The sequence below is a fragment of the Psittacula echo genome, assembly GCF_963264785.1.
Source record: "Psittacula echo genome assembly, chromosome: 4".
In the NCBI taxonomy this organism is placed as follows: Eukaryota; Metazoa; Chordata; class Aves; order Psittaciformes; family Psittacidae; genus Psittacula; species Psittacula echo.
Genome location: NC_137738.1, coordinates 55,079,675 through 55,306,187, shown reverse-complemented (window position 1 = coordinate 55,306,187; position 226,513 = coordinate 55,079,675). Strand labels below are relative to the sequence as shown.

At 39.3% G+C, this 226,513-nt stretch overlaps 1 protein-coding gene across 1 annotated transcript; it reads right to left on the bottom strand.

Annotated features, from left to right (window-relative positions):
* Window positions 1-74,863: 74,863 nt before the first annotated feature.
* On the bottom strand, window positions 74,864-221,115 carry MAN1A1 (mannosidase alpha class 1A member 1; the record flags this gene model as incomplete). Its single annotated transcript, XM_080616416.1, has 12 exons — window positions 74,864-75,593; window positions 76,967-77,082; window positions 80,811-80,983; window positions 81,791-82,010; window positions 96,142-96,257; window positions 100,358-100,451; window positions 102,749-102,872; window positions 135,912-136,006; window positions 161,699-161,779; window positions 170,234-170,349; window positions 179,451-179,547; window positions 220,522-221,115. 12 exons carry the CDS (start codon window positions 221,113-221,115, stop codon window positions 75,467-75,469), a joined length of 1,953 nt encoding a protein of 650 aa, XP_080472542.1. The 3' UTR covers window positions 74,864-75,466.
* Between the last annotated feature and the right edge of the window lie 5,398 nt (window positions 221,116-226,513).

Sequence of the window (226,513 nt, the reverse complement as noted above, 5' to 3'; positions counted from 1 at the left end):
GCCATTTTTACTCTGTCCCACTTTTGGCCTTATACCACCATGGGTACAGAAAACTTTTCTTCTGTAAATATCCCTTGTGAAGACCATAACTACTGAAAGAAGAGGACACAAAACATCCCGTGGACAGAGCCAGAAAGGGAAGATGGAGAGCCTATTCTAGCATGATTAAAACCTCCAAATATTAAGATACTCGCTTCAGAAATATTGTGCCTCTGACTTTCTCAGTTCCTCCTAGAAGGTCTCTACCTTCTTAGAGGGCTTACTTCAGCTACCTTCGGAATAATTAACAGAACCCAAAATTAAGTATCTCCAGAAAAAATGTAAATGAATTGAATATCTGATACTGTATTTTCATATTTTTCCGGTCCCTGAAAACTACTTTTATGTGATAATAAAACATAATATTTATTCCCACATTACCAGTCAGAAGCATATGCAAAAATTTTGGAATCAAATATGTACTCAAATCACACCCGCCTCAAAATTTCAGTTCTTTTCACGCAATCCTAGAACTGTTAGCAAATACTGGCTTACTGCCAATGTTAACACACATTGGAGAGATGGCATAAGGCTGCTTGAAAAACCCCAAGTTTTTACGAAACTGTTAATGGCATCAAAAACCACATGATGACAACTAACATCAAAACAGTTCCACAAGGGTTTTAGACACTCATTTTTTTCCCTATTTTTAAGGGTTCTTCTTTTATGCCTCATTCCAATTCTAAGTACAATGAACATTCTGCAAGAGGTTAAGTTGGGTTTCTCCTCCTGCCTCCCTGAGGTAAAACACTTCCAAATAAAAACTGGTAAAGTTTTACTGGAAACATTTAGTTAAGAATCATCAATGTAAGTCAAACCCCATAGCTCTTACTTCCACAGCAGTGCATTCAGTGATAGCTGAGGGATACCCTTAACTATTCCAGACAAAAATTCCACACAATTACAAGCATAACCATCTGAATTATAGATCATAAAATTTGCTCTTTATTTCTTGAAATAAATTTACTATCTACATCTTCAAGCAACTCAACTCAGTTAACTACTACATTGACATCTATTCTCTAAGTACTTCTCTCTAACAGAGGAAGACAGGAAAACAAAGGAGAAATTATTTTTTGTTGCTGTTCTTAAAAAAAGCAGTTTCCCAAATTTACACAGCAAGCTGATGGCAGAGTTGAGAACAGAACTCTGGTCCTAGGAGTCCCAGATTCTAGTTTCTTGTTTACTGAATTATAACAAGCCTTGGATAACTTTGTTGCCTTAGCCTTTGAACTAGTCCAGTTTTTTGGAACCTTTCCAGAACGGAACCTTCCAGCTCTAAGCTAAGAGAAAATATTGGAGTTCTGTACCATTTTTTTCCTTTTATTAAATAGATAGAAACGATCACTATAAAGTACATATCATCTGCAAGGCAGAAGATGCAGACTCTTCTTCCAGCTAATGTAAAATTTCTGCAACTAATATGCAACCAAATCAATGCTGAAGATTCTCATTGCATAATCCCAATGCAGATCATGCAGTTGTTCCATAAAAGTCAAAGATTTATGTTGATGTCAAAAGGCTTGCACAACAGATTTTGCAGACACATTTAGGATATGGATTTCTCAATCACAAACGCTCCATCTGCAAACTACAGAACTACAGCGCGCAAAAAAAAAAAAAAAAAAAAAAAAAAAAAAAAAAAAAAAACCACACCACCAAAAAACTAACAAACCAACCCAACCAACAACTAAAACAAACATCAAAACGACAACCCCCCCCCCAAAAAAAAACCAAAACACCAAAACAAAACAAACCCCAAAAAAACAACAAAAAAACACAAACAAAAAACAAACAAAAAAAACCCACCTGAACTTGTACTCTTTTGGCAATTGTAAAAACTAATCCCATTCTCCCCTACTAATGTAGGCATAGCAGCAACTTGCTTTTTGTTTTCTATTCCAGTTGTCTTATGCAAGCTAATTAAATATATATATGCATATTTTAATCTGCGGCAGGCATAATGCAACACTGCATTAGCACTACAGCATGCAGTAGTAGAAACACATATGCAATCTCATAATCACAGTTTATTTCTTCTTGGCTTTAATCTTTGTGTCAGATGCTACTTTATCCCCAAACTGGTACACAGATCTTTCAAAACTCCTAAAACTAAGGAGCTTATGCTGAAGAGGAAAACCTAAAACTGCTTCAGTTACAATTTACCACAGTCTTTAAACAGGCCACACAGTATCATCTTATTTTTTAAAGCTGCATGTCTAACTACTTGTTTTACCTTCCCCCCTGAATTGAGCATATTAAAGTTAAATCAAGTTAAGTCTTCCCCTCCCTGCCAGAAGTTAAAGCATAGTTAAGCACCTCAGAAATGTTGTGCTTAGTGAAATGGATTTGTTTTCTATTTTGCCTCACTCTGAATCAGTGATCAAATCTAGCTATTAAACAAATTTCACCTTTTTCTTTGTGTTCTTGTATTATTTTGACTGAAACATCAGACTCTAAGTAATGTGAAAACATTAGAAAAAAACAAGAAATCCTAGTTATGGAGTTTCATATTTACTTCACAAGTGACCTGCATCCTCTGTGGGGAAAGTATTTTCTTCTGCTGCTACTTGTGGCTTGTAATACAAACTATCCAAGGGTACGCAAAAATAAACTATTGAGTCACAATTCTTTTGTCAGAAGACTGAAGCTGTCTGGGTAACTTAACTATGTATATTCCTTTGGCAGTGCATATTTCAATTTCCTTTTCCTATGCTATATTGGTGGTTTTGTTTTGACCTGGTAAAGCACCTGACTTCAGCTCTGAATCCACTGAGAAATTGAATATATCCTCAAGGCTGTCTTAGAGAAGATTTGGAAGACAAAAAATAAATAATTAGGGAAAACAATTGAAGGTGTGTGAGAAGTGTCATATATAAGACAATAAACAACTTGAGAAGCACAATTAAGAAGTGTCATTCTTGGTAAGTTCCTACTCTACAGACATAGAATCATAGAATAGTTAGGGTTGGAAAGGACCTTAAGATCATCTAGTTCCAACCCCCCTGCCATGGGCAGGGACACCTCACACTAAAGTTAGCAAGCATTTGGCAAAGCTAGAACAGCCCAATTTGGTCAAAAGACATTCACAGAAATACCCTAATATCTTTTCCACATCAGCTGACTTCCAGAAATCTTCTGCACAGTGAAGTTAATTCTTCTCTGACAGTTAACTCTCGCTTACAGAAATTAAATATTGTTTTTCTATTTTCCCCCTGTAGCTTGAGTCGTTTCCCAAGGATTAATTTCTGCAGCCACTATCAAATCAGGTTTCAGATTCTAGAGCAGATTAGAAAGTTTAGATTATACTTTATCCAGAAGTTTCTATACTTCTTTTAAGCTTCCCTTTCTGAAAGGCCAAGTAAACAGAAATGTAGGTCCTGAGCCCTCTAACTACAGAACTGGCAAAATTTGCACTTCTACCTCTATTAAATTAATGCCATAGAATATTTTTTATTTCTATCTTCAACTTCTTAATTTTATTCTTGCAATAGGTGCAAGCATTTTTATTACACACCCTGTACCACATCTAAAAATACTATTCTTTGCTCCAGACTATCAGTCAGTACAAAGATCAGCTGATTTTCCAAGTTTTCTCCCTAAAACTTGAAAACAGAACACAAACATACAAGCTAAAACATTACCAGAATCTGCAAGTCACTGGGAAACAAATACAATATTCCAGTTCTGCAAAAGCCTAATTCACATATAAACTCCTTGTATAAACACATAGTTTACAGTTATTTTAAACACATAAGCAGAAGACAATTCATAGCTTTTACTTGCACCACTCTGAAGTCTTTAGCAGGACAGACATGCATACAATTCCTACAATTTTAGAACTCTACTATGCATCATGAAAAAAACATTAAAAACCCCAAACAAAACAGTATTTACTTTCACTCTCTTCATGTTTTCCAATACAGAAGTTCAAAAAAATCCAGCACCACACTCCAAATCCATATTTCACTCTCATCCACCTGAAGATACTTGACACATAACAACTGAAAGAGCACAGGGCAAATGCCCAGTGATGTGGGACTCATGGGTATACACAAATGATTTCTGTTGTGAAGTGGAACACTGTTTCTGAAATCATCTATAAACTGCTCAGTAAGTTCCTAGAGAAAGGAAAGGAAATATATCAAAGGACACACAGAAATAAAAAATATTCTTTGAAAGTATTACTTCACATATGCACTAGGCCTCAAGGTAAGTCTAAAATACATTTACGGTCTCCAGGTGCTTTATGCACCTTTCAGGAAACACAAATCTATAGTAATATCTTCAATATTTTAATTAATCATTTGTATGGACACGAAGTAAAGCCAAAGAGAATCTTCATCTTAATTCTACTTGTCTTCTTATGAAATTACAATTTTTATTCCACTGATGTTAATATATAAAGAAATTAGACTCTGAATTCAAAGACCAAATACCCCTCAGTCATCAGCTGTCCAATACATTAAGGTGCACGGTGTGCTGCAATAAATACTATTTTTAACTGGTCAACGGTGCATCAACTGTGCATAAACATGAACTGTCTCCACTGTGAGACTGCCAGCAGCCTTCATTCTTAGTTGTTCCAATGAAATGTCACCTTCGCCCATTTTGCATATATTTGAAGAATACCAGCAGTTCCCACAGTGCTTTTAAATTACCTTTAAATGTTTCAGCCATGTAATTCTTGACAGAAATTACTTCTTCTGCTTTCTCTTTAACAAAGATAGCCTGTCTTTCACTTCCTAAACAATGCTATTCACCTTCAGATTGAGCATCACACAAGAAATATTAGAGCATCAATGCATTTTTTTAAGTTATTCCATGTAAACTGTAGCTACGACCACATTTGAAACATGGGGCCTACAAGCCTTAACACTGTGCTTTCAAAACACCTTGTAGTTTGACCCCAACTTTTAACAAGGTATTTTTTACACTGGGGATGACAGACTGAAAAACTGTTTAGCCAGCAACACAGACCAGAGATATTTTAACACTTCGCTCTCACCACCTAAGGCTTTAAAATATTGCTAGATACCTTAAATAAAGGTATCTATCCTCAGCAAAAGGACAGCAAGCATCACTTGAATTTCTCTATTTCTCCGTTATTTCCTCGTTCTCGGAGAACTGCTTACTAAAGGGTTAGAAGAGAAACCACAGTTTTCATAGAATAAACCGCAAGTGCGCCAGGGATAGCCTCCCGCACACCCCAGTACCTGGCCATGCCAGCCGGATTCGGACACAACCAGCCGAGGACCGGCACTGCGGCGGTTTCTGCGCCCGGCCTGTCCCCGCGCCAGCTGCCCCCACGCAGCGCCAGGCCGGAGCTCTCACCGCAGGCCCCCGGCTCGGCGCTCTGCTCTCTGGGGCTCGGGGCCGCTGCCGGGACAAGGCGGCAGCCGCCAGCTTGGCCTTCGGGTACAGCCCGGCCGCAGCCCACCCGGGTTTAACACCCCCCGAGTAGAGCCGGCCTCTTCAGACACACGGGTGACGGCGAAAAGCGAAGGGAAACAGAGCGTAAGAGGGAGAACCTCAGCGGGCACAGGACCCGGCGCGCTTCCCTGGGGGCGGGAGCTCACCTTGGTGAGCTGGGCAATCTTCTTGCTCATTTTGAAATGCAGGTCCGGGCTGTGCTCAGCGCCCGGACCCGGCTGCGAGGAGCCCGAGCCGAGTTTTCCCGCGCCGGGCGCAGAGCCGCCGCTGTAGCTGTGCTGCGGTTGCTGCCAGCCCATCCCCGGGGTCGCCATCTTCACCGCCCGGCCGCCGCCGCCGATCAGGCTCCGCTGGCACCGGCCCTACCGCGAAACGCTGCCCGAGGCGGCTCCTCCCGCCTCAGGACCACCCTTCGGTTGCTCCCTACTGCCACCGTCCCCACCAGCCACGCCGGGCTGCGGCGTCAGCCTTCCGGGGCCGCTGAGCGAAGGGGCTCCAGCCTTTCCTCCTCGTCCGCTCCTCCCGACACCGGCCGGAGAGGCCAGGCCGACCCGGCCCTCAGGCGGAGCGGCGATGCCCGCTTGCCGGGCTGCCGCCGGGCTGTTTACTCAGCGCAGCCCTCACGTCACTGGCCCGCCCGCCGCCTCCCGCCTCCGAAGGGGCCGGGGCCGCGACCGCCACACGGCGACAGCGCGCGCGCCGGCACGAGGGGCCTCGCTTCCCTCCCCTTCCCGCGGCAGGTGCGTCGCTGCGTTGTGTCTCCTCGCCTCTCTTGCACCGGCCGTTGGCGCCGAGATCAGTTAGCGGCGGCCTCGCTGCTCCGGGAAACGGGGAGCGGCGTGAGAGTACGGGCTTTAGGTAGGGCTGCCCCTCTGTGGCAGAGCTGGGGGCATCTAAGGTAACTGTCTAAGGCTTTTCCTCATAGGGAGCTCTGAAAATGCAGTGGGTGCCGAGGGGACTAGGGCAGAGCTCGTCAGCCCTGGAAAGGCCCCAGGGGCACTATCGCCCCGTGTGCATGAGTGCGTAACGTGGGTGATGTATTGCCGGCCCCTAGGTATGTACTGGTCTGCGGCGGAGTAGGTGTCGTTTCCTCACGGAAGTAGGTGATAGGAGCAAGTAGCGTCTTAAAACTGGGGTAGCTAGTAAATTAGATAAGTAGTTAATGGCCCAATTACTTCAGGTTTCGGGGGAAGAAACAGCCCAGTGGCCACAGATCGTGAGATGTCCCAGCCGGGCGAAGAGGTGGCATCTGCTTGAGCCAGCCAGTCTCCTCCATTGCTGCAGAAGAGTCTCTGCAGACCATGCTTTCAGACCTGATGGGGTGGAACAAAGGTCTCTGCCAGAAAAAAATTCACAGCTGAATTTATTCTGCCGTTTAGCTTGGATTTGACTGCTCTCTATTTCCACCCTGTTCAACTCTTGAGAATAGCCACCCTCGTTAACAATTTAAAATCTCTCTGCTAGGCTTTGGCCTTGTGAGAATATATATATTAATGTGGTTGGACACATTTGCTTTTCTGATTAACAGCCTCTGCATTCATCTTTTAAAAAGTCCTTGGTAGTCTCTGTTGAGTAGTTTATCTCTTCTCTGTTTGTTTTTTTTTTTTCTGCTCCACAGATCTCTTTGCTTGCATTCTTTGTGGGCAGAAGAATTACCAATGTGGTAAAGTACAAAAATACATGGCTAAATCTGTTGTTCTCCGCAAGAGTATGGAGAAAAGCATCACTTAGAATTTGCAAAGGATAGAAGTAGGTGGAATAGTAAATTATAAGAAGAGATCCATATTACAGAGCAACGTGCATTGTTTTCTAATAAAGATTTGTGTTTGTATAGTTTGAGAAACAACTAAACATTGAGTGCCAGTTGAAACTATGGAAAAAGTGAAAACTGGCAGTCACAGGTCACTGGGCGAATGAGCTTCTTCAGACAGGATGCTATCCAGAAGGTACAGTTAGATGTTGCTACTTTTTGACAGATCTCGAGAGTACAAGAGAAATACTTGTATGGAGGTCTCGGGTCTGTAATTTCCATGCATCAGCACACTGGAAAGTTGTTCAAAAAAGGGCCAGAAGAACTACAGTAGTTCTGGAGAAAGTCTTGTGTATAAAAAAATGTGATAAACCCAAACTATTCTGAATAACAAGGAGTCTAGGAAGTGATATATTCCCAATCTGTAAGTCGCCGTATTGCCTTAAACTCAGAATTTGCATTGTTTGTGAAATTCTGACACTGATTTTTATTTTGTTTTCCCTCTGAAGTGGCCCATTCTGGCACCAGAGGACAAGGACAGATGGTGCCTACCCAGGCAGTGATTCATACAGATGAAATACAAGGGGAAGAAAGAATATTGAGAGCATCTGTATCAAATCAGTGTCTATATATGACATCCATGAATAGCACACATTGTTAATTCAGTTTTATCAAATTAAAAAATAATTCAGTAGCAGGGAAGGCTGTGATTTTTCACGTCTAGAAAGGTCAAACTAGTAATTAAAGCAGTAGACTGATTGTGAAGACTTGGTTACAGATAATGGGTGTGTCTGACTGATTGTGTGACCTTAAGCAAGCTTCTTAATTCTTGTGCAAAAGAGACTATTAGTGTGCCTAATAATCCCTCTGATATTAAGGAATGGCTGGCTCAGTTTATTATTGCTCCTAGAAATGTCAAAAATTACAGAAAGTTTTTTAATTTTAATCTACACATACAAAATATTTTGGATACTTGCTTAAAAAACCTGGTTTGGGTTTATCAACATTTCTTCTGCCACACAAAGCCTCACTGGTTTATCTTTTTCAGTTTCTTCTGAGGAATGTCCATATTTGCTGTGGTTCCTATTGGCCCAAAATCAGTTTTGAAGCATTTTGAAGTGACATATCTGCTAGGACAAAACAGTCAAACATGTTTAATTTTTGTCTCCTGAGCTACTAAATACTAAGTTTTGTCTGGGTGCTTTTAAATCAAAAAGTGACTAAATATTCATTGTCAATATTTCATGTGCCTTTTAGTAGTAGTTTTCATATTTTTTTAATTTATTTTTTTCAAGCTGCTTTTTACACATTTTATGTCTTTAGAGCTCAGATGGTGACTGCTGAGCTCTTTTCCATTCAGGTCTGCATATGTAGCATAGAGCCTGTTTTCTTTAAGGTTTTAAAGAGAGCGGCTTTATCCAACAGAACAGTAAGGACCTTTGTGCTCTTTTTGACCTGGTGGGATTTCATGTCTCATCAGCATAGCGGGAGATGGAGGCCCAAAGGTCTCCCAGGGCTTGGGCTGAGGCCATCCAGAGGCAAATGAGGAGACAGTGCTCAGGGATTGCTGAAGAATGCAGAAAGCAGTGGAATGAGAAACGGTTCTTGAAGTCTGCTGTTGCCGTGAAACCTGCACAGTGAAACCTGTACTGCCTCTATCACCAGGGGCTTGTGTAAGGGACATCAATTTGTATCTACCCAGTGCCCATGTGAGTATAGACACTGTACAGGATACTCTTGGTGTATGTATACAGAAGATTTTTTTACAAATTTGAAAATATCGTTGGTGAATATATGCTCTGACATTGCGTTTTTATGTATCTACTATACATATATAGCAGCATATGTGCAAGACATACAATGACTTTATGGATTTGCTTTTTCTGATATAAAATCAACACCACCACCTACATGGAAATCTACCTGTGCTTTCTTGTATTTTACTGCCTATCTGTTTATCTGGCTATTTGCTGTTCAAATGTCCTGGTATGTGTGTATGTTTTCTAAAATTATGAAAACCCATTACTGAGGTTTGCAAACCCAGGAAAGAATTTCATTTATGTTCAATCTGCAAGGAATATTATGGATTACAGATTTCCATGTGTACAGAAACTCCTTTTATTTATCTCATCACAGCTTTGACTAAGATTAATGTGTGCAATCACTGTGTGCCTCATTTTCCAGCCATAGGCACAAAACTCCCTCTCTGATTCTTTATAGACAGAACGTGTTGCAAGGGCTGAGCTTGCTTTGTGATAATGTCTTTTGACAACTCTGAAGATGTCAGAAAGTCAGTGGCAGCTTTTACTGAAAGGACAGTTAACAAGAAATTTGACCTCCTGGTCTTTTCAGGTTTCTGCTGTTTAATTTGTAAGCTTGCAGCTACAACTCTGAACAGTTTTAAAATTTTCTACAAATGTGTATGAACAAAGGTGTTTATCACAATTCTCATTTTCATTTTCTTTGAATGGTTGAATTATGCAAGTATTATAATATGGAGACTCTTAAGAAAAAGTCTTAAGAAAATGTCTATGTATGTCTAATTTCTAGCAGAATGCTAAACCAATGATTTATTATATACATACCTTAAGTTTATACACAGGTTTAACTATTATAATAAATAACTCACTGTTTAAAAGAATGATATAAAATACTCAAAATAACAATACAGCTTAAACATATCTGTCATTCCTGCTTTAATTTTCTGGTCCAAACAAACCTGATGGAATATAATAACTGAATAAGCCCATGATGTCCTACTTTAATGTAAAGACCTCATTGCTAAGGCTGAGGTTAATCTACGATACTGAGATTTCTGTGTAAGAAATCATATAAAACAATTTCGTTTTGAAAGTGTACAAGTAACAAGGGCTTCTGTTAGCTGCAGATAATATGTAAAGAGGGGCATATTTTCAGATTTATAAAGAACAAAGGAATAGCCAAAATTGCCTTGCTATGGTTGCATCATGAAGGATATGGAGGGGGGAAAAACAAAAACTGAATGTTCTAATGACTTTGAACTAATCTCATGACCTTTTAATTTGCGGGTTAGCAAGACTGTGAGTTATGTAAGGTACACAATCGGGTCAATGTTGCAGGGTAGTCCTCTGAGTAATTCAAACAATTACCCTCTTGCCTTTATGTATGCAAGTATGCTTTCAGTCAGTAATGACCCAGAGATGCTCAGTGACAAATACTGGTTTAGGGCTCTACCTTGTAGATGTTTGGACCTTAGATCACTTGGGTATTACGATTTTATGGCTGTACCCTGCCTTGGTCTTCAAAGCTTGAAAGACTCAGCCCCTGTAAGTCTTGAACTAATATGTATGTGAAACCTGGCATAAGTTGAACATTTCAAGTAAGTAGGCAAAGAATGGTGAATATACATCTGATAATGATGAAGCTGTTATGTCCTTTATTATGTCTAGTTGCCCATCTACGAAACTGTTAATGTTTGGAAAACAAATTAGGTCACCAAGACCTAAAAAGATTGCTGCCACCTCATGAATGTGTCTGAACTGGAACTACTGTCAAGATATGATGGAAGAGAGAGTTTTGTCTGCAGCCTGTGAACAAGCATATTCGAATAGTTGATTTTTTTGCTGATTCTTTGGAAATTTATTTTCCAAATTCTGTAGAGATGTGAACTGGCACACAGAAAAATTACTGTGACCCATTATATCCAGATATTTCTTTCTTGAAATCCACTTGTGTATTCTCTTGCATGACATTTGTATCCTCATTTGGAAACATGTGGTTGAGGGCATGTGGCTTTTTATTAGAAAAATTACCACCAGCCCACTCTTTCACATCAGTTGTTTTCATTCAGTAAAGATTTGTATATTATTTTAATTTCAAGCACAAATGAGTAGTTAAAGATACAAAAGTCCAGTGTAAAGGAAAAAGACCAATATGAAAAGTGTGAGGTTCTATCGTCTGATATAGCGCTCTTTTTAATACTTCCATTGTCTTATAATTTATTTCGACTTTGATTTTTTCAGTTGATGCACCTTTTTTTTTTTTTTCTGAGCAGAGAAGTTCTTTTTTAAAGAAAATAAAAATTACAGAGAAAACACAGTTCTGTTTTACAGACAAAAAAAAGAAATAAAAAAAAAAGCAGCAGGAAAAGTTGAAACAAAGGAAAACTAATGCCTCGGCAAAATGACACACATGACTGTTCTTTAGGGATGGGAGTCACACGAAGTAAGTGTTGATTGTATTGCTCACTGGTTTTCTGGAAGTTGCTGAGATACAGCTGGGTAAAAAAGCTTTAAGAGTCTACCTAGTGTAAAATATTTTTCCTCTTGCTTTAGAAAAGATTATCCAGTACTTTTATGTTCTCGTTAGCTGCACAGATGGAAAAAACTGGATGAATCCTCATTTAGGTATGAACCTTAGTGTTTCTGTTAATTCTCATAACTTTTTCTTCATAAAGTTCTATTTCAGTCTAGTTCTTTGCTAATTTACCAGGACAGAAGACATTTATCAACATCAAAAAAGTACCCAGACACACACAAAAAACCCAATTCTTGTGCTTTCCCTGTCAAAACAGAGAATTAAACCTATCAATGCTTGCCACTGGACAGAAAATTAGTAAGATAACTGGTCATATGAAGCCAGAATTCATGCTGAAAATTCAAGCAAGTGTTAATAGCAGCCTTAGAGAATATTTTGTGCCAGCCACCTGCATCAAGATGTAGCATGTAACCCTATGGAACCTCTCAGATACAAGCTTTTAGTAATTAGTGCTTTCATTTCCAGCTTAGGGCCATCATTTTGGCTGACAATATACATTTGCTGCAATAAGCCTTCTTACTCGATTTATGTTTAATTTTGCCTTTTCTCAAGGATTCTTTTTTTTATTTTTTTTTTAATAAATGGTATGCATTTGCCCTAAGTTGCCAAGAAAGTCCTTAAACACAGTATGATAGTCCTTGTAGTCTTTCATGTCACCTGCAAAAATTGAACATATTAACTACTGCCCTAAGCTGCTGCTTTGCAAGTTTTCTCATTGTATGTTCTCCTCTTATAAATTATGCATGTTTTTTCAGGTAGGAAAAAGAAATTATATTTAAACCAGGGAAGCTGGCAACTCAGCTAGGAGTGAGTACTTGAGAGAAGTGGTGAATGGACAGGAGGAAGGGAGCACAGAGGTCTCCTGTAAACTTGGATCATCTGGGGCAGGATTGGCCTTTATGGTGGGGAAATAGGAACACAAGAAACCTGGTTTTCAAAGCAGATCTGCTAAGCAGGACCCTCATGGGGGATTTATCATAGAATCATAGAATTGTTAGGGTTGGAAAGGACCTTAAGATCATCAAGTTCCAACCCCCCTGCCATGGGCAGGGACACCCCACACTAAACCATGCCACCCAAGGCCTCATCCAACCTGGCCTTGAACACCGCCAAGGATGGAGCATTCACAACCTCCCTGGGCAACCCATTCCAGTGCCTCACCACCCTCTCAGTAAAGAATTTCTTCCTTATATCCAATCTAAACTTCCCCTGTTTAAGTTTGAACCCATTACCCCTTGTCCTGTCACTACAGTCCCTCATGAATAGTCCACCCCAGCACCCTTGTAGGCCCCCTTCAGATACTGGAAGGCTGCTATGAGGTCTCCACACAGCCGCCTCTTCTCCAGGCTGAACAGCCCCAACTTTTTCAGCCTATCTTCATACGGGAGGTGCTCCAGCCCCCTGATCATCCTCGTGGCCCTCCTCTGGACTTGTTCCAACAGTTCCATGTCCTTTTTATGTTGAGGACACCAGAACTGCACACAATACTCCAAGTGAGGTGTCATGAGAGCAGAGTAGAGGGGCAGGATCACCTCCTTTGACCTGCTGATCACACTTCTTTTGATGCAGCCCAGGATATGATTGGCTTTCTGGGCTGTGAGCGCACACTGATGGCTCATGTTAAGTTTTTTATCAACCAATATCCTCCAGTCCTTCTCTGCAGGGCTGCTCTGAATCTCTTCTCCACCCAACCTGTAGCTGTGTATTTGGCAGACATCAAAAGGACCACCATCCGTTCCTATGCAACTGGTGTCAATCAACTTTGTTTTCCACGACCTGAAATATGGCAGACCAAATCCTGATTTTAGTGTTTCAAATCAATCTTTCTAGATTTATGCTACAAATATATTTAGGGATTCAAAGAAAGCTTCATTTAATTTGTGTTCAAACTCAAGTTGTAGGCATATTTCTTTTAAATTTAGCATTATTATTATTATTATGCTGACTTATCTACTGCAGGGGTGGGATCCAGTCTTGCTTCCTGCACTGGGATATAAATTTAGTCAGCTGCCTAGGACACTTTTATTGAAGGATGTTAGAAAGTGCTTGTGATTTTACTCATAGACAAAATGGCAGATAGGACAAAACCTGATGTATTAACTAACAGTTGAACTTGAAGCTCTTTATCATAGTCTGTTGATCGCTTACATTCTTATGCTCCTCTGACAAAAACTCACCAAGGAGACTGTTCAGAGTAAACAATGAATATATTTCAGTTAATTCAATTAATACATTCATATTTATTCTCATTAGGATGAAAGCATTCCTATTGAAAGGAGCAGTGACCTTTGGTATATTATCGAAGCTTCTTTCAGGGGCACATTAATTAAGTTTCTACCTTCTGAAGTGTTCCTCTAAAGCTGGAATTAAATGGGAGTGCTGTGAGTGGGGCTGTATTGTTTCTAATGCAAGTGTTACAATGAACTTAAGAAGGAAATAAATACAAGGGAACCTGCCATGGCCTTCTAGAAGCAGCTGATAAAGGTTGTTTTGATATATTATTATGACTTGCTTGGCTCAATCCTGAAAGTATTCAAGTATGCTGGACTTGTACATAAATGTAATGCACTTGTTTTCTTTTTGGAGGAAAAGCAACTTCATAGCCTAAAATAGAAAAATAATTGACTGATAAAATTATTCAGAATATTAATATATGATAAACAATGCTAAACAACTGTGGTTGAGAAGAAGACTTACAGCACTGACCTTCCTGGGAAAATCTGGCTGATGATGTTTGGTTTTGGTATAGTTATTGCCAGCTGGTATTTACCACATCTATTATGCATCTTTAGGGGAAAAAATAATCAGTAGAAAAAAGCAGCTTCAGTGACAGCCCCCAATTTAAGTGTCACTGCTCTCAACAGCTTGATCTAACATCATATTAAATGTTAGATCTGTTCATTGTAGGAGCGCTGATATAGACTTAAGTTGGGCAAGGATTTAGTTTACTACTTTCTTTGCTGGCATTCATATTGTCTGATGTATGTAAGCATTCAGACTGAAGGCCATTTTGCAACAGGCATAATGGATGGAGTGTAGATTATTGGTTTTTTAACTCCTGAGGTCATCAGTGGAAGGTTGGATGGGACAGATGGGAAGCTGCTGTGGCTGGCACATCTTATCTACAGTGCAGGTAAAGGTGCCAAAGCACCAGGAGTGCTTCAGTTTTCTTTTTCTTTTAGTACCAGTGGGATCACTTAGAAGTAACCACAGAAATGCTCCAGTAGTCACGTTCAAAGAGATGGCTGGTGTAGCTCTGATCCTGCCCTCAGGGTCATTCTGCAGAGCAGCACAGACAACATTTGTAATCTGTATTTCTCACTATGACTATACTGGAAATGGAAAGATTGGTTGCTTAAAGGGTTTTACTTTGAACGTGGCTAATCTCCAACATTGGTTCAAGATTTTCTGGTCCACTTGGTTATCGCTGGCCTATTCCCTGACACATTTGAATTCAAAGCACTGCATTTTGCCAATGTATTTTGGGGGATTTGAGCACAGAGATTTGGAGACTTGAAAGGATTTTGGTTATGCTTCAAGAAGGAAGATAGACTGGCATCTTTCCAGAAAATTAAGAGTGCTGAATTTATGCTTTTGCTAAAATTGTGTTGAAGCCCCGAAAGCTTTCTACAAGTGTCAATATTCAAATAAAAATGGCTTTTGTGAAGTTTTTGTTACCTGCAAATAATTGAAGACTTCTTTTGAAATTAAGCATATTAAAAACTGCAATATTTGAAGATGAATTTGTATATGCAGGTTGCTGACTGTTCCATTTTATAGAAGTTCCATTTTATAGAAGTGTTCCATAAAAATTGTGGTTAAGGGGGGATAAAGAAGAGTACTTTAAGTTTATAAGTGATCTTCAATTACCCTGTCAAAATCAAGAGGCGTACCTCTTGATTGTAGTGTAGTCTGTTGAAACTGATACAGTAACTAAAACCATCAGGGCTAAGGGAAAAAGAGCAAAGTTTATCTTCCCCGAATAAGATAATATGCTATAACTGTCAGTTATGGTGTCTGTGCTTATTATCTGGTGACTGTGCTGTTATTATTCACAGAGGTGATGTTTTGAGACCTGTTTGCTAGCCATCAGATTTGATGGAGGCTACAGGATCATCAGATATCTGGACTAAATTCACCAGTCCTGAAAATGTCCTATTATGCTCAAACCTCAAATCAATGGCAACACAGCCAGCATTCAGCAGAATGCTGGATTCCCAGCTCTTGACATAAACCCAGCTCCCTCAACAGCATTTAAAAATTTGGAAGGGATCAGGATTAGTGTTGCACAGGCCTGGTTCTGGACCAAGGTAAGAAATTTGCTTTGAGAGTGGGCTTTCTTTGAAAGCTAAAATATTCTTTCCAAAATTAGCATAAACTGGTATTTCAGTATATCATGCATATAAATTTATCATAAAGGGCGTAGTATCCTGTTTGGTGCATAATCAAGCTAGTTTATAAGCAAAGCAACGTATTTTTAATTAATGGAAAAAGCTTGTAAATAATTTATTGAAAAATGTTCTTGACAGTGAAAGATAAAGATTATTTTTATGACCAGAACAGCCCTCAAATTTACAAATTATTGCTTATGAGGTTTAAGAGGCATTTTAGGCAAAGTGACTATGAGCTCTGTTTTTCCACACGGAGCATATAAAATGCTCTTGAGCATCTTTTGTAATTTATGAACAGTAGGGCAAAATAGTAAAGATTACATATAACCAATAGCAATTTTTTACATCATTGTTCATTTTTATTTTACATCTTAGTTACAAGTGTCCCTAATTGCTATAATAAAATATAGTTTACTTGCTTATAAGCATATCCTGTTAGATATTAAGAGAATAATTTTGAAGTCATTACCATTCTTAGTATGCTGAGCTAGTTGCTCACAGCACAGTTAATCAACTTTCACATAATTCCATGTTTTGAACATTAACAGTTTCCTGATCTGTAGGATTAGAAAAATTAGATAAAACTAAAATATTTACAATGATTAGCAAGGAAAGTAATAAACCCCAGCATATGAGTGTCAAGAGTTAGGCCACAAAGAATTTTTTAAAGTCAAAGATTGTGATAAAGTAATGTGGCATCTCTGAAGTAGGAAATCAGAAGGCCAAGAAAAAGAATTCACTACCAGTATTCACCCAGTTCGAGTAAGCTTGGTGGTTACAGACTTAGTCCAACAGATGCATAGTTAGCTTTGAGTATTCATTTAATCTCTTTGAGATCAGTGTTCACCTGATGAAAGTCTTGACACACACTCTACCAGCCAAACGCAGAAATGTTGTTCTACCAGATATTCTTGCTATCTAGTTTTTCAAGCCTACTATAACTTTCTGAAAATTTTAGAATGGAAATCAGTCAGAGAAATAAAAAATAATTAATTCTTTCAGTAACAAGGGGCCCTCTTCCCAATTATTTTTTAGTTAAACTAAATAGAAGGAGATCCCGTTTGTCAACTTTTTTATAGAATAAAAGTTTTTTGGTTTTGTTTTAATTAGGGGAATTACTTCTCCACAGTTCAGTCATCCACAGCTTTCTCTAACATTCAGGCGTGACATGCATAGGGTTTAATCTTAGTTTAAAGGTGTTGAGGTGTTTGTTTATTTTTTTTTTATTGCCAAGTTTATCAGAACCAGTTGATATATTTGAGACTGAAAATCCAGAAAAGCATAACAAAGCTACTAGGAATAATTACACCTGAATTTTTTTTAATTTAAAAATCTGTGGACTTCTAAAATGTAATACTCAAACAAAACTTTGAAGAAAATCCAGTAATTCTAATGTTTATGTCAGTCCAGTTTGTCTTTTAAATTCCCTCACTTGTTTTAAAGTATCTTAGGAGGCACATGGCACACATTCAAGTGCAAGATTTTAAAACTGTAAGTATAGTGCATATGCAATAGTAACTGAGGATAACCTTTCATTCACTAAAACCAGATCACTGCTTTAAAGATCTATAATGAATAAACTCCATGTCTATGGAAAAACACTGTGCGGCAGGCTTCTGCACTATTTGCCACAGCAGCTTTTTGATGCCAGACTGCAGTTCCTTAGTTTATGACTGGTTAGAGAGGATCTTGGGAAGTGACCTGAGGAAAAAGACTGTATGGTAGCTTCACATATTTATATTATAAATCATATCAATCATCATAAGTCTCTAACACTTGGTTTAATTCAGGGCAAAATTATTTGCCTTTCAGAAGCTTTTTTTTCTGAGCCAGAGCTTCTGCAGCACAAATGGGACCATCATAGAGGCAAGTAGTGCTCAATCTGGCATCCACCCAAAACAGAGCACAAGGCCAAGTAGATATTGAGAAGTAAGGGACTGATTCTGCTCCATGTAGCTGTCATACAGTGTGTACTCTGGAGAGATGTCAAATTTGACAGAACAGGAACTGTAATAAAAATAGGCTCAGATCATCTGCAGAAATAGTGGAAAAGGCTTTGATTCTAAAAGATAAATCTTTGTAATATACTACTGTTAAAGGTGACCTTCAGGGTTACATAACCCTTATATATATAGGAGAAGAACACTGACTTTTGTTTACCTATATGGAAGGCTTCTTTATTAAAACAGTAACTTATACTATGTAAATACACAGGTTTACATTACAACCTACTTGATGTGCACAGGAATACCATACTTGTACACTAAACCAAAAATCTTGTAGTAAAAGTACTGTGGCACAATCCTTATTTTATTTTTGAGAAATCTGGAAAATCAAAGTCTAATAACATATGTGAATCATATTTGGGGAAAAAATATTGCTGTCATCTGGTAAATATCGGTTGATATGTGAGGTGGGCTTGTGAGGTGGGCTGATGCCAACCTTACGAAGTTTAACCATGCCAAGTGCAAGGTCCTACACCTGGGTCGGAGCAATCCCACGCACGGCTACAGGTTGGACAGAGAAGAGATTCAGAGCAGCCCTGTGGAGAAGGACTTGGGGGTGTTGGTTGATGAAAAAATGAACACGAGCCGGCAGCGTGCGCTCGCAGCCCAGAAAGCCAACCGTATCCTGGGCTGCATCAAAAGGAGTGTGACCAGCAGGTTGAAGGAGGTGATCCTGCCCATCTACTCTGCTCTTGTGAGACATCGCTTGGAGTATTGCGTGCAGTTCTGATGTCCTCAACATAAAAAGGACATGGAACTGTTGGAACAAGTCCAGAGGAGGCCCACGAGGATGATCAGGGGGCTGGAGCACCTCCCGTATGAAGATAGGCTGAAAAAGGTTGGGGCTGTTCAGCCTGGAGAAGAGAAGGCTGCGTGGAGACCTCATAGCAGCCTTCCAGTATCTGAAGGGGGCCTACAAGGGTGCTGGGGAGGGACTATTCATCAGGGACTGTAGCGACAAGACAAGGGGTAATGGGTTAAAACTTACACAGGGGAAGTTTAGATTAGATACAAGGAAGAAATTCTTTACTGAGAGGGTGGTGAGGCACTGGAATGGGTTGCCCAGGGAGGTTGTGAATGCTCCATCCTTGGCGGTGTTCAAGGCCAGGTTGGATGAGGCCTTGGGTGACATGGTTTAGTGTGAGGTGTCCCTGCCCATGGCAGGGGGGTTGGAACTAGATGATCTTAAGGTCCTTTACAACCCTAACTATTCTATGATTCTATGATTCTATATGCAAAGTATGAAAACTACTGGAAGATCTATACACAGCTTGTTTTTAATTAAAAGTGTATTTTAATTCTTCATGCAAGAAATTAATATTTATTTCATAGTAATACATAATTCAGCTGCTCAACTCTTACCTAACATCACTCAGGGATAAAGGTGTCTGATTCAGAAATAATGCCCACCACTTAATTTTCCTCACAAAACAGCTCTTTCAGAATTATCAGTCAGCCTTAAAGGATTATCATGCACTTCTCACTGTGTTTGCTTTGTAAGTTACCTTCCGTTTATTGTCCTTTTCAATAAGAATGAAGCAAACTGCCTATTTTTGATCCTAGTCCTCAATTCATTCAGTTAGTCCACAAATATTTAGTTAAATTGGGTATTTCTTGTGGGTGCGTAGTAAATATTTTGGTGTCATTTAAAGAACTACACAATAACTAAGACAGTCCAAATTAGTGTGCAGGTGCATCCCCTCAGTGGTAGAAAAAGAAGAATCTATTTCAGTGGGAATACATCATGGTATTTACTTCTATGCTAAACTTCTCCTTGGAGAAAGAAAAATGTAATTCCAAATTGGAGTTGAAAGAACATGCTTAGCCTTGTCAAAGCAAGTATTTAGGGGAAAAAAAAATAATCAATGAACTTACACTAGAAAGAATATTAAGATGCGTATGTTCAACTACTCTTATGAAAGTATGAGATTTTTTAAAAAATATTATGCCATCAATGGGCTAGCGATGCCTTCAATTATGAGCTGAATTAAATTTATTTCTCTTTTAATAATAATGTTTACAGCTGATTATACATTTGTACTTCTGTATAAATACAAAATCACTTCTATGTATATATCTTAGAATTTCTAGTGTGCTGTACAGCACTCTTCTGACTTTCTCAGTATCAGGTAAGAGATCTGTGCTAAAGAAACGAATGTTTAAGCCAAGCACCATCTAATTTTAAAATCAAGCTATAAAAAATTAAATATTTTATATAATGTGCTGTTGCAAATATGTTCTTCTGTCACACCATTTTTATAAAAATGAAAAAGAGAGGAGAAAGCCATGTGCAAAAAAGTTGCTTCTTTACTCAGGAGAGATGATTATTTCTGCAGCTCAAATTATTTCCATATTTGAGAAACTAAGTACGAAAATGGAATGGGTTTGACATGGCTGAAAAGAAGAACATTCACCTCTCTATGAATTCCTGCAGCTTCTGCTTTTTTTTCCTCCCCAGTGAGCACCGTGGTGAAGCTGGCTTCATCAGGTACTCTAGTCCTGGCCTAGAGGATCCAAACTTAGCCAAACATCATTTCCTCCTAGAGAAGGAAAAAATAAATTGTCAGCATTGTTTTTGATACAAAATACCATTGAAAAACTCCTTTAACACCTGGCACATCAAATAATAAGTAGGTCTAATAGCACATAGCTAATTCAGAGTATGGGCGACATAGTTATTTTTGGTTTGGCAGAATACCAATATAGCTAGTGAGACCAAACATCCTTCTCTTTCAAATGCAGTTTTGGATCTTCAGTTCAATGTGTATCACCTAGAGAAAACTATTTTTACAATGCTGTTAGAAGTTCTTTCTGGTATCAGTTTCATGTTATGATCTCAAGACAAGTGTATAGAAGAAGAACAGATCTAGGATACTAATTACATAATACCAATTTAATCAAGGTTTGACATCTTAACAAGTGAGAAATCCCTATAATAATTTTATATTACTTGTTCACCAAGTATTACGACCTCACTGTTATATAATGAAGCAAAGATTTCTCTCTTTTCTTGGATCCTTTAATTCTCTCTGAGATATTTTCACTGCCTCTGTACAGCAGTGCCTCTGTATTACAGAATGTCACTCAACCCTTTTCAGTGTTCACATGTATATTAAAGAAAAAAAAAAGTATCACAGTGGTAATGAACCAGTCTTCCGTTGTTTTCTTCTAAAATATTTCTTTCATTATTATTATTTTCTTTCTAAGCTCTTTTTCTCCTCTGCAACATTTCTACTGTAATGCCACTGTCTGCGGTTAAAAACTAACATATTTTGCCGAAATACTTGATGTAGACATGAAGTCAATAGACCACATCAGCTAAAAATCCTTTTATTAAGCTAAAAGACAGTTTACTTCAAGTATGTTTCTGCTAAATTGTTACGACACAAAGTAATCATACCCAGATAGGTTTGTAATTTTAAGCATTCCTAGAGTAAATCAGGTTAGAAGGGACCTCAGGGGGTCTCTAGTCCAACCTCCTGCCCCAAACAGGCTCAGCTGTGAGGCTCAGCTTTGCCTGGTCAGGGCTGGAAAATCCCCAATGACAGAGGCAGCATAACTCCTCCAGGCAGCCTGCTGCCACGCTGCCTGGCTGTCCTCATGGAGCATGTTTTTCCTTACATCCAGTTTGAACCTCAATTTGTGCCACTGTCATAAATCCTTCTGCCATGCACCACTACAAGGTTCCGTTTCCTTGATAACCCCCTTGTAGATACTAGCACATTGCTGTTAGATTCCCCTAAGTCTTCTCTTCTCCAGGTTAAACACACTCTAACAATGCATTTGCAGATCTGTTCTGACTAGCTTCAAAAGAGAGCCCTGGCACGGGCTTGCACCGCCTATGGTTTTTGTTTTGGTTTTATTAAAGGGTTATCCAATATGTCCCTACCCTGACTCCTTGCTTTTGTTAGGACAACCATTCTAAAGGACCAGTTGAACCCCACTTTCAACAAGTAGCTATTAGGTTAACCAGTAGTATAGATGCTGTTTATCCTGCAGTCTTTAGCACATCTAGTATTACCTGACTCATCCTCCTAAGTGATAAACATTCCCTTTTCCTAACAAAGGAAACAACAGATGATCTTCTTAAAGTAATAATTTAACAAAACACAGGTATTATCTGTGACTTTGCTTCTCTCAGTTTAAGAATTGAGGTAATTCTATTGCCAGGGTTTGAGGAAAAAGAGAAGAATGGATGAAAAGATGGATTTTTTTTTTTTCCAATTAGATCAACCTTTATTAAAAGCTTTTTTCCTTGAAGTCCATCTACGTGGGAGGTGGGTAGATGTGGGAAGAGTTCTTTCTCAGACAGATTTCCTTCTGTACATATAACACAAAAGAATTTTATATAACAAAAAGTGCTTCCCTTACAGATGCAAAGCCTGACCAGGATGGCAGAAATGCTTTCACATAAAATCATCATATAAAATGAAAGATACCTCTTTCCATAGAGATCTTGCTTCATAGCACTCATAATATTTGCTAGACAGCCCAGAATCTGCAAGATTAAACCAGGCCTTTAAATGAAAGTTTCCAACATATAATCTTTCTCATAATGAAAATACTGCCTTAAACAATCCTTCACAGTAGAGGTACCAGGAAAGTCACCTGCTCTGCTCTCTCTTGGCAACAGAAAAGTGCAGGGTGGAACTACAAGAGGGCTATCCACAACCTCACCTGCATACAGCTATGAAGAAAGGCAGCTACATTCAGGGTTATACCACAGATGTGTCTTAGCTGCTCACAGGCTGGGATGATAGCAGAATCCCCAACAAAAAATATATTTAGGTTGCCTCAGAAGGATATTAGTAATGGTGTTTATCCAACATACTAAATACTGCATCAATACACTACAAAAGTGGTTACAGCTTGACATAGTTTTCGTAAGGTATTAGCAGAGGAAATTCAGGATAGAAATATGGATACAAAGTAGCTGGGACCCTTCTGATGGCATTGGATAAGGCACTGTGTCAGCCTTGCATTCCTGGTTCCCATACAAACGAGAATCAGTTCATGCAGGGATGTAAAGGAACCACTGTTTACTTATGAACTGTCCACTGCAAGCACAGTGATAAAAACTACTCAAGGTTTTTCAATATATTATCATAGAATCATAGAATCGTTAGGGTTGGAAAGGACCTTAAGATCATCAAGTTCCAACCCCCCTGCCATGGGCAGGGACACCTCACACTAAACCATGTCACCCAAGGCTTTGTCCAACCTGGCCTTGAACACCACCAGGGATGGAGCATTCACAACCTCCCTGGGCAACCCATTCCAGTGCCTCACCACCCTCTCAGTAAAGAATTTCTTCCTTATGTCCAATCTAAACTTCCCCTGTTTAAGTTTGAACCCGTTACCCTTTGTCCTATCACTACAGTCCCTAATGAAGAGTCCACCCCAGCATCCTTGTAGGCCCCCTTCAGATACTGGAAGGCTGCTATGAGGTCTCCACGCAGCCTTCTCTTCTCCAGGCTGAACAGCCCCAACCTTTTTCAGCCTATCTTCATATGGGAGGTGCTCCAGTCCCCTGATCATCCTCGTGGCCCTCCTCTGGACTTGTTCCAACAGTTCCATGTCCTTTTTATGTTAAGGACACCAGAACTGCACTCAGTACTCTAAATGAGGTGCCACGAGAGCAGAGTAGAGGGGCAGGATCACCTCCTTCGACTTGCTGATCACTCTCCTTTTGGTGCAGCCCAGGATACAGTTGGCTTTCTGGGCTGCGAGTGCACACTGCCAGCTCATGTTAAGTTTCTCATCAACCAACACCCCCAAGTCCTTCTCTGCAGGGCTGCTCTGAATCTCTTCTCTGCCCAACCTGTAGCCGTGCGTGGGATTGCTCCGACCCAGGTGTAGGACCTTGCACTTGGCATAGTTAAACTTCATAAGGTTGGCATCAGCCCACCTCACAAGGTCCCTCTGGATGGCATTCCTTCCTTCCAGCATATCAACTGAATGACACAGCTTGGTGTCATCAGCAAACCTGCTGAGGGCGCACTCAATCCCACTGCCCATGTCACTGACAAAGATGTTGAACAAGACCAGTCCCAACACCGATCCCTGAGGTACACCACTCATTACCGGTCTCCAGCTGGACATTGAGCTGTTGACCACAACTCTTTGAGTGCAGCCATCCAGCCAGTTCTTTATCCACTGAGTGGTCCACTTGTCAAATTGATGTCTCTCCAATTTAGAGACAAGGATGTTGTGTGGGACAGTGTCGAACACTTTGCACAAGTCCAGGTAGATGACATCAACTGCTCTGCCCCTGTCCATCAGTTTCATAGCCCCATCATAGAAGGCCACCAAATTGGTCAGGCAGGATTTCCCCTTAGTGAAGCCATGCTGGCTGTCACCAACCACCATGTGCCTTAGCATGCCTTCCAGGAGAATGGGCTCCAAGATTTTGCCAGGCACAGAGGTGAGACTGACTGGTCTGTAGTTCCCCGGGTCTTCCATTTTCCCCTTCTTGAAAATGGGGTTATATTTCCCTTTTTCCAGTCATCGGGAACTTCACCTGACTGCCATGATTTCTCAAATATGATGGCCAGTGGCTTAGCAACTTCATTCGCCAGCTCCTTCAGGACCCACGGATGGACTTCATGAGGTCCCATGGACTTGTGCATGTTCAGGTTCTTAAGATGGTCTCGAACCAGATCCTCTCCTACAGTGGGCCTACGGTCTTCATTCTCACAGTCCCTGCACCTGCCTTCCAAGACTTGGGTGGTGTGGTCAGAGCATTTGCCAGTGAAGACTGAGGCAAAGAAGTCAGTAAGAACCTCAGCTTTCTTCAAATCCAGGGTAGCCAGTTCTCCTGATTGATAGCTTCCAGAGAGGGCTCATGTTGTCCCTAGTCTGTCCTTTATTTGCAGTGTACCTATAGAATCCCTTCCTGTTATCCTTAACATCCCCAGCCAAGTTAAATTCTAACTGGGCCTTAAGTTTCCTAGCCTGGTCCCTAGCTTCCCAGACAACATCCCTTTATTCTCCCCAGGCCATGTGTCCTTGCTTCCACCTTTTACAAGCCTCTTTTTTCCTTTGAAGTTTCCTCAGCAGCTCCTTATCCATCCAAGGAGGTCTCCTGGCCCTCCTGCTGCACTTCCTTCTAGTTGGGATGCAACACTCCTGAGCTTGTAGCAGGTGATCCTTGAATAACAACCAAGAGTCTTGGGCCCCCCTGCCCTCTAGGGCTGTGTCCCATGGAACCTTACTAAGCAGGTTCCTGAAGAGGCCAAAGTCTGCTCTCTTGAAGTGCAGGGCAGTGAGCTTGCTGCATGCTTTTCTCACTGTCCTGAGGGCCTTGAACTTGACCATCTCATGATCACTACAACCAAGGCTGCTTTGGAGCGTCACATTTCCAACCAGCCTTCCCTGCTGGTGAGCACGAGGTCACGCATGGCATCTCTCCTTGTTGGCTCCTCTATTACTTGCTGAAGGAAGTTGTCTTCCACACAATCGAGGAACCTCCTGGATTGCTTGTGCCTGGCCGTATCATCCCTCCTACAGATATCAGGGTGGTTGAAGTCCCCCATGAGAACAAGGGCCTGCGAGCGTGAGGCTGTTCCTATCTGTCTATAGAGCGCTTCATCCACAGAGTCCTCTTGATCAGGAGGTCTGTAACAGATCCCCGCAGTAACGTCCCCCATAGCTCTTCTTCTCTTTAACCCTTACCCACAAACTGTTAACTGCTAACCTGTCCGCAGACAGAGTTCCATACTCTCCAGCCTATCCCTAACATAAATAGCAACTCCTCCCCCCTCCATCTGCCTGGCCTGTCTTTTCTAAGGAGCCCATTCCAACACTCCAGTCGTAGGAGCCATCCCACCATGTTTCTGTGATACCTCATGAGACCTCACTTGGAGTATTGTGTGCAGCTCTGGTGTCCTCAACATAAAAAGGACATGGAACTGTTGGAACAAGTCCAGAGGAGGGCCACGAGGATGATCAGGGGACTGGAGCACCTCCCGTATGAAGATAGGCTGAAAAAGGTTGGGGCTGTTCAGCCTGGAGAAGAGAAGGCTGCGTGGAGACCTCATAGCAGCCTTCCAGTATCTGAAGGGGGCCTACAAGGATGCTGGGGTGGACTCTTCATTAGGGACTGTAGTGATAGGACAAAGGGTAACGGGTTCAAACTTAAACAGGGGAAGTTTAGATTGGACATAAGGAAGAAATTCTTTACTGAGAGGGTGGTGAGGCACTGGAATGGGTTGCCCAGGGAGGTTGTGAATGCTCCATCCTTGGCGGTGTTCAAGGCCACGTTGGATGAGGCCTTGGGTGACATGGTTTAGTGTGAGGTGTCCCTGCCCATGGCAGGGGGGTTGGAACTAGATGATCTTAAGGTCCTTTCCAACCCTAACTATTCTATGATTCTATATCCCTGTAGACGTGCACACATCTCTAATTCCTCTCATTTGTTCCCCATACTACGGGTGTTTGTATAGAAGCATCTGAGCCGAGCTCCAAATAAAGCCATCTCATTTGACTGGAGCGGCTGAATTATTTCTACATTGCTCTGAGTTTTTATTATAGGTGCTGGCAACTAACTGGGAGTGTTGGGATGGAATGATGTCCTGCTCCCCCAACACATCTAGTTTAAAGCTTTCTTGACCAGCCGGGCAAGCCTCCTACCAAAACCACTCTTCCCCTTCATTGTAAGACCAGCCCCACCAGCACCCAGTAGACCCGGCCTCCAAATCGAGTCTCATGTTCTAAATACCCAAACCCCATAATATTATATTATATAAAATATAAATATTATAATATAAAATATAAATATTATAAAATATTGTAATATTAAATATTATAATTATGTTTTTTAAAAAAGCAATTGTGTTATTTGGCTGCCTCCTCCTGCTGTAAAACTTCCTACTTACCACTTGCAATTTCAGTCTTTCTTTGACTTGTCAGAGAATTTTTTAATGCTGCTCTGTGATGAATACATAGGATGAAACTAGGTCACTTCAGTAACCTGGGGCCGTCTTTGCTCTGTCTCAGTGAACATTGTTGGGCCGTGGTGAATGAATTATTTCTTTCCTTGACTGACAATAGAAGGAAATGTTTTAGAAAATTTTATGCCCATTTTAGACTGGCTATATATTAATGTGTAGTTCACTAAGACTTTGGAGCCAGGAGCAGAACAGTTGGCATTTCACAGTGAAGACTACCTGGGAAAGTCACAGAAAGATCATTCCTTGCTTTAGTTCTGTTCAGTGTCTGCTTTTGTATCATTTTTATGTGAACATAAGTGGACAGATCTTGAGCCCAGGTACTACAGAGATGGAGGTAACACTCAGGTACATCTACCCTAACAACAGCTAGACGACTGCCATCAAGAGGACAAAAGGAAGCAAATGGGGTATATTTTTAACCATCATGAGCTCTTTGCACATTACACCCATGAATAACATTTTATATTTTCTGTAGAAGAAACAATGGCACCCCAGGTTACAGAACTGACTTAATCTAGAAAATAATTTCATTATGTCCACGCAGGAATGCTGGGTACCTGAAGCCAGCAATTTGGGAAACATCCTAATCTGAAAAGCATATACGTGGCCGGGACTATTATGAGTAAAAGTAACCTTTCTGTGTTCCTGACACTGGTTTCCTTCATGAAGCCACACATCAGTTTCAGTCCTTACTCTCAAGATGCTTGTGAATATGAAAGTTCTCAGCCAGACTTAAAACTTTAACAGAAATTTTCTAGCTCTGTCCTGCATATATTCTGTATGGGCTGACCTGGGATAATGGAGAAGCTTCTGCACAGGAGTTACATCCTAACAAACACTGCTAGCCCACACACTGGGGACAGGCCATCTCACATAACCTGCAGTAAAATGAAAAATTACCTTCCAAAGAGCTTCTCTGGAGATGCTGCACCAAACTTTGTGACGTTTGATTATGCAGGGAAGCACAGCATCACAGCATTCCACTCCTGTTAACGGCTTCATTGCACACATGCAGTTCCAATATCATTACTTTTAAGTAAGCCCTTTCTTGTAAGCGTCCCAAGCTCTCGCTGGCAGTTGCTGCCTCTGTGTCTTTGCCTAACGCAGCCCTCTCCAAGACAGGTTCAAAGAGAGGGGTTCATCTGTTGAAACCGGGACGCGTTGCCACCGCGAGGGGGGCAGAGGGGAGCGCCTACTCGGCCCGGTGCCAGGCTCCGGGATCTCGCAGCACAACAGCGGGGCAGAAACGCACCCATCTCTTGCCCTCCACTGCCCGGCCCTGCCCAGGGCCGCGACCCGCCAGAACTCCACCTCCCCGCCGGCCCTGGACCGTTGCTATAAGCCGCTCCCGTTGCCAGGCTCCCTTGGTCTCTGCTGCTCTCCGGCCACCCCAAGTCGCGCATGCGCGTTAGTACCCACAGCAGGTGCCGCCTCTGCTGTTTCCTGGCTGGGCGCTTGGCGGCGCTGTGTCCTTCGCGGGGCCGTTGGTGTGTGGCGGCAGGTAGGGCAGACCTGACCGGACACCCTCGATGTCAGCCGCCGCCCCGGCGGGTGTCTGCGGAAACTTGACATGTTCTTCTGGGCTCATGAAGCAGCTGATCCTATGTGACAGCATAAAACACTTGCTTCCCACAGCGTTCTCGTGGAGAAACTGGCTGCTCATGACCTGGAGAGGTGCATTCTTCGAAGGGTTGGAAACTGGCTGGATGGACGAGCCCAAAGAGTGGTGGTAAATGGCATCACATCTAGTTGGCAACCAGTCACTAGTGGTGTCCCTCAGGGCTCAGTGTTAGGGCCAGTGTTGTTTAACATCTTCATTGATGATCTGGATGGGGGGATTGAGTGCACTCTTGGTAAATGTGCAAATGACACCAACTTGGGTGGCAGTGTTGATCTGCTGAAGGATAGGAAAGCTCTGCAGAGGGATCTTGACAGGCTGGATCAATGGGCTGTGGCCAGTGGTAAGAGGTTCAACAAGGCTCAGTGCCGGGTCCTGCATTTGGGCCACAACAACCCCATGCAACGCTCCAGGCTTGGGGAAGAGTGGCTGGAAAGCTACTTGGCGGAAAAGGACCTGTGGGTGCTGATTGACGGCTGATGAACATGAGTCAGTTTGTGCCAAGAAGGCCAACAGCATCCTGGCCTGTATCAGAAATAGTGTGGCCAGCAGCACTAGGGAAGTGATCATCCCCCTGTGAGGTCGCACCTCAAATACTGTGCTCAGTTCTGGGCCCCTCACTACAAGAAAGACAGTGAAGTGCTGAAGCGAGTTCAGAAAAGGGCAACAAAGCTGGAGAAAGGTCTGGAGAATCAGTCTTATGAGGAATGGCTGAGGGAACTGAGGTTGTTTACTCTGGAGAAAAGGAGGCTCAGGGGAGAGCTGAGTGCTCTCTACAGCTACCTGAAAAGAAATTGTAGTGAGGTGGTTGGTCTTTTCTCCCAAGTGACAAGTGATAGGACAACAGGTAACAGCCTCATGCTGAACTACAGGACGTTTAGACCAGCTATTAGGAAACATTTCTTCATGGAAAGGGAAGTCAGGCATTGGAACAGGCTGCCCAGGGAAGTGATAAAATCACCATTCCTGGAAGTGTTCAAAACCCATGCAGACGGGGCCCTTTGTGGTATGGTTTAGTGATGGTCTTGGCAATCCTGGGGCAAAGGTTGGACTCAATGATTTTAAAGGTCTTTTCCAACAGAGTTGATTCTATATTTCTCAAAGTAGTTGGAGAGCTTCCCATGACCCCTTTCCATTCTGCATGGCTCTAGGATAGTGGGTTCTTCAATTTACTGATGTGGAACAGCTGCCGCTCTGCTTGCTCCCTGTGCCTGCACAGCCATTAGCCCGTGGGGGCTCAGGAGCAGCCAGACACTCTCAGAGTACTTGTATATAACTGTACTAGCCAGTAGTTGATTTTCAAGGGAATTATTTCCTGATTCATGATTGAAGTTCAGATGTTTTACCTAATCACCACAATGAAGCATGAGCATCCTGCAAATGCCTGTTACAGCATGGACAACACTCTGCAAACATGATGGCTGGAAGGGCTGAAATGAATCCCACAACTCATCATGGCTTGGTTATTCCTGCCTTCATTATTGCAAATCCTTTCCAGCATATGCTATTTCTATAAATGATATTATGTCAGGCCTAGTAACCACCAGGTTCATCTGAAATCTGAAAGAAGCAGCCAAATAGAGAAAAGAAGAGAAAGCAAATTTTTATGAATTCCAGACTCTATACCTCCCCAGTCTGAGGCAGCCCACGCAGCTTTAGCACAAACAATTGGAGGCTTTCCAAATTTGCTCTTTGGTTGCTCAGTGCTGTACTATACTACAAATTAGTTTGTTCAGTCATGGCTAAAGCCATCCACCCACTTACAGTTATTTTTGTAGGAAATAACGTACTTTCTCACTGATGCACATAATTTGTGTCTTATGATAATTGTACATCTGATACATAGAGAGAAGACAATAATGAATAAGGGCCTCAACTTGATTTCTGATATACTACTGGAAAAAAGAAGCTATGGCTGAAGTTAATGTGTGTATACATTTTGCCTGAATGATAAACAAACAAATGGAAGACTTCAAATACACTAAGCAGTAACAACAGTAATTTTCTGAGATTATGAATGGTTGAAATGCCATCCAATGGATGTAGATATGCAATCATAGGTATAATGATTTTGACTGTAACTAACTTGCAACTTTTTAAAACTAAGAGCTAAAAAGCATGTCAGACTGTATAGATGCAGTTAAGATGCCCAAATTGTAAAATAGAATGTGGCATGAAATAGTCTTAAAGAATGTATTTTCTTGTTAAAAGGAACATTTATTTCTCTTTGCTAATACTATGAGACTTCAAAAATTAGGTAATACTTAAGTAGTTTAACTGTTTATTCAAACTAATGAACCACTCAGTGTGAAAATGTTTATTGATCATACATTTGGAGTTCAGACGCTTAAAGAATGGGCAATCATACAGCTATAAATCACAGAAGTTAGGAAGCTTGGAAGAATTTTATGAGAACTTTGGGAAGTGCCTAGTAACTTTTCCAAAGTATACTGAAAATCTGAGGAGCTGAGATACAGAACTTCAAGGTGAAGTTTTATGATTATGAAATTACATATTTATATGTCTATCTATACCAAGTGTGAAGTTCTTCTATATTCTATATTCTTAAAAAAGAGTGGTCTCTGACATGGCTGAAGATAAAGCGTGCTATGCCTCCCAGCTCACCATACAACTATTTGACCACCAGTTTGTGTCTTGCTTGGAGGCTGCTCCTGGGCAAACTCATCAGGTGTGCCTGGCACTGTGCTCACTTGTCAGCTGTGTTGAGGTGACTTCAATACCCGCAGGCAGCAGGTAGTTCCAGCCAGTCTGAGTTCGTATGCAGAAGTTTGAAGTTTACAGAGCTTCTCCTCAGAGCTGCCTCTGGCAACAGGGAAAAAAAAACTCCATTGGAAAATATAAGGAAGGTTATATCTTTACATTCAAAGATATCAAGAAAAGCACATCTTATTGTCAGTATGTATAAGCATGTACCATTTGATTTATTCCATTAAGTAATATCATACACATCTGAGACAGAAAATATAATGTCTTGTGATCCTATGTGGGACTGTTTCCTACAGAGTGAAAGTCATGTAGGTGGAAAGTACAGAACATGTTAAAATTATCTGTAGAGAAAGAAGAAACAATGAAAATTTTCTGGCAAATATAGGTCACCTATTTGTGCAAGTTCATTTCAAAGTTCACTGCCTAACCTCCTGCTTTTTTACCTAAGGAGCGTTGTATAGATAACAAAAATTAAATATGTTGTACATAGACTGTGTTAATGCTATTTAAATACATTGTTGAGGAATGAAACTGAGTACAGATAAGTAATAAGAAATGTACTGGACCATTAACACAGTGAAATTAGTGTAAGTATACAGGATTAAGTAATCAGTATAAAATGACTTAAGTATGCTTACAGTTATAGCAAATACATATTTGTGTTTGATGTCATGTGGTCTTATCTTTTAATACTACATTCTAATGTGGAAACCCAAATGGATTTTTTTTTATTGCTGTTAAATTTTAGGAAACATATGTTAAAAAATCTTGAAAAGATGCTCCTTGCACATGACAGGAAGGTACTACTTCTATATGTAGTTTTGTTATCAACTCTAGTCACAGAGCTCTTGCTGTGGAGGCCATGTAAATGTACTCATTTCATAGACATAGTGCAAAATTAGAGAAGTACCAAAAATTCCACTGCTCAGCACTGAATTTGCTCTTCATTATGAAAAATACGACAAATGTTCTGGTACAACTGAAAACTCATCTTGAAAAAAGTTGCTTTTTTGACCTGGATCAATTCTCTGATAAGAGCTGCTGGAGGGCAGCACAAATGGCTGTGCTAGCACCAGGGCAGGGGGTGGGTGGTGGACAGAGCTGCTGCTTTTGTCAGCAGTGCCTATTTCTACTGGCTTAAGGTGTTCACTATTTCTACTGGCTTAAGGTGTTCACTTAACCACAACTTGGGTGTGCAACTCCATAGTGACTGAAGTCAGGCTAGGTTGGTGCTGTTATGGTCCCATGGAATTTCTTTGCTTCCCTCAGCTGCACACTCACCTTTCTATTCTTTAGTATAGGCTTTTTACTCTCCGCTTTGTTAGCTAGCAGCATCAGACCTGTGTTGTCTGAAATTATCTTGGAAGTCAAACTGTTTTGTGGCAGTTAAAGCTTACCTAGGCTAAGTTGCTGCTGTCTTGTCTTCTCTCCTGGGTGCATGTTCCTGTACCTCCTTCCTGTGGGCATTCGCATATGTGGAAATTGCACTGGTACAGGGATCAGCCAAAAATTATCTACTGGTTTTTTTTAAGTAAGTTTAATTTTCAAATGGTCCGGCTCCTGAACCAGCTTCCTTTCTAGTTACCCAGTCTAGGTTTGTTTAAGCTGCCAAGCAATTGCTTTTCAGGCTGCTGTGGTTTATTCACTTAAAGATCTTCTTTGTTAGATGAAAGGATATGGGAGTGAAAGCAGATATGCAAGTGGGAACCTGTTTCATATAACCAGAGTCTATACATAGGTCTGACATCTGTATGTATCCTATGTGTGTCATGACACTTCTCCTTCCATCAGTTCTAAGGCTGGCATTCCTCAACTGTCATGTCAGGGATGTATGCTGTAAATGAGGTCACTGAGGGTCAGAGACTGAATGGACAAGGACTGACCCAATAAGAACAAGCTTTTAACAGTGTTTCAGGTATATTATCATTTTTGAGGCATAATCTTTTCCTTTGTTTTTAATTCCAGTTTGTTAGGCTGCCTACTGCTCGGGTTCACACTGACACCTTAGGCTATTGATCAGGACAGTAGAAACATAAACACACATTCCCTTCTCCCACTGCTGCTACTGGCACAGGGACAGTGCAGATATCTGAGGATTTAGATCTCCATACAAGATCTGCCAGAGGACATCTGTCAGCGCCCCAAAGAGGTAACAGCTGCATAGAGCAGGGTGGAAAATTTTGAAAGAGTGCGTACTGATAAGGAAAGAGGACAGCAATTTTTATCTGCCTAGGGCAGCAAAAAACCTTGCATCAGATTTGCTCAGTTTTAATACAGCTTTTATTCGGGTTCTGTTTAGTTTCCCTGGGAATGTTGTGATGTGCATTTGCGTTGCATCTGCTCACCTTATTCAGTTTAGGGAAAGGTATTCTAAGCAGAATACATTTGAGAGTTACTTTTCAAAATGCAAAGCACATCAGCCTGATGAATACCCTCTGGAAGAGTCCTGTACCCAAAAAAGCCACATTATTTCATGTGCTGGCTCCTAGCAGTTTGAAGACAGTATTTAGAGACATGGAAAAGGTCATTGCTGCTAAAACACATACTGGGGAAGAGAAGGAAAGATATAAAAAAATGTGTTGGTATGATAGCCTGAGAGAAAGTTACATACCTGTAGATTGCCAGCATTCAGTGTGAAGGTTTGATGAAAGTTATATGTGCTTCTCCTTCCTTCCAGGAGCCTTGGTATTTACTGACTAAACTCAAGTCTGTAACCTGTGGAGTGATAAAGGCTGAAAAACAGGACAGTGCAAGCTGAGTGTAGAGACAACAGCGTTAATGATCCTCAAGAAGCTGTAATCTCACAGTACCATTCAGTGAGTACAAACAGTTGTCACTTCTCTGTAGTTCAACCAAATTGTTGAACTCTATACATGCAGAGAGAAATAAAATAAGTTTTCTTCATAAAAGCCTTAGAAGATGTTTTTAAAGGTGTGGATTGGGTTGTGCCTGGAATGTGCCATATCAAGCAATGGTGATGGATTACCTGCAAAGATGCTAATGAGACTTAACAGCATCTTGTTTCTCATTATCTACTCACTGCAAGTCCTTCCTACAGCAGTCTTGCTACTTCAAGTAAGCTTACTCCTTAGCTTCCCTCAGAGAGATCATAAAGAATCAACATGGCTAGCTCTTCATGAACAAATATAAATAGTTTTCCTGCTTTTTTCACTTGTCAGAGCTCAATGAGAGCTCCTCGCTCCCAATGGGAGGGTGAGCTGGGTCCTGAGGGTGACTCCAGCTCAGGCCATGCCTTCACTGCTGTGTGTCTGACCACTGTGGGCAGAGCTGGTGCTGTAACAGGGTTCATCAATAGCCCCTGATATGGAAATGAAGAACTAGGCCCAGGAGCCATTCAGGGCTCCTGTCAAGAGCTAAAGCGGAAGGGGCTGGAGGCAGAACTAGAGATAAGGTTACAACATGGCAGGACTGGAAGCAAGCTGGAGCATATGACCACAGAGGCCATTCAAGAGTTAGGTTGCCCACAGCATAGGTCCATGTGCATCCAGGAGGCAGGGCCAGAGACAGAGGTGGGAGATTCAGCACAGCCCAGGCAGGGACTGTTAGCCCCACTCTGAGCTGAAATGGGGCTCCTGGGCCCATGGGCAGGGGAGGCCCCACATGAAGCTGGTCAGGGCCATCAAGGCCTGTGGGTGCCATCAAGGCTTGTGGGTGCCATCAAGGCCTGGATATTTCCAAAGGAAATGTTTTTGAGTTGTTCTTTTCATCACTCCTAGAACACCAGTAACATTTTCCAAAAGACATGGTACTCTGTTTTTCGCCTTCCTACACAGAAGCAGCACTGAAATGTTTTGTGTGCTGCGGGAAGAGCCCTGCGAGAGGCACAGTCTGACAGAACTCTTATGTCTGAGTTCCTGCTGGGCTCAATCCTCAGGAGTCACACTGAGGCAAGATGCCAAGAAGTGGTGGCTTAAAAGAAGGAAGCTTCCTTTCATTTGGGGAAGAAAAAAAGTAAGCTGTTACACGAGTCATCAGAGGCTCGCTGTGTTGCAGATTTAGTATGAAATACTCACTCCACTATCTTCAGTAGCAATTTTGGGATTGACTTCAATGTTGTTTTTATTTTTTTTTCCTTCTCTTTTCTTCTTTTATGTAACAGGATGTATTTGGTCCTGAGTGCCAACAAAAAAACTGTGTAAGTGCTAAGAATCAGCCCATAGGCCTGTTTTTCAGCTGATGGATTTAAAGCCCTCAGTTATATGTTTTCTGGAATCATACTGGATTTTCAATGCACAACTTGCCTTTTGATAAAGCTTTGCACTGTGGGTAAACTGTGTTAAAATACAGCTTCTGTGATCTCCCAGCCATTACGAAAGAAAAGGAAATAAAAAGTAAAGGAAGTTTAAATAAAATACCCACTGTAGTAGGGAAAGGGATAAGTGTATACATAAGGGGCAAAGGTAGGAGCTGAGATAAAAAGGAATGGAAAGGACAATAAAGAAACATGTTATCAAATAATCTACAACAATAAACTTTGTTAATAATGACATATAACTAGTACCTAATGGTTTAGACGATAGTGGATACACCTCTTTATTCCGTATACGCCTGTCTGAATATGAAAAAAGTTAACAGCATGGATGATTGAAGTTGTTGGCCTGCCTTTCAGTGATACAGGGACCCAGGGCTCCCCTTGGGAGAAAGAATAAAAATGAGCCCTAAATTCCCCTTATGTGGTTAAAATATGACACCTGATCTGATCACTGTTTGTCACAGTGAGATGAGCTACATTGTCTCACTGCTCCTTGTTTTACTGACATATTGCATGTAGTATCTCTACTACTGTAAGTTGACTCAGGAAAGTATAGCAACAAAGAACCAGATGTTTAACCAATGAGACAAGCTTGTCTTCCTAGCCCAAGGCCATTAAATGATTTCAGGCTTCCTGGAAGTACAGTCTAGAAAAGCTCCATTTAGGCTGTACCTTGGAGTAAATCTTTTCCTTGTTTTTCAAGACCACCTTTTCACTAATGTACCCACTGAGCTTCTGGGTTCCCTCTCCTGCCAGTGCTACCTGTAGCAGGCCCCCAGCTCAGCATTTCATTACAAGCCCATCTCTTGCTAGGGTGCATGCCCTCTGCCACACCATTTATTTCCTCTGTGAAGGCAGATGTGGATTACCTCCTCTTGGTCTACTTCCAGCGTGTAAGTGTTATGGTCAGTATCCTGTCTGGAAATTTTGTTGGTTCCATTTTGACTGTTATCTATCAAAATAACAGTGTCCTCAGTAAATGTCCCCTGATTATTTTGAATTAAGTTATGAGGCAAGGACATGTAAGTGTGCTGTTTTACGAGACTTCCTTCCTCTTGCTGCTAACTGCAGAGCTGCAGGGACTGCTAGAGGGCCTAAGAGAAGGCAGGGAGAATCTACAGCCCATGTTCACTGTCATTTTTCCTGGGACTCTATGCAAGTGATTGGCACCTTCGCTGGGGGACCTGTCACCTCTCATCATCCACTGGCATTTGGATGCTTCTACAAAATTCTGCATGTTTCCATGAGCTATTTCACCCTCTAATTTAGCAAATGTGTTCTCATTTTTAAATACAGTTTTGTTTATTTCTGATATGCTAAAGCATGTTTTTTTTCTGCATTGTATATGGATCAAAGATTACCTGTGAGACTGAAGATATATTTGGGGGTTTGCTGCCATCTGCAGTTGAAATCTAATATTAATCCCAGATAAAAATGATTTTTCCTTCCCAACATCTTCAAAGACCTTCAAATCTCAGACAAGCCATGCAATAACGACTATCATTCTGTCCTGACTATCAAGTTCCTGGTGCTGCAGAAGCAAAGAGAATTGTTTACATAAAATTAATAAACTACTTCTAGCTGTCAAGTTCATTGACAATCCAGATAGATAGTAAATCCTCACAGTCATCTTCTGCTTTCTGGACAATTTGTTCAGTTTCCAGTCTATAAAATCTCACATCACAGTCGCACTGTTTAAACTTTCAGCAGGACCTTTTCAGAAACTTTCCAGCCTTAAAATAGAACTTGAGTGGTTTGAAAATGAGAGTTGAACACCTGGATTTTCTGAACTGGACTATCTGCTTCTTTCATCTCTATGAGACTGTAGGAGGACAGCTGGTGATGTAAGATAGCTCTCTCTTTACTACTGCAGTGGATTTTCTCATTAAGATATATAGTGGATCCTAGTACAGAGCAGAAAGGCATTAAAGCCTGTATCTATCAGGCTGGTATAGAACAGAGTAAGAAAAGTAAATTTAATAAGATTTACCTTCATGGTACAGCAATCACTCTAGGCACCAAAATATCCAGAAAAATCTAGATGCATCAAAGGACATTTGGGATATATATATATTTCAATATACAGTTAATATTTCTATGTATTTTACAATTTTGCAGAGATGCATATAGAATAGTAGGATAGGTATTTGTGTAGCTCTTCACACTTCCTGCAAATAAACACAGAAATAAGCAAGTATTTACATAAAAGAATGAGATTGGCACAAGGGAAATCAGTAGATACGATTAAATTGTTGTGGCATGAACATTTTCTAAGTATGGCTAAGTAGTTTTCTAATTTGCTTTCAAATTAATCTAGTCAAGCAACTTTACTGAAGTGTTATGGTAAGAAATGTTTTTTGACTGTCTGGATAAGAAAGCCAAGTATTAGCTTCTATAGTACTTAAAAATCATTCCTGTGCTCTAGTAAAGAAACTCATCACACTTCACAGGTATGTTTCAAACTCGTCTAGAACATTTACAAGCTAAAATATCTATATTTGAAAGTTCTTACTATGCACTATGTGATTTGGCCAATGATGAGCACATTCAGAATTCTTGAAACCTGTAGCTATAAAAATTATCTTCTGTCAGACTATGCTAGTAAATTTGTAATGCATTCTGATTGTATCTTGAAAAAAGGATAGTGCAAACCTTTTTTTCCAGATTCCATTAGTAAAGAGCATAAAAATCCATATAAAAGCATAACCAAAACAAATACTGAAATAAATGTTAGTTTGCTTGTTTCTTAAATTACTGGGGTACTTCCGAGTGCCCTGCAACAATGTATCAATGGAAGAAAAAAATGAGAAAATACCTTACATTCTGTATTGCACTTTTTGGTGACTAAAGCTAAAGTTGTTTTGGTTGGTTCTGTACTACAAAATGTGAGTTACAAACTTTCTGAGAGATTATAAAAATTAATTTGTAACTTGGTTCAAGGTATTGCATCTGCCATAAGCCCAGCACATGTGTTTTAGAATTTCAGCTTCACTTAGACACAAGGTTCAGGTTTTGGCCATGTTCTCCGATTTTTGATTGGGAAAAAATTCCTTCCTTAAGAAGAGTTCGGTGACTCTTCTTTCATATAGGAAAACAATCTTTCTGTCCAACACTGTAACATTAATTAAAAAATCATAAGCTAAGGTAGCAGTAGGGTATATTGTAGGCCTGCACATACAGGCAGAAGGTTTCACAGCAGCTTAAAACTAAAGCTTATCAGAATTTGTCTGGTGGTATTTGCAACTTAAGATCGGCAATCTTTAGAAAATTTCACGCTTTGCTTCTTCTTGACCCCAATTGCTTATCTTCTGGAAAGCTGTCAATAAAGACTACTACAGGAATCAAACAAAACTCTCCTTTACTTTCTTTATGATCAAGTGCAGTTGACAATGTACATGAGAAGAAACAGGGAATAAAAGATTATCAGCTCATTTGAGAAAGAGGTGAGTTTTCTCTCGCTTCTCCACCTGTCCAAGGAAAAGAAAGGAGGAGAGGAGGAAAATAAAAAGTCCTGAAGTGTCATCTGACTTGTAAAATTAGGGGGTGAAAGTAGTGGGAGTTCTTAAAGCCCTTCCTGTGGTCTGGGGAGAATGCATGTAAGTCTGAGTAAACAGATAGAAGTGAAAGCTGGGACGAGTATTGGAGGCTGTTGAAGAATAAAGGCAGCTGTAAAGTCCTGTAACATAAGTAATGGTGAGAACTTGTGTACTGAGAGTCAATGCACTTGATTTAATGTCCTTGGAAGTATTAACAAGACATTTTGTTGTGGAGCTAGGAAGCAAGGTGAGTTCAAAAAGTAAGAGGAACAAAATGTATCAATTTTGTTTGAATAATCCCATGGTTTTAGGTGCCAGGAAGCAGAGAGATAGAAGGCCACCACGTATTTGTTTTTTTCAACATTTCTAGAAACTGTGTCCACAAGAAGTCTGAAGACTCCGCATGTAGCCCAAGCCTCCTTGAGACTTGGTAGCTCTCTGAAACAGCAACCCTGACTGTGTGATGGTATAACTGGAAACATTTCCTACGAATGCAGTTCTGCAGCATGTGCTCAACCAGTCTGACACAATGTATGTACTGTACATGCACTGCATGCAATGTAAAACTTTGCAGTGTCTGCTCACCAAACACCTTTTGGAAGCATCAATCTAGATGTGAATCCTAGGAACAGTGGTGGGTGTTTTGCAGAGATATGCCAGCAAGAACTACAGTAATGTTATGAAGTGAGAGGTACTGTTGATGCCCTCAGGCCTGGATTGACCACTAATGTGTTGATACCAGGAAGCTTGGTCTATCTGTTGCTACCTGGACAGGAAGGGGAAGCATCCACCCAGCACCTGCTTCGGCCTTCCTGACTGTGGAAGCAGGCTTGATCCTTACTGTATGATTAGCATAGGGTGTTTTGTTTATTATCCTGCTTTAGCTGTGGTTATCAAGTGCAGGGCTGCCCGACAGGTGCCCCCTAACAGCAGCAGGCATATGATCAGCATGCCACATTATTCTTTTGCCTGTCCCTGGTTCCCTGTTTTGCTTCCCTTGCATCCTCCCTTGTCTACCCCAGTGTCCTCCTGAAAAAGCAACTTGACCCTAATTACTTTACCCACATTAGTTCTTGTTTTGCTGTATCTGTACCCAAATTTGGTATTTCTGATACCATTAGCTAGGTGATCTTGGCCTTTTACGGAAATATTGATAATAATAACAACCTATGTGATATCGGCTTTGCAAGATCATGCTCCCCAAAATGTCCTCTCCAGTTCCCCAGTTCTCTGTGAAGTCTGCCTGTAGCTCATGTCTCCCCCTTAGCCCCCTGCAGTGTCTCACCATCCATGGCAGCACTGTCTATCATGCTATAGCCGCTTTCAACCCTGTCTCACCAGGAGCTGCCTGCCATCTCCTCAGTTGCTGAGGCCTCAGCAGTGGCCCAACTGCCTCCCAGCAGCCCTGCTGGCTTTGTGGCCTCTGATTAGATCAGGCTTGCCTGGCTGGTCATTGCGTCCTTTTGCTACCCAGGGCGGGTGGGTGCAGTGGAAAAACCATAATGAGCCTGGGAGTCTGCACAAGGCTTGTGCCAGGTAAGGAAGGAGCAATCCTGGATTTCTTGGGTGAAGAGATTTTCCTCATTTGTTGTATGATGGTGAGTTTGACTGATTGCAGTTTAGTTCCCTTTTGGGAGCTATACATTATGGATAAACTAATAACCTTGCAGCTGACATGATGTGTCTCCCTACTTTTGATGATAACTCAGAGCTAGCTGCTGAGGGTAAATGAGGCAGAGCCAGCTGAGGGGAGAGATTTAGAAAGCTGAACAGCTGGCAGTTACTGAGATGAGTGAGGAACAGAAAACAGTAAAAAAAGATGTTCAGATGAAACTTGTTCTTGATGAAGAGGTAATTACATTTTCTAGAGAGTACACATATATCTATGTGAGTTTTTGCTTGGTTTGTGGTAATTTGCACACTATTTGAGAGCTATGCATTGATGTGAAGATGGAGGCTCTACAGCTGGGGCTATCAGGATGTATTTTGTCTTTGACAATAGTTGTAGGACCTGCTGGGTGAAAAGAAGAGGCAGAGCTGAACTAGGTAAAAGGGGTTAAACCTAAGCTGTACATAACTAATGAGGCCTATTAAGTGGACTGACAGTTGACCGAAAGTTGCTGTAACTGACTTGCTTTGAAGGAACAGAGAATGATACACTGGTATGGTAGAGCAGAAACAGGCTAGCAATTAGAGGTGGTATTATGGCACCAGAACAAAGGGAGCATTTCCTTAGTTTTTAGTAAAGTGGTACAATTAAGCACAGCATCATGGTTTAAGCCCAGCTGGTAACTCAGCATCATGCAACCATTCACCCACTCCCCCCTTCTTCTTCCCTCCCTGCTCCCAGTGGAATGGGGAGGAGAATCAAAATAATATAAAACCCACAGGCTGAGATAAGAACAGTCCAATAACTAAGGTATAATACAAAACTATTGCTACTTCTACTACTAATAATAAGGGAAACAAGTGGAGAGAATATGAAACTAAAAAGAGAAGGGAGAAAAAAACCCTAATAAACACAAGTGATGCACAATACAATTGCTCACCACCCGCTGACTGATACCCAGCCTGACCCAAGCAGCAATCTAGGCCTTCCAGGTGACTCCCCCTGGTTTATATACTGGCATGACATGCTGTGGTGTAGAATCCCCCTTTGGCCAATTTGGGTCAGGTGTCTTGTCTCTGCTTCTTCCCAGCTTCTTGTGCCTCCCCTCACTAGCAGATCATGGGAGACTGAGAAGTCTTTGATTGGGTAAGCGCTACTTAGCAACAACTAAAACATCGGCGTGTTATCAGCATTGTTCTCAGACTAAAGTGGGAAACACAGCACTGCACCAGCTACCAGGAAGGAAAAAAATGACTATTACAGCTGAACCCAGGACATGCAGTAATGCAGTTAGGACACAGTTAAAGGAGGCTAGAATCAAAATTTTCTGTAAGAATATTTTGACATGGAAGTTTATCTGATTTAAAAAGCTTAGATGCTATCCTAAAATAATAGTAAAATCATACATATGTTAGTAAACAAAGAAATGTGATCCAGATTGCTACGAACCTGTTCAACTGTCAAGATACAGAAGCCTTTATAACCAGCTTTGAAGTAAGAGTATGTGGGGACTTGCATATAAATGGGAAACAAGATGAAATGTGATGCATGTGTTTTCTGACAGTAGATTGTGTCAGGCTGACGTGGGGTTTTTTATTAGTCCTCTGCAGTTCAGTAAAGCACTTGTTACAGTGCTAGGGAGAAAATCATTACATGAGAAGACACAAATCAGCAGGAAAATATAGAACTAGTGTAAGCCAGACAGTTCACAGAGGTGCACAGTGGTAGGATGGGGGGCAAAGGACACATGTTGCAACAAGGGAAATTCTAACTAGATGTTGTGAAGAGGGTTCTTTTTTCACAGTAAGCGGGGTCAAACTTCCTATCAAGTTGTCTGGATAAAATGTGAAAATTCAGTCCTTGAAGAGATTCTGAGCTCTGCTGGGGATGAGTCTGAGCTCACTCTGCTTTGAGGGAGGTGGGATCAAATGATGTCCAGAGATCCCTTTCAAATTAAATTATTCTACAGTTCTTTGAAAGATTTATTTCCAAGGCAAAATTTATGGATGAAAGGATGCTATTGCAAGCATGGATTTTTGAGACTCAAAATATTTTCACTTATTCCAGCTGAAGAGTGCTGAGAAAATTTGGGAAATGCTGTCTATGTGTGGGAAATTTAATGCATAGACCAGAAACAAATAAGACTGGAGTTACAGCAGTGAAACAATTTTGTGCTTTGCTATGTAAAAACCTGGGGACAATAATCATTTTGAAGGGAATAAACTGATCAAATGAGGTTGTATTACCTGATTGTCACCCAACTAAGCCACAGGTGCCAATGCAGCCATGGGAAACGCAGATAAAATTCCAAGATGTCTGACAGACACCTCCAGTAGCCATTATCAGGAAAGATGAGTTCAAACCTGAACAAGCTCATCAGGAACTGGGGAAACGGAGAGATTATTTTCTTGAAAGGACATCACTTACTTAGTTCAGGAAGATTAGACTGAAAACCAAAACTGCTAATGATTTTAAGTACATGAAGGTGGTAAACATCATGACAGAAGAAAGCCTGTGTGAGATACAGGACATGATGTTAGGCCCAGAAGAGCTGGGTATGAGGTCAGTAAACGCTGAAGAAAGTTACAAACCACCATGGCATTCAAATTCTGAAATAGCTTTCCAGCAGGAGTAATAGGTCTTAAAAATCATCTAGGCCTTGGCTGGTGCTTGATTTGGTGTTAAATTATTTGATATTCTGTGGGGACAGCAAATGACAACAGTTGATGACTTCGGAATGTAAGACTGGAAAGGAAATTGTCTTTCTAGAAGTATAAGGAGAACAGTTTGATGAAAAGCTACAGTAAATCTCCCTGATTCGTAAGGCCATTAATATTAAAGCGTTGTTACTTCTCCAAAGGATCTAGGATATTTTGAGCCACTGAAAAAGAGTAAGAGGTATTTATTATGAAGGAGGCTTAAACTCAAGATCTATTTGCACCAGCATCCATACAGCTGTCGTGGACTTATACTGAAAGGGATTGCATGGTAAATGGTTATGTTCTGCCTTAGCCTAAGGAAAATATACCTTCAGTTGAAAAATTGCCCTGGTTGTCAGTTTTAACAGTGGGCAGACTGTATACAGGAATCTCTTTCTCTGAAGGAGAAACTGCATCTGAACTAAACCTGATTTAATAGTTGATTCAGCCTTATCTATTTAAAACCATTACAAGGGTCTCATCCTGATAAGGAGATAGTGAATCCTGTTATGCATTTCTGCATCTAAGGAAAGCAAAAGCACTTTTGGACATGACAAAACATTGTCTGCATTTGGCTTCTTTAAATTTAGCCTAAGCTCTGGGCATTCCGTCAGAAATTATTCTAAATATTTACTACACTGAAATTTTCCCTAAACTTATCTGCAGTGCTCATGTTCTTATATGCATCTCTTGTTTGCCAGGATGACCTTCACGTTTCCTGAAAGAAAATCTCAGTTCTCTATCTGAACACACAAAGAATGTGTAAAATGGACTAAACCTGTGCTATGAGTGACTGAGATACGTACCTGTACTCTTTTTGAAGCGGCAGCCTCCTGGGTAGAAATCGAAAACCTTGTTTTATGGAAAATACTACAATAATAGTTCTAAATTAATAGTTTGCAAAAGCTCTGCTTAACAGTTTGTAGCCATTGCTGTGAAATACTGTTTTTCTTATATATATATAGATACATGTTATTTGTATGTGATAGCACTGCAGCCATCTTTGAAAGAGGCAAGCACAGAATACGAATGTGTACAAAGTGTTAATCTGACACATTTGAAGTGTCTGAATAAGACAGTGTAATACAAGATTTTGGTAAGGGATGTGGTGATGTCTCCAACAGGATTAAATTATATTTGTTTTCCTTTCAGAATAAATTATAAATGTCACAGTTCTGCACAGCTGAAAAGACTGAATTAATTAGCCTGTCACCTGAGAGCTTTCGCCCTTTCTGGGAGAGGATGAAGTGCTTTGAAAGAGCATTGGAAAGGGCCCTCATCCTACTTGACCTTTCTAGAGATGCAGCAGATGGATCAGTAGGGAGGTGACTGCAACAAGTTGGCACCTTGCAGAGAGGATATACTTCAGGAGTGCCAAAACAGGTTATAAAAACTCCTACCTTTTTGGTTAAGGCTGAAGAAACTTCCAACCACTTCGTCTGTCGCTTGACATTCTTTTTTTAAAATTGTCTGTATCTTTATAAAAATCAAAAACCTTCATTCTAAAATATTTTGATGTGTATTAATAGTAGCTAATCTTGGGAGATGAAAAACCTGAAGCAATTTAAAATGGCTCTCTGAGGTAGAAGTTTTAAAGATAAACTGGACTTTCTATAGTTATTTTCATAGTCTTTTTTGGCTCAAAATAAAAGCTAAACAGAATTACTGTAGAAACACTAAATGGGCCCTCACTGGCGTTGGTAAGAATTGGTGATGACTGTGAACACATACATAGACTGCTTCAAGGTTTGTGCTCTCTATGGGATATTGAAGTAGCAGTTTCTTCCAGCGCTCCTTGGTCAGCTTTTCAATTGCAACTAGAGGGGTGTGGAAGAGTACATAGAGGGGAAATTGTTCAAAGTGTGCATGCTAGACTCTTGGTTTGAGGGTGAATTCCACCAAATAAATTTTCTCTCTGAGACCTGTTATGCAACATTTGTCTTTTGATGTTGAAGCCCAGTCATGAGATGTGATGCAAAATAGCAAATAATATGTGGGTTGACAGAGCTCCACCCGAGACAGTGCTCCTACACTGTGCTCTGACAGGCTTTCATGTAGTGAGGGTTGTTAAGTATTTAGTTATGGGGGAGAAAGAATGCTATTTGCAGAGCCTGCCCTGCCTTCTTCACTCATTTCCCAAGCAGCACATTTTTATATGTTTTGCTTTAAACTTTTGCTTATATTAGTAGGGTTGAACAGCTAACTATGAAAAAAAAAAGCATCAAGAGCTGCCTGGAGAAGCCAAGTAATTATGTTGATGATAGCAGCCAACCAGGTGTGTTTCTTCCAATTGCTCCAAAAAGAAACATGAATACCAAAAATTAGTTAATAAGGACCCTTTACAATGTTTATTGGATTGTTGCTGCTGCATGTAGCAGAAATACCTAAGCTGTAATCACCATCTTTCTAAAATTAAGTCTTCCAGCAGCTCAGAAAAATGTTCAGAAATGTATCTGAACAGGAGATTAATGAGTGAACAGGATTCATCATGTCAGAGAATGGGCTCTGGCACTATTTGGCTTTCTGTGTAGAAGTAACCAACGTCTCCGGTCAGAGCACTCTTCTAGAAAACAGGAGACAAGCTGAAGCTAATTGCAATAATAAACTCTTTCAGCTGTTTCCTAATGTGTGTAGTGATGAGGTCACTCACAAGGAGATGCTCTAGGTCCTGGTCCTTGCTCTAAGGACTTTTCTGTATTGAAAATTAAACAATTAGTAAACATGGAGAGTGTTTGGTTTTTTTTTTCCCCCCAACATATTGTAACTGTAATCAGTGTAGAGTCGCAGTCTTTTGTGTTCTTCTGGCTCAGTTAATTTTGATTTCCCTTTATTAGACATTGAGTGGCTCAACTGGGAATAATGGACTGTGTCTTTACTTACACCCAATCACCAACACTGGTGATTAGGGCACTTGTGTGGAAGGTAAGAAACAAGGCTTTATAATATATTCATATTTGTGCATCTAACTGATAAATTGCCTTGAAGGGTAGCAAGCTGAAGCATGAGGCTTAAATTACTGGATGTTTAGGCCAAGATTATATTGATCAGTTTTAAAGTTTGGTATTCTGTGATTTGATTTAGGACAGAAAGCTGAATACAGGAGGCCTACAAACAGACCCATGAATTATTTGTATAAGCAAGTACACTGTGAATGTAATTTTGTATGGCATATCACACTTCTGGTGTGATGCTGCCAGAAGTTTTCAGTCTTGTCTATTGAGAAATGGTGGTTGACTGCTACTGCCTTTCCAGACATCAAATATGCCAAGGTAAATAGTGCTTATACTCAGAAAAATGTGGGTACCAAGTGAAAAGGTTTCCCTGCTTTGCTTTGTTCCTTCTGTGTATCCTCCTAGAGCATTTCATGTTCAAAGCTGTGGTGGTGTTTTGCTGTGGTTTTTCATCTATCCTATGTTCTGCTTTACCTTCTAAGTAATCAGTATAACTTTGAAACCAGCTGGAGGAGGTTTTGTGGGTGCTGCTGTCTAGGAACTTGTCCAACTGATTCATCGTTGTGCTTTGCACTGTGCTTTTGCCTTCTTTGTAGGATTGTTCTGGAGAGGGAGGATGGCAGCACTGAATGACTTTAATTTTCAATTCCTACCTCTCTTACAGGGAAAAAAAAAAAAAAAAAAAAAAGAAAAAGGAAGAGTTCTTTAGAATTTGTGTCTTTCTTATCAGCCAGTCTTTCTACTTAGAGGTCCTAGCCAAAGAGGTCTCTGTTTTTTCTGAGACATTGTTTGTTATTATTCATTTCTCTTTAAGAAGGAGTTAAGCTTGCTCCTGCTGTTCTGTCAGTGAAGTGGATAGTCTTCAATGATCTGTACAAATTCTTCTGTGGAAACCAGAGAGTACTCCTAAAGTCCAAGTTACTGCCTGAAAGGGATCTTGGCAAAGAAAAGCATTTGGTTTTCAGTGTGAAGACCATTAACTTACTGCATGAAAATTGCTCAAGTACCTGAAAATTCTTTTTATAGAGGTTCTTGCCTTGATCAGGCAAAATGGAAAATAACCTGAATTCCTGCTTTGAGTGCAGAAAAGCTTGCAGTACCATTTAAAATACAGAGTGAAGAAGCAGTGATTCTTCCTGACCTTCTAAAGAGGAAAGATTTTATTTTGATTTTTCTGTTAGAAGTTGACACAGTAAACCACATGGTCCAATAAAATGTTAATAACTCCTCCAGGTAAAATGTAGGCAACAGAAAGGTCTAGAAGTGCTGCATGTGTAGTCAGTCACTTCGACTTCACATGGATGCATTTTTAACAGCATCTTCTATGTGTGGTGTTCCAGCTTAATTTCTAAACTAGCTCAGTTTTAATTTGTCTCCTGGAGTGAAAACAAACTGTTGGTAAACTGTCTGATTGTTGTTGATATGCTAATAAGACTGGTGGGATTTGGTTCAAATAATCCAGCATGTTCACAATCTGCTACTATATTAGTGACCTTTTGAGAAAAACCGTGAATATTCAACCTGGAGCTAGGTTCCTAGGCTTTCCAGGTAATGTGTGGTGTTAGATGCTTAAGAAAGGGATTGTTGGGCACTGGTGGAGTCAGAGAAGCGAGGCATCAGGAAATGCCAAAGATAAATGGGTACCCAATTCCATGTGTAACTCACAGTGGCACACTTTCTTGGAAAGAAGGCTGGATTGTCTCTCTCAGAGCATGGCAAAAGCAAACTGGGATTCATTGCAGCAAATTTGTCACTGGTCAGATCTTTACCCAGTAGTATAGGAAACCTGCCAGAGGAATTTCCTAGATACTGTGAACTCTCACACCAGGCGACTGCTCTGTCTTCTGGCAAATTTCTGGATTTGTATAAATAAAGTGACACTCTCCCTCTCCCCGCCCCCCCCCCCCCCCCCTTTTTTTTTTTCTTTTATATGGGGTTTTATTTGCCATGTCAGATATGTCAGAAATGCTGGACAATAGAAGCAAAATCTATGGCTCAGTCCTTATCAAGGAAGAGAATGAGAGAATTATATAGGAGAAACACGGAGACTAAGGTTTGCTTCCCTGCAGCAGAAACAAGCTCTAACCTCAGGTTTTTAGTATCATATGGGAGTAAGCATAGGTTAGGCTGGATTGGAGAGAAAATAGTGGAATATTAGAAAACCGAAACTGACTCGTGATGACTGGCCTAATTTGTAGTCCCACATAGTCTTGTCAGGTTTTTTTTTCTTGTTGTGGGTATTTCAGGTGCTACTTATTATTCCCAGCATGAGTCTGCCATGCCTGTTTTCCACATAAGTCCCTGAAGTGGCACTTCTCATGGAGAAGAAGATGACTGTGAGAAAATGGAGGTGTTGGGAGATGCATGTGGGCCTAGAAATGCTTTTTTTAATTTGAAAGAAATCTTTTGCCATAAATAACTCGCACAGGCATATATTTAGGCAGGGGACTTGCACACATGCACAGATGCCTGGCTCACATGCTTGTTTACAAATGGTTAACAAAGCCAACAAAATGTTTCAGGTTTTTGTATCTGAAACAAATACCCAGTACTAAGATAGCTCCAAAAATCCAGTAGGTGGGTTTAGAACAAATATTCTTAATTTGTCTTTGAAATGGAGATCTGAGTTTAAAAGCTATTCTACAAATCAATGTACTAATAAAACCAGAAGAGTCTCCAAACTATCTTTCTTGATCCTGCATGTTCGTGAACTGGACTTTAACAGCCTGCCCTGTCAATTCTGTTACGCCTTTGATAACAAAGTAGTCAGTGCTCACTATGCAAAAGCTGTTTGCCCAGAGAAATTACCAGGCTAAAGTGCAAGTACGCTTTTTCTGACAAAAAATTTAAATTATTGCCTGTAAAACCAGTGCATCTGTCCAAAGCAGTGAAGTATCTTTTTTTTTTTTTTTTTTTGCAAATGTCCATGGGCAGAACAAGTGATGTATAACTCTAGTATTACCTGCATGTAGCCTGGTTTTCTAATTTTTACACTATTCCACAAGAAATTATAGATAGTTCTTCAGCTTAATTTCAGCAGCACATAGTAAAAATATTTAAGCCCCCTTTAGGTATTTAATCTTCTTTAAGGGCTAAAAGGAAGGATAGGCTTGTGGGTAAAGCACTGGTCATATAATTATTCACTTGGCTCTAGGTTTCCTGTGTTACTATGGACAAATTAAACAGATTAAAGTCTTTTTTCCATTGGGATTTCTGTAGTACTGCTTCCTTTCCATCTTCCCTAAGTGGGCTATAACTTGTTTGAGGCAGAGACCATCTCTTATAGGGTCCATAAAAGACACGTCGATGCCAACTTCAAGGAGACAACAAACATGCCTGTTTCTGCTGCTGTTCCCTTTCTTGTATTTTTATAACTGCTCAACATTGAAGATTCCTTTAGGTAAAACCTTTCGAGCATCTGGACGTCGTGTAGCCTGTTGGAATTCTGTTACCTTTTCTCTGAGGAGCTCCTTTGCCCAAGCCTGGAGAGCATTCCTATGAAAAAAAAAATATATTTTCTTTTTAATTTTTTCTGTAGTGATATACCTCCTAGGGGAACCATTTTCAGTTATCTGTACACTGAGATTAGTATGGAAATCGGTTATCCCTTTCTTACATTGTTTCATCTCTCTTCTTTAGAAGGACATGTAATTTCCTTTCCTACCTCTCTAATTCAGAATAAAGGAAACAGAAGATTGCCTTGACATCCTCAACCTTTTTGGCTGTAAAACTTTTGAATGTAAGACTACATCCTACAAGGATGCTGGGGATGGACTGTTCATCAGGGACTATAGTGACAGGACAAGGGGTAACGCATTAAAACTTAAACAGGGGAAGTTTAGATTGGACATAAGGAAGAAATTCTTTACTGTGAGGGTGGTGAGGCACTGGAATGGGTTGCCCAGGGAGGTTGTGAATGCTCCATCCTTGGCGGTGTTCAAGGCCAGGTTGGATGAGGCCTTGGGTGACATGGTGAGGTGTCCCTGCCCATGGCAGAGGGGTTGAAACTAGATGATCCTAAGGTCCTTTCCAACCCTAACTATTCTATGATTCTAAAACTGTAATGATTAATGAATAAAAAACTGATGACATACAGGAGGAATTTCCATGTCTAGAAGTGCAGTGTATAGAACCTTCCTTCTAATTCTATATGAAATTTAAACCTTTTGATTATTCAGACTTTGGGACCTTGCAAATGATCTCTTAGAAGTTTGGCAATCTTAGAGGAAAGCCTATTTCTTGAGAACCAAAGGAAACAGGATGGACTTGCTTTGCTTATAACGGAAATATCTTTCTACCTGATAGGACTTCATACAATTTTTTTTTCTTTTGTTACATATTAAGATCATACCATATCAAATACCTAACCTTTGTTTCTTTTCCTGTTCATATTTCTTCTTCTTTCCTTCTTCCTCAAGCAAACATATATTGAAAATCAGAATAAAAATTCCAGCCAGAACCCTGTTCCAAACTATTCAAATGAGACTTACTGACATGACAATGACATATATGCCTTTAGGATGCTATGTTTCGTTCGAAGATTTTTAAGTGAAGAGCAGCAGTGATGTCTGTGAATTGGAGGTATTGCCCAATTTACAACATTCCTAATTTTTTCCTTGTGTTCTTCTATAAGACGTGTATGATTTCAACTATGCCTTTTCACAGCACACTGCTTTTACTAAAGCCTACCTACACCCGTTTCCCCGCTAGTTTTATCAGAAGCAAGAAGAATCTTTAAGAGTACCAGCAGTTGTTTTCTTCTATCTATTTAAATCTGGAGGGCCTTCTGGGGTTTCAATAGGCTTAAGGGAATATACTATTACTCCTCTCTGATTCAGATTTTCAGCGTGAAACCATCACTCCACTTATACACTCTACATGTTGCATTTTAGAACCATTGTCTTGATTACTGAGCTGCAATTGATTCACTAGACAGTGAATTGAAAAATTATCTCTAGGCTTCTCTGTAAAATTACCTTTGATAGCAGGTGCATTAGACAGTGCTTTAGTACTAACAGAAGGCTGTCAGGCTTTCTCTTTCCCTGCCAGCTAACTCTTGACTGCTAGGAGAAAATTAAGTCTGGTCTTAGAAGCTACAGCCACTGACAGGTTCCCTCCAAACAATGACAAAGTATGAGAGAGCAGATTGGGAGGGGGAAACCACTCACCTTACCATCGTCAAGCAACTTGGGTGCTTAATTGGCCTTATAAATAGTGGTGATTAAAGATCTCATGCCAAAGTTGGTTAGTAAGAGTAATGTCCTTTTTATTTTGGCATCTGTGGGTTACATGTATGTCTGCTGTAAGGAACTACTACTCACCTGTGTGCCTTTGTCATCTTCATGAGTGAGAGGGTACACCACAGAATTCAGGCAGCAGCTTTAGAGCAGATAGTGCTCTTTCGCACAGTGTATGATGAATAAAGGGGCCTCATTGCTACAGATGTAGTAGAAACTAGAAGTACAAATAATTTTTCATGGATGTGCACTTTTTGTTTTGTTTTTATGGGTTTGTGTGGGTTTTTGTTTTGTTTTGGGGATTTTTTTTGTTTGTTTGTTGGGTTTTTTTTGTTGGTTTGGGTTTTTTTAGTATGTTCATGGAAGATGGGAAGTTGAGAACAGATTTTTGGACAACAGAGAGCAATGTACTCAACTGTCATTACCAGCTCTCTGCAGATTTATGAATAAGGATTTGAATAAAAAAATTCAAATGAGGGAAAATAAGCTAAAGTATAGCTATAGAAATTTTGATAAGGGAGATGCTATCTGAAATTCCATGAGGGTTTTTGGTACTGACAAGGATGAAAGCTGAACCAGAGAAAATTAGATAGTAAATGTAATGGGAAAATGGTGTTGACATAGTAGTGGCAGATAGCTGGTAAGCAGGGTATAATTTCATTCAATTCAGCCTCTACTAAGACCTTTTTAAGAACAGCAGAGCCTCAGGCATGCTTGTGTTGAGAGCCTGAGGGGAAGTAGTATAAAGTCAAGAGGCTGTCTTCATGCTGGTTGTGTACTTGTGGTTTAATTCGGAAAATCAATATATTTGCAAGGAGAAAAAGCGAAGGAGCAGTTCCAGGTCAGAAGGCTAGGAAAGTTCTTGTCCTTTAAGAGCTATTTTGAAGCTGCTGTTTAGCAACAGGAGGAGAAGCAATGTTTGCTTCTTTCTAAGGGTCAGTGAAGAGAGGCTATTTTGAAGCAAGGCTGGGTTTTTTTCCTCTAGGAAAAAGCTGTCATTGATGTACATGTACTTGATTCTCTTCTGCAGTACATCTTATGTACCAGTGGGGATGCATATGAATGCATGCGTTACTCACAGCTCATGGGAGTTTCTGAGGACTGTGATTTTAAGGTTCTAAAGTGGAGTCACACCTATTACAGTTTCTACAGTGTCTCTTTAGCCTCAACAGTCCATGCATAGCTAGGAATGTCTTTATTTAGATCTTGCCTTTCCCTGTGCATATAAGTGCACGCAGGTATGCACACAACTATCTACTGCTTTCTGTGGCCCTTACGGCTTGTGGTAAAGCCACAAGCACCAGCAAAAGTGACCTTCTTAAATGTAAAATGAAAGTGTTTGCAATTTTGTAACTCTAATAAAGAGGAATGTCTGCTTTTTCCCTCCTTCCCTTTCCTTCCCTGTCCAAGCAGAGCTTAGCAGCCCACTAGCAGGAGGCTGGCATTAGTGATTGCATAGTGACCCCTGGCCAATTTATGAACTCTCCCTTGCCCTGCGAAGGAGGGCCTGACACATGCTCTTGTGTTTTCCTTTCACTCCTTCCACACTTTCTGCTTTCTTTTCTTGCCAGACACTTTGACATCCTGCTTATTTTAAACTTACAGCAACTTTCTGCTGAGAGCTTAATGAGTGCAAAAGGGCACTTATGACTTCCAAATATTGTAAGGCATAATAGTGCCATTGGGCAGACAGTCTAAAAAGGAACAGAAACCACAAAACACTGAAGGGAGAGCAGGATGCTGCAAAGCCATCTAGAAATAGCTACATATCCTGGAATGACTTTGCCTCACCCTGAAGATCTTGCTTTCCCCCTGACCCTGCTCTATAATTTGTAAAGCTCCTCCTAGGCAGTTCAAGTGTGCCTAAAGCTAGGATTCACAAAGTGTTGGTGCATTGCTAGCACTGTGCAAAATCCTTTCCGTACAAGCTTACTACTGTACGATGGAATATTGTTAATGCTTGACAACCTCTTAAGAAATAATCAGTTTTTCTCTGGACTCCAGCTCATTTTAGCACATTACAGTCTGTATTTTTCCCTTCCTGGGGAAAAGCACACAGAAGAGAAATTCTTAGTGGCATTTATCCTTGTTTTCAGTTTTACATTCTGCTTTGAGCATTCCTTTCAGAGCAGACAGAAGCCTTCAAAAGCACCATTGACAGTTCTCATGGAAAGCTGAAATTAACAGACTGAGGACACTTTTGGACTGTTTATGTTCTGTTCAGGTCTCCCATGTCACCAGCCATGGGGTTCTTTTCCTTGCTGTAATATAGCTAGGCTAGAAAGGTGTGTATTTGACCTAATTAGTGCTCAGAGTTTATTAAGTTAGTCTCTCTTGTCATAATTCTTAACTTCTTGATGAAACCTGCCTAAGCATGGAACTGGAAGTTACTTGGCATTGAGTTGAAGGATTGGAGCCAGGCATACTCTAGCCGGGAAAGTGGAAATTGTTTTGCCATTCTGCTTGGTTGTTAAGATATTCCTCCTCAGCCTTTATGGTTGAGGGTCTGTGTTGGTTTTTGGTTCTCTAGCAATATTAAGTGCTCCTCCCTCTCTCACAAAGTGCCAAATGTTCAACTGAAATGCTTTAAGAAGTCCAGTCTGGGAGAGGATTCTGTGGACAAAATAATCCTAGTTCTTGACTTCATAGGAAATACCCAAGGCCAGTCAGTGCCATGGGGAAGATCCTAAACCTCTCTTTATGCTGACAAGTGTTGTAAAACAGCTGTCCTTTGGGACATTTTGAGACGTGCAAGGGAAAGCATATTTTTCCAGTTGTTTCAAATATGAGTAATACTGAATAAACATACCCTGAAATATGGGGTATGTAACGTATGTAATAATATAATATAATATATATTATATTATATATTTAATATAATAATATGTTACGTATGTAACAATGCTTAACTTCATTTGTTTCTAAAGGCTTATCACAGAGTAAATGTGGACTAGTAAGACAGACATGTTGACCTTAAGAACCTAAACTAAGTCACCAGAGCAGAAGTGGTCAGGTTCTCATGAATAGGGGGTTAGCTTCAGGTTTTGTTCATTTTTTGATATGCTGAACACAGCTGCAGGTACACACACGCCTGTTTCACTGAGACTCTTCCTCCAAGCTCAAATCGTTTACCATGGGCTTCCCAAATGTTCCTGTAACCATAGCATTATTGGTAGCACAGGGTGCTCAGCAAGGCCTAATATGCCTGGGAAGCAAAACGAGTTCTGTCTTATGCTCTGAAAACTCATCAGCTGCTTGTATGATGTAGATTTAACATTTACATCATATAGGCAAACCTTCACATTTGGATGAAATTGCCGGATTGAAAAGAAGTTAATATTGCCCAGATATTAATTGCTGATGCTTAGGAGGGTTGAGGACAGCGGGTGGCAGCACAGCGCTGTCAGAGCGCACCCACGCAAGATGCAGAGGCTGCGGCAGTGGGTGTAAAGCATTTCACACACAATTGCTTCTAATTAAATGTATACATTTTTTTGTTTTGCTTCGCAACAGGGCAAAAATAACTTCTGTTTGCCTGGTGTGTTTTAAACTGTATCTATTGTTTGATTTAAGTTAAGGCAGTGAAGTTTAAACTGTGAGTCATGTATCCAGTGTATGTATGCAGAGACAAAACTTGCTTCTAAGATGCCAGTCGCGGATCTTTAACTTATAAAATGCTATTAAATTGCTGCTTGCCCTGATGACAACAAACAGGCCATTTTTCAGCGGAAGGAAGGGTAAACAAACAACCATGCTACTGAGGCTTTAGCTTCTGGGGTAAGTGAAGAATCTTTTATATGAATCACAGTAGGAAGGAATGGACCATGACTGTGGAAGGAGGTATGCTTCCAGAAGCTTCATTTTGCATTACTCCCCTGTGGAGAAACTTAGATAACAAATTGCTTAATGTGCCACTGAAACAGGTTGGAATTTTGTTGTGTTGACTGCAGGACTAAAACTTGCAAAACCAACCAAAACCACACTGTCCCTTAAGCCCCCTAAAGTAAAACCAAAATAAAAAGTAGAATTACTGAAGGGTCATCCACAAATCTTAGTACTAATAAAAGGTTTCCTGAATGGGTGTCAAAAGTTAGCTCTTTTTAGAAGAACCTAGCTGAGCATTGAAAGGAAGCCTTGCCCATTTCCTCCATTAACAGGAAGAGTCTTTGTCTCCAGTGTTTTGAATGAGAGGTCAGCTTTCAGATGTCAGACCAATGTTTCTGGGGCACATTGGTCAAAGTTCAAACAGAAAAGTTTTGTATTGTTGAAAATTGGTCATGTGATTATATTATTTACATTGCAATTATTTATATTGTTGTTAATTGGTGATGTGGTTTGGACCTGTCTGATGCATTAATGTTGTAGCTTGAAAAGCCGTGTAAATCTGAGACAACAAACATAGCTTCCAAATGATGTTTACTGGAACTCTATAGCAGTAAAATATAATTCATTTATGACTTGTGTTATAATAAGAGCTTCTTTGAAAAAGAAGAAAAACATACACACAGACACTGGGCCACTTTTACAAAAACCAGCAGGGCCAGGACAGTGATCATCCCCCTATATTAGGCACTGGTGAGGCCACACCTCAAATACTGTGTTCAGTTCTGGGCCTCTCACTACAAGAAAGTTGGGCTGTTCAGCCTGTAGAAGAGAAGGCTGCATATGAAGACCTCATAGCAGCCTTCCTGAATCTGAAAGGGGCCTACAAGGATGCTGGGAAGGGACTTTTCATTAGGGACTGTAGTGATAGGACAAGGGCTAATTTTAAACTCAAACAGGGGAAGTTCAGGTTAGATATAAGGAAGAAGTTTTTTACTGTGAGGGTGGTGAAGCACTGGAATGGGTTGCCCAGGGAAGCTGTGAATGCTCCATCCCTGGTGGTGTTCAAGGTCAGGTTGGATGAGGCCTTGGGTGACATCATTTAGTGAGAGGTGTCCCTGCCCATGGCAGGGGAGTTAGAACTTGATGATCTTAAGGTCCTTTCCAACCCTAACGATTCTGTGATTCTAAGAAAGATAGTGAGGTGCTGGAGCGGGTCCAGAAAAGGGCAGTAAAGCTGATGAAGGATCTGGAGAATAAGTCTTATGAGGAACAGCTGAGGGAACTGGGGTTATTTACTCTGGTGAAGAAGCAGCTCAGGGGGAATCTCATTTTTCTTTACAATTATCTGAAAGGAGGTTGTAGTGAATCTTTTCTTCTGAATAACAAGTGATACGACAACAGGTAATGGCCTCAAGCTGTGCCTGGTTTAATTTGGATATTAAGAAAAATTTCTTCACAGGGAGAGTGATCAGGTATAGGAACAAGCCTCCCAGGAAAGTGGTGGAATCACCATCCCTGGAAGTGTTCAAAAAACATGTAGATGAGGCTCTCAGTGATATGGTTTAGTGGTGGTCCTGGCCATCCTGGGGTAATGGTTGAACTTCATTATCTTAAAGCTCTTTTCCAACCGAGTTAATTCTATGATTTTGCTTTTATGTCAGTTGGTTTACTTCATCTTGACTTGCTGTTCTCTTTTGGCTAATCAGGAAATACCTCCCAATCTGTTTACTTGTGCAGATGAAATTATTTTATGTCTAATAATTCCAGGAGAGATTATTTCAGTTATGAATCATCTCCAGAAGTCTTAAGTAGCTTACTGGGAAACAGAACCAGTGTTCATACCTATTTCATAATGGTAATGATTTTTGATCAGAACAATGAACACAAACATTCCTGAGCTGAAGATGTAATATTCTAGAAACTTTTAAAGCTGTTTAGTTGTGGAAGAATTATTCCCACACTTAAACAGTAGAAGAGTTTGGTAGACTTAACTCCACTGAAATCCAATGACTTGGAAGAATGGAGAGAAAAGATTGCTTCTACCAGTTGACTTTCACTTCTATGTTTGATTCAGTCCCTCTTGAGAAATTTTTTCTAGCTTCTTTACTAGGTTGTTTTATTTTTATTATTAATTTTAGTTCCTTTTTTCAGCAAACAGGACTTCTGAATATAAAAACCAGAGGTCAGCTCTGAACAAGCTAATTTACGCTAGTAAAAAAGAAAGTAGTATTAGACAAGGCAGGACCTGACTGATAGAAGTCACAGCACACATTTTCATTGTAACTGTACTTCATATTTGTGGAAAGAATCTGAAATATTACTGAGAAAGTCTTTCTAGTTACTCCTTTAAACACCAATTTGATAATCTCCTGCAGCTGTGCTAGCATTATTGCCACAACTTCGTACAGTTTATTTTGCTGACATCACATTTCTTATTAAGTACACTCTGATCTTCACAAATCAGATGAGATGCTGAAAGAAATATTTGCAGTGACCTATTTTCTCCTAATGAAGTATTGTGCCGCCTATGAATCACAGTTTCAGAAAAGCTTTGTCTGCCAGAGGTTGGATGCGGATATGTGAGGTGCTTCTCCAAAATATATGGAAGTTGCATATTGCATGTAAAGACACGTTTCATTATCCTTTCATTTCTGCAGGAAAGGGTTACATAAATTAGAACAGCACCTGATGTTTAGCAGGTTTGCTTTGTAACAATTTAGTAGGAGTAACATTGCCCTGACTTGAAATGTGGGATCCCCCCACCTGGTAAGTGAATCTTTGTAAACGGAAAGGCATGTAAGGGGCCATGGGCTACATTGTGATAGCGTTGGCTGGGGTCAGACAGATTGATGAATACAGCAGCCACCTATGTTTCTTTACTGCAAAAAAGATTAATTCTTGGGTGGGATCAGTTTGTGCTGGGAGCCAGAGCAGCTCCCCAGAATTTAGAGAAGTGATTTGAGCAAGCTCAGGGAGACTCAAAAATAGTGCCCTTAGGTTCTGAAGAGCAAGAATCATTTTGAAATAATTATTCCCAGTGGAGGCTGTAATGAGGTTAGGTTAGACACAATGAGTAATTCTAATTCCTTACTGTCTAATGACACAGTTTAAAAGAGCATTTCAGACTTGAGCCTCACAGATGACTGGGTTAGATCAGTAATCTGCTCTGATAGAAACTCTTCTACTCATTCCTCACAGCCATGTCTTTTTGTGACTGACCAAATATAGGCTTTCTAGGTTTCAGTATAGCAATCTGACTATAAGACCTTCTTTTGTTGCTGTATGTGTAGAAGACATGTTTATTTCAGGGCAAGATAGAATACAGTTTTTAATATAAATATTTTGCTTGAGGGAGAAAAACCAAAATTATTCAGGGGGGAAGGGGAAGATCTTTTTGAACAGCTGTATCAAAAGCTAGACAGAATAATTGCAGCATTCTAGCATATTCTCAGTAATGGCCTGGTGGCTGAATAATTTTTTTTCTTACCAGCCCTCTGAGATCTTCTTCCTTCAATTTGTCTCTGAAAGGATATCAATAAAACAGTTTTCTCTTCCAGGAGTAAAGACGTGTCTGGACTTTACAATGGAGAAAGTAACAGTTTGTTCACAGCAGTGATGAAGTTTCCACTCTCAAGCACTGTAATGTAAACATAGGGCTCCCAGACTGGCTTTTCCTCATACAAGGTGCTTTTATCCACACAAAAAAGCAAGCTTTTCTCTTAAGTCACATGCAAACAAACAAAATAAAATTGGTAAAAACGGTGACTTTGGGGAGAAATATTTTACTATCCCCAGTCCCAAGATTAGGGTAAACTTTAATCTTTGGAAAAGGGAAGTGTTTAAAACAAGTAAGTGTAATTTTCTGTAGATGTTGAATCATAGAATCACAGAATACCAGTTTGTAAGGGACCTCAAAGATCATCTGGTCCAACTCTTCTAGACAAAGCATGACATACACTAAAGCGCCCAGTACCCTGTCCAACTGAATCTTAATAGCATCTGACATTGTGGAATCAACCATTTTTCTGTGGAGATGATTCCAATGGCTGAAATTGTTCTAACTGTGAAAAAATTTCCTCTTGTGTAAAGCTGGAATCTCCCTGGGAGTAACTTGTGCCTATCACCCCTCATCTTTCCCATGTGATTTCCTGTAAAAAGGGAATCTCCATCTTCTTTGTAGGCACCCTTTAAATACTGAATCATGGTGATGAGGTCTCTCCTGATTGTTCTCTTGTCTAGTCTGAACAAACCTAGTTCTCTCAGTCTTTTTCCATGTGGAAGCCTTCCCAGTCCTTTGAATTTATGTATCCTTTTACACAGCCATAAAATTCTGTGAAGTCATTAAAAATTTGAGGTCTCTCAAGCATTTTTCTGCTGATGCTCGTCACGGACACTAAGCCCATGCCCATGAGAGATGTGTTTCTACTTCTTTCTTCAGCCATACTTGCTTGGTCATCAGTTAAATCTTGGTCCTCACTGCTCTGCAGAAAATGGCTGGCAGACAGAATTAGGAAGACTAAAACTATGAAGAAAAGCTCAGGTGTTAATGGTTCATTCCTCTCCAAAGGAAAACAATCAAGAAATAGTGAAGGCAGCAGCCCAATTAGTAAATTACATAAGTATGATGGCTTGACTTGTATTTACTAAGTTCTTAGGAGATCAGTGTTGTGTCTTAAAATTGAATCCAGCTTTAAGGTGAGCAAGCTCATAATAATTCCTGCTGGAAAAAATTGTGGGACCACCTCTGCTAAACTTGAAGGTAGTTCAAGGGTTGTAAAGTAAGAGAGCTCTTTGAATGGGCAGAGAAAATTACTTTCATATTGCCCCAAATATTCAGGTAAGCACTTGTTAATGAACTCATTCCTCTCCTTTCTGCTCTTAATTAATTTCTATTTGTTAAGTTTCTTTGTGCAGGCAAAATTCAGCTGGGTCCTGAATACCATGGCTCCATAATAACAGGCCTGGCTTGCAGAAGCTAGCAGAGGAGGTAAGCAACATGACCTTTATTCTGCTACCTTGGAGGCAAAAACAGTGTCCTTGAGATCCGTAGTTTGCTGCCCAAGGATGCACATCAGTTATATATGGCAAAGAGTGGCATGTCTTCTCCTTGGAAAGGCAGTGTATTCCTTGGCAGACTCCCCAGAGGGCTCATCTAGATTTGTATCTGTTTGTCCTCGCTGTACTAATCACCTCATGGTTAAAGCAGATGACTGACTTAGCCTACTTAGTGGGGTCAGAGATGGGAAATATTTCAGATCTCCTTATTCCTCTCTGTTTGCCTTGGTTTTTCTCAGCTTCACAGAGGAGATCACAGCAATACCGTGATAGCCAAATATTTGCTTGTATGAGTACATATCTTAATTAGCATAGTTCTTTGAAAAACTAACTGTGGCAAGAATAATCCTTCATGCTCTAAAAAGCCAGGAATTGTTTCCTCCAGCATTTAATCACCTCTTAGGATGAAGCCACTAATTTCTCCTCCTCCCCCTTTAATACACACATTATGTAAATAATCCTAACAATAAGCTGTCTGTAGTATTTTATTGCTTAATTAAAATGGTTTCAATATTATGAATAAATAAGATCAAGTTCAGATTGTGAGTATAGTAAAGTTAAGGGGATATGATCCAAAAAGGAGTTTCAAATCCCTTCGCATCTGTTCCTCTATTTTGTTGGACTAATTTTATGTTCTAAATTAAATTATTCTTATGAATCCCTTTCCTCTGATGTTTTGCCCTCCTTCTCCCTCCATGCCTTTCATCATCTGTCCGCTCAAAGAGAGCCTTTGCTGCTCTCTTGCATGGGGAAATAAAAGCCACTTGACAGCCCAGTTGAGTAGGTCTGTGCTGTTCCACCCCTTGTGGGGCTGCTCAGTGTGGTGGGTTTGGAAAGTTCTGGTCTGGTTAGTCTCTGTTTTCAGATGAATGAGGGCTTTCCAACTGGCATTTGTTGTTACTTTCATCCACGTTTTAATTAAAAACTTGGGAATTCAAAGTTCATTGAACTGTAGTAGACTTACTTTTTACTAGAAGATAATTCTCTTCCTCTCTTCCCTGCCTTAAGACAAAACTCAAACCCGACACCTCCCAGGGCTTTGCTTATTTCTGTTTAGTGAAGGAGAAACAGTTGTTGAATATTCATCTCCTTTACATGGTTCTTACAAGAATATTTTTTTAACTTTTGGCTACAGAAATGCTAATGTGACTACAGTTTCCAAGTCACAAGAAAAGGAAAAAAGAAATCATAAAAGGGTCACCAGAAAACCAGAATTCTTATAGGTATGTAAGATGCTCATATAGTAATTGAGATTCCATTTTAATTTTGGTAAATTGTAAATTCTTAATGGAAGGAATCACCCCTCCTTCAGGCTAGGAGGATCTAGCACACTTTGGACAGTCCTAGCAGGTAAAAATAACTGGGTTGCAGGTACAAGTGGTAATGAACTTACCTTCCTGTCTTTGGTGTAATGAGAGTCTTCAGGCAAAGATACTTCCTTCCAGACCCGACCTCACACAGTGAAACCAGGGCTCTGACCCCCACTAAGCCCTCCTCGCTGCCTCTGAAATGCTGCCACTCCTGCTGGGATGCAGCTGCCTCCCTGCTCCTCTGTGGTATCCCTCTTGCTGGAAGCAGCCAACTGTGCTGGGCCCCGAGTTACCAATGTATGACTGCTTGATCCCTATGTTCCCTAAAATTAGTAGCTCCATATTCCCAACTGATTTACCACCACCTTTGATAGAATCAAAAGTCTGTAGCTATTGCAAATACCCTCCCCTTTTCTTAACCATGTATTTTTAAGAACTTATTGATGTGTATTAGCAGGACTTGAGTGCTTCATCTCTGGAGAAAAATGAGGGTTGAAATGAGCTTGACACGTGAGAAAGCCCTTAGAGAGGGACAGACTAACATGAGCAGACTAAATGACTAATAAGAAATGGATTATAGCTAAGAATTCACTGTTTTTTCCAGGAACTTTGTCAGGCCATGGTCACTTACATGCTGCCATGTCTGGCAGTACATAGTGAAAGACAAAGGTATCTTTCTGTATCTTTTTGGATACATTTTTTCACCTTTTAATTTATTCTTTCACTCTTGTGTTGCGGATTCCTGATTGCACCCAACCTCTTGCGGAGCAATCTGTTTAGTCCATGGCTTTTCCTCCTTCCCTCGCAGAAGCACAAAGAGGATGCAGGAGGCATCCTGGGTCAGCTCCCACATGTTGAGGGACATGTGCCATGGTTGTTATTTCATGGTGATGTCTCTTTAAGTCTGCCTCCTGAAACTGGAAATACTTTTTCCTGTTTAAGGCATATTAGCCATAATCCCTGCTCTTCCAATTTTTTTTTCTTTTACTTTTTATGCTTATCTCTTCCCCTGCAGTAAAATAAACGACAGCGTAATGCGAAGGAGCTCATACTTGATTTATTCATGCTTGTATAAACAGCATGTATTTCTTCACATACAGGTAAATGGATTATAAAGACAAGATTTTGTGAATAAGATTTTGAGAAATGAGGGAGTTCACTAGTAACTCATTTATCTTGACAGGAGATGAATAGAGGTAATTTAGTCTCATAAAACTAAAATTGGCTCATGTCTTACATGGGGGTGGGAGGAAGAATTGTATTTAGTGGCTGGAAAGCAGAGTGGAGTTGACAATTGACAGCTGTGTGAGGGGGTTTGACTGCCTGGCTCTGTAACCTTCGGTGAGTCATTTTGTGTGCCTGGTGTACATGCTGCCTTCTCTAAATACAGATCTAATTCTTGGCAGTTTGTAGAGGGTTTTGTTCTCCTTATGTGAAGCACCAGAAAACAGGACTCCAGTGCAGTGCTGCTGTATTGCTAAGTTTGAATAACAGTTTTTCCTCCACTCTTTTCTTCTCCTGTGGCTGATACATTTGCTCCATAAATGTGTTTCAGCCTTTACATCTTTCCTAGGAACAGAAAAAGTGGAATGTAATCCTGAAAGAAAAACAAATATCCTTTGGTTTTAAAGATACATAATAGTAAGATAAAAAGATTAGGGCCTGAGAGACTAGGTGTTATGACACTCAGATGAAGAATATGATCTTCTAAGGTACCTATCTCCTTGTGCCTTCAGCCCAGCTTATTTGTCCAAATTAAGTGTGCCTGGGAAGTTTTTCCCAGGACCTGCCTATTAAAAGCACAATGCAAAAGGAGACTGAGTTAAACTATGCAAGAAAAAATTCCCCTTGTTACTAGCGAAAATGTTGTGCAAGACTCAAAGTTAAACAATGATCAGGGCTGCTCTGTGGTGTGGGCTGAGTAGCGGCTCACTCATGATGTCTAGAAATGGCCTGAAATGAGAGAACTGGCAAGGACAGGTGAATGCTAAAAAATGCATGCAAAGAGCTAAAGATTTTTGCATAAATTCATTTTGGCACAATTCCCACCCTCCCTCCCCCCCCACCAATGAAGGAGAACAACTGTTTTTGTTGTGGTGTGTGTTTTATTCTTGAAGGTGGGGCAGGGAAAGAGGAGGAGGTTTGAGGATAAACTGAATTGGCTCCAGCGTGGCTTATGGTTTTCAAAGATTCAGGAGTGTGCTTTGTAAAAATCTGTGGGACTGTCGAAAATTCACTGGTCCCCAGTGTGGGTAACATTTGTGTACTGGTCTGAATGGATTAAAACCCCTAAAAATGCCTATTTTCTGCCTAACAGTGTTACTTTCATTATGTCTTAGGTTCTCAAGAAAGCTAAACAATGAGGTTGGCTTATTTCTACTGACATTTTGGCTCCTAAGAAGTCTTTGCCATCTTGTTGAAGCTGGAAAATTATATGTAAAATGGAGTTGCTAAACCTTGCATTACTAGTAATTAATATAATGACCGTGTTTCTGTTTTCATTTTTGTGGGCTTTCTGCTTCCTCTGAGTGGTGATGATCTGCAGGCTGCCCTTTCTTAATGAATTATTTACACATTATTGCTGGTAACTGATGGCTTGTGCCTTTTTAAAACATTCCCCTAAATTACTCTGAAGATGCTGCTGTGGCCATGCGACCATACACGCTGCTTCTGTGCTTTTAATCAGCTCCTCATGCTGCAAATTTGTGAAAAATGTTGTTTGCAAGAGTTTGGGGCTTTTCACTAAACACCACAAACAGCTTTGGCCTGGGACTTGCTGAAGTCTCCAATGATTGCTTCAGCCTGAGTACTAATCCTCAAGCTTTGCAGCCTGGGCTGAGATTTACCACCAGGATTTAAAGAAGCCTATTCAAATTTAGGAAGCTGTACAAATGCTTGAGGTCTGGGTAGGCAGGAAAGAGCTGTATGAGCTCAGGGAACTCTCCATCTCTCCTAACATTTAAAAGGTCTGTGTGCATCACTGTAGGAGATTTACTTGCAAAGTCTATAGATACCTACCTCCTGGTGAAAGGGAAAATTCAGTGAGGGGTTCAAGTGGGCTTTGAAGTATGTAAGGCAAAGCAGAGAGCTGGGTGATCAGTAAAAACTGCTAGGTGGTGGTTGTGTTGATGAGCAACCAACAACCTGTTATAGGGGAAAAAACTATCAACCTGTAAGTTTTTTGTTTGTTTGTTTCTTTTGTTGTTTTAGCACAGCATAAGACAAAAAGCGGAGGTAACTTATACTGCACTTTAATAAGCCAAGAAAGGAAAGCTTTGCAGGAATATTTTCAACTTTTCTTGCCAGCTGGATCCCTTCGTGCTAACAGCACCTGCTTGTGCCATGGAGAAACACAGAGCCTGTGAACACAACAGGATGAGGGAGGGGAATTTTGGACTCCTGAGAGAACAGGAGGCCGGTCTGCAACGCAGGGTCATATCAGGGGAGTCTTTTCAATGACAGACCCTAATGTTAGGTTTCCAGAGTAGATGCCTCTGCAGATGCAGAGCAGAAGTGCCCTAAGCAGCCTTGCTTACTGTGTTTGCTCGGCATGCATCACCTTTGAAAAGAGGAGGCGCCTCTGAGGCAGCAGTGCCATTTTCACCATAATTCAGTTTGTGGCTTGTGTGAAGAAGATTTTTATGAAGTGCCCAGTTTAAGTGTGTGTGTGAGACACACCCATTATCTCTGATTGCTTGTTCTCTTCCATTCTGAAGTATCTTGCCTTTATCACAGTTCACCTTGCCTGGTTTAGTGGCTTCTGCTTGTAAGAATTACATCGTTGTCTCTTCTCCACATTCCTTTCTACCCAGTGTTTTCAGCAATTCTTTTTTGCCTTATTCTTTTCACTGCTGATCTTCCTGTGCCCTTTTCTCATTTGAGTAATTGTCCATTGGCTTACATTTGTCTTATAGTGTGAAAATTTCAGGAAGAGAAAGTGTCTGTATCACTTGCGGTTCCTTTATGGCATTATCGAGTATAAATGGTGGTTGTTAATAATGCATCTCAAAATAGTCTCTTATTTGACAAGTATACTTTTATTTTAAACTATAATATTTATGGCATGCTTTAAGTGTTCTGCTGCATATTTTATAAAATTAATGGAGTCCCACAAAATGGGAACTCACTTCTGTGTCTGGCATTTAAATTTTTTGCTGCAAAATGGAAAGAGGTTGCAGGATTTGTATGCAAATTATGAAAGGTGGAGATTCGGCTTTATGTATGTTAGCAGCCAGTTGGGAGAGGGAGAGAAAAAGAGGCTGAGATGTGACATATTATTGCATTTGAAAATGATAGAGAAAAGAAAGCTTCAAATTTTGTTAAGCTATTCATGTTAAGACACGCGCACTTTAATTAAAGTAGCCAAACATCAGCTGAATGACAGGCACTGGTATGTTTTCACTAGGTATAACATAGCTCTGATAAGAAAATGGATACTTTGCTCAGCAAGAATAAATCCAGAGTGTTTATTGCCTAAAATAACCATGTTTGAAAAATAGATCGTTCACAGGATATTAAAAAAGAAAGAAGAGACATAGATGTCTTTTCCTTGAGTGTTCCTTAGGCTGTATCTACTCTATAAATATCCATGTAAAATTCCATGAAATTGTTTTCTTTGAGTTGAAAACTTTTTAAAATAAACAGTTTTGTCATTGACTTGAATGGAGCTGGTTTTCTTTATGTGTAAGTTACTCTTAGAAAGAAAAATTCTCATCAATGCAAGAAGCTTTCCCCAGTTAGTCCTTGTTGGCAATAGTATGGGTATAAAGATAGAAGATTTAGTACCCCGAACAAGTTGTGACTGTAAGCAGCCAATTAATTCTCTAGTCAGAAAATGTTCATATTCTTCAGTGTGAGGCTGTTTCCTCCCCCTTTTTGCCTCAGAACAGAAAGAAATAAGATTTGGATACTGAGATCTATGTTACAGTCTTATCAAACCCTATGGCAGAAGTAGATGGTTACACAAAATTGCTTATATCTGGAACTATATCTTAGTAGAAAATACTGATACATATACTCTTACTTTTTTTTTGCATTGAGAAATGCTCAGGTTTTGGATTAAAGATGTGGGCAATAGATTTTACTGGACAAATGTATTCAATTTTGGATCTAAAAAAATAAAACAAAGAATACTTCTTTAGTTACTTGGTCAGAGATAAGCATGAGACAAAAACAGGAAATTGAAAAATAGGATTGTTTTTCTTTCTAGCCTCAATTTCCTGTAATTTAATGTAGTTTTTCAGGGCTTAAGATGTGGGTGCAACTCCAACTAGCTTCACTTGTAAACTTTTCTCTAGTGCTCTCAGGGTGGAAATGGTTATCATAGCAGAAATTGAAAGGCAGGCTTGCATTGCTCTGCACCAGTCTTGCCAGGAGACCCTGGGGAGGCCTCCCAGGTAATTGCTCGTTATGTAGGTCCTGGCTTATCTTCTTCCTGTTGTTTGCATCTGTAGATGTCAGGAAAAAGGGGATCAATAAGATTATAAACTCCCTTTGTCTGTCTCTGTCCCATTGGACAGTGAATGTGTGTTTTAATTAGTTTTCTATCTATCTGTATTCTTGCAATGACACAGTGGAAAAGGTCTTCATGAGAAAAGAAGGAAATAACAAGTTTCTTTTTCTGTAGAGACTCAGGGTTTTTTTGTAACATCTTTCTTTCAAGCTTCTGCTCTCTGTCTGCTAAGTCTCCCTCTCCTTTGCTTTTCATTCTTTTGCTTGCATGGAGCTAAGTCACCAGAATTAGTTTCCTGGTCTATCTTAGCGTTGCCTTTGCTGTGCCATAAGAAATCACTGCTCCTGCTTTTCGGAATTTTACTCTTATGCTTTTCTACACTCTGAGACATGAGGAAGGGAGTTTGGCACTGTGGAGAGAGGAGGATTCTGTTCTGACTCTTTAGGGTCTGCATTCAGCTGGATTACAAGAGAAGGACTGGGAGCAGAGGCTTTTGGGGGCCTATGCTCCCGGGGAACTGTCAGCAGCTCTGTTGCTAAATACCCAAAAGTGTTGGTCTGCAGCAAGCAGACACCATTGTGTCATGCTGTAGTGGCACAAGGGTGGGCAGCAGGACTGAGGGACACCTCACGGTTATGCATGGACAGACAACAAAGGAGACCAGTGGCAAATTCCTACTTTTCCTCCTACTACAGGGAAAACATCAGGGACAGTTCTCTGATTCCTGAACCACAAAGGAGCTCTTTGATGGTTGAGCAGATGGTTTGACTCTCTTCTCCCTCTGCTCTTCCAGGGAACAGCATAGTAAATGTCTCTGGACATTAGACTCTTTCAGTGGTATTTTGAGCCATTATGTTTTGCATTCCCTGGGTTTCTCCTGCAATTTGCTGTTTGTCAGCTCCTGCCCAGAATGGCTCCGTAGTGTTGTAGTATTAATTCACTGCTGCTGCCCTTGTTAGGTCTGGGTGGCACTTTTGAGAATGGCTGTGACAAATCCTGAAATTCTTGCAGTTGTAGATTAGAAAGTGTTGTATAAACTGTAATGGTTGTAACTGCACATGAAGAGCATGTTTTTAGAGTAAGTTCTATTTCTGCTTGCTTATGTACCATGGAATTGTAGCTCAATATTTGAAGTAACATAAAGTTTTGTGGCGAGTGGTTTTGTCATGTTTTTTTTTTTTTTGTTGTTGTTGGGTTGGTTTATTTTTTGTTTGTGGGTTTTTTGGGTTTGGGGAATTTTTTTCCAACATGGAGCACTGATGGCTACTTAGCAATGGAAAGCTAAATGCAAATATCCGAGAGAAAGCATTTGAAACACAAGAGAAGCTGGGAATTACATTAAACCCAGAAGCAAATGAAACAGAAAACAACTGCGGCTGAAAATTTAGCTGTAACTAAAAGCTAATCAAACTATAATAAAACCTCTTGGTAAATACAGAATTTGGTATAGTTTTGCTCGTCCCTTACTTTGTCACCCTGATATACAATTCTTTGCACAGTACTTTTGAAATAGAGCATTGTAATATTTCAAATTGCAAATTGAGGGAACAGTATGAAGCTTACAGATACAGCTCTTCACAGTACATAGAAACAGTTTTTCCCATGGGGTTGAATAGACAGTTGGACACAGAAAGTGTGAAAGCAGCAAGGTTCTGAGTCTATTTTTATTCTGAGGTGGTTTTTTTTAAGTTGAGGTATTTAACATGCTCAGAGCAAGCAGCAGTGACTTGTAAGATCCAAGCAGCAGCAGCAAAGTGAGGTTTGAGAATACCTTTGTGAGAATGGTCTCCGCTTTTGAGCGGGTAGGGGGAACCTGAGGTACTTGGAGCCAAGGAAAGCAGAGGTGTCCCCAGCAGCAAACACAGAGCACTCGATTGAGAAAAGTAGGACTGAAACACAGGAATGTTTCACACAATTGAGTTTCCTCAAGGAACAAGCATCAAAGTTGAAAGTTTTTTAAGAGGGAATGTGCTGGTTACTAAACAGCAAGTACTTAGCAGGTAGATGTTAGTAGTATCTCCAGCTAGAGATAGAAGGAGGATTATAACATCCAAACTGTTGGGGAAGAGCAACAGGGTCACAACTGTGAGATCTTACAGCAGTGAAAGAAACCTGAAGAACTTTGACTGTGTATTTTAATAAACAAAGCTCAAACCAGTTGAGGTCCACCAGTGACACAGCTGCCTACGATGCACGCACTTCCAAGGCCTTGTCCTTATCCACAGCTGCTGGGCCATGGGCTGTTGGGGCAGCTGAATCAAGCAGCTTGGCAGCAGTGAAGCTTCCTCAGCTCTGTCCCCAGGTCCAGCTAGCTGGAACTAGATGATTTTAAGGTCTTTTCCAACCCTAACCTTTCTATGATTCTATGTAAGCACATGCACAAAGAGACAGACCTATACAGAACCTTTATGTATATGTATATGGTCAGCAATGCAGATCAGCACAGACATACTCAGCACTCATGAAAGCCCTTTATTCCTTATTTTTCCTATGCTCGGGAAATGACCTATAGGCCTTGCTTTACCCACCTTTGATGCCTCCTCTAAATATTCTCTAGGTCTTGTGCAATGCCAAAATGTTCTTCCCTTGCATATGCATTGGCAATGTCCCTTCCTCTCTCTCCTCTCCCCCACTTCCAAAAGGTGCTCTAGAGATTTGTTCCTATTGACTCCTAATGGGTGGACTTTGGGCACCAGGGATGAGGCCCACCTGGGACAGCCCTGGGAAGGGTCCTGGACAGGATGTTCATTCTTCCAAGTGCCTCACTCAGGTTGCCACCTGCCTGTGTGCTCCAGTGCTCCTCTGGGAGTGTGGAGATGGGCCTTTGTTGGGCTGACAACCAGAGGTCTGTTGAGAGTAGCTGGGAGAGGGTATCGCATGGTGCCTCAGTGTGCCACTACCTGTGTGTTCCTTTGGATATGTGCTGATGAACTTTTTAAAATCACAAAGCCTACCATTAATGTAGGATCACTATTTGCAGCATCAGAACTCTTTAACTATCCCCCATGGCTGAAATAAGTAACTTTGGGTTCTTCTGTTGTGTGCCTTGCCAACCATAACACCTCTCTGAGCTTCTGGAGTACCAGCAAGTCCCCTTGCGATAGGGTGATGCTCCTTGGCAGATGAATCAATGGCCAGAATGTGACAGTATAATAAAGTCACACTGACAATTTTATTAGCATTTTGTTTGCTGGTTTTTATTTTTAAACTTGAGGTGCTCAAGACAAATAGCTCTCAAGAAAAACAGCTCTGTGCTACTCTGATGGTGTGAAAGCCAGGTATAATTGAAATGAAGGGATAAATTATTAATAATGACGGGGTCTTTAATGTCTGTAAAACATTAATATGGGAGTGGTGAAAGGCAAACAACCTTTCACAAATCAACCACAAAATCTGCACAGAAAGTTTGTAAAGCATGTGAAAGTCTTAAGAAAGGGGCTTCTAAAGGAAAGGTTGATTATGGTGATTTTACTTACAGGGTGAGTGAGAGCTGGTGCAGAGAGAGGAGCAGATACCTGAGGAATAAGGGTCAAACTGCTAGCTTTTGAGGTGCTGTTGAATGCTAACAGTCTGCTGGGCTCTAACTAGATTCTGCAGCTGTGTGACTTGCTCCATCCACCACTTTGTGGACGTATGAATGCATACATAAACATGGGAAAGAGCAAACCCATGTGTTTTATCTCTCCTCACCCTGTTCAGACAGGTCTCGGCGACCATTTCCTGGGTTGGACAGACTGCTTTTTATCTTTCCTGTTGCATTTGAGATCAACCAGGACAGCCTAATCCCAGGATTAAGGCAGATTTGATGAAGGGCAGTTTCCATAGCAGATGCTGTCATGTGAGTGCCGAGTTCCTCTTGCAAATAGGGCAATGCAGGTGGTGGAGCAAATCCTGTTTGTCTTGACTAGTTGTCAACTCAGTCCTAGTTCCTTTTTTCCCTGCAGAAAACAAACCACACCAAGCATCTAATTAAGAGATTGAATAGGTTGAAATTATAAGCAGGCTTGTATTTATGCTCTGAATAATATTCTGTGGTATGGTTTGCATTAGTTAATGTTGAGCAGCAGTTTGCATGGTCTGGAGGTAGCTAGAGCAGGGGCTGCCTGCTAGCTACCCCAAGGACTGCATTATGTAGCTGCAGACCTGCAACTATGCTGGCAAAATGAGAACGTCAGATTAAAGAGCTACCCTCAAAAATTACTTAAGCAGGTCTAATGAGCAAGTCGTTTGACAGAAATTGATGCTACTGAGACTGTTCTGTAAAATCACAGCAGTTTATTTCACTATCATCTTTAAATGAGGCTTTCTAGTAGACAGAGAAAACAAGGTTACCTATGAGGTGAGCTGTTATTTCAATATTTAGACTACAGATCTTAACATCCTTCTGACACAAAATATAGCTACAGTTCCTATGACAACTGTTCCTCTCCCCTCTGGAGCATGGACTAACAACAGCATTTCATTACATGATCATGTAATGCTGGGCACTGTGATAGCCTTGTCAGCTCTGCTCTGGTGTTTGCTCCTAAATGGCATTTAGCTGAAGCCTGCTTGTATTGTGCAGAACATGAATTGGAGTGACTGACCTTCACTCTGCTTGCTGCCTGCCACTACCAACTTCCCAGCTTTCTGCTTTTCATTAGTAGGTTCACTTTCTACTAAAATACATTCGGTATGCTGAATTTTATTGACAAAAATTTCTAGAAATTTATTTCTGTGGTAACAATTCTATACACTAGTTAACATTAGTTAACAACAGTATCTTAACAAGTACACAGAGTACTAATCTTTATCAAACCAATCTGCTGACAAAAAATTACTATAGCAGCCAAACCAGAATACGTAGCAGATTCCTGTAGCTACTTCTGCAATACACTTATGAAAAATTATAACAAGTTGAACAGATATATTAAAAGACTTTATTCACAATAGAGAAATTTTTACAAATATAAGTTCTTAAAAATTAAGCATCTTGATCTATTATGTATTCCATAATTTCTGTTTATATAAAGATGAAAAGACTAAATGGACTCTGTACAAATCAAAAAACCATTTAAATGCATGATAGAAATGGATATGTATGATGAAGTCACCATAGAAACAGTGAGCCATTGGGAATTGCAAAAATCTGTGTACAATCAACACGTATGTAATACTTATCTCACAAACAATCAAAACATTATTTTTTTTCCCCCATGAAACAATGTGGGTGCCATTTAAAGTGATTTGCCTGTTACGACTTAACATATGAAGATTTAAATGCATTATTATGCTACGAAGAAATGGAAAAAGTATAGGCAGTTTATGTAAAGATGTGTGTCCATCCCCCCTATGCTCCCAAGAATAAAGCAATTTCCTTTGCTCTTATGAAGGACTGGGAACACACCAAGACCACCACTAGCCACTTCCATGTAGCTAGTTAAGCGAATGGGAAATAAAAACGCACACTATCTCAGCACTCTAACAGGCAGTGGTAAGTATGGACTGTTTCAAAATGTTTGCTTTAACTTTGGTGTTTTGGGGTTATTTAAAAAAAAAAAAAAAAGGAAGAAAAATCAATATATTCTCAGTTTATGTAAAGGTTTTTTTCTTACAGTTGGCAGATCTACACATTGTACAATCTTCTCGTCTACTTACATTAGTTTACAAAAAGTACAGTATAGTGCAGTTTGTACATACAACCTGAATACCAATACCAGTCACATCACGTTTGTGCTCTTTCAAATCATTGTAACTCCCAAACTAAAAAAAAACAACCCCCAAAACAACAATAACAACAACAAAATCCAACTAAAGCCCCAGCATACTTAATGTCTGTATTACAAGGAAACAGTCATGATGCTTATATTTAAATACGTAAGATCTGACGCATACAAGAGCAGTGTGTTTGTAGCCTGCTTTTTGAAACACGAAGAGCTACCTGGTTCTCCTCTGTTTCTCTTCAGCTTGGTAAATAAGATCACCAGATACTTCTGGGGGATACACTGAGGTTAAGAAAACCATGTAAAAAGAGACTTACAAAACACATTTCTTAAAGACTTTTTTTGTCTGAGTTATTGAAGTTATTTAAACGATACAAGGCCTATAACAGCTGTAATTTTTCTGTGGTATTCAGAGTGTGTGTGGGGGGAAGAGCTCCTTTATAAATACTGTTTCTGAAGAAATACAATGAAATATTATAGTCCTCCAACAATACAATTGCTGGAATATCAGAATCAGCAGGATTTCCGTTCTTGAAGAGAGCCAAGACTTCATCCTTGCTCATTCACTTTTGGAAAACTGTTACTGTGACATGAGGGAATCACACTTTAAAAAAGAAAAATAATAATAGAATAAAAAAGCAGAAAAAAAAAAAAAAGGCAGTAAAGCAAAAACTCCTGAGCCAAGGTGCTGGTTCCATGTAAGCAGGCTTTACCTGCAGATGCACAACCTTTGTGCCCATGCTCTGAGCACTGGGTGGCCCAGGCTCAGCAGGGTACCCTTATTAACTTCCGTGTACAAATGCTCAGCTCTGCCAAGCCTGTGAAGAAAGGATCAGTATCACTGAAGGTTCTCTTGCCTTGCCCCCTACATAAATGTCTTTGGCAGCTCATGTGGCACATACCGTGTTCTCTGTCTGCAAGGGAAGCAGAGAGGCAGTGCTGTCTTTACAGAATCCAGAGAGTAAAATTTAAGGGTCAGCTTCCAGCTGCTATATATAAAAATTTAACTAGCTATCTTTGCTCTTGGCTTCTATCTAAGAAAACCTACATCACAGACCTCTATCAGTGCAGAAAAAATGTACTTCATAATGCCTAAACAAATGTGCTTCCTCAGCTGTGATTAGCTATGCTGGACTGAGCTATCTTACTAAATACCTTTTCAAGAGTACTGTTCAGAACCATATCTGTTTTGCTGCAATCCAGTTGGTGAATTATGTGCTTTCTCAGAATGGGAAGCCAGGTGTTACTCAAAATTAACAAAAGTCATCCTGTCACTAAACAAAAACATAGGTAGACTTAATAATCATGTAAACAACTCCAAACTACATTTAAATAGAAACAGGAATTGATAAATCCCATTTCTTTTTCCCTTTGGTGATACCACACATTAAAACATTTTTGGCAAAGCTGTTACCTTTATTAGTAATCCAGGCCTATAATCTAGGAAATATTTTTAAGAACACTGTATTTCTTTCACTTAGAGAAGACAGACTCAGTGCCTTCAGAAAGTTTTAGTTCTGTGCTGGATAATTTCCTCTCTGAATGATTATCTTTTAAGAAGACAAATTTTCTTAAAGGCATCTGAACATCTAACTTCAATGTTGATACATTAAATTGTTTTGTGACAAGAAACTATCAAGTCTGTTGTCAAGTCAGAACCTATCTGAATGTTTGTGGAAGTCCCAAAAAACCAAACAAATTGTCTCCAGTATAATTAATTCTCAGCTTACCAGAAAATGTCATTGAGTACTTTTTTTGTCTCCTTACCATACAACCATATGAAAGCTACTGGACTAAATACATAAAGAAGGTAAGACTCCCTTCCTTAATAAGAAATTGCTACCTTAGTTTACTCCATAGTAGCCTGACTAAAAACATGAGAATAACACCACTTAGAAAAGGGAGGAAACAATTTATTCTATTACAATATTCTAATCAAAACCTGAAAAACTAAAGTCTGCTAACTAATGTGCTAAATTCATAGAAACTAGTTTAGTCTAAGTTCAACATATACTGCAGTTTCAAAGTCGTGTCTGCATGAGATGAAAATATTCCTATGTAGACTTCATTGACAATGAAATTCATCAAATAGTTTACCAAGTAATGATAGACCCGCATAAGAAGAGGCTGTCACAGTCACAAGATTTGTCTTGGATGACACACAAAACAAATTAACATAGAACAAAAAAAAAAAGAAAAAAGCTCTTTATACTTAATTCAATATGGCTTTTTGCAACATGGCAAAATATTACAGCTTAAAGCAGACATCTCCTCACAGAGGAGAAAAGAATTTTGCAGTCAGATTAAAAGCATAAGGGGTAATAAGTAACATGCAGACCCTCTGCTCTTTTTGGCCAAGATGGCACTGCAGCCGAACACAATCTGGAGAGATGTCCTGTTTCTCTTCTAAGAAGTGGTTCAGCTGGATTAGAGGACTCAGGTTATATCATAATTAGTTTGGGTCAATTCACAAGCATTTACTGTTAAAGAAAACAGACTGCAAAACACTGATTAAAAAAATTAACTCAAGAATTTAAAACCAAATCATGTGCCCTAGTCCTGAAAAGAAACACGAGGAATGAAACAAAATATAACTTAATCTTCATCTATTTCTGGTCGTCTTCTTTATTCCCATCGTCTTTGTGAAGAACAGGGAGAGGATGAGCCTCTGTGTTGAAGACCCAGTGCTCGAATGGAAGAAGGTCATCTTCAGAAAATAGCAAATACAAGTACCTGGTAAGAAAAAAAGCAGGAAATGTGACCACATCAGGGGAGTAGAACTACAGCAGTCTTCAGGAAAACAAATGTTTGGAATGTATCAATGGAACAGCTGACCAAACACAAACCACCAGTAAATCTCAGCATCAACAGTGATTAGTACAAAGCTTTGGGACTACTCAACTCAGATTGGATTTAGGGCAATAACAACTCGAGAAAACAAAAAAATGCCTCTGTCCTGATAAAGAACAAAGAAGTTTATGCTATCAAGATTAAATATCAGTTCACTGCACTTCCATTTTATCTTCGGTAGTTTTATTACATATTGTTTTGATAATATACAACCACAGTAATTTTTTTCCTCCTGAATGTCCACATATATCAAGGTGTAGTAACGAAAATATTGAAGTCCAATCCTGTCTTACATCTCAGAACAACCTCTGGGTTAGGATTTTTAAAGAAGAAAACCAGCACTAGGCCAGTAGCTTGGGCATCTATTTACTAAGACAGGCTCTACTGAACCCAGCAGTAACCAATAAACAAACCCAAAATTTTATTTATTGTCATGATACAGGGAAGTAGCTACTGTAGTGTGATTATTGCAGTCTGCTTAGGGTTGAAGGTCTGCTTAGGAAGTGAAATTTTACTTCTTCCTCAATCACCATCCTTCCCAGAAGGCTTTTCTTGGTCTAATTCTGATAGGCCAATTTAAAAGGTATAGTTGAGGGAGCGCACTATCTCAAAAACCATGCCACTATGTATATAAATTTATTTTAAATATGTTTATGATACTTCAGGTACTTGAATATTACACTTTTTGTTGAAATAGCACGATTGCTTCTTTCCGGCTTTCTGGTCTTTGCTAAAAAAAGTGAAGAGACCAAGACAAAACTTCCTTGTTTCATCAAAAACTTCAGAGATGATAGACAATTAAAGCTTTTGTTTAACTCTCTTAACAGTCCCTGCAAGCTTACCATGCAAGTTGACTTCTTTTTCCTTTTTCTGTACCTTTAAAATGAAAAGTATGCCATACAAGCCTGTTAAGTCCTTGTTCTAGTTCAATTTGTTTCACGAGAGCTGGCATATATAATTAGATCCTATCAAAGTCAGGAGATGTAATTTCTCCACAAAGACTATCAAGTACCTTTTATCAGAAGTAAGGATAATTTCCAGAAGCCATACAATTTAGTTTATTTATATAGAAGGCAAAAAAAAAAAAAAAAAAAAAAAAAAAAAAAGGCCAATTTGGCTATCACCTAAGAAAAACTCCACTATTTCAGTTAGATTTTGTTAAGTGAATGTCAGGGGTACTAATGATAAATACTGATCTGTAACAATGATACATAGAACTACTTCATATTAAAGGAAAGTCAACTTTCTTAACTTACTTGAGTGTCTCTGAAAGGAAGAAACTTTGCTGCACATCATCATGGCTTTCATGATTGTTATAAACATCCCTAATTCCAGAATAGCCACCATCTACTCTGCAGTGTTTTTCCAGTGCCTGAAAAGGAAAAAAAAAACCCCCAAACTCAAACCAAAAAACAAACAGTAGGATTAACAAAATGATTCATCTGTCAGTTCTCATTTGACAGGAATGCTAGCTAAAAAAATCTAAAAATTGTCACAAGTTTTGATAAAGAGACGAAAACTAGATAAAACTCTAGATGGAAAACTCTTAAGACACAGGTCTAATTTTACATTGAAGAAGGGAAGCAAAATGAAAAATAAATAAAAGAAGTGAACACAAACCAGTTTTCAGAAGGAAAGATATGGATGTAAGAATATAAAGATATACAGATTTTCACTTATTTTATTTTTGCTCTTTTTAATAGCAATAATGATAGCCTCTCTCTCGCAGGCTGTCTGTCAGCCTTCACATACATTTCTTGGTCACACTTTAGTGCTTAAAAACTATTGTGATAGAATTCAACACCATTATAAAGGCCAGTCTTTTCCTTACCTCCTGCAAGCATTTTCTGACAAGAGACCAAAAAGTCACTAATAATTTCTGAGGTATCCATCACCTCCACCTGCTCTAAAGGCTGCTCAAGATCTGTCTTTTGCTTTGAGTAGATATCCTAAATGTCCTTGTTTTTGCTAGAGTCCCTGCAGCTATCTGCATATATTTAGCTTGCATGTCAGGCTTTCCATAGTTTTCACTGGAGAGTAAGCTGCCTATTGTATATTTAAAAGGGATCTTTCTCCAGGAGAGATTCTTTATTTTATAACAGGCCTATTTGTCTTTCCTTATGTGCCTTCAGGTTCTTTAATTTTCCTGGACACTTTTACTAAGTGACAAATATACTTAAGTTTAAACAAGTAATTTCCCCTGGCTGATGCTTCTTTCCTCTTGTCTACTTCAACCTGCAGTGAATTCAAAATGCTGAATCTGTGTCTGTATCTTCAATGTCAAACACGAGATTATGTTCTCCAAGGCACAGCAGAAGGAGAACTTGCACTTGAAGGAGATGGCTGTTATTCAAGGAAGTACCTGCATTCTAAACAGGGTGAGGTAAAACAAAAGTAAACTGCATTTGTTGTTTATGTGCTCTAACATGTAGCCAGAGTCTTCTTTATGAGTTCATGGTAGGGAGATACCATATAGGTACCTGAACAAACTGCTATGCTGTAAAATAAGAGGTTAACTTGCACCATGTTAGCCATCTGCTGGTACCTACTTGACACAAACACAAAGATCTTAGCCCTCAAAGTTACCTTCCACTTTACTAAAGGAACAAGACGTTCATATGCAACATCAAGTATGATAAAAAGGCTCCTGGTTGTCACCCTCCTTTAACTGGAAGTACTGGCCTTTTGTGCCCATATCTGCAGTTTCAGGCTACAGTGATGTTCCTACTGACAGCGGGAAAGTGGTGGGTGGGGAAGAAACTATCAAACACATTTTAAATTAGTAGCTCTCAGAAAATGAGGGTGGCTAAGATCAGTTATGCTGGATTAATGGGAAACATCAAGCAGAGTGAAAACTGGCTGACAGTCTCAAAGTATCATAAAGGGAAAAAACAAAGGAAGTGCTATGAATTCAAAATATGTGCCACATTTATAACGCAGAAGGAGAGACTTTCATGGTCTAAGCTGATAAAAACCTTTCTGACTCAGTAACAGTAGATATTGCTGCTGGTCATAACTGCATTTTCGCCAACTGCTGCAATAGATACAAAGTGATCTTGGGCTCAAATTAAAGCAGCAAAGTGAGCTTCCAAAGAAAAAAATGGACAGGCTAGAGCATCTTTTTAGTCTGTCAAAGTTAGAGAAAGAATTAATAGACTTCTTGGAGAGCTCAGAAGTCATGATTTAGAGAGCAGCCTCTTTTTCTGCTATAAGAGCGCTGGGAAAAAAACCTTATGTGTTTTTATTGACAATATCATGAGCTGAAAGTGGACATGAAACACTTGAACAACTTTTCTGGGCAACAACAAATGGTGTGATTGTTCCTCCTTTATTCTTATTTCATTCTCAGGTTCCTCTTCATGCAGCAGGTATTGGTAATTAAACCAAACATATTCAGTGGTCATGGACTTCCCCAAGAACAAAAAGAGAAATAAGGGACTGCAAGAATAAGGAGCAAGAGGGAGCAGAATTCATGAAATAGGTGTGGTAAGCTATCAAGCCATGTGCTGAAACAAAAAAAATACAGTATCGGGTGGAGCTGTATGGCTAGAACCATCAAGGAAGAAGATGAAAAAAAGATTTGAAACCTACAACTGACTCTATAACTTCTGTGAGACTGTAAACTTTGTTTCATGAAACATGCAACTGCGCGTTATAGCAGTAGAAGATGGGCCTGTCCAGAATGGGACCAGCAGCATTTCCCACACGTGGGCCATAATCCACTGCATTACAGCCAGACGAGAGTAGCCACAAAAATGTTAAACAAGGAGCACATGGGGAGCTCTAGGAAGGTAAATGAGTGCACAAACTTGAAATAAACACAAACAAACTGAACCAACATGGTAAAGAATAATAAGAAAAACATTTCAATTGTTTATAACAATGTTATCAGTGTGGGCAGGAACAATGAATCAGGAAAATCATCTCCTGGAGAAATAACACTTGGCATTGCTGAAGCCTGGTGGGCTGACTTCCACAAACAGCCATTGTAAATATTCCAATTATAATCTGTCTGGGAAGATTCCAGTAGTAAAATGTGTCCTTTCTGAGTGGTGTTAGCAAAGAGGAAAGGAAGAGAACAGCATTCCAAATTAGAGGTTTAAAAAAAAAAAACAAAAAAACCGAACAACAAAACAAAAAATATTGCTTTGCAATCATTAATTCAGGAGCATACTGTTTCAGGGCTGACAGAGCCAACACCTGAGGGAGGCAAATAAAATGTCCTAAATAACTACAGTCTACCTAGCTGAATACAGTGTTGACTGCAGCTAGAGCATTGCTGTGAATATTCAAACAAGGAGAAGTATAGTTAATGCTAGCAACTATTCTTTTACGGGAAGTAGATTTTACCATAAAGTTCATTCTTCAGGAATACCTAATTACCAAATGCTCAACACTTGCACAACATTTGAGATACGTTCAGTGCCTCACACAGTTAATACTGAACATCATTACAGTTCTTGGATGCTGTTGACAGAGCCAGGTAACTGGTGGATGTCATGCTGCAGCCAGGTACATGGAGTCATAATCTAGTAACATGAGTGGGTTGAAGCTCAAATGCTAGAGGGACACAGAAATTTACATCTAGAAGAAACTGTTATCATTGATGGAGTTCAGTCCAGATGACCTGTGCTTTTTGAAAGTGACCCTTTTTTTAAATGTTTGGTACTATCTAGTAATTCCTCTTGGCCTTCATCAGCTTAATTAAAATCACCTTCACACAATTACTATTGGAAATGCACTTCATATAACTTATTTCCATGTCCAAGGCTCAAGTCTGACAGGTTTGCACTTTCTCTTCACGTGCAGCAATATTCCACATCTTGAGCAGCACATCCAAATATGACCTTGATCTGAGATGTGTTGAAAAAGGAGAAATCACAATCTATTTTTCTAATATACAGTACCGGCAGTATCTGGTTTTGTCAAAATGGTCTTAGTTCATCTATTGAGTAAATGCATCTCTGGAAATTAGAGTAAATATTACTGATTTAAAATATATATTTATGCTCCAAGTACTAACAAGATTCAGATATCATTCAGTAGCTCCCTTAACAAGTTATTGGGATTTAGTAAGAAAAAAGTCCAACAGAACATTACCTCTACAGCTTCCCATCCCCACTGTCTGTACTTTGGGTCATGAGTGAGCCGCCACATGTACATGTAGGTCTCTATGACTTCTGGTCGTAGGATGTAGTATTTTTCATTTTGTCTTGTAGCAATGGCCTCAACACCACCATCAAATCTGAAGGCTTCTGGTCCCAGTTTCATGCCTAGCCAATATAAAGACACATGCTACCATAAAGGCATTTTAAAAGGTTTTGAATTATGTAACCTACCAAATCAACTATCATTTCATGGGGCACAAAGCCAGGTTACCCAAAGAGTATATAATTTCTGAAACATACTGCAGCACCTCTTGGTTTTAATATTTTATAAGTAATTCAGAGTAGGAGAGAGCTGTTCTTCATCAATGCCCTGAACAGCAGTTCCAGTTTGAACAGTGATGCTAACATTTGTATTCTGGAAGACTTAATATAACCAGTAACATGTGAAATTTTGCTTAAAAGACAAGGATATTTACTTTTCTATATCAAACTGGAAAATGCACTCTGGGACCTGAAAAGCTGCTAGGGTTTTTTCTGTAAGGGGATGAAGAATCCAAAGAAATTTCCTGCACAGAAATCCACCTTCTTTGTGCAATTCTGTTGTTTGCAGCATAGCATCAGCAGAACTGAGAACAAAATAATTTTTTGTGCATGAAATGTTTAAAAGCTACATTGATGCCTTAATGAACAGTGTGCCTCTCTTGTTTGTATTTGTCTATATTGAAATTGGCAAAGTGAGAAAAAAGGCTATTACATTAATTACCAGAGTGAGTAGCCATGATTTAGGTGCACAGTAGCTATTTATAAAACACAGCAGGATTCTTAAAGTTGCTTAGAGCAAAGAGGCATATGCTCAGAAAGGATGAAGAGTTCTTACCATCATGCGATTTTCATTCAGCATTATGCAAAAATACTGATGGCTGCCTTCACAAAGTCAAGCTGTGCAACTAAACTCTGCCATGCAGCACTTACTTGTACGATCATAGGATTCATGGCAAGTCCTTGCAATTTCAGCACCAAGCTCAATGTGATGGCCTGTCCTGTCATTGGGTGCTCCATCTGCTCCTAGAGCAAACATGCCTCCAGCAAAACAAGTGAGATGTCCCATCTTGTGTTCAAGCAGTCCACCCTTCCACTCAGCGATGTATGTCAGCCCTCCGCTTGATTTTCGAATGAGGTGGGTCTCTATGGCCTGCAAAAGTACATGGTTTCAAGCCAAAGGTACCATTTGGTAAAGTATGAAGGACAAATTTGTCTTGTATATTGGTTGTTTTTAATCCGTTATTGCCTTTGCTTATAAAGTAAAATGGATAATAGGAGGTAGCATAACCTCAAAGTGCAGCCAAACCAACATAAATTAGTATACATCAGTAATGATGATTAATTTTGCTACAATTTTGATCAATTTAGGCACTACATTTTAAAAAATATTGGAAAGACTTAAAAAATACAATTACATTTTAAAATTATTTTCTTTCCCTCTCTTTGAGCAATTTCAAGTAATTTCACTTTAATGGTGATTAGTGATCCCTTCAGCTTCCATACATCCCATTTTAATTCTGCCTTAAAGGATGTGGTTAATGATATAATTTCATGTCAGTTATATGCAGATGTAACTCATATTCAAAATGCCTGACTCAGTGAGTGCACTAAATGATGTTAGGCCTCTGAGTGTATATGGTATTCCAATGAGTTTCCCCTTCCAGATTGATTTCCTCTGTAGTTAACAATCAAGTGTAGTGTCTTACTGAGATTTCTGGAAGAAACCTAAGCAGAATAAAAATATACAAGTCTCCTAGAGAGAAACAGAAGTTGGTGACATTAGCAATGCATGGTCACTGATTGCAAAACCCAGGAAAACAACCATCCCTTGTGGTAGAAACATAATTAAAAAACTAGAGGAGATGCAGAAGAGCACATTAATTAGAAGCCCACACAGAAAGTAAGCTATTACTCTTTAAAGGGTAATGGAGAGGAGACAAACAATGCTATCATACATTCAGTTACCCAGCAGTGCTCTGGTTTGTTCTATTCAAATCCTAAGATCCAGAAACAGTACTCAACATGCATTATACAAGAGAAAAAACATCAATAACATATCAGTACAGAGAATTACTAACAAAAAAGCCAGGATTTTTTAAAAAAGTGCTAAAAAGAGAAAGTATTGATTGTAGTTATTCCTTCCCATTTGAACATCTGTAAAGGTAGCTTTTATAATCATGAAAAAAATTCTCTAACCTAGAAACACCAGCAGAACAACTGTAAAAGTTTTACTTACTAAGTTCAGAAATGAAAAACATTTAATTTAGCAACATTTCATTAAACACCTTTCAGCATGGTATCCCCATCTCACCAAATCAACAACTCTGTCAAGAACTGATAACTCTTTTGGTCACTAAGCTGTTGAGTCAGAATTTATTTTAAAAATAAACAAATATAAAAATAGATTAATGACTAAATTTACCTATATTGTGATCTTTCAGTAAAGAATTAATGAAAGACAGAATGAAATATTACTGCCCCTTACAGAAATAAGAGTAATCATGCACCTTCAGAACTACAGTAACTAGACCAGAGATGATTCTTGTAGTATGAAAATTGATTTTGCAATGCCAATTAATCTTTCAGAGGGTTTTTTTTCCCCTTTTTTGGCTCAAAAGTAAAGTTCAGGCTGAAAAAAGATGACTTCCACTTGGGAAATTTTAAAATTATTTTGACAAACTGATGTTCAGAAACCAACAAATTGATGTTAATGGATGCTAAGAATGTCACAAAATAAAAATATATTTCCAAATTAATTATTCATGTTTAGTAAAGCAAATCATCTTGGCTTTATAAATGGGTCCTATTAAGAACTAGTACATATGCCTATTAGAAGTTATTTTTATTATGTGTCTCACTTAAAGCTATTTTTATTAGGTAGTTATTTGATATATTACAGACTGTCAAACTACCTTGTCATACTTCGTACAGTCATAGGTCCCTGAGTGCTAGATAATACCTACACTGATGCATATGCCTTTATTAACGGCATGCTAGGTAGCTAATCATTTCTACCTAGCCATGAAATCCAAATAACCTTTGATATGTACAAATAACCTTCAGAATCCATGACCCCAAGTGTGCTGAATTGCAAATCCATCAGCACTCAATAAACTCAAGTTACTCTGGAAGACAGCAAAACAAATATTGTAACTCGGCAAAGCCTAAACTTCGTTTGAAGTTATGTGCTTAGGAACTCATAGTTTGTAGAAGTTACATGATTTAAGCAAACTGACCTTAATCAAACAGCTTTTGTAAAGCACAAAGGGCGAAGGAGCATCTCTTCCAGAAGGCTGGTAGCTCTTTTTGTAGTACTGGCTGTTGTACCAGCAGAGCACACAAAACCACTGCCCTGGAGCTTACAGGGGGACTGGCAAAAGCTTCGACTAAATCTGAGAAGTTTCTTCATGGGCCTTTTTTTGTCTGAGCTATACAAACTGTTCTCATTAAATATAGGTTTCCCTTCTCTCATTGCTACTTATCTACCCTCTGAGACTAGAGATTAGCCACTTGCCCTGGAACAACATTTTCCAAAGGCTTGCTGTTGTGGTTTAAGCCCAGCCGGTAACTCACAACCACGCAGACGCTCACTCACTTCCCCCACCATTCTTCCCCCTACTCCCGGAGGGTTGGGGAGGAGAATTGAAAGAATGTAACTCCCATGGGTTGAGATGAGAACAGTCCAGTAACTAAGGTATAACACAAACCACTACTGCTACCACCAATAATAATAATGATAGAGGAAATAACAAGGAAGAGAATACAACCACTTACAACCCGCTCACCACCCAGCCCAACCTGAGCAGTGATCTAGCCCTTCTGGGTAACTGCCCCCAGTTCTACATCCTGGGCACGATGTGCTGTGGTATGGAATACCTCTTTGGCTAGTTTGGGTCAGGTGTCCTGTCTCTGCTTCCTCACTTCCCTGGCAGAGCATAAGACTCAGAAAGTCCTTGGTCAGACTAAACATTGCTGAGCAACAACTAAAAACATTGGTGTTATCACCACTGTTCCCAGGCTGAAAGTCAAAAACACAGCACTGCACCAGCTACTAAGAAGGAGAAAAATGACTGCTACTGCTGAACCCAGGACACTTGCTAATGAATCTGTAGTATCAAAGTTGCATGAAATCTGGAATAATTCCAGCATGACATCAAAGTGTGAATTTTTTAGATGTGTTACAATTGTTTCTGGAACTCAACATAAAAAAAGTTATTATAAAAAATCAGTATATTTAGAAAGCCTCAAGAATGAAATGCTTTTGATATTAAAAAAAAAAAAAAAGAAAAAAGAAAGAGTGTAACCTGCATGAGTAGAACATAAAAAAAACTCCCCAACATTGACATTTTGAACTGTATTGATAATAGTATTGGCAGCAATAAGACATAGTAAACACTTCCTTTTCCCCGTAAGTCCAGCCTAACTACAATTATTTGTTTCAGAATTTACTTCCAAATAAAGCACTACTTCTGGAATGTATGTTTGTATAAAGCATTAGTATAATAAAATATTTTCAATGTAAACAATGAACAAAAATCAGTACTCTTTCAATTATCAATTCTGAATCTATACCCAAACTGCCAAAATGCCATCTATCATCCACCCATTGGCAATTCATAAACCTGCTATTCATATTTTTACTATTTTTGTGGTTATAATATAATGGTATGTACTTCAGTGCGCAGCACATCAAAATATTTTTCAGTGAGTTTCACAAAGGTTTTAGGTGCCATTAGGCTGGACAGAACTTTCTGAAATACATTCGTTTCTTAAATAAGCTTGAGGTCCAATGCAGGACTACATCACTAGCTAGAATACATGGGCAATTGTTTTAAGTATAAATAATCTTGAACGCAAAGGTGAGAAAGGTGAGCCCTTGTTATCTGCAGTGCTGTGCGTGCAGTTATTATAAAACATGAATATGTAGAATGATTACAAAGATCCACCCAAGTGAAAAGCTCTGTTTCATAGAATTAATCCTGAATTTCATACTTAGGAGCAATTTACTTTTCTTTTGATGTAAGTATCTATACACTTAAAAAATGGGACACATTTATTGAATTGCAGCTAGATTACAACTTGGATCCACCTACAAATAATTCCCTCCTGCACTGGTTGCAGATCAGATGGTGGTTTATTTATCACTATAGAGATTATTATTTCCTTTAACTGTAATAACTATTCTCAATATAAACCAATATATAGTATCTGCAAATAATCAAAAAAAGCTAGAAGAATGGAGTCTTTGATTAGCTGAGGTCCTCCTTCCCCTCTACTCTGCCTTGGTGGGGCCGCATCTGGAATATTGTGTCCAGTTCTGGGCCCTTCAGTTCAAGAAGGACAGGGAATTGCTTGAAAGAGTCCAGCGCAGAGCCACAAAGATGATTAAGGGAGTGAACATCTCCCTTATGAGGAGAGGCTGAGGGAGCTGGGTCTCTTTAGCTTGGAGAAGAGAAGACAGAGGGGTGACCTCATCAATGTTTACAAATATCTAAAGGGTGAGTGTCAGGATGATGGAGCTAGGTTTTTTTAAGTGATGTCCAGTGATAGGACAAGGGGTAATGGGTGTAAACTGGAGCATAAGAGGTTCCATGTGAACATCAGGAAAAACTTCTTTACTGTGAGAGTGACAGAGCACTGGAACAGGTTGCCCAGGGGGGCTGTGGAGTCTCCTACGTTGGAGATATTCAAGGCCCGGCTGGACAAGTTCCTGTGTGATGTACTCTAGGTTACCCTGCTCTTGCAGGGGGGTTGGACTAGATGATCTTTTGAGGTCCCTTCCAACCCTTGGGATTCTGTGATTCTGTGAAAATACATTACTGGTGGATAATTGTTTGGAGTTGGTACAGTTTTTCTTTTAAGTGAATGGAAGTTTCATTTTATTGTTTTTCAGAATCTATTCCTGCAATTCAAATAGTAATTTCTTTCTTTCCATCAAGGTAAAGCAGAGAGATTGTGCAACATAAAAGGCTGCAAAGAAAAAGTGGCTGCAAATGTATGTTCCCAAAGGGAGCAATAGCAGATGCTCCCTGGTAGTGACCAAAAAAAAAAGATATAAAATTTGAGACAGCCTGAAAAAAAGACAGTGGACAGAAAAGGAGAGGAAGGAAGCCAAACTAAAGCAAAATACATATTTGCCAGATATTTAAAGAAATATTTTTGCTACATGTCATGCACCTACAAGCACTTATGGCCCAACTAACTTTTATTGCTGATATAGTTCCTGGCAACTATTTTTTTGTGTGTGTGCTTCTATGTAAGGCTCTACTTACAGTCCTCACGGTAAGAAAGCCTTTAGTTAATTATTTTTCTCCCCATGTTTTGGGAAATTATTTTATCCAGCATGTAAAAATGCTGGAGCACTCAACTAGAAACACAAACAGTCCCTCTTATGGTTTGAATTGTGACTCAAGTGCACCTTGTCTTACTTCTGGCATCGTTCTCATGAGTTCATATATTAAAATTATGCCCTTGCCTATCTGTCACATTGAAAGAACTGCACTGAATGAGACATTAGGAATTGTCTAGATTTTACAGGACTGCAAATTGCACGTGTGTAGTCTCTGTTATTGACAGTACAAGAGAAACTCTTCTGTTTTCCCAGCCTAATTTCCTCCCCTTCATGCCCCCTTTCTTAGAGCAATATGTTCAATTTGTTTTGTATTCTCTGTTTATCAGCCTGCTCCTAAGGCTGTACATTAATTGCATTGCTGTTCCTTTACCCTTACAAAATTAAGCAGAACTGGACTCTCCTAATAAATACTTATTTTCAGTCCTTTAGTTCTTCACTCCTTTAAGGTTTTCACACAGGTTAAATGCTGTCTTCATCACCCCCTTCCTCAGTTCCTGGCTTGATTTTGTGATTTGCAAGTCCTTCATTTGCCCTTTGAATTGTTTAGGACCTTGAACTGGATTGCTTAAAGAGAAACATAAAGGATACAGAACTGAAGTAATCTCACTGTTCAAATGAGTAAAAAAACCTAATCAACAAGCTTATTTTTAATAGAGGGTGGATAATCTCTTGGTGTATTATGCTGACAGGTAATAAAAATATTAACAGAGAAGCCTACTGAGCACAGATGGAGGCTTCTCAGTAAAAAAATTCTGTACCTCTAAGCTGCTCATGCGCCACAAAAAGGCTAACTCTGCTAAAGGAGCAGGGATAACAAATCACAAGCCTCAAATGCAATGCAGAACTGCAGTTCTACTTCCCCTAGCACTTAGGCATTTTACCTCTCTTTTTACAATAACTCTAATTTTGATGAATGAATTTCATTGACTACTGCTGTTTTAACAAAATCCAGGTATTTCATTTCCCACCTCAAGATGTCACTGTAGCTGGAGATAAAACTGTCTTGCAAGTCATAGTCACATATTTCAATTACCTTAATGAATTTGAAACTTCAAAACTATCATCCTAGTTCTAAATTTCCAGGATTAATAATGTTTGTTTTGGGAATAATTACAACTCAGAAGGCTTCTTTACAACAAAGCACAATAAATTATCTCAGTTCAAACTTTTAATACATTTTTCTTCCCTTAGGAATCTTACTGTTTATAAACAGTATTATGACAATTTGAAGCAACAGTATGAAAGAGAATTCTACCACGTGCTATTTCCAGTAATTCAAAGATATATAACGTCAGTTGTTCATTTATTTTAGTATTTAAGGCTTGCACCAATACATTTTATTGCTTTGAAACTGCACACAGCAGGTGGGTCAGGATTACTGTGGTTTTGCATGCTGTTGAGTTTGTAAGTCAATTTTGCCTGTTTTCTTGACTTTAAATTACTTCCTTCATGTTTTCTCTGTTGATCTAATGCAATAGACACTTTTCTTCAGCAGTGTTAATAATTCATCAACTTTATACTTTTATCCAAAATTCCTGAGAGTTTATTATGCAAACATTAAGATTTTCATTAGTACAGCTCTTTTGAGATGGCAGAAAAACACCGCACATTTTCATTTTTTTAAACTTTATGAGTTGATTCTGTTTTCTTAAATATTGTTCATACAGGTTTTAAATACATATTCCAAGATGTCTGAATCACATAAAAGCATACAGCCAGAAAACCTAGGATGAAATAGGAAGTTCAAGCCCTTGTTACAATTTATTTAAATACTGCTGCCAAGGAAAAGAGGCATCTTCTTATCACAAGGTCCTCTCTGCTCACTAAACTGTGCTTTAAAAATCAAACCTGAGATTTGGACATAGAAGAGCTTTCATTTGTTTTAATACAGTATATAAGAAACATTTTGAAAGCAATAAGGCACTTACTGAAGTCTTTTACTACTTTTACATCTTTTTACCGAAGATATGTTATACAGACAAGCTTACCTGTGAAATGAAATATGAATGCTTATAATGGAGCTACCTAAATTTTTGAAATGGAAACACTGGCAAACATTTACTACTGTGCTGTCTATCCATTTGATCACTAAAAAGATAATTATGTTTTAGTGGAAAACTGATAAATTGCTTTTGTCTGAAAATCTAATTATGTTTTTTTTTTCCCGTGTATAGATCTGTAAGTGTCTCTGAGTGCATCAGTGCTCTTGCACTAAATGTACTTATCGCTGTTTTTTCTACCAGAAGGCTGGATTTACTCATATTCTTAAAATAGTATTAATGGAATGGCATGAATCAAAGCAAGTCACTCTCAAAATGTTTCATTTTGTATTTTCTGAATATTCTAGACTATGTATCTCCTGCTCCTGACAAATTCTTTTCATGTCAAAAAAGGAAATGAAAATAGCACAAGTAGTAAGGACAAGGCTGCTGTGACAACAATAGCAAAGCCAAGAGCAAAAAGAGGACAATTTCTCTCACAGGACTTTTCTAGTTCAAATTATCCTTAAAGAGACCTAACAATTTCTGCTGCTTCTCCTTAACAGTTCATAAACAGGCAAACATTTTAATAAGTACTTTGGTGGTGAGGCACTGGAATGGGTTGCCCAGGGAAGTTGTGAATCCTCCATCCCTGGCGGTGTTCAAGGCCAGGTTGGATGAGGCCTTGGGTGGCATGGTTCAGTGTGAGGTGTCCCTGCCCATGGCAGGGGGGTTAGAACTAGATTGTCTTAAGGTCCTTTCCAACCCTAACCATTCTATGATTCTATGATTCTATACCAAACGTAGTCCAAAAAGTCTACTTTCTATGCCAAACACAGTCTTAAGTCCAAAACATAGGCATTGTGCAGTTATATTATTAACAATTTAAAAATCTGCAGAAACCTGTCTTTTTTCTTGATGCTTTCTGTAAGCAGTTGACGGAAGCCTTAAAACTCCTCTCAAGAGGGGAAATACAGCAAAGAGAATAAAGAGGAGCAGTGAGTCCTCTGGATGTTCTCATCTGCTAAGTGTAATGAACTTTGCGTTTCTACATAATACAGCTATACTATTGCTATGTGCAGAACACCAGTGCAGCTGGGTGATAAATATTTTACACGTGACAGCTGGCAAAATATGTAAATAAACTATTAATTTTTACACATTGAAGTTACAGACAATACCTCCCCCCTTCCAAAAAAATAAATGTATGCAGTTGGAATGCTGGGTTCCACACACCGTTTCATTCTGAAGATGGGCTCCTATTGCACCACCCTGTCTGCCCTATTTATGTATTTCCTTCAATGCCAAGAAGTGCTCAAGTACTGAATGTTCAATTCATTGATATATTTTAGCATTACTCAGTTTGACAAACTGTTCTAATTGAGTTGTTGCAGTTCTGTCATTGTCCACATCAGTTATGTACTTTTTAAGATCACTACGATCACAAAGCAAACGACTTCAAGCAACTTAATGGAAACTGCAATCAGCACAGACCAGCCACCAGACTGTCAGAACAGTTAAATAGACACTCATGAAACTCTGGATATGAAAAAGGCCTATGTGCCAATATCATGTTTTCAATTTTCTAACAACACTTTGTTCTCTCCCTCATTTCAATGAGAAAAGAGTCTACATGGATTTGTATTATTTATCTGAAAGTCTGAAATCGTGACAGCTCCGAAGAATATTCGCTACTTAATGCTGACAAATATACACCACACCCCTGCCCGCAGAACCAAAACCGTATAGCTTCCTTTGGCAGAATACAAACAGTATAATAAGGCTAGTCTCAAAGTTAGCAATGTGCAAACAAAAATTATAAGTGATATATTTTATACTAAATATTATATAAAAATTATAGAGTGATCCTCTATACTTTCTGTCTGAATACTCAAAATCCTGAGGCTGAAAATGACTTTTTCACCTTTTGATACCCACAAAAGGTTACTGCATTCCTTAATCACACAACCCAGCCTAGCAAGAGCCTGACTTTCAGGAGTGATGTTGGGATCTGGCAGAGAATGGCCATGGCACTGCTTCACAGCACCTATTCTTCTTTTTGCTATTTCTACTATTTCTGCTTCCACATGCTAGGTTCTCCAGAGATCACTAAGTCGTCTTGCTACAATCTTCTAAGCAGCTGTTACCCAGAATGAAAAATTAAACAATCTAAATGTCTAAAAAGTAAACTATCATGGCTTAAGATAAAGCTGTGCCTCACAGTAGCTTTACCTCTCTGATACCACAGGGCTGCACTGAACCAAGCTGCTTGGGAAGTCCTAGCGAGGGATTCTCCCTACTCCTCTGAAGTTCCTCTGGGCTGAGTTACTGCTCTCTTTACAGCCTTTAGATATGCCCCTTCTCTAGAACTGAGAAGGGGATGAAGGAGCATCAGAGAGAAAGAAAGTATTTAAGATGCTTAACGCTTGCAGCAATGGCCATAAATAAACATAATGGGAAAATCTGGAAAAGATATATGATTATCAGACATCAAGTGTGAGGCAACCTATTGATAAGAATAGCGGGAAAATTGCCCTTCAACTTAAAATGAGTACTGACACATTTAAGAGGAGAGGATGTGATGCAGTTGCTTGTGGCACTGCTGTTGCTAGACTAGATATAAGTGACCCCACAAGGTCCACTTTTTCTCTACATACATTATCATGTTCTCTTACTGAACCTACTTAATTGTGTCTCAGAAATCAACTGTGTTAACTGAAAAGAGTGGGATGGCTCCTGTCCTGGATATTTGCAAAGACTGATAGATTGTTCTGTGGGCAGTTACATGCTCAAAATAGGACTAAAAGCTAAATAGACGTTTGTTTTGTAAGTAAATGTTGCATGCTATCCACCAAAACCAATTTAAGAAGATCTCTTCCTGTATTATATGAAACAGAACATTATATGCATTGCTTTACAAAAGAGAAAAATAAGTTACATTAAAAATACATTCACTTGTCTTTTGTGTGAAATCTAGAGTTTATGAATCCCTCTGATGGCCTTATAAATACATTCATATTATGCTCTGGTATTCAAAATAAGACTGTCTCTGTCCCTTTTCCCTTTAGAAATCAATCCTTTAAATGGCATCAGCAAAATACACATCTTATTTATGGAAAGCAGAAAAAGTTTCTAAATCTAGTTTGACATCTTAGTTATTGCTTTTAACTTAAACCATAAAGCAATCTATAGGTGCTACAAAAATTCTAATAGAAAGAACTCTTTGTTTTAATATGAGTTATAGAAAAATGTAAGAAATCACCCCAAAGCTTTACCTAAATAAATTTCAGCTTTTCACAGTGAACTGTAACACCATATATTTTCATTTGTGGTTTCTGGATTGTGGAAGATATTGAATTAGGCATCAAACCTTCACATTGCTCTTTCAGAATTTGGTGGGTATGTGCTGGACTGAACGGCCAAGAATAATCACACTGTTCCCTTCGGCATAGTCTTAAAAAGATTCTGAAAGCATTGGGGGAAATTTATCTAAGAAAATATGAAGCAGTCTCAGAATGCCCAAAAGTGTAGGCTTAGTCATAAAAAAAGACTGTAGCTTGTGCAGACACTTAAATTAACTTTAATTTAGATAAGTAAGAGATCAATAGCAATAAAGCCAATATTGGGATGGATTTCAAAACAGGCTAGTTACTCGGTGAAGAACCTGTCATCTCAATGGGGCCCAAGCAGTCTTCAGCTTCTGTGAGACACCAACTTCCCTGCTGTTTTCTGAACCAGCTACATTACAGCATCAAGCTGTACCTCCACATGCTGCATGTACACTTTCAGCTTTGGTATAGCTGTACCTCGGTACACGAAGCAGAGAACATGAATGCCATCACTCAGAAAATACTTGAAATAGCCTTCAACCAGCAGCATGGTGAAATCTAGCACATATTTAGTTTGGCCCTCTCAAATGCTGACACAATGGACAGACACAAGGCTTGGACTGCTTAAGATGTAGTACTACTAAAAATATTAAGATAATAGGTATTTCAACTCTAGTCATATACAGCAGAGCTCAGACTCTTGACATTGATATTGCCACATTTGGTGATGTTCCTGACTCGCAATTCTGCTCCCCCAGCTCAATCCCGAGCATGGAGAACCAGCTGCACAATGTGGTGGCCATCACCACTTCTGCTCCCCCCTGTGACCTCAGGATGCCTGCAAGTACTTTCAAAACCAAGGAGATTGTTATCCAGCTATAGCTGAAGTGTGAGTTTAAACAAAGCCATGCTGCTGCACCCTGCAAGGACACAGCTTGGAGCGCTCCCAGTACTCTTCCCTGATGCAGGCAGCTTTCCACCCAGTGGGTGGTTTGGGCTGGCTCAGGAGGCATCCAGGCACACTGCCACTGTGCAGTTGACGTGAGACAGCACACCTGCTTCTGTGGCATACAGCAAGTGACTTCCTGATGTACCTCAGCTCAGCTGTGCTCAAGTCAGGGGAAGGTGAACCTTTCAGCCTTAGTAGGAGCAGCCCAGCACTGGCCATTGAGGCCCATGGCTCTCTTGAACTCTCAGTTATCAGGTGCTATCAACATGCCACGGCTGCTTCTCAGCAGAATGGGAGGCAATGCGCTCACAGTCCTTCTGACAAGGGTGATGGTCACAACACATTTGTGATATTCTGCCTGCAATGGTATCCAGAATAGACATACTAGCAAAGGCATGTGGGTTTTTTAACTACATGAGTCTCTGCATTAGCACTTAGCCTGTGTAAGAAGTGTTTAAAAGAGAAACATGACGTTATTAAACCAGTGGAAGTAGAAGACTGGAAGTAGCTTTGAGGTGCTTCAGAATGCCTTCCATGGTAAGATGAATTGATACTGTATTATCAGACACTTTGTTCTCTCTGTTTGGCTGCCAACCTAATGGCTGAGCTATTACAGTATCACTGTTCTTATGTTAAAGCCTCAAATGCACTCAAACCTAATTTAAAATCCACCTTTTGGTCTGAAGCTAAAACCACATTAAGCAGTGAAAATGAAGCTGACTGCATCCAAATCTGCACTTACAAAATTAAAGGCAGGATTTTTTTAGCAGAGGATACTTGGTCGTCAGATTTACTACCACCAGAGATCACACCCTACCGCAAATCATCACAAATGACTTTTCTTTCTAATGAGAAATGCACCTCATTTGCTGGGCTGCATCAAAAGGAGCATGATCAGCAGGTACAGGGAAGTGACTCTCCGCCTCTACTCCACCTTTGTGAGACCCCACCTTGGAGTACTGCATTCAGCTTTGGGGCCCTGAAGATAAGAAAGATGTGAACCTTTTGGAGAAAGTCCAGAGGAGGGCCACAAAGATGCTCAGAGGGATGAAGCACCTTTCCTATGGAGACAGGCTGAGATCAGGTTATTCAGCCTGGAGAAGAGAAGGCTCTGGGGAGACCTTAGAGCAGCTTTTAGTGCCTAAAAGGGATCTGAAAGAAATCTGGAGAGGTACTTTTTACAAGTGCATGTAGTGACAGAACCAGGGGCAATGGCTTTAAACAGAAAGAGGGGAGATTTAGACTAGACATTAGGAAAAAATTCTTTACTGTGAGGGTGGTGAGGCACTGGCACAGGTTGCCCAGAGAAGGTGTGGATGCACCATCCCTGGAACTGTTCAAGGCCAGGTTGGAATGGGTTTTGAGCAACCTGGTCTAGCGGAAGCTGTCCCTGCCAGTGGCAGGGGGTTTGGAACTGGATGATCTTTAAGGTCCCTTCCAACACAAATCATTCTATGATTCCATGCAAAAAATAAATAAACTAATAAATAAAAGAAAAAAAAGATAGTTGCAATGAGCCAGGGTTGCATTTTTTTAACGTCACCACTTTTTGTGGTACAGGAATTAAAAGGGGACTTATATCTCTTCACTAGGGACAGTGCATTTCTAGATGTATCGAAGAATAAGCAGATATTGCTTAGCGTCTCAAAGCCTTGTCTACCGTGGCACTGTACATACATACAGTTAGTAAGAGATAGAAGTCCCGGCCCTAGAGAGCTTCCAGCCAAAACAGATGAAAGGATGGGGAAAAAAAAAGTAATATCATTCTCTTTTTCTTTTATGTGTATGTATATGTATATGTATGTATATGTGTGTATATATATGTGCGCACGCTTGTGTGTATGTATATATATATGAAAGCAATGAACTGAGACAATAGGTCATTTGCCCAAGACTGGAAGGAAAGCCTGTAAATATGAATTTAAACTTAATCTTTCTCATGTCTCAATCTGGTGTCACAAACCCATTATTTTTCCCAAAACAGCATATTAAGGGAATACCGTCAATAACAAAGCAAACTGCAGACCAGAAGGATCATAAATAAAATTTGACATAGAATTGTAAGTATAAACAATTCTGATTTTTGAAAACTTTCTTTTGTGTCAAAATTGAATAACTGGTTGCTTTCACAGAAGCTGGCATATATACACCTCTTGTAACAAAAAGGCATTATGCAACAAAACCTGTTTTTATTTATCATCTATCATAATACAGTGATCCCTGTGTTGCCCACAATCAAAATATTCTGACAGCTGAAATATAAGATCAAAACACAACAGAGGAGCTCCCTCCTGGATATAAGGAAAAAGGACAGAAGGAATATATTTAGGGATGATGGAGGAAAAAAGAATTGAACTTCTATCTGAGAGCTGCTCGTAGATTCATTTTTGTTGCATATTTTATACTTTTCTCCTCCAGTATCAGAGAAGACTGACTGTATTGCAGTTGGAAAGAAATAGCTATACTTCAAGACTCTGCTCTTTCCCACAGTATCTGTATTCCTCTTGCATTTATATTTGATGAAGTCTTTTTAAAAGCAAAACTAATTCTTTAGAAAAACACAACTGTGGTGGCAAAGACATAAATCTCTCACATTGTTTCTTGAGCCTTTCTCTTTAGGATTATTACAGATTAGATTATTATGGAAAGTAAGATTTAACTATCTTATATACCTGAACAGCATCATAATACATTTTCTTGCCTTCTTCATCTGTCTTGTCCGTCATCAGCCATGCCTTAAGCAAATATTCATAAAAGCTATCCCCAAGCCCTCCAATAGAGACATGATCTAAAAAGGAAGAAAGAGATTGAACAGCAATTTCATCTTCAGTCTGGGCAATAAAATACATGAAACAGTGCATTTAACGATCTCTTCCTACAACAATCTTTAATAAATGTAAGCCTGGAACCTCAGGAAAAACTTAGCTGGATATACAGAGAATTATTTCTTTAAATGGTAACTTCTTTGTCAAGTTAAAGCACCAGAGTTATTTAATATCCACAATGTGCCACAGGAGTTCATGGCAAAGAAACAAGAATTTACATGTTTAACATTAAATTCACATACTCTATCCCATACAAAAATGTATTAATCCAAGTTCTAAAACCAGGAAGAAAAGTAGAAAGAGCTCTCTAATTTGATAAATGTTTCCCCCTCTTTAACATGCAAGCATTGTTTTCATTTGCTCTCCCATTCACTAATGCTCCATTTAAGTCACTTCATAAAAAAGGATGAAATGTTTTAGCTCATTACTGCAGAGTTGAATTTCAGGTTACTTAATTGGTATTTCAAAATGCCAACCCATATATTTAAAAATAATATTACATTTTTGAACCTCTGGCTGCTCTCAGAACTCAGCAGTGATTTTGGAAGAAATAAAGAAGACTTTGCCAAATCTACAGAAGATTACTGCTATCACACTACTTTATTCTGCCCTTTGCTTACTATGTGAAATAATCTGGTACTATGCATGTGGTGATTATTCAACTGCACACGTTTAGGACACAACCCTGCAAACCCTAACATCACATAAGTTGGACCATTTGGTGTGAGTTGCACCAGTGATGTGCAAGTTAGTGATGATCTTAGCTGCTTGCACAAGGTTGCATTCACTTGCTGTGTAGGAGCCTAAAATATTCTTGGAAAAAAATTAAGGGGCTATCACAGTTTCAGCATAGATCCTCTAAACACATGAAATTCCACAACTATATATATATACATGTATATATATATATATGCTTATGAAGTGTTTCTTTAAGCTCCATTAAACTAAGAACACTAACTAGAGGTTTTCTTTTTTTAAGTTAGCGCTGCCTGGTAACATTAAGGGATTTGGCATTTATTGAGTCTTCAGTGAAAGGATTTCTAAGTAAGCGCTTTACCGGTACTAGTCATTTATAACCATCAATTTTACACTGAGGAAGGGATCTACTAATTCCGCCCAAGACATCCAGGATGGTGATGTGGTTACATATATCATGCAACAAGTCCGTGGGTCCATACCACAAAATTCTGGGCATGACAAAAGCAAGACACGCATGAGTTAATCCAGGATCATAAAGCGAGATGCAGAAGGGTTACTGGTACAGAGCTCGCACTTCCCAACACCTGACCTTAGCTTCAAAGGTCTGGCTCTGTTGGAGGAATTCGACAGAACCCAAAGAATTTATTTTTAAACTTAGTGTGTTCTCTTGGAAGGCCTCCTTTCACCTTCTGAATAGGTTGCAAAGCCATGCAAATGTATGAGAGACTTTTATTCCATTCAAACTTTTTTAACTTTTTTCAATCCAGTAGCCTGTGACATACAAGAATAATTTCGTCTTCCAAATGTATCCTGTCCCTTTGCCTAACAAATGCATTGTAGGTTCAAACACTCTGCCCCATTTTGAACGAGATACATTAAATTCCTGGAAAGAATGCACCATTTATTTAAATGCTTATGATCCAAAAGGAAAAGAGGCTTCTTTAAAAAAATGAGAACATTTTCTATGATCGAAGGCTGATCTTTGAACAGCAGCATTTAAATGACCTTTACAGTTTCCTAAATAAATTACCATAGAAACCTCTGACATTTGCAAACTAAATAGCACAAGCACAGTTTCATCAATAATAAGCCCTGTTATTATATACATTATTGCAGTAGACAAATCCAATTGATACATGCTGCAGCAAATCACTGTCAGTTTACTGTCAAAATAACAAGGGCTAAATGAATTTATGGAAACAATGGCAGTGATCCAGCAGTGTCCTTCACAGCTACAGCATTGCTAGAAAAGAAATGTTCAGAAACTATTCCTCCCTCCCTACTTCATGGTTGAGAAAATACTTCTCTCTTGTACCAGTGAAGATTCTAGGTTGTTTGGGTTTTTTTCCCCTGTTGTAATCAACTGAAAACAGCCTAGAAAAACAATTTCAAATAAAACATCTTTAGTCTTACATTCTGGTCTTCTACTATGGGAAAAAAAAATGATAAAACAGTGTCAGAGGACAGAGGCAGCTGAATTGGAAGAGATGCAACAAGATCAAATTTGCTTGTGCTGCTTCAGCGTGTAGGCACTGACTGCAGCAACATCTGTGTTCATCGTACCTGCATGTGCAGGAAGTACTTTCTTTGTCAATACTATATGCTATTGGAAGACACAGCTGGTATAAACAAAGTTTTCCTATGCACACCATAAAGAACTGGCATTTAATGTGAACAAGGAGTACACAAGGCACAATTATACTAAGAACAGGGAAATGGCAAAGCCCATAAGGCTACTTAACTGCTTTAAAATAAAAAAGGCAGAGCCACTGACTGTGTTAGTTGAAACTAACTAGAAAGATCTGTTCTCATGCAGCTCACCAAAACACTGAGTTTTTGTGAGTGACTGAACCCAAGGAAGGAGGTAACTGGACCTGGCTCACAGATGCTGAGGTGGCCTTCTAACTAAACCTGATGCCTATTGCTAAAGGATCAACACTTCCAGTAGGAGGTTTTAATGTGTTACAAAGCTGTACTGAAACCAACAGGGGTAACAAGTGGGCGCACATCTCTCAGATCTGCAAACAGATGTCAGAGATTACACCAACATGCTAACCAGACTCGATGCTTATGCACATGGGTGCCACAGCCCTTGTGGCACGGTGACCTGAAGGATACCTCACAGCACAGCAAACTAGAAGGCTTTTTAAAATGATGGGCATACTTCTAATTCACAAAAGGAAATGGCCTTTACCTTGATGGGATAATACAAGTGAGCAGCACAACCTTTTTGCACATCTTTTTAATTCAGAGTATGACACAAAACACTCAAAAAATGTTATTTTTTCAATAAAACACTCGTTCTTTGCATTTGTGAAAATTACCTTATTACCCAGACTGTGGCCAGTCCCATAAGGACTCCAGAATCAGACTTACTTCTGCCGTAGCTATATCCTAAACAAACCATTATATTCCAAAACTTCTCCAGTCCTCTCCCTCTCTTGTATTGTCTAACCAGCACCAACACGGATGATCTACAGGACCATCTCATCTACTTGTGTCTTTTCAGACCAAGGTAGTGTATCTTGCTTGTTTCTTTCAATAATGTAGAAATGAAAAAATATAAGAACATTGAATCACATGAACTGCATGGTGGCAGACCAAGCCTCAGTAGGGAAGGTGGAAAAAGAAGTGGGGTCTCTAGAATTGTGACCCTGCACACTATGTAGGCTTTGAATATGTTATGAAGAGCAGAGAAGGCAATGTACAAGAAAAGGGCTGGTCATCAGGAAGTGGCTAAGAACTTCAAATACTTCAAGCATTTTATTATACTCTTTCCCTTCTAATTTTGGTGTATCCAGTAATAGTTCCAAGGCGACTAATGCCATGACACAGTTTTGTTTCATTTGCTTCCTCAGTTGTTGGCATTAGGCTTCAACAGAAATCACAGCTAGTATTAACTGAAAAGACTTGCTTTATTTTTCTATTTTTACCTTCAGTGGAGCCACACCACTCTAAAAATATGGAAGTTGATTCACACCAGCTGATTATTTTTCCTTAAATAGCTACTTTAGAGAGCACTTCAGATTTTTGAATAAAAGGCTTTTGTAGCCTACAAGTTCCTTTCCAAAACAATATATTCAGACACTTCCCCACTTGCAGAAGCCATACAATGAAATATCAATAAAAGTACATTAAAATACAGCAAGTAGGATGATTATTTTTGTAGTATTTTTTTTTTACATTGTACAGAACCTCAGATATAATGTGGGTTTTTATACTTTTTAAAAAGTTCTTTATAAATATATATATATATATCTATATATATCTAAAAGCCACATAGCACTGATTAAAGAAAGAAGTTAACGACTGCAAACACCATATCGACAGACAGGTGACAGTAACAAAGAAGAGATCTACTTACGTTGGCCCCATTGGCCACTGCTAGGATTCAGATAGTTGGGGTAAAGGCCCTCTGGTTTATCCAGTCGATTTAGAACTTTTCGGATATTCATTACCTATTGGAAAGGTACAAACCACTGAGCACTGATCCATTTTCCCCACAGCCCAAATAAAACAGTGTAGCTACAAAAGTACAAATATGCTCAAAAATTTAAAAAAAAGTCTTACTTAACTCATACACCTGAATACCTCTGTTCAAATATATTGCTATTGCAAAAGATCCTCTAAGCTGATAGCATCATGGAAAGAAGCTCCTCAAAACCTCTGGAAGTTCTTCATCAAATACCAGTAATGAAACCACGCAACAGAAGCGAGCTCTGAAGTTCAGGGCTTGCCATACAGGGTATCTATCTCACCTCTCCACAGGATACTGAAATTCACGGAGGCTAGTTGCCTTAACTAAGCTACTTCAGCACTCCAGCATTATATTCTTCACATACACAAATCAGAAATGGTATTTAATATTAAGCCTATCACCTAGTTCAGATGCAGAAGTGCGTTGTAAAGCAGTTTTGCCTGGAAAGGAGAGCACTGCTGCAACTGAGCTTCATACAACCAGCTTGCCCAGCAGAAACCCATGCAGCATGGAACACTCCGCTGACACTGCTAAGGAGCTCACAACAAATGAGAGGCCCAGGGAAACAATTACAGTGCAGATGCTCTGCAGCTGGAGTCATCCAGCAGCATAATCCATTGCAGAGCACATGAAATAATTTATGTTGAATTAAAACATTTACAGAAAAAGCTAATGTAGCAACTTGGGACAATGAAGATCCTGAGCACCACAGACCAGTCTGTAACAAAAAGGTACTGACAGCTTCATTATAACACCCTGAATGCCACAGGTCAAGTAACTAGCTGCTGAAAAAGAAGATAAATTACCTTTTCTAGGATCTCCAATTGTGGTACACAAACTGCCTTCTGCATTTTGACACTATGTTGCTGACAGTCATTGCCCAAAAGCAGACTGCAACAAGACCTAGACTTCATTTAATGAATTCTTCTGTGAATCCTTCAATGCAAAGCTTATTCCAGTGTTTCTTCTTCTTTATCAAGCAAACCAGCCCTGGAAAGGCTTGCCTCAGAGGGATGTAGAATTGCAATCTCTAAAGGGTTTTAAAAGCAGCTTACATAAATAGATTTCCAGTGTCTTGCAGCTATAGCTCAATGCCACTTTGGAAGAGAACCATAGGCGAGCATTTTTGAGATACACACTTTCATCACACTTTAATTGTCTCCTAGTAGAACAAATGTTATACATTAAATTACCATAAGTGCCAAAAGATAATTAAGCTATTTAGCAAGTTTGTTTCTGGCTGTTCCTTGAAGCTGTAACCTACCCATCCCTCCCCCCAGCCTAGCTCAGATTTATTTAAGAGAAGCTCTGTCTTCAAATTCACTCTAAATACATTAACATTCCTAGGAGTTTGATTCACAAAATTGATTTCAGTGCTGACAGTGGTACTGTAGCAAAGTCATTCAGTCCCTTAAATTTGGTACAACTAGTATTCAGTTTAGATTCTACCACTGCTTTTAAACCTATGGCTAAACATTTGGAGTCTCATTATTGATTAGATTATTAATTAGGTAATACCACTTTTAGCTAACATGGGGCAGTTGCAGTAAGAACACAAAACCAAAACAAGTGGAAGTTTTAATTAGGGAGCAAAAAAAAAAAAGATGATAAATGGTAGTGTATTATAAAGAACAGGACTCACTATTAACACACCAAAAAGCAAAGCAGAATTGTTTAGGTGGGAATTGAGGGAAAGAGGAGTTGCTTTCCATGGCTTTTGTAAACAGAAAGTATCTAGAAGACCGTGTTCTCAAATTTTGGAAGAATAGGTAAGCATGGCAAGAGCTTTGTCAAATGATGTTTTCTTGGGATTTTTTCCCTTCCTCCAAAGAAAGTTCAAAGGTCAGTGCAACAGGAGGGCTTTATGACCACACTGACAGCAGTAATACTATACATCACTTCGAAAACTAAACTTGCTGAAATGACACAAGGTAGCTGTAGCGCTCTGCTTTCTACAGACATCACATATTACCCCAAATATAATGCCAACTTTTGTTCTCATGGCATTCGGGCTCTACCGTCTGATTGTCTAATGTGATACTAATTTATAACATAAACAGAAACTACATGTTTTATGGGCCCAGGTAAGTGCTATATACAAGAATACGCATCACAATGATTTTGGAACAGGTTTTTGATACAAAACCACACCAAGATGATCAGGGAAAATGTGACAGATGCTTACAGCTGAGGAAAATCCAGGTCTCTTCCCAGAGATATTAGTCTCCCAACGTGTGATTTATCTTTTATAACATGATTTTGACTGAATTGTCTAACCTTTTCAGCAAAGACAGGGTTTCCAGACAGGTGGCTCAAGTGTACGAACTCCAGATGCAAAGTCCCAAATTCTGCCAAAATGCTGCTGCCGCCAGAGGCCCATGGCCAATTTCGACCAATTCCACTAAGATGGGGGAAAGAGAAATACAGAAAATAAGCATGAGCATCTATAAGACAATGCTAATAAAATATAATGGGTAGGAGATATACTGTTACCGAGATAAGGTAATTGATGTAAAATGTACTTAATATCTGTGTAAGAAACCATACTTCAGCGGCCTTCCATGACTTCACCACAGGACCTTGAATCACTTTGCTCCAGTTTTGCTTAGGCTTATAAAATTGCTTCAACAAGCCAGTCTTTTAGCCCATGAATAGCTCCATTGCACACGCCATTGTACCAGTGTTTCACAATATCATGTTTAAAGACATTACAAAAACCATAGAGTATAAGAAAACATTCTCACATTTCACTCGTCTTCCCTGTATGTAGCACAACACTCCTCAACTCTAACTCTTCTTTCTACAGTGGAATTATTTATTAATTTCAAATACTGCATACATACAGCACAAGCTTTAAGTTAAAAGTACTACATGCAGTATATTCTTCTTCATACCTGAGAATTTAATAGAGAGGATATGTAGGCGCTGTCTGTCAAGGCACTCTTACCAGGTTGAGTAACTTCAGTTTTAATTAAGACCTAAAGACACTTCATGGCAAAATTAATCTCAGGTTTTGTGCTGAGAGTAGAGAATAGCATATTTATTGCTATATCCTCACTAGAAACTAATGCTGCTTCAGATTCAGCATGAAAAGTCTGCTAAAGTTTCATTACAAAAAAGTGGGGCTTTTTTCCCTTGAAAAATCCAGCAGCAATATCCAGAAACCCTCCTGAAATTAGAGAAAAGCTAACTAAATTTCTGGAGCATCTAGGTGAATAATGACATATTAGAACAGCATATTATTAGCATGAATGTTGGATACAAATACACTTATTAGGTAGTGGAATGTCTTCCTTATTTTCAAGTTGTAAGCAGCATTAAAGCACACACATATATACATATTGTAAAAACCTAATTTTACTCTCACACATAAGCAGCCACTAAGTCATCAATTAGTACTTGTACAGCCATGAAAATTGGGTATTCTTCCTGAGTTAAAATGTGACTCTTATTATGAAAAAACAAAATGAAGCAAAACCCCAAGAAATCCCATCTTTAGTTCATCATGATGGAAATCCTCAGTTGTACTCAGCTTTCTTCTTCAAAAGTTCAAGTATTTATAACTGAAGTTTGACTAATATAATGAAAGACTCCATTAAATTAATTCCCCACTAGCTATATTAACACAACATTTTGAGATCTCTGCCACACACATGAAATACAAGCAAGTCATTAAACTTTAAAAGCTGGGTAAAGGCTACAAATAAAGAGCATGTTTGTATTCTACTTAAATGTCAAGACTCTAAACTGTGTAACACCTTTGACTGCCTGGCCTTGAGCTGATGGCACTGTTGGAACTCACTAAAGTGCCACCAAAAATAAAGCCAGAATATTATCTACTGATAATATGATATATTGTCCCTTTTTTGAAGTTCCATAGTATCTACCAAACACTCCCCACAGGTATGCTGTAAATTTTCCCAGATCACAAAGCACTGAAGTTACTAATATATCTGAGTGCTGAGTGAAGGGAGAACTCGGCAGAGCAAAAGGCAAGAGATCAGATGAGGGTCCCCTGGCTGACCATAAGGGTGCAAGAGGCTGGGACACATGGATGTCCGCTGATGTAAATGATTACCCAAAATTCCAAAGGAGAAAAATGCTTCTAATCTTCATAGCTGCAGACAAAATCAATGAAATTAGGGTACTGCAAAGGCGCACGCAATCCAACTTTGTTATGGTATTTGTATGACAGAAACAGAACACAAGTTTTACGGGATCTGAATATCCCATTATAAGAACAATCTTACAAAGAGAGTGCTTTTTACATTTGATGAAAACAAAAGTGAAGAGAAACCCCCCCCCGGCTTACAAGCTCTCCATACTTCTATCTACTGTGGGTCAGAATTTCCCAAAGGGTGACATAAAAGCATCAGATATTACAGAAAATAGATCAAGGTGAATACTGCAGGCAACATGTCTGGAAACCCCTCATCTACAGACTGAAGAGGTTACACCTATAGACTGGTTATCACCCAAGAACAGGCACAACTTCTGGGACACATTTGCTCAAGTTCTGCCAAACTCCTGACTACTAGATGAAAATATTATAGCTTGCTTCCAAATCACCCAGATTATGATATAATTATATGATATAATTATTTGATATAAGAAATGCTAGTGCCTGGAAAATATAGAGTTAGAGTACTCTTTAGCTTAACTTAAGTTGTAGAAAGAAAACAATGTTTATGTTATAAGTCTGTGGAATTTAGGGGCCCCACTAAACGTGAGTTAATTGTTTCACACTAGTCTTCTAAAGTATAACATTTCACACCATCCTTCTACTTATCAGTTAGTTCAAAGACAGAGCCTCCCAAACATCTGCTAGCTTGGGATACTCCTTGCCTGCCCATCCTGCAATAAGTTTTGCAGGAAGGTCACCCTGTTCTAAATCTTTGCTAGTTAACAGAAGAATTACAGATATGGTTGGTTCCAGCTAACTGTGTGACTACTGGGGCATTCAACTGTGCCAAAGGTGAAAAGTTTAAGAAGAGGAAGACTTGTTTACTTCATCTTGAAGACCCCTACTCACAAGAGGAAGACTCATTTACTTCATCCTGAGACCCTCACCCATGACCATGGGGGGGGGGGGGCACTGCGCATGCGCAAAGGACCTTTTAGCTCATTATAATACAAAGCGGGGATAGATCATGAATATGTATAGGTGTGTAACTTTGGAGGATAAATGTAGACGGGAAATGACACTGAGGTGTGCATACTTTGGAGAAGTTATCCCCATGCACCTCAGCGCTGAATAAAATATATATATATATATAGCATACCTACTTTACAACTTTAACGAGTTGTAGAGTCAAACCGCGTATCAATTACAGTAAACGATAAAAGACACTACTGGTAAATAAAGTTTGCCAGGAAAAAAAAAAAAAAGGAAATATTTTAAGGTTTTGAAAAGTTACCATGTTATGGTGCAGCTGGCAAAAGCCCACTTTTTCTCTTATTATTTCTCAGTAAATCTCAAAGTGGAAAAATTGAGCTGTTTCTGCATCAAGGCATCAACTGGACTTGGCAGAAAACATAATAAAGTCCCTGCTTGCACTCCACCACAATGTCTGCTGATCTCAACGCAACCTGTCAGAACATTTTGATGTACTTCATTGTTAACTAGAAAAATTTCCAAGCATGGCTACTGAGAGGTTTTCTGCAAGCAGCAGTGTGTTTTTACCATGAGTGGAAGTTTCTTCTTGCTGAAGATGGTTTGAAAAATATAAACTTGAATTCTTTACTCTTAATGCTAGAAAAGTAGAAAGAAACATCTATGTGGCATCTATGTATTATTTAATGTAGCTTTTATTGTTTTCAGTTGGGACAGCTAGTTAAAAAAAAAATGGCATCAACATATTTCTGAAATATCTGCAAAATAATGAGGATATCTGTTGGTTTAGTCCCAGATGGTCAATCTAAGTCAAAACTGATAAGTTCATTTCAACAAGTGGTAGAACACATGAATTGTGATTCAGTGCCTTAATTATTTTTCATGCAACCTTCAGCTGTGGATATCTGATAGTCTCTCACATATTTCATCTTTGGGAGAAATAAGTTAATAAGTTATGCTAACTTGAGCAGCCACAGTATTCCTTCTGGTTCCATTTAACTCTGTCCTTAAAAGCGATAACCCAGTGTGTACAGCTATGCAGACAGCCAGCTCCTGAAGAGACATTACTAGAGTTTGGGAGATACTCAACAAAGTTCTCAGCATACAGCATGAGAAAGATTTCATATTTTCTGATCCTTTTTGACCAAGGAAAGTAGACTGGCTTTTGTCTTGGCTTTAAAAAAAATGGAAACTGAAAAGGGTGTTCTTTTTCCACTCCATCCCCAAAAAAATTTTCCTAAATATTGTATACTTTTAAACGGAACAGACCTTAAGCAAGAGAGAACCTGAACAGATGAAGGGATATGGTGAAATGGAAAAAGACTTCTGTGTCAAGGATTATAAATAAGCACATGTATAAATGACATGAGATGCCTTAGAAAACTTAGAAAACATGCAATAAATAAGTGTAATAGCTCAGTAAATCTTAACCAGGCATAGTAAAATTCTGATTTCTACCCATGCATGAGACAATACATCTAGTGCTTCCATCTCAGACATGTTTTCAATCTCTTCATCAATATTATTATCAGGGTGACCAAAAAATTCTCCAAAGTTAAAAAAGTCAATGCTGGGTACCTCTTTATTCTTAGCCACAAAGCCAATGTGGGACCCTATTCACTGTTCAGTTACAAAGTTATGGGCTGTGTTCCTCAAGTCTTGAGATGCAAGCCTGGGGCTCTGGTGAAAGGTTTTATTTCTGCTCTAAGTTTTAGCAAAACTATTTATAACACTGCAAGTTCCTGCAGTTTTTCTTCCAAGGGTGCCCACTACTCAGGTGAAGAAACTACAGCAGCAGTCTGAACAAAGAACAACCAGGGATTTTCAAAAGATGGCTTATGGCTCTCTGAGCTGCACCAACCTTACGTGCTGTTCACTCATCCCAAACAAAGTAAAATCTGTAAAGCATTGAAAACTTTTTGCAGCTTATTTTCACTCAATTATTCTTCTAAAATGGTTTAATGCCCCAAAGGCCTTGCAAGCTGACAAATGAACTCTTCAGAAAGAGACAGATACATACCACCACTTTGTAGAGGACAGCAAAGCAGGCCTAAGTATGACAAACATCCTTTCTATTAGCTGCATTTCTCTAACTTGTTTTCTTTTTGCAATTTAATTTGTCATATTTTTCAATTTTACTATGTTGATACTCACTGCAACCTGTACAAAGTGTCAGTCATGTACTGACATTAGAGTCAGAACCAGAACTCCTTCTATAACCTTCAGGAAGGAAGGAGAAGCCACATCACATAAACTTGTTTGACGTTCCTAACCAGTACTAAATTAATTTCAGTTTACAGGGCACTATTTTAATGTATCTAAAATCACTGTATCTAAAATCATATGGTTTATACTTCTTAAATCACATTAATTTTAGAACCTATTTCTATATTATTATAACTAGTGTTATAAGTAGTATCACGTAATTAAGTGAAATTTGAAGTAAGGATCTGGATCAGAAAAACACATAAAAGCAGGACCATCACTATTTTATGATATTTCCCATTTATTTTATAGGCTTTGTTACTGAATACTGAGTGACACAGAATCTGAAATACAGTGTTTGCAATTACATTGTCATTCATTCTCAGGAAATATGAGCCTGACTGACTTCAGCTGTTGGTAACTCAACTCAGTATTTTTCCAGTAGACCACTGTTGCTCCTTCTGTACATAGGAACAGAAAGTATGAGATCAGTATCTGTTCTATAATGTATGGAAAGTCCCAGGAGAGGGAACCACAGAGGAAATATAAGTATTTAAAGGTTGGGGGGGTTGTTTGTGGGGTTTTTTAATTACTGAAATTCAGAGTCACAGCATTTATGAGATTTAAAAAAAAAATAAAAATTACATAATGTCCCCAATATATATAAAAAAGCAGCCAGTTTTCATCTGAAAGGAACAGCGAATCCTATGGGAAACTGTACAGATACTTCAAAGGGTCAAAACACTTACCAAATCAAAATTCTTGCCATCAGTGAGCAGACCTATTTCAGCCTCTGCAGACAGTTTGTCTGTTATCCCTCAACCTTTCCTGAAGGTTGCCAGGACAACTCCACAAGCTGGAGGCAAAGCAAGACTTCAGAATTTAAAATTTAATGCAAAATCTAATAGTCAGCATCCTCTTGCAGACTTAGCCAGTGAAAAAGGAAAAAGGCCAGAATAAAAGGTATTCAGCAGCAACAATGTGAAGTGTTCAAGAGCTGCTGTTGTGAAATTTTTTGGAATTAAATATTAAAATAACTCCCCATATCCCCTTTGGACTTTACTAACGCTGATCTTTCTTGCAAAAAGTTGCTGTGATGGTGGGTGAAAATGATGGGGAAATGCAAGCACAGTGCTACTCCAGCAAGGATATTCACAGAAATGAATCTCTTCAGCACTCCCCTCATAATCAGCACAAGATATTTATAACAAAAAGTAGGACTGGAGATAAACAATTTCTAATGCTATATTTCTAATTCATCAATTCTAAAATCAGCCTTCTCCTAGCTCACAATTTATTTCCAATGGTCTTTGGTTGTCCTAGCCACATCTGCATGACATTTCTACAAAATATTGCAAGATAAATTTTGACTGATTAAACTACAAAAATAAATACCTAAAACCTTCCTGCAATACTGTGACATGAAAATGGTACCTCAAAGTCCATGAATCTCCAATACCTAGCCAGGCAAAGTGTTGTGGTTTAAGCCCAGCTGAACCTAGGACACAAAACCATACAGACGGTGCCACATATTGTGAATTAGTAAAATAAACAAGTTAACAGAATGCATTATATAAAACATTTCTCTCATAGATGTAATACATTTCAAATGATTATTATTTTCTCTGCCATATTTCAGTCCAGTGGGAAAATATCCCCAAGGGCACATTCCATTTTGGCAGAATTGGTTATTATTTCTATGGATGACTTTTTGTTTTTCTAAATAAATGTCTTCCTCTTACAAAAAGCCAGTGTAACTACCTAATGGCCAGTCACTGCATTTGTAATAAACACTTATACATTGTAAAAGCCTTCAGCCTATTTGTTTTCTGCCACTACTAGTATTTCATCATAATATTTTTATTTAATTAAGTCAACTGAGTCTCCTTAGAACAAATGAAGAGAGGTCAGTAAAGGGCCAGGTTTTCATTTACATACTCAATATCTACTTATCACTTTAAACAAAATAGATTTAAAATATTAAGTTGTTAAAGAGAAATAGATGGCATAAAATATGTCAAAATGCTAAATAAAACTTAATTGCTTTCAGCATTTCCTAGGCAAATGAATGAACTCAAATCCAAAAATTAGTATGTTCTAAATATACTTTGTGACACACAGTCCAACACAAAATTAAGGAAATAATGGGAAAACCAGTTAATGGATACTGTGATTCCCCAGCTAAGGGAGTCTCTATGGCAGCCAAAAGGATGATACTCAGAGGTTATTTTCATAGAATATCTAATATTTCATGCATTATTTAGGGTTGCCACATCTGAAAACGCTTTCATAAGAATAATTTTTTTATATTACTCTGAAAGGAATCATTTCTCAATGTGTCACAAAAAGAATGAAAAGATGAAAAGCAGCTTCTTCTCTTCCCAGAAACCAATACTGGTCATTTGACACACATCCCTTGCTAACAACTTGCTAAAAGAGAAGCTAAATCCAATACCATAGTCCAAACTGGGAAAGTTAAAGGGTGATCTGCTGTTGATACAATTCAGACGAGCTTGCCTTCAAACTTGTGTTCTGTATCTTTTTCCTTTTAGTATTGCAGCTAACAATGCTAATTAACTACGTTTATGTATAAAGAAGGTGTGAAGAAGAATGAAATTGTTTTATTAGAGGTCCACACTTTTTAAAACAAACAAACAGACAAATAACCAACCATGGAACACACAAGCATCACTTGTTATGGTTTCAACTGCAGTATTTGATAAATTACATGATCAAATGATAGATTTTTTTTAATTTCCTTCACTCCCTGCCCACAAGACGGGACCTTGGTGCAGGGGCCTGCCTTCACAAGTGCCGAAATTGATGATGTATTTGTTAACACTTCAAAGATATTCAACATGGTTTTGCTTTTCCGTACCAGAAAAACCAAACCATCCATACCTGTGTTTGACTGAAGAAAGATAGGAACACAGAAACCCCACATTTGAGTGCAGCACTGGCACTCAATTTTTCATGCAAATCTAGTGGTGGGAGCTGCCAGGGCAGCACCTCGTGGGCAAAGTCATGGGAAACACACATCAGGGCTAGCACAGTAGCTGTGTATTTCTAGCCCCAGTAGTACGTGTGAAACACCTTCCTGTCCAACTTGCAATAAATGACAATTAACTTTTTGAGGGTCTATGTGGTTCTTGTCTCCCCACAGACAGCACCAGCCAAGGCAGACAGACAACTGCTGGAGCTCTGACTTTTCCACAGTATCCCTTTTTCTGAGAAAGGAAAATGATTATAATCCAGTTAAGCACCTCTCTCACAGTGTCTCAACAGCTGGAGACAGCAGAAAAAGAAACTTAAAAGCTAGCTAGCCTATGTGGTAGCTTTTGATGTCTGTTTTACTCCTCTTTGTTAGGAGAATTGTTTCAGCAAATCCTAAGAGCTGGTTAGTTTTTCAGCTGTGACAATGAACATGTAGCTATTGCCCTTGCCTGATCATTGTCCAGCTGGCAGCTTCCTACTCAGCTGAGTTGCCCTCTCTGAAGACTGTGTGAGACCTCACTTGGAGTATTGTGTGCAGTTCTGGTGCCCTCAACATAAAAAGGACATGGAACTGTTGGAACAAGTCCAGAGAAGAGCCATGAGGATGATCAGGGGACTGGAGCACCTCCCGTATGAAGATAGGCTGAGAAAGTTGGGGCTGTTCAGCCTGGAGAAGAGAAGGCTGTGTGGAGACCTCATAGCAGCCTTCCAGTATCTGAAGGGGGCCTACAAGGGTGCTGGGGAGGGACTCTTCATCAGGGACTGTAGTGACAGGACAAGGGGTAATGGGTTAAAACTTAAACAGGGGAAGTTTAGATTGGATCTAAGGAAGAAATTCTTTACTGTGAGGGTGGTGAGGCACTGGAATGGGTTGCCCAGGGAAGTTGTGAATGCTCCATCCCTGGCAGTGTTCAAGGCCGGGTTGGACAGAGCCTTGGGTGGCATGGTTTAGTGTGAGGTGTCCCTGCCCATGGCAGGGGGGTTGGAACTAGATGATCTTAAGGTCCTTTCCAACCCTAACTATTGATTCTATGATTCTATGCTCAACAACCATAGAATGCTATCAAGTGGACTGATGTTCCTCAAGGCAACCATCCAACAAGCAATTTCTCTTGAAACTGGACAGAACAGCAACAGAGGCTGAAGAGCACTGTTACTGTAAATGCAAGTAGTGAGCAGAAGGTGCACAAGCTACGAAGTTGCCAGTATCATCCGGTGCTGTGGCATCTCCCAGGACAGGTCCCCATCTCCCAGAAGGATCAAGTTGTGGTGGAGGAGCTGTTGGAGAAGTGTGCGTATAAACACCTAGGGGAGGCAAGAGCAGTTCTGTCTGCTCCATGTCCAAGTCATAGTTCATGAAACCCCACTAAGAACTCTCAGCTCGGTAAAAAAAAGACACTGCTCAGTGCTACCATTAAAATTGCTGTCAACAGGACCAGCCCCTCTGTGGTGAAAGGTCAGAATAATGATGGCTCCTGGGGGGAAGTGACTGGACACTGAAGTGAATGGAAACAGCAGCAGAGGGAGCAGGAGGAGCCAAGATGCAGGTGGAGACCAAAATGCCTGAGAGAACCAAGATGAAGAGGAGACAATGTCATCTGCCTCTGGAGAGCAGCAGAGAATAAGGAAAGGCCAGTGAAATTGCCCGTGGGAAGATCATACTTTACTGTATGCATTGAAGTCTGACAATTGCTGAGAATAAAAATAAAAACCTCCTCCATGGGCTCCAAAAGTCACCAGACAGCCCCGTATACTTCTTTCTTGATCTGATACATGGGTTTTGAACATCTGGATCTAGCGATACTGTGTCCACTGGTGCTTAAAATAATCAGACTATCAGTAAGAAAAGATACCAGTCTATTCAGACTATTGGGCTGCTCTGTTTATGTCAAATTCCTGTAGCATTTCTCTGTGGAAAAAGACTGAATTTCTTTAGGACTTCACTGGCAGGGTTTGTACAATCCTTTCCTTATGGCTGCCTGCCCTGTGACACTTCTCATGTTACTGGTGTTCTAAAGGGGCATCAAAGCTTGTGCAACTGGCACCCTGCAGCAAAACAACAGAGCAGTAAGTTCACACGTATGCTCACACATGGAGGAGTGCAAGAAAGGGAGAGACAATTAGTAGCCAAGCAGTACATGATTTGAAATGTCACTATGAGACATGTCAAGTGTTTAAAGGCAATTTTCACTGTCACTATCTAACACTGTACTTGTTACCATAATCATTTTTGATGAAAGTTATCTTGGGCACACCACAGACCTACATATCTCCCACAACACACTAATGAATAAACTAAACAATTCATGTTTCCTATTACTTTAGCACTAAAGGTTTAATTAATCAGTTCCATGGGCTAAAAAAGCAACAGGGAATACAACACAACAGAGCTAAGGCTAGAGATAATAAGTACCAGCACAGACTACTTTTAATCAGGTCCCTGAAGAAAAGTGAAAATAACAGGAAATGAAAAGTCATGAATGGAAGTCTACAGTTCTGCCATCCATGCGATAATAAGTTAGACAGTGTAAAAGAAGAAGGTATTAGAAAAAAAAAACCCTATTAAGCAGCTGGTACAATTCAGTGTTGGTGACAGTGTAAAAAAATCCCCAAATCAAATCCAACCAAAAAACAAGTGTCTTCACCTCCAAAAAAACACCCCAAACAACCCCAAAGCAAGAAAAAACTCCAAAACCTCCTGATTCTGAGAAGCCAGTGGAAAACATCTCATTTGCAGATTCACTGGCAAGAAAAATAATTAAGAATCTTGGAACAGTCCATGAGAAGCACTATTTATGTATGTTCTCTTACTTTCTGCCATGCCTTTTAATAGAATCATAGGATAGTTAGAGTTGGAAAGGATCATCAAGTTCTAACCCCCCTGCCATGGGCAGGGACACCTCACACTAAACCATGCCACCCAAGGCTCTGTCCAACCCGGCCTTGAACACTGCCAGGGATGGAGCATTCACAGCTTCCTTGGGCAACCCATTCCAGTGCCTCACCACCCTCACAGTAAAGAATTTCTTCCTTAGATCCAATCTAAACTTCCCCTGTTTAAGTTTGAACCCGTTACCCCTTGTTCTATCACTACAGCTCCTAATGAAGAGTCCCTCCCCTGCATCATTACCTTTCAGATACTGGAAGGCTGCTATGAGGTCTCCACACAGCCTTCTCTTCTCCAGGCAAACTTTAAGTCTAAAGCTTTTTTCAGAACTTTACATTTCACACTAAATGAGTGCTTGCTGCCTTAAACCACCACAGCCATGGCAAACAGCACTCTTGCTCCACTTTGCTCAGTACTTTTCCAACACTGAACTTTCAGGGTTTAAGTTTTTTTCTGCTGAAGATTTTACTATAAATCCTGCCTCCACCCTGATTCATTTGTTCACTTCTGACTTCAGTGAGTTTCCATTCCACACCAGAATTCCTTTACTAATAACGGTTTGCAGGTAGGTGACCAGGTAACATAGAAACAGTGTGAACAATTGGTGCTAGAACCCAGAAGGTCCCCATTTCTTTTATCTTCAATGTGTTTGTTGTTTCTTTTTTCTTTTGCTGTTGCTCTTTCTTTCTGGCCCCACAAATCCCCTCTTACTCTCCCAGTCAACTTCTGTGTTACCAGATATTATTCCCTCCACTGCCAGTCACTTGAGATTTTTAAGTTGTCTCTACACAGCCTCAAGTGGAAAGCAGCAGAATGCATTTCTGTGATGGAGATCCTGCAACAGTGGTCTCCTCCAGCTCAAGTTAAGGACCTCACAACCCAATCAAGAATATTAGTATACTGAACTGAAGTGAAAGCAGTGGCTTCTCTATCAAAAGAGCAGGAGTCACTTTTCCAAGAAAAGCCATACTGATCTGGACAGGACAAAATCCAACTATGTGGTCTATTCAGTCTGATGAAGACTTTTCAGAGAAGGTAAAGTTTCAAAACATCAAAGCAATGGATAGCAAGTGACAGGCTATATGAATAGCAAGTGACAGGCTATACGAAACTTCCCAGCCACTAATTGCTACTTTCTTGCTTCTCAGAAGTTATTTTATAATACCCTAGATCATCCTAATCTCAATCTTGGTCATTTAAATACATCTGTATCACTCTTGTTTATCCAGATCATATTTATTCCTTATCATAGAATCATAGAACAGTTAGGGTTGGAAAGGACCGTTAAGATCATCTAGTTCCAACCCCCCTGCCATGGTAACTTTCAAAAAGTATTTTTAATCTTTCACTTTTCTGAACTTAATTTGCTTTCATTAGCTTCTCATGTAAAGAAAATATCCAAGTGGATTCACAGTCATTTAACTGAAAAAATCTTTCAAAGCATTTAGTCACATTTATCGTGCTTGATATTACATGCGGTACCATTAAATGTTTGAAGTGAGAATCAAAATCGTTACACTAACTGCATGGCTCCGTTATTAAAAGTAATTGGCTGACAAGTTGCAAAAGTCTGCTTTAAGCAGTTTTGCAGCTACCACTCATTGCAAGGAGCCTACACCAAAGACTTTCTGGCTGACAGTCAATTATTTCTCCTTCTAATACAGCTGTTGGATCAAAAGGGGTTTCAGGTACTGGACAGCTTGTCACAAGACTGACTGGCAACTGCGAAGCTCATCTGATATAACATTAACTTACAAATACCATAAACTACACTTGCATATGCATTTACAGGTACATGTGTCAATCTAAATATGTACAATGCAGAGACACTGCTGTTGTTGAGAGAGGCCTCTCTCTTCAGTATCTGCTTTCACAGATGCTCTGACAGCTGTATAAAATGCTATTGAAATGGCATTCTGGTTCACAGAAAGGGACAGCTTTTTCAGACAAAAAAAATCCTGAAGCAGTCTTTTTCAGACTAGTGTTGCTAAAGACATAATCTGTTTTGACAAATGCTTTAAGAAAAGTATAAATGTCCCCTTTTTTCCAGCCTGCTTCAATCTTCTCCTTCCTCTTTACCTGCACATTGTTGTGTCATATAAATCCATTTGTTCTGGGATCAGATAAACATTTGTTTTTCACAGTGCCAGTCACTAAGGGCTTGATCCTTACTTACAGCCAACAGAAAAACTCCTGGTGGCTTCAACAGTCACTGATGAAGCATTAAAATCTGGTAACTGTCTTTAAAATTTCTACAGAGATGACAGGTTAATATGAATGCAGGGAATCCATATCCAGCCTGACTGAAACACCATCATCACTGTACAAATCTTTTCCATTAATACTATCAAGATTTGGGAACTGAGAACTGGTACTCTTTCTAGAAATTAGCCATACAATGTTAAGAAAAAGACTGTTCTGGTTTCTTTTCCCAGCGTATTTGCTTATGTAGAGTTTTATCTTTCAGTGTCCTTTAACTATGTGAAAGTTAAGATTAAAGTCAATTATTTTAAAGGAAAGAAGTACTTATTTACACGCAGTTTACAGATTCCTTTTCCCCAGCTTCATACATTTATAGAAGATATATATTAAGCAGCATAATCCAGTCAATTTAACAGTAAAGAGCTATCCCTAGTTTTCTCAAATGACATGAGTTTCAGGCGTATCACTAGGGTAGTAGAAGATATCCATGCTATTTATCAGTTTCTGATTGTGATTCTTATGCTTGTGCTCCAAATATAATGCAGTATGGTTTAATAAACATGAAATGTGATTTTGTTGATCATATATTTATAGATTTATCAAGTCTCTCTCTTTTGGTGTCATCAACGAAAATCAACCAATGGCTAAGATATAACAAAATTCATTAACTAATGTATAATTAAATAAGAATATTTCCTACTGTATAGCAGGCAGATAGAAAAACAAACCAGCAACCACATAGTGTAACACACGCCTGGCTTTCATCTGGGGAAAATATCCCCATTACACTTTTCGTGCAGTAGAGTCTCTATTATCAGTTATTCAGCTGTATTCCACCAAACCCAGAACTTCACCTTTAATCTACTTATTATTACTTCAAGCAGCAAATACTTTTACACAGCTGCTGCTCATCTTATAGATGAGTGATTTTCAAGAAACCAATGATGCTGACAATCTCAGATGGTAAGGCACAGCACAATACACCTTAATTCTCAGATATGCACTAAAAACTATGATCCAGGATAATCTGATTATCCAACACAGAGATGAAGAATTTAAAAAAAGGAGAAATATTACCCTGAAAACTCAGCAAAGTTAGATTAGGCAAGACTTGTATTTTTAAAGAAAAAGTAATTTTGTTCCATAATCTTTTCTTTTTTGCAGTAATCTGTGTTTTAAATTACGATACAATGATATTTTAAGGTAGTTAATATCCTCAAGAAGGGAGTTTTCCATCCAATTGCATAATAATTCAATAGAGTTGAAAAAGGCTGAAAGACCTACACTACCTTGGCAGAACAAAAAAATGATAAGTACCAAACATTTCTTCTAAAACTATTTCTTAAAAAAACCAATCAGAATCCATGCATTAATACTCATGACCACACTTCAGATAGTCCTTGGAGGATTTTGCAGACCAGATTACCAGATGATAAAGGCGCAGGCATCAAGTAGTCAAATAAGATTTTCTGAACAGTAGTGGGATTTTAATCAATACAATGAAAATAAGATAATAAAGGATGAAGTGAAATCAGCATGAAAAGATTACTATTTAAAATGATAGAACAATCAAAGCCTCAGAAATCCCCCCCCCACTTCTGGAATACTGCTGGAGACAGTACGTGTACTTTTTCCTCCTGCACCAGCACACACTGTTTCATCAACCACGTTGAAAAAGCTTCTGCATATTTAACAATGTACACAGGGAAAGTAACTTGCTATTTTTCTTTTTTAAATTATCAATGAGAACAACAATGCTGCAGTTTTATAAAGCATTTAAGAAAATGAGGCTTCTGTCCCAGTTTTGGCAAAATATTTAGCAAGAGTTTTTAAATGTCATTTGTAATCTCTCATTGCTTTTAATTGTTTTAGTGCCCAAATCTGAACTTTAAGCTTTTTTTTTTCTTTTCTTTTTTGTATTTCTAACAGTAGACTGGAATAGTTTAGCATGGAGTATTTTGCAAGGATCATTATACAAGAAGCTCCATAAATGAAGCCCTTGTCAGTAATGGAGTACCTTCTGGATAGATATGGCATATTGGTTAGTCTTTTTGACACTTTAGAAAGATAACATCAGTCAAAATAAGTGTTTTTGTTAAGGTGTATATTTGTCTTTTGGGTACCAGAAAGACTTTCAACTCAAAAGCCATCAGAATAAACTATTTGTAGGCCTCTTATGAGTAACTTAAAAAAATGTCTACTTATCAAAATTATTTATGTATTGACTTTTATTATATTACAAATTAAGGAGTATGAAAGCTTTGACACAAGTCAAAATTATCAAAGTAACACAAAAGTGGAGATGGCTTCCCTTTCTCACTCCCATCTCGTTCAGCCAGGCAGATTTTCAAAGGGTGTGTCTTCAAGGCTCAGCAGCCTGAGTCCAAACTGTCTTTGATGTGTGGGTGAGTGCAGGGATGGAATGTAAATGCCAGGCTTCCTCCTCCTCCCTAACAGGCGAGCATGAAGAACAACCTCTGCTAAGCTGCTATCTCTGCAGACAGCAACAGGTCTTTTTCTAATCCTCTGAAACACCCAAGACATGTTTTGTCAATACATAGCTGATTAACCACAAACCAATCTGGCTTACACACAAAACCCTATACAATTACAAAGGATTTTAAAAAGAAAAGAGGAAAAAATAAACTGCTTGTTTACTTCAAAGAGGCTCAAGAGATACTGAAACATCAAGTCTCCCATGTCAGAGGACCAAGTAGAGATAGGTACAGAATAACTCAAAAATTACATAACTCAAAAATTACATACACCATGGTGATGCCATGGTTTTGTGCAGTGTTGATATCTTTTTGTTGTGCTTGACTGAGAGGAAAGAAACATAAATGATGCTGAGTGTATACCTGAGCTGCTCTGAGAAGCCAAGTATTTTGCTGACTCAGAAAATGTTTATGGAAAAGAGGTCTGGAGAATTAATGAAGCTACTATCCAGGCTTACAATTTACTACAGAAGCATCACAAAAAGCTGAGAGAAGCAGGGGTGGGGAAAATGGATTTAGAAATGAATTGTTTGGTGGAAATGCAAACAAGGCATCTCACAGGGTGTATGATCTGGCTTAAATGTGAACTGAAGAATGAGGATGCTGAATGGTGTGATGCTGGATGCTGAAAGGCTTTCCTTGACCTGCATCCAATACTGGGCATCAGCTTTATTTCAAGAAAGGCAGGGACAAATTTTAGAAAGTTCAGAGAACAGTAACAAGAATTATCACCAACCCAGACAGCACTGCCCCAGGGATGAGGGGAGAAAGTGATCTTGTTAACAGATAATAGATTAGACATGGCAATGGCCTTCTTTCAACATGTAAAAGGGGATAAATCTTCCACCAAAATAGCGACATATTTAGCTTCCAGGACAGACATCAGAGAAAATAACACCCACCCCAAAAAATTCTGACAATAGTGAAGACACAGAAGAACTGGAATCAGCTTCCTTGGAAAAGCACGGAATCTCCGTTTTGCAGGTGTTGAAGAAATAGCTAGACAAACATCCATCTGGGATAACTAGGCGCAGCTTTAGCATTCAGTACTGGATACCTGACTTCTGCCTTATTTTCTGTGATTATTTAATTTCTGAAACCTCCTAAAAAAATCTGATAAATAAATATAAAGCTAAATTATACTTTCTTCATGACTTAAGCTAGTTTACGGCATCCCATCTGTGTGCATTATAAGAGGAGGAGAGAAGGAAGTAAAACCCATAAAGAGCCCATTTCTAACTTTTAAGGTATGCCTTATCAAAGCATCTGTGGTAAGTCATTCAGTAGAAACAGCGTATCATGCAAAAATTGGACAGTTTAGACTTAATTAAATGGAGAAAAAGGAGGCAAGTTTGAAACATTGTCAGAAGTTTGGTTACTCAGAAGTAGGCTTGTGAACTTGTACTGCTCACAAAAACCTTGGATGCTAGTAAACCTTTACTATAACACTGGCTGAATAATAGAAAGGCAGATTTAAGCCTTCGAAGGCAGGTGCAAAAGCTATTAGCTTTTAAAAAATGCTTACTACACCGTACTTAAGCAAAACTCAATTGATTTACAAAATGAATTGTGGGTAGAAGACAGAGAAAAGTGTTTCTTTATGGCCTCAGTAGAATATCATGACATCATGTGAAACCACATTGCTGAAAGACTGCGCATTCTAATGTCTGTTAGAAAACATTAATTTGAAAAGAATTAAAATGATACTTTTTTTAAAGCTTCAATAGCTTTCATTATCTAGAAGGTATGCTGTATGACATGGAATGGACAGGCTGAAAGGTCAACCGGAAAGACTGTCAGATTTGCTGTACCAACCACAATTTGCTAGGATATATTTAAAACACACAAGCCTCACCTAGGCCAAGTATTGAATCAAGACATTTACATTAATGGGCCTTTGACAGACTAACAAACAATTTTTTTATACTATGCAGAAACCACACAATATGAGCACCATTACAAGATATATAGCATATGGATACCATTAAAGCTCGATTACAATGAATACTTGCTCATTTATTTCTCCAAGCACTACTGCAAGGAATGTAGCAGCAGTTTCACAGATGTCAGCTGGAAATAGTAGCCTTTCATTTAATTTGCTGAAAGATTGTTCCCTCCTATTAACTTCCTCGTAAAGATGTGTCAGTGTTGTAACAATAAAAATGTCATTTTAACCTGAAGTTTAAACCGATGAAGGCAAATTTCTGGAACAAACTGCTTAGCTGGCTCACTAGTCTCTCTGTTTTCTTCTCAATAGCTCTCAAACTGCCCCACCATACTCTCATTTTGTGTTTACCCTCAGCTAAAGCAACATCCATGCGTCTATGGCATTTACCGCTGGGATTTTCTTCGTGCTTGTTGGCGGGCAGCAGATTATTTAATATAGAGCAAACCAACTATTTTGATAAGTCTTTAAAAATTATGTTCAGTTATACCATATTGCCCGGTTTAAGCCCCGCCAGTAACTCAGAACCATGCAGCCACTCACTCGCTCCTGGAGGGATGGGGAGGAGAATCGAAAGAATGTAACAGCTCCCATGGGTTGAGATAAGAAGAGTCCAGTAACTAAGGTATAACACAAACCACTACTGCTACCACCAATAATAACAATGATAAGGGAAATAACAAGGGAAAACAATACAACTAATCACCACCCGCCAACCGATATCCAGCCTGATCCGAGCAGTGATCTAGCCCTTCCGGGTAACCGCCCCCAGTTCTACATCCCTGGGCATGACGTGCTGTGGTATAGAACACCTCTTTGGTTAGTTTGGGTCAGGTGTCCTGTCTCTGCTTCCTCCCAGCTTCCCCTCCTCCCTGGGACAGCATGAAGCTCAAAAAGTCCTTGGTCAGAGTAAATATTACTTAGCAACAACTAAGCTAGGTCTAGGCAGTTAGTATGCCTAGTTAGTTATGGTGTACTACAGTGAGCAAGGTATGCTCATCAAAAAGCAGTAAACATAAGGTCACTTACTTTTTAATGTGAGATTAGGGCAAGAACACCATGTATTTTTGGTGTTGTCTAGGTGCATCCACCTAGGTCAACACTTAGAAGCTGAGTGCACATCAGCTCACTGGACTTAGAAGTCAGGTTGCCTGTTTTCTGCAACATAAAGACATGCTTGTGAGCTCCTACTCTTCTCTGCCCTTATACAAGTCAGCCTATAATGAGTAAAAAGGTAAATCAGAGCAGAACATGATCATGGAAGTATTGCTTGTTGAGTCATTCATTTTTAAGGTTGACTACCCAGGCATTAGCTCTCCACTACAGTAATTCCAAACTATATGGCAATTTTTGGAAAAGAAAAACATAGCAGAGAGTCAGCCTACACAGCATCCAATAATCACCCTAACACTGTCAGGCTCCAATACCAAGAGGCACACTCACTTGAAATGCTCACCCAGCCATAACATTGATATGATAATGCCATACAGATAGTTTGAACGTTTACAGGATTTTTAACAACAACTCATTGCAAAATCCAGAACAATCTTAGCAGATACAGGTTCTCTGGTAATTCTTATTTCTCCTGGTGGAAGAATTCAGCATCTTCTTTTACAGTTGTTTTTTTTTTCAATATGAGTATCACGCGGCCATCAAAGCAGAAACCCAAAGTTATGACAGAGGATCAGCTTTCAAGGTTATATGTGCATGCAACTGAGCAGCAATTGGGAGATTAAAAACAGAAATTTAAAACTTTTTCTTTACATTAAAAAACGTTACAAGCCAAACTATCTATCAAACCTTTTAATACAGAAAAAACCAGAAATATCTACAAAACACCTTGAGGCATTTATATATACATGATTGGATTTGCTTTTGGAGGATCTCTTGGACTTCACTAGCCACATCAGTTCTGGAACCATCCATTTTGTCAGCACAGCTGAATGAATTACAACACTGGATATCACTTAGGGTTATATTTTTTCCTATGTATCTACAACCTAATTCTGTAAGGTGTACTCTTTGTCAGTCATAATATGTGGTAGCACGTAAAAGCACACAACAAAAGTATAGCTGATCTAACTAAAAGTTACAGTGTGATCAAACTGATTCACAGTACTGGAGTGCCTAATCCACCACAGAATGACTTCAAAGAATACATAAGACACTTCAAAACATCTCTTTCTCCAAGTAGCTGCATGTCATGTAACTATTCCTATTTTGCCATGTGCAAACTGAGCTTTATCACTGTGAATGCTCATGAAAATTTTGTAACACTGGTAAATGCAAAGAAAACACTTAGCAAATGTGAAAATAAAACAATCAAAAAATCTTAAGGCACTAGCAAAATGGTTTGAAGCAAACAAAAATAATGACATTATGAATTGTTAATAACCATGTATCTAAACAGAAAGGGAAAAAACACCAAATTTGCTATATTCATTATTAATTTGATTGCTCCAAAATGTTCAATATGACTAATGCAATAAACTGCATTGCTGCCCATTATTTATTTTGAAATACAAGCTAATTTATTAAATGATTTTTTTTTTTTAATATGGAGAACAGCACTCAATATTTCAGGATCCTAAAATCACTAATATTATGCTGGCTGTGGAACACGAATCAGGAGAACGCATAAGATGGCGAACACCAGCATTCAGCATTCCCAATCATCAACGTCAACCAACAAACCTCAGAGAGTTTTCAATTTCCATGTTTTTGATTATTTTTTTTTGTTTCTGTTTTTTTATTTGTTGGTTTTGTGTGTGCAGCCAGGGGCTATGCATAAAGCAAACCCAATATGAGATCTGTCTGAAGCTTACTCTCTACCACTAAAGCAACAGAATTTACAAAATTCCAAGGCTGTAAGTACTAGGCAAGATTTTTGTGCCACAAAACAACCAAAAAGACAGATTCATGGGGCTGAAACCTCCTGGCTTTTGTTTTCCAGCAACACCTTCTCTAATGTATTCCTAAAAAACACTTCGACAACAACAAAACCCTAAAACAAGACAAGCAAACTCCCCAAAAGTCTTTTGTAAACAAGGCAGATTTTTAAACCATCTCTTCACTGACAGTGTAAGGATACTGAATAGTTTTGGATAGTTTTCAGAGTCTGATCTAATATAGGTGGTTTGCACTTTTTACCATTCAATTGTTAAAAATAATAACAAAGATCAACCTTATGACAACATTACAATGCCTTGCTCATGAATGTATTGTAGGAGATCACATTTGATAGTAGCAAAACCAGTCAAGACCACATGAGAGCATTTTCTCTTACCAAATCCACTGCTAGGATCTTAGTTCTAATTTTTGTTCAGCAACATTTGATTTCCTAATAGACGAGAGGCACTGAGCATGAGGTCATCCACAATAACCTTCATGCCTCATAAGTAATGTAAGGAGGTCACAAACACTCCCCACTCAAGTCACCTTGTTGTGCTAATTCAATACACCTAGGTAATTTCTATTTTCCCTTTGTGTTTCTGAAAAACATGGATAGGTTATGAAAAATGCAAACTAATATGACCATTACTGCAATTGCATTGGATACGTTTATTAATCACAATTAAGTCAATAAGAGTTTTAGTAACACCATTATATTACTTGATTAGTTTTGAAAGTGATTATCCTAAGAACTCTATTTAATTGGAAGCATCTCAATTTACAAGGTACATTAAATTCTCAGTAGCATTTTAAGATTATTCAACATATGCAGGTCAATTACCAGTAATCACTGTTTCATAAACTGCTTCATAAGAAACTCCAGTACAACACTGGAAAAGAATAAAAGAGGGTTCTAAGAAATACAACTGGAATTCAGCCCTAAAAGATAAAAGAGAACCTCAGTTCAAGTTATTATAGTAAAAGGTCATATCTAACAGCTAAATTGCTAAAGCCATTCTGAAATGGAAAAGATTATAAAAATTTGAGCAAAGATTAAAAAAACAGTTCCCTACCTTAACACAGGTGATGATAATTTGTCAGGACTGCCAAATTTCTGAATTGCACTAACTGCACTCATGCCCAGCTGCACATTAATTACCAGATTAGAAAGTTATAATTAATTTTCTTAATATCACTACACTGCTTTTCTTCCTTGAGTTAATAAAAACAGATTGCAATCAATCTTTGTTAATTCATGCTGCAGAACAGAACTGCCGTAGCTATTTCCATATGCGAAAAGCACTGCATGCGTAGCTCTTGGTGTAATACCCTGCCTAGAATCTGTGTCTTCTGACATTTTAATGAAGTGTTGTAATAAGGCAAATAAACTATAAATTATAATTTGACTTAATATAGTTAGTAGAATAACTACAAAGTCTTAAAAATTAATTTTTAAAGAAACTTCTTAATGACAAAATTGCAAAATTGGATAGTATTTCAACATATTTTCAACTAGAAAAGAAGTTTTACTTGTGGTTGCATTGTTGAAAGACTTAATTTCTGAGACATGTTAAATTTCTTAATCATAGAATCATAGAATAGTTAGGGTTGGAAAGGACCTTAAGATCATCTAGTTCCAAACCCCCTGCCATGGGCAGGGACACCCCACACTAAACCATGCCACCCAAGGCTCTGTCCAACCTGGCCTTGAACACTGCCAGGGATGGAGCATTCACAACTTCCCTGGGCAACCCATTCCAGTGCCTCACCAAACCAGCTGACTTTGTCATTAAAAAACATTAAAGGTGCTCCATAACTGTCTGGCCTCTGCAGAGCACAAGTTGCAAGAAGTGTTAAGAACTAGTAAAGGAAACCAACTTCATAGAAATACAGAGTAAAGTTCATCAGAATTCTGATCAAGAATCTTCAGTTATAAATACTGCAGAGATAATTACTGCAGCACTCCAGTAGCATACATTTTCCCATGTCCATATCTGTATTAGCATCAAAAGGCATTTTTATAAGACAGAAAGGATTATTCAAGGATTCTCATGTGAGAAAAGGAGAAGCAGGTAAAATCAATATGCCTTTTTTCATTTATGCCTGAAAGTTGTTTTATTTTTGCAGCCTCACTGCTGCTTAAAAATTATTTATTTTCTCTGCTTGCTTCCCCTTCTTCATAAAAGGTGAGAGCAGAAATATGAAAACTATGCATCATGGCTTTCAAAGAGCAGCAACCTATTTTATCCTGATCTAGCACAAGTCTTCCACAATAGGTCAGCTGAGGTGTCAGAAAGGGAAGACTGAATATCCAGCGTTAAATGACTAAATGAAAGCTGAAATTGTTTTGAGTTTGTTGCTTCTTTTTTTTTTTTTTACCACTTCTCGAGTCTTCCAGGGGGTGGTAAAACCCAAGTAATTCTGTATTCAAGAGAAAGAGGAGTTAAGAAAAAGGATTTTTAAAGAATATATGGACTTCAGCAGCAAAGTCAAGCACAACCTTTTTGTTATTTATCCCTTCTCAGCAGCCCAATTTGCCCTATACTAATACATGTTATACATCTAAATGTTATAAATGTCTACATATATAAAAAAATCTATAAATGTGTATAGATACACCCCCCCCCCCCAAATGTATACCAAAATATGCCTACAAATAGTATGATTGTCACACCTCCCAGAATATTCGAGTACTTAATATTCAAGACCTTAAGGAAAATGTGCTACATGATAATACATTAGGAGGAGTAGGATTTATGGATCAACTCTTCCATAAAGCATCTTACCTTAAGGTAGCAACTTTAGCATATGCTCTGTTTTGGGTACCGCAGAGACAAGAGAAGCAGATCAACTAGACAACCTCAAAGTCATGGGGGAGCATGGAGGGAAGAAGGGAAGGGCTGAAAAACAGTCAGCCCAGAAGTCTCAGAAGACACATGCAGGACAATACCCAATACATCTCCCAAACATTAGTTTTCATAAGCTATGAAACTGTAACATCTGAAAAAAAGGCTGAGAGAAGTAACTCGTAGATCTGAAAAACACGATGCACCCATGATTCAGATTCCTCTTATGCAAGATGTGGGGGTAAGGGCAGAATCACAGTTCAGTAAAAAAACTTTAATTAGAGCTGAAAATTATCACTGAAATGCTTCTCATCCAAAATAAAAATGGATTAGAAGAGTGCAGCAAGCATGAAAGAGGAGTACCAAGGTTAGAAAATACATAAATTAGAGCAGGATCAAAAAAGGATTACGATAGCTCTTCATTTACAGGAAACATAAAACCAAAAGGCACTGGATGATCTCAGATGCTTGTCATAAAAACTTGCAACTTAGATTAAGGATTCAAATAAGGTCTGAAGGCTGAAGAGACACTACGAGAAACAGTATAGCTGTTTTCTGACCAAAACTTGTACCATTACATTGACTAACAGTGAGATAACTGAAACTAACAAGTACAGCACTACATCTGTCTGTATTTAATGCTGAAATTATTGTTTAAAAACAAGGATGTGTTCAGTATTCAGCTGCGTGCATAAAGCTGGTCATAAACCTGACAAAATCCAACTAATGCTCAGCAATTATGCGAGTAAGATTCCTGAAAAGATCATGTTAAGATTCCTGAAAACTCCTCAAATCCCACCAAATGCTAAATGTACTTGAACAATTAACAAATATTAAACTTTAGTTTCTGTTAAAATCTAAAGCTAAAAATCAATCTGTATGAAAATTCTTGTTATTCTGATATTACGGACTGATATCTAGAGAAAAAAAGGTATTTTATGCTGCTTTGTTATTTTAAGTTCACTCTAAAAGATAAAATGAAAAACTGCACTGAAAGAGTGCCTGATGTATCAATGAAAATGGATATGCCATGAATTTCTGAAGAGCAAAAGATGTCATGGCAGTTATGACTAGTCAACTTAAAATTAAAAATGCTTATACAAATGGCATAGAAAACATCTGTCAGCATTGGTATAATGAAAATGAAAACCACAAAATTCAAGTTTCACAGTATTAATAGGATTATGAAATACTATAAAGAGAAGTTTAAAATTCAGGTAAGTGAAATAGTTGTTTGTGTTATACATGATGCATCGGAACTGCACCAGTTGCAGGTAGGGCTTCTAACTGTAAAGTATAGAAACCTATATATATTTGTTGTCCAGCTGGGAGGTTACAGTTGGGAGGAAGTAATGAGAGATCTTCTCATATCCACAATAATAAGAAACCATATAACGATGAATAGAGATTTACTAGTATATATAAACACACATATAGCTATATGCTGTAATGTACTTTGAAAAGTACTGAATGGAATATTTTTTTTTAGTGAGAAAAAAATGTCTTTTGTGAATATGGCAGCAGAATCTGTTCTCAGTAATGATTTCTGAAAAAATGTGGTTAGCAACTCTTCTTCACTCATTATTTTAGGACAGTAAGAATACAAAATAACTACAAACATTTGTCACCTATTTAAACTAGTGCTTACATTAGAATCTAAAATAGCCCTGCTTTTGATGCTAAGGAAAAACCTTGCTCCTCCAGTTTTATAATATTGAGCAGGTATCATAATTCAGTCAAAGTATCATGCTTGGTAAATCTGAATCTGTATTATCCACATCATAACGATGCTTTAATCAGAGTAGGGAAAAAAAAAAAGAGGCAAACAAAAAACCAAACCCGACCCCACACAGCTTTCCATTTAGGAATTATTATTTTTAAAAATGACCTGTCTGATCCGAGAATTTAGCCAGGTATTAAAGTAATTCCAGCTAAAATACACAGGCAAAACACTTTGTAAATGCCTCCTCTCCTCATCTCATGGTCATTCAAAGAGTTCCCTAAGGAGAAACAAGCGATGTGTTTTGCAGGCAAATTCCCACAAATGTACTTAACTGTATGAAATACACAAAGCAAATAATTTGTTTTCAAAATTTGTCAGTTAGAAAATTCTGAAATGAAACAATCCTATCTCTATCATTTTTAGATGATGTGTTTCCCTGACATGACTGGAATTGCAGTGGAAGTGACTGAGAATGCTTGTGCTCATTTTATTTATTTAATGAAACCTGAGGTCTGTACGAATTGATTCCCCTCCCTCTGAAAGAGGCCTCTTCCAACAGCCACATTTTGTCTACTATAACTAATCATTTACTGGGCACAGAGTAAAATTAGGGCATACATGATACAAGCAATTAAAAGGGAAATGATCTTTAACGAGTGCAAAGATTAATGCATCTACACTCAGGTGACGGACTTCCGAGCACAGTCAATACGTGGTCAAGAAAGGGCAGCTCCATAGGCCAGGCACTGGGTAGTTAATTCAGGGCAGGATAACTGCTCCTCAGGCTACTTTGTAGTACCTGGCTCCCTAATGACTCTGACAGGAGCTAGTTCCTGCTGCGCTGGTGAAATGTACAAAGATGTCTCATCTCAAACTGAGCCTCATCTTGTACATCTTTATGTATGACTCCAACTCTCAGCTGTTTGGCAACTCAATACTAATGGTTCCCTGGTGTCTCCTAGGCAGTGGGAAAGCATGTCATACAAATAACTCCTAATTATCTGCCAATATCAAGGTGATAATAGCAGTTACCCAGCTAAAGCAAGAGTACAAACACCACCAACACCTATCTACTAGTTTATAAAATCCTATTCTCAATAAATACAATTGCAGACTCTTGCGGGCAGATTTCTTAGGGGAGCAAAAGTGAGGATCTGACGCAACTGTTCAGTTGCTCAGGAAGCAAACTGTGGATCTGCTGCAACTTTCCCACGCTCATCACTATCCACCCTGTGTTTCAAAGATGGACTCGTTAATTTGCAAACAGACTAGTGGAAAATTTGCAGTACATGATCAGTACATGCTAAATATTGGTACATGCCATAGATGACCAGGGTGAACTTCCAACTCCCGATTTCTCTTAGGGCAAAACACAAAACAGTGTCTACTCTGACTCAAATCCTTCTCCCTTTCCAGCATCGAAAATTTTCATATCTTCTTTATAAGTAACACACCAGAAAAGCCTTTTCATTTTTTTTTTTAAGCCACCAAGAGTTAAAAAAAATATCTGGGGAAAGTTTTGATACTCTGAAGAGAGGGTCTGCTGTGGAGGGGGCCAAACCCATGAAGACCAAGACCCTCCTGTAACCCCCCGGTTTCTGTGGGACTGTCTGGCAAAAGTTTTGTTTTGTAGAAGAACAGTATCTATCATTAGTACCACAGAGATCTATAAAGCATTTGAAATCCTATATTTTAGGCTGAGGAACTGCATTACTAATAGTCACATAGGGTTTTTCACAGATAAGTAGTATGGTAATTATGAACTTGTAAGTATTTATACTCATTTTACAGTGCACTAATAAACTGTGGGGAAAGTGTTTAAACTCTGAATTTGGAACTAGAATCCGTTTCCTTTGGCTATAAAGCAAGCACTTGAACTGAGAAAGATATTTTGCAGTAGCAATAATAGGTCCCAAATTCTTTCTGTGTTATTGCCAGAGGGCAGCCTCCCACACAAATTCAGCATTACAATATTGAATCGAAGCTGCTGTTTGAATAATACAACTTAACACCATAGGCTATCACCAAAATAATATTTTTCTTGGTTCTTTTTTTCCCCAGCCAAACAGATATGCTTCTTGAGTGATCGCATGGAATTTTTTAAATATTTTTAAACTGAGATATTTTGTATTGCTCAATGGCTAATCAGACACCACCACACATCAAAAGTATCTACCCTGAAACCACACTGACGTGTACTGATACCTACAAGGAGAAAATCTAAATTTTAATAACATTCTCAGACCAATTTTTGTAATTTTATGTGTGACCACAGAAGAACTACTTATGGGAATTCAAAGGAAAAAAGGAAACCTCTGTGGTTTTGTCGGTTTTTTTTTGCGTGGGTTTTTGTTTGTTTGTTTGTTAGTTTGGGTTTTGCTCTTTTTTAATATAAATTTACAATAGTTCATTTGATTCTTACTGGGTATAAAGCAGTAGTCATGTAACGCAGAACTGGATAACCATTTCAGATGAGGTAAAGGGATGGCAAGCAAATTGCTTACTGTGGTGCTCTAACATGTTCTAAAACAATGAATCTAGTGCTAAAACAAATCTACACTATGATTCAGATGTCTGAAGGTAAAAGTCTGGTTTCAATTGGTCTGTTTTACTACAGGAGAAATCTCAGTGTTTAACTCAATATCCAAATCCTTTTTATTACTATTACCACTTTAATTTATTACATCAGTGGAGCATTTACCAAAAACACACACAGAGCACCTTTATTAAGGTGCAAACTAGACTACTTTTAGGGGTTTTTTGTAGGTAGTTTTCATTTCTTCCTCTAAAATTATGTCCAATTTAGACAGAAAACATAAAATTAAAGATTCGACCTAAAAACAAATCCTGCATGGTCCTACAATGACAAATTATACAGACAATTTAAGTTTTTCTTCTCTAAAATCCCTTTAAAAAACAGGTTTATTTTTCCCAAAGATAGTTAACTTTGAAGAATAAGCTTTATTATTAACAACTCTGTAGTATTGTTTTTAATTTAATTTAGACCTGAGAGTTAATAATGCAAACTAGAAAATTTAAATTAGTCATCCTGATTGAATCTCTGCAAGGAAGTGCTTCTTCATCAGGAAGGAGGCACCTGTTACTAGGACAAGTAAAAGCATGAAATACTAACCTTGTTGAAGAATATAATAGCATACTGAAGAATATACATCATACAAACAACTTGATGTTTAGGATGAATTTGCAGAATAATGTAACAATCACATTTCAGGCATTTCTGACAGTGTAAGTGAGGGAACTAAGCTGTCCAAAAAAGTTTACTGAATTTGCAAACTTGGATCCTCTCCTCTTTATATTTTCAAACTTTCTCAATGCATTAAGATTCCTTTACAAACTATAATGGAAGATACTCCTAAGTGCATTGATTATGTTTTGGAAGAAGCCACAGAACTCAACGAAAACCATTCTGTTACTTGCTAAGACCTTTTCTAAAGTTTTTCTAAGGAGGTCGCTCACTCAAGACATTTTGAAGGCCACTTATTCCTCAAGTGATTTAGGCACTTGTGGCCTTAAAAATGTTTTGAATTGGGGAATTACATGGAAACTTTAAAATATTTTTGAGCAAGTTCTGCTGTCTAAAGACCAGCATTTCACACCTTGGTGGTTGGTTTATCAGCCGTATTTCCTCCTAGGCAGAAAGTGCTGAGAGATATGCTCCTTTAAATGCCTGTAACTTAAAGTGCTCTGAAATACCAGAGCATGTATCCCAGAAGAGAACAACACCTATGCGTGTGTCACCCTGGCAGACCCTGTGGCGTTTTAGTGTAAAATCCCTCTTGAACCATTCAACAACAACAAAACCACTTACAAAACTATGGATGTATTTTTCCTTGCCATTTTCAGTTTTTTCAAGTAATGTGAGAGAAAAAGACTGGTTTTGAAGCTGTGTGTTTATCTTGTTTGGAATCCACACAGTGGCTCCAAAGGCTTAGTAGCTCCAAAAAACTTCTGTTGAAACATTGAATGCTTTGAGGCCTGGAAAGGTATAACTTAAATATTCTGTAGTTGTAGTTTAATGTATAAATTTAAAAAAAAAAAAAAAAAAAAAAAAGTCAAAAAAGGACCTTGCTTTAAAATCATGCTGACAACTTTCCAACAGCAAAAACATTGCAATTTTGTCACTTCCTTCCTTAGATACCTACAAATGAGTAACTACTTTATGCAAACAATTTAGTGAGGCCTCTGTTATCTCACTTCGTAAAATACCGAATACTGAATTCAACTCAGGTCCACTGTTAAAGTACTATCAGGGTTAAAGTATAAAAGGCAAAGAATCCTGAGCTGACATCAGGCACAGTAAACATTTTACATCTATGTCAATTAAATCTTACCACTCCGCATGGTTTAATTTTAATACAAATTAATCAGATTTATTTCAAACTCCTCCTTTTTCATTTCTGTTAAGCTTACCTGCTCTGACCCACTCCACTCATACTTCACAGCTTCTTTTCCTATAAAGAACTTCCCATGTTCAATAGGTCCGTAAATGTTTACATAATTTACTTTTGTCACTGAGACAGCGTAATAGGCATAGTATTCTCCTTAGACACAACAACACTTGCAAACAGGCTGGACATCCAAAAATGCTATTTCTAGTTTGGTCTGTTTCCAGAAAGAAAATACTCTTTACTCCAGCCAAAAACATTTTCATTAAGCTTTTCATTTTCATATAACTTTTTCATTTCATTTTTCATAATGATTTTTTGAAGTTTCAGATGCACTTAAAGGTTATATGATACACTGATTCTTCATAAAAAGCCAGGCACCTGTAATAACAGTATTATTACATTGTAGCACACAGGAAATAATAAATAACCTTAAACCAGCTATTCAACTGGTCAGCATATACAGAGCAAACATTTTATGGAAAATATATTCTTTCATATAGGAATGCTTCTGGGTTGCTTATTAGCAAATAGTAATGTGGTCTTACTGGAAACAACAGTGACTTAAAAAAAGATACAGGTTTACTTTCAAAGGGGGAAGAAGTGACATAAAGAGACAATTTCGATCCAAAAGAAAAAAATTATTGTCCAGGATCTCATACTCAGAAATTTACTACTGACTGATCCAACAACTAACAACAATCTGGGTTCTCTGTATTTCACAGCTGGGCATCATCCCATAAACACAAGTCCCAAAAGTCCTTTTTTAATAATTACAGGGGTAAAAATAAATAGATAGATTAAAAATGTTACTTGATCCTTCAAACATGATGCAAGCTGGGTATTTGTAAGATTACTTAACTCCCTAAGAGAGTTATCATTTCAGACTTCTTTATTTCAATAAATGAGAGGCATATTACAGAAATACACAAGCAAATTGATTGCTCAGTCATAAATTACTTGAAGCTTTTAAAGAGTAAGGGAAATGAAAATTTTAGCATGAAGAAGCCAGATCATCATGGCTCACTGAGAAGAAAAATAAAGGATTGTGAACCAGAGGCATTTTAGAGAAGCTGTTATAGTTGGTGTTTTGGAAGTACTGAAGATGAAATATCTAAAACAAAGGATTTGGGTGAGAGAGGAAAATAAGTGAGTAAATAAATAATTAAAGCAGCTTTGCCAACTTGTGCTGCTTATCCCCCAAAGAAGACTCAAATCTGTCTATCAAGCCACCACCACTTTATACACATCTCCTTTTGCAGCCTCTCTTTATACCAGTGGTTTCAGTCAGTACAGTCAACAAGTGTTATACAACACTGGTTACTTACATAAGCAAGTGAGCTGTAAAAGAAATTTCAAATTTGGTGGTATAAGGAGAAGTGAAAAACAAATGGTGACGATGAGCTAAGATATGGAGCAATATTGAGAACATCAGAAATGTGGAAATGCAGTGGAACATTTAGAAAGAAAAGGAAATCCCAGTACAAACTATCATTCTACTTAAATGCTCTTCAGACACAAAAGGCAATTTTACACACACTCAAGAATTTGCTAATAATTTTAGCTGAAGAATAGTGCAGTGAACTTTTAAATATACTTGATAATAAAGTATATACGTGATAGGTAAGATGGTGAGTGTCCCATGGTCATTAAGTCATGAGGAAAGAAGCAGGATGAAGAAAAGCAATGGAGATGAGTACAAGACTTCAGGTGAATGCCTTTGGTATATAAGGACACACTCAGACAAAAAACCATATGTGTTTACACACAGTGGCATGCAAGGAGAAAGCAAGTCTGGCTATGATGATACAGGACAGAGAAAACAAACTATTTTGTGAAGAACATTTTCATAATGAAACAAATATCCAGCTCATCTGTCAATCCAAAAATAGTAATTTAAAAATAACCACTGACACCCACAATCTATTGTGAGTGTTCTCCAATTTGAAGCACAAATCAAAATAAAATCAAATAAAATACTAATCAGAAATGAGGCATATTATATCTGTAATATATGTAGGCTTCAGTGGCTTAGCATTTCCTAAGCTTGGATGACAGCATATTTGTTTACACACAGTATTATGATGCAAGAGTCATCTACTGAAGGTCAAATCTAGACAGATGTGCAAGGATTCAGAATGAAAAACCAATAACTTAGCATTTAATGTAACTTTTTCTGCCATAGCAAAGGAAGTTATCTTGGCAGAGATCCTCTTCCACTTTTGTGCCAGATAAGAAATGAATCTCTTTTGCATTACCACCTTGTACTGTTTGTGGCTGACATTTGTAGTGCACCACAGCAGTTGTTGTGAGGAGCTAGGATCAAAACCATGAACACCTATCACAGAATTTGAATTATTTACAAATTGCATTGATGTATTTTGTGGATAAGCAGGGATTTAGATAAGACAAATTTTTGTTTACATACACTATGTAGAATAAGGTACTGCACTTACAAACATAAGCTAGACTTTTTTTATGAGAGCTTAGAAAAACTCCAAAACCACAAAACTCAAGCTGTTGTGCTACTGAACTTGTAGAGAATTCATTAAAATCTGTTGAGAAGAAATAATTAGCATGCATGCAAGTAACAACTCAAAAGTCCGAGGATCACCACTGGGCAGCAGTTAATCAGCCCCTTCAAAAATGAGCAAGTTCAGAAAGTGCTAACTCCCTCCCGCTCCTGCACACAGACATGCTTTTTGCCTCCCACCTCACTTTTGTTTGAAAGGAAGGTGGAAGACAAGCCTGTCTGAACTGACACACCAGAGGTTTCTGTAGAAGCTCTGGACAGTTTATTGTGAAACTTGAAACCAACCAAGCGAGTATGTCAATGTGCATCCTGCTATGGGGAAAAGCGTACCCTTAAATACAGATCAAACAGAGAACAGTGGAATATGCTGACTATCAAGAAGGGAATCACGTAAAAAACCACAACACCAACCCAGGGATATGTGAAATTCTTGGTTCACTTTCTTGTGACAGATGTTGATGGGGTTTATTTGCAATATGGAGAAAGCTAATGTGTCCTTACGGGTACACAAATATCTCTCACAGGTGTAACTTTCAATATTATTCTTCAAGCAGTGGAAAGAAACATTTTCTTTACCAGCACAGTATCACTGCTAGCAGCCCTAAGATGGATCATGGAGATGCTAACACCTCTCTGGAGTTAGATAATGGAGGTCAGAGAGACTTCAGGAGAGCATGTGTTTTCTGCAGCAAACACATGGCTGCCTTCAAATCACAACTGGTCAAAGCAAAACCACTCTTTGGGAGAAAGTGCGTAACAGCAAGTCACTTGTAGCAGGTATTACTCTGGCTTCTTGATACGAAGGACACACTGATACTACATCTGAGAACAGGTAAAAATAAAGAGCACAAAGTGTCTGGAAACCTTATCCCTTCAGAGCAACACATGCCCTTTTGCTATTACCCTACCTATAGCAACACTAAAAGCAATGAAGGACTTCAGTAAAAGTGATAGGCAACATACTAACTGACAAAAAAGCAGCCAGTACACGAATAAATGTACTTCTATATGCATTCCTGTGCATACAACACAGATCTACTTAAATTTCCAAATTTAAACTATAGAACTAAGCATATTATATCAACTTTTATGTAACTGGGAAGACAAAAACTGTGTAGTAATTGTAATAGTTCTGTGGTAAGATGGTTTCAGTATAACTTTTTTTCTATGTTCTAGTCACCAAAGACCAGTTGTTTTACCTCTTGATATTAAGCAATGCCCAAGGTATCCCAGTGGGAGTGTTGAAAGCAGGAAGCAATTTCTCTCCAAGCTCCACTGCCTTTTTTCGGAAAACCTGGAAGTTAAGAAGAAACAAAGTGTTGGAAAATGCATTACTACATTACTATGTAGTATTATTATGCATTATTACGTTACTACTACATTAATTTAGATAATACCATTAAGTGTACAGTACAAGTCATCTCAGCACAACGAAGCATCCCTGCATTTTTAGTGACGTCAAAGGAACGGAGCAGCACGACTCATTTTCCATTACACACAGTAAGTGGAGAACTCACACAGCAGGATCATGCAGTGATGATACCCAGATGACCTGCATCTGGCATGACCAGCATCAAGCCAGAGACATCAGCGTGGCTGCACCAGCTCTGGTTTGCGCAGAGCTGGTTGTACACTGCCTGCTGTGCCTGACAGGTACTCCAGGGTCAGAGAGGGGGCTGTTCTCCAGGTACACTGCTAGACCCAGGCTGGCTGGTAGGCAGCAGACACCTCCCCCCACAGCGGTAGGGATGAAGCCACAGAAATGCTGCGTTTGCTCTGTGTGAGGTTTATTAACGGTGGCTAAGCGTGCTGTGGGAACCCAGGCTGGATTGCTTTGTGCATGCTATACTGCGAATATGCTGCATGGGCAGTCTGCATACAAACCACATCACCCTCCTCAGAAAAAAAAAAAAAGAAAAACTGTAATTTTGCAGCACCACAGTCTTTAGGGACTTGTTGTATACAGCTGGCTTATACTCAGATGGTGTCAATGCCATGATTCATAAAAAAATGGGAATGTATCCCTGTAGGTAACTGAGACTTCACTTATCTTTAGCATCTAAAGTGTTCCAGCTTTCACCTTAAAAACAAGAAGTGGTAAGACCCCAAACACTTAACACATGACCACAAATTGGCAAACAATTTAGCATGAGGAACTTTTGTATCCACAGTAATAGTTACAAAGCTAGAAAAAGAGAATTTTGCTCTCCTTCAACTACCAGCTCAAGTTACATTAACCTGACTTTTTGAGCACTAAGTGCTCTAGTAAGATAGTTTTTAATTAGAAGCAATATTGTTCCAACTTAAATATAGAAACCTCTTTAGTGATTTCAATATGTGTATGTTCAACGCCTATTTGCTTGGAATTACACTGAGATCCTATGCAACGCTGAAAGGGATTATCCCAGGTGTAGTAGCCAAGATAGCAAAGTCACCTTCATTGTTCTTCCTTTCTAATAACAGCTCCTTTCAATTAATTTTTTCTCCTCTCAGACATATTTATGATGAATTTTTATTTATTTATGTATAAGAAATTAACTTGTATATCTGCTGTGTCTCACAGTGTAGCAAAATACAGTAATTTTTTTTAGAAGGAAAAAAATGCACTTCTCGTTGTTGAAATTGGCATTGTCCACCCCTCAAGCATGTCAAGGTCCCTTTGGATGGCATCCCTTCCCTCCAGCGTTATCAACCGAACCACACAGCTTGCTGTCATCGGTAAACTTGCTGAGGGCGCACTCAATCCCACTGTCCATGTCACCGACAAAGATGTTGAACAAGACCGGTCCCAACACCGATCCCTGAGGGACACCACTCGTTACGGATCTCTAACTGGACATTGAGCCTTTGACTGCAACTCTCTGCATGCAGCCATCCAGCCAATTCTTTATCCACTGAATGGTCCATCCACGAAATTGATTTCTCTCTAATTTAGAGACAAGGATGTCGTGCAAGACAGCATTGAATGCTTTGCACAAGTCCAGGTAGATGACATCAACTGCTCTGCCCTTGTCCATCAGTTCCGTAGCCCCATCGTAGAAGGTCACCAAATTGGTCAGGCAGGATTTCCCCCTAGTGAAGCCATGCTGGCTGTCACCAACCACCTCCTTGTTTTTCATGTGCCTTAGCATGCCTTCCAGGAAAATCTGCTCCAAGATTTCGCCAGGCACAGAGGTGACACTGTAGTTCCCTGGGTCACCCATTTTCTGCTTCTTGAAAATGGGGGTTATATTTCCCTTTTTCCAGTCATTGGGAACTTCACCTGACTGCCATGATTTTTCAAATATGATGGCCAGTGGCTTAGCAACTTCATTTGCCAGCTCCTTCAGGACCTGGAATTTTCTTGTGTATTTTGTGCACAAGACCCAGGGCCTTGTATACATAAATGAATGTAAAACTCTGGAATGAACATGTTACCTGTAAAAAACCTCTAGACTACCCCAGAGTATCTTTATATGACACAGATCTCAAGATTTTTGTGACAATAGTCCATGATTTAGAATTACAGTAGAAGGTATTCTGAGGGATGTTAAGTCATTTGAAGCTGAATTATGGCTGGAGTCAGAAAGCATCTTAAGTGGATTGCATGTGAGTGCTGGGAGAAACTTGAAGCAGGGCAGCAAGGAAAACAATTTGCTCAGAAATCCTATCATAATCCATGTTATTTCTGACTCCCCTGCTCACTTATTGTGTGGATTCTGCTGAGAGTTACGGATTTGTGATCTTCATCCAGCACATAATTCAGACTCCCCAAGGGTTAAAACCTTGAGGGACACTCAGAAATGTTTGGTGCAGAATATAATCATCCTTTAGTAGATTTCCCCGAGAGAAGCAAGTGACCATAACCCACCAGGAGCATACAAACTTTCCCCTCATTACACTACCTAGGTCTGTTGAATCCAAACCTATGCTTTGCTCTTTCAGCACAAGAGAGGTCTCCTCAGCCTTTCACTACATATGGTGTAATCAACTCATCAGCTTACCTTAGTATCTCTACCCTGAAACACTGAAGTATTAACAGGAGAACAGTTATGATGACCCTCCCAAGCAATGGGCACACAAAGATCCTGAATTTCTGTAGAAGCTCTTGCTGTGCAGGGTAAAATCCTATTTTTTGCTACAGATAAAGAGAGTAGACACTGTACTTTATGCAATGTGGTTAAAGTTGCCATACATGCTCTGTTTAGATGTGTATTTAAAGATAAAAGGAGGTCTCCCTTTCACAAAGCACATACATATTTAACCACAGCAGTGGCAGTCAAGCTCAGTAACTGCTGTACCTTACAGGATGTATTATTCCTTCCTCATTAAAAAGATTACATGCAAACTCAGAAAGAGGTAAGTTACAATAATTGCTTCTGGACAAAAATGTAACATTTTAGTATCTTAATTAAAGATTTGACGCACAGCAATAATGCTTTACTTTCACATTTCTACCAACTCACATTTTTTTCAATTATATTGTATTTCTTTTAGAAATTAACAACCTAATTGATTTCTTTCAAAATAAAATTGCCTACTTCATGGAAATGTCAAAAAGAATGGTTATCAAAAAATAAACACATCCGATATGAAGGGATAATTTAACATGGCTGAATGACTGCTAAATCACTATTAAGCACAACAGTATAGGCAAGAATGACAAGAATACACCACCACTCCGAATGACTGAAAACCACGACAGCAACCTCATGCAGCAAAATGATGCTCTTCGGCAAGGGTGAAAGGGTGAAGAAAGGAACCATTTTATTGTTCAATTTGCAGCTTTAACAGTTGAAAAAAATGTAATAGGAAAAGCAGGTACAACAATTATTGCATACATTCCACAATTCTCACCATATTTTTCTTATGCAGAAACATCTAATATTGAACAAGAACTAAATATTGCACCAGCTAAACTATTTTTTTTTCAGACAATAAAAGTAAATAAAGAACAAGAACTTCTACTTGATATCTCTATTGCCAACATGAATTTCAACTTTTTGCCATGCCGTAATCTCTCCCCACTATCACTCAGTAAAGTAATTTTTCAGTAAGCAAAAAGTATGACAGTCATTTCTGAGATGCACAAACTTAAGGCAGAAATAACAGAGTACAAAACTGAGAGACATTATATATAATAAAGGAAAAGTTCTACAGCAAAATTTCCCATGACAGTGGTTATTTTGAAAGGCTTTAGGACTTTTCCTGGCCTCTCCTCATGGATGCTCAGCCAGCAGTAACAAAGGCTTATTTACACGAAGTACTCCAACTGGATCAGCCCTGGCAGAAGCTATCACAGCCGCATGCCTCCACCCACCCTTCATCCCACACTTAGTTCTCACAGTTTAAATATTTCCTACAAGTCTAAAAGGCTACAAACCACTCCCAAGACCTTTATGAGTTGCACCGATGCTCTATCAAGATCAAGATTGAATACTTTTTAAGGAAGAGGGACTGTGGAGTTATTTACCTGATATATCAGCTGTCCCTTTATCAGGTGATGCAACGAGCAAGCCACACCAACCCCTTATTTTAAGCTGAGAATTCAGAGGAAAGTACTAGGGATGCCTTTAAAAAGAAACCAAACCACTAAAAATTGCACTGACATTTAACTCAACTAGATACTATACTACATCAAAGAAAATTATTCTAAGTGAAGCACTGTGATGCAGAATAGAAATGATAATTGAAATCATTGAATACTTGATCACTGTGTAACACTACAAGCTCAGGTAGGATATTGAATGCTTTCTTAAGCATTTCTTTCTAACCTAATTTTTGCCAGAAGACAGATTTTGGATGTGAGGTAATCCTTCTTGTTAAATTCAAAGTTTTAATATTTTTAAATATGTAAGACCTCTAACAAACTTGTATGATATTGATTCACACTGTGTGACAGTCCTGTGTAAGGAGGACTCCTGGTACAAGTGCACAGACCCCTTCACACTCTGCAGTCCTACAGAAAATTAGCACTAAAGCAAACTAGATCATTACTATAGTCAGATGATACAGAAGATAGTACATTTTCTATTCAGATGTACACTTATATTAGTAGGCTGTGAATTGTTAGTTAAAATAAGCTCAATGCTCAGTAAAGCAGCACCTTCTTTATCCTTTGAGTTAGCAATCTCAAGTGCCTTACAAACACAGAAGTCACTCCAAGCCATCACCATTACTCCAAGCCATAAGTGGTAACACATAAACAAGAAATGCTGTGCACACTTGGCTTTCCTATAACTGTCCATTCCACAGGCAATGCACATACCAAGCCTAGAGGCAAAACATTATTTTCTCATTCTATTAGACATTCTTAATTGCTCTTTAAATACATAGAAATACTTTTGGTCTTCATAAGAGAGAACAAACTAACTTGGGAACTTCCCCTACCAGGCAATCACTGCACAAGATGCTAGGAGGCATGCTTTTGCACAACACCGTACCTAGGGATGTTGTAAATCCCAATGCCAGAAGTCATCCACTTCCTCAGGAACTATAACCTGCATCTTTCATTCTAGTAGGACTGCTAGCATTCTTACTGAAAAAGGTAAGGAAAGTAACCACATTTACATATACAGTACTTCCATCAGCAGTTTTCCTACAGTAATTGTTTTTCTAATAAAAATTTCCTTTTTTTTTTTTTTTTTTTCTCAAATGTGACCTTAATTCAGTGAGGCTTACAAAAGTAGTTGGGGTATGTGATTTTTTCTGGTTCTGCTTACTTTGTGCCACTTACGCAAATACACAGGTTTGTGTATGAATTAGGACACAAAGAAGTTGTGATTTTAAGGAACTATGTTTTCCAAATACCCGCTTAATTTAAAGCAGTTACTGTCATTCTCTACACAACCTTGTGGCATGCAGATACCAAACGTGTTTTGTGATTTTTGTTTTTAAATGGCTTCACAGAAGAAGAAGTATTTTTCTTTTGAAACAGATTGTTAAAAGAGGTCATACATCCGGAATTGCTTGCTCATGGTTAGAAGACCCAATCCCACAATCAATCAGATTTTACAAACTTGTGTCCATTATCAAACCTTGTTTAGGGTAAACAGTGCTCCCACAGAGAAATGAGGATCTGCCTGCACAGATGCAACTGCAGGGCTAAGACCAGAGCTATCATCTGGTGAGCGCTGGCTTTCATTGTAGTGCAAGAATGTTAACTTATCTGCATAAACAAAAACATTTCCTCTGGCTGGAATGACAAACCCGTTTTGAAAATGTTAGATTACCTCATCATAGATTTAATTGCTGTTGCTAATCAGGAAGAAAAGAAAACACAGGAAACAAAGAAACATCTTGATTTGCGTATGAGGCACATCTAATTAAAAAAGAGCGTAACATGGTACAATATCATAAATCAAAGAGCAGCCAGAATTCTGCCTTAAAAAGTCCTCCATATGAGAGAAACCAGAAAATAAATTTTAACATCAAAGGAAATAATCCTTTTTTTCAATTCACAAAGACATTTTCTTCACTTTTCTAATTGTGTCAAATTAAACATCTTTCATTTTTGTGTTATATTTATAGATAGAAACTGACAAGCCACTAAGTAAGATTTATTGCTTTTCTTCCTGTACCTGACTGCCTTTCCCAGTAGGGTAAGGAAAGAATATTTCAGTGCAAAAGCAGGAAACCAGAGCAGAAAAATGAACAGGGACAGGCCACTTTGCTGCTCTTTAGAACACTGAATAGAAATCCTTTCTGAGTAACAAACGTTGATTTAGGTTTAAAGTGATCTGCCAACAAAAGGGAACTCTCTTAGAAGAACTTGGTCCAATATCTTTTTCCCTGAAAGAGAAACCAGGAGTTTTGCTATGTTTGCATTTGTTTTATTTTTACAATGAAGAATTAGAAATGCTACAAAAATTGTGGCACTCCACCTAACATACCAGAACACTTGAAATACAGTAAGCTGAATTCTTCCACTACCTTCAATACCAAGTGATACCACACTAAAGCATCGTTTGAAACTATTTCCTGTAACATATTTTCAGTGTTTATGACACCTGGATAAGTTACCCAGCTGTTGGCATTAATTCAGCAGCAATTACTGCTTTTAGAATTACTGTCACCTTGACACTAGCAGGTGGTTTTGAGTTTAATTTCATTCAGTCCTCACTTGCAGCTGGCTGAACCAAGTCAGTTATGAATTATCTGAGCTACAAGAGGAGACAGTTAATAACATTCTTGGAAACAAGTGTTGGAATGGGTCACATCAATGTGGCAACCAGTACCAACAGAAGGAGCTCAATGGACTTCCTTTAAGACTTTCAAGCCATAATAGTATTTATTGTACACTCAGATCCAGAAATGCTGAAAGTGTGTTTTCAGCATTTTCCTCAGAAAAGAGACTGGGTCCAAGACCAGCTTGCTAGCTCTGAGCCAGCCCTGGTCCTGCTGGACCTAAACAGAGCACACATGAAATGCCACACCAATGCATGAGCCCACCACCAGCCCATGGCTGCACCCAACCTCACATCTTCTTAGCAGAATACAAAAGAAGACAGTGCATTAAAAATGAGTGGCTTTGCTCAAGGCTACACCTACAGTGGCCAAAGACAAGACAGAGCTAACTAGCATGACTGCACATGTTGAGACCAGAGCCAACATCACGCTCTTCAGCACCCTGTATGTGGAGGAGGCTTTCTGGTTTTCAAGCATAGACTCAAAGTACCTTTGCCCATCTGTATTACTTTGCTCACAGCCAATAAGCCTCCCCTCAATCCCCAAGACTAGAGAGCCACTGATGGCTGAGCAGAGCAGGGCTGGCTCTCCCTGGATTGCACCAACCTGAAGTTCAAAAGGTTGTCTGGATGTGGGAAGTTTCCCTGCAGAAGCAAGGTGGTGCTTCTGCACTAAACACCCTAAAGCATCCCACACTGACTGCGCTGACCAAGCCAAACCCACCAACAGGAGCATCCAAGGAACAGCCAGCCCAGACAGCAAGGACATGACTATGTGGTGGAAATTTAAATTTCCAGCAATTCTGTAAAAGCAGCATGAAGAAAACAAAGTGCACTTTAGCTTTTTTACAAAGCATGGCTTGCCACACCTCGATATGAGAAAATTGACTGGACAGGGCAGCATTTTATTTTATTGAGAATATGAACAAGTGCCTCCTTCCTGGAGACTATCAAAACACAACCTGCCGGGTTTTTCTCCCATAGGGATGCCAGGAGAGGGAGCACAAGATAGGCTGTTAACACAGCACAGAGCAGGGGCATCTTTGGGTTAGGAAATGTCAGAAATCTCAAGAAAAGGACGAAATTAAACAACAAAACCCCACCCTTAGTTTGGTAATTAATCTCAGATGGTCTCATTAAAATTCTCAAAGCAGCATTAGTTTCCACACAAATCTCTTCCTCAGACATACAAACAATATCACAGCTGTATAAAGCAGGAGGAATGTTTCATTTAAAAATAATGACAATCTGCAGCCATTCTCACAATCCTGCTCAGCATTTACCATCATACAATGCTGGGCTGGAACGTGTTAAAAGCAAGTGATTTTCAGCGGGGAGAGCTGGAAAATAAGAGTCCTGTAGTTAACAGGGAACCTTCTACACCAATCTAAGGCTGAAACTGCCACAGGACAGTAATTATAATGAGAGCTTCAGTATGGGAATCCAAAGCTTACATGTGACACATATGCAAGAGCAGCAGGTATCAGAAACCTCAAACCCTGCAAAAGCTCTTGGCACCGAAGATGACGTGGCCATTCAGGTATACATTCCAGCTTTTGAAAATCATGATTATAGAAGTATGTAAACAATCTCACTGGAGAGATTCAGGCAGCTTGTGGCACCTGTGAGCAACAACGACCTCATCTGCAAACTGGTATAGTCTTCTCCACAACTTCAGGAAATAAAAACAACCACGGGTAAGCCTTTAGATTTGTACTGCTCTGTAAAATACTCCAGTACACTGGTCACCAGCTCATAGGAGCAGACATACTTTACAAAGATCCTTATTGCAAAAAGTAGATTATATTTTTTGGGGGAAAAAAATTAAAAATCGCTTCCTCAATTCAATTAGCCTGCTTTTGTTATGGTTTCACTAATGGCAAGATAATTAATTTTCTTTTCTAGCTGATTATTGTACCAAAGAAGCCCCATAGTACCATGAAGAGTCCCTCCCTGCAGAAAAGACTGTAGAGAACTTAATCAAATGGAAGTAACTGGATTAGTGAGATTTCCAGATTTAACCCAAATGTACATAGCAACAAGCACAAAACTCCTCAAGTTATCAGCAGTAGCTAACATACTTCAGTTATTTTTTACTAAAGAATTTCTAAGTAGATACATTGTGTTTGAAAATCTTATCTTAGAAAGGCCAGTAATATATGAGATGAACTGGCAGAAAGAAGGCAAGGCATAAACCAAAGAAACATACAGTAACTTACACACATCTAACTTGAACATTAAAAACTGTAATGAAGGAATTGCTAAATAACTGCAGAATTTAAAAAAAAATAAAGGAAGAGTTTGTTCCAGTTATATTTGGTTGTTTCCTTTTGTGCTATACATGTGTATTTTAGATTGGTTGCACAGACAGAAACTCCAAGAGCTTTTTACCAGGAAGAACTTTAAGACCAAAAGAAAAAATGTAACTACTAATTTATCTACTAATGTCAAGAAAACATTAGGCTTTTTAAAGCTTATGTATACCTCCACAATTAAAAGCTAGAACCCATTAGTACACCTGGAAAGCTCATGAACTGACCATTTAATAATATCTCTGTTGTCATAATTCAAGAAAAGCTAGTGATGAACATAGTAAACAAACTTTAACAATTGCCTGTTATAAAAGGAATTTGTTAGGTGTAAATCCATTAGGAATTCCTCACCTCAAACTCAGGGCAGCCTCAGTTTTTCAAGAGGTTTGAAATACAGCATACACAATGAGTAATGAGTTGGATTTGCTGCATATGTGCAAAAAACTGTGTGCTGGCAGCTGGCTCCTGAAGCCCAAACCACAGGTAGCAAGGCTCACTCCTACAAAAGCTGTGCTCAAATCTTAAGATTCTGAAATGCCACACCACCCCACATAAATAAATTAGGAAACAGCTCAGTGTCAGTCAATCAGTGTCAAGACTTAGGATGCCAGTCTTGCATCCCATCAGCAACAGAAAGCCTAGAATCCCAGTTCTCCAGTCAAATAAAGCATGGGTTTCTAGCAAGGGCAGATGCAAAGCTAGCAGACATTAAAACTGTCAGCAGCCCATGATGGAGGACTGAGCACACACCTAAGAACTAGTGGAAGTTTCAAATCTCTGCTTTTATCCAACATCCACATAACTGGAACAGGATATGAACCCATTATATACCTATTAACACTATGGCATATCCTGCTTTGAACAACAGGCAGCACTGTGAGAGGCACCATGAAACTGCACAACTGAAGGATGAACACACTATCAGTAAAAGCCTCCTTTCCAAGACCCCTCTGTCCCGAACAAAAGAACCACCCCTCAAACCTGCAGAAGTCCGATACTCAAATGCTTGGATGCTGGTGAGAGACATTCAGCCCTAGAAGCAACTCTTAGACTAACACTAGGCAGGGATGTAAAGAGCACAAAATATACCATGTATTTAGAGCTCAGGTGTTCTACAGTTAAGGAAGATGATACATGTATTTGAAAATATATTGGATGTAAGTAAATACGAATGAAATTAAAAATATGGCATATACAATGCAAACTCATTATACTGTGAAGTGATACAGAAAACATCTGGATGTCATCTTAGAGATTTGTGTTTTTCCTGATTAAGGAAACAGCTGCCTTAGTAAAATTACTCATATCCACTAGTAATGAAGAGTATTTCTATCAGAATTCCTCTGTTAAGCCACAAGCATCTGCTTCCTAATTTTGATTTTATTTAATCTTGTGTACCCAGCCCAAGTGCTGTAACAACAAATTTAAATAGCTGCCTCATTTTACATTTTGCAAGCTATCATATCTAAACAAAGAATAGCACTTTGCATATGAAACTCTCCTTTCAAGCAGGTGACCATTGAGAGGTGATTTGCAACACCATCTGTGTGAAAGCAGGGTGTGGGATGGAGGAGCCTAATAAACTTTGCATGGTGAATCAATAATTACATCCTTAATGTAGCATAAAATGCTAACAGAAGATTCAGTCCTGGCTTTGTAAATACAATTGTATCTTTAATTCTGATACCATTAAAGTGATTCAGAGTGATACCTTCACTCCAAAGTATGCTCCTAGTCCACAGTGGCAGGCATAGAAAAAGCTGAAATCACTCTGCATAGGGAAAGGTTATTCTATTTGCTTTTTGTGGTTAACTGAACAGCAAATGAAGAGCTGTTTCAGCCAGTGTTACGTGATACTTGTAAGTCTTGTCCTGGTGTTAATGGATTTTTAAATGATGCTTATCAAATATGCAAGTATAACAACATGAACAGGATACTAAGTATGCTCACTTTAATTCTTCTTGTGCTCTTTTTTTTTTCCCCTAGATTCATTTACACACTTTAATATTTTTCTTCAACCTCAGAATAATAGCTTAATGAAACCACTCTTAGCAGTTGGAATCAAAATGATCCTTGGACAGAAGGGTGCAAGACTCAGGATCTCCCATATTCTGCCATCTTCCTTGCATTGACCACTAGCAGATGGGTACCTGCAGAGCAAACCTGGTCAACATGCTAAGCCAAGAAAACAAAAATAACTACTCTGTCTTTTTGTTCTGGTCCTCCTTAAAAGGGCAGTCTTCCTGAATCACGACAGTCTTAATCTGACACCATTCACCAGTATTTTAAGTCAGGCATTTGTATCACACAGAGGCCAGCTCAGGGCTTGTTCCTTCTGGAAAGAGTTATTCCTACTGTGGGTGTCATGGCCCTAAAAAAGGAAATATTTCTTTTTCCCTGTTCTTTTCATGCAAAGTGCTCCAGATAGCCAAGGGGCTGTGTGTTCATGAACCTGTGAGTGAAACTTCACAGAATCACAGAATGGTTGAGATTTGAAGGGACTCTCTGGAGGTCATGTGGTCTGACCCCACCTGCTCAAGCAGAGCCACATACAGCCAGTTGCCCAGGACTAAGCCCAGATAGCTTCTGAGTATGTCCCAGGATGGATACTCCACAACTTCCCTGGGCAACCTCTGCAGTGCTCGGTCACCCTCACAGTAAAAATGTGTTCCTTGATGTTCAGAGGAAATCTTCTGTGCTTCAGTTTCTGCTGAAAGTTATATATAAATGTTATACATACATTGTGGTAGAGCATTAGGGCTTGCACAGGGCAGTGTCATAGAATAGTCCTAAGTGACTTTTGTCTGGTGTAAAAATGGAACAAACTATTTATCAGCAAGTCTCCTCTTGTAAGGTAGTAGTGGCTTGTCTTAGAAAGAAGCAAGCTGTAACCTAATAACAACAACTGAGAACCAGCAAACTACATATAATGAAGGTTACAAAAGGAGTAGGGCAAGGAACAAAGCAGGATGAAAATCCAAACTGACGAATTTGAATACCAAAGTTTTAAAACAACCTCAGCACAGAATTGTAGAGTTCCAGGCTTTACACAGTCTTCATTAATCACAAAAAACTTAAAGAGTCTCATCTGCATTGAAATTTACTCTAATGTCCTTTACCAGAGATTCTCTCTTCCTCTTCACACTTGGGCAATTCCACTGACTGTTAATTTGATGTGTTCATGGCTACAAGTAGAATAAATTAAAAACTACTCTTTTAGAGGGTTTCTTCTACTCTTTAAATATAGATCAAATTGTTACGGTTTAACCCCAGCCAGCAACTAACTACTGCTCAGACGCTTGCTCATTCCCCAGTTCCCCACACCCTGGGAGCAGAATCAGGAAAAGGTAAAACCTGCAGTTTAATAATTGAAATAAAGTAAAATATAACAATAACAACAATACCAATAATAGAGAAAAGAGAGGGAGGAATAAAACCCAAGAAACACAAGTGATGCACAATACAATTGCTCACCACCTGCTGACAGATAGCCAGCCCATCCCTGAGCAAGCGATCAGTCTCTTCTGGCCAACTTCCCCCAGTTTGTATACTGGGCATGATGTTCTATGGTATGGAATACCCCTTTGGTTAGTTTGGGTCAGGTGTGCTATGTCTGCTTCCTCCTGGCTTCTTGTGCCCCTCCTCACTGGCGCAGCATGAGAGACTGAGAAGTCCTTGATCAGGGTAAGTGCTACTTAGCAACAACTAAAACACTGGTGTGTTATCAACATTGTTCTCAGACTAAAGCCAAAACACAGCACTGCACCAGCCGCTAAGAAAAAAATTAACTCTATCCCAGCCAAAACCAGAACACAAATATTCACAGTATTCACTGAAAATTAATGTTTTATATTAAGGATGTCCCATGTTTAAACAGTAAAGTGCTTCTTTTAATCCTTATGCTAGGATTGAAATTGACACAGGAATTTCCAGATTTTGTGATCTCAGATACTGGAAACATCATAAATATTTTAAAAAGTAAAATGATCACAAGCACAAAGACAGTGCCAACTGTCACTCTGCTAGATTTACAGTTTAGGAACAAGCCATTTGATCATAAAACTGTCTGATCTTTTCCTACCACCAGCAGCTACAGACTACTTCTGTGTATATATATATATATGGAAAAGGAGCCAAGAGTTTTATCTGTTTCAGCCCTAATATTTTTGTGGTTTCTCAGATTACAAATAAATGTTTATATATGTCACAACAGCAACCATCATAGAAACTACTTCTTTAATTTTTTTGGACATAAATTCCATTAAAAATAATGGGATTGACAAGGTGCCCATTTGGGTAAATTCAGCTTGGATCTGCAGCTGTGAAAATAGCTTAGCTTGACTCCATGACAGGTGAGTTCTGTAACACTAGCAGTTGCATTGATGATGTGTTCCTAAGAAATTATTTTTCAGGGGAGAGGAATGTGTTAAAATTTAGCAGGCCCTGCAGGTTCCTTCCTTCACAAGACCCCTGACGTACCATCTAGCTGGCTTTTTATAGCATCAGTATAGAATCAAGTAACAAGAAAAAACTTCTTTTGTATAGCAGGAAAAGAAGATGATGGCTTTTTAACTCTGCGCTTGCTTTCTTATTGCTGAGATTTCTCTGAAAGACAATAGTTACTGAATTGTCTGCTGAATAACAGGCACATCAAAACCAAGCCTAAATAAAGTGCTTGTGTATTTTCCTTAAATTAAATATAAGAAATGTGAAATCTCTTGTAGTTCTTTTTATGTAAGCCAAACAGGAGGCTTCAAGAGAGAACTATGATTTAAGAAGCTGCTTTTATGTTGTAAGTTAAACCATCAGGCAGACTAATTCAATTCCTTTCTGTTTACTGTAAGACTATTTCTCTTACTGGACAAGCCATAAAACTAAAGCGACTAAAACATAAGAGGGCAAGCAGACATTTCCCATTCTTAAGAGAAAGAAACAAGTGCTCTCACTGAAGAGCAGTGCTGCCAGCAAGTCATAAATTTATGAGCAATTCAATAGCTTCTCTGATTTCCCTGCAGTTAAAACTTCTTTTACAGTTAAAACCTCAAAATTATTCCTGTAATTAAACAGCCATAAGATGTTTTCTTCAAAGATTAACATTATTTTTGAATGCAGTGTATATCTGGAGGAAATAATAGAAGTATTCATAAAGATTTCAAGTATGCGTATCAGCATACATAGGCATTGTTATTTGGTTTTCCATCCCCCCACCCTGAAACAAGGACAGAAAAAAAAGACATGACAGTCTCATAAACTCTCTCAATTTTTACCAAAATTCGTGACATGGCTTTAGTGTCTTACTTTACTCTTTGACTGAACACACTTCACACAGCCATTCCTAGAGAGAATACTTTGCAATTTTCACTAAATTATTTTTACATTTGATGGTATGTAAATTAAAACATTACAGTACCTTGAACTGTAATTTCAAGTTGGAACTAGATATTAAAAAAAGTCTTAAAAGGAAGATTTAAAAAGGGGCATCTTAGCACCAGCTACAGTCATTACTTCTATCACCAGCTGTCATAGTCTGTCAAGAAAAAATTGGTTGAGCAAGGAATTCTTGTTATCTCAGTAAGTCTTTACTTTTGGCCTTGGGTCACTTAATAACCATATTAACTTAACATACAACCTTCAAGCAAATCAGAAAGGCTGATGGCATTTAACATTGAAGTAAGTCTGCCCAGACGTGTGAGTACCATCCTCAGTCTCCTGCAGCAGCGTGGCAATGTTTGCCCAGAGCACCTCAGCAGTTATTGATCTTGCCTAGAATCAGGAAGATTATTTGTTCCTCCCCCTAGAATATAAATGGGAATAAAAGCAACTCTGGAGGGAAAAGACTGCACAGAGTCGGAATGATGTTTGGAAGCACACTACAGCAGCAAATGCTGATGAGAAGGTTTGAGTTATTCACTGGTTTTGCATCATAAAAGCAAAAAGATTGAAATTGTCTCTATACTATGAATAGTGTTTTTAAGAACAAGTTGGGGAAAATAGCATCCTTTACGAAATGGTATTGTGAGCTGCTGACTGTTCTGCAGCTGTTGGTTTGAAGAGAACAATAAAGTTTTCAAAGAAAAATAGAAAAGAATGAAGTTCATAGCATTTCCTTTTTATATGATGATCCTGAGGATCTACTGAACTGTAAAATTATCTAGTCATGCTTGCAAAAATTAAGGACAAGTTGACCCCCAGGGGACAACATGATTTTAAGGCACTAACTGGACTGAACCAGCTTCCAAAAACAACTAGTATGGTTATTTTGCTTAGCCTGCAAAAGCAGATGATTTCCCAAAGGCTGAAGAAAAGAAACAAACCAGACATCTAGTTCTTCAGATTAACTTGTTACAGAGCCTTTCCAGTAGTTCAATGCATCTGACTAATAAGAAACAATGGAACCTGCCCTCAGTGCCAGAAGATTGCTTTCTGTTAATTGAAGGTTGAGACTCTACTCCAGGAACACTGCTGCTGGAATGATCTTCCTTGTTTGCTTTAGAGTTTTGTCAGTTTACACAAGGTTGGGTTTTTTGGATGTTAACATAAGCATTTGACCCTTCATGTAGCTAAATGATAAGAGCCCCCTCATACTGTAATGTTTTTTTTAGCTACCATTTGAAGGAGTTAATCAAGGTCAAGTGAGTTACTGTAAGCAGAGGTGTTGTGTGAAGAATATCAGAGCTGAACACATCAAACAAAATCCAAGCTCTTCAGAATATCTGACCACCTCCTGACCTCTCATACCTTATGCTTTACTAGAAAATTAAACAGTAAGATACCTAACCAGCTAACACCTGTGGGAAATCAAAAGTGTAATATTTGTTGACAAAAGACTTGCAATGTAAACAGTGAACTAAGAAACTGAATCTGCTGTTTAAATACGTCCTAAACTGTTATTCCTTGAGGAAAGCAAGTAAGATTTCTACAAAACACTGATGTTACATACTACACCTCTTCATCTCTTTTCCACCTGTCAAATCTTCATGGCAGTGATTTTCTTCATCCTTTTCTCAGTCTTTGGCTTAAGCAAAGTTTGCCTATTTCTATGCACTTCGCCCTATGCAAAATGAGCTCTTATATTGATCGATCTGAGGAAAAAAAAGATTTGGCTTTCAAACACTTCAGGACAGCTCTGTTTAGGTGCCATCACCTGCCAAACCCCAAATCCTCTTTGGCATCCATTGTGCTGGAAGTGGCACAGGATTTTTCATGCGAACATTTTTTCCAAATTCCTTCTCAATCATTTGCACATAGGATTCAAATACAGTCTGTGTACAGCACAGGCAAGCTTTTGGCACAGGAGAGACAGGACTGCACTCATTTGTCAACCATTCATCAATATTATTCAACTGCTGCATTTTTACAAACAATGCAAACAAATAGCATGTGGATTCCTGCAATATGCAAAAGACCTGGGGAAAAGCTCCCTCCTCATCTTTCCTTCCAAATGTTTCAGATTTCTGTTGTTTGAAATCACAAACAATATATCCTGCCAAAAAAACACACAGGCCAATTAGCACTCTCCATAAATTGATCCCAAGAGCTCATGCTAACTTAAAGCTAGTGAACTTTGTTTATATCTGTTCCAGGTTTGATCTGCTGAGCAAGATGTATTGCTAAATCCAAAGGAGACTAAAGGAATATCTGTTTCTTCTGCAACAAAGATGCCATTATCTGTACCTATTGCTGAAGGCATGAAGGGCACACAAGTACAGCAATGATGTCTGCTTCTGATTTCAGGCATTCATTTTCTCAATGATTTTGAGTTAGGTTGAAGCAGCAGGACTTGTATGTGGCACAGAGTGCTGTTTTGTAACAAATCTGTAATCTGATCCTTCAAACAGCAAGTTGGATAAGAAACAACCAATTTTATCACACATTTCTATACACTTGATTTATATTTAAAATACATAGAGTTAATTAATGCTTACATAGCCTTCAATAGAAGTAAACTAAATTTTTACAAAAAGGTACAAAAGTGGAAGGGGTCTTTGCTAAAATCAGAGTTGAGAATCTGATGGAATGCCTTTAGTAGTTGCCAGTAGAATGAAAAAGACGGAAATCTTCTACTGGATGGATAGTTTATGCTTTTATCTTCTCCAAGCTAATAAGGAGAGGGTGCTTTATCTTCTACTTAACTCCCAGCTTAATGAAAAATAACCTCTGTATCAGACTAAGTCTATGGAGACAAAGCACAAAATGGAATCTTACATAAAGTAGCTATACACTGTGAAAGATTTAAATGAAGAAATGAAGAGTTACTCCATGCCTAGAGAAAAATGCTGGTATATACAATTTTCACCTGTACTTCTTGGGGAAAAAAAAAAAACAAAAAAAATCAGTACTTATCACCTAATTGAACTTTTATAATATATCCACAGATAGAATACACTTTCGAAAATATTTTATATAGCCTAGAATTAGAAGAGGGTAAATTAATGCTGATCTACTCCCTCTGTCAGCACTGACTGAGGTATTTTTATGTGGCTTTCATTTGCAGAAATAAGTCAAATTCTCAGATGTAATTATACATATGGATTATTCTTTAAATACAGCTAGGATACTTGCAACAATCTTAACACTACTTGTAAATGTCTCCACAGAACCCTGTATTTAACCCTATCTTGTACATTTTCTATTGAATTTGCAGAACGGAACAATCCTCCCAACTCTTTAGGCAAAGTTTTTACTCTTTTTTATGATTTTTCCTTTATGATTGCAGTTACATTTGGTGCTGCAAAATGACAGAACTGAATACTGAGACAAATGTCTTAGAAACTGAACTTTGAGGATGCACAGTGACTCTGGACAGGCTGTGAATAGCATATCATGTCTTCTGTATAGTATATTAACCCCCCCACAAAAAATTCTTCTGGGTCTCTAGAGCTGCTGCTCAAAAGGAAAGAACCCACACTAGTGTATCTGGTAAACATGCCCTCTCCAACTGTGCTGTACAGCCACAATCAAGTGAAAACTGCAGGAGCTGGTTGAGAGCCAAATCCTCAGAACAAACAAACCAGCTCTCTCTCAGCTGCTTGAATTCTACTTAATAAAATAGCTCATGAGCTCATGTCAAACACACCAGCTGTTACAAACACAATTAGATATTACTTAGCTCTCATTATCATCCATTCTACTTTCTAACAGTTTACCAGCTTTAGTATCAGACTACAGTAGTTTGGAGGTGAGCAGGGATTTTTGTTAATGTAATGAACAATAAAGCTTTTTGGTCTAGTTACTTCTGAAGTCAATACATGAATGCAAAAAACATGTCCAAGAAATCTGCCATGTGACAAAATTTTTTTTTGTTGTTGTTGTTTTGAAAAAACTCCCCAAACAAATTTCTTTCACTTCTGGAAAATTAAAACCACTGAAAGTGAAGAATATGGTTATGTATGGGTCAGAGTTCTAAACTCACGTTTCTCAGACCAAAAGCAGGGCTCTGGTTCCTGGTTTCTTAGTAGGCTTGGTTGTAGCAGCTGGAGCAGGTTAACACCACAGCTTCTCCCTGTCCCCCTGCTGTGGATACTCATACTGATGACAGATATCTATAACATACTCACTGCTGAACTCCAGCAGACAGCAGCTCACTGAATTAATGTAAATTGGCACTATTTTCACTGTACATTAGTAGACTGAGGGTCTTTATTATGAGACACAAAAATTGTTGGTGATAGTAGCTAATTGCGTGCTTGGTGTACAGTGGTGGAGGCTCCACAGGGCTTTAGGTACTTAGAGCTGAATAAGAGTTCTTGGTTGTGGTATGTGCGTGTAGTATCAGTAACTCCAATGCAGAGAGGGAAAAGGAAAACCAAGAAGCAAAATTTGAATTAAGCGCAAGACTGGAAATCAGCATCTCTGTTACCATCCTTTGAAGTTTCCACAGAATTATCTCCTCTTGAGAGGCAGAATTGCACAGAGCAGCTGAGCAAGTAGCATTGGAGAAAGAGGACAGAAGCACTAGGAACATGGAGGCTTTTAGAGTATAGGGAACTTATTTCAGAGAGATAGGTTTCATCAACAATGACAGTATAATTGCACTGCAGGAACTTAAGAGACAGAAATAGAAGACTGAAGGGCAGTCTGCTTTCAACAGCAGAACTGTCTACATCAAAGAAAATCTTAGGAGTTTAGGTTATCTCCAGAATCTGAAACCACAGAGATTCTGTAGTACATTTTGATGCAGCTAGCACAGAAAGAGAAGAGTATTAGATCTATTAAAGGTGCTGAAGAGACTGAAATACTAATGGAGATTACAGACGGTGAGTGTGGGAAACAGAGGAGATTTTAAATCCTTCTCCATCCCTGAGTAGGCTGGTAAGTGCTACATCAGAGCAGATATAAACTATGCTTTAGGAGATTACTTGGAGGGTAAAAGATAAAGTGCAGAGCCACAAGATTCTCAAATCAAAAGGTTCAGATGATTTCTATATTCTTTTGGTGTGACTGTAAAGAAGGTAATTAAAAGCAAAAGTATAATACGTCCAATTAAGGAATTCAGAAACTGATAATGTCTGACAAGTTAAATGAAAAACTATTAAGTGAGGATAAAAGTAAACTTTGAAAAACAAGCTTCTAAACTTAAAAAAAGAGAAACATGATATCTGTTAGAGAGCCAGGAGGAAAAATTAAGAGACTTCTGTGTAAAACAGTGCAATGCATGAAATAGGCCATTGCAGAAAAGACAAATTTGCCCTAATGTTCAGTCTTGAAGAGCCTAGGCAAGTCCTCATGCAAGGAGATTATTAAAACGAGAAGCCTAATGCTCTGTCCCAGTATTGAGGCTGGACTAGTTGACCGCCTTTCAAGCTGAATGACTCCAGGATTCTATGAAATACGGAAGTTAAAAAAAAAATCATAAACCAATAAAAAATAAATCATCAAGATCATTTCAGAGCTCTAAAAGAACTAACACATGACACCAGTGAAGTACTGATGTATCACTTAAGGGCAGCAGATGGATGGTAGGTGGCAAAGAGTAACCAAATCTGAAAACAGGACTGCGGAAAACTACAAGCAATTGCAGTCTTTTAATTTCTAATAAACAGTAAATGCTTCTCCCAGTCTGTGGAGACGCTTAAGGAGCAGCTAAGTGGCATACACACAGAAGTGATCAAACTGATATAGTATGCCTGGAGTTACAAACAGTTAGAAATCAAGCTTCCAAGACACAAAAGGAAAAGTTCTCTTGTTCATTACTGTCAAGTTAAGTGAAAGGAAGTGGGAGATAAAACATGTGGTCAATTCTAACACTAGTGAGATAAGATCCCCAAGGCACCTATACTAGAACTTACATTCCTGATTTGCAGAAATAGGCCAATACCTTTGTATAAGTGACAAACTCCTATTATTCCAGATTGCTAAACATTCTTTTTTTTTTGTATTTATGGTGCATAAATATTCTCTGTGAGGGAAGAACTCTACAAGAGATGGAAAGCCAGATAAAAGTAGGTACAGCTAAATTCTGAAGAATGTCTTAGTACTAAATGAAGTCAGTGATATTCTGTGGTCAGCCTGGCAAAGGCAGCTCTACATCAATAGCATCTGCATCATTATTTCACATGTGCTCCTCATTAATAAGACAGCACTACCATCACTGGTAGATGGTTGTTTTAAGTAGGCAATGATTAGCTCTGAAGTCAGACAAGGGGCCAAGGTCACCATGTGACGCTGAACACTGGTACTGTAACTCCTACTCTAAACGCAGTTATAAACTAATTAGGTTATATGTCTTCACTTCCCCCCCGCCCTCTTTTTACCTTTGTACTTCTAATTACCAGTTGGTAGACAGTAATAGAACAGATGAAAATCAGAAAGTCCAACATTTATCATAATGAAGAACAGTTTGTTGTGCTTTTTTTATTCCTTCATCCTGATCAGGATAAATTCGTGTTCCTTCAAACAAGATATACTGCCAGAGTAAAAAAAATAAAAGCCTATCGCATTTCTGCTTCATGCCATGGAGAGAAATGGCAATAAGAACATCATTATCAAATTTATTTTGTCTTCCTCCAGTGAAGATAACTATCTTGAGTCCTAGAAAAGAGAAGGTTGTATTATGCAGGAAGAACAGCTGCTAAATCCAAAATACTCTTACTCTGGCGGGAAAAAAAAAAAAAAATTACTGATCTCATTCAAAAAAATGGAAATGCTTCAAAGGAATCGGGAAACTTACCAGCTGGATCTGAAACTCATGTGCTCATTTTTTTCAGGGCATTTTGGATTTACTTTTTTGCTACTCATACAAACAACAATTGTTAAAAGCTCCTTCTCTTTCTGCCTGGAGATGTATTCCCTGATTGCAGAACCAACCTCCAAGTCAAACAGTCCCCTCATTACACAGCTTTAGCAGTATCTATAAGAAGCAGCTATCAGTAAATCTGAAGAGCTAGCCACATCAGTAGTTTGGCTTTTATATTCCTTATAAATTCCTTATAAAAAGATTACAGTTCTCACAAATGTTTGTCATATTCATAAAGAAAGGTCTTAGCTGCTGTTACAGGATACACTGTTGTCCTCCTCCAACAGTTAACAAATTATCTCCTTATATGACTACATTTGGGTGTGCTTTAAACAATTATCTGCATCTGCAGAATCTTGTTGCATGCAGTACTCGAGTGTACCAGAATTTTATGTTAGGCTAGTAACTACAGCAAAGCAGTTGTAAATCAATTCTCTCCCTTACTTATTACCAGTACGAAACTAAAAAAGGTTGCATACCAAGTTGCTTAGAAAAGGAGTCATATGCCTACTAATGAATTAAAGTTTAAACAAAATGATCAAGAAAGTTTGCTGAACAGTCTAGCCCTGTTCCTATGGGTTAAACATACCATATTACAGGCTCCCCTAGATGCTTTTATACAAACAAACAAAATCAATGCCAGCAGTGCTTTAAAAGAGCCAGGTTTATTTTTAATAACTCCTTACAACCGCTGACTCATGGAAGAATACCAGGGAAGCATTCACATGCAACATTATTATGAAGGACTTAGAAAAAACAAAACAAAACAAAACCAAGAGAAGTCCTTAAGCAGTTCTCATTTTGAAATAAAGTTTTCTGGTATTTCCAGATGTTTTATAAATGAAGTTGGACATTTGACTGGAATTCTTTCCAGCGTATCTTAGCAATCATAAAATAGTAAAAAAGAGGTGACAGTGTATGACACTTCTAGCACTTATTCATTCTAGTAAGGCAGTAATTGTACAAAGTTTAATAGAATGCATCTCATAGCTCTATTTGCAAGTGAGCGCTACACACAGGTATCGAGCAGCAAAGTATTAAATTTGTTCATTTTTAGAATTATTCACATTAGTGCCTCTATCTAAATGAATTATTATGTGAGCAGAATGTCTTAGGAACTACTCTACGATAGAATATTCTTTAATCATGATTAGTTAGACTTACAAACGATTATGGAACATACAATGTGTTGCAGCTTTGGATCATTACCCATGGAAATGTAATTCAGAAGTACAAACAATAATTATTTCCATCACTCCTTTTACTGAAACATCCTCTTTTAAATTAAGATATTGATGTTAGCACAGCAAATATAAGATTTTTAAATAGTTAATTTGATAAAGAATTAAATGAGCTTTTAACTGAGAAAGCTTAATCTTCCTAACAGCCTGCATACAAGTTGTTCCACCTCTTTAGAATGCCCACTAATATAATGGACTAATGGATGATTAAAGATATATTTTCTATGGTGGCAGCCAGCCTCTGGGGCTCTGAGTCCTTCCTACATGTGTCAGCAGCAGCAACACTGAAGGACAGACACAGCATGGGAAATCTCACACTGCTGCACAGCTGTTCTGTCCTCAGAATGGCTGCATCCCTCTCTTCCCATAGGCAGCAGTGGCTATTGCTTCAGTATCTTGGATTTAGGAGACAAATGAGGAAGTTTCCCCAAATCTGATAGTGGCAGAGCATGCCGAGTTGCACTTTCCAAGCCACTAGGACAACTGTTAGTTTAGGAACATCATTCTGTCTTGGACAGCAGCTGTCCATCCAAGAGGATGAAAACCAAACATAGATGGTGTCTTTCCCAGCCTACAAGAGCTCAGGACCCTCCTTAATCATATATGCCATCTTTGTGTTTAGGAACCCATTTTACTTTCATTAATGAGTCTGTTCATTTTTAGAATGGACAACAGAATCCAGTATCACTGATATTCCACTGCAAAGAGTTCCACTTAATTAACTATTGTGTGAAACACTCTTCAGCGTTTAATTTGTACAAGAGTTTTATTTGAACACTGGTGCTGCTGTCAGTCTATTCCAAGAGGTGGTGATAAAACTGCCATCCATCACAAAATGAGGGAATGGTTGAGAAGCAATGACTACGTGTTATTTAGGAGAAACTATATGCACTGATTGAAAGTGAAACTGCTTATTAACAGACACAAGATACAAATTATCAACATACATATGAAGCGAAGATGACAAATGCTTCAGGCATTTCTTGTCAGACAATTGCTGCTTGATGTAGAGGTTCACGTGCAGTCCTCTACCAGCTTGTTGTCTGCCAAACACCCTCTGCTTCTGTCAGAATCCGTTAATTAAAATGTAGCAATAGGTTATACTGGAAAAAATCACTCCTGTTTGCAAGAAGTAAATCTGCAGTGAAAGGTATAACTATTTCATTGCAGAAGGAACAGCTTTCAGTTCTAGACACCCTTAGATATTCTTACTTCTGGTTGCTGAGTTACTGTAGAGGGACAAACCATTTCCTTCAAGACTCAGAGAAGGCACACCAAATAAAACAACAGCCAGTAAAGATCAAGAAGTCAGCTACCAACCACCTCTCAAATTGTGTCATTACTATTAAGTGTGAATTGTAAATGGGTCTACATGCAAATTTTTCCCAAGAAAATTATAAGATAGATACAATAAGAAAGCCTGTCTATTTTAAAACATGAAAGTCTTATCAACATCACCCACCCTCAGCACCACGGGAAATAAAAAGGTAAGTCTACTTAAGTAAAAAGGTCAAAGGAACACTGTCTCCTTATAACTGCTTTGTCAGGTACATGACCCAATAGTACCTTCTAAAAGAGCTTTAACATAATGATAAACTTTAACAAAAAACAACATGGTCACCATAGAATTCAAGTTAATTTAAAGTGACAGATTCAAAACAGAGCTTTACCCAGTATTGGGGAAATTTACATATGAAAGAAAATTATACGTCTTTAGGGTTTTGTGGAGTTTCCACCAGTAATTGCTTTGGATTTAAAGAAATCCGATGATAAATTCAGCTTAAGGTTAAAGAGTATTAACTTGTGTTAATCCTACAATAAAACACTACTATAATCCACAAACAGGAACAAGAATTTAAATTAGCAAGATTAAAGACTTTTCAATACCAAGCTAAAAATTTAAAATATCACAATACCTGTGACTTAGTATAACCTTCTCCAAATACATCACAGAACTAGTCGCATTAGTCAAAGCGCTTAGATGAAGCTACTTCTTCATCCTCTCCAGAAAATATGACAGACAATAGAGATTAATGGGATATTGATTCTTTAAAGACATTCACATGTATAGGTTTACTGGTTATGTTTTCATTCTTAACATGCCTTTTCCATGTGAGTTGAAGCTTCAGCTTCAGGATGGCCAACAGAAGTACAGTTTATAGGAGTTAAAGGAAATGGTCAAAACCAATTTGTGAAGCAAGAACCTGATGAACAAAATCTACCACTACCATGGCATATGAACTCCATAATTACACAGTCTAGCACTGTCGTGGTTTAAGCCCAGGCCGTAAATCAGAACCACGCAGTCTACTTCCCCCCCCACACCCTTTCTTCCCCCCACTCCTGGAGGGACGGGGAGGAGAATCGAAAGAATGCAACTCCCACAGGTTGAGATAAGAACAGATTAGTAACTAAGGTATAACACAAATCACTACTGTTACCACCAATAAAAATAATGATAAAGGAAATAACAAGGCAAGAGAATACAACCGCTCACCGACCGGTACCTCACCCCCACCCCGCAGTGATCCAGCCCTTCCGGGAACTCTCAGTTCTACCTCCTGGGCATGACGTGCTGTGGTATGGAATACCTCTTTGGCTAGTTTGGGTCAGGTGTCCTGTCCCTGCTTCCTCCCGGCTTCCCCTCCTCCCTGGCAGAGCATGAGACTTACAAAGTCCTTGGTCAGGGTAAACATTCTGACCAGCAACTGAAAACATCGGTTTTATCAGTATTATTCCCAGGCCAAAAGTCAAAACCACAGCGCTGCACCAGCTACTAAGAAGGAGAAAAACTGACTGCTGCTGCTGAACCCAGGACAAGCACAAAGTCCAGTAAGAATGTACTGGGTATGGTTTCAACTCGGTAACAAAAAATAAAACCTTTTAACGCTTACATGAAGTAATAGTTTTAATACTTACATAAACCAACAGTAATAGAAGCAAGAAAACACACTGGAGAGATTTCTGCTGTACAAGCCATTTTCAAAGTTCGAAACAAGTTTAATTAAGATAAACCATGTGGAAATATCTTACCTCTTCTCCTGAAAGATAGTAAGCTGAAAGTAGTCCACCAACAAAACGAATGTTCACTTCAAATACTGAAATTTCAGCATTCTGTTGAAATAAACAAACACAGTTTTATTCCCTGATACTTTTCTGTACGGTCTGTAACGTTTTGTTTGCCTCTTTTGTCTTTTTTATATAGATGCAGGCATTAAGCTACAACAGCTGTAAACAGCAAAACACGTAAGATATAGAGAAAGACAACATAAGTTAATTTAAGGGCATTTTAAAGTATTTTCTTCTCTTCCTCATGTTAACAAAATAACCTCTCCATTGTCTTCATCCTGTTTAACTTTTAATCTCTTCCACTTGGGCTTTCTCTAAATCCACATATCCACAGTACTTCCTTGCAGATGACTCAGCACTCACAAACACGAAGTGGTCTAAGGTCATATGTCTCACACTACCTCACACCACACGCCCATCTCTTCTCAGACACTGTAGGAGTTCTTGGTCAGAATGTTGTATCAAGAGCTTTCCTACTTCAGTGTAAATGCAGATTATTGTAAAATGGGAGGTAACGCTAGAATGAGTTAGTTACATGTTCATGACAAAAATGTAATCATGATGTGTATTCACTAGGGAGCAGATGATTTTTCAGTACTGCAGTGTCATCCCTTCCCATACTGGCCTAGTCTTTACTGACGACAGACACCAGGTTTGTTGTGCAGAGCAGTGCAGATCCAGGCACTATCTATCTCAAAATACAGACACTTGTGTTTCCTGTGAGGATTGAATTAAATTGCTTTTTTGATTTTCAATTGCTCAAAGTAAATTGAGTGATATATGAGCTGAATATTTTGTCTCCAAACCTTACATTTTGCCTTTCCGGATTAATATGACTACTTAACTCACAAACCAGTCCTATCTGTCAAGGAATATGAAGGCCTTTTAAGAAAAGCTCAGTATGTATGCACTGTCATCTGCTTCTGGAATCAGATATAGACAAAAAGAAGACTTTGAGGTAATGTGAATAAAGATTTTACTGTTGAATCACAAAGATTAATTGCACTGTAATCCTGAACGTTTGCTGAAGTGGTGGTCTTTTGAGACATTTCTTGAAGATAATCACTGTTTTAATGTTATCAGATTTCCAATACTTCACTTGCACATGTCTCTGAACCTTTGTTCAAAATCCTCATCTCATTCTGAACTCCTTATACAAGCCACTGAAGCAGATGCAATTAATGAAATAGACATTTCATTAATGGTACATTTGAAAGCTGTATGCTACATAGTTATACTTAAGCTCATTATTCTAGGCTAGTCGTATTCTCAGAAAGTACAGGAATTATAACTATTTGCAAAACAGTTAAATAAGTTTTATAATTTCATGTCAGAGACATTCATCTCTACATGGAAGTCTTATGTGAATAAGTGGTATGTTAGGAAAAGTGAACTGTTCCTAGAAGTAGTTGATTTCTGCTACACCAACTTTACCCTGCTTTCTGGCTTGATTTTTAATAATTTTTTTGTCTTATGCATTTAAGATGTCACACCTTGATCATTACCCTCTTTACATATTTTTAATCAGCATCCACACAGTTTGCACAATCAAGTCTGTATATTTCTACTCAGCAGTCAAATCCTAAGTAAGCAATGTTATTTTTTATTTTGCCCTCAGATCCAGTTGTACACAAGCAGGTCTCTACAATAAAATGACAAAACAGTTGAGTGTTACCACATTTTGACTTGGCAAGGGGAAATGCTAAAATGAGGGATTTTTTAACCAAGAGAAGAATCATAGCTCAGAAACACTCAAGAAGTTGCAGTTTAATTAGAAAACCTATCAAACTAACTCCTTTTAAAAAAAGGGAAGTTTTCTGTACCTTAGCAAGACCCATCCTCAAAAAGCAACATATATTACCAAACACGGCACAGGGGGATAAGTTCCAAGAGTTATATTAGATAGTTCATGTTACTCTGCTTCTGTATTTCATTTGCAAACCTATGACAGGTCAATCTAATCTCAGCTGCATCTCACCCTTCCGTAAACTGTAAGATTAAGTCTATAACTGGTAAGCTACTGAAGCTTCAACCAGCTGTGGCTGAACTTAATGTTGAAAGCACTGTTCAGACAGCAAAACTACTATCAGCTGGGCTCTCCTGAAGCCCTTCTCCTTATGGATGCCTTCAGCTTTCAAAAAAATCAGATCAGTATCCACATCCTTCTGGACAATTTCCTTAACACATCTCTTTCCTGACAGTCTTCCTCTCCACAGATTTGTAGAACAAGGCCAAAATAGTTTCTGTTTATGTTTTCTCATGGGAAGTCACTCTCATTTACAAGCCCAGCATTTGAAATACAGCTCAATTGTATTTATCTAGTATCAGCTTCCACCTGGCACTCATCAAGCACTGGTACTTGCTCTGCCATTCATAATTCAATTGGAGAAAATACTGTGTGCTTTTTATGCGGATGAATATGTTCACAGTAATCAACTCATCTTAATTTATATTTGATAAAGAGCTTACTCTCTTAGTTTTTATAAAGACCCAAATAAGGCCACAAATCCCACCAAACTGTTTGTTTCAATCTTCTTTATTACAGATTCTTTATAATTTTTTTTTCCTTCAAAACAGTAGCAAAAAGTACTGTGCCATTACAAACAGCCCATATCCTGCAGGTTAATAAACTGTGCAAGAAAACACCGAGGACCCTACATTGAACAATGTTGAATAATGTATATAATTTTAGAGTAAAAAATGGACACAAAGGGCCTGCATTTCAAGTGAGAGAGAGACATAATTATTATTATAGAATAATATTAATAATATTAAACATAATATTGAACATAATGAATAATCTAAATATATATAAAGCATAATTAATATAAATAAGTTAACGTAATTAAACATAATGCAACACAATTAATATTAAATAATAATATTTCCCTGTTGAAGAAAAAGGCTGGAAACAACAACAAATCTTAGCATTTTCAAGCAGTCCAGGAAATACGACAGAGACACGAGGATCATTACAATAGCTCACTTAGAGCTACTACATTTTAATTACTTGCAATTGTGGGGAAACAAAGCTTCATTCATATTCCACAAATTAAGTGTAATTTAGTGGCAGCTTGCTAAAATACTCAGTTCCTCTAGCCAAGGGGAACAGTTTTAGCCACCATTTTATTGCAAGTGTCAAAGTCTGGTTATTGCATGGCATGCTATTTAACCTTGCTGAAGTGCCCACATAGCAAACTGTAAGACCCTAAGCGGGCAGAAAAAGGAAGTGTTACTGAAGGCATTAACAATCTCAGCAGCAGAATAACTGCATTTAATAATAAATTTGCAGGATCTCCTTTTAGACCATCAAAATAATTTCTTATTCATAATCAAAACAAAATCAAATCACTTTGAAGTCTGACATTTTGAGTGTACTAAAACAAGTTATGTGGCAAACCAGTAAATAAGTAGTCCCACAAACTACATAACCATTTTCAGCTTCTGGCTTCCTTAATCTTCCTCACAGACCCATTAAACATTTATTTGAAGTCCATTTACTCATACATCCCACACGTTTTGTTGTTTTAGTTTAGTGTTTTGTTTTTTTTTTTTAACAAGAAAGCTATTCTGTTGCAAATTGTTGTATAAGGAAACATTCTGATTTTCTCACAAAGAGAAAAAAGCCTCAAAAATAAAGCACGAGAAAAACATCTGCCTCCAAGCCAGAACATTAGGTTATGGGCTGTTAAATATAATTACAAGTCAATCATAACACCTATAGTTTGAGAGTAGTAGGATTTAAATTTGCAAATGCTGAAGTTTGAAATAAGCAATCTGGATTCTTAAAATCTATCTTGTTACTGACTACCGAAACACAAATAGACTTGAAGCAAAGATATACGCTGGAAGCATTAATTATTAGATCCAAATACTATTTGCTATTCTTGGATCTTGGAAAAAGGATATGTTAATCTATACACGGCAGCAGAGATAAACATAATTCCAAGTTTCTATGCTTTTCCCACTCTTTTTTATTCCCAAAATAGAAGACATACTACACATTAAACTACATTAAATTAAGCACAAAACTTCTTTAAAAGACACTCAAATTTGCAAAGCTAAGAACAAAGATGAAAATCAGAACTGGTAAGTAAGCCTTCAAGCTTCAGGGTTGGTTGTAAAATCAGACACAGTGACTGACTGACCTCTGAAAACAGATTTGCTTAAGAGTGCTGGCAGGACACAAGAATGAAAGTATCCTTGCTGTCTTACTCATTCCCTTCTGTTTACGCAGTTCCTCAATTAATTGACTACCTATCTTTGAGAGCAAATAATGAGCTGTGCTTTTCATACTCTTCCCACAGCACAACAGCAGCTCTTTCCTAGGCTGATCCACCCTGTGCAGTTAACAAGGGAAGTTATCTGTGATGAGACAGATAACGCACAATGATTCAATGCTCGCACAAAATGTCAACTGAAGTCAACTAAATTATATTCACACAGATAGAGCTACTGCACAAACGTGCTGCTACTTGTGTCTGACTGAGCAATCATAACTTCCTGCCATCCTTCATTTTGATGAAAAATAGAGAGGGATGAGGCAAACAAATCCACTAATAACCAACAGGAATGAATGTCTGAATACAGATTCACCTTTGAGATATCTTGACACAATTTTCCTCTTCTCCCAATAAACGCGTGGTTTCCTGCTCCATACCTGGTTCCCATTCTGGTTTTATCTGACTACACCCACATCAGACAGATTACCAGTCGGTCAGAGAATGAATTCAAGCACCATCTCACATATCATTAAATTGTTAGCACCCTCTGGTCTGGTTTGGGCCCTTGTTGTTCCAGCCAGTGTTCAGGCGTGCTTTAGGACACCACATAGGCCAAGTACTGCTCACAGTATGCTGTATGGGCAAGACTCTCCTTTTGAGGGGAAGAGGCTTGGCAGGACTGAGTAAGATGGGGACAGATCCGACAGTGTTATCCTAAAGATGTTGGGGTCTGTGTGGGTGTAGATGTGAAGCACCATCAATTCCAGCACTTAATATATGCCAACCCTACCGCTTTGCCACATGGCTCAGCTCCTGCACCACTGCTCCTCAACTCCTGACCCCTTCATCCATCTCATTAAAATCCCTCTTCCAGTTTCTCTTTCTGAGTATGAATTCAGTGTGGTTCACCCTTTGCATTGCATGGCCCAACACCTTTTTTCCTTCCCAGTGTGATGCTGAAGTTGGGTGTTGGTACAGAAACCCTTTCAGAAAGCTGTGAATGCTCAGTGTGTGTGCAGGTTCTAAAGCAAATAATGAAAAAATAAAACCAGAGCAACACTCAGATGTGCATAGTTGTAGCTAGGAAACAGCCAAGCTCCCTAGTGATTCCATGAAAGACTGGCTCTTTTTTCCTCTGTTGCAATGTACTGATATACAACTCGGCCCAGTGCAGCTTTGTGCAAGGCGATACAAGAGCACTGTGCAAAGGTTATGTGGGCAGCAGCATGCATGGGGAGGTCAGACCAAATTGTCAACCGTATTAGCTGAAGAGCAAAGACACTCCCCACAGGAATGAAGTGATTTAATGGAAAACAGATCACATATCCACGATGCAAAGACCATGGATTTAGCCAACGCAAATGTCAACTCTTTCAAAAGGTATGAGTATTTCTAAATCTCTTACAATATTGACAGAATCAGAACATGGAACCTCATTCCTGAAAGACTCCTCAGTTTGGCTGAAACTACAGCAATGTATCAAATACAAGGAATTTCAGCAGTTATGTTTTAGTTTGGAAAAAATAGTTAGTTTAGTTTGGAAAAAATTAGTTTTAGCTGTTTTAGTTGGAAAAAATTCCAAGCATTCCAATGTGGATATCCCAGTTATAAAACCACAGGGCTACCAGCTCCAGCTATAATAAAAATAGCTTCAGTGCTATATACTCCAAAAGGTGAAGCTTCCAAACAAGTCCACTCACAAGATCATAAAGATTCACAAGTTTGCCAAGAAAGGTAATGTTTACTTACTTTTCTAGAATTTTACATCAAAATCAGAACAGTCCGCTTGCTTTAGAAAGCTAAAAAAGAGTAGCCCTGACAACTAATTCATGGAATTGGGGGATTAAAATCTTAACATGTGAAGAGATTATGGAATTTCCCATTAAGTCACCTTTGTTCCATAAATCCTTTTATGCAGCTAAACTAGTACTTACTTTACAAAGTGACATTTGGAAACTTTCATGATCGGGTGATGAGAATGATTAAGTGCTGGCCAAATAGTTCAACATGTACAATGAGTATCTGGCAAACTTCTAGAGGACAACTTGCTTTATCTAGCTACACTGATGAAGAATATAAAAAGAAAAGATTCTGATACATAATACAGTCACAGCCATTTTTTGCAAAGAACAGCTTTAAACAGCATAGTTTAAGATAAAATGAAAAAAAATAATCCTATTTATAAAAATAAAGGGCAAACACGCTTGCTCAGAAGCTGATTAAGCAGTCACTGCCCAGGAAATGACGAGAAACATCAAAGAGAAGCATGTTTTATACTACTCACAAGAAATAACACTTAAGGCTATGTCAGTCTGTCAGCTTTTAAAACCTAACTCACTTTCATTGAGGAAAGGTTTCTAAAACAGGAGCAAGAAAGACTGTATGAAACATTAATACATAAAATGTCAAGTAATGCCTGATAAATGCTTAAAGTGAACCCCGCTGTTCTTTGTGTTAAGTAATTTCAAACTTAAAGCTATAAAATACAAACAAAAAGCAGCATTTCAAACTGGAACTCATATTTTAAGGTGGAAAACCAAACAAGAGTTTAGTTGAGTAGCTTCAAACAATTCAGCCGCTAAACAAACTGACATCAATTATTAAAGTTGGTGTTACGGTTATTTATTTTCATTTCCTCACTTTGCTTTAGGAAAATTCATCTACTCATTTGTGATAACAATGTAATATTATATAAGATTATGAAGTATTATGAAAATAATTTTGTGAAGTGTTGAACTCAAGGCAGCTATTTACAGGAATATCATGAGGAAGGTATTGTTCCTTAAGCACATCTGTATCATCTGTAAAGTAGTTTTAGTAGATCTGCTGGATTGCTACACTGACCGACTAACGCAACACAAATTTTCAGACACTTTGAAAGACTTCACAGCTGCGAAGCATTACTGAGAAAAAATAAGTGCTATATACTTTTTAAAAGTACATAAATTAATAAGAGGAGCTAACACTGTAGGCAATACCTAGAAGTTACCAGTGCAAAGGATAGCAAGATTTACGTAACCCCAAAGATTTTAGTGTTATTCATGTAAACCACTCTCTTGCACTTTATAATGTTCCTCCAAGTGGAGCTCAGCTCTTCCGTTAAAGTGGAGTTTGCTATTTTCTATTGTGTTTTGTTCTTACGTTTTTAAACACGTTCATAATGCTAAGCTGATAAGAGAGGAATTTAATATTAAAAAAATTCCTTTAGGAAAAAAAAAAAAATCCACCTTATGCACAAGATAAAGTTAGCATGTATATCTGACACTACTTGGAAGCACAGTTTACCATCCTGTATTTACGTTATTAACGTAAACATAAATGCACACTAAATTGCTGCTTATATAAACTATAATACCCACTCTTATTAACTCCTCCTTCTTAAAATGGTAATTAATTCTCAAGCATGTAAAAGAAGCTAATTAATCCTGACTTTTTCTGCATAACATATTAGAAGGAGTACTTTGTTTTCAGAAGGTGTTTCTGCCATTATGCATGTCAACTACAAGAGCTTTTAAATGCTCGGTATACTGTGCCTACAACCCTTTCCTACTTCACTACACCTATCAGTAAACATACTCCATTAGCTCTCTATATCAAGGAATTCCAATAAGTACTCTGGAGGGCAAAGAAAGAACAATTTACCAATTTAATCAAAGTTTTACAGAGGTTCCTGCTTGTTCAGGGCCTTTCTAGGACAAGAACTTTAATAATGAACTTTGCTCTCACATGCATATTTTACCAGCTAAAAGGATGATTTGTAGATAACAGTTGTGATGACTTGGTGCCTCATAAAACTAACGCAGCTCTGTTTGTGCCAACAGTTCAGCCTAACTCTTGAGATTCAACTTTACTAGAATACACAACTTAAATGGCATGTATGGTGTGTAGCTTTCTCTAAATGCAAGTCTAATTTGTGGAAGATTTCACAAAACAAAAATGTAAAGTGTTTACATAACTAAAAAATTAATGTTTGAAGTGTCCTGATTCTTCTATCCAAAAGAACTGAAGAGTTTATTTACAATGGTAAATAGTCTATTTCTTTTTCTTTCCTTTAGTTCAGGTCATTGCCTCCTATCTATCTATATTTCTCATACTGAAAAGCTGCATGTATAAGCAGAGTAGTAACTTTATTATATTTCTGTTTCCTGCCTTTTTTTATCTATCAGTGATCTAAATTCTGTAGCGTAGTATCATGCTTGCAATATTCGAACACAGTCCTCAACTGACCCCTGGAGATTAAACAGAGCATTAAATGTTAATCAGCAACACTACTTACCACATTGAAATCTAAGTTTTTTTCAACCCATTCCTTGGCTTCCTTGAATTCCTCTTTCATTTCCATGATGTACAGCGTATCAAGGGCATCCACTATTGTTGCTCCTTGAATGTTACCTGAAATACATGAAAAATCAGTTATTTACTTTCCAACAGAAGGCTTTTCAGTTAGAATTAATTTAATTCTAATTTCAAAATCTAATTTCATTTAATCCAATTAAAAATTGGGCATATAAACATTCAAGTGGGCAACTAGGCATTCACAGACTTAACTTTGATTCCCATGCCACAACACACCATCGTAATACACTCTCTTTTTTAGCAGCTGTTAATTGTTTATAACATCCTCCTTGGGATGTCCTTTTCTTTCTCTGAATGAAGTAATCTATATGTTTTTCCACAGATATTCCACTAATAAAGCTGCAGCATACTTTGGTAAGAAAGATATCATGCCTTTCCACAGCCAAGCTCCCATATTTGGAGCTTGGCTGCCCTTCTCTCATGTTAAAGGAAGAACTTTCCTTTGAGCTTGGCAAAGCAACTTGTATTTTTCCTGAGCTCATGAGAAAGTGAGAGCAATCATTGAAAACTGATGGAGGACACATGTTCAAGAATAGTACTACAGAGGCGCTGGAGATGTTAGTAACTCTGTGCCACAAAAACTGCTACTTGAAATTCTTAAAACATAAGCCTGAAGTGAGTAATTTTGATAAGAGAGAGAAATAAATGTACAAGCCTACCAAAGTGAAACATTATTATTAGTCTGTACCAAAACCTTCAGACCAAGGACTTAGATATGCTCCATTTTACTTCCTTGGTTAAACCTGCTTCTGTTTTTCTCTCTTTCCTTTACTAACAGCATCATTTATTCCATGTGAGTGATTCATATAGAATACGTAAAATTGCCCACAAGCTAGTTAACTGAAGAGAAAGCGAAAGAAATCAGTCATCATAAAACTTCAAGTGGACTATCAAGCATCATCTACAGAGCATCCTTTCCCATTTAACACTTGAAAACTTTAGCAATGATCTGGAGGAAAATTAAATAAATAAATAAATAAAAACCCCAAAATAACAAAGGAAACTACTGCTAAAAAGCTTTGTGGATGATTAACTAAGATGACTGACATTTCAGAATAGCATGATACAAAGCACAGAGCATTCTAGATCACTTCTGGGTAATGCAAAGTGAGACCATTTAAACAGCATGCTTTTTAATATCTAAAAATACAAAGGTAAGTGTACAGAAACAAGAGAAGGAGATTACATTACAGAATGGAGTACTGCTTCAGGGCAGGCGGGAAGAGCAGAATAAAAAACAAAAGTGATCAGAGGATGGGTAACTTCGTATGAGTTTCCAGGGTGTCACTGCCAGGAGAACTGCTATGGATGACAAGCTTATTAGCACAGCTCTGTGACTGAGCATATGTGGCCATATGGTTTAAGAACCACAACTGGCTGATGACCAAATTATTTGGAGGATGGGCTAAAAGAAGCTTTTGTCTAGCCCAGGTTTTTAGACATGGCTTATTGGTCGATGAGAAGCTCAACATGACACAGCGGTGTGCGCTTGCAGCTTAGAAAGCCAACTATGCAAGGCTGCAGCAAAACTAGTGTGACCAGCAGGTAGAGGTTGGTGATCCTGCTCCTCTACTCTGCTCTAGTGAGACCTCACTTGGAGTATTGTGCTCAGCTCTGGGAATCCCAATACAAGAGAGACATGGACCTGATAGAGTGAGTCCAGAGGAAGGCACAGAGATGATCAAAGGGCTGAAACATCTCTCCTGTGGAGACAAGCTGAGAGAGTTGGGCTTGTTCAGCATGGAGAAGAGAAACCTCAGGGGAGACCTTTGAGCAGCTTCCAGTGCCTAAATGGGGCCTCCCAGAATCTGGAGAGGGACTTTTTATAAGAGCATGGAGGAACAGGACAAGGGAGAATGGCTTTAAGCTGACAGAGGGTAGGTTTAGATTAAATATTAGGAAGATATACATTTACCGGTTGGATGAGGCCTTGGGTGGCATGGTTTACTGTGAGGTGTCCCTGCCCATGGCAGGGGGGTTGGGACTAGATGATCTTAAGGTCCTTTCCAACCCTAACTATTCTATGATATTAGGATACTAGATACTAGGATATTAGACATTAGGATATTTTCTTTACTGTGAGGGTGGTGAGACACTGGAAAAGGTTGCCCAGAGAAGCTCTGGTTGCCCCATCCCTGGCAGTGTTTGAGGCCAGGTTGGATGGGGCTTTGAGCAACCTGGTCTAGTGGGAGGTGTACCTGCCTGTGGCAGAGGGTTTGGAACAAGATGACCTTTGAGGCCCCTTCTAACTGAAACCATTCTAAGATATTCTGGCCAAAAGATTCTGTAATAGAATACTGCCAGGATGCCAGAGTCAATGCATGTTGGTACACTTTATAGTTTGTTTACTATTTTGTTCCCATCCCTTGTTTACCAAGTGTGGGGTTTGGTTCTCCAGAATATCCATATTCCTTGCCATCATATAATACGTATACACACAGACATAATAGGGATACATGTATGTGAAACAGATAAAGATTTGTGGTCTACAAGCACTTAATACAGAACAGTACATGGAGGAAAGTTTCAGACATGTCCCAGTGCACTGTCTGTAATTGGATGGAAGCCAGGCCCCTTGCTCTTCTCGAATTCAACTGCTTTTCTTTTTCTGACTCTGTGTCATATTCTGATGGAAGGAAACTGTGGCAACACGTACAACAAAAATAGAAGATAAGGAAAGATGAACTATGAAGTGGCCTCAGGTCATACAATACATTAGCTCCCTCACCTATGATAGCTCACCATCCAACAAGTGTAATAAACTAGGATTTCTTGTTCTAGCATGACTGTACAAGTTGAATAGAATACTGGGTTTTCTTCCAGAAAATGCTACATTTCTGTGTTTCTGATATGAAGTATGAAAATTAATGAAGGACATTTATATTTGTAATTTCTTTAATGTGATAAAATTCAGCACATACAAATAATAATAGATATCCCTTAAATTAAAGTAAAAATGTTAAAAAAAAAATTCCTCTATTATTGTCAGAAGAACTGCTCTTTAGGGTTACTTTGTACTACTGTAGAGAAAACAAAGAAAATTTTATACATAGCTGTATTTGATTTGCACTCAGTGTCACCCTGATGATCTTAGACTCGTCATTGTTTTCAGCCAATGAGGCAAATCCATTTTGTCATCTTCCAGTTATTGTAAGTTGAGGAAGCTCAGTCAAAGCACATGTATTCTATGGAATCTTCCTCCAGTTTGTAGTTTCAGACTCAACATTCCAGCCAAAAATACAGAAACAAACTGTCACAATGTTTTCTTAATCTGGCCATTAAGAACAATTCGGATTTTCTTAACATGGAGAGTATGAAAAGATACTTTGTAACATTAAATAAGCAAATGTAAGAAATCAATCAAGCATCCAATTTTTTTCAGCTGTATATACATTGGACGTGAACAACTGAACTATGTTACTCTCAATATATTCAAGGACACATATAGGTTTGACAAAGGTAACATATTTTTTTGAGCTGTAGGTTTCTTATAGCACTGTTTCAAAAGCTGACTAAGATTGCAAAACAATGTTTTCCTTTATCTGAAGTTCACTGAAAAGTCTCCTATCCAATAACATTAGCAATTTAAAGTGTCAGGAGTGATTAATTATTAAAGTATGCTATGCCAGAACATGGAAATCTTACTTAAGTACTGACAAACCCTCAGAAACCCTAACATATTTAATTTCAGTCACTATTACCAGCTGGTAAGAGTGAGAAAAGAAACAATTTCAATGTTTTTAGAGATCTAGCTTTTCATATGTGTAATATGAAACAATGTTGTGGTATTTCTAGAATCCTTCTCTAGTCTCTACTATTTTTATTTTAGTATATTGTTTGTATTATATATATTTTAGTGTATTTTATATATTATTGCTATTTATATATTTAATATATTACAGATAGCTATGCAGTTGCGAGGAGCAGGGAGTTGGACTTGATGATCCTTATGGGTCCCTTCCAACTCAAGATACTTTCTGATTCTGTGATTGTGTACATCTGTGCATTTTGGAGCCAGTGTCAGGTGTCTGCATTTAATGGCGCTCGATGAAATTTTCCTCCATTGCTTCCTGCACCCACACAGTTTAGCTACATGTTTCATTGCAAGCTACCTTATTTTGTTTTTTTGAACATGCTGCCCACTGATTCGGTATTTCCACCCCTTACAAAGGGTATAGCTCCTAACAAGGAACAATAAATACTTGTTCATTCCACCTATGCCACTTTTTATGGGTTTTCAACCTTTATTACTTTTTTTGAGTTCAAGTCTGCCCAGTTCTGTGCATTAACTTAGAATTGTATCTTCTGTGCCACTATGTGCCAGTTTAAATTTAGGTATTTTAGAACTCATTTGCTATTTCAAAGTGCAGTTATCATCTGTTGGGGAATCCTTCTGGATTCATGAAACTGCTTGCAGTTTGACATTGTCATAGCTATCTCAAGTAACTTGTGAGTGCTGCTAAACTGTCACTCTGGTCACTTGATTTTCCAGAACTGTGATAAGTGATTTGAGAGCATGGCCTCAGCAGCAAAGAATCCCTCAAAAAGATGAGTAATAACCCTGGAAAATGCTTTTTGTAAGTCTAAAAAGGCAATCAACTCATCTTCATGCCGAACAGCTTCTTTGACAAAAAAAAGTAGTTGTGCAGCTTGACCTCCTCTCACAAACGCTATGTTGAATCATTCATCCACATATCTGCTAATATTATTCTTTAGAGAAGTTATTATTTAGTTGGGAAGGATGTCGGGCTTACTTCCAAAATTAAGACCACATATCAAAATCTAAATTTCAAAGGAATGCAGCAGCAACAGCGAAGAAAAACAAGATATTGCGGGGTGGGGAGACATGTTGAAGTTTTTCAATTTAAAGTAATATATTGTTTAAATACACATACAAGTAATTTTGTAGAGCTATATTAACAATCTTACAGTTTAAAAATATTTTTGTACGTTGCAAGACAGTTTTGAATACGAATTTTGGCATGCTTTAAAAATCTTCATACACACAATTCTCCGTACAAGAAAGTATGAAAATCTGTTCGAAGTGGGAGGAATGGGATCTTGCTAAATTATAGTGCTTTTCCTTTGCAGATTTGAGTATTTATTAAATGCCTCCCTTTTCCCCTCCAGAAAAGCTCCTTTTTTCCACTTGCAGAGACTAATTATACTATGCCCACAAGTTACAATATTATTAAACTGGCAACACTGCAGATGAAAGACAGTTACAGGTAATTAAAAAAGCCCTTTAGTAACACTCACTGAAGTGCAGAAAACACTTCTAGAAAGAGCTCTCAGCAAGTATGGCAATGCTCATTAGTTTTAAAATAAGTACAGAAGGCTTGAAGAGGAATAGCTCCTGGGTTGGGGGGCTGGTAGCAGGGCACTGTGAAAAAAACTGGCAAAACTGGGGTTTTGCCATTTCCACACTACCAGGGTAGGTGGATAAAGCTCTATTTTAGCTTTATCATTAACAGTAATCTGAAACTTTAAAGGTTGAAGTATTAAAACTTAACAGCACTTACTTGGGGCCTACTTTTACCACATATGGAAAGAGAAGGATTAGTACTCAGAGCAGAAGTCGCGCCAGCATAGGAGATATGCCTTGTTTTGCTGATGCACAGATATGATGCAAACAGATGTTTAGCTATTCCAATTTACTTGATTAGTCTAGAAATAACTGTACACTTAATGAAATGAAGCTATTAAGAATGCTATGCAGACAACAACTGATGACTTTTCACTTCGCCTTTTCAAATAGTTGTTATTGTTACTAAATTCTTTGTAGTTGTAGTAAACTATAAAAAATCCACAATAATGTTTGTTACTTGCCAAGACAACATGGTAAAAGCTAAAGGGGCAAATAAAAAGGAAATCAAAACATTATATGGCTGTGTTGAAAAGATTTTGCAATGGTCAGAGACAAGTATGTAGCTTTGGCTTGAAACGCAAATATTTCAGTTTACATGTTTAATCTTTCTCTAAAATTTAATTATTTTTAGTGTGCATTTGTGAGAGGAAGCAACTCCTGCTCATAACGTGAATACAACTACAGCCTACCAGCCTAAAGAATCCCTCAGTTTATCAGACACATTCTTCACACACATCGCTCACAGAATGCCAGCAAGATCAAGGCAGTCCTTGTCTTCAAATCTGTTTTCAGGGCCTGGGTTTAGGACAAATAAAATGTCATTTCAAAGTTTGGCAGGAAATCCTCAGCTATAGAAAAACTCTACTACTTTTAATTTGTATGAGGTGCTAAAGGATGCTTTTCCTTCCCCCAAGGTCAGAACCATCAGTTGTCATTATCCTTTCTTCCATCATCATCCCACTGACTATATTCCTCTTCCCTTAGCTTAACAATAGTGTCACTGTAATTGCCAAATTCATGATGGTATTAGCTAAGTCACACCTATGTGTAATCACACGTCTTAAAAGCCCATTATATTTTTGTGTTTCAGAGAAACACATCATGCCTGCAAGGTACAACCATCATAATGTGTCTACATTATAGCAAGGACTATACTAGCAAGGACTAAAGAATGTGTACTTTCAAAATTAAGCTTAGAAACAGTATCATTTGAAAACAACTCTCTCCTCCTGTGTCAGGAGAGCTACACTGTCTGTAATCTACACAACATCAAGCACCAGTGAGCTACATCAGAACCTGCAGTTCCTCACAGTGAGGTACGTAGTCTTTATCCCATAACAGACTTTACCAATACACAGAAAGTACTATAACTGCAGCAATTAATTCATAGGAGGGGAAGTGTTCACAGTTAAACAGCTGGCTAATGAAACATGCTATATATTACTTCTATTAAGACAATTACAAACCTGTACTTCAGAAAATTGAGACCTGAAATCAAGAAGAAAGATGACCATGAAAAATTTGAGATGGTTATAATGGGTAACAGTGAGCTGAAGGGTCTGACTTAATTTCTGAAGGCTGTAAGTTGATTCACAGAACACACAGCTGGAAGTGACCTGTTCTCAGCTAATTCAATTCAGAACTACCTTAGAAGTCAACAGTTTGCAATCCACTAAAAAACCAAACAAATCCAGCAAAAAAACCCCAAACCACTGTCCTTTCAGAGAAAAAGAGCTTCAACCATTTGACAAAAAAAAAAAAAAAAGAACAAAAGGCAAAGGGGAAAAAAAAAAAAAAAAAGGCAAGCAAGCAAAACCAGAATATCATTTTATTGCTTTATGAAAAAGAAGGCATTTGTTGAATTCAAACATGAAGGTACAGATCAGATCTAATGATCTGAGGACACTATTACAGAAACAAGGATTTGTTTCTAAAAAACAAAAGGAGATTATGCATTCAGGAAGCAGTAGCTTATGAGACAGAACTGTTTGCAGATATGTTGCTCTTTGGTATTCTGTAAAGCGATTCAGCAGAAAGAGGCCTAATGCTTATTTTGGTTTGCACCAAGATCAATAAGAGTGAAGATGTTTCTAAGGAAATCTCCTCAGCAGTAAGATCTTATACTAGATAACCATGATGAGAAAGTGATCTGCATTTAGACTGACTCTGGCTCTTACTCCTTTAAATGCAGTTTTATTTTCAAATTCAACAGTTGTCCTGTTTCACACTGAAGAGCGCCCGCAGTGACTTATTCTTATGCAACATCCACAGAACTACATAAGAATTTCAGAAATCAATACGTTAGCTTTTTCTGCTAATCCATGCAATACCATTAAGAACTCAAACCTTTAAATTTTTATGCCACTTCTCACTCAAAATGAAACTACATTAAGGATTTGAGACATTTTGTTGTCCTCCAAGAAAATGAAGAAAACAGGGTTGCATTAAATAGTTCTTCAGATATTACACTGACTTGCACAACTACAGTCATCTGAATGAAGATAATAAAAAACTTCAATTTTCAAGAAAACAGAAGAAAACAGGAATCTGACTTAACCCTGAAGTTCCCTCAAACTACTTTGTTTTCAAGCACCCAATTCATGTTTAAATTCCAGTAACTAACTACATAATAATTACCTAGTAACACTCTTGATGTTACCTTGGGTAGGCAAGCAGTGCAGCGAGATCAGTGTAGAAGTATTTTCAAAATTATTTTTGTAATCACAACTGCTGTCTCTTAGCAACTTCCAAATATAGTTGAGGATTTGATAAGTGCTCTATTTAGGGTGTTTTAAGAAATGCTTCCACTTCAAACTATCTTTTCCAAACATTCAACAAAATAAGTTCCTGCTAAAATCAAAATAATGCATTGATTTTGTCTCAGCTATAGAAATTAGTTCATTTTTCAGTTTTCTGTTTGGAAAACGAGCTATTTGAATAAAAAAATTGCTGTCAAACAGTTTAATTCATCATTTTTTCTGCAAAGTTTAAGATAATGACAGTTCATAGGACTGCTTCCTCATGCTTCCTCAGAATGCTGTTGCTCTACAGCTGCTATTTATGTCCCACTTGGACACTGAAAAAGTCTTGCCTCATTACACTGGATTTCTGCAGTGTGCCTCTCCTCCTAGGACTTTTCAGCCCCATATTTGTTCTACACCAATAACAACTTGGGCATTATTTAAGCATCTCCTGTGCAACATTTAGAGGTGCAAATAATGGTTATATTCATGAAAGAGAAAGCCTGATAGGGAAGCCTAATTGATAGAGATTAACAAGGGGTTTTTTTAAGGAAAGGAAATAGATTCCTGAGAACTGTGGACAGCTTCAGCTACCTTTATGACTGCAGAAAGTATCACTTGTTCCTTGTACCAGATTTATTTCCCCTGCCCCCATACACCCCACCTACCCCCATACACCCACCTACCCCACTCCCCCACCCCAGTTTTTGTTTCCTGCTTATTAAATGTGGTGTCAATGAGTTTAATTTCATAGGAAAAGTTTGAGGTAGGGCAGTATTTAATGCAACAAAACTACTTCTTTATCATGCAGCAAGGACATGCTTCATTTATTCTCATTCAGAAGGGAATCTATAAAAGTCATAGAAAGCATCACCTTCATTTACTGGTACTTTTTATACCTAACAGAAGCAAGAAACACCACACTGCATGACAGAGGGTAGAAAGAACACATTTATTACCTGTAAGCTTTTCAGCTGATTTACTGTTTTTTGCTAACGTCACTAAGCACAAAAATACACTCTACTCACCAAATAAATTGCTTGAATGTCCTTGCTTAGATATGGGTTTCAATTCATTTAATCCCCATGCATAGCGCTTATAATTATCCCAGGCATGCTTCATCATCTGTAGGGAAACGAAAGCAGGATTATAATGTTGATTTAGCAAGAAGCCACAGCAAATACTGACTTGAGAATATTCTTAGTATTAAACACATTTAATTCAATGCTTAATTAAATTCATGATGTATGCATTAAAACTATGAAATAGTGAAATAGAAATACAGAACAACAGTGGTACTTCTTCCAGATGGCAGTGGTTACAGTAAGAACTCCATGTCTGTCCCATCCACCTCTACCTTTACCTGCATGCTTATGGTCAACTTGCACTCAAATAATTAATTTTAGGGCTTATTTTGTTATATATCAATTCAAATAAGGTTTTATTTCTTTTAAGCATACACCTCTGAAACTGAGGGAAGTAACATTTTTAAAGAGTATTTTCTTCTCCTAGAGCTGGAATTTTTGAGGTCAAAATTAAGCTCACAGTAATTTTCAGATTCTGGCAGACACTTTCCTGCATAAATCTGGGTGCTTCAAACTCAGTATGGCCAATAACAGAAGGAGGAAGCTGGAGTGAGCAGGCAGAACACCTAGGAAAGGTTTCGAGGTTATTATGACATGATGTTCTATGACTATAAATTCTACTGTATGTACCTGTAGCTCCTTTCATATGTAATTTTGCACAAATAGCCACAAACTTTTACAACTAAACCTACTATTACAAAAACATGTTTTGCATAAAGAGGTGTACCGCAAGTAAATACTGCTTTGGGAAACTGCCTCGGGGAACCCAGCACAGCAGCTCTGCGATACGTGCAGAGGACATCCATGTCAGAAGACAAGGCAGCATCTCAAGGAAACCTCATATTCTCTACCACCACGACCAGCCAGACCTAGCCCCAGCTGTTCTTTCTGGGGGTGGTCCAGGTGTGTGGCCAGGAGCTAAGCTGTCCCTCCTCAAACATGCAGCAAGGACAGCACACACAGCTCTGCAAGCCTGATGAAGAACCACTGCCACTCCAGTAGGTCCAACACCTGCCTTTACTGACCACCACCTTTAATGCCTGCTCAGGAAGAATCTTCCTTAAGGGCCCCCACAAGCAGACTGACTTTGCGTAACAGAAGGAGATTTTTGCCTGTGTTGTCCCTCCTCCCCCTCTTCCACAAAGCAGAGCAGCCCTGGGAATGACAAAGGTCATCTTCTAGAGGGAAAGTGACAATTTCAGACCTTTTCAAAAGATACTGCTTCAGGCTGTCAGCTGACAACACTGCTCTTCCCCTCTTGCTTTCAGACCTCTTCTTGAGGCCATGTGTGTCAAGGATAATTCTGTTAAATAACAGTTATAATCCTAAATTGAAAGCAACAGCCTTGGGACACACTGTAATAGTAATCCTGCACTTTCTTACTTCCCCTTTCCTCTTCTCAAATCACTTAGAGAAACTGTGTCAATTTAAAATCTGTATTAAGCCAGATTATGATAAATAACATATTTTTCTAGAGTACTGCTACATTTGTGAGCATAAACATTTCTTTGTTATTTACGGAAGTATAGATGTGCACCTATCATGCAGGAAAATTCAGGGATGTTAATTTACTCTAGGCCTTACAGGTCCAGCTTTACAAATGCAAAAAGTGGCATCTGCACTTAATACATTAGCATTTTCAAGCAGAAGGTTAGCTTGGGGTCAGATCTCAGCTGAAAGGCAGTAAGTGGCTCTGTGAAAATGGTCTCAGGCCATGGATGGCACCAGTATGACTGATGGCAGGAGTGGTGTGTCCCTTGCTTGACTTCATTGCAAAACAGCTTAGGAGCTCTCCAAGGATGGGGCGTTTCATCCCAAGGCAGAACTGGTAATAGGAAGCCAAGTGGTAGACTTTATGTCTGTTGGGTATTCACAGTCTCTGGCTACAGAGATCAAGATTATATGAAACTGACCATTTGGCCCCAGGATATTTTCTAATTTACCAGTTGAAGTTTTCAGATAATTTTGCACATTATAAAAACAAGCAAACAAACAAAAAATTTATTTTGCACTGACATCATGTGCCAGACCTGCAAGCCCAGCTTTACATATTAATATACAAATTGTCAAATATTTCAGCAGGCTAAATACTGCCCTGCACCAAACCTGACATTTTCTACGCATTGTCAAAGCTTATTTTTTCATAAAAATCACTTCAGAATCTTTTAATTTATTTATTTTTAATTTGCTTGTCATTGAGTGGGCTGAATAAAAGTGCCTAAAGGTGCAGTATTACAACAGAATTAAAATTGCTCAAGCCAGTCCTTCCTTTTTCCCTCTCTTTTTTCTCCTAGAACATTTCTGCCCCTTCTCTAGCATAGATAATGCAGTGCTCATCTATACCCGCACCAAGACAGTTCAGGAAACAGAAACTTTTGCAAGGAAAATTTCTCCAGATTTCCAGTAAGTCCCTTTTAGGTACTGGAAGGCTGCTCTAAGGTTTCCCTGGAGCCTTCTCTTCTCCACGCTGAACAAGCCCAACTGTCTTAAGTCTGTCTTCATAGGAGAGGTATTCCAGCCCTTTGATTGTCTTCATGGCCCTCCACTGGACTCTCTTGAGAAGGTCCACATCTTTCTTGAGTTGGGGGTCCCAGAGCTAAATGCCGTATGAGAGCAGAGTAGAGGGGCAGGATCACCTCCTTCGATCTGACGGTCACGGTCCTTTTGATGCAGCCCAGGATACAGTTGGCTTTCTTGGCTGTGAGCGCACACTGCCGGCTCATATTAAGTTTCTCATGAACACCTCCAAGTCTTCTCTGCAGGGCTGCTCTGAATCCATTCTCTACCCAGCCTGTAGCTGTACTTGGGATTGCCCTGACCCACGTGCAGGACCTTGCACTTGGCCTTGTTGAACTTCATGATGTTCACACAGGCCCACCTCTCAAGCGTGTCAAGGTCCCTCTGCATGGCCTCCCTTCCCTCCAGCATGTTGACTGCATCACATGCCTGGGTGTCGCTGACAAACATGCTGAGTGTACATTCAATTCCACTGTCCATGTTGCTGACCACGATGTTTAACAGTGCCGGTCCTACTACCAACTGTAGAAGAACGCCACTTGTCAATGATCTCCACGCAGACATCAAGCTGTTTACTACAACTCATATTGGAACAGCATGGTATGATATGCATGATTATAAGACATGAATCAGAAAAGCCAACCAGACAAACAAACTCAGTAATCTGAAAAAAAGCCCAAAGCATTAAGAAATATTTCCATGAAAAACAAAAACCCAAAACCCAACAACAAAATAAAACAAACAAAACACCACCAGAATTAGATTATCTCAGTAGATTCATCTCTTTTGGCTAATCAAAGTGGTCATTTAGAACTCTTTGAGAAGGTCTAGATATAGATAAAACCACCAACCTTAGTAAGTTTCCTCTGAAGAAAATACACCTTTAGAAATGATTGCTTTGGATATTTGGAGGTTTATGGACATAACATGGAATGAAAAACCTCCAAAAATAGTCAGCGAGCCCTCTAGTGTTTCAAAAAGACAAGAGTTATCCCAACTAGAGACACATGAATGGCTATTTAGCAAAAAGTTACTAGGACTCAGTGTTACTGTTTGTACTAGACAAACAGCCCATAGATATAGTACCCTAAAAAAACCCTACCTTAATCAACATTGTTTTCTGGACAAGTGATTTTGGGCTTCAAACCCAGCAAGGAAGTCTCAGTTTCTAGTATCCAGTACATCAGAAATACTCTATATGCTTTCCCCCCTGTGGAAGCTACAAAACTGTATTAAGTTGTCCTGTATTGCCTATTTGTTAATAGATTTATTTTCTACATAAGAATGGAAAAGTTCTAAAATACTGAGTAGCAATATGGACAGATCCAGCCCACCGATAATTATTCTTTGAAGTGCTAGGCAAAACTCTCAGCAATGGTAGTTCAGGAATGAAGTTTAACAGGGGTTTGGGTTTTTTTTTGAGAAATCCCTGTATCTTTACAGCCTTCACCTTTCTGACTGCATGAGACAGCCCCAAATCATTATCTCCAGACTTTTTTAATTCACAAAGACGCTTTTGATCCTGTCTCCAGGTACAAGTACTGCTGATCACTTGAAATGTCTAAATAAAGATTACCATTATTGAGAACATCCATATTTCAACATAACATTAGGGATCCTGTTAAAAAAAGAAATTCCTTATGATGAAGAGTATAACAGCTTTCGACCAGATGACTCCAGATACAAAGTCTTTTACAGTCTAATAAAATCATTCACCTGAGTACTTTCAATTAATTTCTTATTAGTCCACCAGGATGTCAATAGGCAGAGTTACATATTCCTCAGTCCTTCTAGTTTTACTAAGATACATTCATTGAACCTCAAACTCTAGAAGAGCAGTACTGCACCCTAGGAAGCATTGTGTCTACATTAACAAAAGTCTGTTTCTGATGGAGCTCTACTTTAGGTCACTCACAATCAGAAGCAGCAGCCGAAGGCTTAACTAGTGAGCACTGCTTCACTAAGAAGCTGGCTGGTTTTAGATCTTCAGGAAAAAAAAAAAAAAAAAAAAAAAAGGAAAAAAAAAGGGGGGGGTCCTGATTTTTACCTATAAATTCAGAAAATGTCAAATACTGCCCCACTTCTGTTGTAGCATAGCAAAGTGTGCTATTGCAATTGATATTAGCAAAATCATCTGGAAGAAAAAGGTGAAGGTCTGACATTATGCACAAAAGGACCTGTGCATTTCTTTCTTGAACTCTAAACGAAGCATTCTGAAACATAATTTTGAAATCCTAAACCCACTGAACATTAGAAAAATAAAGTAGGAATAAAAAACAAAAACAAAAAGATAAAAAACAAGCACACATTTGTTCTCCAGAAGCAAAAAGCAAATACAAAAGCCTTCTCTACAGTTATAATGCTACCCAACCAAAAGATGATGCTAATGCACTCTCATCTGTTGGTATTTCAGTTACTGCCGTCTTCCAAAGCACTCTGACACAATGTCTACAGGGGATGCAAGACACGTGAAATGTGCAAAATACAGTTCTATTCAAACTGGAGTACCCAGGAGTTCAGGCACAAAACATGGCCAGAAAACAAGAGTGATGCTGAATAAGCACAGTAATAGTGGTATTTAGATGCAAACTACTGCAGTACCAGGTGGAGTGAAAATAATAACTTAATAAGGTTTATTTTTATCAATTACATACAAGCTGAGGAGATGTCAAAAGGGGATGTCACGAAGAGTTCAAGCATCTTCTAGAAGTAGGATATTAAAAGAAAAAAAAAAACTGCATGAAAGAGTATCATCCTGATCTTCAACAGAGTCATTTAAACCATGCCAAGACAAGGGAGGAAGGCAGAGGACTAAGGTATGGGAAAACCAGGAAATGAAGACACAAGTTAAAAAAACCCACAAACAGAACTAACCAACCAAAACCCAAACAAACAAACAAACAAAAAAACCCCACCAAAACCCAAAACCCCAAACTCTGAGGAAAACATTACAGTTTGCTTGCCTAATCTCTACTAAACTGTCATTGCCAGATTAAATAATCTTTTTCTCAGTTTACCCTGAACTCCTTACACATTTAAGTTATTCTCACCTTTCAAACTTCTTAGCAGAACTACATGTTCACTCAGCCTAGTCTCTCTGCATCTTCTCTTTCTGTAGGAGAGTTACAAGAAGGAGAGAAGTAACTCATACTTCACTTTTGAACAGCATCAGCAAGGGAAATGAAGGAAAATCCCTAGAATTTGTAAGAAACCTCTATAAACATTCCACTAAAAGTTTTCTCCTGTACAAATCAACTTGCATAGTTGATGACTAAACTGGGTCTGGCCGGGACAGAGTTAGCACCCTTCACAGTAGCCCATGTGGTGTTTTGAATTTGTGGCTGAAATAATGTTGATAACACAGCAATGTTTTAGCTATTGCTGAACAGTTCTTGTACAACATCGAGGGTTTCTCTTTTTCCAGCTCCTGCCCCTTTCCCACTCTCCCTGACAAGTAGGATGGGCTTGACCAAGAGGTTGGGAGGGGGACACTGCTGAGCCAGCTGGCCAAAGAGATATTCGCTACCATGTAGCATCATGTTCAGCAATGAAAGCTGGGACAGCAGAACAAGGAGGTACTTTCTGAGGTGGCTGCTGCCCAGAGGCTGGACATCAGACTGCTTGTGGGAGGTGGTGAGTGACTGCCTTGGCATCACTTGTCCCTGTGCCCTCCTTCCTTCACCTAATAAACAGTCTTTATCTTGACCAACCAGTTTCTTCACTTTAGTCCTTCCTGTTCTCTCCCTCAGCCCACTTGGTGGGCCAAGAGCGGTGTGGATGCTTGGCTGCTGACCCAGGTGAGCCCACCACAATGTCTCATAGTATCATCAGTGCTGGAAGTTTGTGAGCACAACACAACCCCCAGCTGGTTTATTCACTCTGACAACAATATTACATTAACCATTAGGAAAACCTCAAGTTTTAGAAAGCCTTGCTTTCTTACTTTCCATTCTCATTACTGTTAACCAACAACTGAAGCTAAATGAGACCCAGTGAATCAGAATCACAGAAGAGTTGATGTTGGACAGGACTCTTGAGGTCATCTTACCCAACCCCCACCAAGACCTATTCTCAACTGTTTTCACAGTCGCCAAGCACCAGCCAAATTGCAGTAGAGCTGACCAACTTTATAATCGTTCCAGAAAACTGTTATTAGTAAACGTAACAGTAATGTTGAAGGTACTGCCACCAGTCAGGATTTCTCCATGAAAAACTGTATGATCTCCTTCAGCTGACTATCAGTTTTCATAAAATCATGCTGCATATGCAACAGCTCTGTTTAATATGCTCTTACAAAATCCACTGATTACCACAGTGAGCAATTTTTGGCAATACACAGCCCTTCTTTTTTGTAGTTATCAGAAGTATTACACTTATGTTTCATCATTTTCATAACGGGCGTTAGTGTAATATTGCACTTTGAAGAAATACGATTAACTGAGTTTATTGATCTTGGCTTGAATAACTTGCATCTTGGAAACAAAGTAATGGCATAATTTTTCTCTAGATCTCAATAAATAACACTTTCTTTCTAGGATTAGGAACCACAACTACCTTGTGAAATCATTTGACAATTTCCCATGTTTCTGAGCATGATCTTTGCTACATCTGTCATTTTTTTACTATCATTGCTTTGGTAGTACTTCAAACCCTTTATTTCAATCTTTTCTTGCAGTTCTGCATGTAATCATAACATATTCCAATGTCTTTTCCATTTGGAAGTTTTTTTATGACTAATAACTGCCTTGAATTATCTTAAAAAATAAATTGGATTTTTGAAGTAATTTTTATCAATATCCACAGCTTTTTATCCTGTTCAGACTTGCTCTGCAGTGGAAATCCTAGGTAAAGAGGTAGGGTGTTCTACTGCAGTTACTTCTTCACTAATTAGTTCATAATCTTATCTAAGCAGACACACAGACATGTCTAAGAGTGATACATGTCTGCTTTTGGTTTGTTTTTTTTCAGTTTCACTTTGTTACGCTAGACTGCTAACAATATTAGTTTTAAGCAACTTTCACAAAACAAAATGTCATAGTTAACTTCTCAACTGAAGACCAAGATTCACAAGAAAACTAAATAAAACCAGTTTATATTCAGATCAGGTTTCTGTAGGTAGAATTACATCTAGTGCGATTTCAAATTAAAAATTACCAATTATAGTCGACAGAATTTTATTCTAAGTTCTTAATTTTTATTTGCAATTTCTTATTCCAGAAATGAAAAAAGAAAAAAATCTCGAATATCCAAGAAGGTTCATCTCATTGGATTACTGTTCACTTTTTTCCTTCAATCTGACAGAAGAAGATACAAATGACAACATATTCATTTTCTCTACTGGCATCAGAAATTTGGCTTTTCTCTTTCAAGGCATGTAAAATAAATCCTGTCACTATGATCCTTCGTATATACACACATATATATATGTATAACACCATTTCTTACCTGTCTGCAAGAAAATTATTGCTAGTCAGAAGCTTGACAGATTTCTTGTATTTCTAACCTGATTTCCTTAAGACATTATCCCCAGTTAAAAGCAAGCTACACGCTGTCAATGTTTATTTAACAGTCACTGCTTCTAATTTAGAAGGTGGATGACAACCACTCCCCAAAGGCCATGCAGACTGTAGAATTTCCTCGAGTGCTTCATGCAGGGACTTCCATTTAGCCAAGAAAAGCCCCGAAGGAGACTTTTGTATTAGTTAACAGGCCAGTAACAAGGGTTCCCAATTGCTGTTTTCCATGAAGGAGCAGATAGAGATTTGGGGAACTTTAGGTGGTTGCCATTTAGCTCATGGCTTCAGTTTGCATTGTGACAGGACTGGAGAACTCTTTAACAACTCAAGTTTGTCCAAAAATGCTGCACACAGTGCAAGGCATTGCCGCACACCAAGATGGGAAAATACCTACAACTCTTAAAATCACAATAGAGCTTAGCTAATCAAACTGATTTATGGGATTCTCCATTAATATTAAACATGCACATCATATACTGAAATATTTTATATGGCTCTGTATTTAATGCTCTGTTTTAAAGGGATATGTGAGCAAAATCGTGCTACTCCTCAGTATTTCAGCATCCTGCATATAATTCATTTCTTGCCTACAAAACCAAATTAAAACAAAAAAATCTAATATCTGCATATAAAAAAAAGGAACTAAGAGGGAAAATAACAACATTAAGGAATATTCTGAGGATTAATTTGTCATTTGTATTGCAAAGCACTTCAAAATCCTCAAGTGAAAAGCCTGACAGAAACGCTAAATATTATTCCCACATGTTAAGTTACAGATAAGCTTCAATTCTCATATTTTCTACTCTTCACAGTAGCTTGTAAGCCTCTTTAGCAGTGTATTAAACTATCCAACTAATATTCATCATATGCTGTTCTGGGCATCATTTGTTAACCAGGGACAGGCGTTGCACAGTGCTTCATTCCGTTACACATTTTAAAAGGAATCAATTATCCTCTTAATTCTGTAGCAAGAATTCTAATTAGAAGGTAACTAAAGAAAACAGGAAATTCGCAGGTAAGATATTTTCTATGCTTATTCTATTACTGCATATTTTATTTAATGCACAAGTACACAGGAAAAATGAGACTACTTCATGTAAGAAATAATTAATAAGAACAGCAGCCCTAACGCTTTGATATATCTGGACCAAAAAAACCATGAGTTCATTTGAAAATGATTATATGACATACCAAACTACTCAATGATAACAAGTTACATTTTACTCATTCATCAGGCATACCTCTCTTTGCTGAACAATAAAGTACTTCTAAAATCAGAATCTACTGAAAATTTGGAGATACTAGAATGCTTTACAGTTAGTTTCTGAGAGCTGGGCCGTAGTGCTTTAACTATTGCATGGTTCATTTTAGTAGAAGTCCAGGGTGGTAAGGCAGAGAAACCTGAAGGAAGACCAAAGATCACCTGCATACGCCAAATAATATCATTCAGTACAAGCTGGTATCTACAGCTTGTTTCTCACCTGGCCACCCGAACAGCACAAATATAAAAAACCCCAAACTATTTAATGCAGAACAGAAGCATCCTGGCTGAAACCCTTTCCTTGACTAACCAAAAATTAGGAAGGCAAGAACAACATACAAACCCTTTCCCTGAAGAACACTGTCATTGCACTTTCCCAAGCCAAGGCCTGGCTAATTTCAGCCAAATGAAATTACCAATTTCAGGAAAAGAAAAGCATGGTTCAAAAATCTTGCCCACATAGTTACCCAAATCTGACATAACAGGCAGCATTCATCCAACCTTGAACCATCCAAAGTAGGTCAGTTTTACCTCAGTTTTAGATTCATTCACTCAACTTCAGCTGTCTTTTGCCCAATGTATAGAAAGCAAAATAGATATGCAAGAAATCACTACTTCCTTTTAAAACTGAGGGGTTTGGATGATATATTTGTTCCACCCCCCCCAAGTAAACTGCAATTGCAGTATGTTCCGTAAGCATTTTAAGAGTTTTTCCTGAAAACATCTGCTTTAAATTAAGATGCCGTTGAACTACTTTGGCCTCCAGCTCAGTTACTAGTAGGGAAACCAACACCTTCCCAGTAACTACACCAGTGGAAAAAGAAATGAAAATATAGTATTGAAGCGTAGCTTTATGAAATTGAGCATAGATGACATTAATGTTGAAGATGCTCTACTTTCAATTTGTTTCAGTTGCCATTTGCATCTGCATACATACAAAAGATGGAAATCTTAAATGAACCGTCCAAATCATTCGGTTACAAACAAAAGAGCAGTCTAAAGAGTAAGCCACACAGCCCCTATCTTACAACTTAGCAACTGTTACCAAGATCTGCATTTTGGGAAAAAGCATGAAGCCTACAGCTTGTCATTCAAGACCACTGTATTTCTCCAAAGCTGAGTCTTCTTCAAACCCTTAACAAAAAAGTCAGACAGAATCTTTAACAGAGAGACTGCAAAATTATTTTCTTGTTATTAGCATAAGAGGCAGATGATGTTTCTTCAGACAACCTCTTATTTCAGCAGTTTGGATTTACTTTTAAATCTCTGTGATGGACAGATCAGTGATGTGCCAATGTTTTTTTTTCCTAAGGAGAGCTGCTGACTGCTAATTTTTAAAGAGCCAAATCATATGTTTTGCGTTAGTGAAACATCTATTAAAGAGAAACATATCACATCATAAGGTAATGTGCAAGTCATTGTTCATTACTGATAATAACCAGAAAGAAAGCTGAGGTATTTCCACTTAAAGCAGAAAAACATTGCAGAGTTGTACAAAAAACTCATATATTTCTTTGATCTTATGCAGAACTAGTAGCAGCCTCTGAAGTTCATGCATAAGTTGACTAATGGCATAAAAGGGAAAGAAAAAAGAAAGTAATTTGTGGAAATACTACTCTTATGAAGAACAGTGGCATACATAGACTCATCCCACTCACAGTCTTCTTTTTTTCCCCCCGGTCTACTTATGACTTGCTACAGTTTCCAGGAACTCCCAGGCTGAACCGTGTGAACAGCTAGTCTCCTGCAACTGCACAATATAATCATGCTTTTGTTCTCCATTTTTTTCCTACTGTTCTTTAAACAGTTATGTGATAAGATTTGCTTCTAATTAGATTATAAATTATTCATAGCATTGACTGTGTCTCCTACGTGTTTGTTAGGTACCTGGCACTACATAGCCGTGCTGCTACTAAAGTTCTCAATCTCACCAGGGGTAATGTAAATAAAGAATAAGCACAATGCTATGCAGTACAACACATCCAGATGAAGTGATTAACATCAAGGCGATTCAGGTTGCTGTTTTAGAGCATGATTAAAATTCATAAAAATGAAGGTGGATTTAAAGAACCTGTTTATTTTTCTTTCCACATATTGAAGTTGCAATTTATCTCCCTCCCACTCTTTCAAGTTCTGCTCTGCTGCTGAAGTCAGTAAGTAACAAATGTTAGTCCACCCCATTATATGGAAAATGCCCGTACATCCAGGCCTAACCATGGTGTCTTTCAAAACAAAAATCCAACAGGAACGCAGCCAAAAAAACTAACAAGCCACTTAACGTTTCTTCCCTTTGCAGAATGAGCCTGCATTCATCCCACAGCCCTGCTTCCCTACCAGGGCACACGTCAGAAACTGGGAGGGACAAGAGGGTATCCTTGCTGTTTTAGTTCTGATAGGAATGCCAATCTGGCACTGGAAAGCAAAATTTCAGGTGCATTTTCTAAGTGTAATTTTTCTTTAATATATTTTCTTCTATTTAATTGCTTTCTTTTGAAGCAAGTATTTCTAAACACTTTTTTTTTTGCAGTAGTTTTTTCTTAAGGAAAAAGAATGAAACAGTGAGCCATGCATTCTTAGTAGATTTGGGACTATCACCAAGCTAGTTCAGTAGCTAATAAGGGTAAGTAAAACCATAAACCAGTCAGAAAAACTATTATATATCAGTTAATGGGGAACTTCCCCCCCTCCCCCCTTAACATCTTTATCAGAGACCTGGAGGATGTGATGCAATACACCCTCATCAAGCTTTCAGGTGACACCAAATTGGGATTTCCCTTCTCCACCTCATCTGGGAATCAGGGTTCCCAGTCACAGAGGCAGAGACAGGCTGGAGGAACAGGCCAACCTGTTCATGAACTTTGTGAAATTCAGCAGGGACAAATGGTGATGGTACAGGCTGAAGAGGGCTGGACTGGGGAGCAGCTCTGCAAGGAAGATGCTGGGACTGTGGTGCACAGCAAGCTGTTCACATTCCAGCAGCACCTGCACAGCAGGACTACAGCCTGTCCATCAAGGGACAGGATTATTATCCTGTTCTCAGCACTCAGGAGACCACATCTACATACTGTGTCCAGTTCTGGGCCTCCCAGTACAGGAAAGATACCAGCTAACTGGTGCGAGTCCATACAGGTGGGGCCCAAGCTGGTGATGTTGCCCCTCAAGGAGAGGCTGATGGATGGGACTGACTCAGCCTGGGGGGAGACAGCTCTGGGGTGGAGACTGACAGCAGCTCCCAGTACCTTCAGTGGTCAAGAAGAGGGAGCCACAGTGACAAGAAGCTTCAACCAACAAATAGGTCCATCTGGCACACAAGGAAAAGGCTTTTTCCTGGGGCCAGGCTACCCAGGGAGGTTGTGCTGGCTCCATCTTAGCACTTCCAATCTCAAGAGGGCACGGCCCTGAGCAGCTCCATCTAAGCTGCTTGGCGCTGAGTCTGTTGCTCCACAGCCAGACCAGGGCCCCCTCAGCCCTGCAGACCAAGTTATCCTGTGATCCCATTAAATTCAATGTGGCTTGCACATATTTACATAAATTTTACAGAGCAAGCAAACTGACCTGCTTCACCCCATCAAAAACAAGGGCACAACTCAAATTCCAGCCAAAGATTCTGGCTTTTTAAAATATTCCAGATGAGAATTATTAGTTAAAAGGTTTTTCCCAGCCTCCAGAAATATTTCAGGGGATTTTCTATACTGAATAAACTACTTCAGCTATGCAAAACACTGCCAGATCATTTCTGACAGGAAGTTAAGAGCTATCTACTTTTTGCCTGACTACAGAAAGATTCAAGAAGAACAATTTAGATAATCAGACCCTGGTGAAAAATGATGAAGATTTAGTGTCATGTACGAATTCATGATTTCTGCCCATTTCACATTTACATCTACTTATCTTGGTCAGGACTGATCAAACAGCTTCCCCAAGGCTGCACCTGATTTAAGAAGAAAATTATTTTAAGAAAGATTTATTTCTGCAGCCCTCGAACTATCTCCAGGAAACATGGAATGCATTGTAGCAAATTTTCTGAGGTGAAAATTTGTTGTTGTAAATTAGTCATCTCATCTCTGTGTACAAACAGTGACAGGACCACCACAACAGAAAATATACCAGTTATTTTTCTTTCCCAGTTTTATCACAGCACTTGAAATTGATATTGTAAACCTAAATATTAGTATTCTTTATGTGTCCTTTGTTTTCCTCTTGAAACATTTATGCAATTACCTGGCCTGTGGATCCTAACGCAACCAGTGCTAGTTAAGTTTCCAAAACACATGGCACTCGGACCTTATGCTTTTTGCTTAATTCCACTACCATAGTGTATATACGTTACAGAACAGTTACCAGATTTATAAATTAGCTTTCCAGTTCACATAAACACGTCTGCAAAAAAAGTAATCAAACACTTGCCCTCATGCCCAACAGATGAAAAAACTATCTACTGGTATCTATAAATTCCTTCAGTCAAGCTGGAGTTAAGGATGACAGCTTGGAAATTATACATTTATATTGGAAAGTATGTGTATGCAATAAATCCTTTTTTGGAAGAATACAATTTAAAAACAACCTCAAAAAGCTATACAAATCTGCTTTTATGTATTGGAAGATATTTAATCCTTAGGTAGCATCTCTTCCGGTGCTAAACATAAATATTATGTAAGGCATTAATTAATAACCTTTCTTATATATCAAAAGGTTCCTGAGCAAGAAGCCTTTATAAATGAGATAGATAGATAGAAAATTTTAGTACTGCTAATATTTCATCAGCTTAACATGGATTTGATAAGAGCTGTCTCAGGCTTATGAAGAATATCTGTACTCATGCTTTCATGACAGGCAGAAGAAATCAGATGTTCAGTCGTACAAGGAAATGGAATGGAAAACCATAAAACTGATACGCAATTAAAACAGTCAAGATAAATACTAGGTTTCTGTTCTAATCACCTCCTGGCAGTAGAGGATACCGAAGAAACAGAAAGAATTCAATTAAAAGACATGGAGATATTTTCATTAATGGAAAGGCTGAAAAATTAGCTCTATTCTTAAATGGACAAAAAGAGAACAAGATAAAAGTAAAGGCATAAAGAAAGCAAGGTCTCCTTCTGAACATCTTTGTAAAAGAGAAAGGAGAAAATGGAACACACAAACATTAGGTTTGTTACTGAAAAGGCAAACACTCAGGAATCATTGCCAGAAGACACAGACAGTGACAACTTAATGGGAAACAGAAAGATTTAAGAGACCAGATGGTCATAGTGGCCCAAATTTCATACTTCACTTCCTAAGCTGTTAACAAAAACTGCCTTATAGCTTTCACAGCACAAATGGAGTGTAATTCCAGTTTGTGCTATCTGTAATACAGCTAACGGCATGATGACTTTTCATGCAGTGTAGTGTCATTAGGAGGAGACACCTTTCATGCCACCCACCTAGTAGAGACTTATTATAGAATCATAGTAATATAGAGTCATTTAGGTTAGAAAAGACCTTTAACATCATCAAGTCCAATCGTTAACCCAGCACTGCCAAATCCACCACTAAAACATGTCCCTAAGCACCACACATACATGTCCTTTAAATACTTCCAGGAATGGTGACTCCACCACTTCCCACTGCTTGACAACCCTTTCGCTGAAAAAAATTTTTTCTAAATATCCAATCTAAACCTCCCCTTGCCCTGTCACCTCTTACCTGGGAGATGACATCCACCCCACTTCAACCTCCCTCAGGTAGCTGCGGAGAGCAATAAAGTCTTCCATCAGCATCCTTTTCTCCAGGCTAAACAACCTCTGATCCCACATTGGGAAAAAATTTTAGCTTTGCACTGCCTTCTAAATTTAACAGTTTTCAGCACAAAAGTTGCTCCACACAAACACATATGGTATCATAAAGAAAATAAAATTGAAGATGGGCTTCATAATACAGCGCAGTCAAACAACTGTCTGAAATTTCTGTTTCTTCTTCAGCAGGAACAGGAAAGCCAGCTACAGAGTTAACAGACCTGCAAGCTTGAAGAAAGACTGTGGATAGGGCTTATTTTCCAGCACACACACTCCTTTCTTTTAATTCTCTTGCTTTTTTTTTCAGGCAGATACGTAAAATCACACAAGTTTTCCAGATCAGCTCTGTTGATTCCACACTTTAAGTTTTCCAAAGGAGATCAATCAAAGCATTTACTGTACTTAAAACTACAATACAGAAGAAACAAAGTGTTTGCTCTCCCTCAAACTGTTTTAGATAGTTCAGCATAAACTATCCAAAACCATCTAGGAAGTTTGCTGCAGCTGCTTCTAAGAAATACTTCAAAGATGAGCCCAATTATGTGGCAAAAGTGAAACCAAAACATCCAAATCATAATAACAACCTCCAAAAAATAATACCTGTGTCGAGTCACTGAGCTACAAAGTGTCTGGTGGAGCTGGTTGAGAAGTTCCCTGCTGAAAATCCAGCTGTCCATGTTTAAGAAACAGCTTCCCCTTGACCCACAAAAACCAACAACCAAACAACTAAAAAACACATCGACTTCACTTGCTGTGGATAGAAAGCCAAATTTGACAAGTCCCTTCCAGACAGGCTGAAGGGTGAGATGCAGATCAGGCAGGGACTGAGCTTCCCCAGCAGCCTACTTGACAGGTCCTGTCAATTTTCATTTCTGGTTTACTGGCTGCCCATGAGCAAATTTTGTAAATTCTGAAGATCCTATTTTTGAATGAAATATTTTTGGAAAATACATAAATTGCTCTTTTCTCTCACATTTCTTCCCAAAATCTCTCCCTCCTCCAAAGGACTCCCCCAAGCTCGGGGCTTGATCTCTTTTTCAAGCCTACCCTTATGTTTGATCGGGAAGTGGTAAGTATGGTAAATTGAAAGAACTTGGGAAGGGAAAAATGGGGAAAACAACTCAGGTGTTTGAGGGCACATCATCAGTGCATCTTGGAACAGGACAATAAATCTGTTGATGCTCTGCTCATATCTGCAAAGTAACTTATACAGCAAGGGGGAACCTGGGTGCTCCCCCTCCTGACAGTGAGGGAACAGCAGGAAGGGACCTCCTGATGTCCTCACAACATTCATACTGGAACAGACCTTTCCCCATGTTTATTGCTCATCAATTCAGCACTTAGGTAATACTAACGTAATTCTGTTTAAGACAGGCAGGAGTTCTGTTTGTGGCAATCTAAAATAATTCCAGCATCTAACTTCAGGACTTTTTTTTTGGTGGTTGCTCCTCTCTCAAAAATAGGTTTCACTCAGCACAAGCCAGGTAACAACCATTCTAGTTCTTATAAGATCCCCAACACAAAAACTGATTGCTAGATGAGAATCTAAAAGGCTTATCTACTGCAGCTTCCTATCCTTAACAAAAGTTTAGGAACAGTACAAGCAAACAAATACTTCCTATGAGTAATAGAAATGTTCGGAGCTTGAGAGTCAGTGACTTTCAGAGCCAGATGTGATGCTTGTATGATTAATAATCCCCAGAACAGTTCTTTCTTGAAATCACTCAAATGTTTTCTGAGCTTTTTATATTCTTTATATATACAACATCCTGCATAAAGGGCTTTACAGCTCTACAACACGATGTATGAAGAACAGGTCTGTTCTGATTTTGTCACCTAGTAGTTTCATTTGATGTACCCTATATTTGACAAACAGGAACATTTCTCAGAACAGGCTTAAATAACATCACTAAATACTCCATAAGAATCAATGTCTTATTATTACGTCTTTCTCCCAATTACCTTGCTTTCCTGGAAAACACTAAAAATATTTAATCTTAAATTTTTGAAACAAAGTATGTTTTTATTAGGTATTTTGGTAAAAATCTTTGCAGTGGAAAACAGACTGTCAGAGATGTGTAATTTAGCTTTCTTCTAATTATGCACTATTTGTGTATTAGAAGGAGCCAAAGTGCTTTCAATCTGCCTTAGCGTCTGCATTCTAAAATGGGGAAGCAATTCTGATCTTCTCTGAAATACTTCCTAAGATTCATCCACACAAACCTTACATAAGATATGTGTCATCATAACATCCAGTTTCTACTCCATGCTCATAAGCAGCACCCTTTTACTCATACTGACGTGCAGGTTACCTGCCTATGATCTCACATCTCCATACACTTACTGATTTCAGAATCAAATTACAGAAACACAGATCTTTTAACTTTTAAGGATTTGAGTATAATATTTAGCACATTACACTAACACGCCTTAGAAATGACAGCTTAGGACAACAGAGATGAGTCCTTCTGATCCCCCTTTTTGAGCACAGAAGTCAAACATGAAAGCTGTTTATCTAGCTTCTTACAGTCTTCTCAAAACTGCAATATTTTTTTCTTTCCTACAAATTCTTTCATAATGTCTCCCTTCAAAAATGAAAGGGGAAGAAACATCTGTTATTCTAATACTACATTTTTCACAAAAATGTGAAATGTTTCACTCTGACATCAAGAATTTGGGAGAGACATTTCATTTCTTTCAAATGCTCCCCTGCTGTTGTGCTTGAGACTAACACAGAAAAGCTACTTTGGTTTCTTATTCCAAGGTTTCCATCCTTGTAAATGACCACTTGAAAAGAAAACCGTCACAAAAAATCATCCTGACACATCCGTAAGTCTGTCTTGTCTGCACACTTTCACAAAATGCTGAATTATATTTTCCACATGCACAGGAGACAATTGGCCACACACAGACAACTCATCTACACATCCTGACTTGGAGCCATGATAGTAGCTTTTTTTGTTTGTTTGTTTGTTTTAAAACCAGCACACTTTGGAAGGTTCTAGCATCGCTTGTTTACAGTAGAACACAATGTATCCTAGTTGTTTTCTGTTAATCATAAAAAGCAAGCCCTGTCACCTTCTGCATTCAGCGATTGAAGACCGCCAAGCATACGGAATTCTTCAAGACCCTCTTTGTCAAGGCTTACAAAGGCAACCTGGAGACCTCTATTCTGGCATAACCAAGCTCATTTTAACAATTTTTTCTTGATTTGGAGCTACTTCAGAATACCTTAACTTTATTTCTCATTATTTTTAGCAATGCAGTATTGCCAGTGCATATCTAAATATACACCATTTTGGAGAAGTAAAAGGAAGTGTTTCTTTTTAAAAGGTATGGTATTAATTTAGAACCCAAGCAACCTACAGTAGTCCACTATGGACAGACAGCAGGAAACTTAATTCAAGAGTCCGCTGACTTTCACTTCTACCTTTTTCACGCACTTGTCTGACAAGTGTTTTATGAAATAGAAAACCTGTATGTATTTGAAATATGAGCTGAGGGCTAGTACAAAGCACAAAAAAAAAGATTTCTCTATACAATGAAGGTGCTACTCTCTAACAGGGAAGTGGAACAATTTACTTGGTCAAACAAGTAAATTACCTTCTAAAATAGGAATCAAAACACAGGATGCTGTGTGGACAGGAAATTCAGACTTAAGAGAATTAGCTTGTTACTTAAACAAAAAGCTACTGGTCTAAAGCATCATTTAAAAAAAATCAGCAGTGTGAGATCTGTTAAGTGAAAGTTAAGCTTATCACTGAAGGTGGAAACTTTTCTGTAAGTTATGGGCAAGCAGCGTAACTAAAGATGGTAATACACACTTTGTATCTACGACAACAAAATTCCATACCTGGAAACTCAAAGCTGTGCCCCACACTAGTGTGCTATCACTGATTTTGCTGCCATGGTAACAGCTTTTAACAGCAATGGCTAGATGCCAGAGATTTACATGCAGTTACAACCTTGCCAGGCATATTGGGTTTGTGTGACAAGGTTTTGGTAGTAGGAGGGGCTACAGAGGTGGGTTCTGTGAGCGACTGCCAGAAGCCTCCCTCATGTCCAATAAAGCCAATGCCAGCCAGCTCCAAGACAGACCCACTGCTGGTCAAGGCTGAATCCATCAGCAATGGTGGTAGTGACTCTAGGAGAACATATTTAAGAAGGGGGAAAAGGTTGCTGTGCAACAGTGTGTGTGTGTGTGCATGTGTGAAACACCCCGCAGAACTGCAGCCAGAGAGAGGAGCGAGAGAAAGAGCCCTGCAGACACCAAGGTCAGTGCAGAAGGTGGCAAGAAGGTGCTCCAGGCACCAGAGCAGAGATGCCACTGCAACCCGTGGTGCAGACCATGGTGAGGCAGACAGTGCCCCTGCAGCCCATGATGGTCCATGGTACAGCAGGTCTCCACCTGTAGCCCATGGAGAACACTACACCAGGGCAGGGGGATGTCCAAAGGAGGCTGTGACCCTGTGGGGAAGCCTGTGCCGGAGCAAGTTTGCTGGCAGGACTTGTGACTCCACAGGGGCTCCACACTGGAGCAGTCTGTTCCTGAAGGACTGCACCCCATGGAAGAGACCCACGCTGGAGCAGCCTGTTCCTGAAGGACTACACCCCATGAGAGGGACCCACGCTGGAGCAGTCTGTTCCTGAAGGACTGCGCCCATGGAAGGGACCCACTCTGGAACAACCTTTTCCTGAAGGACTGCACCCCACAGAAGGGACCCACGCTGGAGCAGTTAATGAAGAACTGCAGCCTGTGGGAAGGACTCATGTTGGAGAAGCTCATAGGGGACTGTCTCCCATGGGAGGGACCCCGTCATGGCACAGGGAAAGAGTGTGGGGAGTCCTTCCCCTGAGGAGGAAGGAGCAACAGAGACATGATGAACTGACCATCTCTAGACATATCAAGGATAAGGGGGTCATTAAGAGTAGCCAACATGGTTTTACCAAGGGGAAGTCATGTTTGACCAACCTTATAGCCTTCTATAAGGAAGTAACTAGGTGGATGGATGATGGTAGAGCGGTAGATGTGGTTTTCCTTGATTTCAGTAAGGCATTTGATACTGTCTCCCACAGCATCCTCATAGATAAGCTAAGGAAGTGTGGGCTTGATGATCAGGTAGTGAGGTGGATCAAGAACTGGTTGAAAGGAAAAAGGCAGAGAGTTGTGGTCAGTGGGGCAGAATCTAGCTGGAGGTCTGTGACTAGTGGAGTCCCTCAGGGGTCGGTGCTGGGACCAGTGCTGTTTAATATTTTCATCAATGACCTGGACGAGGGAACTGAATGTACCCTCAGCAAGTTTGCTGATGACACTAAGCTGGGAGGAGTGGCTGACACGCCAGAAGGCTGTGTTGCCATTCAGCGAGACCTGGACAGGCTGGAGAGTTGGGTGGGGAGAAACTTGATGAAATTCAACAAGGGCAAGTGTAGAGTCTTGCATCTGGGGAGGAACAACCCCATGTACCAGTACAGGTTGGGGGTTGACCTGCTGGAAAGTAGTGAAGGGGAAAGGGACCTGGGGGTCCTGGTGGATAGGAGGATGACCATGAGCCAACACTGTGCCCTTGTGGCCAAGAAGGCCAATGGCATCCTAGGGTGCATTAGAAAGGGTGTGGTTAGTAGGTCAAGAGAGGTTCTCCTCCCCCTCTACTCTGCCTTGGTGAGGCCGCATCTGGAATATTGTGTCCAGTTCTGGGCCCCTCAGTTCAAGAAAGACAGGGAATTGCTTGAAAGAGTCCAGCGCAGAGCCACAAAGATGATTAAGGGAGTGGAACATCTCCCTTATGAGGAGAGGCTGAGGGAGCTGGGTCTCTTTAGCTTGGAGAAGAGGAGACTGAGGGGTGACCTCATCAATGTTTACAAATACGTAAAGGGTGAGTGTCAGGATGATGCAGCTAGGTTTTTCTCAGTGATGTCCAGTGATAGGACAAGGGGTAATGGGTGTAAACTGGAGCATAAGAGGTTCCATGTGAACATCAGGAAAAACTTCTTTACTGTGAGAGTGACAGAGCACTGGAACAGGTTGCCCAGGGGGGTTGTGGAGTCTCCTACGTTGGAGATATTCAAGGCCCAGCTGGACAAGTTCCTGTGTGATGTACTCTAGGTTACCCTGCTCTTGCAGGGGGGTTGGACTAGATGATCTTTTGAGGTCCCTTCCAACCCTTGGGATTCTGTGATTCTGTGACCACAGCCCCCATTCCCTGTACCCCTGTGCCACTGGAAGGGGGAGAGTAGGTAGGAAAAAAAAAAAAAATCCAGAAGGAAAGTTGAGCCTGGGAAGAAGCGAGTGTTGGGGGGGAGGTGCTTTTAACATTTATTTATTTCCAATTCTCCTACTCTGATTTTGATTGGTAATAAATTAAATTAATTTTTCCCAAGTCCCTATATTGGCCATGTCAGTAACTGGTGAGTGATCTTTCCTTGTCTTAGTCTTGACCCATGAGCCTTTCATTGTATTCTCTCACCCTTGCCTAGCTGAGGAGGGAAGTGACACAGCAGCTTTGGTGGACACCTGGCGTGTCCAAGTTCAACCCACCACACAAGGTTAAGCCTATTTACAAACTTTCAGCTGGCATGGTTCACTGAGAGTTAAAAATTTACCTGCACTAGATAAGGCAATGAGTGCTCATGTAGATACTGAAGGGGAAATCTTAGAGTCCCATCTGTCAGTCATAAAAACAAACAAGCCAACTCTATCACTGCCTTACCCTGCTGAACAGAAAAGACTCATTTCCTTGTATTCTACTTGTACCCATTAATAGCCTACATTCTTTTAAGGCTGGTGTTTCTTTGAGGAGAAATCAGATTTGAGTCTAGTGCTTTTACACATACTAGCATAGCTGCTTTGATAAAAGCTACTAGGCAGTGCGTTCATCTGCTGCGACTCTGAAATAGGTCACTAACCATTACTCCAGCTAAATCTGAGCAGGCCCCTCCAGAAATGTCACACCAGTCAGAGCCCACAGCTGAAGTGTTGAGCTTTTCACATCGCATCCAACAGCAGTGAGTCATGGCAGGAAAGCCTCGGGCTGCGCAATACAGGAGAGAAGGCTTTGCTCTGGTGCCTGATGTTACTGGAGCTGGTTATGTATCAGGGCCTCTCACCAATGACTGAAAGCCAAAGAGTAGGCCTGCTGCTGGTTCCACAAACATATCACTAATTAAAATATGCAGCAGCTCAGACGTTTCATTTCTCTAGCTGACTCCATGCCTACTTTATATTTGATGCTACTGCTACTTGCTAACAGGTAACAACCAGAAGCAACAGCAAGAATCTAACAAGTCTAAATACTGAGCGAGTATTTTACACTTTTGAGAAGGTTTCAAAGTCAGCATCAGATATACATACCTGCTTCTAAAAGTCAATAATGCCTGCTGATGCAAGCTGATGCTGTAATCAGACCACAAACCCAAGGGAGTTTCAAGCAGAATGGAAAAAGAAGGGCCTGCAAGAGAAGCAACACACCAGAAATACATCTGCATTTGATGCAATCCCTGGCAGCATTAAGTAAAATTGAATTCAAAAATTACAGTCTTCAAAACACCCTGCCCTGAAAAACTTGTTTAGTATTTGCAGTCTGGTATTTTTCATTGATTTTAAGAGAAATTGGTTACTGCTTTCTTTCTTGATGGAGGCATCCCCTGTGGGTATTATTTGCCTTGTTTGAAACTGACAGACACAGTACATCAGTACTCATCCATTGCAATACCCCAATTCTTATTGGTTTCCATTCTTGATACTGAAGGAGCAATATTGGAATGCTTTAAGAAAGCAATGGGAAAAGCCAGTTTCAAGTCATCATATCACAGTATCCTTAAAAGACAGACAGTGGGAGAGTTTAATCCCTCGCCCCAGCTGGAGGGATCTATGGGTGATCCATACACATACACTAGTACTCTTCTTGGGAAGAAACTGCTGTAATTAATTTGTTCATGCAAGCTGTGGTTTTTACAGATCAAAGTAAACTACAGTTTTAGTTAGCTTGGCTTTCATCCACATTATAAGCAAATAAAGGAATCAATGTTCATCATATGACCAAAGCTTCAAGAAATAAGTACAAATATTCCACAATCCACCTTCATTTTCGGAAATATTTGGCCCCTACAGTCCAAGGCTTGAAACCAAGTGCACATAAATCTCTTCTATGATCAACACCAGCCCACGCACTCCGCCTTCAGGGAAGATGATTTTTCAGTGGCAAGATATGTGCCAAAAAAACCACTGGGCTTTTGGCGAATTTGCCTCTAGCTCTACTCTGGTAGAACCATGGCTGGTTAGATTAAGCGTACTGCCAAAGCCCAAAGAAGAAGAAAAGGAACATGGGTTCATGCTGAATTGGGAAAGTGGTTGACTGTATAGATCTTGAAAGGTCATGAAGAGGTAAAAACTCTTTTCCTCACAATACATATTTTCAGTATTTGCCTGTAGAAACAGAATCAAGCAGGTTTAGAGATAGGTGCCAAAAGTAATTAAAATTATGCTAGAAAAAGCCAAAATATTTCTAAAATTACCCAGAGGTATTACTGAGGTCATCGGTACTTCAGTAACACTAAGCCTATCACAAAAGCTGGAAAGCATGAATGAAATGAGTGATGTCCCAAAGTGAGAGGGATTAACTATGTAGATTAATTGCACAAATTAATTGTTATCAAATTCTTTGTATAAAAAGATGATCAAGAACTGCTAATTAGGATTTTCAGTAAGCTATAAAATGGTGAATAAAATTCATTTTAAAACATGTTTTGACTTGCAAGCAAATACTCTTCTTACTCAGAGGTCTATATTTAATCAGCATTAGCACTTCTGAAGATCAAAAATGTTATTTATCCTCAGCAGTCCAAAGGGAAAAAGGTAAAATATATGAATAATAGAATATTTAATCAGACTTCATACGATAATCATTAGTACACCTTTATATACAGCTATACAGTAAGCTTCAAGAACTACCTTACATCATCTGAGGTGCCAAACACTTCCTCTCTACTCATCAGCCAAAATGAGGGCCTTTCTGAGGTTTCAGTCTCATACACAAGCCAGAATGGCTGTGAAACATTCACGCTCATTTCAGTAAGAGTAAATACAGACAGAAAAGTGTGTTATAATCCTGTCTTCTCCATGTTTAAAAAGACAGTAAAAATTATAGTTTGGCTTTACTTGTTTGGTGATGATTCCACATATTAAGGTATGAGCTTTTGCTTTAGTCTTTTTCCATTAATACACATATGTAGTTAAATATACATACACACACACAAAGTTTCCTCCACTTCACTCCAAACACTCTTTCATATGCTGGTTTCTTTGGAAAAATGTGACATATTCATCATGTTCCCAGTTACCAGCTTTCAAATGAAAGAGGAGAAAATTTTCTTTCCCATACTTTCATTGTTCCTTATATTGTCAAAAAACCCACAAAGTTTCTCTCCTCCTGCAGAGCATCTTTGGGGAATTTAGTCAGGTCCTTAATGATTTTAAGGAAAAGACTGCTGAAATATGAGTAGGGGGTGGGCATGGTGGTGGTAGAAAAGGTAAGATGTAACAAATTCCCAGTTGTTTTGATCACAGCAGTACAATGCCACCCAGGATGTTTCCTATAAACAGCATATTTGAAACTGGATATTAAAGCACAGCAGGAACATCAAAGAGAAATTATGAATAAGTTATTTTCTTTCTGATTATAGCACATTCACAGATCATTTTACAGCCTGCAGAAGTTCCCCACGTAACACAGGGCTAATGGCAACATGAAATTACCAAGTACAGGAGTATCGCTATTAGTGAAACTGCCATAAAACCAGCCTCAGAGTTCTTAAGGAAATGCTTCTCCACGCGGACATAAGGTAGGGCTGGTAAAACAGCCAGGTGTGTTTAGCATTGAGGTCGTAAATCACATCCCCATTTATTTACGCTGCAGTGTTCACATGAACACAGAGGACTTTCAAAGATGGCTTTGAGACTTGCCTTTGGCATCAGCCACTGGTCTTACTCCTTCCTCAGAAAAACAAAACTTATTTTTCAAACAGTGGCATGAATCTGAAGTGGAAATGCCTCCTCATAACAGAGGAAAAAAAATTAGACATCACAAAAATATTGTGTTCAAAGTAAAGAGAAGAAAAAACTCCACAAAATCTCACCCACCACAGAACACAGTAATGGGTACTTAGCACACCAGGAAGCTGTTATACTGAAATGAACACTATAGCTAACACCAAAAAAAAACCCCACAAAACAAAACAAAAAAAAAAAAACAAACCAAAAACCAGCCAAGAAACCCAAAACCCCAAACATTTTTGAATGCTCAGCACATACAAATCAGAAGACTGTTGATCCAAAGTTTCTTTTCACATGCAAGAGACCCAAGTGGTGTGACTTCAATAGCTTAGACTATAGGTTCTGCTTTACATTGGAAAATGAAATGCTAAATTTTTACTTCAAGTCACAGATCAAAAATGTAAAAGTGGAGGTGCAAGCACTGGTCACGCTTTGGATTGCTAAACAGGAATCAAAATAACTTTCTTGATGAAATGAGGGCTCTATGCACAGACACAGTAGGGAATTTAAGAAAAAAAAAAAAAAAAGAAAAAATTTAAAACAAGCTTATCTCCTTTCCAAAATATGGATGACCCTTCCTTAAACTTATTCAGTTCCCACCAAAAGCAGTCAATGTAGGTTTTATAGCTACCTTTTCACACTTTTACTTTAAGGGCCAAATAAAAACCATGGGTGATCACTGTTCCTGTAACAAAGTGTCATAAAGTTGAGGGAAAAGGAAGGTTATATATTCCCTGGTTTAGTTGGAAAGCACTTTGCTTCTCACATCACAAAATCAGAATAGGTATCAAACTGAAGAGATGCTCCTGTATCGTTGTAATGTTGGAAGCCTACTCTTTTAGAAGTGACTAGCGAGTTTGGACACTGAGCATGAGACAGTGGAAAGAAAGACTTCTTTTTCAAAACCAACCTTCTGTAAAGCCAGACTTCTTTGTGGTGTCAAAAGTGACAGAAAATCAAATGCTGATAAGTTGGACTTTCATGAATTGGTAGAGCAGTGCAAATAGTAGAACCCTATGTAAGTCACACAACAGAAAGTTTCTAAGCTAGATCCTTAAGACAGAAATCAAATAGTACTGAATTATATATAAAACACAGTTCTATCTATTTCAATTACAATACAAACTCTGAACTTAACCAGTTTTGAACTGACACTATATTAGCTTTCATAGCCTTAGTTTCATATTCGCTATGATTAAACATCACAGTTGATATTTTGATCAGACGTATGCAGAGGAGAATCACTTCAAAAGAGCACACAATTTTTCAATGGTATGTTTCCAGCCCCTGTCGATATGTTAGTAACCCCTTAACACCCACAAAAGTGGCAAAAGCTGCAAAATATGAGTTTTGTTTTCCATCAATAGCTTGTATTTCAAAAACTCAAACAGGAATCCCCCACATTAACCATATCCCAGGAAACATTTCCTCATTTTTAAAAATTTCCGAATACCCTCTGAGTTAACACGTAGTTGCCTGCTCAGCTTCTGTCCTGGTTTCAGCTGGGACAGAGTTAATTTTCTTCCTAGTAACTGCTGCAATGCTGTGTTATGTCTTTAGTCTGAGAACAGTGCTGATAATGCACCGATGTTTTACTTATTGCTCAGTAGCACTTACGCTGATCAAGGACTTTTCAGTTTCTCATGCTCTGTCAGTGAGGAGGGGCAAAAAAAGCTGGGAGGGAGCAGAGACAGGACTCAAACTAGCCAAAGGGGTATTCCATACCATAGAACATTGTACCGAGTATATAAAATGGGGCAAGTTGGCCAGGAGGGACCAATCGCTGCTCAGGAATGGGCTGGGTATCAGTCAGGAGGAGGTCAGCATCACTGCTTGTTGAGGTTTCCTTGTTTTATCTCCTTTCTATTACTTCCATTTTCATTATTAGTAGTGTTAGTATTGTATTATTCTATATTTTTTGCAGTTCTCTTTCCCATCCCACTTAGGAGGGAGGGGGGAAGTGGGGGAGGAGGGCAATGAGTGAGCAGCTGCATGGTACTTAGCTGCCAGCTGGGGTCAAACAGCTTCCTTAATGAAACTGAGAGAGGCAGCACAGAAGCAAAGTAGCCAGGAAAGGCTACATGCCATTTGCATCCATTACACGCCCCCCGCCCCCCCAATAAAAGCTCACTTTGAGACAATTAATGCATGAATGAGAAACATCTAAACCCCATGCCTATTTAAATGCTAGACAGGGGAGTTTAAGATCCTGAAGAGCTGAGTAATAAAGACAAGTAATAAAGACCCCAGACTTCAGGGGAACAATCTCAGTTTGTTCAGTGACCTGATCTGCAGGATCCCATGAGAGAGTTCCTTGTGGGGGATAAAGTACCCAGGAGACCACACTGATCTTCCCTGTCCCATGTGTTGTGGTTTAAGCCCAGGCAGTAAATCAGAACCACACAGTCTACTTCCCCCCCTCCCCAACCTTTCTTCCCCTCACTCCTGGAGGGACGGGGAGGAGAATCGAAAGAATGCAACTCCCACAGGTTGAGATAAGAACAGATTAGTAGCTAAGGTATAACACAAATCACTACTGCTACCACCAACAATAATAATGATAAAGGAAATAACAAGGGAAGAGAATACAACCGCTCACCGACTGGTACCTTGCCCCCACCCCACAGCACACCAGCCCTTCTGGGAACTCTCAGTTCTACATCCTGGGCATGACGTGCTGTGGTATGGAATACCTCTTTGGCTAGTTTGGGTCAGGTGTCCTGTCTCTGCTTCCTCCCGGCTTCTCCTCCTCCCTGGCAGAGCATGAGACTCACAAAGTCCTTGGTCAGGGTAAACATTCTGACCAGCAGCTGAAAACATCGGTTTTATCAGTATTATTCCCAGGCCGAAAGTCAAAAACACAGCTCTGCACCAGCTACTAAGAAGGAGAAAAAAATGACTGCTACTGCTGAACCAGGACACCATGGCAGGAAAGCAGGGCGGCTGCATGAGTAGAGACCTGCTGAGACCAAGACCAAGCCTTCAGGGAAGCACATAAGTGAAGGTAGGGGCTGCCCCACAACAGTACAGAAGCACTGCCCAGGCCCAGAGGAAAGAAGCCAAAAAGCTCAGCTGGAAGCTGCCATGGAACAGGAAGGGCCCTTGCAGGTACCTCAGCAACAAAAGAAGGACCAAACAAAACAGGGACCTCCTGCTGAACAGGTTCAGAAAACCAGTGATGAAGGACATGAAAAAGATCAAGCACTGTCTTTTTACTTTGGCCTTTACCAGCAAGGCAAACTCATGGGGCTAAAGTGGCAAGAGCCTGGGAAAGGTGTCAGGCAAGTGAAGACAAAGCTAGGAATAGAGCACTTAAAATGGACACACACAAGTCCATGAGACCAGATGAGATGCTTCTGATGGTGCTGAGGGATTTGGCCGATGTCATTGCAAGGCCTTTCTGGATCACCTTTGAAAGGCCATAGTAACCAAGGGAGGTCCCAGGTAACTGATGAAAAAAGCAAGAAGGATGATTTGATAAACTACAGGCCAGTCAGCTTTATTCCAAACCCTGAGAAGAAAATGGAGCAAATCCTCCTTGAATCTATTTCCAGGAATATGAAGGACAGAAACAATTTTGTGAACAGCCAAGTATAATTTCCCACAGGCAAAATGTGCTCAACCAACCCAGTTACTTATTACGATGAAGCCCCTGGCTCTGTGGATAAGGACAGAGCAGCAACATCATTTACCTTGACTTTTACCACTTTTGATGCAGTCCCCCTTAACACTACAGCAGCCAAAAAGGCATGGACTAGGTGGCTGTCCAATAAAGTTCATGAAAAAGAGTTGCTGGACTTCCAAACTCAAGACAGCAGTAAATAGGTCAAAATCCTAGCTACAAGCAACATTTCTCTCCAATTAATCTGAACATGCCCTCACTAATCTCATTAGTAACATCAAACTCCAGCAATCAAGAAGCTGGAAAGTAGAGCTCCTACCTGAAGGGCCTCAATAGCTGAAGGAGCAAGCTGAGAGGCCTTGTGAAGCCAAATAAAAGCAAATGCAAAAATCTTACACATAATGTGGAATAAATAATCCCATGCCACAGTACATTACAAGAATTTACAGGCTAGAAAACAGCTTTGCAACAAGTGTCCTGGGGGTGCTGAGAAACAACTTGCTGAACACAAGTAAGCAAGACATCCTTGCCATGATGAAGGCTAACTATACAGCGGGCTGCATTAGCAAGAGTGCTTGCTAGCTATGGGAAGCAATTAGCACTTTCTAGGTGACATTCCTGATGCCCCAAATAGGAGCCTTATTCTTGGTTTTCAGCTCCTTTGTACCAATTAGAGGTTAAAAAACCCCCAAACAACTGAAAGCACATGATGTTGGAGAAGAGACAGCTGGGCATGGGTTTGTTCAGAATGAACAAACAAATAGAGGCAGCTTCTTAATGACTTAGTGGGTACTCATGGAGAAAAGGTAGCAAAGCTCTTCTCAGTGGTGCCTAATGGAAGGAGAGAAGGCAGTAGTCATCACCTGCAGCAAGACAAATTCTAACCAGATAAATAATAATTTAGAATTAGCTACAATAAGGGTCTTCAGACACTGAAATACATTTGTCCAGAGAGACTACAGAATCCCACTCTGCAGGGATTTTCCACACCTGAATGCACAGCACCAAACAACCTAATTTATCTTTTTTAAGGTATTTAACCCTACTCTAAGCAAGAGATCAGGCCTCCAGAGGTGCAGTGGTGAGTCTGAATTTCTATCCATCTCAACAGCAAAATCCTGCACAAGTCTAGGAGAAAGAACAAACAGGACTATGGTGTGCATGAATGCAGACCAACCATGTCTCCATAATGCTTTCAGATGATCAGGCTGCATATGAAAACTGCTTCCATAAAGCCTGAAAACTTTCTCACAGAACATCTACTTTATGCAGGGTTTAGTTTTATATAATAAAAAATAACTTGAGCAAAACTGATTATTGCATTATAAGGATTTCTTGCTACATCCTAGTGTTCTGGATTTTTCTTGCAGCATACGTATAATTATTTTTTCAATTTAGATGACTATTTGTAAAAAAAAAAAAACCCATACCTTGTATTTTTCCAAAGTGTTTATTCCGATCAGAGCACGCCCCCAACTAGCTACATCTTCAATTACAGACAACAGAATTTATCATTTACCAATTGTACAATATATTTGACTTATGGAAAATATACATATGAAGAGAGGTACAAATACATCTCTGTTCAATATATGAATACAGTGGGTTGGATGGTTTTTTTTTGTTTGGTTGGTTTTTAAGAAACTGCATGAAGAGACTTACAGGCTTTTCTTCAGAAAGTTCATATTTTGAAATGCCCTTCTTGATCTGTGATGTCACTTCAACTCTTGACAAGATCACACATGTTTCTATGAAAAGTCAGTTCAGGTTCAATGCCATGCTTACTGTAGAGCTTTACAGAGTAAGACATAAAAAATACCAGTCAACTTGCAGTTTGTCTTTACATAGCATAGTTTTTCCCATGATGATTCTTCATACAGTCTCACCAGAACAAAGCAAACAGCATGCAGCTTTAAAGTACTATGACTTTTAAAATAGGTAATGTGTATATCTCTCCTGCTCTCTAAATCGGAATCAGATTTTCTATTGCATGATGGCAGGGGGATCACTGCAAATGATTAACATCTATTTGTCTTCTTTAAACTTGAGTTTAAAGAATCCAGTATTACTATCTAGGTCCAACACAAAATGTAAAGTGCAATTCTCAAAATCACAGATGGGTGGAGAACTATAACCACAGTAGCAGGCAACTGAATTTCCCTACAGACAGCAATATGGGCAAAGCTTTATCATTAGTATCACCACTCAGTGCACCAACAGATGTCAGTGCTCAAAGGCACTGAGAAAACTGACAGCAGAGTTAAAGACTGGGTCTGCATATGTGTGTCTATCAGTGAATAGTGAAATTACTATCTCCTTAAGCACTATACTTTGAAAGCAAAATGATTTTTAACTTGGTATTATTTTCCACAAGCTACTTCCTATTTCCTTGGAAGAAAGCAGTCCCTGAACAAAAGAAACCACAAAAGGCAGATGTGTTTATTATGCAATGGACTACGAAAAATATGCAGATACTCTGGGAAAAAAAAAAAAAAAAAGAAAAAAAGCCTCACAGCAGTCTGAATACTAATTAAAGAAGCAAGCCACACTGATCTAATGCAATTTTATTACAGTGTTTTAAAAGCATATACTGACTTTGAGTAAAGAATTAAAAAAGAAGGTATATGTTGCCAAGCAATAAGATCACCCCTCCACAAGTCAGAAAATGTAAAATTCTGGAAAAAAGCAAACGGCATTTGTTTTCCTTTCTACTTTATTCATATAAGCAATATGCAGCACTGCCTCTAACCTGAATGCCAGCAACATGTATCTTCACAAGAAGTGTAAAGCTGCATGCTTTTACATTAAAATTGCAAGGCCTGTTTCTGCCCAGCATCAGAGAAAAAAAGTTGATTCTTCTGAAATAATTTTTTGAGATGCACACAGGAAGTCTTGTAACAGCCAGATGTTTCATAGTCATCAGCTCATTCATTGCACAGAAAATTTTGGTCCTTTGTTCAATACTGCCTACCATCTCTGCCGATCTTCAAGTATTTTCTTACCTTACTGGAGATTTGCATTTTGAAAAAAGGCCCCAAGTTTCTTAGAAGCCAGACTTCCATTCACTTGCTTTATTCCTAAGACAACTTAAAAGCAAAGGTACATATAGTTTCCAAGAGAGAGTGGGAGGACAAATGAAAGTAGATTTTACACTTGCAGTTACCTTTGAATAACAGACTGTGTAGCTCAGTGTTCCCACAAGGGCTGTGTTATAAGAATGTAACAGCAGATTATGTGCTCATCCAATCTCTCTGAAAAACTTTCAAAATTAGAGGCATCAGAATGAGCAATACCTGTATCTTCATAAACACCAGCTATAAAATCCAATCAGCTCACTGCAGCGTTATAGCAAGTTGTCATACTGTTTTGTACCACCATTTCTTGGTTACAACAGAGTTCAAACGGAAGATTTCAAGATGCAAGAAAGGCAGACTGGGAGTTTTGCTATCCTACTTGCCTTCCTTCAAAACACCACTGGACCAGAGCACTTGATCCCAAGTACTGGTTAAGAAGCTCACAGCCAGCAACCTCAACACAGAACCAGGGAGCCTCAGGTTTAGCCTCCTCTGTTATCAACAGTGTTATTAGCAGCAATTCAGCGGCAAACCAGAGCTGCCTATGTGCAGCAGTGAGCCAGTCTCCAAAGCCCAGGATTAAACTGACCCTAGTGAGCTGACATGCCCAGGCTAGAGACCCACAATGTGGGTAGGAAGAAAGACAGTCTTTGCTCAGCACACAGAAACAGCCCATGGTTTAGTGGGAAGCAACCAAAAAGGATCCAGGTAATCAAGCTCTGCTCCTAAACCTGTCACAGTGTGCAATCTTGTGCAAGTCACTAGACCCCTCTCACCCCTGAAAAAACAAACTGCTTTCTCACGGTGGCAAAGTCTTCTGGACTCTTTGCAGGCAAGGTTGCAGAGCACTGTGATACAACAGCGGCTTAACCACAATTCTGCAAAAGGTTTCACTTACTCTGGTTCAGGCAAGCATGTGCTTTATTACTCACCAATTATGTTTTCATGACAGACTTGCAGACCCAATTTATAAGGAGTCATGGAAAACAGAAAACCAAAGATGCTGCTTAGAAGTGTGCACACATTCTTTATATCACATGCTTACAAAAAACAAACCAACCGCAAAACAACCAAGAAAAAAACAAAAACAAAACCCAAAAAAACACACTAAAAATTTTTTGTGGATTAAGAGATTTTCAGACAGAAGAAGGAACCAGTATACTGAGTATTTGGTACACTGACAATATTGATTAATTCAATCCCTAGGCCTACCTAAACAATTATTTTTTTCATTTGTAAAAGGACAGTTCTAGAGTAACTTTGAAATAGACCACAAAATACTCCAAAACTGAATGTCTAAAGCATACTGTACACAGAGGCACATCTGAACAGTTGAATTTGTTACCAAAAAAGCAGTGTTTCACCATCTCTGTACCATCTCAGGTGGCAGTTTACTGCCAGAAGTGCTGCACTGTTAGACAGCTGCAAACATTGAATCAAAGCCACTTTTCAGACGTTATTACTCTTATTCTGCAAAATGGTAGGAAGATAAATTTACTGTTTGTGAATAAAAGAACTACTTTTTAGGATATCCTATTTAAGTTGAAAACCACAGAAATTTATACCTATGCTGGCTCCCCAAAATAGAAAATAATAATAAAAAAGTAAACAAACAAACCAAACCCAGCCAAACTGAAAGCTAACATACTCAATTCACACAGCAATATGTTCCAAACAGCTTTAAGAAAAGATCTGCCCATCCAACAGTTATATGGGTGCTTCTGTAATGACATTAATTACCTTCCATAAGAAGTGCTGTCTCCTGTCTGCCCATGATTTCCTTTCCATAGTCCTGCGTTTTCATTAACATTCAAAGAAGCTATCAAAGCCTGGCTGTCTACCACTCTTATTTTCCCCCTGAATGAGATAAGACATTTTTATGACCTTAGCAGCAGATTTTAATAAACAAGTGGAATTTTTCTGCTTCACTTTGCCCACAGTACAGAACCACAGCCTTAAGCAACTGTACTTACCAACATTATGATTTACTCTATTTCTTTATATTAAATGGCTGCCATAGGGTGCTATACTAACATTAAATACAAAATCATCACCATGAGAATATAACTTTTGCCAAAATGCAGGAGAGATTCCATTTTAAGCTTTACCTCGTCTCTTTGCGTCACTTTATTTAGCTTCCATGAAGAGTCCTGTGTGTCTGGAATTTACATTTTGCCTTTGCATAAAACGTGCATGTGGGTTTTCAGTTAAAGAATTAATCATGTGCTCGTTTTTTTGTGAAAGCCAGATGTTTTCCACTGAACATTTAAAGCCTTTTTCATTTCCCCATAATTCTGAGGATCCAGCTACATGGGACATTCAGTTTTGGTAAATTTATCTGTTTAGAACATAGAAGTCTGAACGTAAGAAAAATAAATATTATTCTTAGCTCACAGAAAACAGGTGTAAGGCTGAAAAAAGCCCCAACCAACTACCAATGAGAATACACCCAATTCTAGTCAAATACACACCCATCCACACTCTCAGACATCTGAGACATCCCTCCATCTCACGACCAATGTTCAAATGAGACAGGCATTTACCTGCATGACAGAAACTTCGACTTATTTCACTGAAAAGAGGCTGCCAGGTTCTCAAAAAAAAAAAAAACAAAAAAAAAACAAAAAAAAACACAACAACAAAAAACCCACCAAAAAAAAAACCCGAACAACAACAAACAAACAAAAAATAGCAGCTGAAGCAACTCACCTGAAACAATGTCCCCCCTAAAAGCACCTTTAGGGCCCCCAGCAGAAAGAACATTAACTGGGCAAAGGCATACCCTATTTCATGTCTTGTGGACAAAAAGATGCCTCAATTCCGTTCTCCTCTACATTGCTCTCCTTTCAAATGCATTTGCTTAGTGGTCATCCACTGCTTCCGCTGTGCTCAGACCTCCACAAAGACATTTTGGTTCCCTAACCCAACAGGCCACGCACCCAACAAAAGTGGATAGAACTGGCTCTGCATGGGGTCTGCCAAGAGGTTGCTCAACAGACTCATTGACTCATACTCTTGGTAACTCGGATGAAGCTCCTCTGCATCTTGTAGTGCCATTATCCTTAAGCAAGCAATTTAACTTACTGTTTTGTGACATTTTAGATGCAAGATAACCCCTGCCACTTCCAGCTGCCACTTCACAGGAGCACAAATATACCAACAAACCCAGGGAAACTGTCTACAGCCCCGTAAAGATGCCCTTAACTTAGGCGTATAAGGTACCTACCTATCTACCATATTTGATTCCCTGTATTTAGGCACCTGTATTTAATTCACCTCCTTAGTGCATTTATAAGACCATTAAAAAAACAAAAACAAAAAACACAAACAAAACCCTATAATAAACAATGTTTATCAGGAAGGAAGGCACTGCAAAACAATCAAAAAGTAGATACAAGAATTCTGAAGATTATGGGTAGGTAAATAAAACCTTGGGGGGGGGGGATGTCAAAACTAATTTTAAACTCCTTCAACAAACTGAATGGCAGCTACAAGATGGCAGCATTAAGATCACTCAGTGCTTTAAGAAAACTTCTTTTGAAATGCATTGCATCATAAGCATGTTTACAGGAATCACCACACTGTTTACATATTACATGTAAACTTTTCTTTCACTTTATCTTGTTCTTAAAGAAATGTACCATCAGGGAACAAGAGATTTTTCTGTTTGAAAACCAAACTGTTTAATACCATCACAGCTGCATTTTAACTCCTTCCCTTCCTGTGAAGGCTCCCACGACCTTCTTCCCAATAAACTTGCCCTGAATCTTGGGTCTACGGGAGCTGGCAATTCCTGCCACTGTGTTTCTTTTCCCCTTTTCTGTTCCAAAAACAGGGTCTGGGAGGTAACAGTCTCCTGAAGTGCAGCACTTCAGCCTGCTACAGAAGGTTATTACAGTAGTTGAACCTTTGCTTTGCAAATGTCACATTGCAGAAATTCAATTTTAACAGAGAAGCTAGACTAGAAGATCAGATATCAGCTTCCAAAACGAGGCTACCTGAAAGAGGTTTCGTACCTCCTTCATCCACAAAGTACTATGGCTTCCTCACCACAGCCAAAACTAGCACCAAGTCCACCCTTCCATTAAGACCTTCAATTTACCAACTTGACAGAAAACTATTCGACTTCTTTGCTCTGGCCATTTTCTGCTGGCTTAGTGAGCTGAAGCAGCTTACAAAGGGCTACCATGCAATTAACACAATGTAGACAGTGGAAGACGGTCAAAAACAGTTAAGAGACCTCCCCTCCTCTTTTGACAGCAAAAAATATTAGTGAGCTCACCTTGTTTTACAAAAATCACCAAAAGGAAATAAATCTTCCCCCAACCTGGAAGTGGACTCTCCTAAGCAGCAGCACCTGGATACCAGGCAGTAGGAAAGAAAGTGGGAAATCACAAGGGGCCAACCACCCTTTTTTGGCAGCAAGCCACTTTCTATAACTTTGGCATCACTTCTCCTTGTTAATGGGGAAGTTCTGATTATGTCCAAGTACTGCTATGTCAAGCATGTACTCGACTTCAATTAATGCTTTTTACCATGCTCACAAGCATTCCTCCAGATAGTTCTGAACTTCCTTGAAACACTACTGTGACTTTTTGCTTAACTTAATGACTTCCAACTAAACTGCATAAAAGACACCATAGAAAAGAGTTAAACAAACCAAATGAATGCTGAAGGCTTATGTAGCTCCAGAATTCACACTGGCAATACAACCTCAATTCAGTTCTTTATAGAAAGGCAGCCTGAAGAGATCTTGAGCTGCAAAGTCTGTTTTGCTGACTTGTGCCCATTGCCCTGTTCAGCTCAAAGGACTGCTACTCAGGAATGACCACAGAATCAGTGAATTAAATTCTCTCCAGGACTTCTACTAGAGGACTGAAACAGTTGATAGCTGTACAAGTATTTGGAGCACTGCATGATCATGCTCTTCAGACATCAATTCCAGTTTACCAAGGAGGCTTTTAGCCTGAAAACATGTCCAAACAGCTCTGACCAATAATGCGTACAGTTTGCAAGCCTTGTACAAGAACAGCACAGCCACATTAGTATGGTGCTCCACCAACACCAATAGCTTGCTGTTCAGCAGGATTAATTAGCCTGGGCAGAGCACCGCACTAATGTGATTATATTGCTTCTAGTACCTGAGCTAGCACATTCATCATTTTCTATTCCTTTCCTCTGAAATAAAGAGTTCAGTTTTTGCTGTTTTCTTAACACCTAAATAATTCAATTATTCAATTTTTTTTTTTTTTTTGTTGGGGGGAGAGGGCTTGTGAGGGGTTTGAAGGGAGTGAGAAGAATGAGATTTGGAAAAGATTCAAAGTCAGATTTCCCTAATTGAAACTGTGCATCTCCTGCCTTGATAGCCTGTCCCCACTATTACCATTCTCTTCTAATCACTCCCATTCACGTTAAGCTGCCACGTTTTCCAAACTGCCTATGCATCTGCAAGTCTTCCCTGGACACCAGAAATAATTATGTCCAGCCACAACCAGCAATGAGAAGAGCGGACCAGAAGACTTTCAGCTTATTTGAGTGAAACAGAGTCATCATTGCCTTCCACTGCCCCCCCCCCCCCCTTTTTTTTTTTTTTCTTTTTTTTTTTTACAGATAGGGAAAAGCTCACAGCAGGTACTTGCTCAGAAGAGGGGTCACCTCTCAAGGCAATGAGAGGAAGAACAAGAATATAAACCACAACCTCCTCATTCACCAGCTGGGGCTCCTATCAGGACACTGAAACCGAGACCAGTGTGAGTTATACCAGGTACTCAGACCCTGATGCAAGTTACAGAAATACCAGAGCATCAGTTGAACTGCCCAAAGAACTGATGTTCTGACAAAACACAAGTGTCTTTGCTTAAGGCTTCCTGAGACACCTGGCATGAGGAAGACACTCAGAGCAGGCAACATTAAGTCAGCCAGCAAAAAAATCAGCAGTTACAAGCAACTGACAGCAGTTTTACAACAGGAAGTATGTGGTGAAACCCTCTGCCAGCAGTACTGACAGCCCTCCTTTTGAGTTTGCCTGTAAGTCATCATCAGAAAAGAAACAGAGGAATATTGCAGCACCTGTTAGTATCTCTGGTCTTTGGCCCACATCCCTTATCTGTACAGGCACACCTGTGCACAGGCAGGCCCTGGAGGTGTAATGGTGGGACAGATGCCACACACAAACCTTGGGAGCAGCTGTATTGCTCTGACAGAGTGGAAGGCAGCAACAGTAATACGACTGCCACTTGTCCGTGTTTCCACAAGTCTTTTAGTTGCTTGATAAGCACTTAGCAACTTATTTTTCTAGTTAATTATATACATCTATGCTGGTTTCAACAATGAAAAAGGTTCAAGAATCTTTATATTCCCACCTTTATCAAGTTTCACTTTTCTTTTTCCTTTTTTTTAAATACAAAAAGGTATGCCATAGAAAAAGTGGTTAAAATTTCTATAACAAAACTTTGTTAAGAAAAGCTATAAAGCCACAATGTTTTACTGTTTTGTGATCACAAATCATACTGTGCTGGCTAAACTTCTAAACACCGATTTCAAATTAAAAAAATTAAACAGGAAATTAACAAAATATCCCCAAGCTCTGTCCCATCAGCTTCATGTCATCATGTTGATGAGACGGGGCTCTTCCATGACAGAAATATAGAGAACAACAAACTTATATTTTTGGCTTTCTTTTCCTTTAAAGTAGCCTGCTTTCTCGTGTCAAAAATATCTACAAGAATAGTTTCCAAGTTTGAATTCTAGGTATAAGATGTACATCATACAATGCAGACACAAATTCCAGGCATAAAAAAACCAGTATGAAAGCAGAAAGATTTTTTTATGTTTGCACCTCCAGCATGCAACCACCAAGCACAAGCAGATACTTTAAGGGATACTTCCAGTTTCTGTACGTATACAGTTAAATACAAGCATTCATACTTTAAAAAGTTACAATGTAAATCTACTTCCAAAAAGGCTGCAGGTTAAGAATTTCGAGAAGAGCTTGGAAAGAAGGAACATAAAAGCAACATATGTTGGAAAGCAACATAAAGGCCAACATATGAACAATGCGAAGCAAGTTAACACCGAATAGGAAACACTGTTTTACAGCCAAGTGGGACAAGGTGGGGACAGTATGCTTTATTAAAAAAAAAAAAAATCAAAGCAGACAAGACACCGGAAAAAAAAAAAAAAAAGAAAAAAAGAAAACAAAAACCCAAACCCAACAAACCAGGCACAAGCAGTTAAGTAAACAACATGTTAAGATCACATACTGAATCAGGAGGAAATGACACTCCCAGAAACAACACAGTATTGAGGACTCATACTGAGGTAAGAAATTAAAATAAAGATCTGGAAACTAGGTGCAGTCTCTCTGTTATCTCCTATGCTTACATGGACAGAAATCTGCTTTGGACAGTTACTGTGTTGTTGGTGGCTCCTGTGTAGGAGTGGAGGAGAAAGAAGACTGATAGTATGGAAAGGGAGGAAGAAATATTGAAGAGATACTGGAATATATATGTACATACATATATACACAAACATACAAATATACACATACACATCTGGATTCATATGTAATAAAAGAGAACTTGGACTAGTTGTCACATAGCAAGGCAACCAAAAGCAGCAGTATATTTAAGTTTTCTCTTCTTCTCCCTGCTTATTTACTTGTTCCAGTCTTCTACACTACAGGACTGTGTTCATCACGTTTGGAGCCTCATTACTTCTACATACTTCTACATGGCAATTCAAGATAACTAGAAAGAGTTTGCTGGTGTTTCTAACTGCTCTATGTGCCTCGGGGAGCCTGTGTGACTAAACCAGAAGACAACATAGCCTCTGCACACTTCAAGATGTGGTCTATACCATGTGCGCGCTCCTGAGAGTTTCTCCCTTCAAAATACCTTTGCGTTGGTATTCACTGCTTATGACTGCTGCACAATTTGCTAAAATAGTTAAACTGATGCAAGAACTCTAGAGCACAGCACATAAACTTGAGATTTGTGAGAGTGCAGTATCTGATGCTCTGTAAGATGTCAGGGCTCACTTTTCAGACCACTCTGTACAAACACAATAAAAATATATCAGTCCAAATAAGGCTAATAGTGTTTCACAAACAGAAATACTCAGTAGTTCTGGTCTCACTCCTATCACTACAGAACAGGAAACGTATGCTACTAATTAATTCATAAAATCTAATTTCTGCAGGCACCTGAAACTGTCAGCTCGATAAATAAACCAGCCAGTAATGATGGGAAGATGAACTACATTATCAAGGAAATTCTTCTGTCAGAGGACCGTGTCAAGCTCTGCTCAGGATAGTCTTGCCTATACAGAGTTTGGGGAATTTCTCTAAGGAAGGACTTTACAACGGTACCTGAACTAACCGAGCAGCAAGGAATTTGTCAAAACCCACAGGGTGCAGACACCTTACCGCTATAACCTACACTGACTGCATTTTCCCAAACATCCTCAACTCTTTCGACAGCCGCTATCACTGAGCAGTGAACTGCACCAAAACGGGACGTACGTATCGCGACATTCCTAAGCCGCTGCATCGCACCTCGCGCCCGGGAGCTCACCCAGCTTAGCCGGGACAACTCCTTCTCTGCCACCGGTGCGGCACAGGGAGGGTGCCGACTCCCGTCCCTGTCGACCCATTCCTGCGCCCCAGGGACCCGTTCGCCGGTCACCAGCCGGCGGCCGAGCCCGGGATGCCCCACGGGGAGAGCAGGCGGACCCGCGTGGCTTCACGTTCCCTGGGCCGCTGCCTCCAGCTCTCTCACGGCCCCTTTTCTCCCCGGGTTTCGGTGCAACAGCGAAAGGAGACTGGTAACGTAGGAAAAGAGAGAGAGAGAGAGAGAGAGAGGCAGGGAGGGAGGGATGGAAGGAGACGCAGCCGGCATGGAGCGCGCCCAGCACCGGCAGTGCCGGGTCCGCAGGCAGCGCTCGCTCCACGGCCGCGCACGGGTGCGAGACGCAACGCGGGCTGCCAGGGTGCAACCGCGGGCGATGAAGCCGACCTGCACGGCTGGGTTGCCGAGTGAGGCCCGGACGGAGAGACCCCGTCCAGCACGGAGGAGGAGAAGCAGGAGGGCTCAGGACTCCCCCTCCAAGTCCCCTGCCGCCAGCCCCGGCAGCTACCTGTTGCCCCGCGCGAGGATACCGAGGTGCGGTCGCGGGAGCAGTCCCGTCCGCCGCCACCCACCTCCTTGATTTTGTCTCTCTTCTGCCGGACGGCGGGGTCGGAAGGCTCCTGCCCCACGGCGCCGACGGGCTGGCGGAAGAGACGCTGGGGCAGCCCGGGGCCGCCTGCCTCCTTCCTGCCGCGGGCGTCCTGCAGAAGTTTCTCCTTGTCCTGACGGATGTCCCTGCGGATCTCCTCGGGCAGCTTCTGCAGCGTCTCCTTGGCCTCCCGCAGAGCCCGCTCGTGGTCCGCGCGGATGCGCTCCAGGCTGCCCGCCCCGCCCGCGGCCGCCGCTGCCGCCACCGGGCCGCCTCCAGGCTGCGGCGGGGCGCGGGGCTGCCCGCCGGGCGGAGGCGGCGGCGGCTGCAGGGCGGCCGAGTGGAAGAAGACACCGCTGAGGAGCTTGGAGGAGTCGGGCAGAAAGAAGATGGCCCCGAAGCAGAGAGTGATGAACGCGCTGAACACCAGCAGCAGCACAAACTTCTCCGTCAGCCGGAACGCGCCGGGGCCCGCCGCCTTCCTGCCTCCGCCACCCGCGCCACCGCCCGCGGGGCCGCCCAGCGCCCCCGGCCCCACCGCGCTACCGAAGAGCGGCAGCAGGCTGGCGGCGGGCATGACACCCGCGCCGCCTCAGGCAGAGCAGGGCAGCGCGCCCCGCCGCCGCCGCCGCGCAGGGACCGCACCGGACCGGACTGCTCGGTTCCGGCTCTGCCACCGCCCCCTCCCCGCCTCGGCAGCAGAAAGTTTCCTCGGGCGGGCGGGGCAACTTTTCCCTTCGGCGCCGGCAGCGCTCGGCGTCTGCGGGGCGGGCGCTGTCAGCTCCAACCCATGCTCCCGTGCCGCCGCCGCCGCGGGAGCCGCTCCCCGCTCCGCCCGCGCGTAACTGTCGGGCGGCCGGGGGCGGGGCGGGGCGGGGCCGCCGACGGCCCAATGGCGGGGGGGGCGGGGCGCGGGAGCTGCCGCCGCTGCTCTGCCGCCCTCCCGCGCTACCGGACCCCTCTGCTCCGGGGCTCAGCTCCGCGGAGAGAGGGCTTACCAGGCGCTGCCTGGCCGCCGGGGACGAGGCCGGGGGGGGGGACCGCGGCAGCTTGCGCCCGCCGGGTTACCGGCGACCCGAGGCGACGCGGCGGGCAGCCGGAGTCGGGCGCGCGGCCCCGGCACGTGGCCGGCGGGCAGGCACGCGCGCCCACGTGCACACTTGTGCACACACTCGTGCACACACACGCACACGCGTTGCACCGCCCCTCCTCTGTCCGAACGCGGGTGCGCGCACAGCGACACACGTGCAGATACGCGCGTGGCCTTGCACACCCGTGTGCACACGCTCGCCCGTGCGCACGACCAGGGAACAGTGCGAAGGGAGGCAGCGGCGCCAGGCGGTGCCTAGGCGGGCAGGCCGGGAGGCAGAGCCCTGCCCGCTGTTCTTAGCAGGACCCGCGTTCTCCGTAAAAACAAGGGGTTCGTTTTATTTCCTTTTCCTGCAGGTGAAGCTCTTGCGGGGAAGTAGGGGAAACTCATGTATCTATGTGGGGGTGGAAATTCAACTTCTCGTCTGCGCTAGTGCAAGTGAAATAACAAGGTGTTGGCACAAAGAAATGTCATATTTGATAGCTGATCAAATTGCTGCATCGAGGGCCTCAAGCCTCCCGTGAGAGCGAAAGTTTCAACAACAAGAAGAAAAGATACTGATTTATTATTTTTTCGTGTTACAGAACAGTGCAATAAACAGTGGGGATGTGAGAAGCAGGGAAGCACAATAAAATCCTGGGTAATTTTAACCGGAAAAAGGACTCCAGCCAGCACCCAGGGGTTTATCTCCAACTTTTTTCAAAAGTGGTTGGAGCCTACCTAGACTTTCACAGCATATCAGCACCACAAAAACGCTTTCTCCAGAATGCGAGCCAGAGAGTCAGACAGAAAGCAAAGAGATATGTCGCTCCCAGAAGTTACAGTGCTGAGGTTGGTTTGTTTGTCTATTTGCGTGACTTTATTTTGCAAGGGAAAAAAACCCCAGCAACAGTAGAGGGAAGTCTGTGCTTTAAACAAGGGCAGGGAGAAGAGATTGCGTAAGCTGTACAAATGTGATTTTGAAAATGGGCCTGGCGTGGGGCTAATTCTGCTCCCAGTGGAGTTCAGGGGAGTTTTACCATTGACTTAATAGGAATAAAATAAGGCTGCTGCCCAGTGCTTTTCTAAATCCCATTCTTGAGAAGTTAGAATATGTAATAGACTAATTAAAAGCAGGTTTAGAGAAGACAGTTACGTAGAAATGTTGGACTGAGTTCTACAAACTCCCATAAGTATATGAGCAAATGCTTCTGTAAAATTTCAGGATTATACATGAAACTGAAGGATCAGGGGCCCAATTTTGCATCCAGCAAAATCATTAATTTCCTTCACTTTTTATGTTGGTTTTCTTTGATTATTTTTTTTTCCGAGTTGCATTTTCCCACATTTAGATGAAAACCTATTCCTTAAACTAAACAATAAGCACTCTGATTTTGACACACATTTCCCAGAAACATGTAACATAGCCCAAGGGCTGTGCCAAGATTTAGGACTGAAGAATTCAGCCTGCTTGAAAAGGAGATAAGAATCTATGATGCCTTTTTTTTAAAGCAACATTTAAGGTAGAAAATATGTTCAGCTATTGAAAGACAGTTGACTAATGAAAAAGCTTCCTAAATGGTGAAATACCACTCTCAGCTTCACTGAGCATATTCTGCTTCAATCGCTGCGTATGTGGGCGTATAATATTTTTCACAGATTGCCCTCAAAACTCATCACTACTTATATGATAATATTTGGAGGCAGAATTTATTGCTGGAAGAAGTGCCTTTCTTCAGTATTCTGAAATCATTCTTAGGTTGCCACATTTCTATAGCCATCCCACGGTATTCTGCTCCTAAACTGAAGCCCTCTGACCTCACCAGCCACTTGCCTGCTTTTGATTGTCATAGAATCATAGAATGGTTTGGGTAGGAAGGAAGCTTAAAGGTTATCTAGTTCCAACCCCTCCTGCCATGATCAGGAACATCACCCTAAGTGCCAGGTGTTAAATAAGAATTCACACCAGCAGTTTTACTGCCATCCCTCATCACTTCCTTTGGAGCATGAGGAAAGTAACAATATTTTCAATACAAAGACAGAAATTGATAAATTCTGTAGCCACTGTGATGAGATGATCATTCCAAGGACAATGATAATCTAGACCCTAAAATGGAACTCCTCTGAACAAGTCTCTAAATTTTGTATGCAGAGTATTTCTGTTGTTAGCACCTAATATTATAAGCAGTTACCCACAAAGTCACGTGGGAACTATTCAGTGGGACTATTGATGCATGTAAAGTTACTGGTGTACTGAGCTGTTCACAAGATGAGGGCAATGGGGACTGAAAGAAAAAAAAAACAAACCAGTCTCAGCCCAACATTACTATAGAAGTCCCCTGGAGTTTTTTGTCAATAATCCACTTTAGGCACAGTGAAGAATTGTACAAGACACTCCAAAGAACATGAAAGTACAGGTAGTATCTCAGAAAAAAAAACCCTCAAGTGCAAGTAGTAGAACCAAAGGTTGTACATGCTCAGTTTTGACTGGCTGTGTCAGCAGGCAGCACGCTGTAAAAGTTATACCACGTTTTTAGATGCTTAAATAGTGTCAAGCCTGCCCTCCCCCCAAGAAAACCCCAAAGCATGAACAAATGAAGGCTGGGGGTTGCAGCAATTGAGTGATAGCAATGAAAAACCCATGCACCTGCACCAGGGCTTGCACTGAAAGAGCCTCTTTCAATACAGTTTTGTCAGCATATCCACCTAGTGGAACCATTGAGGTGGCTGACATGTTGGGTTGGGTTTTTTTCCCTTTTTTCTTTTTTTTTTTTTTTTTTTCTAATTTAGCTGCATTGCTTCCTGGATGACATCAGGTAAATGGGTAAAAAACCCCTAAGTCTTCAGGCAGTTGTTTTGCTGTGCCGAGTAAGTCTGGGTCCTATCCAGCTTGGTTATACCAAAAGAACACTGGACTGCACCCCTCCTGTGGAGCAAAATGCTTCTCCTGTGGGTTTAGCTGTAGAATCAGGAATCATTTTCCAGCAAATATGCACAGGTCAGGCATTTATAGAAAGGTAGGAATGATACATGAGAGGTGGTGAGAGAGAGATTGCATAATCAAGGGATAAGGTTCTTTCCTATAATAAATGTTCTGAATAGGCTTTTTTTTGTTTGTTTTTAATCAGCTGCACCTAATTTGTCATGGTTCTAGCCTTGTATCTTGCCTAGTGATGTGGAATTAACTTGCATGGTCTAAAAGATACATGTAACAGATAAGGAGGTTATTAACAGTTGGTCCATTTTTAGGCACATTCAGATGAAGCGGAGATATTAACTGATACATCTTTTTGAATCATGAGTTTGTAAGAGTACCACTGTCTTAAAAAGTTCCCCATTATTACACTGCTTAATGCTACAGTAAAAAATTTCTTGATGGCTTGCTTTTGAAATGCAATTCTTTTACTCAGCTTTTGGGAGATACTTTTAACAAGCTTGACTTTGGGAATCTGATTCACAAACCCAAGTTAGACATCCAGCTCTTCACAGAGTAAGTAGTGTGACATAGACATAGGGTTCCCAGGGCTCAGAAGCTGGATTTGTTAAGACCCAGCATGCTGTTTGGAAGGAGGCTTTGGCCATTTGAGGACCAGATGTGTATAAAATGCTCTCTGTCTCTCCAATTTTGGTTCGTTGCTGCAGTTCTGAGTTCAGTATGTGAGGAAAGTGTGATTCACAGCCACAAAAGCTGGTCGATCTTCAGTGCTTTGAGAATAAGGGACCGCCTCATGCTTTTCTTTAAGAGCGCAAAAGAAAGAAGTGTTGACCACTTATTGAGGAGCCCTGTGGTTAGAGCACTTGCTCATGAAGTTGGACATCTGTGTTCAACATGTTTTGTATCTCAGGGGATTCAAATTATCCTCTTTTGCTTTGCAGTAATATCCTGGAGAATGTGTACGTTCCCCACCACCTTTCCTTTTAAAGTAGTGACTCAGAGAGGAGTGCAGAACTCTGAGGGAAAAGAGGAGAAAAGTTTTCCATAATGAGTATTGCTCAACAGCCCTGAAGCGGGAATGTTCCACTCCCGGCAAAGCCTATAGCCTAAAAACTAGGGCATGAATCTGAGAGATGGGAGATACCAGTTTGTTCCCTTTCCAATGAGACAGGTGATGAAGAATGGTCTCCTATTTGAGGATAAAAAAAACAGAAGAAAGAAAATTAAATTCTATGACAGCCTTTCTCAAACATTTCCTCTAGTTAAATAAATGAGATGAATGTGGCTAATAGCCAAACTTTATCAATACCATAGAAATGTACCAGAGATGCGAAGCTGTAAGCTTGCAACCTTCTTACTCCAACTCTTTCCTGGTATGGCACATCAATGGTATGAAAGGTCTCTTTTCTACCAGTATCTTTGGAATTATCTTTCATAACTCCTTCTTATCCCCACCTGAGGGAGATGTATTTATATCTCAAAATCAAGGGTCTGTAGTGCACACAGCTTTCAGTGCTTATTGGGAGGGTTTGCTGAAAGTGTCCAGCTAAGTGTCCAGCTAAGGACAGAAAAGCTCCGCTCTTTCTCTCCTCCCTAGGATTTCAGAAGGCATAGAAGATGAACTGCAAGAAATGCTGCCTGATGAAAATATTTGACTCTCATTCTATAAAAGCATGAAAGATTAAAAGCATTTTCTTCAACACCGCAAGAAGCCTGAGTCTAGAATTTGAACTCTGACCACTTGTAGGATTGTGTTCAGTACTAGCATGACGCTATCATGCTCAACTCCACATGACATCTTTCAGAATATCTCAAGTTACTCCTCTCTTTTAATCTTTTTTTTATTGCTTCTGTTACAGACTCTTTGCAGTCCCTCAGAGCAAGCAAACAAGGCCATGGTGTTTTGTGTGCAAGGGAGAGGTAGGAAAAGAAAGAAAAGAAAAAGAGCTAAAAGCTTCTATTCCTCTTTCC